The 254,863-nt window shown below is 36.4% G+C and overlaps 29 protein-coding genes, 1 long non-coding RNA gene and 1 pseudogene across 44 annotated transcripts; 11 read left to right on the top strand and 20 right to left on the bottom strand.

Moving 5' to 3' along the window:
• Window positions 1–7,904: 7,904 nt before the first annotated feature.
• On the bottom strand, window positions 7,905–12,485 carry LOC125219384 (5-methyltetrahydropteroyltriglutamate--homocysteine methyltransferase). Of its 2 annotated transcripts, none has more exons than XM_048121360.2 (12): window positions 12,327–12,485; window positions 11,253–11,606; window positions 11,078–11,165; window positions 10,626–10,753; window positions 10,141–10,532; window positions 9,890–10,053; window positions 9,662–9,742; window positions 9,406–9,572; window positions 9,221–9,326; window positions 8,834–9,084; window positions 8,545–8,746; window positions 7,905–8,468 (listed from the first exon to the last, which is right to left on the bottom strand). In XM_048121360.2, exons 2-12 carry the CDS (start codon window positions 11,600–11,602, stop codon window positions 8,100–8,102), a joined length of 2,298 nt encoding a protein of 765 aa, XP_047977317.1. In that variant the 5' UTR covers window positions 11,603–11,606; window positions 12,327–12,485; the 3' UTR covers window positions 7,905–8,099. The 2 variants fall into 2 exon arrangements, with proteins under 2 accessions (XP_047977317.1, XP_088920843.1); XM_089064717.1 differs by lacking the exon at window positions 12,327–12,485 and adding an exon at window positions 11,910–11,931.
• A 20,107-nt stretch (window positions 12,486–32,592) lies between these two features.
• On the bottom strand, window positions 32,593–34,425 carry LOC125210901 (uncharacterized). 2 transcript variants are annotated; one of them, XR_016135030.1, is made up of 3 exons: window positions 34,195–34,425; window positions 33,273–33,494; window positions 32,593–32,761 (listed from the first exon to the last, which is right to left on the bottom strand). It is a non-coding gene; the product is annotated as an uncharacterized LOC125210901 (long non-coding RNA). The 2 variants fall into 2 exon arrangements; XR_007174431.2 differs by lacking the exon at window positions 34,195–34,425 and having other exon boundaries at window positions 33,273–33,614.
• An 11,962-nt stretch (window positions 34,426–46,387) lies between these two features.
• LOC125202633 (protein VAPYRIN-like) lies at window positions 46,388–48,369 on the bottom strand. The gene has a single exon (XM_048101079.2). It carries the CDS (start codon window positions 48,216–48,218, stop codon window positions 46,635–46,637), a length of 1,584 nt encoding a protein of 527 aa, XP_047957036.1. The 5' UTR covers window positions 48,219–48,369; the 3' UTR covers window positions 46,388–46,634.
• Window positions 48,370–50,322: 1,953 nt separating this feature from the next.
• On the bottom strand, window positions 50,323–52,956 carry LOC125206533 (HSP20-like chaperones superfamily protein). 2 transcript variants are annotated; one of them, XM_048105781.2, is made up of 6 exons: window positions 52,800–52,956; window positions 52,527–52,710; window positions 51,521–51,680; window positions 50,926–50,954; window positions 50,786–50,831; window positions 50,323–50,547 (listed from the first exon to the last, which is right to left on the bottom strand). In XM_048105781.2, the coding sequence occupies exons 1-6, from the start codon at window positions 52,802–52,804 to the stop codon at window positions 50,507–50,509; spliced, it is 465 nt and encodes a 154-aa protein (XP_047961738.1). In that variant the 5' UTR covers window positions 52,805–52,956; the 3' UTR covers window positions 50,323–50,506. The 2 variants fall into 2 exon arrangements, with proteins under 2 accessions (XP_047961738.1, XP_047961744.1); XM_048105787.2 differs by having other exon boundaries at window positions 50,929–50,954.
• An 8,370-nt stretch (window positions 52,957–61,326) lies between these two features.
• Window positions 61,327–61,941, top strand: LOC125194086 (uncharacterized). Its single transcript, XM_048092112.1, has one exon. The coding sequence runs from the start codon at window positions 61,327–61,329 to the stop codon at window positions 61,939–61,941; it is 615 nt and encodes a 204-aa protein (XP_047948069.1).
• A 1,203-nt stretch (window positions 61,942–63,144) lies between these two features.
• On the top strand, window positions 63,145–64,740 carry LOC125194081 (putative protein phosphatase 2C 22; annotated as a pseudogene).
• Window positions 64,741–67,820: 3,080 nt separating this feature from the next.
• LOC125206201 (membrin-11-like) lies at window positions 67,821–71,555 on the top strand. The gene is made up of 4 exons (XM_048105490.2): window positions 67,821–68,204; window positions 69,510–69,630; window positions 69,724–69,870; window positions 71,069–71,555. The coding sequence occupies exons 1-4, from the start codon at window positions 67,930–67,932 to the stop codon at window positions 71,228–71,230; spliced, it is 705 nt and encodes a 234-aa protein (XP_047961447.1). The 5' UTR covers window positions 67,821–67,929; the 3' UTR covers window positions 71,231–71,555.
• Window positions 71,556–73,990: 2,435 nt separating this feature from the next.
• On the top strand, window positions 73,991–79,965 carry LOC125200889 (altered inheritance rate of mitochondria protein 25-like). Of its 2 annotated transcripts, none has more exons than XM_048098710.2 (13): window positions 73,991–74,140; window positions 74,836–75,151; window positions 76,143–76,655; window positions 76,854–76,940; window positions 77,525–77,566; window positions 77,681–77,725; window positions 78,251–78,316; window positions 78,422–78,478; window positions 78,637–78,698; window positions 78,790–78,910; window positions 79,101–79,172; window positions 79,247–79,353; window positions 79,530–79,965. In XM_048098710.2, the coding sequence occupies exons 3-13, from the start codon at window positions 76,143–76,145 to the stop codon at window positions 79,558–79,560; spliced, it is 1,203 nt and encodes a 400-aa protein (XP_047954667.1). In that variant the 5' UTR covers window positions 73,991–74,140; window positions 74,836–75,151; the 3' UTR covers window positions 79,561–79,965. The 2 variants fall into 2 exon arrangements, with proteins under 2 accessions (XP_047954667.1, XP_047954668.1); XM_048098711.2 differs by having other exon boundaries at window positions 76,134–76,655.
• A 1,333-nt stretch (window positions 79,966–81,298) lies between these two features.
• On the top strand, window positions 81,299–82,796 carry LOC148932287 (uncharacterized). Its single transcript, XM_089065056.1, has 4 exons — window positions 81,299–81,841; window positions 81,886–81,898; window positions 82,404–82,669; window positions 82,755–82,796. Exons 1-4 carry the CDS (start codon window positions 81,299–81,301, stop codon window positions 82,794–82,796), a joined length of 864 nt encoding a protein of 287 aa, XP_088921182.1.
• A 25-nt stretch (window positions 82,797–82,821) lies between these two features.
• Window positions 82,822–83,277, top strand: LOC125194079 (uncharacterized). The gene has a single exon (XM_048092087.1). It carries the CDS (start codon window positions 82,822–82,824, stop codon window positions 83,275–83,277), a length of 456 nt encoding a protein of 151 aa, XP_047948044.1.
• A 1,965-nt stretch (window positions 83,278–85,242) lies between these two features.
• On the bottom strand, window positions 85,243–101,199 carry LOC125200888 (calcium-transporting ATPase 10, plasma membrane-type-like). The gene is made up of 34 exons (XM_048098707.2): window positions 100,786–101,199; window positions 97,555–97,671; window positions 97,439–97,478; window positions 96,961–97,082; window positions 96,732–96,863; window positions 96,546–96,635; window positions 96,144–96,213; window positions 95,258–95,328; window positions 95,088–95,171; window positions 94,855–94,932; window positions 94,697–94,771; window positions 93,446–93,529; window positions 93,276–93,358; window positions 93,077–93,185; window positions 92,942–92,997; window positions 92,631–92,673; window positions 92,466–92,549; window positions 92,215–92,352; window positions 91,733–91,798; window positions 91,550–91,648; window positions 91,299–91,409; window positions 90,990–91,160; window positions 90,536–90,595; window positions 89,342–89,506; window positions 89,122–89,238; window positions 88,603–88,701; window positions 87,878–88,015; window positions 87,692–87,792; window positions 86,820–86,865; window positions 86,599–86,733; window positions 86,025–86,132; window positions 85,851–85,942; window positions 85,592–85,692; window positions 85,243–85,513 (listed from the first exon to the last, which is right to left on the bottom strand). The coding sequence occupies exons 1-34, from the start codon at window positions 100,936–100,938 to the stop codon at window positions 85,509–85,511; spliced, it is 3,243 nt and encodes a 1,080-aa protein (XP_047954664.1). The 5' UTR covers window positions 100,939–101,199; the 3' UTR covers window positions 85,243–85,508.
• A 6,898-nt stretch (window positions 101,200–108,097) lies between these two features.
• Window positions 108,098–113,166, bottom strand: LOC125200882 (uncharacterized). 3 transcript variants are annotated; one of them, XM_089065796.1, is made up of 8 exons: window positions 111,992–113,166; window positions 111,759–111,823; window positions 111,544–111,584; window positions 110,783–111,432; window positions 110,124–110,213; window positions 109,201–109,262; window positions 108,248–108,392; window positions 108,098–108,207 (listed from the first exon to the last, which is right to left on the bottom strand). In XM_089065796.1, the coding sequence occupies exons 1-7, from the start codon at window positions 112,106–112,108 to the stop codon at window positions 108,287–108,289; spliced, it is 1,131 nt and encodes a 376-aa protein (XP_088921922.1). In that variant the 5' UTR covers window positions 112,109–113,166; the 3' UTR covers window positions 108,098–108,207; window positions 108,248–108,286. The 3 variants fall into 3 exon arrangements, with proteins under 3 accessions (XP_088921922.1, XP_047954651.1, XP_047954653.1); XM_048098694.2 differs by having other exon boundaries at window positions 108,098–108,392; window positions 111,992–112,803; XM_048098696.2 differs by having other exon boundaries at window positions 108,098–108,392; window positions 110,783–111,429; window positions 111,992–112,788.
• Window positions 113,167–115,970: 2,804 nt separating this feature from the next.
• LOC148932286 (uncharacterized) lies at window positions 115,971–116,381 on the bottom strand. Its single transcript, XM_089063395.1, has one exon. It carries the CDS (start codon window positions 116,320–116,322, stop codon window positions 116,137–116,139), a length of 186 nt encoding a protein of 61 aa, XP_088919521.1. The 5' UTR covers window positions 116,323–116,381; the 3' UTR covers window positions 115,971–116,136.
• Window positions 116,382–123,815: 7,434 nt separating this feature from the next.
• Window positions 123,816–128,481, bottom strand: LOC125202316 (putative boron transporter 2). Of its 2 annotated transcripts, XM_048100694.2 has the most exons (12): window positions 127,221–128,465; window positions 127,036–127,118; window positions 126,756–126,948; window positions 126,537–126,675; window positions 126,069–126,234; window positions 125,796–125,962; window positions 125,528–125,701; window positions 125,355–125,450; window positions 125,142–125,279; window positions 124,751–125,070; window positions 124,410–124,680; window positions 123,816–124,320 (listed from the first exon to the last, which is right to left on the bottom strand). In XM_048100694.2, the coding sequence occupies exons 1-12, from the start codon at window positions 127,322–127,324 to the stop codon at window positions 124,030–124,032; spliced, it is 2,142 nt and encodes a 713-aa protein (XP_047956651.1). In that variant the 5' UTR covers window positions 127,325–128,465; the 3' UTR covers window positions 123,816–124,029. The 2 variants fall into 2 exon arrangements, with proteins under 2 accessions (XP_047956651.1, XP_047956650.1); XM_048100693.2 differs by having other exon boundaries at window positions 126,756–127,118; window positions 127,221–128,481.
• A 10,500-nt stretch (window positions 128,482–138,981) lies between these two features.
• LOC125208234 (putative protein phosphatase 2C 25) lies at window positions 138,982–140,755 on the bottom strand. The gene is made up of 4 exons (XM_048107819.2): window positions 140,248–140,755; window positions 139,709–140,044; window positions 139,431–139,610; window positions 138,982–139,341 (listed from the first exon to the last, which is right to left on the bottom strand). The coding sequence occupies exons 1-4, from the start codon at window positions 140,587–140,589 to the stop codon at window positions 139,180–139,182; spliced, it is 1,020 nt and encodes a 339-aa protein (XP_047963776.2). The 5' UTR covers window positions 140,590–140,755; the 3' UTR covers window positions 138,982–139,179.
• Window positions 140,756–141,051: 296 nt separating this feature from the next.
• Window positions 141,052–149,256, top strand: LOC125208211 (pantothenate kinase 2-like). Of its 3 annotated transcripts, none has more exons than XM_048107795.2 (23): window positions 141,052–141,191; window positions 141,538–141,961; window positions 142,645–142,857; window positions 142,963–143,021; window positions 143,485–143,601; window positions 143,753–143,872; window positions 143,960–144,054; window positions 144,144–144,237; window positions 144,399–144,530; window positions 144,959–145,071; window positions 145,227–145,419; window positions 145,987–146,195; window positions 146,296–146,340; window positions 146,431–146,479; window positions 147,029–147,111; window positions 147,307–147,423; window positions 147,609–147,672; window positions 147,883–148,029; window positions 148,122–148,280; window positions 148,350–148,433; window positions 148,507–148,701; window positions 148,773–148,844; window positions 149,002–149,256. In XM_048107795.2, the coding sequence occupies exons 2-23, from the start codon at window positions 141,640–141,642 to the stop codon at window positions 149,104–149,106; spliced, it is 2,787 nt and encodes a 928-aa protein (XP_047963752.2). In that variant the 5' UTR covers window positions 141,052–141,191; window positions 141,538–141,639; the 3' UTR covers window positions 149,107–149,256. The 3 variants fall into 3 exon arrangements, with proteins under 3 accessions (XP_047963752.2, XP_047963765.2, XP_047963758.2); XM_048107808.2 differs by having other exon boundaries at window positions 141,077–141,191; window positions 141,548–141,961; XM_048107801.2 differs by lacking the exon at window positions 141,052–141,191 and having other exon boundaries at window positions 141,200–141,961.
• Window positions 149,257–149,751: 495 nt separating this feature from the next.
• On the top strand, window positions 149,752–153,918 carry LOC125187865 (uncharacterized). The gene is made up of 2 exons (XM_048084546.2): window positions 149,752–149,874; window positions 150,145–153,918. The coding sequence occupies exon 2, from the start codon at window positions 150,205–150,207 to the stop codon at window positions 153,670–153,672; it is 3,468 nt and encodes a 1,155-aa protein (XP_047940503.1). The 5' UTR covers window positions 149,752–149,874; window positions 150,145–150,204; the 3' UTR covers window positions 153,673–153,918.
• Window positions 153,919–154,181: 263 nt separating this feature from the next.
• On the bottom strand, window positions 154,182–155,686 carry LOC125214719 (dof zinc finger protein DOF5.6-like). The gene is made up of 2 exons (XM_048115854.2): window positions 155,585–155,686; window positions 154,182–155,413 (listed from the first exon to the last, which is right to left on the bottom strand). The coding sequence occupies exons 1-2, from the start codon at window positions 155,636–155,638 to the stop codon at window positions 154,493–154,495; spliced, it is 975 nt and encodes a 324-aa protein (XP_047971811.1). The 5' UTR covers window positions 155,639–155,686; the 3' UTR covers window positions 154,182–154,492.
• Window positions 155,687–162,438: 6,752 nt separating this feature from the next.
• On the bottom strand, window positions 162,439–164,798 carry LOC125202242 (putative membrane protein At1g75140). Its single transcript, XM_048100603.2, has one exon. The coding sequence runs from the start codon at window positions 164,672–164,674 to the stop codon at window positions 162,566–162,568; it is 2,109 nt and encodes a 702-aa protein (XP_047956560.1). The 5' UTR covers window positions 164,675–164,798; the 3' UTR covers window positions 162,439–162,565.
• Window positions 164,799–165,355: 557 nt separating this feature from the next.
• LOC125200676 (uncharacterized) lies at window positions 165,356–176,192 on the bottom strand. Of its 2 annotated transcripts, XM_048098401.2 has the most exons (25): window positions 176,013–176,192; window positions 174,733–175,323; window positions 174,521–174,645; window positions 174,302–174,396; window positions 173,814–174,026; window positions 173,368–173,458; window positions 172,804–172,855; window positions 171,309–171,374; window positions 170,926–171,077; window positions 170,736–170,806; window positions 170,435–170,635; window positions 170,270–170,308; window positions 170,023–170,127; window positions 169,547–169,636; window positions 169,341–169,416; window positions 168,168–168,264; window positions 168,017–168,086; window positions 167,770–167,946; window positions 167,568–167,690; window positions 167,290–167,373; window positions 166,880–167,064; window positions 166,616–166,754; window positions 166,478–166,537; window positions 165,955–166,026; window positions 165,356–165,753 (listed from the first exon to the last, which is right to left on the bottom strand). In XM_048098401.2, exons 2-25 carry the CDS (start codon window positions 175,293–175,295, stop codon window positions 165,646–165,648), a joined length of 3,054 nt encoding a protein of 1,017 aa, XP_047954358.1. In that variant the 5' UTR covers window positions 175,296–175,323; window positions 176,013–176,192; the 3' UTR covers window positions 165,356–165,645. The 2 variants fall into 2 exon arrangements, with proteins under 2 accessions (XP_047954358.1, XP_047954359.1); XM_048098402.2 differs by lacking the exon at window positions 171,309–171,374.
• A 3,052-nt stretch (window positions 176,193–179,244) lies between these two features.
• On the top strand, window positions 179,245–180,721 carry LOC125212240 (ASI1-immunoprecipitated protein 1-like). The gene is made up of 3 exons (XM_048112346.2): window positions 179,245–179,399; window positions 179,752–180,236; window positions 180,325–180,721. Exons 2-3 carry the CDS (start codon window positions 179,787–179,789, stop codon window positions 180,475–180,477), a joined length of 603 nt encoding a protein of 200 aa, XP_047968303.1. The 5' UTR covers window positions 179,245–179,399; window positions 179,752–179,786; the 3' UTR covers window positions 180,478–180,721.
• A 3,335-nt stretch (window positions 180,722–184,056) lies between these two features.
• Window positions 184,057–185,138, top strand: LOC125194072 (uncharacterized). The gene has a single exon (XM_048092081.2). It carries the CDS (start codon window positions 184,200–184,202, stop codon window positions 185,070–185,072), a length of 873 nt encoding a protein of 290 aa, XP_047948038.1. The 5' UTR covers window positions 184,057–184,199; the 3' UTR covers window positions 185,073–185,138.
• Window positions 185,139–191,682: 6,544 nt separating this feature from the next.
• Window positions 191,683–195,472, bottom strand: LOC125202019 (1-deoxy-D-xylulose 5-phosphate reductoisomerase, chloroplastic). The gene is made up of 12 exons (XM_048100330.2): window positions 195,177–195,472; window positions 194,519–194,700; window positions 194,176–194,262; window positions 193,916–194,041; window positions 193,763–193,825; window positions 193,416–193,565; window positions 193,182–193,249; window positions 192,836–192,947; window positions 192,597–192,701; window positions 192,354–192,475; window positions 192,129–192,272; window positions 191,683–192,031 (listed from the first exon to the last, which is right to left on the bottom strand). The coding sequence occupies exons 1-12, from the start codon at window positions 195,271–195,273 to the stop codon at window positions 191,863–191,865; spliced, it is 1,425 nt and encodes a 474-aa protein (XP_047956287.1). The 5' UTR covers window positions 195,274–195,472; the 3' UTR covers window positions 191,683–191,862.
• A 3,462-nt stretch (window positions 195,473–198,934) lies between these two features.
• Window positions 198,935–206,419, bottom strand: LOC125194064 (peroxisomal membrane protein PEX14-like). The gene is made up of 11 exons (XM_089065055.1): window positions 206,380–206,419; window positions 205,584–205,786; window positions 205,438–205,486; window positions 205,168–205,355; window positions 204,976–204,994; window positions 199,826–200,011; window positions 199,582–199,674; window positions 199,426–199,496; window positions 199,294–199,336; window positions 199,103–199,212; window positions 198,935–199,030 (listed from the first exon to the last, which is right to left on the bottom strand). Exons 1-11 carry the CDS (start codon window positions 206,417–206,419, stop codon window positions 198,935–198,937), a joined length of 1,098 nt encoding a protein of 365 aa, XP_088921181.1.
• A 1,007-nt stretch (window positions 206,420–207,426) lies between these two features.
• On the bottom strand, window positions 207,427–210,331 carry LOC125201561 (uncharacterized). The gene is made up of 9 exons (XM_048099726.2): window positions 210,131–210,331; window positions 209,929–210,003; window positions 209,123–209,209; window positions 208,771–208,827; window positions 208,488–208,580; window positions 208,230–208,302; window positions 208,077–208,152; window positions 207,877–207,967; window positions 207,427–207,777 (listed from the first exon to the last, which is right to left on the bottom strand). Exons 1-9 carry the CDS (start codon window positions 210,179–210,181, stop codon window positions 207,658–207,660), a joined length of 723 nt encoding a protein of 240 aa, XP_047955683.1. The 5' UTR covers window positions 210,182–210,331; the 3' UTR covers window positions 207,427–207,657.
• Window positions 210,332–211,604: 1,273 nt separating this feature from the next.
• On the bottom strand, window positions 211,605–214,043 carry LOC125201584 (serine/threonine/tyrosine-protein kinase HT1-like). The gene is made up of 3 exons (XM_048099761.2): window positions 213,347–214,043; window positions 212,389–212,844; window positions 211,605–212,060 (listed from the first exon to the last, which is right to left on the bottom strand). Exons 1-3 carry the CDS (start codon window positions 213,707–213,709, stop codon window positions 211,812–211,814), a joined length of 1,068 nt encoding a protein of 355 aa, XP_047955718.1. The 5' UTR covers window positions 213,710–214,043; the 3' UTR covers window positions 211,605–211,811.
• Window positions 214,044–222,183: 8,140 nt separating this feature from the next.
• On the bottom strand, window positions 222,184–224,172 carry LOC125222991 (CASP-like protein 4A3). Its single transcript, XM_048125930.2, has 3 exons — window positions 223,112–224,172; window positions 222,702–222,837; window positions 222,184–222,503 (listed from the first exon to the last, which is right to left on the bottom strand). Exons 1-3 carry the CDS (start codon window positions 223,813–223,815, stop codon window positions 222,309–222,311), a joined length of 1,035 nt encoding a protein of 344 aa, XP_047981887.1. The 5' UTR covers window positions 223,816–224,172; the 3' UTR covers window positions 222,184–222,308.
• Window positions 224,173–226,934: 2,762 nt separating this feature from the next.
• EX2 (UvrB/UvrC domain protein (DUF3506)) lies at window positions 226,935–230,806 on the bottom strand. Its single transcript, XM_048125916.2, has 11 exons — window positions 230,372–230,806; window positions 229,377–229,493; window positions 229,231–229,296; window positions 229,027–229,133; window positions 228,848–228,929; window positions 228,014–228,700; window positions 227,796–227,922; window positions 227,552–227,718; window positions 227,393–227,467; window positions 227,217–227,309; window positions 226,935–227,143 (listed from the first exon to the last, which is right to left on the bottom strand). The coding sequence occupies exons 1-11, from the start codon at window positions 230,720–230,722 to the stop codon at window positions 227,042–227,044; spliced, it is 1,974 nt and encodes a 657-aa protein (XP_047981873.1). The 5' UTR covers window positions 230,723–230,806; the 3' UTR covers window positions 226,935–227,041.
• Window positions 230,807–239,575: 8,769 nt separating this feature from the next.
• On the top strand, window positions 239,576–240,283 carry LOC125194054 (putative B3 domain-containing protein At3g24850). The gene has a single exon (XM_048092059.1). The coding sequence runs from the start codon at window positions 239,576–239,578 to the stop codon at window positions 240,281–240,283; it is 708 nt and encodes a 235-aa protein (XP_047948016.1).
• Window positions 240,284–240,904: 621 nt separating this feature from the next.
• On the bottom strand, window positions 240,905–243,641 carry LOC125194044 (E3 ubiquitin-protein ligase SIS3-like). Of its 5 annotated transcripts, none has more exons than XR_016135251.1 (9): window positions 243,484–243,641; window positions 243,236–243,338; window positions 243,021–243,048; window positions 242,811–242,922; window positions 242,664–242,737; window positions 242,233–242,371; window positions 241,849–242,162; window positions 241,406–241,510; window positions 240,905–241,339 (listed from the first exon to the last, which is right to left on the bottom strand). XR_016135251.1 is itself a non-coding variant. In XM_089064193.1 (9 exons), exons 3-7 carry the CDS (start codon window positions 243,044–243,046, stop codon window positions 242,049–242,051), a joined length of 420 nt encoding a protein of 139 aa, XP_088920319.1. In that variant the 5' UTR covers window positions 243,047–243,048; window positions 243,236–243,338; window positions 243,484–243,641; the 3' UTR covers window positions 240,905–241,339; window positions 241,406–241,510; window positions 241,849–242,048. The 5 variants fall into 5 exon arrangements, 2 of the variants coding, with proteins under 2 accessions (XP_088920319.1, XP_088920320.1); XR_016135250.1 differs by having other exon boundaries at window positions 242,848–242,922; XR_016135252.1 differs by having other exon boundaries at window positions 242,811–242,914.
• A 4,660-nt stretch (window positions 243,642–248,301) lies between these two features.
• Window positions 248,302–249,194, bottom strand: LOC125199548 (uncharacterized). Its single transcript, XM_089063874.1, has 2 exons — window positions 248,626–249,194; window positions 248,302–248,515 (listed from the first exon to the last, which is right to left on the bottom strand). Exons 1-2 carry the CDS (start codon window positions 249,101–249,103, stop codon window positions 248,481–248,483), a joined length of 513 nt encoding a protein of 170 aa, XP_088920000.1. The 5' UTR covers window positions 249,104–249,194; the 3' UTR covers window positions 248,302–248,480.
• Between the last annotated feature and the right edge of the window lie 5,669 nt (window positions 249,195–254,863).

The raw sequence follows: 254,863 nt of genomic DNA, 5'->3' as shown, positions 1-254,863 counted from the left end.
CTTGAACTTAGGGAAAGAGCTGCTGATAAGAATGCCTATAACAAAGTACTTAATGTTAGAGGTAGGTCTAAAACCAGAGGGGGAAATGAATCTAGTGGTGGCTCTAACTTAGGTAATAATGGCAAGAAAAAGTATAGATCTAGGTCCAGAAGTAAGGATCCTAAGACCGATAGGAAGTGTTTTAACTGTGGGGATGTTGGGCACTATAAAAAGGAGTGCACCAAACTTTTCCAGAACAATAATTCTCAGGTTGAACCTCTTGTCAATGTGGCTACTTATGATAATATGAATGACTCTGTGTTCATGGTGCATGATCTGCCATTTGTGAATGCCTCTCCTGCATGCGCTTTTACATCAAATTATGGCTATGTGATTCTGGATGTACTTATCATGTGAGTCCTTTCAAGGAAGTGTTTTTTGAGCTGAAGCTTGTAACTAAAACCTTTGTGTCAATGACTGATGACAAGAAATGTGAAATTCTTGGTATTGACACTGTGTGTTTGAAGTTTGAAAATGGTTATGTGCTAAACTTGAAGGATGTTAGATATGTTCTTGATCTGTGCTATAATTTGATATCCTGTACTGCTCTTGAAAATGAGGGTATGGGGGGAAAGTGGGGGGAAGGCTGTATGAAAATTTGCAAAGGATCAATGTGCCTTTTTAAAGCTAAGAAAAAGTGTGGTTTATATGTCTGTTCTGCTGTGCCTCTTTCATGTGAAAAAGCTTATGCCAATGTTGTTAAATCTGATAAAACTATGTTGTGGCATAATAGGATTGGTCACATGAGTGCTAAAGGCCTGAGTATAGTAGGCTTGGTCACATGGCTGTTCTGCTTTTGTGCATACCAAGTCTGATAAACTTGAGCCTAGGTCTAGGAAATGTGTTTTTCTAGATTACCCTGAGGGTGTTAAAGGTTATAGAGTCTGGCTTAGGGATGAACCTGGGTTTAAGGTCATAATAAGTAGGGATGTAGTCTTCAATGACGATGAATAACCCTGCTTAAAATTGACAAGTATCCCAGATCCCATGGATGTGGACAATGAGCCTCTTAGTGAGGTGGAGTCCACAGATTCACTCACTGTTGTGGAGCCTCTCAATGATGCTCCAAGTAAGGTGGAGCAGCCTTTCTGGAACACTTATCCAGCCTATATACCTAATGAGACTCCTAATGAAGGACACCCAAATGTTGTTCATGATAATGTACCTGCCCATAATACTTGTGACAATGTGCCTAATTTGCATGATAGTCCTGCTAGAGATACTCCTCCTATTCCTGTTCAAAATGTGATTAATAGTCCTGCTGGTATTCAGAATGCTATTGATGCTCCTAACTTACAGGTTTATGTGCTTGCTAGAGATAGAGCTAGAAGAATTAATGTAAAGAAACCTGTTAAGTTTGATGACTTTGTTGGTTTAGTTGCTCTTATAAACTTAGCTGTCAATGTGTATGAGTCTGATGGGGATGAACCCCAAACTTACTGATACGCTCGGATTTTGCACTATTTTAAGACCATTATTTGGTCCGTTTTTTATGTCAAAATCGCTCTACACGTCCATTATTTGCATATTTTGTTTATTTTGGTATTTTGACGTGTTTTGTGAGAAATGTGCATAATTGAGCCGAAAAAGGGAGCCAAAACGCAAAGTCTGGAAATCTGGAGTCAGACGGCGACCGCCGCGGTTGTGTGCGGCGACCGCCGGCGCCCGGCGAGCAGATCAATGCAGCAGTCCGCCTCGGAAAAATGCGCTTGGAAGAGAAGTCTCGTCCGGCGACCGCCGGAAGTCGTGCGGCGGTCCGCCGCTGAGGGAACAGATTCTCTGGACTCCAACGCGGCGACCGCCGGCCAAGGTGTGACGGCCCGCCAGAGAAAGGCACCGAATCCGAGAAGCCCTAGATTTGCGCCCAGATTTACCATATTTTGGAGATTTTTTCCTTCTACAACAAGGATTGGTTTTTCCTATAAATAAGACCTCAAGCTTCACCAAAAAGTGAACTTCTACTTGCAAAATACTTTATAGAGATCAAGACCTAGAGTACTTCAATTGTGTAAGGAGTTGGAGAAGGATTTCAAGAACATCAAGAACAACAAGGATTAAACCTACGGGTTTTATTTGCTTTAGTTTTATGTTCAAATTGTCTTCCCTTCAATCTATGTTTTTAGCTTATTCAATTATGTGTAACTAAACTCATAAGATTCTAGGGATGTGTTAGTAACGACTTTGGTTATACAAATTCATTTTTCTATTTAATATCCGTTTTGTTTTTACTTTGTTTCTTCCCTAAGTATTCTTGATGTTGCATGATTGAGTGACACAGTCTTGTATGATTTAATATAACTTGCTTCATAACTGTGACAGAGTTCAAGCGAGTTTGATTCACTTAGTAGACACTGCAGTTAGCTTCCCTTAAACCGGCACCGTTAATTAAGAGTGAGGACTTTTCAAGGGTATTAGGCACTTTTTGGAGTTACGTGTTAGGATTGACAACCCTAACTTTGTAATCAACGTTTGTATCGCATGAGGATAAGCTAGGTGACTCGTCCTTTCAAAGTAAAAACTGTGCTAGGGTATTGTAGTTGGAATTTTGTATAACCATAACTGTGAACACACATCCCTGTGATTCTCTTATTTCTATCGTCTTTCTCCTTGTTTTATTTGCTTTTAGTTGGTCTATGTTTTTTATTGTTTTTAGTTTTCCAAAAGTAAAACCTACTTGTTTTTCCAGATAGTAATTGAGTCTTAGTAGAGGATAGACACTTTGTGTTTGCCTTCCCCGTGTTCGATATCCGGTACTAACCTTTAGCTATACTATATATACTTTGTATACTTGAAGGTTTATTTAGTGCTAATAAAAAGTGCATCACTTACAAGCAGGCTACTAAATCTAAATTCTGGAGTCAGTGGCATAAAGCCATGTTAGAGGAGATGCATTCTCATAAAATTAACCTTACCTGGATTCTTGTACCCTTGCCTTCTGGTGCATCTGTGGTTGATTGCAGGTGGCTTTACAAATTGAAAAATGAGGTGGAGGGCCTTAGATACAAGTCTAGACTAGTGGCAAAAGGATTTACCCAACAAGAGGGGGTAGATTACATAGAGATTTTTGCCCATGTTGTTAAATTTACCACTGTGAGATTAATGCTTGCCTTATGTGCTCATTTTAATTGGGAATTAAAACAGATGGATGTTAAGACCGCCTTCTTGAATGGTGACTTAGATAAACCTATTTACATGAAACAGCCTGAAGGTTTTGTTGATCCTAAGTTTACTAATCATGTTTGTTTGTTAAAAAAGGCCCTGTATGGTTTGAAACAATCTTCCAGGCAATGGAACATCAAGTTCAATAATTGTATGCATAAGTTAGGTTTTGTAAGAAGTACCTTTGATGCATGTTTGTATATGAAAGACCTTGATTCTGTTCCTGTGTTTCTTTTGTTATATGCGGATGATATGCTGATCATGGGACCTTGTTTGAAAACTATTAAGGCTGTGCAATCTTCTCTGAGTGATAATTTTGACATGAAAGATTTAGGGGATGCTCAGAAAATTCTTGGCATATGCATTGAGAGAGATAGGAAAACTTGTTCTCTTGTTCTGCATCAGGAACCCTATATGTACAAAGTGTTGAAGAAATTTAACATGTTTGATGCTAAACCGGCCTCTGTTCCCCTTGCTGCTCATTTTATGTTGAGTAAAGATTTATGCCCTAAGTCTCAGTTTTATATTGATGCCATGAAGAAAGTCCCCTATGCAAATGCTATTAGATCAGTGATGTACTTGATGGTTAGCATGATGGAACTGGCAGCGGAAGCGGTGTTGCATTGATTAACATAATTTGACAATTATTAATCACACCAATAAATCACATAATAATCAGATCTATTTAGCAGATTATTTAGACAAAATCTATTCGTGTAATTCTTACATGTATCATGCTCATAACTTGAATTGATCATGCTTTAAGAATATTGAAACCTAAAACATGCTTTTCTACGGAGAAGAAAAATACCTTATTAATTCTCCAAAGAATTGAAGATGGCTAGCTGCTTCTCCACGTGACGCTTTGAATACTAGACCACAAATCTTCTCTCTGGTTCCCGAACTGTACTCCGATATCAGTGTGGGCTGATCTCACCAGAATACTAGGACTTAAATAAAGAAGACAGAAGAAATCCTTTTGGGAATAGGAGTAGAATTCGAATTCCTCTATAGCTAGAGGGAGTCGAAATTTCGAAAATTTTAAGTATAAAAATTGTGATGATTCTGTCTCATTTATTCTCCTATTTATATTAAGTTCATTTTGGGCCCAGACAAGGATCTATGGAAGGTTTTGGATATGGGCTCATCCAATTTACTTTTTACTAATTAAATTGAACCCACAATTTAATATAAGTTATAATTGGAATATTACGAGCAGCCACTACAGAAGTAATATTGAACTCTCCCCATCCAAATCCGAAATTACAAGTAATCCGGGTTTCCGTTTAACTTTCATTTCTCGCGCTTAAGATAAAAATGTCCATTAATTAATTAATGTCTACTATGGACTTAATTAATTAACTTCTTATTAATTCCAAGAGTGGACTTAGCATGAAACGCTTATTTATTATTCATAGAGTAATCAAACTCCAACTAGCTAGGTTCCGAATAATAAAACCTTGTTTCGCGCTCCTCTTGAGGACATTATCAAACGAGACTCAGCTCGCGCACGATTCAATATAATAGCAATCCTAGCACCGCTAGATATTGATCACCACTACCCAATATATCAGGATCATTGGGTTACGAAAAACCCGCACCATTTGATAAGTCAAAGTAATGCATAATCAATACCGTATGCTCAATGCTAACCTACATTGATTAAGAAACAAATATTTATCAAGACATCGCCTTTCAGTAAATAGCCTAAGGGCAAGTCTTGCTGTTAGATCCGTTCAGTGCTATACCACACCAATGTCATCTTATTTTAGTAAGGCTTAGAAATATGTGGACTGACATTGCAACCTTTCTTGATGGATAGTCAAATTCCAACTAGGTTGTGAAATTCATCTTTTTCTTTGTTTAGAACTGACCGTGTTACCTTAAAGTGGACGCCGCCCACAACCGGTCTACTAAAACAAAGACTTAGACTTTGTTAAGTTAACTTATACATTTAAACATGCATTAACATCCATTAAATGTAAAACATAAAAACATTATGACAAAAATAATCTGTTTTATTCATTGGAAAATAAAATAAGAATTTTACAGTATTCAATCACTCGAAACGTGATTTCTAGTATACAAACTCTAACATAGCACTAGGCCCGACATTGCCTATGTTGTGTCTTGCCTTAGTAGATATATGGCAAATCCTGGCTCTGTCCATTGGGAGGCTTTGAAGTGGCTTCTGAGATATCTTAAGCACACTGCCAAGTATGGGATGTGTTATTCTAAATGTGATGGTGGTGTTTTACTAACTGGTTTTGTGGATTCCAACTATGCTAATGACAGAGATAAGAGTAAGTCTACTACCTCCTATGTGTTCACTATGTGCAGGTCATGTGTTAGCTGGAAGTCACAGCTGCAGCATATAGTGACCTTGTCTACTACTGAGTCAGAATATATTGCTATCACTGAGGCAATGAAAGAGGTTGTATGGTTAAAGGGAGTTCTCTCTAAACTTAAGTTTGTGAATGATTCTCCTATTGTGTTTTCTGATTCTCAATCTGCCATTTAGTTATGTAAAAAACCTTGTTTTCCATGATAGGACAAAACATATTGATGTGAGATTTCATTACATTAGAGATATTGTTGAAAAATGTGAAATTTTTCTTCAAAAGGTTCACACTGATAAAAACCCAGCTGATATGGGAACTAAATGCTTACATGTTGAAAAGTTGCTCACTTGCATTAGGATTTTGCATTTTGATTGTGGTTAGCATGTGCATGTCCCGGGGGTAAGTCCTAGTTGACTCTGTGAGCCTTGGCTCTTTGAGATCACTAGGCATGAAAGAACTACAAGACCAGTTGGTTTGCCATTGGTGACCTTCTTGTGATCTTATTAGGCAATTCTTTGGTTATTTCCTTAACTAATGAGTTTTATGCTCTCTGGTGTCAGGAACTAAGCTTGTGGGCCATGATGAGAAATGCCTTAGCCTTTAATCCAAGATTGGTTTCCTAGAATAAGAGTCCAAGGTGGAGTATGTTGAATATATGTGGACTATTATTGTTTGGGTCAGATTTAATTTGTGTCTGGGCCTTTTGTCTTTTCTGGACTTGGCCCAGAAGCCCAGCTGACCTCCCTTCTCACCTGGATGGCTGCCACGTGCCTCTTCACTTGGATCCTGCTTGCTGGCCGTTGGATTGAGGGTTTGTTGGATGTTGTGTTTGTTATGTGAGAGATGAGCCGTTTCTTTCTCTTATTCTACACTCTTCTCTTTCTCTCTCTACTCTCTGAGACTCTTGGTTTTTCTCTGCTTCTCCGATGACTTCTCCGGTTGATTACTTGAGATTCTTCACCATTCTTGTGTGAGTAATCTAGTGTGAGTGGTTGAGAAGGCAACTTCTTCAGTTGCTGCTGAGTGTTTGTGAGAACTAGGGTTTTATCCCTGAGTTGCGTGTGGTGAGCTAATCCGGTGTGAAGGGGCGGTGCGGTGAAGGTAGTGACGGTGTGAGGGTAGACTCCAGTCAATTCATCGTTGCTCCCTTAGATTGTTGAATAGATCTGGGCTATGTGGCGGGTTCTGAGCCATCTTCTGTGATCTATTCTGCTCTGCTTTGCTTTGTCTTCTCTAATTGTTTGAGTTCCGCAAGGATCTTGTGTTAGTATACTAACAAGTTACTTGAGTGTGCAGGTGTACCAAGAGGTCAAGATTACTCAAGAACCCTAGCTAGAACTAGTTACTGTAATTGTAATTGTTGTGAGGGATCTGTTTGTAATCTTTGAGACATATCAGTCGCGTGGTTGGAGTTTGACTGAGATCCCTTAATGAAAAACAAAGAGGTCTTGGTAATTAGTGAATCCGTCCCTAGTCTGATCCCTACATGATTCTTGATGCAATCGAGCAAGTTGGTGGGATCTACGTCGTTACCGCTAACCATGGTAATGCCGAGGACATGGTGAAGAGAAACAAGAAATGCAAACCTTAACTTGACAAGAGTGGAAATATTCAAATCCTTACTTCTCACACACTTGAACCTGTAACTATTCTTCATTCTTGTTTGTGATCTACGTACACACAATTGAAGCCATTTTCTGATGCATATATTGCCTAATTCTGTCAGGTTCCTGTCGCAATTGATGGCCCTGGGCTCGCACCAGGTGTCAGATTCCGCGCCAACGTGCCTACCGGCGGACTGGCAAATGTGGCCGCAACTGTCATGAACTTGCACGGCTTCGAGGCCCCTAACAACTACGAGACTACCCTCATTGAGGTTGTCAACTAGCTAGACGACACGGAGACAGAGTGCCTCTTTGGTTTTGATCGGTAGAAGATGTGAGATATTAGTTAGTCATCAAATGTGTTCAAATAAAATCGCTGCTAGGATTTAACTTCCTAGAATTCTTAATTTAAGACTTGAGCATTTTGCTTGATATTTTCAGGTTTTGATAACATATAAATGATTCAAGAATTCAATGGTTTGTGTCATTTATCAGTCAAAACATCACATATGAAAGTTTTCTCATACTTTGTTTATGTTTAAGGTTACAACTCAATCTTGAACTCGAAACCCGAAACAAAATAGTTGATGGGAATCAAAGTCTATCATACAGTTTTCAGAATAGTTGCAGTCTCCAATTTGATAGTCCTTACCTTGTCTTACCCTTGATTTTTTAATATGTACAGTTACAGTGTGTCCACTGAAGTAGATAGCCGATTTTAGAATATAATTGAGCCTGTTGTAAAGAGGGAAAACCAAAATAAGAGTATAAAACTCTTCCACATTAAAAAGAAAACGGACATTAATATTCAAATAACCAAACATATAATAAGCAAACCAAACAAATCGCCCAGCGGGCACACTACACCTAATCAAGTAATTTTCTTCTTTGTCGGAAACAACAATTATTATAGGAAAGACTTTTCTAACAATCGGAGGTGGGAAATAGAGAGAGCTCATTTGGCACTGGCAAGTTCGGCTCGGAGTTTTTTGGCGGCGGCAACCATGTTCTCAAGTGCAGGCTTCACCTCTCCGTATTTGCGGGTCTTGAGACCGCAATCAGGGTTAACCCACAAGATATTGGTCTCAAGGACGGCAAGCATCTTGTTGATCCTGTCCGCAATCTCCTCAGTCGACGGAATTCTTGGGGAGTGGATGTCGTACACACCTGGCCCAATCCCAGCTCCGTACTTAACTCCCTCACGGAACACTGAGAGAAGCTTCTCGTCTGATCGCGAGTTCTCAATTGTGATCACATCGGCATCCATGTTGATGATGGAGTGGATGATGTCATTGAAGTTGGAGTAGCACATGTGGGTGTGGATCTGTTAATCAAGATAACAAACAAATTAGTGACATGTGGAACGAAGTTGTGCATAGAGGACAAGGGACGAGACACACCTGGGTGGTATCTTGGACTCCGACGTTGGTGATTCTGAACGAGTGTACAGCCCAGTCCAAGTAGAAAGCATGCTCTGCCTTGCGGAGTGGCAATCCTTCTCTCAATGCAGCCTCATCGATTTGGATCACGGTAATACCAGCCTTCTCAAGATCCTCAACTTCATCCTTAATGGCCAAAGCAATCTGATAACAGGTTTCAAATCTGCCAAACGAAACAGAATGTAGCTTTAGTATAACAGAAATAACTAAAAGAGAAAACAGAATGCCTTTCTCTCACTAGACACATTACCTGGGCTGGTCGTTTCTCACGAAAGACCAATTGAGAATGGTAACGGGACCAGTAAGCATTCCCTTCATCGGGCGCTTGGTCATGCTCTGGGCAGCGGTGGACCAGAAAACAGTCATGGGGTTGGGGCGACTGACATCACCATAAATGATTGGTGGCTTCACACATCGAGATCCATATGATTGCACCCACCCATTTGCTGTGAAGGCAAAACCAGACAACTGCTCTCCAAAGTACTCAACCATATCGTTTCTCTGGTATTTAGAGAATCAAAAGATAAAAGATACTGTTAAAACCTAATACTTCAGTAGAAATGTCTTAACTAGATACACGTTAACCGAAATGTTAAGAATGACTTATTTTAGAGAAATGACATCTAAATTTCCTCACCTCTGGCTCTCCATGAACAAGAACATCAATGTCGAGCTCTTCCTGAAGCTTGACAACCTTGTTGATCTCCTCCTTGATGGCCTTAACGTACTCCTCCTCAGAGATCCTAGAACCAAAATTTGAACTTTCAGAAATGGGTTTCATCACATTAATAGATTGCAAAGGCAAAGTTAAGCAAACCCCACTTCTTGGCCTTGTATTCACGGCGCACTCTTCTGAGCTCCACTGTTTGTGGGAAGGAACCAATAGTGGTGGTTGGGAGGATTGGAAGGTTAAGCTTCTTCTGTTGAGCATCAAGTCTGGCGCTAACATTTGTAGCACGGCGATGGTCAGAACCCCTTAGAGCAGCAGCCTAGATTAACAAATCAAAGATTATACAGTTAGCTCACAACAGGTTAGCAGCAAGACAAAAAATCAAAATCACAAAAATTCAGTACTTACAGCCTTTTGGACAGCTTCATTGTTCACTCTGGGAGATGATTTCCTAGAGGCTTGAGCAGCAGCATTGGCAGAGAAGAAGGCCTGGAAACATCCAAATAAGTAAATGAGCAACAATACAACATGTATTGAAGGTAATTCTATCAAGATCGATACAATAAGATTTGAACTGTACAAGTGCCTTCTTGATAGTTGATACAAATTCTAAGTATGCTTAGGCATGATACATACCTCATCCTTCTGGCCAGCCAATGCCTTTGCAAGTGCATTCACTTCAACAATTTTCTGAGCTGCAAATGCGAGCCATGATTTGATTTCCTGGTCCAACTTGGTCTCATTGACCAAATCAACGGCAGTGTGGAGAAGTGAGCAGGATGTGGACACGACAAGTTTGTCTGCCAGCAAAACAAATAAAGAAAATGAAATGACACACCATAAAATTATACTTCAGTCTAACAAAAAATAGGTGTTAGCTAGTATACCCTTTCCAACTATGCCTTCAAGAGAAGTGAGCTCAGAGAGAGATGCAGATAGATCATTAGCCCAGATGTTCCTTCCATCAACAACTCCGGCAAAGAGGTATTTTCCAGCAGGGAAACCACCCTTAATCAGATCAAGAGTCTGAGCTCCACGAACCAAATCAAAACCAAAACCAGAAATTCCGCTCAAGGATGTGAGGGTCTTGTATGCCGCAGCTGGTACATCAGCAAAGTAAGTTTCAATGATGGTGCTAACACCAGATAAGGTTGACTCCAGCTCTCCATAAGCCTTGGTGAATGCTTCCAGCTGGTGAGACTCAAGATCCTTTACCAAGGTAGGCTCATCAAACTGGATCCATGAAGCACCTGCTGCCTTCAGCTCAGCAATCACTTCCCTGACAGGATCATTTATGTTAAATAGCTGAGGCAATCAAAATGCAAATGGTGACAGATTTTATACTTGAACTATAGATTCTTATTTTTCTTACTTGTAGATTGGAAGAATTTTGTCAAGAAGAGAAAGAAGTGGGAAATTTTTCTCAACTCCCTTGGCAGGTTTCGAAAGCAAAAGGTATGAAACTGGTCCAACAAGAACTGGGACGGTATCAACACCAAGCTGTATGAGAGCAGGTAACTCATCAGGTCAAAAAAATAAATTATAACAAACTTATAGGAAGCACAGAGACATTTAGGATTGGAACTTTACACAAAATCAAACATATTGACTAAATATTCTATATGTAGATTCATTTCAAAACAGAGCATTACAGATCATTACAAACATGCAAAAGTTAAAACAAAATTTACTAAGAAACTATACCTAGAACTCACAATAATTAGTAGACAACACACATGAGTTTGGTTTCTATCAAATAGATATAATCAATATTATTTTTTATTACATGTTAAATTGGAAATAAAAGAAATAATGGGCTCTTACCGCTTTAGCCTCGTTGTATTCATTAACAGCTTTGTGAGAACCATAAGAAAATTTCACATCAGGTCCCAATTCAGGGACAATGAAGTGGCTGCACAGGCAGAAACGTCATATTAGATAAATAAGCATAATAATTGCAACAGAGGTTTTGTTTAAAAAAATATCGATCATCACTTACTAGTTGGTGTCGAACCACTTGGTCATCTCCATAGCAGGAAGAGTGGCATTCCCTCTGGCCATGGAGAAGTAAGTGGAGAAACCAATCTCACCACCAGTCCAGTTGTATCTCGGGGGAACAGCACCGAGCATGGCAGTGGTATCGAGCACCTGATCGTAGTATGAGAATGTGTTGCTGGGAATGTACTTGATGCCAGCATCAGACATCTGCTTCCAAATGGAAGCTCTGAGATCAGCCGCCACCTTTTCCAAATCCTCAGCGCTGCTCTTGCCATCCCAGAAAGATTCCAGAGCGAACTTCAGCTCTCTCTTAGGGCCCATACGAGGATATCCAACGATGTGGGAAGCCATTTTTCTGGCAATATAAAAAATTCAATCAATCAAACCACATAAAGGAATAAAACAACTAATCAGCATGCACAAAACATCAAGCATCCACTTCATACACTCCCAACAGTATTAACATCGATGAGATCTCACTGATTCAATAAGTTCTCGACTATCACTTGACACGGAACTCATTCGTCTACCATTACAATATTGTGATCAATACATCAAAGTTATCAGATCAAGTTCACATCGAACAAATCTAACCAACATTCAGATCCATAACTACGAAATACAAATAAACTCAGATCTAACGACAGTAACACAATACATGTTAGTGAAACGAAAGCGGGATACAATGCTGACAGATTTGACTACAGTATAAATGCTAAACAGCGCCTTCATCTCAGATCCAATCAGAGAACAAATCCGAAATTCAGATCTAACATTTGTACTCCGCTATATCTACTGCTCAAAGCTTATCACTACATAATCAAGCCAAATTGCTAAGGACCACTCATTAATTCACAAATTCAGGATCACAAGCAGCATAATAACATTTCCAGAAACAGTGTTGGAGACAGATCAAGTTGCACTAGTCACAAACTTGACGAAGTTAAGTTCCAAAACCTTAATTAGCATTTCACTATAGTGTATAACTACATGTGGTGACTTGAACAAGCAAACACACGCATCCTAACACACCGAGAGCTATGGAAATTGAGAGCGGAGTGACGGAAGAACGTACCCTTAGCAACGAAAGGAGAGCGGTTTCCGGTAGAGAGGGAGATATAGAAAGAGAGGGAAGGGCAAGACGCGAGTTGACACAATTGGTGAGTGTGCTTATTTATAGAGGGAATGGGAATTGGTTGAGGCAGGGGAGTGGGTGAGTGATGGTGCTAGGTTAGATCTCGGAAGGTGAAAAACGGTTAACTTATTTGTACAGCCGTGGGCAATTTGGTCATTCTCGATTACCATTTTTTGATATCATACGTTTATTTCAGTGTCAATTTGACGGGGGTGGCGAGTCACGCGGTTTGGGGAGCGTGTGGTCACGCTCTGGGTTGGTGTGCTTACCAACCCCCATTATCCTAATAATCTCATAGGTTAATCACAAGATATTTATTTCCTAAAAGCAATTTTTATTAGTGTTGTACAGTATTTTATGTGGGATATGTATTTGTTTGGGCTGATTTTATGAGGGATTTATGAGCTAAATAGTCACTCTTGCTTTACACGTTTTTTATCTGTCGCATCTTGATGATAATTATTCAAAAATTAGGTGTTTTTGTACATAATTCAACTCGTAAGAGGTTGGAATAATTTCTAAGTCTTGCTCCAAATAGAGGGTGAGAATTTCATTAGTTAATTCTTGTAATTGTGAGATGTAGTAGGAAATTATGCCAAGTCAGTTTTTTTAACTATGATTATGAATGAAATTAAATTAAAAAACGTTGTAAATTTACAGATTGAAATTGAAAAATATTGTGACGTTATATTAATAATACTACTAAGAAAATTTCGAATAAAAAACCAATAATGAAATTATTTATTTTAATCTAGAAAATAAATTGAGTATCTTATAATCAAGGATAGAAAGCTTTTCTTTTTCTTTTTGTGGAATTGAATGTGGAAATATTTCAATTCCTTAATTGCCAATAGGGTAAATATTAAAATACAATAAAAGATGGACTAATATCTAAACTTTCAAAAATTAATACTATAAATTTAAAATCATCTTTATTTATCACTCCCCTCAATTATACCATGAAATCGTCACATTAAAAGAGAGCCAGACTACCAGGAATGGTAATTTATGACATGCTATTTAAAGTAATATTAATAGCTGATACTAACACGGAAGAAACGATTAAAGTTTATTCAACAAGTGGAATGGTAGTACTATAAATTATGGAGTGGCATCCGTCAAAGCTACATCAAAATTTTGGAGGCCCAAAAATGAAAGATATAAGTTTGATAGTTCGAGGTTTAATTAAATAATTCTATAGTTTGAGACGGTTTTTTTTTTAAATAGATATATTTTTGTGATTTAAATATTTAACTTTTGTTGGTTAATTTTTTCTAATAAAATAAGTACTCCCTTCATCCTCAAAGAACGTGAATATTTGGTTCAACATAGTTTTTAATGTATAATTGAAAAAGTAAGAAAGATAAAAAAAAAATTAAAGCATTTTTAGTAGAGAATAAATTCTATCACATTAGATAGAAATAAATTTTTAAAATTAGAAAGTTTACTTTTATAATTTTATTCATAGAGATAGTAGTATTTGATACACTTTCTCCAAAGGGGCATGGCTCTGGTACGGTGTAAATTTCCTAAGTAGGGCCAATTGAATGAAGTACTATGGGGATATAGATTGATTGAAATTAGATATTTCGGCGCCAAACTTTGCGGTCTCAAGTTATGGAATCTCTAAGTCCATAAATGAACTGGAGTGGTTGTCACTTGATGAATGTCCAAGAAAAAGAAGTGGTGTGTTTTTTTACTATGATTCCACCTCATTTTCCATGTTACAACAAAAGCCACGCACTCGTACAATTACAACCATCCAACTTGTCATTTTGTTCATTTTAGGGTAGTTAATTTGTACTGTAAATACTACTCCTACAAAGGATAATGTTGTGAAATTCAATTTATAATCACCAAAAGACTATATGGATGTTCGGTTTGCAAGATAGTATCTCAGTATTAAATATATAATGTGTTTGATTCATGATATTGTATCACACAACTCAATCTTAAATGAACATTTATGAGATAATTAGTCATAGCTAATCTTCTTCAATTAAAATAATTTCACAACTCAATCCTAAATTATATTTTAATACTATTATTTTATCTAGAAAATCGAACACCACCTACTTGTATCATCATAAGTTTTTAATAAAAGGGTTTAAGAGGCATCGGCTTTCATGCTAGCAGCTAGCTTATTCTTACTATGTTTAAAGTTGAAAATAAGACGAACAAATAAAAGAAATAAGACGAACAAATAAAATTTATGCGAAGAAATATGACATGTATTGATCACACAAGAATGATGAATTTTAAATAATGAACGATAAAAAGAGTCTCAGTTCACCTTTCAGGGCATAAGGAGTAAAATAGCCATCAGAGGCACTCTATATGCGATTTTTCTTAGATTAGTTTTCTAAAACTTGATTTTTCCTATTTCATGGATTTAAAAAGGTGTCAACCTCAATTTTTTAGGAATTAATATTGATTTTCACTATATTTGATATCTTTAATATAATATCCAATTTTTTGCATGTTTGCTTTTTAGAGCATCCACAGTAACCGGCGAGCGACCGATTAGCCGATACCTAGCGCTAGCCGGTACGCTCGCCGAACTATTGCAACCGGCGAGCGCGGAATCGGCGAACGCTCGCCGGTTCTCGAGCGCTAGCCAATGCGCTCGCCGCCATTGTAGGCTGGCGATTGGCGAGCGATCGGCAAGCGCAATTTTTTTATTAAATTTTCGAAACACTATATACGCAATTTTCACGTCATTTTCATTCGCACCACTTGTTTTGACGAGTTTTCTCTTTCTCTTAATTTCTGTACACGAACAACAACGCGAAATGAGTAACGCGGGTGGTAGTAGTGATGAGGAGTACGAACGACAAATGGACGAAGCATTGAAGGCCTATACGGAGGGTGAGATAGACCGGCTGCTACAAAGGGCTATGCAGCCGATGGTACCTCGACCTCCACCTGTTGTCCACCGCCGAGCAGTGATTCCTCGGGATCACGTAGCTGCACATCAGCGGTTATATGACGACTACTTCGCAGAGCGACCACGGTTTAACGCCAACTTGTTCAGGCGGCGTTTTAGGATGCGCATGGAGCTGTTTATGCGTATCTTGAAGCTTTGGAGCGTCGATATAAGTGCTTCCGCTTCAGGCGCGATGCGGCTGGCAGACCCGGCCACACCCCTATTCAAAAGTGCACTGCGGCAATCAGACAGTTGGCCTACGGAGGCGCGGCAGACATGTGGGATGAGTACCTCCACATCGGTGAGATATCTGCCCTGAAGTGTCTGAAGCATTTCTGTGAGGGCGTCGTTGAAATATTCCAGGACCAGTATCTTCGAAAACCTACCCCCGAAGACTGTCAGGATCTGATGCAGATGCACGGGGAGAAGCATGGGTTCCCGCGGATGTTAGGCAGCATAAATTGTATGCATTGGGAGTGGAAGAACTGTCTCGCTGCCTGGAAGATGTTCTACACCACCGGCTACAAGGGAAAGAATCCCACGGTGATCCTCGAGGCCGTAGCTGATTATAGGCTGTGGATTTGGCACGCGTATTTTGGGGCAGCCGGGACGAACAACGACCTCAACGTCCTCAACTCGTCGCCCCTTTTCAACGAGCAGTGCCAGGGCGTCGGTCCGACCATCAGTTTTGTCGCCAACGGCAACCGGCATGATATGTGCTATTACTTAGCGGATTGGATATACCCTAGGTGGCCCGTCTTTGTGAAGACGATCAGATGCACAAATGAGGACATGAAGGCCTACTTTGCGGAACGCCAGGAGTCGGCACGCAAGGACGTGGAGCGCGCATTTGGTGTGCTCCAAGCTCGATGGGCGGCAATTAGGGGTCCAACGCGTTTGTGGCTTGTCGACTGAATTGCTTCTATAATGTACACATGTATTATCATGCACAACATGATAGTCGAAGATGAAGGTGTACAACTGACTAATTGGGCCAACGACGATGAAGCCGGTCCAAGCCACGGCGTGGCCACCCCCAACGTACGAAGGGGGGTATACCTCACGATGAAGCCAACCGCCTCCAGACACATGTCGACATGCGCCAAGTGGATGCGCATATACAACTCCAAAAGGATTTAATTGAAGAGTTGTGTGCGCGGAGGATTGCACAGTGATAGTTATTTTTGTTTAATGTATTTTTTTATTATGGTTTTTTTTAATTAATGTAATTTTTTTTTTTAATGAAATTAATGAATTTTTCCGTATATGTGTCTTATGTTTGATTCCGCATTTTGTGTTTAATTCCGTAAATTTATTAGTTGTTTATTTTAATAGTGTTGATGATGTGGCTAGCCTATTGTTTGTCTAGTTGCTTGTTCTGATAATGTGACATGAGGAATTTTAGTGCTAGATAATGTGGCAAGAGGAGAAGCTAGCCCGTTTACCACCGGTGGAAGCTCTTATATTCGTTCTATTCACCATATCAGCCATGATGATGCAGCACATAAATCAACTTTTTGATGAACAAGCAACCCCAAAGTCTTTTCAGTTTTCACAAACAAGATACCCACAATCACAAGGCATAACGGCATAACCTATAAATGTCAGAAACCTCAAAAGAATCGAAATATTGTTGAACGTCTAAATTTCACATTATGAGTTCAACAACGGAGAATCGAATCGAGGGAAACTCATAAGCTCAAGATGAGAGAGAGAAAGAAACAATTTTTTTAATAAATTATTCTTTTTTGTCAAATATATTTATATTTTTTTCACTTGAATTTATAATGCAATATTTTAGTATAAACTCCTTCTATCTTTAAAAAATAGACAAACTTATAAATAACATAGATTTTAATATTCAATTACTAAAGTAAGAGAAAAAAGAATATGGAAGTAATATTAGTAGATTGGAGTCTACATTATTATTGGTGTGTAATTAGTTAAAAAAATTTCATATTTAAAAATTTTAGAGTACTGACCCAAAATGATAGAATTTGTCTATTTTTTGTAGACGAAAGGCACAATGCAGATTAGCATACAATGGTGTATCTAGGATATTTGGTTCGAGGGTGCGAAATAATGATATACTCCCTCCATTCGCAAAATGTTGTACATATTTGACTCAGTGCGGGTATATGTGGAAAAAAGTGAGTGAAAAAAATTAGTGAAATATGAGTTCTATGTTTAAATATTAGCAAATTATAATAGAATGTGAGTGTAAGGAGTTAGTTAAAAGTTTGCTCCACTCACCAAAAATGAGAAAAAAGAAAGTGTACTTATTTTGAGTAAAGATTGAAATGACAAAAATGGACCAAATTTCATTGACGGAGGGAGTAACTTATTAAGAGTACAAATTAAGACAAAAAAAATACAAATTATTCATTAATATAAATTAAAATTATGATAAAGAAAGAAGTGTACAAATTGAGATAAAGAAAAAAATAGAACAAGAAAAATAGAAGAGTAAAAAGAACTCGTTACCATTGAAATGAAAAAAAAAAAAAGAAACTATAAAGAAAGAAGTGTACAACCTAAGATAAAGGAAAGAAAATATTGAGAAATTAAGAAGTGTATAAGATAAAGAAATAAATTAAAATTAAGATAAAGAAAGAAGTGTACACATAAGATAAAGGAAAGAAAATATTGAGAAATTAAGAAGTGTATAAGATAAATAAAGAAAGAACACTGAAACAGATAAAAAAGTAATCCACAAATTGGCAGTGCTAATGTTCGAACACGGGCAAGTAAATTGAATATGCTAGAGCTTTACCACCAGATCACATGCAACAATATGTATTCTTACCTCAATAATATTATTAATTTCGAAATTTTGGGGGTACAGTTGTACCCCCTTGTTCCCACATGGATACACCGCTGTTAGCATATATGCACAGTGCACAACACACACTCATAAACCCAGACGTAGTTAGAGCACTAGCAATGGTGACCTATCTCCGGAGCCCATCTCAATTTTTTCCTGCCACGTTAGCAGACTCATCTTAGAGCCTATCTCCCTGCAATGAGAGCTCATCTCAGAGTCCATCTCATTTCCACGTAATCCTTATTTTTATATATTTCACTTTTAATTGTTGGTGTAAATTAAAGACAACGTAATATATGGCAAAAAATAATTTTGATTAAAAAAAAAAAGATAAAGATAGATAAAATGTGAATTGATGTAAAATTGCTGAAGTTCATATCACCGTGGAGATAAGTAAAATTGAAATTATTGGAAATGGATAAATGTGAGAATTGATGGGGAATGAAGTATATATAGTGGATTAAAAATTAAAAAAGTAAAAAGAAAAAAGAGATATTGGCTGGGCGATCTATCGGCAATGGGGCAGAGCCGAAAGGGAATGGAAATAGGCCCCCTCCCCACAGTGGAGGTCTATGAGAGCCGCTCGCTCGGCCTCATTGTTAGAGTCATTAGACAACACGAAGCGTTGTCGATACGCGCTGGATTAATTGAGAGTTGCTCAAGTTATAGGAGTAGTAGCTTGTGGGGAGTAATTTCGCCAAAGTAAAATATTCTGGTGAAAGTTGGTGGTGTAGTTGGTGGATATTGGTGGTGGTCTACGTGGGCCAATTCTCTTTCTTCCATCCCAATACCTGAAATACCTTCTATACCCCTGATAAGTGCCATTTTACCGTATTCTACATGGGGACCAGGACCAGTGTCCATTCCCTATGCAGCAAATATCATTGGTATTTTAACTACTATTTTCCAATTCATCAGCTTCAAATAGACAGACAGAATTAATGATTTATCAAGCAAGCCCAAACATACGGAGAGAATTAATGATTTATCAAGTAAGCCAAAGAAAACAAAAGGGAACAGTTGCAAATAAACATTTTCTGTATTTGCTATGATTACTAGTACAACTTTTTTTAGTTTCTTATATGATACACATTTCTTTCCTACTCCAGATCTGAATGAGTTTTGAAGGGTATTTTATAGAGTGAATATTTTAATAGGAGTGAGAAAAAGTCGTTGGATGTATTAATTGGAGAGAGAAAGTTTTCAAAATAGGAAATGTATCATCTTAGGTGGGACAACCTAAAAAGAAAAACGTGTCATCTTAAACGAGACGCATAGAGTAATTCATTTGAAGTACCTTTCCACATTTTTCTATGTTTTCTTACTATTTTGTCATTTTCATCCTCAATGACACTATTGATCTTCACTTTTCAGCTGCTACTAGCTCTCACGGTCTCAATGCACGTTTGTCGATTTTTACGGATTTTATATGATTCAATACATCTAATTAATGAACTGCAGAGGTAACAAAAGTATTTGGTGATTGTTATTTAAACTTTTCATCTTCTACTCTCTACATTCTCCTGCTCTCTTCGTTTACATAGGCAGTCAATAGTACCCTTGAGGCGGGAAATGACAAAATGGAGGAAAATGAGAAAAAATACATCGAATGAATTAAAGTTTAATCCAAATACCTCAGATGCAATTTATTTTCATGATGTACTACAAAATATGTGTCCTATATAGTCCACTAACTATTTTTACGGTTCACTCGTTCATTTTAGATATGCAACTTTTTCTTTTTTAATATAAGTGAATATGTTTTTAAATACTTCTCCTTACTAAAAACATCAATAAAACCACAATAACTTTTATTCTTAAATTCCTACAACTGACAACTTGAACAAAATCTCCATTAAAATTTTAATTTCTTATTTTCTAAAATTCTTTGTTACTATTTCATAACAATGACAATTTTTTAATCAAAATACGAAACTCATTCTAGATAAGTATTATATAATTAAAAGTCCTAAATAATAAAAATTACTCAATTAAAGTGAAAAATTACAATAAAACCTAAAATTAAATAAATTTAAGCAAGAAACAATTTTTTTCCCTAGTTGCATGCCCTATGCATTCCGAACACTTGCACTCTCATTGGGGGAGAGGAGCGAGCGCCGAGCGGATGCTGCAACACATGGAAGCGCTCACAACCAAAGAGCTCGAGCCGGCGCCCGGCAGCCCTTCCTTTTGCAACGATAGGCATGGGATAGTTGCGGGCAGCGTTGCACATGTTTTAAATATTGTTGTGAGCCTCGTGATTTAACAATTGGCTCTCAAGTCTTCAGAGTTGACATCTAGAATGTTATCTGAACATGCTATATGTGGGACATAAATAACATATGAAATTGTAGAAATTAATGCTCTTTAACTCCAAAGATGAATATTAATGAGAAAAAAAAACAAAAAAATGCATAAAATTGAATAGAGGATCCCATGTGTTAATGACGACTAGTTAGTATTTGATTAAACAGGAAATGTGGTGATTGTTTGAGAGTGGAGAAGATGTGCACCACTTCAAAGCAACGGCGTTTCTCTTTACTTGTTCTTCGCTGTAGCCTTTTACTTTTCATTAAATATTTGAAGCATGGATTTCAATATGGCATATTCGCTTGCAAAAGAGCATTGTTTATTTGTTTTTACAAACAATGTTAACAAATTATCCGTGTCTAACATATTGGTATTCAGTTTCTATCAACCAGTATTTGGTAATGAAGTCAAAATTGCACATCTCCTACTAGAATGGAGTGAAATCCAATATAAAGATTTAAAAAAGCTAATTTGATTAATGTTGAATAACTAATTGTTGTAGAAACATATATACTAGCAATGTGTCATCATTCCACAAGCTACAAAAATTATACTCCCCCGCCATTAAAAAAATAGTCTCATTTTAAAAGTTAAAATTTTCTCCTACTTTATTCAATGTTTTCTCCTTTTTTTTTTTTACTTTTGTTATTTGCCCCATTTGTGGCGGAGCAAGTAGTATTACAAATGTTTGGTTGTAACTTAATTATTAATTTACACAGGAGTTTTATATATGTGGATAATAATTAATTTATAAAATTCAATATCTAAATTGGGCCTACTAATATTATGATTAAATAAACTCTTTAGAATCCTTCTTCTCTTTTCTTTTCTTTGGGAGGGGATCTCAAATTAGAATCATGATTCAAGCAAGCAACTTTCTTTTCTCTCATTTCTGTTTTTTGGTTGGAAGCTTACCAACCAACCCATCACGTACATTACCACTAACTCAAGGGATAATAAATATTATTCCTAGGCACGAATCAACTTCAACTATCTGTCTATCTCCATCGAGAAAATAAAAAATTCAACTACCTCAACTCAAAATCAGGACAAAATTATATAAACCTTAGAACGTCATTTTATTATTTTATTATGGATTGAGTGTAGTGCTCGCCGACAAGGCTGGCTGCTGTGCCGCTCGCGCGGCAAACATCTGCTCGCAGCTATGCTCTTGCCAGCGGCACGGCCCTACTTGATGCATCGAGCAGGCTGACGTGGCGCGTTCTTATTGGCCAACGGCAAAGGCGTTGCCATTTTCCTTTTTTATAAAAAAATTGAAAAAATTTTAAAAATCGATTTTAAATTAAAAAAAATTATTTTCCCACTTCCGAATAATATTTTCTCCACTTTTAATTTATTTTTATCCAAAAATTCACATTTTCATCTATAAATACCCCCGTTTCCACACAAATTTTTTTTACACCACACTACACAAAATACTTCTCCCATCAATTCTCGAAAATTCTTTCATCAATTCTCATCTAAATTCTCACTCTTTCACTCTTGCATAAAATGTCCGGTTCCGACGATCACCCCTCCGACTCCTGCGGATGGAACCAAGAATGGTTCGGCTCCTCGTCATTCCCTAATCCAGAAATGAATTTCTCGCCCCCTCCTCAAACCAAAGGTTCGCATATTCCGGGTGGCTACCGGCCTTACCCGGTGGACGAGCCAGATGCCGAGGGGTACGGGTGGGCTCCCAAAATTAGCACGGGAGGGAACGCCCTGACGCCACCGGAGGGCGGTTCCGGCGCTCCTCCTCGTCCTCGTAGTGACCGTGTTCGTACTCGTGGCAGTACCGGAGGTGTCACCAACGTCCGCACCCCGTACATTCCGGGGGAGATGCAGAAGTTATTCAAAGCCTACTTGGAAACCTTTGAAGATGCGAAAATTGGTACAAACCAAACCGGGGAGTGGTTTTGGTGGCGCGTCTCTCGCCGGTACAATGCCAACCGACAGGATGGAACCATCGAGCTCAATGAGAGTACTATGGTGCGCAATGCCATCAGAAAAGCCAACGATGAAATCCAAAAGTTCCAGGGGTCTTACCATTCAATTCAGTATGGCGGCACGAGCGAGGTTGACATCATCACGGCCGCCATGTCGACCTACCATTCAATTCAGTACAAACCATTCAAGTATCTAGACGCTTGGTAGGAGGTGCGTACTCATCCGAAGTATAGGGGAGACCTCACATCCTCCTCCAGCTCCTCCAGCAAACGGTTGAGGTCAAATCCCTATCCAAGGCCGGCGAGGATGAGGTGGCTAGCCAGCTTGATGAGAATCTCCAAAATTAGCCCAAGACTTATTCTTGTAAAAGCAACAACACAATTAAAAACTAGTACAAACTAAAAACACTACAACGATAACATAAAAACACATTACATTGAAACTTAAATAAATATTACACTCTAAGGATAGATGTTCCATCCCACAAAAAGATAGAACAAAAATAGAATGGACGAGGGGTATCGAAATGGAAGAAATTGAGGAGTGAACAAATGACCTCTTGAAGACCGAAGGACCTCCACCAAAAAGATGATGGCAACCCTTGGCAACTTTCATCCAAGTAACCATTTATATCGACTCACTCGCTAGCTACACGACACTAGGGTATACTTTCGTTCAAGCTCCGCCACTAGAGGTATACTCTTTCGAGCTCCGCCCCTAGGGTATACTCTCACTCAAGCTCCGCCACTAGCTACATGGTGCTAGTTGTGAATTTACCAAGTGGTTAACCCCGGGCTACCCACAAAATAACCATAGCCCGGCCATGGATTTTTCCAAACATTCATCTCACCCAACATGGGGAGGGACTCTCACAAAGGAGACACTCTTTTTCTAAACTCAATCTAATCTCTAATCTATTACAACATATATAAAAGGCGTATAGATGTGGGAGATTGGGAGATGAAAAGTCACTCAAACTAGGGTTGGAATATGAAAAGGCACTCAAAATAATTCAAAATCCCGCCTTTTGAATTCTTCTCGGACACAAATCGCCCGGTCGGGTGTTTTCATGCAACAAAACACCCGCCAGTGTGAACTTTCTGGAGCCTCCTTTGCTTGACTGCGCGACTTTTGTAAAACGACCATAACTTTTTCATCCAAGCTCCGATTGAGTCGTGCAAGATACCCACGCGAAGCTATTTTGATGGGGAAGACAATGGTGGTCTTTGAAGAGAATTTTGACATCATATAGATATGCGAATCGTTGCTCAAATCTGACCCCAGTTGCGGCTTGGCTCATTATCACCCATTCATCTCACTTTCCATGGTTAGCTCTACCCGGATTCGCATCATCCTCTTCTTCTTTTCGAAAGGATTTGTCCCCAAATCCGGTTCTTCAATTCTTCTTTAGGGCTATTACAAAAAGTACAACAAAACAACAAACTTTACAAAAACAAGAACTTGGCTCTGATACCAAATGATGAGAATCTCCAAAATTAGCCCAAGACTTATTCTTGTAAAAGCAACAACACAATTAAAAACTAGTACAAACTAAAAACACTACAACAATAACATAAAAACACATTACATTGAAACTTAAATAAATATTACACTAAAAAGGATAGGTGTTCCATCCCACAAAAAGATAGAACAAAAATAGAATGGACGAGGGGTATCGAAATGGAAGAAATTGAGGAGTGAACAAATGGCCTCTTGAAGACCGAAGGACCTCCACCAAAAAGATGATGGCAACCCTTGGCAACTTTCATCCAAGTAACCATTTATATCGACTCACTCGCTAGCTACACGACACTAGGGTATACATTCGTTCAAGCTCCGCCACTAGAGGTATACTCTTTCGAGCTCCGCCCCTAGGGTATACTCTCACTCAAGCTCCGCCACTAGCTACATGGTGCTAGTTGTGAATTTACCAAGTGGTTAACCCCGGGCTACCCACAAAATAACCATAGCCCGGCCATGGATTTTTCCAAACATTCATCTCACCCAACATGGGGAGGGACTCTCACAAAGGAGACACTCTTTTTCTAAACTCAATCTAATCTCTAATCTATTACAACATATATAAAAGGCGTATAGATGTGGGAGATTGGGAGATGAAAAGTCACTCAAACTAGGGTTGGAATATGAAAAGGCACTCAAAATAATTCAAAATCCCGCCTTTTGAATTCTTCTCGGACACAAATCGCCCGGTCGGGTGTTTTCATGCAACAAAACACCCGCCAGTGTGAACTTTCTGGAGCCTCCTTTGCTTGACTGCGCGACTTTTGTAAAACGACCATAACTTTTTCATCCAAGCTCCGATTGAGTCGTGCAAGATACCCACGCGAAGCTATTTTGATGGGGAAGACAATGGTGGTCTTTGAAGAGAATTTTGACATCATATAGATATGCGAATCGTTGCTCAAATCTGACCCCAGTTGCGGCTTGGCTCATTATCACCCATTCATCTCACTTTCCATGGTTAGCTCTACCCGGATTCGCATCATCCTCTTCTTCTTTTCGAAAGGATTTGTCCCCAAATCCGGTTCTTCAATTCTTCTTTAGGGCTATTACAAAAAGTACAACAAAACAACAAACTTTACAAAAACAAGAACTTGGCTCTGATACCAAATGATGAGAATCTCCAAAATTAGCCCAAGACTTATTCTTGTAAAAGCAACAACAAAATTAAAAACTAGTACAAACTAAAAACACTACAACAATAACATAAAAACACATTACATTGAAACTTAAATAAATATTACACTAAAAAGGATAGGTGTTCCATCCCACAAAAAGATAGAACAAAAATAGAATGGACGAGGGGTATCGAAATGGAAGAAATTGAGGAGTGAACAAATGGCCTCTTGAAGACCGAAGGACCTCCACCAAAAAGATGATGGCAACCCTTGGCAACTTTCATCCAAGTAACCATTTATATCGACTCACTCGCTAGCTACACGACACTAGGGTATACTTTCGTTCAAGCTCCGCCACTAGAGGTATACTCTTTCGAGCTCCGCCCCTAGGGTATACTCTCACTCAAGCTCCGCCACTAGCTACATGGTGCTAGTTGTGAATTTACCAAGTGAGCATGCTTGATGCACTTTTTATTAGCACTAAATAAACATGCAAGTATACAGAGTATATATAGTATAGCTAAAGGTTAGTACCGGATATCGAACACGGGGAAGATGAACACAAAGTGTCTATCCTCTACTAAGACTCAAATACTATCTAGAAAAACAAGTGGGTTTTGAAAATTTTTGGAAAACTAAAAACAATAGAAAGCATAGACCAACTAAAAGCGAATAAAACACGGAGAAAGACGATAGAGATAAGGGAATCCCAGGGATGTGTGTTCACAGTTATGGTTATACAAAATTCCAACTACAATACCCTAGCATAGTTATTACTTTGATAGAACGAGTCACCTAGTTTATGCTCATGCAATACAAACGTTGATTACAAGATTAGGGAATTTAGGGTTGTCAATCCTAACACGTAACTCCAAAAGGCTCCTAAGACCCTTGAAAAGTCCTCACTCTCAATTAACAGTGCCGTTTTAAGGGAAGCTAACTGTAGCGTCTACTAAGTGGATCTAACTCGCTTTAACTCTGTCACGGTTATGAAGCAAGTTATATTAAATCATACACAATTGTGTCACTCAATCATGCAGCATCAAAATTACTTAGGTAAGAAACAAAGTAAAAATAAAACGGATATTAAATAGAAAAAGGAATTTGTATAACCAAAGTCGTTACTAATACATCCCTAGAATCCTATGAGTTTAGTTACACATAAATGAATAAGCTAAAAACATAGATTGAAGGGAAGACAATTTGAACATAAAACTAAAGCAAATAAAACCTGTAGGTTGAATCCTTGTCGTTCTTGATGTTCTTGAAATCCTTCTCCAACTCCTTGCACCAATGAAGTACTCTAGGTCTTGATCTCTATGAAGTATTTTGCAAGTAGAAGTTCTCTCTTTTTGATGAAGCTTGAGGTCTTATTTATAGGAAAAAGCCAATCCTTGTAGTAGAAGGAAAAGATCTCCAAAATATGGTAAATCTGGGTGCAAATATAGGGCTTCTCGAATTCGCCGCCTTTCTCCGGCGGGCCGCCGCACTTGGCCGGCGGTCGCCGCGTTGGACTCCAGAGAGTCTGTTCCCTCGGCGGCGGACCGCCGCACGACTTTCGGCGGTCGCCGGACGAGACTTCTCTTACAAGCGTATTTTTCCGAGGCGGACCGCTGCATTGATCTGCCCGTCGGGCGCCGGCGGTCGCCGCATACATCCGCGGCGGTCGCCGTCTGACTCCAAATTTCCAGACTTTGCGTTTTGGCTCCCTTTTTCGGCTCAATTATGCACATTTCTCACAAAACATGTCAAAATACCAAAATAGACAAAATATGCTAATAATGGACGTGTAGAGTGACTTTGACATAAAAAACGGACCAAATAATAGCCTTAAAACAGTGCAAAATCCGAGCGTATCAATGCTCTTGCGGAAGAACATGGAATGTGGGTGTTATGCTCTTGCAGAAGAGCAGGGAGTAAAAAATGAATAAATGTGGGTCCGGGCCACAACCATGCTCTTGGGGAAGAGCATGGATGTGGATGCCCTAATGCATCCAATAGCAATAGAAGCATTTCCCAAATATGATATCTTACAATTTTATCAACTCTTACCAGTATGAACTCAATTTAAGAGCATCCACAATGGGGACGTATGTCCCTACGGACACCAAAAAACACCTCGTGCCACGTCATAAAGACATCTCACTTCACTGCCACGTCATAAGGATATCCCTCTGTACACTAGCGGAGATCCCCAAGGACATCCACAATAATAAAAATTCACAAATTCACAAATATTCAATTTACGGAATTAAAAATTTGACACTAATACGGGGGAAATGTAACGATTTTATTTAAATAGTAAAAAACATATATAATTATTTTTTTTAAAAAAATACAACCCAAAGCTTCAACAAACGCGGCCCCCGTCTCACTCCTCGTTGTCCCCGTGGCCAGTCCTGTAGTTCTGTCAGTGTTTCCCTCACCTCCAACGGGAAACGTCTGCGTTTGTGACTCGCTCGTGGCAGGAGAATCATTGGTGTGCTCCATTTTTCTTCAAAAGAAATGAAAGTAGAGAGAGAAAAACTCGTAAATACAAGTGGTGCGAATGTAATGAAGTTTAATGAGCTGTATATATAGACTTTTTTAAAAAAAAAATCGAAAATCGGGACGTCCGTCGTGGCACCGCAATGGCAGACGTCCGCCGACGGCCGCGGATACCTCACGTCCGCCGGGGATGTCCGCGTCTGCCTCTCCCGACCCAATGGCGGACGTCCTGCGTGGACATCCGGCACGCCAGTCCGTCGTCCGGCAGGAAGTCCTCCATTGCGGATGCTCTAAGTCATGACTTTTATCCATTTCAAACCAGTACAATAAAAGATAGTAACACGCTAATTGTCCACCCAAATTTGTTCAAATTTATAAAATATGTACTACTAAAGCCTAAAGGATATTATAATAATTGGATAAACGTTCCAATAAAATCTGTTATCTCCTCCGAGATTGAATGCTACCCTCGTCTCACTTTTACACTCACCTTAAATACTTCTCGCGCTCACATCACCAAAACCATCATCTCTCTTTTTAACCAACATCTCTAATATGAATGTAGGGATCAGATCACTCGGGATTCGCTAATTACCGGGACCTCTTTATTGATTAGGTTCTGAGATAGCTAACCTCAGAATTTACAAGCCAGTTACAAGTACAATACCAAAGATTACACTTCTACCAGTTACAACACGAGTATAGACTAGAAAACCCTAGCTAATCTCAAGTCTTCGACCATACTTGAAACTCCAGCTAAGTGGAATCCTGCAAACTAAGTAACTTGGTCAGTAATCAAGACAAGATCCTTTCAGATCCAGGTAATGCATGAAAAACTTAAGAAACAGAAATGAAGATTTAGGATATGGCTCAGGTCGCACACACACGACTGCACAGGGCCAATGACCTCCTCAATCTTCACCAACAAGTCTCAAGGGAGCACAACGAAGTCACCGAACCCTAACCCTAGGGATACTCCAAATGCTACGACACAGAGACTATCTCTGTTGCAAGGATCTCCCAGCAACCTCCAAACACTGCTTCGCAACACAAGAACTCTCAAAGAACCTCCAATCTCACAAGAATCCAAAAAAGAAGTTGGACAAACCCTAGATCTGAGAAGGAACGCTCAAGCACTCACTTCACACAGAGTCTAACCGAGGGATCTCTCTAGAACCGAGAATCCATGCTGGAAACAGAAGATCGGAGTAGATAACCGGCGAACGGCACCGGAATCTAGAGAGAGAGAAGAGAGAAGCAGGAGCATCTCACAAGAGAGAGAGAGATCCGGAAGGAATGAATGAGAATGAGATGAGTCACAAGACTCATAACAAACACAAACCTGAATCCAATGGCCAACATTCACGATCCTTGTGAGATAGCCACGTGGCAGCCATTGGAGTATCCCTCTTAAGTTATCGGGCCAAAACTAATATGGGTCACCAATAATCACTTGGGCCTATGAATTAAATCAGCCCAGCCGAATTAAATCAAAGCCCAACATAATTAGAGTCCATTATACTTCACATACTCCACCTTGGACTAAATTGGGGAAACAGAGGAGAGCCACGTTCATGTGTTACTTTCATCACAGCCTACAAGGCCCTCTCAAGACATCAAAGAGTTTTTAAGCTCATTAGTCAAGAGATAGGGCCAGGTTGCCTAATAAGACATCAGATGGCAAGCCAATTAGTCTTATAGGACTTTACTGCCTTGTGATCTCAGCTAAGCCAAGGCTTAATGGATCATCAAGGTCTTCCCCCGGGACATGCACATGCACATGCTAACCACAATCAAAATGCAGCCTTTTAATGCAAGAAAACAATTTCTCCACAGGTAAGCACTTAGTGCCCATGTCTGCAGGGTTTTTATCAGTATGCACTTTATGCAACAAAACCTCACATTTTTCAACAACATCTCTAATGAAATGGAACCTAACATCTATATGCCTAGTTCTATCATGAAAAACAGGATTCTTGCACAATTGAATAGCAGACTGACTATCAGAATACACAGCAGGAGTATCATGCAAGAATTTGAGTTCAGAGAGAACCCCCTTTAACCATATAGCCTCCTTCATAGCCTCTGCGATGGCTATATATTCTGACTCAGTGGTGGAGAGAGCAACTATGTGCTGCAATTGAGATTTCCAACTAACACAAGACCTACACAGTAAACACATAAGAAGTAGTGGACTTTCTCTTGTCCTTGTCATTAGCATTGTTAGAATCAACAAAGCCACATAGCTCAACACCATCATCACACTTTGAAAAGCACAGACCATACTTGGAAGTATGTTTCAGATACCTAAGCAACCATTTAAGAGCCTCCCAATGCACAGGCCCAGGGTTAGACATGTATCTACTCAAGCAAGAAACAGCATAGGCAATATCTGGCCTAGTACTAACCATGAGATACATCACAGAGCCAATAGCATTAGAATAAGGGACCTTTTTCATAGCTTTAATATCAGACTCAGTTTTAGGACAGAGGTCCTTACTTAGCATGAAATGAGCAGCTAGAGGAACAGTAGCAGTTTTAGCACCAAGCATATTAAACTTATCAAGAATTTTTCGCACATAAGGCTCTTGGTGAAGAATCAGAGATGAGGACTTCCTATCCCTTAGGATATTGATCTCCAAAATCTTTTTTGCATCACCAAGGTCTTTCATGTCAAAGTTAACACAAAGAGCAGATTGCACATGTTTAATAGACTTAATGCAAGGACCCATAATAAGCATATCATCCACATACAACAGCAAGAAAACATGCACTTTATCAAGATCTTTTACATACAAACAAACATCAAAGGAGCTCCTAACAAAGCCTAATTTCTGCATGCATGTATTGAACTTGATATTCCACTGCCTAGGAGATTGTTTAAGGCCATACAAAGATTTCTTAAGTAAACACACATGTTAGGAAAGTTTGGATCCACAAAACCCTTTGGTTGATTCATGTAAATGGGTTTATCCAAGTCACCATGAAGAAAAGCAGTTTTGACATCCATTTGCTTTAATTCCCAATTAAAATGAGCACATAAGGCAAGCATCACTCTTACAGTAGTAAACTTAACCACATGAGCAAAAATTTCTGTATAGTTTGCCCCCTCTTGCTGGGTAAAACGCTTTGCTACTAATCTAGCCTTGTACCTCAACCCCTCAATCTCATCTTTCAATTTAAACAACCACCTGCAATCAACCATAGAGGCACCAGGGGGCAGAGGCACAAGGATCCAGGTCTTGTTAACAAATAGGGAATGGATTTCCTCTTTCATAGCTTTGAACCACATGTCCCAAAACTTGGACTTTAGAGCCTGCTTAAAAGATTGGGGCTCATTTCCATCAGACTCAAACACATTAGAAGCAAGATTAACCAAGTTTACAAGGCCTAAATAACTAACAGGGGGATTAGGATTCCTTCTGGCTCTATCTCTAGACAAGAGGTAATCTTTCAAATCTGGACCAGGGTTAGGAACATGTTTCAGGCTCAACAACTTGGTCATCATGAAGAGTTACATTTTGGGGTTCAGGCTCAAGCTGAGGCTCAAGTTCCGGTGTGTCAGGGTCAGGGACTATAGGATTTGTATTCCAGAAATGCTCCACCACACTTGGAGCATCATTAGATGGCTCCACCTCAGTGAGAGTGTCAGTGGACTCCACCTCACTAAGAGGCTCATTGTCATCACTTATAGGAGAGGTATCGGGGTCAGGCTTAAGACAGGGGAACTCATCCTCATTAAAGACCACATCCCTACTTATTATAACCCTAAAACCTGGTTCACTTCTATTCCAAATCCTATAACCCTTAACACCTTCTGGATATCCAAGAAATATCCCTTTCTTGGATCTGGGATCCAGCTTATCAGTTTTAGAGTTGATAAAAGCACTACACCCAAAAACTTTTAAATGGGATAAAGTAATTTTTCTCCCAGTGAATATAGACTCAGGACATTTAACCTTTAAAGGGACTGAGGGAGACCTATTCACCAGGTATGCTGAAGTCAATAGGGCTTTACCCCAAAATTTTTTAGAAAGACCACTTTTAGACAAAAGACACCTAACTTTTTCTAAAAGGGTTCTGTTCATCCTTTCAGCAATACCATTTTGCTGAGGGGTATAAGGAGTGGTCTTGTGCCTTTTAATTCCAAACTTGGAGCACAAAGCATCCATTTGGGAATTTCAAAACTCAAGACCATTATCTGTTCTAATCACTTTAATGGTTTTTCCAGTTTGATTTTCAACAAGATTTTTCCATGTTAAAAACTTTTCAAAGACTTCAGACTTATTTTTCATTAAAAAACGCCAAACTTTCCTGGAAAAATCATCAATTATAGACAGAAAATACACAGACCCTGAATGAGAAGAAACAGAGGCTGGTCCCCACACATCCATGTGGAGATACTCAATAACATTCTGACTGACATTGTCAGTCATAGGAGTAGGGAAGGTAACTCTGTGTTGTTTGCTCAAAACACAAGTGTCACAAAAGGGAAGACTGTTTTGAAAATCATTTTCAGACAACAACTCATTTTTCTTCAAAATATTCAGACCCTTTTCACTCATATGACCAAGTCTATTATGCCACAACATGGTTTTATCAACCCTAACCACATTAGCAAGATTACCCACACAGGCCATAGATTGAGCAGAACACATATAGAGGTTACACTTCTTCTCAGCTTTAAACAAACACATAGCACCCTTACAGATTTTCATAACTAGGGGTGGTTCGGTACGGTATACCGTATCGTGAGTGCCATACCGTATACCGTACCGAAAGTTACGGTATGACACAACCCATACCGATACCGTACCGTAAGTTTCGGTATACCGGAGTTCGGTATACCGGAAATTCGGTATGGTAGTTTTTGATACCGTTACCATACCGTGTTGACGGTATACCGTACCGCATTTCGGTATACCGTACTTTTGCGGTATACCGAACTGCGATATGACATTCCGATATACCGTTATACCATGTTTTGCGGTACGGCATACCGTTATACCGTGAAAAAATCTATTATATCCAAACTATTAAAAAAAATCTAATTGTTCAACTACTTCAAAAAACTCCAAAATAATCAAACTCATCACAATCAAATCTTGTTCATACATCCATTCTAACAAATTATAAAATCATGAGCAACATCATCTTCATTTCTTGCAACCTCGTTGGTGAGTTTGACAAAAGACATTACTTGTAGACGGGACTGAAAATGAATGATCCAACCTGCTGCCTAGGAACAAGAAACAGAGATTCATTATGTCACATAAACAAAATATTAGAAAGAACTCATTAACAAGTATGAAATGATGTTTTCATATAGTTAATTATATACTGAAATAAATGGTTTTGGGTTGAGGAGGGACCATAAACATAATTTGATACATATCCGTAATAAATGGAGTATATTATTATACAACACAATTATACTAGTAGATGATTAGTATAATACGTGTATCTATGAATATCAATAAAATAACTACCATAGGATAAATGAATACTTGAGAATCAAGTAGAATACAAGTATTACTATTTCAGATTATTAACTAGTAATGCAACACCTTAAATTCCAATTTCTGCCATGACAGTTATATATTTTAATCAAATACATGCATGACACATATCTTTTGCAATAAGCTTCATATATGCATGAATCATTTTGGCTCCCCAGTCCCATGACTCCCATCTACTGCCAACAGTCCCAAAAAAATTAGAAGATGAAATTTTTTGAATAAAATTATTACCTGATCAATTCAAATTGTTGGATCAATTCAAATTGTTGGATGAAGTAGTTGATAAAACTTGAGAATCATCTTGATTCATGCTGGCATCTTGTCCCCTAATCACATTCTTAATTTCCTTCTTATGCTCTAATAATAAATCATGAACCATACCTGCAACTTTCTTTCGATCAGGAATTCGAAATCTTGGTTCTAGTTCGTGCAGGAGAGCAACAAATCCCTTCCCTTCAACAGCCCGGAAAGGCACTTTATCAATTATAACATATTCAACGACCTTCATTTCACATCTTTTCTGATTAAAATTGTGTGCAACCATTATGAAAAAAACAACAACATTGTTAGTCTTACAACAACAGAATCAACAGCAAACCAGTCAAGCAATTTGAAGATGCATTGCTGCACTGTTCCACTCAGCTCATTGCCCTCTTCACCATTCTATCATTTCATCACACAAATTATTATTTATAGTCTATTTCTGGCCCATGTTTAGTTAATTCAGTTTGCACTAACAGTTAGTTCCAGTCTAAAAAATTCATCTCACTACTGTGTCTTAGGAATTTTCAGATTACTGTCGGATATGATATCACTGCCAGAAAACAAAAACTTCTTGATACAATAGGAGCACTTAGTTGTCACTACCACGTATAAACTATCTTTAAAAATTAAGCTCTCCCATTAATTAATTAATTGATACTTAGCAAAATCTGTGAGATGCTCAAGAGCATATTCAATTAAAGGGCCAGCTGGTGATCGAATAGAGAGGCATTTGCAAGGTAAATTGACTAATATGGTAGTTAATACTTAATACAAGAATTTTAATTTCATAATCTCCAAAATAGCAACACCAAATAAAGCAACAAATCCCTTTTCATTTAAGTATGTAGTATCTAATACGCACTATAAGTAATGAACAAATTAAGATTACCTGATGAAATAGCAGCTTCGAGGTGAACGACGAGCTTGTGGTGGAGCTGAGCGGCGAGCTTGTGGACACCGGTTGAATTGGCGAGCAAGACGGCGACCTCGTGGTGGCGCGGCAGAGCAGAGGTTGGGGCGGCTGAATCGACTAAGCAAGACGGTGACCTCGTGAGGGTTTGAGACTTTGAGCGGCGCGGGCAGCGGGATTGAGGACTGAGAGACTTTTGAGATTTCAGAAAATAGGGTTCCCAATTTTGTTCTTTTATAATCGCATAATTGAAATTTTGATTTTTTAAAATTTTCTTTAAATATAAATATATAAATATATTATATATATATATATATATATATATCAATCGGTATACCGGTATACCACGGTATATCGAAGCATCGGTATATACCGAAGATTCGGTATACCGGTATATACCGGCATACCGAAGTTTCGGTATACCGCGGTATGTGAAATCTAATACCGTTACCGTACCGAAAACTACGGTATACCGAAAAAACGGTATTTTCGGTATTTTTTCGGTACGGTAAGTCCGGTATTCCGGTATTTCGGTATAATTACCCAGCCCTATTCATAACACCCTGCCCCCACTTATCCTCAAAACCTTCTTGTTCTAGACAGGTACAAGAGAGCAGGTTGTAACATAAATCAGGCACATATCTCACATTTTTCAAATTAAGCACATAGCCATCACTGAACTTCAAACACACTGTCCCAATGCCAAGAATCTGACACTTTTTGTCATTTGCCATAGAAACAAAGGTATTTTCCACAGGTTTGAAATAAGAGAACACATTTTTGAAAGGAGAGATATGATAGGTGCATCCAGAATCAATTAGCCAGTCATTAATGGAAAAAGAATAGCCAAGAGTAGAGTTAACAGAAAGAATATCATGAGTCATGAAGCAAACACCTTCAGAATCACTATCCTTAGGCATGTTAGCCATGGAATCCAGTTGATTATTATTTTTCTGCTTTTTAGGATTATGGCACTCCTTTTTATAGTGACCAACCTCACCACAGTTAAAACATTTTCTATTAGCCTTAGGATTCCTGCTTTTAGACCTGGACCTACTCTTTCCCTTCTTTTTACCATTCCCATTAGAGTTACTGTCCTCATTACCCCCTCTATTTCTAGATCTGCCCCTAACATTTAAAGCCTTTGACTGAGCAGTTTTAAAAGCCTGATTTTTCTTAAGCTCAATTTCTTTGGATTTTAAAGAACTAATGATCAAATCAAGGGGGGCAGAATCCCTACCATACTTAATGGCAGCTTTAACATCATTGTAAGAATCAGGGATAGCATTCATTAGGGCAATATTAGTATACTCATCAATGGTTTTGTCACCAGACCTTTTAATGTCTTGAACAAGTTTTTGAAAAATATTAATGTTATCCTCAATGTCCTATAGACACGGCCAGTTGCAACTACCAGAAACAACTGCCCACACCTAAAACTAGAAAGCTGTAAAAGTTTTAGGGATAAAGCCAATTTACCAGAGCGGAAACCCTTCGTTAAGGAGAATCCGTCTTACCTCAGAGCCTGTACCGGAGACTGAGCCTTACTCTGACGAGCCCACCTCCTTTTAATTTGCGACCTGGCGTGCCCAAGTGATCAGATCACTGTAGGGATCAGATCACTCGGGATTCGCTAATTACCGGGATCTCTTTATTGATTAGGTTCTGAGATAGCTAACCTCAGAATTTACAAGCCAGTTACAAGTACAATACCAAAGATTACACTTCTACCAGTTACAACACGAGTATAGACTAGAAAACCCTAGCTAATCTCAAGTCTTCGACCATACTTGAAACTCCAACTAAGTGGAATCCTGCACACTAAGTAACTTGGTCAGTAATCAAGACAAGATCCTTCCGGATCCAGGTAATGCATGAAAAACTTAAGAAACAGAAAAGAAGATTTAGGAATTGGCTCAGGTCGCACACACACGACTGCACAGGGCCAAGGACCTCCTCAATCTTCACCAACAAGTCTCAAGGGAGCACAACGAAGTCACCGAACCCTAACCCTAGGGATACTCCAAATGCTACGACACAGAGACTATCTCTGTTGCAAGGATCTCCCAGCAACCTCCGAACACTGCTTCGCAACACAAGAACTCTCAAAGAACCTCCAATCTCACAAGAATCCAACAAAGAAGTTGGACAAACCCTAGATCTGAGAAGGAACGCTCAAGCACTCACTTCACACAGAGTCTAATCGAGGGATCTCTCTAGAACCGAGAATCCACGGTGGAAACAGAAGATCGGAGTAGATAACCGGCGAACGGCGCCAGAATCTAGAGAGAGAGAAGAGAGAAGCAGGAGCGGCTCACAAGAGAGAGAGAGAGATCTGAAACGAATGAATGAGAATGGGATGAGTTACAAAACTCATAACAAACACAAACCTGAATCCAACGGCCAGCATTCACGATCCTTGTGAGATAGCCACGTGGCAGCCATCGGAGTATCCCTCTTAAGTTATCGGGCCAAAACCAATATGGGTCACCAATAATCACTTGGGCCTATGAATTAAATCAGCCCAACCGAATTAAATCAAAGCCCAACACAATTAGAGTCCATTATACTTCAGAATGAATCCTCAATTTCTGAACTAAATCCTTAAATCTTCGATTCTTCATTCAAATATATCTCATCATTTCCTCTTCTCTCAATAAACATAGATTTGGTTAATAAACAAGAGTCAGTACGTAATAAACTATAGGTCAGTCTCCATTTTTGTCTATCTAGGTTAGTATATTGTACATGAGTCATAACAAATTTAATTAATTATGGGGATATGTGTTGGAAAGAAATCAATTAGTGAAGTAGCAATCAAAAAAAGAATCATGTGATTATGGTATTACCATGTGATTTGGAGAATAATTGGAGGAGAATCCTTACTATGTTTAGCTATAGTTTTACCTATTAAAGGACATGTAAATCAGTGTGTAAAATATACAAGTAAATAAATAGAAATCTCCTCCTTTTATCATGGCATCGGAGCAAGGGCTCAGAAAAGAATTCATCCTAGCCTGAAAATACCAAAATCTCGGCCAAAAAGCTTCAACCAAACCTGCATCGCAGAATGCCAGACGACAAAGAGAAACCAAACCTCCACGATTCGAGGTTAAAGATGAGTAAAACTGTTACTTTAGCAGTTAGACTCAACAAGAAAAATTACCCACTTTGGAAGAAACTAATGAAGATCGTGATTGTCGGCAGACGGCTCAAACCTGACAAATCCAAACTGTGGTGTACCAACTGTCAATGACCGAGACACACCAAGAAAAATTGCTTCCTTATAGTCGGGTTCCCAGAATGGTAGGATGACGGGCAAAAGGTGAAAGCACGACTTGCCGTTGGAATCGGAGAAGGAGGTGGCTTATTCCATGACACGGCTGGCAACCGAGAGGCTGCCAATACCCGAGGGAGAGCGGGTGACGCCACTCAACAGCATGACAGCGGCAGCGACAAGCGAGGCGGCGAGTCGGACCAGCAGATTGGAGAAGCTGCATTCGCCGAACGGAGAGGGTTCGGAGGTAACGGTGGATTAGGGATTGGCTCCCCTAATCCCCAATTTAATAATGTGAAGTTGCTCCATGATCCTTCAAATTTGCAAGTAGTAGAAAAAAGATAATGTGAAGAATTATGAGGCTAGTCCCTGCATTATTAATTCTATGCATAATAGTCCTAGAATTTTGCAAATAGGTCCCCAGCCTCATAAAATCCGAATAACTACCCCTATATTTCCTGCAAAATCTTTTTTAAGCCCAAACCGTTTTGCACCCTTGGAAAAAATCTCTATAGTATGTATGGCCCAGAGTAAAACTGACACAAAGAAAAGTGGATGCATATTTGATTGTGGAGCCACAGATACAATGTCGTATGTAAAAATGATTTTTCTGCATTTACTGAGGCTACAAAGAGTTCGATACAGACTACAGATGGGGAATTGACTGTTGTTTGTGGAAGTGGGACCATTGAGATTTCTCCCACCTTAAAACTCTCCAATTGACTTTATGTGCCAAAACGGTCTCATAAACTCATGTCCATTAACCATGTTACTAAAGAGCTAAATTGTACTTTATTGATGCACCCAAATTTTTGTGTATTACAGGATATCAGGACGAGGAGGATAATTGGGCGTGGCACTGAGCGTCAAGGCCTTTACTATGTGGATGAGATTACTCAACAAGATGGCACCGCGATGCTTGCTCACGACTCTGCGGATAGAGAAGCTTGGTTGTGGCACCATCGAATGGGGCGTCCATCATCGGGTTATTTAAAAATTTTGTTTCCTAAGTTTTCTAAGTTTGAGAATATTACTTGTGAGTCGTGTGTTTTGGCCAAAAACCATAGACAATCCTTTAAATCTAGTGATACTCGAGTTAAGGATATTTTTTCCTTAGTACATGCTGATGTGTGGGGCCCAGCGCCCATTTCTGGTGATCATGGTTTCAAGTATTTCTTGATTTTTGTTGATGATTGCACTAGATTAACATGGGTATATTTTTTAAAAAATAAATCTGAGGTTTTCGAAAAAATTATCGTCTTTTTTACTATGATTCAGACCCAGTTTCAAACCTCTATCAAAATTCTTAGGTCTGATAATGGTAGAGAATTTATTAATAAGGAGATGACAAAAAAATTTCGGAGTAAAGGATTGGTTCATCAAACGACTTGCCCCTATACTCCCGAACAAAATGGAGTAGCAGAATGAAAAAATAGACTGATTTTGGAAATGACTCGGGCTTTGTTTTTTGACTCAAATGTTCCAAAATTTCTTTGGCCAGAAGCTGTAGCCACTGCAGTTTATTTAATAAATCGTCTACCTACAAAAATCTTAGGTATGAAACCTCCTTTGCAAATCCTTTCAGCCTCAACAAATATTCCTGAACCCCTGACTATTCATCTGAAAATCTTTGGCTGCTCTGTTTATGTCCATGTTCCCAAGCATGAAAGAAGTAATTTCTCCGCATGTGCTATTAAATGCGTCTTTATGGGATATGGGTTAAATCAGAAAGGGTATTGGTGTTATCATCCGTCTTCTAGGAAGATTATTACAACCATGAACTGTAACTTCTTAGAAAGTGAGTATTTCTATCACACCCACATTTGGGGTCAGGGGGAGAGTGTTCCAAGTCAGGGGGAGAGTGTCATCGCCAAGCAGATCACGTCCGCTGTGGAGCCTCCTCGGTCACCATTGCCTGAACATCTTTCTTCAGTGATATCTGAGGTAATTCCCGAATCTAGCTCACATGATACAGTTATTAGCTCTAACCAACCTGGTGCAGAAGAAGAGGAAAATGCAGCAATTGATGGTGATACTGGGTTGTATATCCTGCCAAAGGTCAGTTATTAGCTCTGATGCACTATTTATTAGCACTAAAAATACCTGCAAGTATACAAGGTAGATCTAGTATAATTAAAGGTCAGTACCGGGTTGTCGAACACGGGGAATAAGATCACCAATTGGCTATCTTCTACTAAGCCTCTTTTACTATTTGGAGAACCAGAGAATTTTGTGAAAACAATTAAATTGAAAGTAGAAAACAAATAAATGCAGCACAAACTAGAGATTGAATAAATGAGATAAGAGAATTCCAGGGATGTGCGTTCACAACTATGGTTATACAAATTCCTCCTACAATACCCTAGCACAGTTTATACTTCGATAGGACGAGTCACATAAGTTCTGCCCATGCGGTACAAGCGTAGATTACTAACACTAGGGTTGTCAATCCTAGATATGTAACTCCTAGAAGCTCCTAAGACCCTTGCAAATTCTTCACTCTCAATTAACAGTGCCATTTTAAGGGAAGCTAATTGCAGTGTCTATTAAGTGGATCTAACTCGCCAACCTCCTCTCACGATTATGTAGCAAGTTATAGCAAATCAGCATCGAATGTGTCACTCAAACATGCGGTAGTATGGAACAACATAAGGAAGAAACGAAGTATAAACAAAATGGATATTTAATAGAAAACAGAATTGTATAAACCGAAAATATGTTACTAACACATCCCTAGAATCCTATGAATTTAGTTACACATGCTAGAATAATCTAAAAACATAGTTTGAAGGGAAAACAATGTAAACATAAGAACTAAAGGATAAAACCCAAAGGTAGAATCCTGTAGCCTTGATCTTCACTTGACTTCGTCTTCAACCTCTTGCACAGTGATGAACTCTCAAATATTTTCGCTCTAGAATTGCGAAGTAAAAAGTGTGTAGGTCGTCTGAATGAAGAGGTTTAAAGGGGTATATATAGGGAGTAAGTCGAATCCTATGGAGGAAAGGAAAAGATGGGCTAATCTTGGTAAAATCTGGAGAAAATCAAATTAAATTCGTGCACCTCCTTCTCGCAGCGGACTGCTGCACCTTGGCCAGCGGTCGCTGTGGATTGTCCGAAGCCTCTGTGGATTTGGGTAGCGGTCGCTGCAAATTAGTCCAGTGGCTACGGGATCTTTCGAGCGGTCGCTGGGCGTCTTCAGACTTTTCAGCACAACTTTCCGGAGCGGACCGCTTCAAACGCAGCAGTCGTTGTGGTCCTGCGGCCGCTGCGCCACACGCAGCGGCCCGCTGGGCTTCTTTGAACGCGCCAGAATTCCATCTTTGACTTTTTCCTATCTTTTTTGCTCAAATATGCACAATTCTCACAAAACATGTCAAAATACCAAAATAGATAAAATATACGAAATATAGACATGAATCATGGTTTAGACACTAAAAACAGACCAAATAAGGGTCCTAAAATAGTGCAAAATTCGAGCGTATCAGCCTCCTAAAAGATATAGTCCTGAAAGAATCGGTTCAAGGTGTCGGTACCCTATGGAAAATCTGGCGAAAGCAAACTTGACTAAAATGGTCAGGGCATTTGAAGCTTCTCTTTATTAAGAAGAAGAGCTCCCTCGAACGGCAGAAGAAGCTATGAAAATTGCCCACTGGATGGAGGCAATGTTAGTAGAGATGCGGGCCCTGATAAAAAACAAGACATGGGAAGTGTGCTTAAAACCAGATGGAGCCAAGACTGTAGGTTGTAGATGGGTCTTTACTATCAAAAGGAGGCGAGATGGATCAATTGAACGGTATAAGGCGAGATTGGTAGCCAAGGGATACACTCAGACATATGGAGTCGACTATGCTAAGACTTTCTCCCAAGTGGCAAGAATGAGTACTATTCGAGTACTATTTTCCATAGCAGCAACCAGGGAGTGGCCAGTACACCAATTTGATGTGACAAATGCCTTTTTACATTGGAGCTATCCAAACCAATCTACATGGAGCCACCGCCTGGCTTCTCGGGCGAATTTAAAGGAGAGAATGTGTGCAAACTCAAGAAGACATTGTATGGGCTAAAGAAATCTCCTAGGGCATGGTTTGGGAGGTTCACTGAGATAATGAAGAAGTATGAGTACAAGCAAAGCAACTCCGATCACACGTTGTTCCTAAAAAGGAGAGAAGGGAAAATTACATGCTTGATCATTTATGTAGATGATATGATTCTCGCAGGGGATGATGATGATGAGATCAAACAGTTGAAGAAGAATCTCTTTGCAGAATTCCAAATGAAGGACCTTGGCCTACTCAAATACTTTCTGGGAATTGAAGTACTAAGGTCGAAGAAGGGAATCTTTATCAGCCAAAGGAAATATGTACTTGATCTATTGGTAGAAACTGGAATGCTAGACTACAAACCAGCTGGTACTCCTATGGCACAGAATCACAGTTTGAAAATAGTTGAAGGAGCTGAGTCTACTCATCGCACGAGATACCAGCGTCTGTTTGGGAAATTAATCTACTCTTCCCATACCAGACCTGATGTTGCATATGCTGTTGGAGTGGTCAACCAATTCATGCACGCACCTCAAGCAGCTCATTGGGAGGCAGCTCTTAGGATTGTAAGGTACTTAAAGGGGACGCCAGGACATGGAGTGATGTTCGAGAATCATGGACATTTGGAGATCCATGGTTTCACAGATGCTGACTGGGCAGGAAATCCAAATGACAGAAAATCAATTGCTGGGTACTTCACTTTTGTTGGAGGTAATCTTGTTACGTGGCGAAGCGAGAAACAAAAGGTTTTGCCTTATCTAGTGCAGAAGCTGAGTTTCGAGGAATCAAGAGTGGTTTGACTGAGATTTTATGGCTGAAGAAGCTAATGACAGAGTTAAGCCTAAAATCACAAAAATCGTGTAAGTTGTTCTGTGATAACAAAGCGGCGATCAGCATATCTGAAAACCATGTTCACCACGATAGGACAAAACACGTCGAGGTGGATAGACACTTCATCAAAGACAACATAGAAGCTAAAATAGTAGAGCTCCCGTTTGTGAGGTCCGAAGACCAGCTGGCCGATATTCTGACTAAGGCTGTGGATTCAAGAAGCTTCCGCGAAGTACTGAGCAAGTTAAGAATGGGTGACCCCATTACTTAACTTGAGGGGGAGTGTTGGAAAGAAATCAACTAGTGAAGTAGCAATCAAGAAAAGAATCATGTGATTATGGTATTACCGTGTGATTTGGAGAATAATTGGAGGAGAATCCTTACCATGTTTAGCTATAGTTTTACCTATTAAAGGACATGTAAATCAGTGTGTAAAATATACAAGTAAATAAATAGAAATCTCATCCTTTTATCAAGGTGAATATGCGATCAATTGCTAATTGTTAACTATTACCATTTCCTAGCCATCAGATCTGATGGTATCTAGTGGTGCTGCATGGAAATATATTTTATATTAATTAATTCAAAAAGAGTCTTTTAGTCATTTTGTATACTATATGAGTTCAAAGCTTTCAGGGTATTTTTTAAAAGTTAGTTATAACGAACAAAATTTTACTCCTGATACTCCTAATATATATTGTTACAACAGCTAGTTGACATTGCGTGAAAATTGATCTTGGTCGTTTGTTTTCAAATTGGATAGACTAGATTTGATAATAGTTACCATGTATCAATTTAAGATTGTACTCCCTCCAATCTTCATCCTTATAAAATGATAAATTTGTAAATAACAAGTTTTAATGTGTAATTGGTAATATACGATAGATGTGAGAAAAAGTAAGCAAGAGAAAAAAGGTAGTGGAAATAATGTTTATGGATTGTGGATCCACATTATTAATAGTATTATAAATTTTTTATCTTTAGACTTAATTTAATTTTGGGAGACGACTCAAAATGATAAACTAGTCTATTTTTTAAGAGTGGAAGGAGTATTATATATGTGTATAACAAACTCGTATATTAGTGTCGTGATTGGTATGTTGATGTGCTTATTTGTTGAGTTTTTGTGCTCAAAATGGTTATTTCCAGCCAATTACTATATGTTTTGGAGTTTACATGGTTATTTCCAGCCAATTACTATACGTATCATTGGCGATTTTCTTTTTGAAAAACGCGATTTTTAGAAGAAGGGGGATAAGAGAACAGATCTAGGTTATCGAAACATACACTTTACTGCCGCCTACACACACACTCTCTCTCTCTCTGAAGCACTCTTGGAAGAAGATTGAAGATTCAAGCTTCAATTCCTCCGCCAATTGTACTCCATATCATGATTTCTATTGTTTTCCTTAGTTTAGACTTGTTTTCTTCATGAATATGAGTAGCTAAACTTCTCATATAGAATTCTTGGTAAAGATGAATTAATTCATAGTTTTAATCCATTTGACTTCGTTTTTATCTAGCTCTTGTAATTGTTTGATTTATTCATGCGCCTTTTCCTGTCGATTGTTTGATCACCAATTGGTAGTATTAGGGTTTCTTAGAGTAATCGGGAGGTGAAATAATTAATCTTGAAAGAGGAATAATTCACACATTTATTCAATAAAACTCGGGAGAGTTGAGATTCTGAGTGAGATTGCTAGTCTAATCGATCTTTTGGGAGTTAAGTCTAAGAATTAGAAGGGGACTTCAATTGTTACACTTAATCTGCGGATTTCTCACCTTGGGAAATGGTTAAAGTCATATTTGTGATTGATTCAACAATTCTGGAGACTTTAAATGATAATTTAACTTCAATTGGTTTAGGCCATGAGTTGTGCATCAGATCCTTGAATTCTGCATATTTCTTCATCTCTTTCCACAACTTACTTCTTTGTTCTCTTGTTTAAGTGCTTCCTTTTAATCTCTGATTTTATATGCTTTTAGTAGAGTAATGAGCTAAACTAGTTGTTTCGACTTGTCACGTTCGTATATCCAAATAAGGCAAGTGGGCTACCTATTAGTTATGGATTGAATTTTGCCAACCCGATAACGCGACAACACAAAAGCTTAGAACAAATACATGGCGTGGTGGGCAGAATATACAATAATCCACTTGTACACTGATTCAACTTTATTTTATCCAAATAATACCCGCAAGTGTATGGAGTTATCGTAGCAAACAGCAAACAAGAGTATATCGTATCCCACAGAGACAATTAAGTATAAACCTAAGTACCACGAACAAATTTCAACTACTATCCAGACGATCAAGAGTTTTGATTTTAAACCCACGAAATAATATTCCCTCTGCCACGAAATAATGTCCACATGGTATTTGGGTCCATCAACAAAATAATGTCCACGCTTATTTTTTTCATATTTGATAAATGAATCGCACTTTCCACTAGCTCATCACTCTCACATTCTATTATAAAATCTTCATTATATAAAGTGAGACTCACATTTTGCTAATTTTTTCAATCCATTTTCTTTCACTTTTCTTAAAACTCGCACCGAGTCAAAGAGAGATTTTAAATTATGGACGGAGGGAGTAGGAATTAAGAGTAGTACTCCCTCCGTCCCATTAAAGATGACTCACTTTCCTTTTTTGTTTGTACCAAACAAGATAACTCATTACTAAAAATAGATGTACATTTATTTCTACTTTATTCTCTCTCTTACTATACTCTCTCCAATTAACACATAAAATAAAGATGTATAAAAATATGTGCCGCCCAAAGAATGAGTCATCTTTCTTGGGATAGAGGGAGTATATCATAGTAATACTACTATGTTACTATCATATAGTATAATGGTTGTGTGTACTTATTACTAATATATGATTTATTGCAATTCGGCTGTCTGATGCGGCAATGTGAAACAAAGATATGACTACCTTCATTGATTAAAAATATTGAAAGCAAAACTTTGATAAAACTCAAAATTTGTTGATTCAAAAAATACACTTGACAAGAGAAAGGTAAACAATCCTAGATCAAAATCTAAGTAACATTACAGATTCTAAGTACGATCAAATACTAGTGAAAATTTTACAGCAATAACCGCATCACTGAATTATGCAAGTACTCCATTTGTCAATTTCCGTATATGAGAATCACGTACGGCTGAAATTTAAAGAATTTTAGTATATATGATTATTATTAAATGTACAATATTAGTATATACCTATGATCATTATATATATTATTAATTCAAGTCTTCAAGTACGAGGTTATGTTAAGTAATATAGGAACGATGAACAGAACCTGAAAAGGCTAAATAAATTCATACGCCTGTTATAATGTTTAAAGACCAATGGCCCAATATAAAAGAATAGCCCTATCCCGTTGTGACCATACTTTAGTGTTAAAATGCATATTAAATCGAGACATTTTCTTCCAAATATCCATGCAAACTTGTTACATTAATATTAAGGCTCTAACTTATGAACGAGATTCAGTGATTAACTTTTGAAATTGAAACAATTATGAATGCTAGAGTATTGTTAGGAAAAAATTTAGTGGCAATTGGCAATTTATCCAATTAAACGAGAGAGTTTATAAAAGCCAATTACTAAGAAAAGCAGAACAAGAGTGTCACATCCCCTCCCTTTTTAAAACAATATTCTACTACTTGTTTTGTACTCTAGTTAGCATTGGTGTACTCGTCCCTAGAAAAAATCAGCGTCTTTACAATCTTACTAGGAAAACAAAAATTGCGAATATTCCTAACAAAAAGTTTATTGTAACGACAACATGGATAATATTTTAGTGATCGAAGAGTGACAATGATGCATCATTTTGCTTAGTAGAGTAATCCATAATCTATGAATTTGTCCTTTTTTCATAGAATTTGTCTCTTAGCGCAATATTAATAATTTTGTGTGTTCACGTAGAAATTAATTTCATGCATTCCTACAAAAGAATGGGGATCGACCAAAGATCTTGTTTATTTTTCCCACAACTTTGAAGCATCGGTATAGTTCAATTAATTTCATAGGGAAAGAAGCACAAGTACAACGTAAAAATTACATCAATGATCTCCATTTTTTCTATATCATTGCACCAATTGCAAAGAGGTATAGTAATTATACAATATGCCTAGAATCACAAGTCTACTCACATATCCAAACTTTACAACTCGAATCAATACAATGTTACAATCAACCTTGAACTCTCAACATCTCTCTCCGTATAGAATGAGGCAAAAAGAATTCCATCCATGTCCTACACCACCGCCACCGGAGCAGCGCGATCGAAGCTACTCCGCCTCACTCTCCCGCCATAAGCACCCGCGGCCTTCTTCTTCGCGGCTCCTACGTCCATCTCTCTAACCTTGGCAAACGCATCCACACTCCGATCCGACGGCGCCCCACGCGCCAGCAGCCTCACAATCCCGGAGTAATTGAGCGACTGCGCAATCTGCAGCGCCGTGACGCCCTTGCCCGTCTTGGCCTCGACGTCCGCCCCTTTCTTCACCAGCATCTCGATCACCTCCACGTGCCCCGACTCCACCGCGCAGTGGAGCGCGGTGTACCCTTCCCCGTCCTTGGCGTCCACATCAACGCCCTTCTCCACCACCGCCCTCGCCACGTCCACCCGCCCCTTGAACGCCGCCCGGTGCAGCGCCGTCCACCCGTTCTGGTCCCGCCCGTTCACCGCCGCCCCGTTCTCGATCAGACGCGCCACCATCCGCGCGTCGCCCTTCCTCGCCGCCGCGCACAGGCTGTCCCCCAGCCGCAGCGCGTCGTACAGCCTGGCGTGCCCGCCCTCCGCCGCCAGGTCGTACGCCGTCTTCCCCGCCCTGCTCCGGACGTCCTTGTTCGCCCCCTTGTGGAGCAGCAGCTTCACCATCTGCTCGTCCCCCAGCCCTGCTGCCACGTGCAGCGGGGTCTCCCCGTCGCGGGCGCTGCGCGCGTCAGGGCGGACGGACGCGCTCGCCAGCAGCAGGCGGACGCAGTCCCTCCGCCTCTCCTCCACCGCCAAATGGAGCGCCACGCGCCCGTCCTTGGTCACCGAATTCGGATCCGCCCCCTTGAGAAGGAGATGCCGCATCACATCCGCGTGGCCATTCGCTGCCGCGAGATGGATCGGCCCCCAATTCGACAACTCAGATCTCTCCGTATTCGCCCCACGCGCGAGTAGAAGCTCCACAATGAGAGCCTCCCCTGCTGCCGCGGCAGCTTCCAGCGGACTCGACCCTGACCGGCCCCGCGCCTCCACGTCAGGGTCGAACTCCAGCAGAAGCTGCACCAAGTCAGCGCGGCACTGCGCGATGGCGAGGTGCAGCAGGGGCTGCCCCTCGCCATCAACGGCGTCCGCAGACTTCCACGTCGGATCGCTCTTCTCAAGCACCTCTCTGATCTCATCCATACAACCCTTAGCAACGAGGTGAGTCAGCACAGTGGACCCCACAAACATGATGCGAATCCCGCTATCGGAATACACCTGCTTCTTCTTATTAGTAAACCAGTCGTTGGGAACGGCGTCGTATGTGGAGGAGGGGTTCTTAACGCCGGCCCCAGGGGCGACGACACTTTGGAGGACGAAGGTGTCGTCGCAGTGGGGGAAGCGGTGGGGGAGGGAGGGGGGAGGGAGGTAGGTGATGTCGAGGGTGAGGGTGGTGAGGGGGAGGATGATCCCGGACTGAGGGGAGACGGTGTAGCGGGATTTGTTGGTGGGGTGGAGGCGGAAGGCGACGGGCATGGTGTACATGACGTTGCGGAGGGTGATGGAGCCGGAGCACTTGCTACCGGGCTCTATGCGGACCGTCACCACATTCGACGGCTCCAAGCTGATTAGCCTATCCATATTTTTGAGTGTTCAGGTGGTGGATTTTGGAGGAGAGTGATATATATGGGGGGTGGAGGCCGGCCAAAACAAGGTGGTGACACTTGGTGGAGTTTAAATCAAGGAGGACTTGTTCTATCTCGTGTCCGACTTGGCTAAATTCCATCCACCAACCTATTTTCTATTATTATTGAGTTGATGTCGTTTTCGTTTCGCTCATCTCTTTTCTTGGGAGAGTATAGTATTTTATTGGTGATTCTATTTTTTATTATATGTTGTTGCTTTGTTAACACAAGATACAATTCTTATGATTGCAGCAAAGTATGCAAGATATGCGAGATTGTGGACAAAAAAGCTAAAGCTAAAATTAGAACAAAAACCGAAAATAGGATTTGTTTGCTGATGTTATTGATTGTGTTGTTTAAAACAAACGATCCGTATATCCATTAAGCAGCTGGAACTAGTTAATTGGCATCACAACACACAAATGAAGACTTTTTCATTGTGCTTATAGTGTTTACGATCTCAAGGAATAACAACAAAAATTGTACCATCGATAACGAACTATTCATATATCGACACATTTTAAGAAATTCCAATTTTATTGATTGAAAACTCACCTCAATACGTATGGCGTTCTTATTGAGTTAAAAGTGTATTTTAATCCAAGAATAACTTTGGTTGCAGTTCATGGTTAAGCCAATTCGCAACTAAACATACTATTGGTAATGAAATAAAGAGATGAGCTAATAAGAATAGTAGTACGACTTTTTCTATCTTTTACAAGTACTACTAGTAGTAGTTAGTTCTTGGGCAAACGGCTAGAAAAACCAATAAATTTGGTGGTCAGTCTCACAATTTTAAAAAATGATCGATTATAATCCCTCCATCCACAATTAAGAGTCTCATTTCTAAATGGCACGGATTTTAAGAAATGTTAAAAATAGTGGGTGGAAGAAAGTTAGTGGAATAGGGGTCCCACTTGTATATATTAGTTTTAAATGATATGTGAGTGGAATGAGTTAGTGGAATGTGGGGTCTCTTTACCATTTATGGTAATTATGAACCGGGACTCTTATTCGTGGACGGACCAAAATGGAAAAACGGGACTCTTATTCGTGTATAATTTTGATATTTTCAATTATCATATTTGAGAGAAATTATGTATGATATGACAAACAAAAAAATGCTAGTATGTGGATAAAAAGTCCGACTTTGTAAACTATACTACTACGATCATTTCATTTGGTACCTGCACATGTTACGTCAATAAATTCAGACATAATTTTTTCACCATATAACAAAAAAGAAAATTGTTAAAGTTAATTGGTCATTTTTAAAAATTGTGAGATTGACCATTGACCAAAGCTTTATTTTTTTTTACAATTTGCCTGAGTTCTTTTAGCTTAATTGGCTCTTTATTATTTCATGTAGGTTGAAATATTGATAGTATGTCATAGATATTGAGATCCAGAAAAGAAACAAAGGATGCATGACCTGGCATCACATCAGCATAACATAAGTATAGAATTCTTCTTACCTGATCAAATGATGTTGTTAGTTTAAGTGGTGGTCTCCTGGAATCCTACCTAAGCTTGGCCCATTCATCTCCATTTTAATAGTGGAACTGCTCAGAATGTGTCAAACACATATTTTCTTTAATGGCTACTATCTGTATATTCTGTTTTTATCTGTCCCTTTCTCTACGGTTCATGTTAATGCATGTATACATTATAATACTGTATATGTTTGTGACGAAATGTCTGATGTATCCAGTTGCAGACTTTCAGTAAAAAACTTGTAATCATAAAAAACAATATTCAGTAAAAAAAGAAACAATATTCAGAAAGATTGTCATGATATAACAAGGATTTTTTAAGTTAGGAAAACAAAAAGGTATTTAAGGTAGAAAATATAATGTTAAAAATTATACTATTACTACTACTAATCCATTTGATAGCCGAGAGTATAAGTCAAATTCATAAGTTCATCACTGCCAATTTCTTGTTGATCTTTCTGGGACTATGGCTTCAGATTTGGCTGCAGCACTGCCAAATTATATGATAAGATTAGTTCAAGAAAGCACCAAATGAGAATGGCACGAACAAGTACTGCCTCAAAAAAATTCAAGCAGAAATTCAGTGATCATCTTTTCAGTACCAAATGTTCGATGACATAAAATTTCTCACTACATTGTGATTGAGATCAAAGTCTACACAACAATGCCATCTCGATATCGAAATGACTGCATATTTCTAATGGCGATAACTCTAGAAGATTTCTTGGTGCCAAAAGATGATATGTGGATTTCAGGAGATGCTACCCCTAGCTTTCTCCAAGTCAGGAAGATCTGCACCATCAAAAACAAAATAAGCGTACAAAGCCCTGTATATGTCAAAATTGCTTGAGTTTTAATCTTCGTTCAACACTACAAATTTTGGTCTGGACATACATAAATGCAAGAAGCACCATAGAACAACTAAGTAGCACTTCATTTTTCATTTATGGGATGAGAAATAATCACACTAAAAGAGAAGTGCCAAAATAGTGATGTATGTAGATGAGCGAGTAAAGGAGATTTAACTCACAAAGCATTCCTTCATCATCGCTGCTCTCTTCGTTTTCACCAGTATACTGGAAAACAAGAACCCATGTTAGAGACACAAATGATCTATGCCATTATCAGCTTTAAAATAATTGACCATGAAAGGGGGCTTCAGTTTACTACCACAGTGTCATCATCAGAAGCCAGATTTGCTGCAAGTATTAAAAAAGTGAGAGTCAATTGCGAAGAATACCAACCCATAAAACAACTTGAACGGTCTTTGCAATGAATCCATGCATTATAATATTCTATAACATGAGCAAAGCATATTGGAAAATGTAGTGAAGGAAAAGACAACGGAAGCGAAAACAATAATCGAGACCATCATCTAGTTGTATATTATATATACTAGTTGGCGATCATAAATATACCTCATGTATCAGAAATTTTTCGAAGATAGTCAAGAAGAATTTTAGGGGAAAAACTAAACACATACAATCTTCCCCAGTCAAGAGACTTAAACGGAATGTAGGATGTGGATAAGTATCATATTTGGTCTCCCTATCAATACAAATATTAACGCTTTCACTAGTTCATCTACTTCATGTGTGACATAATGCAGCATGCGTAGAAGTGAGAAAATGTTAAAAATATCTATAGAATGTTAACTTGTCAATCCATGACTCAGAAAGAAAAGTGGGATGCATCAAGCTCAAATTTAAATGAAAATTTGAAACCTATTAACCTAAAACATCAATGTTATGTAGCATGAACTCACAGTCAGATTCTTCATCATCCTCATCGCACCATTTATTCCAATCAACCTTAATGTATGGAGCAGGTTTTCCTTCAGATTTCAGTAGCCTTTTCCACCAACCCTTCGGTTCTTTCAGAATAGAGCATAGTATATTCCTCAAACCAGTTTTTGTCTTGCATCCCTGCAATAAAACACACACGCACGCACACGCAAAAATGGAATAATGGATGGAACACAACCGGAGAATATGTACTTTCTCCAAAAATCTTAACACCAAGAGGCTGAGAATACAGTACACACAAGCAAAAGCAAAAATAAATAACAAGCTACACTGAGGAGAAATATAGCTAATATGTAGAAGTGTTGTTCTCCTCCGACTATGGCATCAGATCATTTAACTGTGATGACCACCTCCGAAGTGGTTGGCCTCTGGATAAAATTCGCCTTTTCCAGGTTCATATTTATGAACTTAATATAAGGGTCTTCTCCTTAATTATTAACAAACATTTCTTTTTCTTATGCACCGGCATTTCAGTATAAACTACAAAACCTTGTGAAAAACATACAGGCAATATGTTTTTCATGGCATCAAATACTCTTTTTTTAAGTCCCAAACCAAATGTGGGACCACAACCAGCAGTATAAAATTTAAATGTGCAACCCATCTGACCTAACTCAATATCCATGCGAATCTCATCTCGACTAACCAATAACAACCTTTTTGAGTCCATGGGATTACTGTCTATGAAGCTCTACTGATGCACTTCCAAACAGAACATTCTTTACCAAAGAGGCATCATAAGCAAGGAAAAACACACAATTCGGTAAACAATAGCAATTTTTCTCAATTCATCAATCAATCATGTCTCATTTTCATGTTTCTTGATTTCATGAACATGTAATTTCGAAATAATCAAAATCGAGGGGCTCTTCTTATAATTTCCTAGGGTTCCGGGAATTAATTAGCCCTAGATAAATGGTGTGTACAAATTTAATTGGATAATTGGGAGGGGCAAAGTAGCGATACCTGAGGGGAAATGTTGCCATAGAGTTGAAGAGTGAAGTTGAAGGGGTCGCCATTGACCCCGACGGCGGAGAAAGTGAAGAGGCCGTCGGCTTCGCATTTGACGGAGATGTCTTTGGCGTCGGGAACTGATACGGTCAGGTACACCTTGTCCGACCGCTGTGCCCACAGAACCTCCGGCTGCCGACTGCCCTCCCAATCACAAATAGTAAAACAACCGAATTAGAGATACATAGAGAGAGTGTGTGTATTCATTGGCACAATTGTTAGGATTACCTCATAGTCACAGAAGTAATAGAGGTGGATTTCTTGTTTCAAACAAGGAATTGAATGAGTTTCAAATTCAACTGCAGTCAGAAAGAGGGAGATACTGGACTTGCAGAAGTTTGCTCTACAAAATTAATTGGGTGAGTTTAATGAAGTTATCATACACTAAAAATAAAGCAAACTTTATATAACACGATTTTTACATGCTTTTTCTTCATGTACACAAAATTACAAATATCAGTAAATCGAAGCTAAAATATAATTACGTTCTTATATAATAAGTTTTTATTTAATAAAATTTTTAAAAAAAATATGTTTTGCTTTCCACTATTTAACTTATAACTTCATTAATATTTGAAGTTTCAATGATTAATTAACTTTGGAGCATCATACCATCAAAAATTTTAAAAATCAGAATTAACTTGTGAGAATCTGATACGATCCCATAGCTCTCTTTTATTTCATCTAGGAGAGTTTGTTATCATTTTAATCAATCAATGAATATATTAGTTTGGCCAAGTTCCTTGCGTAAAGCTTGAATCCTTAATTCCTTACGCTACTTGCTGCTCGGCGGAATATCTCTGCGCATAACCGAAATGTATATCTGATCTGTAGCCGTTGCCCGACGGGTTGGAACCCGCACACAGCCACCCAGATCCTTATCTCCGACGACCCTCACAGGCGCTGAATTCTCTTATCTTGTTATTTTCCGTTTTACCGGATCGTTAGCGATTTAGGTCCTTAACAACTGGTGCTTTTATTTAGAGCTCACCCTCCCACCATCTCGAATCAAAGCTACGTCGTTGTCCGATGGAAAACATTCCGCGCACAACAACTGCTTTGGTTGTCGAGTCCTGCCTGTCCGCCGAGCTCTGGCCGCCGGACAACCTTACTTCGCCAATGCCTGACGTGAAGGATTCCCGCGCGCCGGGTCGAAGTGATCACATCCCCCGAGTTCTGTTCTCATGTCCTACAACTATCATCGCCAATTCAACCACAACAATGTGTCACGCAGCTACGCCGGAGTTGGACGCAGTGCACAATACCTTCCGGATCGGCAGCAGCTATCCCGAACACCTCACTGAATGGAGTCGGTCCAGTCCTGCCGCCCCACCTATTGGGATCTTCCCCGTAACCGAAGACTCCCGGATTTCCAACACTATGATCCACCACAACCACCACATCTCCGAGAACCACCTTCTCGACTCAAAATACCACATCAGCACACCTGCCGTGATCTCTCCGCCGTGCAATCCCTATATCAGTGGAGAGGAAGATGCATTTTTAGATGACGACGAAGAGGTTGATTCCATTGAGGAAGTGAAGAAGGTTGTCGCATCTCTCGAAGTTGGTCAAATGACATCTCAAGATATTGTAGAGAATTGTTAAGGTGAAAGGTGGTGTTTTTCTATGTGCATTAGTTGGAAATAAAGTTGTGCGGTCCTTTTCAATACAATTAAAGGAGATTTCCTTTATCTATGGGCACTGACGGAACTACACAGGGCCAAGCCCCCGCTGGCGCGGGGGCTTAGCCGCCACCAGACCCCGATCCCCCCTTATACCGCCGTGCTCCGACCGGATTCCGCCCCAGAGAGATCTAGCCGCCGCTGCTCTGTAACTTCTGTTCTGTAGCGTAAATGCTAATTGGGGAAGAAAGACGATTGGATTTGGGCTTATTTTGGGCCATTTAATTTATTGTTTGTTGGGCTCTTTTTATTTTTTTGCATTAACAACTAACAATGCCCAACCCACCCAGCCCTACACCCTTTCACAATTAGCCTAAAATCCTTGAGCTTTCATAATCACGCCGCTGAAGATTTGCGAGAGACAACCAAGCTTGTCGCCGCCTTTAAGAATTGGTGGATAGATATGTAATTAACTTAGATTTAGTGCAATAAGATTTGAGATTTCTCAATTTCTAGTATTTTATTTGCCTCAAATCTTGTAATGATGCAATTCGTCTCTTATTTTTATTACATAAATTTTGTTTACTGAATGCCTTTAATTTTAATTGCTAATTTGTATACTCCTACAATATACTTGGTTACTAAGTTACTGATTTAGATTTAGAATTTCTCGACATTAATTTTGTTTGGTAGTTTGGTAAAAAAATAGAATTAGTATAAAATCATTTGTATTGTTATTTAAAGATATTAAATGTATAAAATAAAATATTTTAATTCCATGATATAGATTTACTGAACTGTTATTTATTACAATTATCATCTAAGATTTCATAAAAATTATAAAAATATTAAATATAAAATAAAATTATTTTATAATAATAATAATAATTATTATTATTATTTTATAAAAATAAAATCATCTAATGATAGACACCATTACAGGCTATCTACCGCTTTTAACCCTGTTTGCATAGGCTCGTGCACAGATTTACGTTCAATAATTCCAGGGGCTTTCACTTCGACACGTCTTCGCTCGTGAGCGCTTAGAGCCCCTCTTCCATCAATAGCTACTCCCAAGGCATCGACCACACGCCCTAGCATAGCCTTTCCCGCAGGAACATCCACAATAGATCCAGTTTGACAAGATCTCCTTCTTTAATAGCAGTATCACTACCAAAGACAACAATCCCTACATTCTCATTCTCAAGATTTAAGGCTATTCCTTTCACACCGCTGGAAAATTCAACCATTTCCCCAGCTTGAATCTCGTTCAATCCATAAACCCGTGCAATACCATCTCCAACTGAGACCACTCGACCGATCTCATCCACTTGAAAATTCGTGTAAAAGTTGCTAATTCGACTTTCTAATAGAGTCGTTAGTTCTGCAGCTCTGGGAGAGAGTTCCATAATTCCATTCACTAATAGAAGAGAATGTCGCGATAAAAAGACTGATTATTAGAAGACATAGTTGATTAGATCTAGAGTCTCCAAAATACCGTTCTCGCCCCCCATCATTAGATTACTAGTCTTCTTTAAAATATTCTGCCAACTAATAGAATTTTCATCTTTCTATAACTTCCAATGCAAGCCGCAAGATCGGCCATTTCACTGTCGGTTTTAGTATCTGTATCAAATATCAAATTGGGAAATAGCCATATTTTTGGCTAAGTAAAGATAGTCCACTTCGGTGGAATTCAGTTGAGGGTACTTATGACGTACCTTTACTAATTTACAATGGCGCTTTAGGTGTTTCAGCAGGACAGATTCCAGCTTTTGTTGACCAACAGCCGTGACCTGGGGAGCGGACGTCTGGTCCTGCTGTTGATGGACAAGGGGTTGTGATCCCCCTGGCGGGTTCTCTTCCGGATCTTGTGAAAGTGGAATAAAGGGGTCCGAAGGAAGCGGTGGTTGCCCACTTGATCCAAGATTCATTCCTCCCGACGCAGGATAGAACTGATAGAGCGCCTTACTACGTTCGTCCATAAGGAGTAATCCGGTCGACAATAGGATTTTGTAAATAATAATTTCAAATAGGATAAAAAAAACAATACATTATAATCTACTTTTGAAATGAGAGCCCCCTTACTAGGGGGAGAGAACGAAATTGAGTCCAAAGATACTGCTGACCAAAATCATGAGAGATTTGAATCCAGACCTTTATTCCGTTCGTGCAAGCCATTCTTTCCAAACCGTTTCGCCAAATCTTGCAAAATTCCATGTAAGCTTGTCGTTTTCTTATTCTTCTTCTAGACTGGTTTTGAACGCCGCGTAGATTAGAAATCAAAACGAATCTTAGAGAGCATTTGATCTTCCCGGAACACTAAAACAATCGTGCTTCCTTGAAAAAGGGGGGAAACTGTGAGTGGAAGAAAGAGTGGTTCGGTCAGAAGCTGATACCAAAGACTCAATCCAATGAATTCCTGATAAGTAAGCCGAGTTCTTCCCTTGATAGAAGGACTCGGTGAACGTCTTGAAATTTGAATTTCTTCACCGGGCTTTGACCATGTCTCCCGAACAATCTCAGTACATATGGCGCAAGACGATTCCACATATCGAGGTCGGAATGGGATCGGGTGTTTTCACGTCTCACCGTAGTGCCCGGTTTGTCTTGATTTCCGATTGATGAACAGGAACTCTTTTTTTGTTTTTGACTGGCTACGTTTGGACCCTTCGCCCGCTTAGAAGTGGATTCGAACCACTGACACAAGGATTTCAGTCCTTTGCTCTAAGCCCTGCTGGTTGGGGGAAGAGTTCCATCGCGAAGGATTCAATCCAGCCACAGGTTGGGGCAACTCCTTAGCTCTAGTTCTCTTTGTTCAAAGGAACTCAAGACCTCAAACCTCAAGAAAAGCAGCTTTGCTTAAAATCCTCCTTTTTCGGGTCCCTGTAATGGTGTCTATCATTAGCATCCTCGATCTCCGGTTGTAGACTCTGGTTTACCCGATTGAGGAAGTCCTTTCTCTTACCGCTTTGATTCCGTTGCCTGTTCATCACTCGTAGAAGGGAATCCTCCCTTGTAGTGTAATTCCCGCTATCCCGCTAGTGTCACTCCAGGCCCGCCTCTTAGCTCAATTGGTTTAGAACTCGTAAATCCGCTTTAGCTGCACTCGCGCTCGGGTATTAACCGCAGACGTGGCCCTCCTTGGTTTAGCTCCCCTCGTTCTCTTCTCTTGCTTTGGCCCTTTCCTAGTGGTGAATTGGCGTAGTTGTCCTCTTCTTTTTGACGGGTTTGCCTTGTAGCGAATCCCTAATGGATTAGAGGAGTCCAGGTCTTTGAAACCAATTCATCCATTCCCTCTACTTAGCAGTTAGACTCATTTTTTAGAAAGGACTTCCTGGTTGGAGTCTCTCTTCCATGCACTTCTAAGGAACTCATCCTTAGCTCTTTGGTAATGAATGAATCTTGCTGGACAACTTCTCAAATAGATCTTTTGACTAGCAACCTCTTAATGGAAGTAGGACTTTATCTACACAGAGATTCTATCTTACTTAAGAAGTCAGGAAGAACATTGGTTAAGGCGCTGTCACGTGTGATCAGACTTCGGAAAACCTAACCAGCGCTTAAAACGGGGTCTTTCCTTCATCGGAAGGGTTTGCCTCTTTTCGCCTATATAAATAAACGGTAGGGGATCGACTCTCGACCTGGTATGTGTGTGATCCAGCCCACTTGAGATACGGAGGGCAGAGGTACGGTATTCACTCCGCAGTTGGTTCTTCTTAACCTACCACTCCCCTTTCTTATGGATATCCCGCGTCTGGGGTTTCTCGGAAGAGGTACCATAGGTTGTATCGATGAGAGAATGTCCTTGCTATCTCCTATAGAGATTTTGTGCCCAGGATTGAACTACATTGGCTAATCTTCGATTGAAGAAAAGGCAGGAGCAGATACTCATGTATAGGAGCGTAAGGTGGTGTCAGGACGAAGGTTTTTAGCACATGCAATCTTCTCAAAGGGGGATGTCTCTTTAGCTGCATCTGTCCGAGCTTTCTCTAATCGACGAAGAGGGGCAAGATGTACTTAAGTACCATTTTATCTCTGAAGATATTTGTTAGGAAGCTTAGCCAAAGACTATGTAAAAGACTATTCCTTATTTATTAAGAAATATAACTAGAGCTGCTTCCGTAGTGGTTGCCTACGGACCTACGACCAAAAGGGGGGGCTCCTTTCTTAGCAAGGAGGGCTACGGGCGCCGGTTGAGAAAAAAGCCGACTATAAGAGTCTACTCCGATAGCTCATTCTAGGGTAGCAGGGGATGATGCCCCTTTAGTTGTATCCGCGTTTGAGCTTTCCGGATCGAAGGTTGTTGACTATGCTGCCTCTTTGGCTTGACTAATGGTTGGTCAAGACGAGCCTGAATGGACTAGGCATAGTACGAATTATTTTCTATCCAAAGAGCCTACCCTACGCCTCCTATAATAGATTCAGCTAAAGTAAAGCTGCGCTTTCCAGATTTCTTTCTCAATCCAGAATTCGAGCTTACAACTTTCATCACGAAAGGCGTTTTTCTCACTACAGAAAGTGGCAAGAGAATCTCTATTGAGGCTAGCCCACTGTGGAACGGGGAAAGGTCACCAAAGAAACAAGATAGACAGCTTCGGCATCAAAAAGAAAGTTCGTCGGAGGAGAGGTGCAGCATTTATACTAGCACCCGCGTGGGCCATCTTCTTGTTGTTGTTCCTATTTCAAAGTGGAATGAGAAGAGAGCGAGAGGGAGAAGTCCCAGTTGATTGATCCCTTGGGTCAGCCCGACCGTCTTGTGTGAAGAGTCCTTGCAATGGAAGTGCTCCTTCTCATTTGGTACCTTGCCTTGTTCTCAGTCATCTTAGGTGCAGTTGGCCAATAAAACGAATTACTCTAGTGGTTCCGTCATAGTTATAGCAGTTAGCCCCTAAACCTGCTCTTATTCTTTTGTTCCAGTTGTCAGTGATGAAATAGAAAGAAAAACATTCCATTTTGTGGTCTCATATCCAAGTTGCATCAATCAAGTCAGGGAAATATTTTCAACAAATAGAATCTAACTAGGATCATGAATTGGATTCGAACCAATATTTCTGTGCGACTTTCCCTTTAGTCGATCATGATGGGAAGAATTATTATTATTATAAAAATATTAAATATAAAATAAAATTATTTTATAATAATAATAATAATAATAATAATTAATAATAATAATAATATAATATTATTATTATTTATTATTATTATTATTATTATTATTATTATTTTAGCCCCGGCTTATTCGTAATCCTGGTTCCGTCACTGTCTATGGGGATTTGGATATTGGGGATGTTACATGTCTGAATCCTCGATCAATATCGCTCGACACCGATATGAGGTTGATCTCTCCGCGTAATGACACATCATGTTTGAGCATTCTTAGAAGCTTGGACAAGCTTTTCATTTTGGGATGGAATTTTGCCGCCCCCATTGGGTATCCTTTGTTGATTGTGGATGGAGGTGACGAAGGGAAACGTTTAGCTGTTCATTGTTGTTTGATCCAGGAGGAGACGCCTCGCCAAAGATTTTGCTTTCAACTCTCGTCTTTACTTCGTGGTTTCCACCTTGAGGACAAGGTGGATTTCAACTGTGGGGGAGTTGATACCATCCCATATCTTAGGAAATCACAATTATTTAGCTATCTTTTATTTCACCATATCTTTTCCATATCTTTGTTTTCTTATTCAATAAGTTAGGCTAATAGTATTCTAGTATTATAAATACGAGAGCTTGTTATCATTTTAATCAATCAATGAATATATTATTTTGGCCAAGTTCTTTGCGTAAAGCTTGAATCCTTAATTCCTTACGCTACCTGCTGCCCGACGGAATGTCTCAGCGCACAACTGGAACGTATATCTGATCTGTAGTTGTTGCCCGACGGGTTGGAACCCGCGCACAGCTGCCCAGATCCTTATCTCCGATGACCCTCACATGCGCCAAATTCTCTTATCTTGTTATTTCTCGTTTTATCGGATCGTTAGGGATTTAGGTCCTTAACAGAATCCTCCCCTTTGAATCTTGTATACATGATACATGTTAGGTGTAACAATTATAGAAGCTAGACCTTAAATTATCACAAAAGAAAATATTAAAAATTAGTGTTATTATTGTAATAATATAAAATGCTTCAAAAATAAAATAGTACAATCTAATAATATGTCTTTATCTAAATAGTACTTAGAAAACAGTATTCATATTGGCGTGCTTTAGAGTGTCTCCGATAGGGGAGCCGCGGCTCGTGGCTCGGCCGTGGCACCCTATTACGAGAACCACGTAGGGCCGCGGGGGGGGGGGGGGGGGGGGAGGGGGGGCATAGGAGAGCGTGGGTGAGAGCCGCGGCTCAACCCATTTTTGAATTTTTTTTTCTCATTTCTATAAATATACCCATTTTTTCATTTTTTACCCCATTTCAATCTCCACTCCACTCTTTTCAATTTATCTCAATTCTACTTTCGAAAAATGAGTTCCAACGATGAGTTTTAACAATTGATCGATAGAGAGTTCAATGAACTGATTGAAGAGGTGCAACGTGAAGCTCTAACGAGGAAGCGGTGGCGGTCCCTCGGCCGATCCATCATCGGCGGACAATCCGCCGTGACCATGTCGGGGCCGACCAACGGCTGATGGAAGACTACTTTGGCGATAACCCTCGTTATCCGCCAGAGATTTTCCGTCGCAGATTCAAAATATCGCAATGTCTCTTCATCCATATAGCAACGTCATTGGCGTTGCGGTTCAGGTACTTCATACTGCGACGTGATGCTATCGACAGAATCAGATTGTCGACATATCAGAAGTGTACCGCCACAATTAGCAGCTTGCATATGCCAGTCCCGCTGACATGTTCGAGGAATACCTACAGAAGGGTGAATCAACTTCCCTACAGGCGCTGATACAGTTTTGTAATGGCATCCAGGCTATCTTCGGTCTAGAGTATCTACGGAAGCCAAATGTCGATGAATACCAGAGATTGATAGATATGCACGAGACGGTGCACCATTTTCCAGGGATGATGTGCAGCATCGATTGCATGCACTGGGAGTGGAGGAACTGCCCGATGGCTTGGAAGGGGTAGTTCACTTCTAGATCCAAAGTGAAACACCCCACGATGATCCTGGAAGTCGTTGATGACTACCGTTTGCGAATCTGGCATGCGTATTTTGGTGTCGCAATCGAACAACGATATCAACGTTCTACAGTCGTCTCATCTCTTCAATGAACAGTGTTGGGGTGAGGGTCCAACGGTCAGATTCATGGCCAACGACACGCAATACAACAGGACATACTATTTGGCCGATGGGATATGCCCTCGTTGGCCCGTGTTTGTCAAGACGATCCAGCAACCGGTTGGGCCAAAACAATCCTATTTCGCGGCAGAACAAGAGGGTGCTAGGAAGGCTGTTGAGCAAGCTTTTGGTGTCCTCCAATCGCGATGGGTCATTCTACGGTACCCGGTACGAGTTTGGCATGAAAATGATGTCGCCACCATCATGTATGCATTTATCAAATTGCACAATATGATAATAGATTACGAAGGATTTGCTGCAGAGCGCTGGGCACCGAAAGAGGGTGCTAGTACGAGTCACGGTATTGCCACCGCCCCACTGCAGATAGGTGTACCGCGTATTAATGTATACTTGATCCAACGGTTCACTAATATGCGGATGGAAACATCACATACGACACTGCATGCTGATTTGGTTGAAGAGGTCTGGAATCGTAGGGGAGGGGACAGAGCGTGATATGCGTTCGCGATGTAGTTTATGTGATGTCGATAATTTTCATTGTATAATTTTATCCATTTCTATAATACAACGAAGATTTGGTTTTATTTATTTTTTTTATGAAATTTTGCATTTTTTTATATTTATTATAGTCCGATAACTTTTATTCTACTTAAATTAAAATACCTCAAAAAATGAAATGTATAATTAATCGTAGAATCCTCGTTGTATTTCGACCTTGGGTAATCTAATTATTGGTGTTGTTTGAAGAAATAAAGTCCAAGGAAATTTAAGTTTCAAGGATAAAAGTAGAGGATATACTTTTATTAGATAAATACTCGGGGGAATTAAGTACAAGTAGTGAATGCTTACATAAGAAGATTTCCTACAAACATACACTATAGTCTACCCTTAAAAGAGGCCACACTTAGACAAAGAAAATTACAAAGCTACATTCTACAAGTACAAGCTTAGGACTTGGCTTATAGCCACATTGAGGAACAAACAATAAAGATGGTATGCCAAAAAATCCCCCTCTTCCCTTCTCGAAAACTTCAGCCGCCACACTCCAAGTTTTGACGGCCATGATCCCTGCAAAGTAACACAAAGCAACATGACATCATTGGATCTCCCAAAGAGGGAATGGATACAATTAGTATGTGAATGAGAGCCCTTTTGGAAGCACCAAAAGGATTAGTAAGTAGGATCCATGAGATCAGCCATAGAGGGCAGCCCATAAGTTACACCAAAAAGGTATGATGAACATTTCATAAAGCTCAAAAGGGAGCAAGCTGGCAGCCGAAAATAGTAAGGCTTTGTCCCCAAGATTTCAGGCAATATCCCAAAGGGGAAGGCCTATTTAAACAGCCCATCGTCCCCAGGTGAAGACCTATTTAAACAGCTCATCGTCCCCTCCTTCCTCCCCACTTTGGAGCACCCAAAATTTCACATAGTAAGAGTGCAGCAAGAGGAAGGGAGAGGAGCAAGGAGGGAGGTCGAGAACCGTTAGGATTCACCGAGTAAGGTTGAACGTCAAGAGGATGGAGTGATGGTCGGAGTCGATGTTATTAAATAATCAAGTTGATCTTCCAACGATTTGTGTCTTCATACACGAAGTCGTTTAGTAAAGACTTATTCCGCTGTGCTTTTGTGAAGTGAGAATTGTAGAATCTCACCATCAAAGTCACTACCCCCAGTGTTTTTTCATACCCATAAGCAAAAATGGTTGTGATGTTCGCATTTGTTATTGTTGTTTTGTACATTTTAGGTGATCATGTCCTGTACACTTAGCGCTGATGTTCGATGTATGGGTGTATGATGTTGAATTTGAAAAGGCTATTTGGTTGCTGGTGTTGATTGTGAAAATTTGTGAGGATATATTGGCCCATCGATAATCATGTGTGTGTGTTGTAGATTTACTCACATCGTTATTTTTGCTTCAGACTACATACTATGTTATTGTAGGATGGTTAACGACAGGCAGCGAAAAAGAAAGGAGACGAAGGTTGTTGTCCTTACGGTGGACGACATTGTCCGTACGCAGCAACAGAATTTGTTTGTTTACTGCAATTCTTGAGTAATTGGCTCAGCTTTCATTACATTTGCTTTCTCAATTAGATTTTGACTGGAATGGTAGCAGGTGAGAAGCAAGGCATTAGAAATTTCGTTTGAGCCCAGACTTAACCTAGATGATAGTGATGTTGAATATGTGCATCTTCTCCGGTCGGGAGTATGGGTGGATGTTGGCTCTCGCTCGAACATGGAAGATGTATATGTTTGTGCAGACAACATGATGAATGACTATGGTTTTAGCGGCTCTAGTGAGAGTCTCAGTGCCTTATATGGGGTTTGTAACTCTTTTTATCTATATACTAACTTAATATTTTTATATCTTAGTTTCGGCATGTGGAATCGTAGCTATTCTTGGATGTGGTAAAGAATCTTGTTTGGGGAGGTTTGTATGGCTAGTATGTAATGAAATATTTTCTGTATTGGTCAGGTTTTTTATGGACATGGAGGGAAACATGATGTTGACTTTGCGTGCTATAATTTGCCAAGGTTCATTGTTGAGGATGGAGATTTTCCGCAGGACATTGAGAGGGTACTGTCATCGGCATTTTTACAGACGGATGCTGCTTTTGCAGAAGCTTGCTCCACGGATGCAGATCTTGCTTTAGGCACCACTGCTTTGGCAGCTCTGGTAATTGGGAGGTTGGTATCTTAGTTGTGGATGATTCAATGTTGTGAACAAATGAGAAATGCTATTAATGGAATGTCTTCTCCTTGTCTCAATGTAGGTCACTGGTGGTGGCGAATGTTGGAGACTGCATAGAAGTACTCTGTCGAAGGGGTAAAGCGATAGAGATGTCGATAGATCATAAACCTATTTGTTTGAGGGAGAGGCATCGTATAGAAGCTTCGGGAGGTTATGTATACGACGCCTATCTCCACGGGCAGCTAAATGTTGCTCGTGCATTGGGTGATTGGCACATGGAAGGATTGAAAGGTGATGATGGCGGACCACTTACAGCAGAGCCTGAACTCATGACCACGAGGCTCACTGAAGAAGATGAGTTTCTCATCATCGGGTGTGATGGCATGTGGGACGTGTTTCTGAGCCAAAACGATGTGGATTTTGCTCGTAGAAGACTCCCGGAGCACAACGATCCATTGATGTGCAACAAAGATCTCGTGGACGAAGCTTTAAAGTGAAAGAGTGGAAATTTATCGGTGGTCGTGGTTTGCTTCCAGCGGGAGCCATCACCCAATTTGGTGGTCCCTCGCGGAAGAGTGCATCGGAGCATCTTTTGTAGTTGAGAGAGGATGTAGTTTCCAACTGTAACATGTGCGGCTACTGACATTAGCTTTCACTTTTTCCACTTTCCTTTTCCTTGGTTTCTTTCTCATTTTGAACTACTAAATTAAACTAGGACCAACATTTATTAATCATTCCTTTCCTTATTTATTTTCTTAATTTAGTGTAGACAAAAATGAAGCCAAACAATCTTCTTACTAACTTTTATCACCTCTTTTAGAATACAAAAATGAAGCCTAACAAACTTGTTCCTCTGTTTTTCACCTCTTTTGGAAATTAAACGCCCTAATAGAGAAGGCAAAAATGAAGCCAAACAACACGCCTATTCCGACAATGATAACAGCCACATATCCCACAAAATTATGCTTGAATCCAAAGTAAGTCATCACAAAATCTCTGACCGTTTCATCAGTGTTGAGCACAGCTTCGACATCTCTGAACTGCGAAGCAATCAATCCGTAGAGTGACCACGAGATCGGGCAGACATAGTAGTACCATCTCCACCATACCGGCATCCTCTGTAAGAGAAAAAAAATGACGTTAGGCAAAGTTCACATTTCCGGTGCTAGCTATTCTGTGTATTGATTCCCTCATCGTCTTAGGGATGATGAATCCGGAGAATATGTTCCAAATGCCGTAGAAGTCGGAGGAGACGATGGCAGCGATGTTGTGGTTGGGCGTGAGTGCGTGACGGCCATTGCCATCATCTCGTAGAGAGTGAAGTAGAGCAAGGTGAAGTACATGAAGAAAAGGTACCAGAAGTCCACTCAAAATCAATCATCGCGTACACTATCACGCCGTATATCAGCGGCTGCACAGCAGGTGCGGGAGCTCCACCACAGCCTGCAGCAGGTGAGGAAAGGTTGAGAAGATGGCGCGAATCACGCAAATACTTCGCTCCAATCTGCAGCGGAGCAAGGACGAAGGAGGCTAAGGGAAACATTTCTCTTCAAAAAGTAAGGACATAGATGTCTTCACAATGTTTAATATAATTATTTAACATAATGTCTAAGGGCTACCAAACAATGGAATAAGCCATAAAATAATTCTACCAAACACCATTATAACCGAAATTAGTTAATTAAAATACTGGGAAAAGTCATAATCTGATAACTTAATAAAAGCCCCGCATCTCTACCGATAGCAACCTTAAGTTTACAATCATGATATAAGAAATTATTTGTTAAATCCATTAATCCAACACAGAAAAACAAGTTGTAATTTTTGTTTTTGACGCATCGACATACAAACACAAGCGTTCAATTAATTTAATTAATTAATTGATCTAGCGATTATTTAATTCATTATTTGTACATCTAGATATTTTACTAGATATAATAAATTATTTATATTTTTTTCAATAGTAAATGATGGACTTTGTAAATAAAAAATTGTTTGAAACATAAAATATAAATAGAATGAATGATGGAGTACAATTTATAAATTTAGAGAAATAATTTATTATTCAATGTGTTAATTTTTAGGTTTAATAGGAGTTATATTTTATTTAAAATGTTTCATAATAAGAAAATTGTGTATTACTCCCTTCGTTCCAACTAAATTAAGTTGTATTCTTTTTTGAAATGTCCCAACTAAATTGAATAATTTTATTTTTTTACAAATATAAAAAATAAAAAAAATTCAAGCACTCTTACTTTATTCCATCACCTACTTTATTCTATTTTTATCTTTCCTACTTTATTCACTTCTCCTAATTTTTAACACAATCTCTTAATTTTTATTCTCAAAAATTTAACTGGACTTAGAGTTTTTATTTTTATATTTGAAAAAAATGAGTATAATCCACAAAAAAAATTAATCAATAATTACATAAATGAAGTTAATGGTTAATTAATGTGTAATCTATACAATATATAAAAGGGGAGTTTTGGGGTATATATAAAAGGGGAGTTTTGGGAGTATTTAGGAAAATAAGGAGACTTTTGGGGATATTTAGGGAAATGCCTTTTTAAAATAGATATTACTATTATTTAAATATAACTATTTTTTTTTTGACGTAGTAGTAAATATTAAATCGGAGAGTGGTATGGTGGGAGGTTATTCCTGAATATTGGCTGCTTGCCACTTTTCCCACCATTTCCCACTATTTCCCACTTATGCGGATCTGTGATGGATATTTACGTGGATTATGTTTTCTATATATTTAAATCATTCAAATTATTACATTTATGGTTTTAGCTAGAGTAAATAGTGCAATTCAAATAAAACTGAAAATAATCAACACAATACATAAAAAAAAAAAAAAAAAAAGTACCCAAATGTACTTTCATGAGTCTCATCTTATGTTTTGCTGTATGGATGATCGTTTTAATACATACTATTGATTATTGATTTTGTGCATTGCAAATCTATTTTGTTCCTTATTTTATTGTAGTTTTAGGTGAGACGGGTGGCTTTAAAGATGACAAATTATCTTTGTACTCCATGATTTAATGTTCAAACATTATATTATTGTGATTTGTTTCAAATTTATTACACTAATTACTCATGTTTAAATTTACGCTCTCAAAGTGAAAAATGGAGTAACTTAGGACGAAAGAAGTATTAATCTGTGAATAGCACAAACGTGATACTAGTTATTAATTAATGTCTGGCCGTGTTAATTTATGTAAAAGTAACTTGGCCCACCTGATACTAATACTAAAGGAAATGGGATAAAGGAAACAAAAGAGAATAAGAAGTTAGTGGTTTTAATATTATTTCCATCTTAGTAATTGTCTCTCAAATTGGGATGCGTTTCATTTGGTTGAGTCCGCGTTTTAGCTACAACAGGCTATTCTATATTTTTAACACAGCAGAGGATCCTCTTCCCATTTCTTATTGCACATTAGTTTATCAAATATGTGTCCAATTAATGTGGATTGTGGGCTCTATTTATTTTATTTGTCAAAAAGTTATTGATATAATACACCACGTCACTAAGTCAACATCGTATGGAGGGTCATGAAATTTTTAATGGACTTTGAGTAAATAACAAAATGTACATTTACTGTATCTGTTTAACTAAAAAAAAAATGGTGCTATTATATAATGCATCGAAAATAATACCCAATCTATAATTTGTGTTGGGTGGCCTTCAATTTGAAACCCAATTGTCTCACACACAAACACGATATCGGTTTTGAGTTCTGACACTGATCAACGAAAGGCAGAAGAAGACGCCGACGGCAATGGAAGGTGGTGGCGGAAATCTGTCGGAGCTCTACTCAAGCTCCAAGCGCCTCTCATTGAAGATCAGAGATGCTTTGGAGCGGCTCGAGCGTCTCGAGTTCACCTCAACATCCTCCTCTTCGCTTTCATCGTCCAGCGCCGTTGTCGCGGCCTCTTCTGATGATCAACCTACTTTGATTCGAAGAGATATCAGCCAGATCCAGTCGCTCTGCGCTGATATGGATCGCCTCTGGCGCTCCATACCTTCCAAGCCTCAGCGCGATCTATGGAAAAGGTCTTTCTCTATTTCCGAAAATCTAATTCTTCTTATTCAATCTACGTAGGATTCGGATATGCATTCTGTTCTGGTACACCAATTCAGCCCTGAATTTGACGAATTCTCGGAACTATGTTGTTTCAATGGTTTCCTAATCCCGATTATAATTAGAGTGCTCTAGGAAGGAGATTAGAAGAAGCTGAATCTGTAAAAGTGCTGGTTCAATTGATATTTTCGTGTTTAGTCCTTCTATAAGTTTATGAATTGTAGAGATTGAGATTTAGTGTTGATGTGATTCCGGTGTGTCGATTCGATTACTGCTGGAGTGGCTTTAATTGCCTTGCTAATGGGAAAATCTTTTGTGGTAACATAAACGGACGTCTCTAGGTGTATGCTATTGGAATGATGTTCATGCTGTTGTAATCTTATCGAATTACGTCAACAAAGTAGGCATTTCGAAGAGGCTTATTAAATTGTACATGCAGTGCGAAAGGGATGGGCATCTCTATACCTTTTCCTGTGCTGCTAGGCATCTGCTGTACTTTATTAAACTAAGTGTCAATGCCGTTTTAGGCTAGATTATCAGTTAAATTAAGGTGTAAGCAAGATAGTAACCAAATGAACAAATAAAAATAAAGTGTAGCACCATTGGTTTTTGGGCGATGATTATATTCATCTGTGAATATCGATACTAAGATCTGGATTATAATTGTTGAACGTCTTTCTTTCTTTATTTTTTATGTTTGGTTATAGTAGCATCTTGTCCCTGGTTTTCGTAGTGAATAATTTGTTTATGGCCCAGTTTTCCTAATTGAAATTCTGGATTTATAATAGATATTCTTGTTATGTTAGTGAATTTCATTCATGATGATGAAAACCTGTATATAATGTTATTTATTGTCTATGATAGCATTTCGTGAAAATGATCATCTAAGCACTACCCACTGGCAAAAATGGAACTAAGATAGGATCTATCCTGGCCGGAGAAACTTTTTAGTTACAACTAGGGTAGAACCAATCTGTTAGAATCTTAGAATACCGTATTGGAACTTTTCTTGCTGGTCATGTAAGGTACTTTTCAAATGGATTATGGGAGCTAGATGTTGAATATATAGAAGATGCTGATGGTATTCTTACATCTTCCTGATATCATGACCTGCTTCTTTCTTTTTGTGTTGGGAATTAGGTTATTGAATCATTCCATAAAATGATAAACTTGGTTTTTCTTATGCCTTTGCAGATGTAATGTAAGATTTGATTTATAGTTTCTGTTAGACCTTGTCTTTGGTATGAAGAAATTGTTTACTTTGGTCTGTTGTGCAGAAAGGTAGAACAAGTCAGTGAGGAGGCTGAGTCATTTAGAGCTAGTTTGGATAAGTACACATCAAGGCATCAGAAGCGAGTACAAGAAGCCCAAGAGAGAGCTGAATTACTTGGAAGAGCTGTATTGCCTCCGTCTCAGATTAATAACCACTTATCTTTTATATGCTTGTTTGAGTTATGGCAACTTATCATTTTGAATGTTCCATTTGTTCAGAGTGGAGATGCTCATGTTTTGAGAATCTTTGATGAGGAGGCTCAAGCAGTGGAGTCAGTCCGTAGATCATCAAGATTACTAGAGGAAAGCTTTGCAACAGGAGTTGCTATTCTTTCCAAGTATAGTGAGCAAAGGGACCATTTAAAGGTAACCATTTCGAAGCCCCTGCTTGATGCAAAATTATGCATCTGTCTTTTAAAAATTCTGTGGTGCTTTGCTGAATGTAGTTAGTACTATAAAACACTCTATATGGCTAAATAACTTGCATTAAGTTACTTGGAGTTATGGGAGGTAAGTAAAATTTAATGATACAATTTTTGTGTGCAAGACGAGACTCGTTAAAATAAACATGTCTGTCAATATGCGACTACCTGCACATATTCCAACATAAATTTCGATGTTTATGTGACTTACTGGTACTGGAATGAAAGGAAGTTGTAGGAATACTATTGAAGTCAAAAATTGTTATTTTGAATTCATTTTAAGAGAGCTGCCCTCCTGCTTCAATTTAAGTCAAACAATGTTATTTTGCATGAAGGGTTTTAGGTTTCTTTATTTTATACTCCAGTTGTTTGCTGTATATTTCGACTTCATGTGGTCAAGCTATTGCTGTTATAGCAGTTACATATCATATTTCAACCTGTTGCAATTTGGCATTCTAGTAGTATAGTTTTCTTAAGATTGACTTGTTTACAATTAACCTGAGCTTGAGCCAAAAAGCTCAAATTGACTCACGATTCCAAACAAACTTAATAAAGACAAAATAATTTACTCCCTCCGCCCCAGATACATTTTTCTTTTTGGGATATCCCACTCTAAATGACACATTTCTTAAAAATGAAGTATCACTTTCTCTATTTTTTTCTCTCTTCCTTTATTTTCTCTTCACTTAATTCAGAAAACAATACTACATAAAATCATGCGAATAAGAAGTGCTCCACTTAGAGTAGGATGAATGAAGTTATTAATATCCCATAGTAGTTTGACATTTAGATTTGATTAGTACTATTCAGTAATTTTACTCGATGTGCAATAGTTATGTAGTAGTACTAGTAGAATATATGGCATGGTTGAAAAATTACAACTTTGATAGCATAAATAGGATGTATTATTTGATTTTTCTTAAGTGTTAAGTAAATAAGAATATTAAACTATAAATTTTGAACAAAAAACTATACAGTAGTACTATATTTTCTTCTCGATATATATCCGCGCTCACAACAAGTTGGCTCACAAGCTCTGACTTGGGCACTATCTTGAGTAACCAAGTCATAGAAGGCAGTGATTTATTGATCTTCTTCTACTGAATCCAAGCAAACGTTTTATGGTTTTTCCATTGATACAGAGAGCTCAAAGGAAAGCTTTGGATGTTCTCAACACTTTGGGGCTATCAAACTCCCTATTGAGGCTCATTGAGAGGCGGAACCGTTTCGACAGATGGATTAAGTATGCTGGCATGACTGTAACTATCATCGTGGTCGTCATGTTCTGGAGGTGGACAAGATGACTGGAATGTTGTCTCTCTCGCAACAAGTTAGTACGACTGCCTGACATATATCCAAATGATCTTCTGGTGTGGTTGATTTTATCTGAGGTTGGTAAAAAGGTTAAATCTCGTAGATATGTTTGGCTCACAATGATGAATAGAAAAGAATGTTGAAGGAATTTATAAATGAAAGCATTGTACAGACGAGAATTTAGATTTGTAATCTCTATCAGATTTCTTTCCCCTCTACTATAAGTGTTTTAGCTCTCATTCGCATGTAGAATACAGAAAATCTCAAGAAAGTTATTCAGTTTTATGGGACTCGGGAAACAGCTTTTTCAAGAAACCAATATCTTTTGTTCTTTCGAATATTAGCTCCAATAGATGTTTAAATCACATTTACGACTTCAAAAATGCATAGTTAGATTCAGAAAAGAAGCCAATGAAAAGCTTAGTACGATGAAAGTAAGATGTGAAATAGTATGTGATATGTGAAAGAATGTATTCCCTCCGTTCTAAGATAAGCGAATCACTTCTTTTGAGTACATGGAGAGAGAATAAAGTAGGTGAAGAATAAAGTACTCCCTCCGTTTCTTCATAGTTGAGTCATTTTACCATTTCGGGAAGTTTCTTCATAGTTGAGTCGTTTCCTTATATGGTAATTTTTTCCTCTCTCTTACTTTACTCTCTCTTACTTTATTCTCTTACTTTATTTACTTTATACTTTATTCTCTCTACCTTTTCTTCTCTCTTACTTTTTTATCTATTTATTTAACACACCTAATATTCATTTCTAAAATTCCGTGCCGAAAAGTTCTGCCTCAACTATGAAGAAACGGAGGGAGTATGAGAAAAGATTTTCACAAAAAATGGAAATGACTCAATTATAGTGGAATATTCCAAAAAAAATATGATTTGCTTATCTTAGGATGGAGGGAGTACTAGTTTTTATACAAATATTGTTTTTAAAACCACATAGTTTACTAGTTCTAAAATAGGATGTAATCATGTAAATGAAACATATCGAAGTGTTTGTTCCTAAAAATAGAAATTATTTCCTCTTTAGTTCGTTTTCTAAAAGTAGGACTCTTCATTTTAGGAAATAGATTCCACAACCACTAACACATTAATTCTCTAACAAGGAAAGTTAAATAAAAAAAGTATATCATCTATTTACCTTCTTAAAAAGTCAAATATACCCTTCTAAAAAGTAGTATTCCTCTATCCCAACTAAGTTGAGTCAAAACTTTTGGGTATGGAGATTAAGAAATTGCAAAGAAAAGTAGGAGAGATGAATAAAGTAGAAAAAATAAAGAGAGAGAGAGTAAAATAGATGATGGAATAAAGTAAGAGTGATTGAATGTTTTGTTTTTTTTATCAAAATGAAAATGACTCAACTTGGTTGGGATATCCCAAAAAGGAATATGCCTCAACTTAGTTGGGACGGAGGGAGTAACACATTCCAAAGGAAAAATGCATATTGAAATGTAAATCATTTTTTTTTTAAAAATAATAGTACAATATACATTGAAAAATATTAAGTATAATACCTTCTCAAATACCTTTTCTTTTGGAGAATGTTTTTCCATGAAAAGAAAACAAATATGGTAGTTATAAGATTTTACCTCTCCATCATCTTCAAAATGAAAAAAAGTACTCATATAAATGTACTCCCTCCGTCCCATAAAAGTTGAGATAAAACTTTTGGACACGGAGGTTAAGAATTTATATTAAATAATAAGAGAGATGAAAAAAGTAGGAAAGATAAGAGAGAGTAAAGTAAATGATGGAATAAAAAAAAGAGTGATTAGATGTTTTGTCTTTTGTTAAAAAAAGAAATGACTCAACTTTGTTGGGATGGACTAAAAAGGAATACTACTCAACTTTTTTGGGACGGAGGGAGTATAATACATTCTCAAATACCTTTGCAAGAATGATTTTTCTTAGATAAAAGGTAAATGTGATAGTTATATGAATTTACCTCTCCATTTATCTCTCCTCTTGGAGATGCTCTAGTATAGGGTAATAATTACTTAAATGCATAACTAGAGTACAAAAACAAAGTTCACTATAAGAGCGATTTAGTTCACAACATGAAAACACCATTGTAGAGAAAACATGGAGTGAACCAAAATGCCGATATAGTAAACTAAATCCTTCACTATAATGACATTTTGGTTCTTTTTAAATTGATATGAAACATCCTTAGTGAACTAAATCGTTTTTACGGTGAAATTCTCCAGCTTATGCATTTAAAATTAGTTATATATGTCATACACGTATGCTCTTTGTGAATAAATATTTTGATTACTTTTTAAACTAACTTCTTCTGCTCTATTTAATCGGTTTCTTTTTTGTTAGATTTCTCAACTACTTCATCCATCCCACAATAATATGCACTATTTCCTTTTTAATACACTGTGTCCCACAATTATACATTTTTTTAATTTTGGAAAGTCTTTTTTATTTAATGAGGTTAGACCTATTCTGCATTAACAATATTTTAACTATCTTTTTTCTCTACATTTTTTTTATTTTACTAATTTTATATTAAAATCCGTGCTGAACTCAAAGTACATATTCTTTGGGGATGGATGGAGTATTTTGTTTAGTTACTTTTTATACTCCATAATTAGTCGTCATAGCTTCCATTTTGGATCCAACCAAACCAAAGCCCAATTGAATAAAAATTGTAAACCCTACTAAAATAAAAAGAAAAAAATATGTCAGCCCAAGCCCTTAAGGGCTCCTAAATAAAACTAAGCCCGAACTTTTAATAAAAGAAAAGCACGGTAAATCGACTCCCTAAACTCCACTTGAGCCTCCTCCAAACTCGAATCCGTCGGCGCCGCGCTGCTGACAGAGCAAACCTCCGCCCTACACCTCGGACTCTCCGTCGCCAGAAGTCCAGCTATATTCCGGTTTAATAAGGTTTGTTCTCAAATTCAAACTCATCTCTTTGGCTCTTCTCTGTGTGCTGGCCTACAATTTATAGATTAGGAGAAGTATTTAAACTTTTTTGTTGGATTTTTGTTGAATGTGTGAGTTTCAGTTAGCTTAGCTGCACCGAGAATTGTAAAAATAGAATAGGAAAAGTGTGTTCTAATTAAGAAAAAAGGAATCATCTCACAGTCCACACACTCGACTGTCCAACTCAACGACTTTGATCTGTGTAAGCTTTCATCTTTATTATGCGCTATCTAGGAGTACAATTATTTTTGTTTGTTTTACCAATTTTATTTTTTTTAAAATTTTTTATTGTAATTTGATCTATAATGTTGTGTAATGTTGATGGCTACACGATAAATCAATTGTTTGTTTTCGAGGTGGAATGTAAGTACTTATGAGTGTCAGGTGCGGGAGCCCGCAGACATGCTTGGGTCGGGATTAGAATGATGAAACTCGGGTGCGGGCAGCTGTAGACACCACCCATGACCGATCTATGCCCCAATATTTGAATCTACTTATTTCGTGGGAAGGAAGACACTCTTCTACACTTTATAAAATAAAATATAAAGGACTAAATCGACAAATTAATTATTACGTGGGTCAAAGTGTAATAAAGACAGTTACGTGGGTAATTTGATTTTTGAAGGACTGAAGCGAAAACTGAATATATTTTTCAGGTCAAATCTGTAATAAAGCAAGTTATGTGGGTCAATAACCCCTGAAGTTGAACACGTGAAGACGCAGAGTAGCAGCTGCTTCTAGACTCCACCACCGCTCGCCGCCGCCGGTCGAAATCACAACCATTTGTTCATTCCATTTGCCACATCGCTGTTAGACCTCTATCTCCACAAGAAATTTTGCCCCAATTTCACCCCTATCATTAAATTAACCAGCGTATGAACGACCTGCTGCTGTTCGCTCACCCTAACTCACCATTGTTTCCGGCGCGATCATCCTTTCTCCGACCTCCGGCGTACTTTTTTTCCACGTGAGGTTAGATTTTGAGGCGAATTTCTTATCATTAAGAAATACAGAATGCTGATCATTACTGATTTCCCTTTATCACCTAAAGTATGTTTTAATATGATTAATGTTATTTTAATGTCAATAAAATGCATTCAGAAACTTTTTTACCACGAAAAAATGGCTAAATTCGTGTTTGTCTCGTTGCATTGAGTTTTTGCTTAGTTGTTTCTACGTCACAATTTGCTCTCAAAGAGTTGCGCGCTCAGTATTAGCATGTTTTTAGGCCAAAACAGTTTCTTGTCATTCCTAGATGTACTCATGGGGAAACGATTATCTGTTGTGTTGGACAGTCATGGCATTTCGACAATATTTTGAAACTGACTATATAATGACGAAGCAGAACTAACCTATGGGTAATCAGAAACTTGGCTTCTTCTGGTCACATAGATATGAAGCCTCAACATATGTTTGCATTTGGATATCAGTTACTTCAATCTACTGTATCATAGTGTTATCATCTTCACTCACTCACTCACTTATGATTCTGCTGCCATCCAATATCCTTAACATGCATTCTTTTATCGTCAATTCGTCATCCATAGGCTCGTTTATGATTGAGGATGATGTTGTCATAAACTTTTACATGTAATTCATAATTTTCTTACTGACAATCGTTCAACCTAAAATAAAGCCTGAATCAAGCTGAAATTACCCAAGAGTCTGCTTCCACTGTCAGGCTACTATGTGTATGGAAGTGAATGTCGATTGTGTCCAACATATATAGTCTCTGTGTCTGTGAGAAGTGCTTATGCATATAATTTATACTCTAATACTTTAAATCATGGCAGTAAAATTTATCCTTACATGTGTAACCATTGGAACTGGATGCTGGAGAACAATGATATGCATTACAATAAAGATAAGATATTGAAACTGGAATATTGTTTGATCTAATGCAAATGTGTATGGTGTAAATGGAATCATATTATGGTACAATTAATATTTCCAGTTTGTTTAGATGAACCGGACAAAGGTGTGGGGGTGTGTTAAGGACCACTCTAGGTGCACCAGACCACTGTTTCGTACAGTGAGGGATCAAAATGGAATTCTGTCTGTTGGAAAGAGGTTCTATTCTCCACAGGAAGAAGGATACCACATGCAAAGAAAGACATCATGGATGTTCAATCTGCCGTGTGTTCAAGTGGACACAGTGTTTGGGAGTAAAATTACATCACATCGATATGTGCATAGCATGCAAAATGATCCGGACTTGAGTAGGGACTTTTTTGTACGACTCTGGCTTGCTGATAAAAAGAAGACAGGGCCTACTGGGAAACGAAGGCATAAAGTTCTTAAATCCAATAGCAGTGGCGAAATGATAGCTGATGGCCAAACTTTTCCTAGACTTATTGAAAGAATGCTTTCTGGCGCTTTAGATAAGAAGTCTTATGACAAGGTGAAGTCAGGTCTTAAGCAACCACCTACCAGCCAATCAATCACGGGTACATTAGAACCAATGTCTTTGGAAGAGGTAATGTTATCATGTGCCCTTTGGAGAACACACACTTATTTTCTTTGGAGTTTTACATGATATATGTCTGTTTGACATTAGTTGCATTTTTTGAGTTATTATATCACTGCAATTCCGGTACTAGTACTTTATTTAGGTAAAACATTATGATGCTTAATGCTTCTGTGTAAATTGACTTGACCAAATACTTCATTTCAGTCTAAGGTAGCACCTCTTCTTGCAAGATCCAATCTACTGATTACCAGGGATATAGAATGGGCCAACTTGGTTCTTGGTTTTGAGCAGGTAAGCTGTAAGATTTTAGAACTCTTCACACATCAGCAAAATTCTTGACATCTTGTCCTTTTTGCTTTAATGCTATATTAATAATATGATATCAAGGGAAAGCTAAGTTTGTGTTTCCACCATTTTCATGGTGACACTATCATAATTTGGATGCTAGTGGACAAAGTTGCTTATCAACCAGCATATGCTGTTAGCATTGGTGGCTCAACATGACATCTCAGTTGGAAGAACTAAGCGATTCTATTCATCTCACTATGATAATTACCGAGAAAGTTGATATTTTGATATTTTTTTAGTTTTGATAGCTGAATGACTTGCTGTTCTATTATACTTTTTGTTTTGATAGGATGCCATTTCTAATGATTAGCTTACATTTGCTTTATTTTTTTTTCCCAAAACTTAATTAGAGGAAGCTGGTTTTTACCAGATAGTTACATAAATAGATTGGACAATAAAATGCTATCCGAAGTATCTAGAGCTTCTTCAGTTCCATAGCCTTCGATGCCTTTCTGATGTAGTATATTTTTTCGTGTACAAATGCATTGCTCTAGTTTTCTTTTCCAATGAGGTGTGTCTTTGTGCAGGAAAACCGATATGCAATGGTTGATGTCTGCTACCCTCAAGCAGTACGTCTGTTCTTGGTTTTACTCCCTTGTGGTTTACCATTCATTGGTGCTGGTTTAAAGAAACTTACTGATATTGGATTCAGTAATAGTAATTACTTAACATTTTAATTGTAGCCTGTAGGTTTCATACGCGAGCAGAGCAATGTGATTGCAAGACAGGTATTACTTTGTGTTCTGACATCCATAGTTTCTTTGTTTCATACAATATTTCTGAACGTTGTTTTTTCTTGTGCTGCTGTTAATTCCTTACCTCTGAACAGCATATTCATTTGTAGTGGTTGAAATTGTTGAATACCATCATGAGCTCAATTTAAACACTTAGAACAACAGTTTGTTCCAAATATTTTCTTGCCCCAACCAATATCTGCCATGGCATGATCAAATGGGATATGGAACTAGATAAATATTTGTTAGAGGTTAGTGCGAAACTGAATTTCTTTGTTTCTTACTTTGTTTCTGTTATGATGAAGATTGCAAACCTCTATTAAGAAACTTAGTAAAATATGGATTTATTTGATATTAGATACCTGAATAAAATTGGCGCAGCATATTATTACTGGAGATGTTTTCCCCCTTCTTTTGATCATTTCTTCAGTTTTACACTTTTACTCGATAAATGCCGTTTAAATTGTGATTATTGCTTTTACACTTTCTGTTTGATGATTGCAACACTTTTTCCTGCAGTTGCTTCGCTTAAGACGCCCTTTCATTGCATACATTACCGATGGATCGGGCAACGAGCTCTTTAGGGTAATAACTTTTTAATGTTCTCATTACTTTCATCTGCACTTGGATGTCTCTTTTGGGTGTACAATGGCACTAATTGTTTTCCTTTGTATAACTGTTTCCAAGTAGGTTCGAAGGCCCTTTTGGTGGATCACCAGTTCAATATACGCAGAGATAAATGGAAAAGTACGCTTCTCATCATGTTTTGCTTTGATTCTGCTTTGTTTTGTTTTGTTTTGTTTTGGGTCTCTAATCTGACGATTGATCATAATACCAAGCTTTTAGAACTAGCAGAGATTTTTTTGGACTTAATGTCATTTGTTATTTTACTTCTTTCTTGTCAGGAAATTGGTGTTGTTCACAGAAGATGGCATCTGTGGAGGAGAATTTATGACTTGTACTTGGGGTATGTAATTTTAGTTCCAAACCCAATATAATGACGGAATCTCCCAAACATGTGATGTTGATCTGCTGCCTCTCTCTCTTCTCTCTCTCAGGGATAAGCAATTTGCAGTTGTTGAGAACCCTGGGTTGTGGAATTGGACTTTCACTTTGAAGGACATTGATGGAAATGTGTTGGCAGAGATAGACCGTGACTGGAGGGGTTTTGGATTTGAGGTTATTGAATTCTGATTTGATTCATGTAGTCAGGGGATTGATTGGATTTTTTTCACCTATCGCAAAATGGAAAGCTAGATTTACCCTTTATGTTAATATGGTGTGACTGGATAATAAGGGATATGGTCTCACATTGTCTATGTTGATGATAGATCTGCTGATTAGAAGAACAATCACATCTGTTGTGCAGATTTTTACAGATGCTGGTCAGTATGTGATCCGGTTTGGGAGCTCCGATTCAGGTGTTGCGCCTGCAGCAGAGGTAAACTCACTGCATAAGTAGCATATTATGTTATTTAAATAGTGAATTTCTTAATCATGTTTCTGCATTTGTAGGTGCAAGAGCTAAACGTTGCTCGTTCCTTGACTCTGTCAGAGAGAGCAGTAGCTGTTGCCCTGGCTGTTTCACTTGATAATGACTACTTCTCCAGACACGGAGGCTGGTAAGATACTGGTTTTCCGTATACCTTTAGACATTCATATCATTCTTTAGTAAAGAAGGTTCAGTTTTAGTCTAGTAGGGTGTGCATATCCACTTTCTTGTAGTACTAGCAGAACTCCCCACTTGATTTCAGCTGATACATGCTGATTAGTTGTATAACTTGCTTGTTCTTATCAGGGGATTTCCCTTTATGGTGGTCGATGATTGAGAGTTGGCTGGCAAGATGATTGAGCACCGAATTGGGTCAGTTTTGCAACTTGGCCTTTCATCACACTGGTTAAACATATTCTTTTGATGCTTTTCACTGCCAATGAATGGCTGTGAAAAAAAAATGTACTACAGGCTGTTCACAAAATCTTAAGTTTTCGAGCATGAACCTCAGCTGAATGCTTTATTTATGCCCTTTCCAATTTCATCCGTAGCAGCAAAAAGTTATCATGGCTGCCATCATGTGTCGTTGTCGAAGTCTAGGATAATCACAGGATTAGTTAGCTGTGCACCTCTGTTGTGCGAGCTGTGTTTGCATCTTGCTATTTGCTTGTTGTTTAGTCGATTCTGAACTACTTGGGATTTTATTTACATATTTTATACACGTGTCCAAGACTTATTACAAGTTTTTCTTCACTTTTGAAGGTAGTTGGGCAACGGTCACCTAAATATTGAAATTGATATACTCCTACCTAATAATAACTCAATTTAAGTAAATTCCGACCCACAAATAGTCCATAGGTTTATATGGTTACCAAAACTCTTTCTCGATTTGGGTAAGTGGATGGTGTTTTATCCAAAATTTGGGTAGACAATTTTCACTTACCCAATGTTAAGACCATATTACTAATACATTTACAATAAAATCCCAGTTTAGTTGATAAACAAAATTTGGGTAGACAATTTTCACTTACCCAATTTTCACTTGCCCAATGTTAAGACCATATCACTGACGGAACTACACAGGCACGGGGGCTTAGCTGCCACCAGACCCCGATCCCCCCTTATACCGCCGTGCTCCGACCGGGTTCCGCCCCAGAGAGATCTAGCCGCCGCTGCTCTGTAACTTCTGTTCTGTAGCGTAAACGCTAATTGGGGAAGAAAGACGATTGGATTTGGGCCATTTAATTTATTGTTTGTTGGGCTCTTTTTATTTTTTACATTAACAACTAACAATGCCCAACCCGCCCAGCCCTACACCCTTTCACAATTAGCCTAAAATCCTTGAGCTTTCATAATCACGCCGCTGAAGATTTGCGAGAGACAACCAAGCTTGTCGCCGCCTTTAAGAATTGGTGGATATATATGTAATTAGCTTGGATTTAGTGCAATAAGATTTGAGATTTCTCAATTTCTAGTATTTTATTTGCCTCAAATCTTGTAATGATGCAATTCGTCTCTTATTTTTATTACATAAATTTTGTTTACTGAATGCCTTTAATTTTAATTGCTAATTTGTTTACTCCTACAATATACTTGGTTACTAACTTACTGATTTAGATTTAGAATTTCTCGACATTAATTTTGTTTGGTAGTTTGGTAAAAAAATAGAATTAGTATAAAATCATTTGTATTGTTATTTAAAGATATTAAATGTATAAAATAAAATATTTTAAATCCATTATATAGATTTACTGAACTGTTATTTATTACAATTATCATCTAAGATTTCATAAAAATTATAAAAATATTAAATATAAAATAAAATTATTTTATAATAATAATAATAATAATAATATTATTATTATCATTATTATTATTTTAGCCCCGGCTTATTCGGAATCCTGGCTTATTCGGAATCCTGGTTCCGTCACTGCTCACTTAATTTGTGAGTTTCAATGAACTTTGTGTTTTCGCATGATTTTAATAAATTTATGGAATGAACATTGGACAGTTATTTTTTAGGTTAATTTCTTCTTTATTATTTAATTGTTATATTATTTTGTTTGATTAGGTGAATGGATAAGTTTGTTGTGAAAAGAAAAAGAGTTTCAATTGGTTCTTCTAGTGCTAGTACTAGACGAGAATCACACAATGCAGAAGAGAATGTGATAGCCGATATTAGTTCAGAACAAAGGCAGACTGTGACTGCAACTCTTGATGTGGTTCGTTTTCTTTTGAATCAAGGTTTGCCTTTTAGGAAAGATGACGAGTCATCAACTTCTTTAAACAAAGGTAGTTTTCTTGAGTGGTTAGAATGGTATGGTTTAAGGAATGATGAAGTTGGTAAAGTGATTTTGAAAAATTCTCTTGGTAATAATCAGATGATATATCCATCAATCTTGAAAGATGTGGTTAATGCTTGTGCAACTGAAACCACACATGTAATATTGAGAGAACTTGGAGATCGATTCTTTTCTGTCATGGTTGATGCGGCACGTGATTGCTCAATGGAGCAAATGATTGTTGTTATAAGATTTGTGAACAAGAATGGACAGATAACAGAAAGATTTTTAGCTTTGGTTCTTGTTAAAGAAACTACATCAATTTGTTTGAGAGAGGTAATTGACTCTGTATTTGCTAAGTTTGAATTATCGTTGTCAAGATTGAGAGGTCAGGTATATAATGGAGCATCAAACATGAGAGATCAATTCAATGGATTGAAAACACTAATTTTAAAGGAAAATCCATCAGCGTGGTATGTCCATTGTTTTGGCCACCAACTTCAATTGGTATATGTGGCTGTGTGCAAGACAAATCAATATGTTTGTGACTTTTTCAGTTATCTTGACTCGATTGTTACAATATGTGGATCTTCTTGCAAAAGAGCAAATAAACTTCAACAAACTGAGCATGATAAACTAGTTGAAATAATGTAGAATTGTACAAGTAGAGTCCCAAATCAGGATATTATTATGAACACACCAAGTGACACTCGATGGGGATCTCATTATTCCACTATAATTCGGCTTATATGTATGTGGCATTCGGTAACAGAAGTACTTGAAAATATACTTATCGATGGAGTTGATCTAGAAACAAGGGGAAGAGCTGTAGGTTTACTACAAAAGATGGATACTTATGACTTTGTATTTATTATGATCTTGATGAAAAATTTGTTAGGGCCAATCGTACCATTGTCTGTGGCCTTGCAACAAAGGGATCAAGGTATTTTAAATGCATTTTACTTGATAGAGATTATGAAAGAAAATTTGAGATCATATCGAGAATCTGGATGGGATACTTTCTTGCAAGAAGTGAATAATTTTTGTGGGGCAAATGATATTTCGATCACCAACATGGATGATGTTGCTCCAAGGCGGATTCGCATGAGGAACGGTGCAAACATGAATAACTACCATCATTATCATGTTGAAATATTTTGTCAGGTAATTTGAAAATTCAATTTCTTATTCATTTACTAAATTAGTACTCCATTATCTTGGTACTTAATCTTTCTTGTGTAATAATTAGGTTGTTGACTTTCTTACACGAGATGGAAAATCGTTTTTCTGAGTCATTTACAGACTTGCTTAGTTGTATGGCATGTCTTGATCCAAAAAATGGTTTCTCTGCTTTTAATGTTGGTAAACTTCTTCATCTCGCTAGTCTTTATCCCGAGGACTTCTCATCGGCTGAACGTATGTTCTTGTCTAAAGAACTAGAAACTTTTGTCGGTAATGTGAGAAGTGATGCACGGCTGATTGGTATAGAAGATTTGGGTAGCCTATCTCACAAGATTGTTGAAACCAAGAAAGATAAAAAATTTCCATTAGTTTATCGTTTGATTGAGTTGGTATTGCTCTTGCCTGTAGCGTCTGCATATGATGAAAGAGTATTTTCAGCGGTGGAATTTGTCAAGACCGACTCGCAGAAGAGGACCGGAGATGATTGGCTGAATGACTGTTTGGTGATATACAATGAAAGATCCATCTTTGACACTGTTTCTAATGAAAGAATCTTGAAACGTTTTCAAGATATGGATACTCGTAGATGATAGTTGTTGCAATCAATGGATGCTAGTGCATCAGCTGTCTTTTGGCTGTCAAATTTAAAACTAAAATTTTCTGGTTTTTTCTGCCCTCACCTCCTCACTCTCAGGTTATATATATATATGTATATATATGCATTTCAGAAATTGGTAGTTGATTTGAGGCAGATTGTGGCTGCTCTTCTTACATTTTCCATGTTTATGATGCTCGGATACATGATAAATGAGACCATTCTGATCCCTTCTTTCTGGTAAACTTGTTACTTATACTATTGCTTAATATTGCTTCTTATATAGGAGTATTCACTTTTATGTTTTCTATAATCTGATATTTGTTTATCTTTTCATCTGAATATTTCCGAACTTGTAAAATCAATTCATAAGGGTATGTCGATTTCTGTCACATAGTACTAGTAGACACTAGACAGTGTGTATCTACGCACAGTTCAATATACAGAGTATCTCTAATATTATTGAATAAGCTTAACAAGCCATAGTATTCTGCATATTATAAATATTAACAAGCCTCAAACTGCAGCCTGATCTGCAGCAACTAGTTAACGACATGGTCATGGTCACAACACTCTGATGCTTGAACCAGAGAATATACAGCCACTATATTGCAGTAAACATTGCTAACACGCGAGCAAACATTGCTACAACACATGAGATTTCGGAGAATTTCTTAGTGACATGGGTGTTGAGAGACAGACGAGTATATATTTGAGCCAGAAAAGATGGAACAATAGACTTGTAGAGTTGAGGGATGACCCCACAAATGAAAAACACAGATTATGATTTCAACCAAAAAGACTTCATCTACAGCCTACACAAACTCCATTACGTAGTAATCCCCATCCCGACCCGATACCCCCATGGAATCGGGTACCCGCTACCCGACAACAACGGGGAATGGGTCGGGGTACGGTATTATAATTTTGGGTGTTACGGGTAATGCTGCGCAAGTATACTCAGATTATCCAATACACCCGATTGTTATAGGATTAGAATTTTTTAATTTATATTTTAATTAATTAATGTTAACATTTTAATTTAGGTAGGGTTTATTTTCTAAATCTCCTCTTCTCTCTTCTATTCTACCCGTAGTTTTTTTTGTTTTTTCATTCTATTTCTTTTGTTTTCTGTTTTTCCAACACATACATCGTGTATTTCATTTTTTTATTTATCCATTCTACTATTTCTTTCACGGATTTAAAGCAAGTCATGAGTATATCATACTATTACTATATACATACAGAAGAAGTACACAGTATATATTAGTATAGCGTAGCACACATATCAATATATTATATACTCTGTATGTAGTATACACATATTAACTATTAAATATATTAAATAGTATTAAAATATATACAAATTACAAAAAAATGCATGTTCAAGTCAGATACGCGCAACATCAGGCACGGGATACCCGACTCGGGTATCAGGACTAGGTTTATGGGCTAAATCGGGTGCGGACAGTGACAGATCTAGGATCCAGAAAAAGTTATTGAAAACTAACGGAGGGGGAAAGGTGACTTCAGAACCTATAGAACCTATTGAAGGGGGCGACTCTGGAAAATTTATGTCCGGTTCCATGGTAGCGAGTCGCCGGATAGGGGCAGTCTCCGGGGATCCACCACTGGGTGCGGGTACCCAACGAGCCAGGTGTGAATACCTATGGGTACCCGTTTCAACACCCCTACCTTCCTCTGCTGATCACTTACGTATGCTTATCTCACTCTCACACTAATGTATATTGTTTTCTAGGTTTTAAAATATAAGTCCAAATAAACAAGTAAAAAATGATCAAAATCAAACTGTGATATACAGTACATTTTGATGAAAATCTCAAATCTTAAATACAAACAGTATCATTAATTAGTGAAAAAGCTCATTTTGAAAAGATAGATATTCCGACAATTTGTGCAAAATTAGATCGCTGGCAGGTTCATAAATGGCGAAAATAACTGAAATGTAATACACGCCCACATATATATAATACTAGTATATATGATTTTGAAATAATAAACACAATGTGACCTAGAAATGAAATGGCTAACTTTACAATGAAGTCCGGAAAAGAGACTTTAGAAAAGGTCGAGGCATTAAAAGAATATTCCAGTTAAGAGTATGGAAACAAAAACCAAAACTGGAAATGTTAGTACTTTTCTTTTCTATGGAAATGTTAGCCTATGCTGCAGAAACCCAAAACCAAACCTTATCTTATCAGTCTCTTAACCTGAAAAACAATAAATGACGACAATTAACCCACAACATCATATCCCCACATGAAAGCAAGTTCTGCAAGTAAAATTACCATCATCAGCGTCCCTCTTCCTTCGGATTTTCTTTGAAAAGGATTCACCAATGGGCGTCTCGGGGACAGGAATCAGCTTCCCAATAGCAGCAAGAGGCCAGCTGTTGATAACCACAAACCAATAGTATTATAGCTGTCTAATAAAATGACCAATTTCTAACCAGGCACCATTGACCGATACAAAAGAGAGAATCTATTTCCAGGTAGGAATTCAAAGTGCATATTACAATTACAATAAGGATAGAACCTGACTACGAACCTGATACTACCGATAGCAATGGAAACGAGCCACAATTTCCAGCTCAGACGAACAGTAGTGGCAAACTTCCCCAGGAAAAAGATTATGACAACCTAGACAGGGAATGAGAGCATATAAGAGATTGAGATGATGAAACGAGACAAAAACAGTAGTCATCACGTGGAATAGAAATACCTGAAGCACCACTTCAAGGCCAACTATTCCCATGAACAGACGGTTCTTTGTGACCCCTGAAAACACGTTCACCTCATCTGGTTTCCGAGCGTTAAATTCATTGAATACCTATAATTGCAGACATTGACAAAGATGTAAACACCATATAGCTGTACATCCTTCACATCTCCCACGAAGCATAATTTATAGAACGGGATATTATTCTCTCAAACCATGAACTTTAGTTAAGTTCTGAAATGTCACGTGAACTTTAAAGTTTGAAATACAATACATGAACTTTCATTTTTCTTGATTTTTCCCATGAAATCAAATTTGACTAAAAATGGAAGCTGATTTCACAAAATAAAAAATGATGTGGCAATCAACGATGCAGTTTCTAACAAAATTAGCTTCAAGTCAATCAAATGATTTGTTAAAAGTGGCGTCATTTTCTACTTTACAAACCAGTTTCACTTTGAAGGCAATTTGAATTCATGGGGATAATTAGAAAAAAAAATCATGGGCAGAATTCACCAAAGTTCATGTTTAAGCTAATATCCCTTCAGAGAACTATAATCTTTAGTACTGCTCTTACCTGACAGAAGACAAATGCATTGAATATCAATGTATTATTCACTCGAAAAGCATGATCTTTGTTATCATTCTGCAGATTCAGGATATCCCTTCCCCGAAAGTTGAGGATTAACAGCACAGTGACTTGATATAAAGCCTACAAGTAATCGAAAAAAAGATGAGACCATTTCTATCTCAGCTATTAAATGCAATTTCACAAAGGTATCATAGAGCGCGCCATACCTGTATTATCAAATTCCTCCACATGATATTCGTTATAAGAGGTTCCCTAGAATACCAATAATTTCTTTGTCAAAATATATCATTAAGTTAACAATTGGAAAATCATTGCACTAGGACAGAAGATAAGGTTTAGAAAGCAAATAAGTAAAATGGAAGCATCACCAGCGCTACACCGTTCGTGATATAAGAATATGAAACAAATTAATACTAATACTTAGTATCATGAACATGGGCACGTTTAAGTAAGTCACAAGCTCTTGTTCTAGATAACAAAACAACCAGAATCATTTTTCATATGCAAAAGACATAAGAGCATAACAAACATAGAATGCAAAACCAGGACAAGCTAACCCTAAATTTTTCAGGAATATATGTCAATGCAGCATTATAAAGCATGGTACAGGTAGCTAGCATACAACTATGTCCTTGCAAAACAGATTGCCAACGCGATAAGTCAGAAAACGTATCTCCTAATCTGAATAAAATTCATTATGAGCACTTATATAAGGAGTGCATAGGAACACGAAAAACCAGTGCCTAACACAAAACTTAGAACTGATAAACTCTTGATGATACAAAATGAAATTTTTGACGAGTTTTACTTACTTAGCATTGAAGAACTATTACAGGAAAGAAAAGGAAGCCAATCGACATTATTTTAATTTGGTTCCTTAGCATCTTATACACAGATTAACAATACATATAATCATCAGACTCCAACAATGTGGTACAAAATTATTACTAGAAAGAGCAGAAATTAATATCAGATGAGATAAAGAGCCAAATTATTTAAGTTTAAAACAAGGAGAAGAATAGTAGAAATTGTGGAAAATGCGAGTATCAAAACTGTGAATGGCTTGCAAAACTCTGACCTTCTACCAACAGGTGCTCTACGCATAAGATGATCAGTGGGAGGCTCTGTGGCTAGTGCAAGTGCTCCTAATGTGTCCATGATAAGGTTCACCCAGAGAAGCTGGATATCCAAAAAAAAAGGAACCAATATTTATATAACTGTAGAAACTGAAGCATACCCCTAACAAGAAAGAGAGAAAACACACCTGCACAGCATTGAGTGGAACATTGCCAGCAGAAACCGCAGCAACAACATTGATAATCAAAGCAGCAACATTGACCGTAAGTTGAAACTGTATGAATTTCTGAATATTGGCATAAACAGATCTTCCCCATCGGACAACCTACAGTTTTCATAGCATTTAACACCTTAGCTACAGGCTCAAAAGAAAAGAGTTGAATAGTTTCCCTTTGAACCAGAAGCTACGTAACCTGGTGATAATTAAATATGAAGGCCCAGGTTTCAAGATAACATCAAAGATAACAGCCATATTCATTAACATGTAAGCTCTTCAATATAAGAACAAAAATTCATGAGTCCTAGCTATTTAGACTTCGGAAGAAAACCAACTACAGGCTCATTCAGTTTTTTTACGATTTATATTTATATTAAGTAAAGGAAGTTTCTGGACAATGCTGATTTGAAATAAATATTAGCAAACTGATTCAGTATAAAATATACAGTTGAATTTGAACTTTGAAGACCACCAAATATAAGAAACTTGCATCACTAAAAGAATACGAGATTCAAAATTACACAAAAGTATCACGATAAACTGAAAATCAGGTGGGCAAAGACCACAAGTCCACAACCACGTACATTAAAGTGCATGGCTCCAATATAGGTACAAAATTCACATACCTCTCCATAGAGTTACTAGTGCATGAGACAAGCAAGGGGAAACTACATAAATAAATAAAATTAACTAACCTTCACAACAGAAGAAAAATTGTCATCCAATATAATGATATCTGAACTCTCTTTTGCAACTTCTGTGCCTTGGATGCCCATTGCAAGACCAATATCAGCCTACGACATTATCAAGTTGCAAATTTCATCACTTAGCTCCAGAAGATGAATGCAAGAGGGTAACACACAGACAAATGCTTCTATAAACAACTCCCTTAAATCTATGAAACAACCCTTTTAAGCAGAAAATATTATGACAACTAACCATGAACCCACTACATCCCCAACTGTTTATTCTTGAAAAACATTAAAGCTAGTCCAGCTGAGATATTATTCGTACTTTATTCCACAATCTTTATAACAAATTGTGCCAACTAATTCACAAGTGACTACATTCTAGAGATAGGCTAGCAAAATTGTTTAACCATAACAGATTTTGGTATCTGAGCGAAAATGAATAAAAATGTGCATGCATAAGTTGCCCTCAGCATCAACTATACATGACAAAGCCATATACCCCAAACAAGTGAAATATCAGACCTCATGTAGTGCAGGAGCATCATTCGTACCATCTCCAGTAACAGCAACCACATGTCCCCTCTTTCTTAATGCTTGAACAAGCAGGAGTTTGTCATTTGGCGATGACCTTCCCATCACCTATGCCAAAAAGGTAACTCAAAATGATTACCACTCGTCAACAACCAGCAGAGCTGTACACTAACTAATAGATTAAGAGTCAATGTCAATCCTCATATCATACCGAAATCTTATCAGCAATTTCTAATCTCTGTGTTTCCGTAAGGGTACGGAATGCCTTTCCTTCAATAATATTAGGCTCAGTTGCATCTGCATTAGATCCTAATATACCACACTCTAAGGCAATTGCTTTAGCTGTTTGAAGATTGTCACCAGTGACCATGCGCACCTAGAAAATCGATAGACCAAGAAAAATAAAAATGGCTGCATAGCTAAGAAGTTCCACAGTCAAACAAAAGAACGAAAAAACAAATAAACAGGAAGTAACGCTAAAAAAACAGCATGTATGAATCTAATTATCTTCCAGCTGGCCCACAGCAAAGCCATTAAGTTTTGTTTGCATTGTACAACTATGTACACTATACATGAATAACACACCAGGGTTCCCAGGTGAATTTGGCTGGAAGTTACTCCTTATGCTATCATCCTATTAGAGAATGATAAAGACTCGTTATCTAAACTTCCTTTAAAAAAGATGCAATTGTACTTGCTTGTAGCCAAGTGCTCAATTACAAAATCAACCAAGTGAACCACTACTTTGGAGATTGCCTAAAGCCCCAAAATTACTTATCAGTATATAAGGGCTTCACAAGACCTTCATGAATTGAAAAAGCAGAGAATGAAATATAAAATAAGAAAAAAAAATATGAGATGACTGATTATATGGTCTTCATCTTAGTATTATCAAAAGTGGTTACAGACATATAGAATTTGGGCGGGCTTGGGATTGAGAATTGTGACCAAAGAATACATGTTTATAGATGAAATGGTGGCAGCATTTCAAGAAAAAAAGTGTCGGTTATTAAAATCATGACAAAACCAAACAACCGTTAAAAGAAAAAAGAGTATGATCTGCCTGTTGCCTTAGAGCCTACTTTTAAAAATCTAAAGTGCACATCCAATTTTCATTAATCAGTCAAGGACCTCATCAGAGGTGTTAACATACAGACAGTGTAGAGAATGAAGACTTGATTCTTTCAGATAACTGTAAAATCACATTATATCTTGAATTCATACTTGTTTGGAAGCAAATTATGAAAACAAGGGAGAGAAAATTATTCCAATTTAGACATTTAATTTTTTGCTAAAATCTTTCTACATCTTTTCATATCATTGTTTATGTAGATTAACATAGCATATATCAGAAAACCCATATCTCCTATGTGCCAGATGTTAGTGGGGTAATAAATGCACATACCTTTACACCAGCATCAGTGCACAATTGGACAGCATCTTTTACACCTGGTCGGCAAGGATCCTACATCAAATATGGTTTTACGCTCATTACCAATCACGCTCATTTGGGTCCAGAATGCATACAAATGAGAAATTTGGCATATGCAATGCCAGTAAAAAGTCCAAGAAATCATTAATTGTCAGGACACTCAACATTGATGGCTACCAGAAAAACTGAAAATGCAACGGCTGATGTCAAGAAGCATACAACCATGAAGAGGGATAGCACATCTTTATAGATTGCTAATTGCAAAAAACTGATTCAATATTCTGACTGGTTGAAAGCTTTTCATTCGTGATGCAAATAAAAGTGTAGGGTGAATAAACTTAATAAAAAGATATACAGGTATAAGTTACAGAGAAACTCGTGAAAAAGTAATAGGCAGCAGTTAAGGCAAAACACTAGTAACAAGCACCTTGATACCAACAATGGCCAGCAAAATCAGGTCTGACTCAGGTAATTGCCAATTTTCGAGTTCTTCAGCAGTGGATGGAACACTCTTTGCGTCATATGGCCTGTAAGCAATGGCCACACAACGCAAGCTCCCTGCAGCCATATCTTCAATGGCTTTCTTATAAGATGATAGCTACAAAAGAAAACAAAAAGCCACTTTACAGAAAACCAAACTAATAAAATTCACAAATTCTTCCTGAATACCAAAAAAATTACTAATAATTAGTGGTACCAGAAAGAGAAAGCTAGATAAATAATTTTACTAACACACCTTATCCTCATCTAGCGTCACCACATGGCCATCCGTATCTATGTAATTTGTGCAGCACGCAAGTACTATTTCTGCAGCCCCTTTCCAGTGTACACGAACTTCAGAATCCGACTGCCAGAACACCAAACATTAATTTACCAAAAAGAAAACTGAAGAACCAAACGACTGAAGAAAGTTTATCCAGAACTCTTTGCATGATGGCAAGGGTAACATGACCAAAAATATATCACCAAAGCCAATTTTGAAATTACCGCTCTAATTGCGACACCACCTCGCTTCTTCTCTGAGTTAAATGGAAAGGCATGAATAATAACTGAATCTGATCGAACTGAAAGAAAATCCATTCCAAGCTGCAGGAAGACAACAAGGGAGATTAAGTTGGCGTACAGAACACAACACTGTTATAAAGCCAAAAAAGGTTTTTGTTGCAATACATTTACTCCCCACTGCAAAATTGCCTTTTCAGTTGGTGATCCTGAAAGCTCCGGAGCTCCACCAGCCTAATAAAAATCAGCTATGTAAGTGTCCCCTAATATAGCAATGAGAAAAGACAGATAAAACACACTAAAACTATCACAACTTATAACTTATAAGAGGAGTGCAACACGGAAAAAAATTTAATTGGATGTAACAAAAACTAAAATTAGCATAAAACATAGTAATTTCATGTGTTGAGGTTTTATATGCATCATGACAAACACAAATTTAATACTTACATAACATTGGAAATCACTGGTACCAAAGCAAAACTTGACAAGTAGTACAATAAATTGTCAGAAAGTGAAAAAAAGATTTTTTATGCCATCAGATCATACATGCAATCTGCGAGCAACATTCCACCAAGCAATTGATTTATCCCTATTCAGAGATGAAATGTAAATAAATATAAGCAAACAGAACACCCCCTAAAACATACTTCAGGGACAAATACGCTTCCAGTTGTGTTTTGTGCAATGCCTTCAATCAGTAGAGAGATAACTTTAGAAGGGAGAAGTGATTTATTGTCCGGTGGATCAATTTTCTTTCCACACGCAGATACCTCCACCACAGTCATCTGTACAAGAAAATATTATTGCTTGCAAACAGAAATCAAATACTCTAGATTTCTATATTATCCAACTGCCTTAGAAGCCACCAAATGCAGGACCAGAAGAAACTGATAAGCACCTCATTCAGAGTTAGGGTCCCAGTTTTATCGCTGCAAATGGTAGTTGCAGAGCCCATTGTTTCACAGGCTGAAAGCCTCCTCACCTGCAGTTTAGTTGTTAATAAACTCACAGAAGATATAGAGAAAATATCTTAGAGAAGAGTCCTTCTAGCACGAATGCATACCAATGCTTTATCAGCCATCATTTTCCTCATTGAATATGCAAGCCTGAACATTTTAAAGAAGACAATTACAGAGAAAAAATGTGTGGTTTTACACTATTTGCAGTATAAACTGTAGCACTAAATGCATAAGAAGCATAACCAGACCATTAATTTAGAGTGTAGAATCAAGCAGGTCAAAATATGAAAATATCATCATTTCTAATACAATTTACTCCAACAAGCAAGCACATAATGGCCAGATACCAAAACTACTATTTCCAAAATGACAAACACATGTGATAATGAAGCATAATATTTAACAATAAACTTACGTGAGAGTGACAGCCAATGGAAGACCTTCTGGTACTGCAACAACTACGATTGTCACCTGTAAATTTTAATTCGACAATTCATCAATACAAGATGAATAGACATTGAAATATCAAATTTAGTCAATCAATACATACTGCAACAGTGAATATCTTTACGAATCCATCTATTGCATCACCAATTTTAGTCTTCCCAGCTTTGAATTGGACTGTGCCATCAGGATCTTTTGTATGCCCAGTAAAAAATCTGCTCGTTATCAAAGTAATATATGATGATTCAACTTCCCAAAATAAACGATGAGTAAAGAATCAGATACTGTATCCATAAGCAAGTTACCTGGCCACAAGGACAATGAGTACAAGAAGTGCTACTCCCAGACCAACCATGCCAATAAAAGTAGCAACTCCATTCAATCGTACCTAAACTCATCGCCGTGTTAAAATGTCACAATAAGGCAGACACTTAAGAATCAGGAAAATGTTACAGACGATCCATTTAGAAGTAACCTGTAATGGTGTTTCCTCGCCATTATCTTCTGATATGCTTGCCATAAGTAATCCCCATTCAGTATTTATTCCGACACTAGTTACCTGTGAAATCCCAATGAAAACTCAGGTAGCAGTTCATATTACACACTCAGGATGGAAGTGATAGAAGAACACGTGCCACTTTCATGACAAGCGGTTCTCACATATTAATTTACTTCAGATAAATGGCTTCCTACATGTCTATCTAAATTTCTAAACAAAGCTTAATTTTAAAGCCAAAAATCATGGTTGATAAATGTTGTCAAATATGCAGTCCAAATAAGATAAATGACTACACCTTCTCCTGAACTGCAAGCAAAAATGTTGCATTAGCCAAAATAGTTTCCCATGACCCTTTCTAATTTCATTTCCATGACATATCCATGTAAGAAACACTTGCATGTCAACTAGTCATAATATAACTACAGTATAAAACCTAGTGAAAACTGCCAACTAACCTACGGTTATAAATGAATATAGCTACTAGTGAGCTATTCGAGGCTCGGGTTGAAAAAAGCTCATTAAGAGCTTTGGTCGATAGTAAAAGAGATGATCTCGAGTCTGATTCAGAGCACAGTAACTTTATCAAGCCAAGCTCAAGCTAGATGGTAATCTGTCCGTTGAGCTCACAAACATGGTCAAATTCCTTAGTTCATAAACATGTTCGCAAGCTGGTTAATCAAGGTTGTTCGCGAACATTCAATCGAGCCACTACATGAGCTTTCAGTTGAATCTTCAATCGAGCTGGAGTAACATGTTGATCAGGAGCATAGTTTGAATATTTTTTCAAGCCTTTCGTAAGCAACTCAAACACCATTTATACAGATATCTAGCTCGAGCTCAACCTCGAATACGTTATTATCAAGTAGCACATTAGCTGAGCTTGAATCAAGCTCAACTTCGGTAATTAGGTGGCGAGTCGAGCTAGAACACCCGAATATTTATACGAACCAAGCTCGAGTCAACTAGTATTCTGCTCTACTATGCTTACTACAGTCTACAGGTGAAGTAACACAGAATTTCAGTTGATGCAAATATAATTAAAAGTAATCCTATCATTTTTGTGTTTTTATGATTTATCCATATTTCCTATCAAAACATCATAGCACATTCACTAATTAGATTAATTTGTACATTCTTAAGCAAGCAAAGCCATTGTTCTCTCTATTTCTTGAAGATATGTCAATTCCAAAAACTATTTAAGAGATCTAAGAATAGTTAGAAAATTACCAGCATTGTCCCATACCCATCAGCAATCTTGCATCCAGACATAAGAAAAGGTGATCGTACAGGATCTTTGTGAACCTAAAACAGGCATACTGAAGAGTAAATAAGAGTATCACATTGTGACCAACACAACTTAGAGCGACAGGTTTCGTGAAGCATACAATTTTACTTTCTCCAGTCATGCTTGATTCGTCAACTGAGAGGGAGTGGCCGGATATTACAAGTCCATCTGCTGGCACCTATGCATATGAAGGGCATAACTCAACCAAATGCAAACATCAACTCTCCACACCACCGCCCAAAGAAAATAGAACTCTTGCTCTAAAACACTTGCAACACATGAAGAATATTCTAAAATTAAATCCACAACAGAGAGTAAGGTCTTCTCAGTAACCTGATCACCAATTTTAAGAGGCAGGACATCACCAACAACTATTTCAAATATTGAAATCTTAGTCCTGCGTCCACCCCTTATCACCTGGAGAATATTTCAAGGAAACAAACGAGTAAGAAATCAAATTCAGGAGGCAGTATATGCAGAAAACTTTATTCACATTACCCTACCTCCATTTGTATATTTTCCTTCTCTTCATTCAAGTTCTGAAATTGAAGGGATTGTTTGTAATCACTTACAGCTGCAAAATTTTAAATAATATGAATTTCTTATTAACAGCAGACATGAGCACAAGAAACTTCTTATGGTAGACATCTACTGCCACTGCCACTCCAAGCAAAATAAAAATGAAAAACAAAAAGACAAACTTGTTTCCCACTCTTTCAAGAAACCATATTAGTATTTTCAATAATTTGTCCCTGAAACACCATAATCAAGACAAATGAAAAAACTAGATACAGAACATATTATGGAGTAGAAAGCATATTCAAATCGTGACCTTTCGTTCCACAAGAATCAACAAACACTACACTCTGGCTAAGGGAAAAATTGTTTTTTCATCATTTTATTTAATTATAGTTTATAAACCCAACTTTCAGTAAAGTTTATCCTCTAAACTCAACTGTCGTAAAAAATTTAAATAGCCCAAACTTTGCTCTTTAGTTGGATTTATGGTCAGAAGTTATTTTCTAGCACCTAGGACTTCAACTTATTGAAGTCGATTTTTTCCCACATCACAACCCAAAATGACATTGTTTGTACACAAACTAATAGTAGTAGTATGATATTGTCAACATCACGACCAAAAACGACACCCGAAAAGTTGAGGCTGATTAAAAAATTCAATAGTCAAGGCTATAAACTGAACTTTGCATCAAAGTTTAGGCTATTTAAAATGTTTTTGATAGCTAATGCTAAAATAAGTTTCGCTCAGAATTTAGGATATAAAATTATCTTTTGATTCTCACTGAAGGCTATTCAAGCAAGCTGCATAGAGGTCTACAACTTCAACTAAAACTAGTATAACAAACAATGTAAATCACATACTAATATTACCTGTAAAAACAATGACTATAAAAACCGCCAAGGCAATGCTTCCTCCATCATACCAGCCTTCTTTTATACCCTAAATGAAAAAAAAAATATTACAGGGACTAATAAAACTGAAGAAACACCATTATGCAAGCACTGACTCATTATTCCCTATATTTCCCATGAGAGTGGGCAACTCTTTGATGAAGAACCATAGGTATGAGAACACGTGGCCATAAATAATTTTTTTGATTTTCAAACCCAGTTGCTTAAACAACATAATCGATTCAATGAGCAAACCAAAGAACTCACTAAAATAACTCTTACTGGAGATATCTTAGGAATTTACCAAATATTCCAAGAACTAAGATAGCTATCCCATAATCATGCCTTGGAACCTACATATAAGAGTGCACTGAATCTTACCTCAGTCTTTATGCCCAGTACCAAGGAAGCAGTTGCAGCAACCATCAAAATTATTAGAGTAGTATCTCGACAAGCATCCCAGACAAACCTCTACAGGAAAAAATAAATATACAAATAAAACAATTTACCAACACTTCTTTAACATAAAAGGTATGAGGATTCTCAAAAACAAAACTAATCACTCACCCAAAAACTCCTCCCCTTCTTTCGAGGATATGTGTTCGACCCAAATGCGTTCTTCCTCTTTATGAGGTCAGACTCATCCCCAGATACACCATTGTCCTGATTAGATTTTAACTTTTCGGCCAATCCTTTAACCTGACCAGACAAAGTAATGAAATAAGGATGACATTAAATACAAATAAAAACAATATTGTTATAACAACACGTGAATACAAAGATGCAACGAACTTACCCCCCCATTTCGCTGCAAAAGAGAAACATCGTGCTCCTTAGATATTGCCACTAGTTCTTCTGAGCTGATGCCAAAATCAACACTTCGAGTAGGACTTGATGGTAAAGTTGAAGTTACTGCACCTGAAATGTTACACAAAACAGCAAATGAGCATAGAACTATGCATGGCCAAATATAAGATTGTCACTATGATAATTGTCAACAACGTAATTTTTCCAAAACAGATGATCAACTATAAACAGTTTATATGTCCGTGATAAGAAAATGTCAAGAAAATGATGACAATAGTGTGATGGTAAGAGCTTGTATTTTTCCAGATTAACACAACAACTAGTACAAGGTTCATAAGTAAAAGATGATATTGCAAAAGATAGTACAATAAAAACTTGAGCCGGCACTAAAATGGTATACTTCAGTTCCCGCGTAAGTCTAATCAGTACGGAATTTATTCTGTACAACAAAGCAGAAAAAGAATTACCAGGCAGTACTTTTCCAGCCTCTTGGAACAAGACAGCAGCCTGTTCAAGAAATCACAGTTTAGTAATTAAATGAATGAACATTAGTTATCTGATTAAAATAAGCATGTTAATTTACCCTAATGACTTGAGCATGTGTTCTAATCTTAGCAACTAACTGCCTTCTCTCTTCTTCTTTCTTCAAGTCCAATGTATAACGAAATCTTCGTGAAGCATTTAGGACAAGCGCTGCTTGCTGAAATAATAAGAAAAATATTTGAATTGACTGGTAATAGAACACTTTAGTGTTGGACAAACCAATGACAAAATAGACAATCAAGGTCCACCCAAATCCATGTAAGCAAGCGTTTATAGATAGTAGCTATAGAAGTTCAAAAACAGTTTGTCCGTTGCACAAGAACTAGAGACACCAGAATAAACCGATCGTAGAAGCTCCACAAATGGCAATCCATTGCCACTACCACCAAAGTGCTGCTCAGTCTATGTCAATGGCAATCATACCATGAAAATACTGAGTCCAGCCAATACAGCCTTGCCAAACAAATTCAACAAACTACAGTTCACGTGCACATAAAACTAGTAGGGGAACTCACCCTGCCAAAGAGAGCAACAATTTGACATTACAGAAGAAAAAAGGGAAGAACCTGCTAATCCATATCCACTCTTATGGGGAATGTGTAATCAGAGCTAGCAACTGGACGAAATGTGCAAGATATAACATCTAGCTACAACTTAATACTCACTGCATTAATAATCAATAAATAAATGCAAATGTTTTATATACTGAAACTCTAAAAGTCTATAACCGCTCGGTTTGTGCAGTAGTGAACATAAAGGGATGACAGCAAGGCTGATCTGCACACATGCATTTGAGTTTTGGGAAGTGGACCAACCAATGATAAAACTTCTTTTGATATTTAGGAACACAATTTGCACATGCTAAGCCAAATAGAATTAAGAATCTCTATTACTATTAGGGCGTGTTTAGTTTTGTAATAGTGGCAAGTTAGAGATCAATAAATGCACATTGCTAATGTTTGGTTGGCATAACCCTTTTCTGCATGGACCGTGTACTGGGCTTCGGCCCGAGCATTTGACGCAGTAATTGATGGTTAGCATGTCGGGTAAAATGATCATGATACTTATCGTGTTTCGGCATTGAAACCATGTAATGGGATTGCATTTTCCTAAATACCATTGTGTCTCCCACCCGTCAATTTCCACTTTGTTTCAGATTTGTTGCAATGTTATATCTACAAGGATAAAGTTTCTTCCCTTGCAACCGTCGATGGTGCTACACACCCAGCACAAAAATCTGGCCAAGATCCACTACTAAGTTTCCAAGGTGTAGTCAGTTTACTCTGTAATCTACCTTAAATTAGAGCTTCCTAGTTTGTCGAATTATGTTCTCCCAATTCGTGCGATGTTAGGGTTTCCTCAATAGCATCAGCTATGAGCAAAAGTCTCTAAATGCACGTATTTGCTTGCAAGGTCTTCTTCACCGGTCTGGTAATTAGCTATGTCTGACATTGAATTCTCAATTGTTTAATCATAGTCTGCGGCATATGGAACACTTTGAAATTGTTGGCTTGTGTGGGTTTAATTTTTGGTTATGACTTATGATATCAGAAGATGTAAATCAGTGGATATTGGAGTAAACCAGCGGATGTGTATTAAGTTAGAAAAAGAGGGGAATCTACGTAAAAAATGGAGGGCACGGGTGGAAATTCTTCGTATTACCATAAATAAACCCTAAACCAAACAGATGAAAATGCAACCTGATATAACAATCTACCAAGCCAAACAGGTAAGTAAGAATCAATTACTTAAGAAAAGACATGCCAAAACAGGATAAATATCATTACTTGAGAAATCATAACTACAAAACCAAACACACCCTTAGGTTATTGAGTATGAAATGCCAACGGGAGGTAATGAGCTCACGTTTGAACAACTAGGAAAGCAAAACTACCCACGTGGAACAACAAAACTTGGTATCTACAACGAGGAAATTCTTCGTATTACCATAAATAAACCCTAAACCAAACAGATGAAAATGCAACCTGATATAACAATCTACCAAGCCAAACAGGTAAGTAAGAATCAATTACTTAAGAAAAGACATGCCAAAACAGGATGACTATCATTACTTGAGAAATCATAACTACAAAACCAAACACGCCCTTAGGTTATTGAGTATGAAATGCCAACGGGAGGTAATGAGCTCACATTTGAACAACTAGGAAAGCAAAACTACCCACGTGGAACAACAAAACTTGGTATCTACAACGAGGATTACATCCTCATTAATAATATTCCTCCTGTTCTTTGGCGTTTTATATACTGGAATTTTGATCAAATAGTTAGCATTGATAAATTATATCCACTCATATGTGGACTTGTAAAAGCCTGATAAATCAAATTCAAATAGCACAAGAGACATAATTAGGCAAGAATATCAATGCATTTATTAAAATCACCAAAAACCAAATACACAAAAATAAGTAACAGAAGAGAGGGAGAGGGAGAGAGAGAGAGAGAGAGAGAGAGAGAACAATATGCATTGTTAATTTGTTACATACCCTGCTAGTCCTTATTTGACCAGAATGGCCATAAGTGAAGCAAATGCGTGTGAGATGTTCTCGTTGCTCGTTAAGACAGCAGAAATAATGAAAACAATTGTTTACTACATGAGTAATAACTGCTCCAGCTTAATGTCAGCCTACATATAACGCGGATGCACTACAAACGGCAGTGCCTATATGGAAGGAAAATAAATTAAACTTGAAAATTTGTCTAGTTGAATTCCACAAGTATCACTCTAATCAATTTGTCTAGTTGAATTCCACAAGTATCACTCTAATCTTACACTGGTTCAGGAAATATGATGTGTTTACAATGATATCATGGTATGCACAATGCTCAGTGGCAAAGCATTACGTGGCAAACGCAATCTCATAATTTCGGAGGTGAACAAGAGCGGTAAAAGGTACAAGAAGAATTGAGAATGCTATATCCACTTATGAAGGCATCGTTGCAAAAAACAGCTGCCATTATCGGATTTCTTTCTAACCTATTATCACGAGTTCAGTTATCAACACGCATTTCAAATACCTTATAAGGCGTGAAAAGAACGCCTGAATCTCACCAAATCACTCCATCAACGAAAACTAGAATGACTACTGAAGGTACAAAACCACATCCTCCATTATGAGCTATGAACTGGTAATACAAATAAATCAACTGAAGCAAACATTACACGAAATGAAAATGGCCGAAAAAACTTAATAATAAAGCGATCGCCAACAAACGAAATAAGATGAGAAATGAACCAATGCGGCCGACTTACCCTCCACCTACGCAGCCGGTGCACTGGTGCTCTCTTCGTCCGAACAATGTCGAACGGTCCAGCGCCATCGTCTTCATCCTCCGGATAATCACGATGGCTACTCCCCGCCTCGAGGTCTAATCCTTTCTTTTTGTAGTTGATTTCTTCAGTCATACCTAATTCCGTTCCTCAGTCGCAGGAGAGATGACACCTTCGAATCTTCCCGAGCACACCGCCGGAGAGCTGAGATTCAGCCAATGTCGACAGTTACACCAACACTTGAAACAACTGAGATTTTAGTCGCGCAGATGATATAAAAAAATCGTGTATACAGCACGAAAGACGGAACAACCGCGCCGGGAAATTCGAAACCACCGCCGTTAACGAGAGTGGGGCATCCACACAGATATCCCGTGTTGAAAGGTGTGTGAAATTACCTGGAAATTTCTCATTAATAGCAGCACTACTATTATTCAAAATTCAAATCATGTGTGGGCAGGTGCACGGGGCTTCTCGTGAGGGGACGAATCAAATATTCGATTGCGTGAAGAAAAATTAAAAGCTTGGAATAAGTATTTGTTCCTATTTTTGAATCGGGAATAACTTTAATTTACTTTCTCGGTGGAAAGTGAATTAGTATTTCTTTTTACTATTGTGCAAATATAATTTGATTCCGAATTTGGAACTTATGAATATTTATTTCATGCTTAAATGGTAACAATAAGCGTGCGTAGGCATTCAATTTTGGAATATATTTTGAGACATTTCAAATCCAATTAGGTTTGAGACATTGAATCTTGGAATATATTTTGAGACATTTGAAATCGAGTCTACAAGGTTTTGAAAAAAATATTGCCGTTTGAAATGATTTGTTTATCGTATTACGTTCTTATGTGTCTAAATTTCTTAAAATGTTCACCTAATCCAACTTCACCAAATCTCCTTCAAATATTTTTAATAAACGAATGCTACTAAACAATTTTGTTCAAATTGAAATTTGAATTACAAATGCACATTTAATAGGGAAATGAATAGGCGTCATAAGCACGTTGCCCAGCACATTATTTTGTGAGGATTCAGAAAAATAAGATCAGTTAGTATATATTTTCCCTTTTTTCTTTTATAATATGTAGTACAATTGTACAAAGTAGTATTTTAATTTTTTTAGAAAATGAAAACGTAAAGTTTGAAAATTGAGTAAACCTAACATTTTGTGTAGAGATTATTATACTCAACTAAATTTATTAAACTTTCAAACCAAGTTAGAAATACGTTTAGTATGTCATGAATTTGTTGTATATGTGGCTACTTTTTGTCGGTAAACATTTTAATTAAATTATAAGAAATGTATAAGTGTATAATTAATTAAACTATATCAATCCAATAAGAGTATAAGACTGTATAAGTGTTACGTGGTTAATGATTCCCACCAGAAAGAAAATAAAGATTTATCGCACCTTTTTTTTTATCAGTGATTAAACAGAGTAGTATTTTCTGTAAAATTATTCTGGTAATTTTCTTTAAATATTCCAGAGCATAATTTTTTTTCGGAAAAATGAAGTTTATACGATACCCTATAGTGGTTATTCAATGTATATATGTTGAGACGGGACGGGGGTGTAGTTTAGAAATAATTAATATTAAATGTATAATCTTTCCCAATTTTATCCATTTATTCTGGTAATTTGATATTTCCATTTATTTTCTCATACTTTTTATTTATTTATTTAAGAAAGGCTCAAACCATAGAAGGTGAGCAAAGGTCCAACAAAAAAAGGGGGAAATAAAAGCTAGCAAAAATAGCAGAAAAACAACTAATAAAGCCTACAAATCACAGACCAACACCGAGCAACCAAGCATCCACATTCCCTAGACGCAGCCAACCACATGAGAAGAAAAAGAAAAGTCCAACCCCGAGCTTTACCAAGCAACATACCTGCGACCTTTCATCTCCAAACCAACCTCTGATATTTCTCAAATCTTCTGTTGATGAATCGAGTGATAGTGCAAACCTTGGGCACCAACTTCTAATCCACGAGTGAAGGCGTATAATTAACATTTTCTTCTCGAAATCCCAATTTGGTTCAAAATCTTGGAAAATCATTTTATTCCAAATAAACCAAATCGACCATGATATCACGTAGAATAAGGAGATCCACAACTTTCTGTCAAACTTGCAGAAAGGAGCGTCCAACCAAGAAAGGAAGCATGCTATTGGTTCTCTGGGTAAGCAAAAGGATAAATTCCATCTGTTGCAGCAACAGTATACTTTACTTTTTTTCACTCTATTCTCTCTTTATTCTGGTAATTCGATGCGCCATGATTTGTCACGTGCAAACGGAATATAGATAATACTCCCTCCGTTTCACAATAGTGGAGTCATTTTGTCATTTTTGTACGTTCCAAGGTGGGACCCAATTCCAAATTCCGACATTTTTACTTTTGTGTTAAAATTCTGGCCTTTTACTTTGGCTTAATTTTTCAATAACATTAGATGTTGTGCAATTTTTGCATCATTATAGTAGTAGTCCTCCTAGACAGCTCGTATTTCATCAAGCGATTACATTTTGAGACTAACAAATTAACACACGACGTTTAGAACCTATCAATATTAGTAACTACAAGACTCAATGATAAAAAAAATTAGGTCTCATGCCTTTTACTTTTGGCTATAACGTAGGAGTAGTTGATAATCAACGTGTTATTGACGATGTTTCCAAAATTGTTATACTATTAATATGGTGTAGTATTTATGAAATTACTATATTTTATAGTAGTACTATCTATTTTTTTTTCTGAAAGGGTTAGGTTTATGGCATGAAGTTTGCCAATAAGCATTACCCAACAAGCAATCGTCGTGGACGGTGGTTCCTTTTCCCTTTTCTAAGGTAGACGCAAATAATTTATGGTAAATAAACATTGTACCACCATTTTAATATCTAATCTGCCAATGTAGAAATAATTAAGTTCGCATTTCTTGGGATATTAAGAACGTCAGATTAAATAATTAGACAAATTCATTTTACACGAAATCACAAATTGCGTTGAATTGAGGAATCTAGACAGCGATTTTTTAATGTATAAATCTCAGGTGTAATTTGTCGCATGAGTTGGACTAATTGACTAATTAACACGAGAGATTTAAGTCGTGAGCATATGGCGAAATTGCATTAAGTGTATGTGTGTGTGTGTCTGTGTCTGTGAGAGAGGGAATAAAATGGAATAAATGTACTAACCTATTTAGGCAAAACATTTTTTTAGGTGCCTTGTACAGTTGTATATTGATAGGAGAATGTTTTTATAGTACAATATTTTATTTTAGTAATTTTTTGTATTTTCTCTAATAGTAGTATACTACTAATATCATTAAATTATTATTTCAATAAAGTAATAGTGTTATCGATATTTATTTATTCATGGTAAATTATAAAGTATTTTATTTTCTAATAACTTAATTCTTCCTAGTTTTTGTTAAACTTGTATGAATATTTCGAAATTTCTTCACAACGTTATGCTTTCACTCCTCTTTATGAAAGATGTTGTTTAGTCTATTCAAAAGAATATATTTCCACATTAGATTAGATAGAACATCGTTTTATATTAAAAAGGTAAAGATGAGGTATACTTAATGTGAATTTTATTTATTTTATTTGAAGCTTTTTATACAAGCTCTTATAAATTGTTTGGAAAAATAAGCTCTTAAACAACTTATAATAAATTGAAAAAATTAACTCTTACAACTTGTAAGCTCCCCAAATATAAGTTCCACGATTCTTATTAATTTTCATAATCTTATAACCAATAATCTCTTCTTACAAAAATTACATTAGTGCGATTTGTATTTTCAATACATACGATTTCATCTCTATTCCATTTTCTCTCACGAATTTATAATTGTCTCCATAGCTTTACATTAAAAGTTCAAACACATTAATTAGCAACTTAATAATTCTCATGAAAAATACAACAAAAAAAAAAAAGGAAAAAAAAAAACGGAAAAGCATAATGATTTAAGAGATGAAAAAGGAAAATATTCTTGGTCGCTTTCACCAACTTTAAACAAAGCAACTCTACCATTTTTGTAAAGTAATTATTGATTGGTCAATGGCTTTTACCCTCTTTTAACTTTTCACTCATCAAATATTTGGTTTACAAGAAAGGTATAGATAGCCAGGCGAGGTGATGCAAAATGATACGGTGAAAGATTTACTCATATCCCATTCATATGAAATATGCACAATTTGTCAATGATACAAAAAATTTCAAGTTTCTTTAGTAGTGAAACGAAAAAATTCTTTAGTAAGAGCATCTCCAAGGGAGAAAGGTAAATTGAGAAGGTATATTTCTCATTTACCTTCTCAAAATGATAATTATACCTTCTTAAAAAGTAATGTATTCCAAGGAAACAAGGTAAATTAAAAAGACAACTAAAAATTATTAACATTTTACCCCTTCTACCAAGAAGAGGTAAAGATACATTCCCAAAATGAAAGAAGGTATAATATCTCCCCATATACTCTTTCCATTGGAGCATGAATTTTTTTAAAGAAAAGATAAATATGATAGTTATTTTCCTTTATCTTTCCATTTACCCCCTCCCTTGGAGATGCTCTAAAGAGTCATCAACTTAAATGGCGAAAAAATGATTAATCCAATCACATTCCCCAATTTTCGACTCACAACCCATCTTATTTTCGAAAGAAGCAAAAGTGTCGATAATATTTTTCCCAACAAATTATTGTGTTTTACCACCTTTATTTTTTTTACCCCTCTATTAAACGAAAAGGGTATGACACAAATATTTAGGTACTTATTTTACAGAAAATGGTTGATACAATGAAATTTCATCTTTATTTCCTTTAGCCTTTTTCAGAGCTTTTGTCGACAGCATAGGTGAGTAAACCTCTTAAAATAGTTACATATAAGTATGTTTGGGTAACAATAAATTTTCTTTATGTAAATTCAGACTTATATTCAATAATTTTGCAGTTACAAATATATATTTAGATTTTGCTTTATGTCCGATGTTAAATTTATGGGGCTTAGAAAATTTAATTTCAAATTGCAGTACTTTGGTTTGGCCACAAATATCTCTTTTGAAAATTGCACATAATAATACAGAACCGAAAATGGAAATAAAGTGCGATTGGCCTTCTTTAGTCATGATTCTATTTCATGCTTTGTGGTCGCCAGTTACTTATTTGTTTTTTTGCCTTTGTGACATTATCTTTCTTATTCGTATTTAGTCTATATATTTACCTCGTTGTGAAAATGTGCATAGAGGAGCTCGACAAAAGATCAAGGTCACTTGACGACAAGGCGATACCACAATAATGATATCAAAACCTTGTGTTGCCTCGCAAAAATGCATCCTCAGGTATGATAATAACCCGCTTTATTAAATTAGCTATACCATCTTCTAATAGTTGTCATCTAGCGCAACATATGACGCATTTAATTTATTAAAAATTGTCGATTCACGCACTTTACAACTCTCGTTTAGTTATCCACGACACCATATATACTAGCATGTTCCCTGGTTCATTCGATTTCTAACCATTTGAGCTTATGCAAGTTAATTAGGTATTTGTTTTTGACTTTATGTGACTTAGTTCTGTTGTGCTACTGCCTTGTGGAATGTACTCATATTGCTACTTGTTTTTTTTTCTCCTGTCATTGCATATATTTTTTTTTATACGTGTATTTTTAATATTTTATGTTATTGTATCTTGTCTATTTCTTTTTTCTTTTTTTTTTCATATTTGTATTGACCTAATACTAGTATACATGTTAATTTAATAAAAGATTTAGAATTTAGGGTTTAGGGTAGATTCACTTTGGTACATAAAATTGAAGGCAATGAATTGGAATGAATTAAGACTTGGTTACTTCATTTTATAAAACAAAAATTTTTAAATTATTTTCTAATTCAATCCAATTACGGTTGTGTAATTGGTGAATATTGCATTTACTGAAAACAATTTTTCTTAATTAACTGGATCCATTGCCGCATAATTTTCGTGTGGACTATATTGTGCTGTGGCATTAGTGATTGTAGTACCGAAATATAATACGGAATATTCGGATGATTATTGTCACATGCTCACTGAGTCACTGGGAAATTTGGACAAATCAAATGAAAAAACACTATAACCAAATTATAAGGATTTTATATCTCACAAATATTTTCACATGTCAGATTTATTCTTATATAAATATTTGATAGTACGATTTTCTCTCTAAGTGTTTGAGATACTTTACATATGAGATTGACCTGCAAAGTAATGCACATTGACTAGTAAAATCAAAACAAATTTCAAAATAATAATTGCAGGCCTAAACGCCGGTTGCCAACTCAACTAAAGCTCATTATATGAAATTTGGAAACTACTATTAAGACTCCGTAGTGGCTAGCATGAACATTAATTAACACCCAATGTTCACACTCAATGTTCTTATCCGTCTTTATAAAAATATATCGGTATGTTAATTTCATTTTTTTTTTTTGGTATTTTTTTAAAAATATTAAATTTGTCACATGTGTTTGAACTTTGTAAAGAATGAATTTTATATAAATAGGGACAATATTATTAAAAAGTTAATAATCCGGGCATCAAATTTAGAATTATACTTGATGACGCTTTCATTAAAAGGCAAAATATTAACATTAGTACATGTTAACCTAACCCTTTTTCTAAAAATAATTTACATCATTTTTAAAAATCTTATGTACTAGTACTACTACTTTTTATTGTTATTAACATAATCAATTTTTACAAATATGAACCAATTCAAGCTTAGTTTGTTTTTTTTCTTAACTTTAACAAATAAATTTTTTCATGCAAATTATAACAATTATGTATATTATGTCCAGCCCATAGAAACAGACATGATTTCCCTTTTTCTCTTATACTTTACCAACTACATATTTCGTGTCATCTCCAATTCGTACCAATTTGGGCATCCAAGTAAAATGTTATAGCGTTCTTACAAACTTTTTTCTGGCGAAAGTTGAAACAGACCCCTCCAATCGAGTACGATTTACTTTAAAGCTATGCACCACCCACGCCATTTTTTTCATGATCAAAAGCCAAAATCAACATCATTTTAGTTTCCTCTAAAAATAAAATAAAATAAAATAAAATAGAAAAGGTGAACAAGGATGGAAGACACCACGCTACAATTAACATTTGAGCATTTGAGTGGAGAAACCTACCTAGAGTTGGTCACATTCCATAATCAAATGAGGAAGAATAAACTTTAAACACTGTTTATAGTGTACTAGAATATATACCTTCCATAGTTTTAGTTGACCACAGAAGATAAGAAAAAATAAATAAAGGGGAGAATAAAATCATAACCAAATATCTGCTAAGAATGGTGCCATTACACATTGAATCGTAATATAGGACAACACCAAAACTGACTTCCCAATTATGGGATAAAAAAGGAGCCCTCAAAACTGACTTCCCAATTATGGGATCAAAAATGGACAATGAGTTCAAAGCCTCACATGCATGTTTCATTCTTCATCAGAATAATTGAACTTCACGGAGTGTGATTGCAGGTCGATTTGTCCTCCTCTGTAGCTACCACGCTTCTTCTTAGTTTTCTCGTGACGAAAGCCCCTACACACGACAGAGCAAGAGGGACATGATATCATTTACTCCAATACTCCATTATACAGTACGTGAACCTTATGTAGGATCAGAATCAAATCAAAAGCAAGATTTCCAGAACTCAAATTAAGCAGGGAAAAGTATGCACTCCTACAAAGAACCAAAGAGAATACTATTCAATGATAACAACAACCATGGTGAGATTTTGGGCAGCCAAAGACATGAAAATTGATGCGTGGGGAGCAGCTTTGTTTCCGGATACTTCCAATAAATCCCATTAACTTTTCTAATCAAACACATCCCCAAATCTATACTTTTCTCATCAAACACATCCTCAAATCTACACATCCAAATTCCAATTATCTCATTAAACACATCCCCAAATCTGTACTTCTCTCATTGAAAAATCCTCAAATCTATACTTTTCTCATAGAACACATCCTCAAATCTATACTTTTCTCATAGAAAACATCCTCAAATCCACACCAAAACATATCCAAATTCTGCTTTTATCTTTAACCTTGACTGCTATCTAGACACAGGAACATAGGACTACCTGAGATGAAGCGTGAGCACTACATTGATTTCATTTACCAAATTATATTTTTTGAGTGCTCTGTATGATGTTCATTCACCAAATGTGTTTCCATTTGCTTTGCAATTTAGTTAATTTCTAAAGATTAAAAAAATTATTCATTATTCACCTCTCCCAAACCCAGCTAAAGAAAAGAAAAAATAAAACCCCAAGAAAACACTACATCATCTGTTATCTCAGGAAACTCTAGTTGATAAATGTTCAATAGAAACAAAACCACACCTTCCCTTGACTTGTCCCAGGACTTCTTGTGCTTTAGCACCATAACCAGTTTCTGCACCATCCTGCAATGAATAACATATGAAATACATATCAACGACAAAAGATAATCACATTTGATTCTTACCACAGAAGTCAACAAAAATAGAATTTTGTGCCGCTTTCTTTTGCAATCATCTAGCTTGGTTGAAATTTATAAACAAAGGTAAATGAACCTAGAGCTTCAACTACAGATTTGTACAATTATGTGCCACTTTCTTCTGCAATCACCTAACTTTTTCAAAATTACAAACAAAAGCTAAATGAAAACAGAGCTTCAGCAAAAAGTTTGTATGTTTTGAAAAAGGAAAAAATACCATGTAGTGCACCATTAACTCACAGAGAAATGGATTAAGCAAGAATCCAGACAAACCATAAAATTTTAATACATATATATGTTGGTTTCTATTTATATAGTATAAAATTCCAATAATGATAAGGTAGCTGATTGTATAATTATGACTGAAATGCTTCCACGACTTCATGTCAATATTTCAACTTTGAGATCCAAAGAGCTAATTAATGGACAAATGAAGGAGGTGCCTGGTAAAAATTCCTAATGGCAATGACAATGTACTTGATTGAGGACAATTGAAATGTGTCAATCTGATTAAAGAAGGGGAAGATAGTTAATACTAATTGGGCAGTCAATTGAGGATTTCTAGACCCAACATACCAAAACCATAAGTAGGAATGAAACCCTCATGCTATTCCGTAATTTTATCACCACAATCAATCAAACCTTTTGAAGACATTTTTGTTGGATAAACATGACAATATGAACACATGGCATTTATATCACAAGAAGATATAGTTACTCTAGCAAAAACAAGCACACAAAGACATGCACAACATATAATCAGCCAATGAAGCAAGGAAGCACAAACCTTTGCCCAATAAGAATTGTCTTGAAGTCTGTCATCAACAAATTCTACCTCATCAATCTTCACTCTTTGGAATGCTTTCGCTGTTGTTGGCTGCAATGAAAATCAAACTTATTTTGAGAATATAACCCATTTGTTCTTTAAGAACAGCATCAAACTTTCTCAACATGGACAACAAGCAAAACTTGAATCATACACACACATTTTGAGCTGCTCAAACAGTACATGAGCATCCAAGAAAATACAAAAGAAAATGCATAAGATACCACCAGATCTAGAAGACAAGAGAACAACGTGAAAGTTTGTAACTCACATTTTGAATGTGCATGAGCCATCAAGCACAAACATCTGAACAAGTAAATTGACACAAACCTTGTATGAATGAAATTCTAGGATAAATAACAACCACATCTTCCTAATTACTTTAATTTGAATTTTGAAAGGTATTAAAAGTGTGGCATAGGGAGATACAATATCTTTACAGTTATACTACTATTAGTACAAGAGATGCACCTTCATGGTTCAAAATATAATCTTTGCTTACATATATACTACTAGCTTAAATGATTTTGTGACATCCATATTTACATTCACTGCACAATGACACATAAATGTCCTAATTATTACTACTACATTACGTAGAAACACAGACATGGACATACCTCAGAACTTTTGGGTTGTTTGCTTGCAGATTTTTTCTGACTTGATTTACCCATTTCATTACTGTTAGCAGAAACAGTCATCAAATCCCCTTCAAAAGCATCAGTGTTTGCTTGTTCAAAAGCATGGCCATTGGCTTCAGGGACATCTTTGCTTTCTTCAAGACATTTTGATTTTTTAGATTTTGATTCTTCAATTGCTACTTCCTCACCAGACTTCTTTTCGGTTTCATCAGGAAGCATTCTTTTTCTTTTCTTGGAAGCCTTTTTAGATTCATCAGTCCCATCTTCTGTAGCCTCAGCATTTTCAGATGATACAGCTTCTTGTTTCACTTCAGGCACATCAGCATCCAGCGACTGTGATGCCAACTTGCTTTTCTTCTTCTTTTCTTTTGGTTTCTTAGTTGATTGATCCTCTGCTAATTCAGGCATTTTAACATCATTGGATTTGTTTGATGCCTTACCACTTTCATCCTCGTTGCCATTCTCATGTGATTTATTTAACTTTTCGGCCACGGCTGTATCTTCAAGTGTTTCTTCACTTTCATTGACTTTAGTGTCACTCTTGCTCTTTTTGTTCTTCTTCTTGCCTTTAATTTCCCCAGCAGTTGAACCATTTGCTGTTTTTTCTGCCACATCAGCCACCGGTTCTTCTGGACATAAAGAGAGAACAGCTTTTATTAGCTATGCCATTCAAAATTCAATCATCCAATAATCAGAATGACAATATGTGGAACAAACATGAAGTCATCCATAAAGAATACCTTGCTTCACCTGAAATTTCAAGTCATTGCAGGCACTAGTGCTGCACAGAAAGACAATGATAGCAGCATGAATACAAATTCTTTAGAGAAGGAACAAACATAACATTACAAGCAGAGAGGAAAAGAAACCACGTGGGAGGCCAATCAAGATGAAGTTTTGGTTTGTATTGAAGTATATAAAAGACCCTGAATGTTAACATAATGAATTCTCTTACCTAATCTCCTGATATTTAGTGAAAATCTCATTCAAATTAAGTGCCTTGGCCTTCCAATCCTCACCCTTCCACCAAAAAAATGAACAAGGGTCAACTATAGGCACACTTTCGAGTATCACAGTGAAGCAAACAATTCCAAAATCAACAAACAAATTATCCACCAAGAATGAATTTAACTTAAAGACACCAAATTAATCTTTCTTTCTTTAATCGACAACGCAGCATATGCATACCTCAATTTGAGCTGCGGTGCAGAATCGTTTGAGGACTTTGGAAAAGCCCTTGTTTTGGAGCCAGAGCGCGACAGAGAAGATCAATATAGAGTCGTCTTCGGGGTTCAACTGGGCCATTGGTGTGGAAGTGGAAAGGTTCCGGTGCTGGTTTGAATGCAATGAGGAAACTTCCCAGTCGACGGAGAAGGGTTTTTCTTCCTCTTTCTATTTATATTATATAAATAATGATTTAAATGCACGTTAGGGTTTAGCAATGCATTGACTATTGTACGGCGCGCTTCACCTCTGGTACATCCTATTAAAATAAGGTTAGCAGCCCACACTTGCAGAAAAAATTGAAGCATAAAAATTGAGAAAGGAAATACTCCTCTTCTCCTTCTCTTCCATTTTAGTTTTTGTCTGCAAATGCAAAAATGGCGGAATCGAATTTGAGGAGAGGAGCAGGGTGAGCAATATTTACTCAAAGTTTCGTGAGTGCTCACAAAGTGTTCGACAAAATGCGCAAGAGGAACGTCGTCTGCTGTGGAAGCATGAATAGTGCCGCATACGCGCCAACGCAGTGACACGAATTATTCATCATTTCTCCCCAAGAAAACAATGCCCATCATTTAAAATTAGTTATCTACATTAATCTATTGGAATTATGCAAATAGAGATAGTGTACATTAGAAATAGAGACTGAATAATAATTTTATTATTTCCTGTTGTATCAATTTAACGCAACGTGTAAGTTAGAGCAGAGTTGATATGCATGTTTTGTGGTGGTGAAGACACGTTTCACTGAATCATCCTATAACTTGACCCACCAAATAAGATTATATATAATGCATATATTGATCTATATAAATGATAATCAATCTCATAATGGATTGGAAGAGTTGCAAAAATGATGGAGGCTAGAAAAGAGGAGTCGGAGAAGAAGCAGCAAAATGATGAGATGGGTAAAGCTAGAGAGGTGATTCGAGATGCTGTAATCAGCAAAGACAAAAACTGCGATGATAAGAAGAAGAAGAATACACAGAAAGCCGAAGATGTTTTAGCATATTCAAGAGCTGTTCATCAAACTGATTCTTCGCTCCAATAAATCTTTACTTTTTCCCCTTGTAATATCGCTTTTTCATATACAGTAATCATTAACTACTGCTCATTAATTATGAAGGAGTATATGTTTGTGTTGCACTAGTATTTCTAAATTCTGCAGAGCAGATTTATGACATACACTGTTTCATTGAAACATAATACGCCGGCATTGAATTACTGCCACGTCTCATTAAAGCACAAGAGCAACCATATACGTACTACATATGTTATGTGGCTAAAATAAGCTTTACCATTTGATATTGTGGATCATCACATCGGAACAATTCTAATTCATAAAATAAAATAGAAGCATAAGCATCTCCATTGCTGAGTATAGTAAGTTAATACTTTCTCCAATAGGAGTCTCATTATTTTTAAGAAACTTTAAGAATAAGTGAATGGAAGAAAATGAGTGGAATATGAGTCTTATTTGTATATATTAGTTTTAAATGATACGGGACTGAATTATATATTAGTTTTAAATGATACATGACTAAAATGAAAATATGAGACTTTTTTATCATTTATTACTGAATTATATATTAGTTTTAAATGATACATGACTAAAATATGAGATTTTTTTATCATTTATTACTATCATTTATCGTAGTAATACCGAGACTCTGAATCATTTACTACTACCATTTATTTTAGTAATAATAAGACTCTTATTCGTAAACGAACTAAAATGATAAAAAGAGAATTCCTATTTCCTACCGGAGGGAGTAACTATGAGTATAACTTTTTAACTCTTATTTTAACTATTGAGTTTGTTTGTGCATTTTGAATGAATTGAAGACTTTGATCCATTGTGTATTGACTGAGGTAACAATAGAAATGTGGTCCATGCCTCGTACTCTACTACAGCTGGCATGTATAATTCTGCATGTGGTCCGAATATGAACAATATTTTCTTACTTTTCCATCTTCATTCACATTACCTACCAAATGTAGTTTGTTATTTTTGTTACTTAAGAGCTTTCGATATACTCCCTCCGTCCCGCTTAAAATGAAACATTTGGGAATCGGCACGTGATTTTATGTAGTGTTGTTTTGTGAGTTGATGAGAAGAGAGTAAAGTAAGAGAGATGAAAAAGTAGAGATAGAGTTGTTTCCATTTTAGGAAACGTTTCATTTTTAATGGAACAAATAAAAAAGGAAAACGTTTCATTTTTAATGGGACAGAGGGGAGTAATATATATAACCACATAGCACCAAAGTGATCTATGGTAGATTTAATTAATGGAGTAAGTAATATTTGAAAATATTAGAGATAAAGTTGCATATTTTATACTACTACAAGTTATGACAAGTCTAAAAAAACTGACTTGGACATTATAATTAACTCAAGTAAGTACCTAGACAACCTCACTTTCTGTGCAATTTTTAGAGCAAAAAAATTCATTTTTCTGTGTAAATATATATGAGTACATTAAATGATACTCCAATATGAGAGTAATTCATTTGAATTTTATCTCGCAATAAATGGAATATTGCAACTGTAATAGATAAACTATCTTTTGATTCATTATATTTTCAATTCTTTTTTTTATCTACTTAACACATACGGAGTAATTAATATGGTCCAAAGAGATATCAAGGAATCCACTTTGAGCTTCTGATCATGCATGGGACCCCTTCAAGAGTTTAGATTACCAAGTCTGATAATAGGGTGCAGAAGCACAACTTCAATTAGAGAAACGTTAATAACTTCTCACCTAACCTTTCAAAGATAATTAGTGGCCCATTTCAAATATTGCATCAAATTCTATGTTTCTTTGACGTCAAATCTGTATATATTATACTAGTATCTTAATCGTATTTATTGAACTCACTAAAACATGTCCATTTTTCTGCATTTTGTGTTTTTTTCCATGACCACGTGTACCTACTAAAGTCCTACAAAATGGTGTGCATGCACTTGTAAGTTGGGTTGTGTTTGATTTTGTTGTTATAGATAAAATTGACATAATTTACAAAATTGAAGGATGATAAAATCTTTACTAATTTTGAAGTGATAAATTAGATTATTAGAATGCAAACCAAATATTTTATTAAATTGGATTATTTTGTGATCTCACTCAAATCAAACGCGATGGAGTAATATTTACTTACTTGCATACACTTTGCTATATACAGTTATTGTTTATAAAGTTTAGTTTGCTAATCTAATTACACTTTTATTCAAGTAAATATACTAATATGGTACACGAGAAGGGAGATTAGCTAGTACACTCATGACCTTATTATAGAATATCTATGTAGTACTCAATATTATTAACTTTTCCTATTTAAAGAGGATCAATTTCACCATGCAAGCAATTATATATAGTATATATGTTCATATTTTTATGGTTAATAAGTGATCCGATTTGGTTCTAAATTATTAGCTCCAAGATGGTGTTCTACACGATATGCAATGTAGCAATCACCAACATATATTTGATCAACCGAACATTTCATGCTTCCAATCTAAATTGAATTCTAGCTAGATCAAATAGAGTGACACACATATACCTTTTTTTAGTGTTCAACTTTAGATGGCCGAAAAAGTAACAACATACTAGTATTAAATAAAGTGGCGAGCATACACAACTACCACTTTCTCATAAGTAAATGCAGTGGTTATGAAATACCTAAATGAGATTGATGTCGATGAGACGATGACAATTGTACCTTGATCTATTAATGAATTAATATAATAAAATAAACCAAAATTCAGTTCACGTGATATGTATTCATCTACATAATAAATACTGTATAATCAAATTTCAGACTGATCATGCAACCCAAATATTAAAACAAGAAACTGTACCAAAATCTACAGAAAAGTTAACTCATCCTTTTTGTCATAATCAATCTCCAAAAACCACAAAAACCAAGGAAATCCAGAAAGAAATACAGAAATATTGAGTAATCAGTTGATTAATTAAACTTATAAGTTATGCCTGATTTTGGTTCAAGTGATGTAATTATTAAATATAAATATATATAAAGCTGCAATCTCCGGAAAATAAAAGTGCAAAACCAAAAATAAAATAAAAAGAGAGATGAATTTGTCTAGACTATGAATACAAGACCAATCGCCTTGAGCACTTTGTGCAGACATATTTCCTCTTCACTACAAAACCTATAGGCAGAAAGCAGAGCTTCCACCGCCGCTCCACGTCCACCGCCGCCACCTTTCCGCCGCAATGGGGGCACGCCCCCGTCGCTTCTTGCCGCCCCAGCTCTTTCTCGTTCGAAATCATCCCCTCTCTCTCTCTCTCTCTCACTCACTCTTCTTCTTTCCTTATATTTATGCTGCTTCTTTATTTGAGGTCAATTAGGTCAATATATATATATTGGTGGAAATTAATTTTTCAATAAAATAAATAAAATTACTGCTCACAAGAATGTAAAAAACCACCTACTCCAAATCGAATCTTCACCTTTTAATTTCGTATTTTTATTAGTGTTATTTCAGTATAAATATGTATGCGTGACAGATATAAGCACAAATGAAATTGAATGCACTTGGTAATTCTTGTTTGGATTATTTCACTTGAATGCAAACCACTAGTGTGAAAATGGTGTCTGGTTTGTACAACAGAAACCATGTTCTTCAATGTTGGAATCGCTTTCAAATTACCCAAAATCTTCTCCTTTCATTTAGGGTATTCGAAAGCTGGATTGCACCTAAACCATTTTAAAAATACACCAAATTCGACAAATTTCATTAGGGAATGCTAATAACATGTGACGAAATAAATGCGAAAATTAGAATATGTTAAAGTGAAAATGCAATGTTGGTTAGCCTGCCGATGAAGCATGAACAAAATTGGTGAATGGAGGAAGACCTTTCGGAAAGCTTGATGGTTTACGTATTTGCTAGAATTGTGTTCTTTTTGGCTAAGCTGCCTTAGTTTCAAGTGATGGGAAATTGACCTTTTTCTATTTTCGGATTTAAGAACAAAATTAAGCATTTATGAGTTTAAAGCAAAGTAGTGTGGTATATGAATTCATTGTGTTTGGGCTTTAAGAGTCTTTTCATAGTTGTAGTACATGATATCAATCATACTGTATTGATTAATTATTGAATTTTATGGTGGTTGTTTTGAACAAGAATTCCAAATCCATTTTATTAACGTAATAATTTTGCACTAAGAAAACGGAGTCTTGTAGACATATTTATCGACAGATATTTACTCATTATAATACATAGTGTATTTATTATTTAAAATACGTATATTTAAATTTGAAATGGTTAAGATTAAGAATACGACGACAGTCGGTATTAATTGTTGGTACTTAATTTTTATTTAAAAATTAAAGATATTAAGAATACAAATTAATGAGTTGATGATGTGATTAAATTAAAAGGTTTCCATGGTGATAATGGTTTAAAGATTGTTATTCTTCCTTATTTGGCAAATGATGAAATCAAATACAGTACCTCAAGTTTTTTACATTCTTGTGACTCTGGCTAAAAATGGGGTTTGATGGAATTGGGAATTGTCTTCAAGAAAAAGAAGATGAACTTTATTTATTTAGTTTTAAAATATGCGCTACCTTCGAATCAGATGTACAAGTGTTCCCGGATCTTTATATTTAGTGAGTCTGAAAATGTATGTAGCAATTCAACATGTTTAGCCTACATTTAAAAGTTAATTGAAATTGATTTTGGTACAATTTACAATATTAGTACTCCGCTCGGTCCCTTAAATTTTGTAACATTTTCTTTTTATTTTTATCCGTTTCATAACATTTGTAACATTTCACTTTTTACCATTTTTTAGTGGACCTCATATTCTACTAACTCATTAAAACTCCTATTTTATTATAAAATTAACATATAAAAGTAGAACCTACTCTTCACTAACTTTTTCAACTTACTTTCTATTATACTCCCTCCGTTCCACAGTAACAGATCAGAGACATTTAATTTTTTGCACTCGTTTTGAAAAAATAATACTATTAAATAGTTAAAGTATGAGAGGAAATAATGTAGAGAAGAGTTTTATCTACAATATTCTCTCTCTTACTTTACTTTTTCTCCACTTTAACTATTTATAATTATTTTTTCAAAATGAGTGCGCAAAATGAAATACTTCTATTACTGTGGAACGAAGGGAGTATTTCTTAAAATCCATGACGGTTAAACTGTGACAAAATTTAAGGAGAGTATTAATTAGTGTTGGCCGCAGCCATTTTATTTATTTATGTGTGTTAATTGGTGTTTAATAAAAATTTATTGAAATTACTAGCAATCAAACTTGCCGGTTATCTAGCGATGAACACAAACACATCGTCATTTCAAGTTCAACCACTAAATTTGTCATTTGGTAATATGTTTGTAACAGTCACGGATGGAGGTAGGGTCCGATGACCTTGGACTTATGTCATCATAAAATTTCATTAATCTGCCCGACAATTCATATTAGTTCCATTTTTGAGAGCATGACAGTTCTGGTCGAAATAGGAGTCTCGGTTTATAAATAGAAGTCCCGGTTCATCTATACTAATAAATACAAGTGAAACTCATATACCCCTAACTTTTTTCCATCAACTTTTTTTAATAGTTCTTAAAATCCTTGCTGGAAAAAAATGGAACTCTTATTCGCGAACGGATGGAGTGTTTATTTTTTGTCTGAGGAACACCATTTTAACAATAAATACGAACCTATTAATATGTTGATTTATAGATTTCCAAAATCATAAATTTATAATTCGATCGACGTGCAGTTTTTGCATTAAATCAGGACTCAATTTTTTTAATTTTTTTTTATGTCCATTTTTTGTTTTCATTGCAATCTTTGCTATTTTGTTCATATCATTATGAAATGTTTCTTATGTAGCCGTTTTCTGTTTTTCAAAGTGTGTAATTTTTTTTCTCTCGTTTTGTTTTGTGTAAAGACAAGATGCACTTTTGAGAGGATTTTTTTATTGAATTGATTAGAAAAGTATCGAGGATGGTGGTGGTTGGACTTTGAATGAAGTGGAATACCCGGTTTATAGGTCAGTTTTTGCTTAGGTGTGTCATGTGTGACGAGAGTAAGAGTAAGAGTAAGAGTAGGAGTTGGAGTAGGAGTTGGAGTATTTCTAATGGGAGAGGTAAATAATGAATTAAAAAAATTTATATCTATTATATTTTTTCTTATGAAAATCATTCTTCAAGGGTGAAAGTACATTTTTTTCATTTTAAAAAGGTATCTTTACTTTTCCATTAATGGAGAGGTAAAACAGTAAAATCCTATAACTATCATATCTACATTCTTTTCATGAAAAATCATTTTCCGAAAGGAAATGTATTTGAGAAGGTATTATACCTTTATGTTTTTTAATGCATTTTGTATTTTTTTTATTTAAAAAAAATAATTTACCTTTTTATTTTCCTTTTGCCTTGGATTATGTTACTTTTTAGAAGGAAATATTTTCTTTTTTACGAAGATAAACAAATGATATACTTTTTCCATATACCTCACCGGCTCACCCCTTTGGAGATACTCTTGGTCATTACCCTAATGCAATGGGAAAATTTTGGCTTGTGAAATCCCGTTTCTTAGATCCGTCAATAACTATAATATTTTTATACGATAATTTATCCACAAATAAAAGTTTTATCGGCATTGTTTACACTGGCCCACGACATCCGTGACTTTACCAATGAACTTTTGAGATTTACCAATGTAAAAGTGTATCAGTAAGCCCACTTCATTTATAGTGTTGTGGTCCCACAAGACGAGAGCTAATCCAACATATTTACAAACTACGATTGATATTGGTTTCTTTTAGTGTTACGTTACTCGCACTTTTTTTTAAGATCTTAAATTAATGATCGAATAATTAGTATAATTAATATTTTAAGAATAATAAGAAAATATTTAATAAAAATTTTAATATTTTAATTAAATATCTTAATTTTTATTTAAAATAAAATTAATATTTTAATTAAATAGCTTAATTTTTATTTAAAATAAAAACAATGCAAGTAGTTTGAAAATGAGTAACGGGCATGGACCTCATTTTGATGTCCTGTTCGTGGGCCTAAAATGTAAGAAGAGTACTAGTCAGGTTAGCCCAATTCAGGTCCATAACTTATCTACTCTTTGTCTCAAACCATTTAATAATATGGTATATTAGATTTTCGTACTTGCCCTTATGCTAGCAAAGTAAGAACATATAATAAGCCTTTCCATTTCTTAATTTTTTCTATAAGAATAGAACAATGGACCAGTTTGCGAAAAATGATCATAATCCGAATTTCCTATCAAATTCTTTAGCTTTTGTAAAAACCCTCTGAGTACAGTCATCTATTGTTTAATTGCGGCAAAAGTGTAAGCTTGTGTACATATAGAACGAGCCCAGTGAGCACGTTTGCACACTATGCGAGCGTTCCAAATCATCCCGATTTTTTTAGTAGTAGTAATAACTTTTTTTTCAATAAATTCACTCACTTTTGTAACTACTAAATCATTTTTAACAACAAGAAAGCGTATTTTTTATTTGAAACACATTGTCACTTTTATTCACAACTAACAATCACTTTTAAAGTCCTACCATTATTTTTCTAAGTTCAAAGCTTTCCTTCTCTATTTTATTTTTCGTTTAAAAATTGTAAACCTAACTATTGTACTGTATATACAAAAAGCAAATTGTGTGGAGGCTGATACAAAATTAAAGCCAATTACGAACAACCACACTGAACAAGAGAGATTAAAAATATGATATCTTACATTATCCCTATTTGTCGATTCTTGTTACTGAGTGTGACAACACATGACTAAATTATCAAGAGTAGTTCTCCTAAGTCCTAATTCCTGATTTAAAATATATTCATCTAACCGCTTAACTCATTTGTACTAGTACTATTAGTTTTTGGTTCTCAATTAATTTCATAACTATTAAATCTAAAGTCGGAGAAAATATTTAAATGTTTGACGATTAATTTATTTTATGTCTAACCACGGATTCTTTTTAAATCGGTTAGCAGAAATTTGGTATGTTAACCCATTGATTAGAAGAAAATTAAGTAAAACTAATGATATTTGCATGACAATAAAGTGAAAGCGATTTTACCCTTTTCACCTAGCTTAGAAACTATAAATATATGGAAACATCCTAAAATATCCGAGTAAGATCTCTTTCTAAACAAATAAAATAAAATAAAATAAAAAAGATAAAAAGTAAAGGCGTAAAAATAATTTATGAATTTCGCCTTACCAATAATTTAATTAGGTCATATGGAGGCCAACCTTTGCCTGGCATATTTTCGTGAAGCTCAATTTTCTTCTACAATTTTGTAATACTATTTATGAATACTTTCTAAATGGTGGTAAAAATATCATATACTAGTACATCATACATGCATGTGGCTCACTTGCATGATTCAATAAAATACGAGATATTCATAAAACGACAAAAGGTAAGATATTCTTTGAGCGTGATAACTAATCAAATATCGAATCATGTCCACCTTTTTCATTAAATTGTTTAAGATATGGAAGGATATCACTTGATAAATCAAGCATGAATTCTTTTCTTAATCCTTTTTAGGTACCTAACTTTATGATGTCACGTACACATAGCCACATATTTTTTCACCTAAGTAGACGCGGTTAAATGTTATTGTCAGTGGCGAATCCAGGATTTTTAATTTGGGAGTACGGCAAATAATATGGAGTTTGAAAATCTGGACAATCCTTTTTATTCTCTTGAATATGAATATCTTGTATAAACGCGAATATAATGACTAAACAAGAAAGCATATATAAAAGCTAGTAATACATTTATTTTTTCAATTGTTTGGGTAAAACTAAAGTAAATCCATAGTTTTAATAAAACAAGATAAAAAAAAAGTATTAAAAGGCTATAGAACTTTTAATTGTTTTAACCAAACAAAAGAGAAAAAGAATTGAAATAAGTAAAATAATAACACTTTCAATTAATTAGAGTAGAATAAAATGGGAAAAGAGGGTAAAGAAATCAAACTCAAAGTAAAAAAGTCGAAACTTGAAACCAGGCAGCAAGGAGAGATCGAACTCAGAACCTCTATGTTAAAAGGTGGGAGCAGAACCACTAGACCATCAACGCTTTCTTAAAAAATTAGCTTAATACATGGTATTAGTATTCTGATTTGGGGGTACAGTTGCACCCCCTTGTTCTAGCCTGAATACGCCACTGGTTAGCGTACTCAATTTATGTTAGCCCGATAACAATATCAAATACACCCTACTATAATTAATTTCATGAAAATATCATTCTTTACCATGCGTCACACTTTGTGATGCATGGCCATTCCGGACCGGCATCCCGGTTTTGATTTCGGACTTGTATGGTCAATGCGGAACTAGCTAACTGGTTATACTGGGCCGGTTCCGGCTCTAGACATAGCGAAATCAACATCGATGGTTTCAAACAGTTGGTTTGCCGGTTAATCGGGAATATAATAGAAAAGTGTAGGGGTGCTATTTCCACCGAAACCATCTATTTTATGTAGAAAATCAGCAATTTACGTATTTTATCTTATTCTAAATATTTGTTACTTATTCAATTTTGTACTCCTATTTCCTCTTTGATTTTATGTCAACTCATTATTAATTAATTATCAATCTATAAAAATCATAATTCAACACAATTAAACTGCGAAATCACTGCAACCATAACAAAAAATGCCATTGGGCTGATCACGATTCCACTTCACGTGGAACCATAACAGCTGGTTCTAGAACCAGTGGCACCACTTGTCACACTTCCGTTGAATCTTGATCGGTTTTGCTTGATTATCTTGAAATTCTATATGTAAATTGCTTAGGATAATATTGCATTTCACAAACTCATTGTTTAAAACAAAATTTATATATTGAATATTTTTTTATGAAATTATGGGAATATTAGTTATGAATCTTTATGAGTTTTAAGAAGGACAATAATGGTTGGGACATCAATCCTTGTTATGGACACCAATTGCTCTTGCATACACATTCCACCAATTTGTGTTCCCTATCCTACTCTATAACTCCTTCACACATTTTCTCTTTGTATGTTTCTTATCTCACTATGATTCTCTTCTTTCTCATTCTTTGATTTGAATGTTTTACACAAAGATTGTAATTTGTAAATATTCTTGATGCTATTTTGTTTGATTGAAAATAATTGTCATGACTATTATTGGTGCTATATATCAATCTCATACTGTGCAAAAACCAACTTTGATTTAATATTCAATGTAGTGAGACAAGCAAAAGTTAGGTACTGCATGTTGTTAAGCAATATGAGAAAAAAGGATTACCCAATCTTTGGTGATTACAAGAGAAAAGGCAATCAACCTAATGATCTTACCTCCATTATGAAGGCTAAAACTGAAATTGACATTTGTACACACCAAATTCTTAGCTAAGCAAGTTGTTCTAAAATACATGATCTTGACAACTTATTACTTATAATGCATTTAATCAATAAACATTTTTAAATGCGAATCATTTGTCAGTTTAATAATTGCTCCTCTTGATGCCTTTTTTCCTGGACAAAATATCACCTCAAAATATTGATAGACAAGCTGACTTGGTAGCTCTCTGGGACATCCATTAATTTAAAAGAACATATACACTAAAAAATTGTCATTTTTTTAAAAAAAGAGTCTATTTACTTTTTCAAGCATCTTATAATTTGAAACCAGACACTATTTATATATGTTAAAAGTGGATGCATTTTTATTTTTCATCCATCAATATGTATATGCTTGTTTTTTCTCTAAGAAGAAATGTAAAAAAAAAAGTGTGTTTCAAATAAATAACTCCCATTTTTATGATTAACGGTCTTCTGCCCATGAGAGTGAAGGTTGTGTACAATGTAGTAAGACAATAAACACAAAAACTTAGATGTTAGAACAGCCAAATATCTAAATTATTACTCAAGTCTCTTCTACATAATAAGGACCTCTCAAGCACCAAAATGAGAACTAATGGAGATTGTCTGGATCAAGAAGATGATGATCCATGACTATTTTGTCCGAGAAGGCTCGGGGTTTGCCTTAATTCTACGTGTCTACCGTTCGACCTCGGGCTTAACTCAGATCGTATTTCAGTAAGATGTGGGCTCTGCACCCTCTCAGGCAGCCGAGGACTGTACATGGACTTCATTTCCTCCAGAGGTGGCTGAGTTGAACTATTGACCTTTGGGCTACGACCATGGCGGATCTCACCACGACTTCTTGTAATCATCTCGTCCAACAACTCACCACTGTCGAGATTGATGGTATTACCTTGTTCCTGAATGCATAAAACCCGTGTTATTCATTCGTATTACCTTCTTATTTACATCACAAAACTATTGTTAAACCCGTGACATGAAGGCTTACGTCATAGGATATGTTGTAGTTAATAGCAGGGGCTTCTTCATACTCTGCAGCATCCAAGTCTTGCAGATGAGCTCCTTTGAAGAACTTGGGAAGCAGATACTGGCGCACGGGGACAAGAAGCATGATCAGCAAAGGGAAGAGGACGCCAGCTATGGGGATCCACGTTATTCCAAAGCATAAAAGCAAGTAAAACGTCTGAAACAATGTGAAGAGCGCGATTGTTTTGAATGGCACAGTCTCCACAAAGGTCGCGTGATACTCCTCTAGCACCCTACATCAGTTGCAGAGAATCAGAAAATGTGAAACGCAGCATTATGGTGCGCTCTTAAGCACGAACTCACATGTATCTTCGACTTGGAGCTGTGAAAAGCAGCAAGATTCTTTCCCAGAACTGGTTTCCTGGCAAGCTCTCGATTGCCATGAAGGCAAAATAGCCCCAGAGGACTGCAGTGGGAATCTTTTTCAACAGAGGCATGGCAGCAAGACAACATCCAACCATTAAGGCCTGAAGTAGATTGCTGACGCGTTGCTCCTTAACTTCCACAGGTAGGAGATCATCGACATCCTTGTCCACATCAAAGATGGTACCATCAACTGGTGCGTCCATGTAGCCACTAGTGGATGCGAGCTGAATGGTTGATTCTTTCAGCTCATTTAGCCCCTATTCAGAACAGTGGTTAAGAATATGCAATCAGTGTTTAAAGGAATAAGCCATTCTTAAACGAAGCATACCAAAGCAGCTGGAGTTTGGTATACGAGTGGAGTCTGCATCTCCGTGTATGCTTCTTGCATGCTTCTATACAGCTGAGATAGATTGGCATTTTTACTGATGCTATCTCGTGCAGTTGATACGAGCTTGTTCCTCAAAAGCTGAAAGGGAGGCCCACAGCAATGAGATGACAACACCTATGTGGCTATTCAATTCTTCGAATTTTCTGGATTTACCTGATGTTTCAGAGTGGCCAAACTTTTCGTGTGCATTGGGGACTGCGGAATAACTCCATTGGCAGGAGGAATGCCGATGAGACCGCATACTATCACCTAGTTACCACGATATATTAGATTTCTATCATGAAATGATGAGAAATACAAATAAAAAATTTTGTTCGACAACTTACCAAAACTCCCAAGAGCAGGAGATCATAGTGATAAGAAGACGGCTTCTTTAGATTGAACTCTTTCTGCTGTGCAAGCTGAGATGCAACACTATGATCAAAGTAATAAAGCACAGCTATCATTGTGGCAGGAATAAATGCTCCAATAATATAAAGTAGTGGCAAATCCCCCATGTCCTGAGACATCCAAAAGATAGAGAGAGATCAGTGACTCAGATATGGGGTATCTCATCACTTTTATAGCTACTTTGAAAGGATAAAGGAGAAGCACCTTGATGACTGTCCAGTTCGTGTATGCACCAGCTGACCACGGATTTGGGCTAACGAGTCTTCTTGGTATCCCTTTTGGAACGTCGCTAGCTGGTATGTAAGACACACCAGTCCAAACGAGCACCATTAGTGGGACACCATAGTCCGTGATAAACCCTCTAAACCACCCTTCAAATTAGAGTTACGAGTTAGCAAACTCTGTCTATACGCAGTCTGGAGTTGAACTTATTCGTAGAATTTCCTTTATTAAATACATTCTTGATAGTTAGCGCACCTGCACCATAGCGCCAGGTTCTAGCCTCACGACTCCTCAATGCAGTAAGAAGAAGGCCAAATGAAAGCACCAAAGCAAACATTCCGTTTCCAAAGCGCCAGGAAGGTAAAAGAGCAGTTGCACTTTCGTTTCCTCTCTTAGGAACGCCAAACTCCTCCACAACTCCCTAAACATAACTCAGAGATTTAATCATCTTGATCAAAGAGATTAGACAGGCAATACATATCCTCACAAAAGCAGGTGCAAATTGCAAAGAAGAGTTAAAAATAATTGACTAGAAAGCAACATTTTCAGACTAGTTGAGCCACAAATGACAGTCTAGTGATTGACTATATAAGCCACTGATTTAGCACAAATAATTTTCTAGGAATTCGCAATTCATTCACGTAAGAAGGCCACGATGGTTGCTAAAAATTATACTTGCTCATCTATGAAAAGAAAGTCGAGGAAGGGTACAGTGATGCTCACACGTATTGCCTGCTGCATAAAGAGCATTGCGATTAAAAGACCAAACAATTCACCAGCAACACGCGTAAACCGATTGATAATAGAGCAAGCACCTAAGATAGCCAGCAAGAAAAGCAAAATGGATGTCCACACACAGACCCTACACAAGACAGTTCAGCATTCAATAGCAAATTTCTAGAGTTTTTGGACTTTCAAGTGTAAAGAACTAAAAACTCATACCATGCTGTCCAGGCTAAGAACAACTTCTCCCCCAAATCTTTTCGATCTTTGGCAAAATCGAACATGAAAGTGTACATTAACACTGTGGGCTCGGCTACACCAAGTATAAGTAGTGGCTGTCCACCTATGACAGAGTGGATCACACCACAGAGTGCAGTTGATGCAAGTGTTTGCACTGCTGTTAAAGTTCCATCTGCAACAACACCAAGTTTTCCTATAAGATCTTTGCAACATAACAAAAAGATGCCAAAATTTGAATATTCGGACGAATCTGCCTTACTGGTGTTTCTCTCCAGTTGCACACCGAAAGATATAACAGGAATTGCAGATGCAAAGAATATATACGTTGTTGGAGCCAAGATCCTACAAAACAGCAATTACAATTTCAAATATCTTGAAATGACAGTCACAAACATGAGAATCATTTCTATACATTACATTTGAAGCATGATCAATGACACGAACCTGATACCTGCGCCTATCCCGCTACTCCAATCTTGTTTGTAGCACAGAAGCCTCCCTTTGAGATCATTCTTAATCCCACGAAAGGGAACAAAGGTTTCCTCCATCCCAAAATTCTCACACAAATATAGTTTAACAAAGAAACGCGAAAATGAAACAACACTAAACTCGAACAAAAGTGGTACTCGAGAGGCTTATATCTCAAACTATATTTGCATATAAAAGGCTGTGGGCAGAAGAAACATAAAACTACTTGATTATTGTAAAAAGTTGGGATATCTTTGAGGCTATGTATAATACTCTGAGACCTTTCAAGAGGTCCATATCAACTAAAATCTGTCAAGAATTTGAAAACAGGTTACATCCTGATAAAATTTGATAAGAATAGTTTGTATTTGTTCAACTGAAACGAACAAAAGAATTGATCAGCGATGAATGAAGTGTGATCAAACACAGAAACTGGTTATAGCTCTGCAAGAACTTTCCTAGGCCTACTTGAACTCCATGTTAGTATCAGAAACAGAAAGGATTTAACGAAATGAATGCATTACTGATCAACAACACAGAAGTGAACTAACGGTTGGCAACAATAATGCTCAGATCCATCATATCAATACTCAACTTACATCTAAACAGAAACTTTTCGAAATCATCAACTACTTCAAACCAAAATGCAAAGAGCCAAAAACCAAGAAGCAAAATGAGATAAATTTACATGGTAAAGCCACTTTATCCCAGGATCCTAACACTCAAAAAGCTTCAAACTTTGCAAACAGAAAGGGGAAAACAGCAAGAATCAAGACAATTTAGCGAGACTCCATTTATGGAAAAGTGAAGGTTTAGTTAAAGCAGAATTGCATGAATAAGATTGAAGGGAATTAGGGGGAGCCCATGGCTTTATATAGTGGGGAGGAGCGATCTAACTCGGTCTAAAGCTAATAGGCATTAAATGGTGTTTAACAGATTGAGCAAAATTTCTATGCCTATTTGAGTGCGGTTACAATATTTGAATACACACAGTTTCTCAAGAGGAGAGAGAGATTTGGGAAGAGAAATTCCAGAATTAGCAGTGGAAGTGCAGGGCAGTAGTATAGAGTGAAGACAATGTACCAAGAAAACAACGGAAATGAAGCTATAAATGAGCGAAGCGAGAAAGGAGAGGGAGAGAGAAAGGGTGTCCTTTCACGGTTTTTTTAATCGTGTGAGAGAAACAAACTCTTGAGCAGAGATAGTGTGAGGTGAGTAAGCATAAATACTGTTAGCATGCAAGTAAACAAAAAACTAAATTCAAGATTAAAAAAATTATAATCTTGAAAAGTTGCCTGCAAAGAGAAAACATAATTATTGTGATTTGTGTCTAAGACACGGAATAAATATGTTTGCTTCAGAGAATCAACCATGGAAATGCTGCTATCCAAGATAACCGCCAAAAGAGTTGCTAAGAAATTAGGTACAACTATCCTTTTCTCCCATTTCTCTTTTTCTTTTCCTGGTATTCTGTTTAATTTACTCTATCCATCCCGATTAAGAGTCACACTTTTTTATTTCGGTTCATCCCCGATTAAGAGTCACACTTCCTACTTACTATATTTGGACATCAAAAATACCTTTATTGTTGGCAAAATTTACACAAAATACCATTATTTACACAAATTTATTACACACAAAAAATCAAAGAGGTCCAATATTCCACCACCTAACTCCATTTATTACACATTCAAACACTTCCTTAAAATTCGTGCCCAGTTAAAGTGTGACTCTAATCGGGGACGGAGGGAGTAATATTTTTCTTCTAAAAATTCCATTTGAAGAATCAAAATTAAATCCTTGTCTCACTGTTTTTATACAATAATATCTCAATTTTAAAGTACTTGCTAGCATAGATGTAAGAGCATCCGCAATGGTCGGCTAGCGACCGGCTAGCCAATTCGTCGCGCTAGCCGATCGGCTAGCCGAACCATTGCAATCGGCGAGGACGAAATCGGCGAGCGGATCGGCGTGGGCTGGCCGATCGCTCGTCGCTGGCCGAAGCGCTGGCCGATCGGCTAGCCGCCATTGTGGCGGCCCGATCGGCCAGCGATCGGCCAGCGCTATTTTTTAATTTTTTTTAAATTTTTTTTTAATTCTTTTTTTAATTTTTTTTAATTCTTTTTTTTTAATTTTTTTTAATTCTTTTTTTTTATTTTGAAAAATTATATAAACGCGATTTTCTCTATCTCTAAATTTCTGTACAAGAGCAACATCTAGCGATGGACAACAACAACTAGCCCAATACAAAATTAAGACCTAAAACAGAAACATGTCATACCGTCGGGTAGCGGCAAACTATAACGGATTCAAGGCATACTAACATTTTTTTATGTATTTTTTTAATAAATTAGTGAGGAGTAGAGTGGGGCGGTGGCTCGTGTGTGGAAGCCCGGATTTTTTTTTATTATGCAATTTTTTTTTATTTTTAGTTAATGTACTTTTTTTAAAAATAAAATTAATGAATTTTCCCGTATATGTCTCGTAAATTTAATTCGGTAATTTAATCGTGATTTTAATTCCGTAAATGTAGTATATTTTGAATTATTTTTATTATGGCTGGCCTATGGCTAGCCTATGGCTGGCCTAAATCTGATGTGGCAGGTGAATTTTTTAGTGTTGCTGACGTGGCAGGGGAGAGAATGGCTAGCCTATTGCTGGCCTAAGCACCATTGCGGATGCTCTAAGATGATTCTTAATCCCAAGATCTAACACGATAATAGAGCAAGTTCCATGCTTGAGCCAAATTCTACTATGTTAAAACATTCATATTTAAGTTGTCTCACATCAACATTGTTAACATAAAAAGAAATCATTTTTAACACCTAGTTAATCACTCCTTGTAACACCACTTGATTTAAGGATGAAAATTCAATAGAATTTGGTTGGTCTCCCTTTTCATGTATCATGTATGCTTAAGTGAGTGAAACTATACCTACCTCTTAATATTTAATATTCCCTCCGTTCCAAGGTAATTGAAGCATTTTCTATGGGCACGTGATTTAAATTGATGTGTTAAAAGTTAAAGTAAAGAGAGTAAAATAAGAGAGGGTATTATAAAGTAAGTGAGATGAAGAGAGAGTAAAATAAGAGAGATGATAAAGTTTTTGCTAAAAATAAAATGACTCGACTATTTTAGAATAACCCAAAAAGAATAGTACTAACAACTTAACTATAGAGTATGGTATTAGAGCATTGCTTATGTCTGAGTTAAATGTGTCATTTGGAGGTGACGAATCACGAGTGACTTGTTCAGATATTAACAAATACTACAAATAATTTACATGTGCGGATGTGTTGAGATATTCACGTGTGAATGTTTCGCAATGCAAATATATATGAAATAAAAAGAGATAAAATTAATTACATGGTGAGACATTTCTCATATGATAATTGGTTTTGGATGAAACCTTATATTTGGTTTGATGTTTTATAAATAGGATCGGTCGAGCCACTAGTCTAGCCATAATAATAAAATATATGGAGTATTAAATAAAAAAATTAATATTACTTAATTTTAACAATATCTTGATTTACAATTTTATTAGAAATAATGAATTATTGTATTTATTTAAAGTTTGTGCTTTATTATTAGTTTATTCTGTTGTTTGCAGTTAAACTTACCGCGTGTCATATGTACAGTATTTCTGAAGTTAAAATAGTACTTATATTTGCATATAATTTGAATAGATATTACTCCTTAATCTCAACCACAAATTAATCACTTATGTTGATAATTTTTTATAAATAATTAAAGTTCAAAATAGGTTACAAAAATATTTATAGTGCAATGGACAAGATACTATCCTATTTTAGTCGAAGTAAGTTTTATTACTCTAACGCAGTGCTCTTGCTTCTCATAGAATTTGGTTGACCTTTTTAAAGAAATGTAGTATGTCTCATTTTGACATGATACAATTTCACTCCTACTATTTTAGAGGAAAATAGGATTTGAAAACACCTAAAACTATTAATTTGATGACTAAATTTATATACCCAAAGTCAGCAGGACTGTCAATTTATGTAATGTGTATTTTTAAATTAATTAAATGTAATACGGACAAAAAATAAAATTGCCCAAATCAATAAGATATTTTTGGATTAATGAAAGAATCAAATATTTTCCCGTCAAATATTCAAATCTTGCTTGCACAAAATTGGACTTACAAACTTGACGGTTTTAGACTTGAGAGTTGGGACTCGAATAATTGGTATAGAAATCTTAGACTTTCAATGCAATCACTGATATTTCTCTTAATTTAGTAAATAATTGAATGCCTTAACTTGGCAACAATAATAACTAGCGCCTTAGTAATTATATGGCATTAAAATTGCTATATCAGCATCAGAAATTAGAGACTACTATAGGCTAGTAACTACTACTACTATGAAGAGGTTTTAACTTAAAATCGCACAAATCATTAGGTTTTTTTTAATTATAAACTTGCTAAGTTGCGCACAACTTTAGTTTGCTTTCTATATCAGTAATAGTTAGTTATCTCCCTTTCGTGTTAAAGTTTATTTAGCATTAAGCTTTTATGTCATTTGCAATTTGACATAAAATTTTTCAATACATAAACAAATATGGGCGGTTATAGATAGCAAGCTTATTGCTCATCAAATTTGTCCATATTATTTCCTTTTCCCTATTTTATGAGTTTCATCGTATTCTAATAAAGACTCGTGTCGAGATGTCCATAAAATGTGTAAAATTATTATTTAAAAAAGTGATAATATTTTTTTATGTGTTCACCACATAGACATCCTCACATGATTCCACATCTTATTCCTAAATAGAGTACTACAAAGAAATCAAATTTTGTCACGAGAGGTTTTATATACGCAAGTAGCAATCGAAACATACACTTAGTTTAAATCTAAATTTCATACTGTCACCGGTCATTTAATTTAATTATTAAAAAATGTGTTACCGTGTTGCCGATATAGGCATATGTTCGGGTCACTGCGTACCCTAATTTAACACCCCTCACAATACTGTCGGACCGGAATGTGGGGGACCCTAAGGGTTGGGGTAATTTCAACCTTTTTTTGTATGGGAGAAGAAAGATCATCATGATCCCAGATTCTAGCAACTAGTTTTAGCTTTAGATTAGGAAGATTATTACTGAATTTATCATCATAATCCCAGATTTAAGTATCAGAAGTGACAAAAAAATAACATTAGATCACTATAAGAGTAGTTTTACTTTGAGACGGTGTAGATTTTAAGAAATTAATGTGAAAAAAATATATTGCATCTTCCATTTACTATCTAAAATCTCACTTTGAGTCACTGCCGATTTTAAAAAATATAAAAATGTTAGTTAAAAAATTAGTAAAATGTGTATAATGTTTTTATAATTTTATTTTATAATAAGACGTGAGTATAATCATTTATTTGAACGTGGGATCTATTCATCAAAATAACAAAGAAAATGTTGGCACAATAACTGGAGTGATGCGCAAATTCAACTGAAATGACATGCTAGAAGGTTAGCCTAATTAATCAACCGCCCAATATAAGCATATTAGGTTAACTCATGTCGTTATCATTTCGTTCTCATAATTTCAAAATCTGTTTTATCATTAATGCAACAGGAGTATATACAATCATGTTAGGGCTGGGCAAAAATACCGAAAAAATGATATATCGCTCGTATCGTATTGAAAAATATCGAAAAATTATCGAATTTTCGATATATCGTAATTTTCGATACGATACGATATCGTATCGTAAGTTTTCGATACGATAACGATATGGATTTCCTTATATCGCGATATATCGTTTTATATCGAAAATACGATATATATCGAAAATTTTCGATATATCGATATTTAAAATTTTCGATATATATCGATATTTTATTTTCGATATATATCGATATTTAACGATATATCGAATTTCGGTACGATATATCGAAATATCGATACGATAACGATATGATATTTTTTTATATCGAAAGTTCGATATATCGAAATTCGATATATCGAAACTTTCGATACGATAACGATATGAAATTCTTTCATATCGATATTTTCGATACGATACACGATACAACGTTTTTGATACGATATATCGTATCGACCCACCCCTTATCATGTCGCTTAGTTTAGAAATCGATTGGATTGATTTTAGAATCGGTTCTATATTTAGTGATATAATTTCATGATTAACTTACCCTTAATACATAAATTTAATTATTTTTTACAGTATTATTTTAATTAAAATTTATTGATTTAGGAATTAAATATGGTGATACTAATTACCACTCTACATAATTAATTTACTATATTTAATTATAAAATAATTTCATAAGTACCATATTTTTTTCAATTAAATTTTCACTTATCCATTTTATGTTTAATTTCTAGTTTTCTTCTTTGTCCTTTTGTTATTCTTTCATAGTTTATTTCATTTTACTATAAAATTTCTAAAATAAATCACCATTAGATATAAATAATCAATATCTTAACAAATGAAATACTTATCTTAATATACTAAAAAATATAAAAATATATTAAGCATCTTTCTTATTAAAATTAGAATAGAACAAAATCATGTAGAAACAATGCTTATTATAAGTAAATTATAAAAACAATTGTATACCAGGGTACGTTCAATCATATAAATAATTGGTAGTAACGAGACGACAATTTACTTTTATTAAATCAATTGTGGCAAAAATGTATATATTAAATCATGCCTGTCCATATTTAAATATCACCTAGTTATATATATACGTGTAAATTGTTTGGTTCTTGCTTCATATCAAGAAAAAGCTTTTCAGGTTTGGAGCTTGAAGGATTGACAAATGACGATGATAAATGTGTCTTCTGCAAAATCAAAAATGAGACCCTTAACCTTTTTCTTTTTGTGTGTAAGTTTTGGTATTGTGGTCGTTCTCAATGGAATGTGGGATGTGTCTTATTGCTCCCTAAACTAAGCTAAGGCAAATCTCCTCTCATGTAGTGAGACACCATTCATGAAAAAGTTCGATATGATGTTGTGGATGACAATGTTCTACACCATCACATGGTTAATTTGGAATATTCAAAATATGAAATCTTCAAGGATTGAAGCAAAATTGGAAGTTCGAGAAATGACAACTCTTTTGGCATCTTGGCACATGAACATTAGGTTGCGTCATGACTTTTTTTTTACCAGGCTAAAGCTACATGAAGTGAGGTAGTGACTACGAAAATATTCCTAGGCTTTCTTCTATATGTCGAAAGGATTAGGCGTGTTTTTTTGCTTTCTTATCGCTTTTGATCTGTTTTATATGTCTTGTTTGGTATTGGTTAGGTGTGTTTCTTTTGTTGTATTTTGCTTTTAGCTATGAAAGCTCTCTTTTCTTTCCGCAATAACTGTTGCATGGTGATGGAGTATTACTTTTTTCTTTTCTTTTGTGTTGATTGGTTTGTAAGAACCCCTCTTCACCCGCTACCAATTTAAGTATTTTTCTCATAAAAAGTACTTGTATATATGTAAAATTAAATAAAAGTTCCATGTATATTAGTGAATATAATTGTCATTATATCTTGTTAACAATCCTATTGTTTTGCCATTCGGATTAGACATATCACATATGTCAATAATATCGTTATAAAGTTTCTCCATTTCTTATAAGAAATCTATAAGATAAAGCCCCAAATTATTAGTACATCACATTCCCAATATGTAAAAAGATAAAGTTCTCTTTTGTACGGACACCATGCTGCCTTTTTTGATAATCTTATCTTTAATTCCCTAAAGTAGAAGGAAAAAAATATTATCTTATGTACACGATATTGCATAATGCATACGTGTATATATTTGCAACTTATTCATATTCAAATGGTTTGGAGTTGTGTGTAGTGTACCTACTTTTACTTTCATCCTCGTGTTTTTTAACAAACCTCTTGTTTAAATTCGGTATTTGGATGATGTAAAGTGCAATTTGCATTAGCATTAAGTCCTTTTTATTTATTTTGGTTAATAGTTACTATTACTTAATTATAAACTAGTATACCCTAAAAAGTTAAAAAATATATTAATTGTTGGCTGGTGTGTACGTCAATTAGGTATGTGATCAGAAATAATGTGCCACCTGACTAACTTTTCTAAAGCTTACTACACATATTATTTATTTATTTAAATTTGTGTATTTATGATTGGCTAGGGCGTTAGACCAACTTGTTTCGTGGAATCCACATTTGCCCATTTCGATATTTGAAGATAATAAAGGGAAATATATAACTAAAATTGCTGACCGGTAATTAAGCTTCATTTGTTTTTAAGTTTAATTAAATTACTTATATTTGGAAAACTTAAAATCTCAAAGAATCGAGATCCCTAATTCTTTGTGAACTTAGATGATACACAATAAGAAAATCACTAAAAAAGAACTAATAGTAGTAATAAACTTGATTTTTACTATCATATTTTTTTATTGGGTCTATAAACAAAAGTTATCTACTACTACTATTTTTGAGATTCAAAGCACACTCATGAAAACCAATTGCAAGGTTTTCCTCATCCCAAAATAATATGGTGAATTAAAGAAGACTATTAATAAAGAAACAAATATGAGCCCAAGTTGTCAACTTTTATATTTCATCATATTGAAAATTTACACGATTTAATTAATGGCATTAAATAACTATCTGTATTAAGCATAAACCACATATTAATTATTGTTTAATACTATTAGCCCGTTTTAGAAAGAGAAGGGCCCCTACTCACTTCTAAAATTCGGTCAAATGAATAAATTAGGAAACAGTAATAATATAGTTACTTTTTTAGTCAACTAACAATTATCTAGACCAATGGTGACTAATTCGAAGCGTGGACCATATATTAATGATTTTAGAGCTCTAGCTTTGGTTTGGCCCCTACATATTTTATCATAAAATGATACATCTCCATGCTTGCATTATCACTAGACAAACCTTTTTTTCGTAATACATGTAATCTTGATCGAAAAAGACAAACCTTTGATTTGATTTTGAAATAATTTTTATGTTTTGTCGTCTATATCGCGTCTTGTTAGCGATACCATGTGTTGAAGCTTTATACCAATAGTGAAATATTTGGTTTGATATTGTTTATAGACGTAGATACACATTGTAGCGAATTGAGTAACCAATTTATGCGTTTATTTTGTTTATGTTCGGGATTACTTGCATCGATTTCCTAACATAGACAATATACTATATACAACAGTCATTCATGCACTAGTTATGTCTCTTCACTGGACATGAACTATCGATACAACTTTATGTATCTATAAACTATTTTGAAAGTATCAAATTTGCTTTTGAATTTATGTAAGCAATAAAATACAAAATTAATGATTGAAGCATCTTGAAAAATAATTCAAACGCATAGAACCAGCTGAAATAAACCATGATAAGATATTAACAATAGCATGAGGAAAAAAGCCAAGAGTAACGGCGCATAGCCTATGAACGTAGTCTTGTCATAAAAAGCCTTAAAGAATATTCGTAGTTTCTAAATAGTACTAGTATTATTAATATTGCTATTACGAAATAGTGTCATAATTACACATAAAGTTACTAAAATGAATCAATTTTAATCTAGTTTAAAATTAAAATAATGATAATGTTGTTGGACGATTGGGCTACTTAATTTAGTACTACTATTATTAATTTTTTTCAAACATCAAACACGGCAAACTACTTGATTAATTATTAACCAATTCTCAACTCGAGAGGCCAATTTTTACGATAGTACGACAATAATACAAAGTACTCCACATTTATTCTTCAAATGATGCAAGGATACAGCTTCTGAAAATGAATACTACTCCCTCTGTCCCGGCTAAGATGACACATTATTTAGCCGACACGGGATTTTAGGAGTTATTGGTTAAAGTGTTTAATTAGAGAGAGAGAAGGTGGGTGTAAGTATTAAAGTAGAGAGATAAAGAAAGATGGATGTTTTAATAGGAGTGAGAAATAGTGGTTGAGTGTATGAATTGAAGAGAGAAAGTTACCAAAAAAGGAAATGTGGCATCTTAGTTGGGACAAACTAAAAAGAAAAACGTGTCATCTTAAGCGAGACAGAATGAGTACTATTTTCAAGTCCTGCATAATATAGGAAAAGATAGAAATAGTATAGATGCCCATTGAATTCTTAGTCATAACCCAAAGCCCATTTTGTACAATTTAAGACCCAATCTTCGCCAAAATGGGCCAGTAGTTGAACTACTTAGGTAAACAAAAAATTCTAGAAAAGCCCATCTGCATTAGAATTTATCCCACAATTTCCAAAATTCAAGTCTTAATTTTCTTCTCTTTCTTTTTGGCCTAATGATGTCTAAAGACTAAAATCACGAATTTGAAATAAATAGTGTTTAATTTTGATTTTCCTATAGTATTAGTGTGACTATTATTGTTATTATTATTATTATTATTATTATTATTATTATTATTATTATTATTATTAAAATTAGTGACAACATAAGCCTACTTGTTTCCTGTTCTATTTAGGTCAGTGTTTGCCACAATTAAGATTCTCTTTGTCTCCATTAGACTATGTTTCCTGGAAACCTAGGCCCCTCTCCTCAATTTTAATTATAAAAAATGCTTAATATAGTGTCTCTCTTATAACATGGTTGTTCAGTTGGCCAATTCAGACCAAGTCAATTCACTTTCTTCATTGACAATGAGGTGGTGCTATTTGTCTGTTATTGGTTTTAAAATATTTTATATATTAAAACTATAAAAATTATAATATTCCATTAAAATTCATAATTTTTCGACCACTATAAATAAAGATCAAATTTGCTATAGTTTTATTTCTATATACACAACAAAATTTATTTTTAATTACATATAATCATTTTTCTATTCTCCAATTCCCAAAATTTCAATTTTTTCAACATATTCTCTTTTGTATTTCATTGGTTGTAATTAATTGTTCGTTCGTTTGTTTGTTTGATTTATTTTATTTAATTCGTCATATTGTGTTTTTTTTTAAAATTTTCAATAATTCAATATTCTAATATAAATAATAGTAGTATATTTTTGCGTCTTATCAGACTTCTTAGTTTCTCTCCTCCCTAGAGTGGCAATTCCCTTTCTTTTTCCAGTCAACATTAAATGCTAAAAAAGGATTCCACAGCTTCTTGACGCATTGTGGAAAGAAAAAACAACTGGTTATATGGAAAAAAACGTGTTGATTTTCTTTGTGACTAAAGAGTGGAAGGGAGGTAATTATGGGATTGGGGAAAAAGTGTTAATGTAGAAAAATTTTCTACACCACCGCTGTTTATAGAAAGAATGAACCTAGTGTGTGGATGATTAAACTTGTATAACAATTTAGGACATCCACAGTGCTGCCAGAATCACATTCTCATGACGCGAGATGCATAGAGGGACCATCTATGTATTGTGGATCCGGCAAGTATTTTTCTGGTGTCGCTGGATACAACAATTACATCAACTTCCTCCTCACCAACACTGATCTCTTCAATGATGAGTGATAGGGCGTCGATGATAAGATTCACAGTCAATGGACGTCATTACAATATGAGCCACTATCTCGTAGATGACATCTATCCAAAAGAGCCGACGTTCGTCAAGACAGTTCCCCGTCCATTTAAGACCAAAATGACTCGTTTTGCGCTGAAACATGAGTTGGCAGGAAAAGTCCCCGAGCAATGTGTGGCCAAATTGCTCACATCTAACTCAATAAGATTTAATTAAAGAAATTTGAGCGCTTTGATCCACTCAATGAATAATAAACATATTTTCTTTTATTTATGCAATTAACTAGTATGCCATCTATATTAATACATGATATATCTGTACAGTAATAAAGTCATTGTATGAAATCTGAGAAGTTAAGAGAACAGTAAGCATCCAAAACAATGTCATAACTCATAAGACAACTAACTCTACATGTTAATCTATAATCACTACTTCCTCAAAGTTAACAAATTCCTCCAAGGTTAACAACCATCACACTAATATCATCAACAGCTCCTCTTGAAACTGCAAGATCAACAAGCTTCCTACAAGCTGCCAAAACCTGAGGCTTCTCCATACCTATGCAAAGAGGGCGTGCAATATCTACAGCTTCTTGATTATTCACCTGAATTAAATAAAAAAATTTCATCATTACCAGAAACTATATTAAAAAAAGAAATATTCATCATGTAAGAGAAATTTCAGAAAAACTACCTTGTCCCACAATCCATCAGAAGCTAGGACAAGAAATTCATGATCTGGTTCAAGTCTGATCACTTTAGTCTCAGGCTCTGCTGTGATCCATTGCTTAAGATATCGATCTCCGATGCTTCTAGAAACTGCTAATGATCCCAGGACTCTCCAAACACCGTTACGCTCTTCAACAAAACCACCCTACATAAACCATCACACAACAACATCAAGATTAGATTTTTTTCACAAGAAACTGGAAGATTAGTGGAACTGAATATATACATGTGTCTTATTATTACCAGCTTTTCAATTCTTTCCCTCTCGTCTTCACGGAGGCCAGGGCGGTGATCGGAGGTGAGGGCCACCGCGGAGCCACCTCTGCTGAGAAGTGCACGGCAGTCGCCTGCGTTGGACGCTACGAGATTGCCGTTCTTGATCAGCGCCGTTACACTGCAGGCTCCACCTCTAACATCTTTGTTTAGGAATTCGGAATCTGTGGTGAGGTATCCATTCTTCACAGCCACCTCAATTTCGTTGCTTTTTTCGAGTTCATTTAATATGTTCTTTTCCAAATTCTTAGCTGCAAACTCTGCTGCACTAGCGCCTCCATGCCCATCAAACACACCAAAAAAGGCCTGCAAAAATGGCAAAAACATGAATTCCTTCTCACCCTTTTCAAAAGATTGTATTTTTCGAATTCTCCAACCTTTTTCATCGATCAAGAATGAGAAAAACATGTTTTCCTTCCCACCCTTTTCAAAATATTGTATTTTTCGAATTCTCCAATCTTTTTCACCGATCAAGAATCGTTACAAAATAGTCAACACGTGAAAGTTACCTGCTTTTGATCGGATTGAAGGGAAAGAGTTGCAGAGAAACGATCCTCCATCACATCCTTCCTCCCTCTCTTGCAACAAACTGAATAGCCATCTCCCTCCACCTCATCCACTTCCGGAGCCATCACCGGCGCCGGCGACTCCCTCTCCGGCACCGCAACCACCGGAATATCAAGCCTCGCCGGCCTCTTCCTCTTCAAGAGAGGCGATGATTCGGCGCCGGCAAACCCCCTAAGCCGGCAACGCGGCTTGTTGAACCAAGCAAGACGAGGAGATGAAGACGATGATGTTGATGATGGAGAGAAGACCGGCGAATTCGACAGTGCAACTGTGCAAGATGACATCTTTTTTTTTCTGCTCTTGGTTTTTGAGTTGGGAATAGAATCAAATAATTTGTGGGTTTTGATTTCGAAAGATTGGAATTAGCAATATAAGGTTAGTGGAGTCAATAATCAGTGTATAATCCGCGTTGAATGAGTAGTGCTCTTATTCTATTTCTACATTATTTGTTTTTATTTTGCTGTAGTCCAACTTCTTTCTTCTTAAGCTATATGACTAATAGTGGAATTCATACGCGAAACTGACCATCTTTTTCCACTATTAAATTATCTTCCCTTTTCCCCCAATTAAAGCGTGTTAATTTTTTATAACTAGAGTCTTTCAGAAACCTACAAAATTCCACATGCGCAATTTCCCATTATTCTTTTTTTCTTTTTATGCTTCATTAATATTTAAATTGTCATTGTTAATCATCTAAAAAAAAAGTTTGAATGAGTCACTGTACTATTTAGCACTCGCCAGAGCAGTGTACATCCACTGGCCCAGCTTCTAACGTAATGCGCCAACCAAACCAAGAAAAAATCCAATGCAAATGCTGACAGCAACTCCTCTCAGCCCACTTTCTTGAATCCTTCCCTTCTTTCACCGTCTGCAAATTTATCATTCTGTAAATTTCCAACTTTCGCTTTCTGAATTTCAATTTTCGCAACTTGTGTGCTAGACTTTAACAAAGTTAGGATTTTTATGCCTCAACGATCAACTAAAGCATTCATCCTCATAGGATTTCGTAAATAACCACTAGTTTGTAGGTTTTCAATTATGAATTCCTTTATTGCTACTAGTAACCTACACTAATTTCGTAAATTTTCGTTTTTTCTTATAAAAGATTGAATTTTTTTTGTTTCTTTTTGGCGAATTCAGTAATTCTGTTTCTGGGGGCATATAGGTTTTGCGTTTTCTTGAATTTTCATTATAACCATTATATATTTGAATTTTAATTGCAAATCTGTCAGTTGAATGTAGGACAACTGACCTAATAAAAAAAGTTGGACCTTTTGACGAGTAAGAAGGAAACAGCTCAGGGTTAGGAAGGAAGACCGCTTGGCGTAATTAAGATGGCTAATTTAAGAGATAGAGAGGGCCACCAAGAACTTAGGTTTGACGGCAATTCGAATATTGATAATCTTGCTGATGACATTTCCAAACTCAATTTTGATACTGGAAGGGATAGAGGCAGCACAGTTCTAGGGAAAGAAGAACAGTTGGGAGACAAGGATATGGCACCGATGGCTGGAAGTTCGATTAACCGGTCGTTGTCACGGCCGCAGCTAGACCTCAGTGGAGCTGCCATACAGGGGAATTTCGAGGAGAAGGATCCCACCATTCTGCTACCTAATCAGTCTGATGATATCTCGCATTTGGCTTTGGATATTGGAGGTAGCTCTTTATGAGCATATTGGTTTTAGCTTGTGGGACAAGATTTATGTATATGTGGATAGTTTGTATGTGCTCATTGGTTTTAGCTGGTGGGACAAGATAGCTGTGCGTGTAGTTTGTATGGTGGATGCGGATATTGACTGTTTTACTTTACCGTGGCGTTTGCGTAGATTTGTTTGTGAGCCTTCCTAGTGTGTGTTCTGTGTGCTAATTTCTGTAAATTGGGAAGTGGTGCGGTTTTCTAGTTGCAGCTTTCTATGTTTCCATCTTTATTACTTTCCAACATATGTGATTGTGGAATATATGCTCAATGTTTATGTTGAAAGTTGTTTTGAAAAGATTCCATATATTACTAGAAAGTTAGCTAAATATCAGCTTTTGAGTTTGACTTCCTGGAAGATTCTTGGGGTTCACTTTTAGAATGTAGTTGATTTCAGTGGATGCCATTCTATGCATATCTTGTAGCTAACACCAAACTACTTAAACTGTGTTCCTATTGTTTTGAGGAGATCCATGAATTTATGTTACATGATGGTGTTCCAATAGCCAATTTGAGAAAGTATTGTATGTCACTCGATTTTGAGGATATCATATTAAGTTAAATTTGGCTGGCACGTCATTAAGTTACATGCATTAAACTTATAAATGCTGTTCTTAAGTCGGAATCTAAATGACATCGGCAGGATCTCTCATTAAGTTGGTATATTTCTCAAGACACGAGAACCAACCAGTAAATGACAGGCGGAGAAAGATAATCAAGGCAAGACTGGGTATCACCAATTTCAATAGAAGGAGCTTCCCAATTCTTGGTGGTAGGCTGCACTTTGTAAAATTTGAGACAGCTAAGATCAACGAATGCTTGGATTTCATCTACTCTAAGCAGCTCCATCGTGGTGGTACCTTTCTAACTTATCTCATGAAGATTTAACAGATCCTGCTTTAGAAAGTGTTGCTCATTGCAAAGCTCCATGTGGATATTAAGTTCTGATGTTTGATTGCAGGAATGGATTCACGTAGTTGGCAAACTGAGGGTCCAAATACTGAGAACACTGTAATTAAGGTATTTCTTTACGTACTAGCTGGAGCTTCTCTAATGTGTTGCAAGCTAGTTCACTGAAGGTGTTGTCTTAGTAGAAAACATATGGTAAAATATATGGAGAAAATCTCTTAGATATCTTTTCTTTTGTGATTGAGTTGTCTATGTGCTTGGTTGACCATGCATTTCCTTATATGTGCAAAATTAGATAAAACAATTCATTCTTTTCATTACACTTCAATACTGCACTTACCTTGTTGTTGTGTAATTAATTCTACTTTTCCTGAACTTCTGTAAACTCAAAAAATGCTGATAGGTTTAGGGGTGAAGAGACTGTTTATGTCTGTTAATTTTTCCAATCATTTTCTGTTCTGTGAAGTATGTTCACATGTTAGAATTGTGGCTTACTTTTACGAGAACTTATAGAAGTTGATGATATGTGTGACAAGGACATTTATGCCCATTAATTTGAAAATATTGGATGAAGGCAACAGGTGGTGGTGCATACAAATTTGCTGATCTGTTCAAGGATAAGCTTGGTATAAGCATAGAAAAAGAGGATGAAATGAATTGCCTTGTTTCAGGTGCAAATTATCTGCTCAAGGTACGATTTCATTTCCTTCCATCATGAATAGATAATATGCAAATCAGTTCCTTCTTACATATGCAATTTATGTTCTGAGTCTGTCAGCCTTTGATTCAGCACCTCTGGCATTTCTATCTTTCTATTCCCAATTCTATTGTGCTTTATGCAGGCGATTCGACATGAAGCTTTTACACATATGGAGGGACGGAAAGAGTTTGTGCAGCTTGACTCCAATGATTTGTATCCATATCTTCTCGTAAATATAGGATCTGGTGTCAGTATAATCAAGGTATTATCTTATTTTATCACTCTATTTGTTTCACTGCGCAGAATCTCTACTACTGATTTAGTGTAAATTCAAGCTACTGGGTTACAGGTTGACGGGGAAGGTGTTTTTGAGCGTGTTAGTGGAACAAATGTTGGCGGTGGCACATACTGGGGTCTTGGAAAGCTTTTGACGAAGTGTAAAAGGTTGTCATCTGGTGGTTTGCATTTTACTTTTCTGAACTCCCTTCTTTGCATTCTAATGCTTATTCTTTATTTTACTGTCCTCTAATTAGTTTTGATGAACTCTTGGAGCTGAGCCAACGGGGAGATAACAGAACTATTGATATGCTTGTTGGGGATATATATGGAGGAATGGATTACTCCAAGGTAAGGGTATTTATTATACTTAAACTATAGCAGAATGTCCCGTCTTTATGACCATTTTATTAAATTACATATATGCATATATCACCTTGAAGGCAAATTTTCCTTACGGTTTGTTGCCTCAATAGTTGAGTTTTATATAATTGGTACATTATTTTCAACAGATCGGTCTTTCTGCATCGACTATTGCTTCTAGTTTTGGCAAGGCTATTTCTGAAAATAAGGAGATTGATGACTACAGACCTGAAGACATATCTCTGTCTCTCTTAAGAATGATTTCTTATAACATAGGCCAGGCAAGTATGGTTGCAAAGCTTATCGGTATAGTGGTTTGCAAATCTTATTGGTATAGACCACATATTTTATCCAATCTTGTTTCCCTCATTTAAATAAGCAATTCTACAGTTACTGGTTGCCTATCAAATAGGAGCAGCTTAAAGAATTACTCCCTCTGTCCCAAGATATTTGATTGACTTCTTTTTTGCACTAGTTTTAAAAAAATTGCAATAAATAGTTAGAGTGGATAAATAGTAACGTAAAAGCGAGAATAATGTTGATAAGATGTTTCTCTACATTATTCTCGCTTTTACGTTATTATTTATCCACTCTAACTATTTATTGCAATTTTTTCAAAACGAGTGCAAAAAAGAAGTCAATCAAATATCTTGGGACGGAGGGAGTACATATTTTGGGGTTTCATCTGATTTGATTCTGTTATTTGCAGATATCTTACTTAAATGCATTGCGTTTTGGGCTTAAGCGTATATTTTTTGGAGGATTTTTCATTAGGGGCCATGCCTACACCATGGACACAATCTCATTTGCTGTTCACTTCTGGTAATATTTTTAATATTTACTTCTTTTTTAATCTTTCGTTGAATTATTGTTTTTGCATTAGATATTAGTCTTCTCTTCCTGATTAGTTATCTAATAATTAATGACTGTATTGCTTTATTAGTGTAGTAAGCTTCTGTTGTGTTACCAATGTTTAGGTCTAAGGGACAAGCACAAGCAATGTTTTTGAGGCATGAAGGCTTTCTGGGTGCTTTAGGTGCATTTCTAAGCTATGAAAAGCATGGATTAGACGACCTCTTGGTCCATCAGTTTGTAGAAAGGTTCCCGATGGGTGCGCCGTACATTGGAGGAAATGTCCATGGTCCACCTTTAGGAGATCTGAATGAGAAGGTGGGTTTCGATATTTAGAGCATATTTGTCTTATTACTTTTCCTACATTTTGGTTTCTGAATCTGCTGAGTTCTGTTTTGATCTCTCTCTCCCTCCCTCTCTCTCTCTCTCACACACACACACACACACAACAATTATTTAGCCATAATTTCTACTCCATTATATTTCTACATTGATGACTGATTCCCTTGACATTTAGATGTGCTTACAAATTTGTAAAATAGGATAGTGATAGCATGAAACAATAAATATGATTAGTGCCCTCCACTTCTCCTGTACTTGTATTGGCAATATCCTATGCAATGTGCATATATTTTGATGGCTATAAGCAAAGAAAGCAGAATAAGTGTCAGTTAATTATCTTCAGCACATGTAAATAAATAATATATTAATAATTAATAGTATCTGTTAGAATATATTCTTAACTGCCTTTTCTTATTCTTCAAATATTTTGGTCCTTAAGTGAAAAGGATTTCTAAAGAAAGATGCATATATTCTCAGGATTTATATTCTGCATTTAACATTTCTAGGAACTCCATTAGCATGTGAAAAACTGTATGATTGCAGATATCATGGATGGAGAAGTTTGTGCTGAAGGGAACTGAAATCACTGCTCCTGTTCCAATGTTATCTCCAGGAACTACTGGCCTTGGAGGCTTCGAAGTTCCGTCATCCAGGGGTGATAGCTTACGCCCCGACGCTAGCAAATTGAATGTTGGCGTTCTCCATCTTATACCAAGTTTGGAGGTGTTTCCTTTATTGGCTGACCCAAAAACGTGAGCTAACTAATGAGCCTCCTTATCTTACATGTATATTGTGATTGCTGCATTCTTATTTGATTATTCGAACCCTTTGACGAATAATCTTCATTTACAGATATGAGCCCAACACTATAGACCTTTCAGATCATGGAGAGTTAGAGTAAGTGTTATATAAGTATATGTATATTTTCTTCTGTTTTGATACCGTAAGTATATTAAGTTTATATAATTTTTGTCCACTGCTGTTTAGGTATTGGTTTAAAGTGCTGTCCGAACATATGCCCGACCTTGTTGATAAGGTACTTCGGATTTTAGGATATTAGTATTAAATTTCTTGCCATCCTCAATCCTAGAAAGAAGTATTGCCTGCTTACATGCACCAACTATTTATTGATGTATAAAATCCCACAACTTAGCTTACTTATCATGTCCACTTATTTGGAGGGTTCTTTTAGCATAATAATTTTCAAGTCTGTGGAGGAATTTTCTCTAATTGCAAGGTTGAATCCAAATCTACAAATATTAATGTCTTGACCATCTGGATTTTAACGTTAATTTTCTAAGTTCCTTATCAGTACTTTCACATCAATGAGAAGTTTCCACGACCTTCATTACTCAGCATCCACACATTCGTCCATCAATATCATGTTGATTTATCACTATACAGAGACCTTCTACTCAGTTGTATACTAAGGTTGAATACAGTCGGAACTTTCTTACTGATTCTGCTATTTCTGTAAACTTCTGTGGGCATTATGATTTAAAATTATTCTGTTGATCCTGAATAAATGGTTTTGTGATATGCTGGTTACGAAATCATGGTCCTCGTGATCCTTGTATGAGTGCAGGCTGTAGCTAGTGAAGGTGGTACCGATGACGCCAAGCGAAGGGGTGATGCATTTGCTCGTGCATTCTCTGCTCACCTTGCAAGGTGCAGATATGTTGATTACTTTAGCTCTATATATCTTGGGCCTTTCTTATTAAAAGATTTAAGTTTGATAGAAGTGTTTTTGAGTGCAAGTTCCTTAAATGGTGATAGCTGAGAACTTACAGAATGTTACAATTGATTGCATGTTTCATTTTTACTTTTGTTTCCTCGTCTTACGATCTCTTAAATACCTTATAGGTTGATGGAGGAGCCAGCAGCATATGGGAAGTTGGGACTGGCCAACCTCTTGGAACTAAGAGAAGAGTGCTTGAGGGAGTTTCATTTCCATGATGCCTACAGAAGCATTAAACAGAGGTATAATTTTGATCCATCGAATATTCGGTAAACAAACGTATGTTTGTATTGATGATTCAGTTTTTTTGGTACTGATTTTGTCATATCTCGAAATCACTTATAGTCCATCATTAAATAGGGTTTCTTGGAAATCATATCGATGTAAATATTATTCTTATTACCTTCTGCTTCCATCTTTTTAACAGGGAAAACGAGGCATCACTTGCAGTTCTGCAAGATCTGTTAATGGAACTCGACAGTATGGATGAGGTATGCATAATAGCTTCCCACTGCTTGAAGGTCGAGAGATTAGCATACTCTCTCTTTGCCTAAACTCCGTTTCACTTGGAAATTAGTCATGGCACGAGCGTAAATTACATGTTTAGCTATGGAGACTGCCCACTATCTTCTTGTTAAGGAATTTATGTTTTCTTTTATCTTTCTTTCTTGCTGTATTTGGAATCATTTTCTTGTCTGCAGGAGTCAAGATTGCTTACATTAATTGAAGGAGTACTTGCTGCAAACATCTTCGACTGGGGATCCCGTGCCTGTGTTGATCTCTACCATAAGGGCACAATTATTGAGATATATAGAATGAGTCGCGACAAGATGCAAAGACCTTGGCGGGTTGGTTTAACTGTATTTATTTTATATTTTTTTGGTTTTAATTCATGTCAGCAAATTTCTGATGTTAATATTTGGTTTATGCATATATTAAGGTGGACGATTTTGATGTTTTCAAAGAGAGAATGTTCGGTTCTGCAGAAAAGAAACCTCACAAATATAAAAGAGCATTGCTTTTTGTAGACAACTCCGGTGCTGATATCGTCTTGGGAATGCTTCCACTTGCAAGGGAACTTCTCCGACGAGGGACTGAGGTATGTTTTATCTTCTTAATATCTCCATTTTAAGATAAAATGTTTTTAGACATTTGTCTTCTTTCGCAGGTAGTGCTGGTCGGCAACTCCCTTCCCGCCCTCAACGATGTTACTGCAATGGAGCTACCTGAAATCGTCGCTGAGGCTGCTAAGGTTCGCCTCCTTTTATGCACAACTACCTTGTTTTTCTTGGGGAACGAAGTATACTGACTCGGATTCTGAACAGCATTGTGACATTCTCCGAGCAGCAGCTGAAGCCGGGGGGCTACTGGTGGATGCAATGATCAACATCCAAGATAGCCCCAGAGAAAGCTCGCTGTCAGTACCATTGATGGTGGTCGAGAACGGGTGTGGAAGTCCTTGCATAGACCTGCGACAAGTGAGCTCGGAGCTGGCTGCTGCTGCCAAGGATGCTGACCTGGTAACTGCTACACTCTTCTTTATCCACAACAAAAGTTGCAACAGTTTATGATATACTGTGCTTGGTTCCAGGTTGTTCTCGAAGGGATGGGACGAGCTCTGCATACGAACTTCAACGCAAAGTTCAAATGCGACGCTCTCAAGGTCACATAAAAATCGAATCTTTCTTCAATAAAAATCAATTCTTTTAATGATAAAAATCGAATCTTTCTTCAATAAAAATCGATTCTTTTAATGATAAAAATCGAATCTTTCTTCAATAAAAATCGATTCTTGGTGAAGCTTATGAATATATATGCAGGTGGCGATGGTGAAGAACCAGCGTTTGGCTGCGAAGCTCATCAACGGAAACATATACGACAGCGTGTGTCGATTTGAAGCTGCAACCTCACCTTCATTTTCTTAACTTGAAGCAAAAAGAAGATTTTCTGATACAGTGGATTAGTTTTTAGCTCATGTATGTAAATGGATTATAGACTTTGCTTAAAACCAGAGTTAATTTATAAATTTTACATTTTTATTTCTTTTAATAATATATTACTATCATTTAAGTCTAGAGTGAATATTTTCGACGTAAAATATGAATCTTGGAGTTCAATTAGCAAGAAATAGATTCCTCTAGTGTGTGGTGAAAGTTAAAACCATGAAATTTCATACCATCCTATTTATAAATGTGTATGACTGTATGGGATGGATATGACGACTTGAGTTGAGTTTGAAGATATTGTCGCAAATATTTGTGGATTTATTAAAAAATTGTGCTTTAATAATGCTACTACTAATAATAATCTTTTGTTTTAGGATGCAATTAATACGTTGGAATCAAAATTAATATTTATCCTTATTCCCTATTTTAAGAAATATACTCCATACTAAGCAATTAATTTTGTTGGCCGAGTACATAAAATATGAATTAATTGAATAATTCCCGTGTAATTTTCTAATTAAAACTAATAATTAGAAAATGGAGTAATAGAAATACACATTAATTAACTCACACTTTATGAATGCATTTATTTCCCGTAAGTATATAGTCGTCATCTTCAGTGAATTCTGTTTACTCAGTCCCAGAAAACATCACAACTTTTTTACTCTCTCATTCTCTCCTAGACCTCTTCTCTCTCAACCCATGACTGATTTCGGCAAAATATAGATGCTCCGCTTTTTGCTACAGGTTTCATTTTTCGCCATGATATCATTTTTTTTGTGCTTTTTTCTTCTTCTTTATAAATGCTGTTAATTTGCTTGCAGTTGCTCTTTTTGTAGTGTGATTTACGGTATTTAATTTGGTGGGTTATTCTACATTCCTATTATGTCTAATTTTGTTTAAAACTGCATGTGCTTCTTTGTTTTATATTCATGTAAATTGTTAGGATCTTTGACTTTTTTGTGTGGTAAAAAATGATGGGAAACTATTTGACTTGAGTTTTCTTTCTCTTAACAGCTTTGAATTGGATGCGTGTTTTATGGGAAAAAGGTGTGATCTTTGTGGCACATTCTTGAAATGGAAAGTGGGAAGAAGCCAGAAACCCTAGAAGAGGGTTTCTTGGAGTCGAATTTGAGTCAGGATGAATTATTTTGTAGTGAAGTCCTAGAAGATGGGAGCCTCGTTGGTTATTTAAGTGATTTAATTAATGATAAGTGCGTGGCTGATGCTTGTGGTAGTCCAAATGAATTAAGAAATCTTGAACTACCAAGGCTATTCGGTAATGATGGGGTTGATGGTGTTGTTGGATATGATAGGATGAGTGAAGTGTCCGTGTATGGTTATTCTAATGAACAGATGTTGGTTCCATTGCACGGGAATGATGTGCGCGATAATGATTTTCCGGTGTTCAAAGAGGAGTTGACATTTAGTGGGACTGATGGGGATCAGAGTGCTAAGGTTGAGGAATATGTGGGAAAATTAGGTGACACTTTACATTGTGATGAACGTTTTCGCAATGGGGAGGTTGAGGCTCCCATGGAGACGTGTGATGATGTGTTGCACCCTCATGAGCCCGGATCGCCAACAAAGATAGAAGTTTCTGGAAACAGCATTAATTTGTTTGTGGAAGTTTTTGGTCCCTTGGGTGGAATTTCTGATGATGGTTTGGACCACCCTGTGCAATACACATCCGGGGAGAGTGACTTCAAGCACGATTCCTTGCCCTATGAAAATGGCACCCTCTCCAATGGTAATAGATATTGGAGGTCCATGTATGAAAAGGAAGAAGACATTATTGGTGAACGTGAACACACGTATGATAATGGTGATATTGTATGGATTAGAACCAAAACCCAGTCATGGTGGCCAGGTATGGTATGCTATCCTTCGCCAGCTCCGAGAGATATGGCAAAGCTTAGATGCCTTGTTAAATACTATGGCACTTCAAGTATTGTTTGGTGTGACAATGCTGATTTAAGGCCTTTTGTTGAGTACTTTGAACAGATTTCGGGGCAAAATAACTCCAGAGTCTTTTTTAATTCAGTTGAGACGGCTGTATGTGAGATTGGGTTCCGTGTGCGGTTGAAGATGACTTGCCCGTGCTTTGCAAAGGACAGTCAACCACTTGATTCCCAGTGGTCCGTGAAAACTAAAGAAGAAAATTTTATGCCAAAGCAGAAAGCAAGCATGTTTGATGATGTGTCGTTATCTCAGTTCCAGCCTGCAACATTTGTTGCAGAAATCAAGGATCTTGCCCGATCCATAAATGTACCTGGTAAAATTGAGTTGATGGTCATGAAGAGTCGTTTGTCACCATTCTATCGTTCCATTGGCCATTTTGAGTTGCCTCTGCAGCTGCTCAGGTCAGATGTGAATGATGAAAACCATATGAATACATTTGGAGATGGTGGAAACTCTGTGGAAGCCAATGGTGGCAATGTTACTAAAACCAGGACGTATAGCAAGAAGAAGAATCCTGATGATAAATTAACGTCCTCAGATAAAGGCATGGAATCGCGGGAAAGGAAGAAGAGCAGATATTTATCTTATCCATATGTGGATGCGATCAAGGGAGGGGAAAAAGAGGATCTGGCGCAAAGTTCTGTCCTAGAGGGTAGTTGCAGTGGCATGGATTCACGGAAGAGAGGTACAAACAAACCTTCCAAGGAACGGCATATAGTCAGCAAAGCAGATGACATTAGTGCTTGTTCTGCCGAATTGCTAGCTGAACTTTCCTCTTCAGCTCGTGATTGTTCTTATATAAGCAGAAGTAAATATTCCGATTCACTCAAAAGGTTCTACTGTAGTTTCAGAATGTTTGCCTTTGTAGATGTTGATATTGCCTCCGAGGTTGGTGGGGACCAGCCAGCACTAGTTCTTGAAGCTGACAAGCAGGTGGAAGGAAGTAAAGTGTTTAAAAAATCGAAGAAACAGAAAGCCAGCACTGCATCTGCCAAAGAGAGTGTAGAGGATGCCATAGATGGAAATCAGAAAGCGAAAGATATTGTTGTTCGAAAGAGGGGTAGGAAAAAGAAGGAGCAAGTGACAAATTCTGTAGAACAGATGACAGGTACTCGAGTTGGGAAAGAATCTGAGAACCAAGAAGCAAATCTTGCACCAGGTAGTTTAGAAAATGCCAACACTGTATCTGCAAAAGAGAGTGCAGAGAATGCCGGAAATCAGAAAGCGAAAGATATTGTTGTTCGAAAGAGGGGTAGGAAAAAGAAGGAACAAGTTGTAGAACAGATGACAGGTATTCAAGTTGGGAGAGAATCTGGGAACCAAGAAGTGAAAGAAAAAAGCACACCAGCAGGTTTGCAGTCTGTACAAAATCCTTTGCCAAACATTTACCCGAAAAGCCCATGGATGATTAGCTTCCATCAGGCTTGCTCAAATCTATTCAAAAGCAGCAAAACTCCCCAAAAGTGGGTCGGGTCAAATCCTGGGCTAGCTGATACAAACTCAATTCATATATTACCAGATATGAATGGAATCCATCCAGGCTTTCCCGTTGTTCATATACCGGTTGGAGTGCCTACTTCGAATGTAGTTACTCCCATGGATCATATACCGGTTGGAATACCTACTTCAAATCTAGCTACTCCTTTACCAGAACAGAAGATTAAGATGGAAGGGTTAATCTCTCCTACCATAAATGGTCTTAACCACATAAACTCTGCCTCAGATTCATCATCCAAGGATGTGCCACTGACCTTCCAAAACACCTCGGCCAATAATGGGGTGAATGACATTCATCAAGGTCTAAAGGGGGACTTTACAGCCCAAGCACCGAATTCTGTTACAATGAGCTCATTTATTCAGCACTCACTTCAGATGGGAAGCTTTCTTCTCTCTTCTGGTAATCCCAAACTTAGGAAACGAAGGAGAAAAGAGAAGACCGCTTGTCAAGTAGCTCCAAGTATTCCGGATTTGAATGGTAATGTTTTGGATACAGCCCTCTTAGGAACAGCCACATCCGAGGGGAGTCATGTTCCACCTGATGGTCAAACTCAGAGGAAGAGGCGAAATAAAAACGAGAGTGGTGAATTGGATGGAGGCAGTGTTCTTCTAAACTTTGCCCCAGGAAGCGTGCCTCTCAAAGAAACGCTGGTAGCAACATTTTCCAGGTTCGGATTGTTGAAGGAATCTGAGATCGAGTTTGCAAGTGATGATAGCGTCAAGATTGTATATGAAAGAAGCTCTTATGCTAGATTTGCATTTCGGAGTTTGGAGAAGAGCCACCCATTTGGAGAATCACTCCTCAATTTCAGTCTTGACAGCAGCACGCCAGATCCCCCAAAGATGAAGATTAAAACTAGTCCGCAGCTGCAAACCTTTGTGCCTGTGCATGTGGGTGCGTGCAAGAACCGAACCACCAAGGTTGGAGAAGCGCCTGACATCGCTCTCATAAAGCAGAACGTAGAAATGATGAAATCGACTCTGGAGAAAGCGGGCAGTAATCTTTCTCCGGAGATGAGAGATAAGTTGGAGAAGGAGATCAGAGGTTTTCTTGAGAAAATCAGCTCTGTGGCAGGCTCCTCTTAGTAAGTATGCTAGTTTTGAATAATCCTAGTTGTTGTGGCTATAGCCATTTCCCATAGTTTTGGGGGAGGTTGAAAGCAGGGAAGAGGATTTTTCTGCTGCTAGTATTTTTTGAACTTGTAGTTTGCTGCTTTTCCCTCTCCACTATCAAAAATCAAACTCTGTGAGTTTTGCAGTAATTAATTCCATTGAAATATTAGTTGGATAAATTCTTGTTCTTGATGAATGATTATAAGTATAATTTGATCATATGTGCATATATATACACAAAGTGACAACTGATTTTTCATGAATATTTTTGATAAAACCGAAATGGTTTGGAATTTAGAATAGTACTATTGTCAATGTGTTTGAATTGAAATCTTTAATAATCCAATCAGAAGTAAGAACTGTACTTTCATGTTATACTTTCCCATTTCCCTAAGCACTCAAAACGACTCTCTTTTTCACAAACTATGCCAAAAACATTCTTTACATATTCATATAAAAGTACTACATCATCTTCCTCGAACTTTTACCAAATCTCAAGTCCGTCTTTGAATTTTCTTATAATATTAACACACCAAATAAATTAATCATACTGATCAAAGACTCCCACATTTCCCATTCACACTCAGCTACAAAAATTAAATTAAAACAGTGGGAACAAAAGATACATGAACCCAGGCATATTCAAATTTAAAACCACCAAAAAAAAAACTGAGTAAAGTTACTATTCTAGCCTAGTTAATCAAGCTCTCATTTGATTTGATAGACATATGATAACGAGGAAACCCTAATTCAAGAGCAACACTTAGATTAAGATAACTGATCATATGATTACTTAAACTAAAGGATTCGTTGCGGATGAGCCGTATGCATTCATCAACCCGGTCCACGACCCAAAACCATAACCGAAAGAATCCTTCCCCGCATCCGAGTTACAAGCCTGCTGCTGCTGTTGTTGTTGTTGCTGCTGCTGCTGATGATGGTGCTGATGCTGATGATCGTGCCATTCCAACGACAAAATCTTGGAGTTAGGCTTGGACTCAACGATGTCGAGCTGATTATCATAGGGAAGCATGAGCCTCTCTAGCACATTATGGTTGCCGTGATCGAATCCGAACTGGGAGAAGAGAGGCGGCATTCCGGCTGCATAGCCCTCGCCGGGGTTGATATTGTAGGCATCATGGCCACCGCCGCTGCCGCCTAAAAGGGCTTCGTATTTGTTGTCCATGAAGTCAATTGGGGTGGGATTGTCAAGCATGTAGGAAGGGTTTGCGCCGTACAATGCGGCGGCGGCGGCGGAGGCGTGGAAGTGGAGCTGTTCGGGGAAGGCGAGGTGGAGGTCGGTGGAGCCGTAGGGGAGGTGGGGAGACATGGCGGCGCTGGGCTGGAGAGGGGAGGGGGAGGGGGAGTCGGCGGAGGAGGAGGAGGGCTTCTTGGAGGATGGTTTTTTGTTTTTGCGGCAGCCGCCGCCGACGGGGATGTTGCGGAGGGTGCCGCCTTTGGTCCAGTAGCGGCGGCAGGTCTTGCAAAAGTAGCGCGGCTGGGAGAGGCTGTAGTTGTTGTAGTAGCAGAATTTGGTGTGTGTGGAGTCGCAGCGCGGGCACTTCAACGACTGCTCGTGCTGCGGACGGAGGCGCCGCTCGATCAGCGGCCGGCTGCACGCCAGCATGTCGTCGCCGCCTCCACTGCCACCTGTCGGTGTAGTGATTGGTGAGGAAGATTCCAATCCTGTGCCGCCGTCCTCGGAAATTGTTCCCTGCAAAATGCAATGCTGTGTGTCAGCATTTTCCAAAACGGAACAACTATTGTTTCCACACTTGTAATAACATTGTAAAACTTAGTGGCATTGTGGTTTTTAGAAATGGAACAACTATTGTTTCCACACTTGTAATGACGATGTAAAGAGGTAGAAATGCAATGGCAATACCTGCAACCAGTCATCGGGAGAATCCATGCAAACTTGAAGAGAGGTAATGCCCATGGAATACAAGAGAGAGTGAGTGAAGGAGAGAGAGGAGGAATGGGGTTGGGGAAGAATGGGGAAGGGAGGAGATAGTGAATAAGAAGGAAGAAAAAGGGGAGGGAGGGGGTGGGGCACACTCACTAGAAACACTGAGTGGCAGGGGGGCCCACGCATAAGCAAGAGGGGTGCAGTTGGGACCCACGCGGGAACAATCAACGGCTGAGATGGAGGAGATGAATCTGAGAAGGGTGGGCGTCAGAAATCGCGGCTACTTACAAGTCTATGTCGTGTGACGTGACATGGGAATTTTTGGGTCCAAGATAAAGAGTTGGAGAGAGAGAACTACCGAAAGCAGACTCGGAAGTGGGGTCCGCGAGCTCACTCTCCTCGCAAGCAAAGGATATATTCTCCTCTACTGACGTGTCACATTCTCCTAAATCTTTGGCCTTATTATCAAATTATAACATTATGTACACACCATTTTCATTTCAATATTTCAAACTCATATGAGATCAATTCGGTGCTGTGTGTCACAACCAAACTCCAAATTAGCTAATTACGCCGCCCAGATTTGGTCCTTTTTCTACTGCTACTAACCATATAAGTTTTTTTTCTCTTTTTTTATGTATTTGCAAATATAAGACAGATTAATTATACTCCTACAAGATTGCACTCTGTTATAAATGATTGCTTAAAATTTACAATTGTGATTGTGATTGGTTGGACACATCATATCATGCGACAGTATGCTCAGATTTTACTCAGAATTCAGAGGATAAAATGCTAATATGGATTAATATACTTATTTTTATCTGACATGTTTAATTGTCCACATTGCTTTTGTGGTATAGTTCGTTAATCTCGTTGGCTGTCTAGTGGTGAAATGTGTTGCACATTTCGACACATTGATATGATGCCACTAGTGGATTACTATTTAATTAGTTTTCTATGTTAATTACGTAACAAAATCATAATAAGACAAGTCTAACAAACAATATCCGTGATCAGCATCGAAAAATTGTGTTGTTAGAATTCAATTAAAAAAAGGCAAATAAATTTGAGCAACGTGTTTAAATTAACTTGTTAATTTACTCTAAACGAAACGACAAAAGTATAATGCATTAAGGAATCTAAGTCAACTAACCAAATTATTCGCATTAACTCAGAGAATTGTGTATATTGTTTTCTTACAAGTTTCAGCACCTTAGTTTGGAATTTACTTTAATAATTCATCCATATCCATATATAGTGCACACTGTACACACAGAGAGAATAATAGTCAGAAATTTTTGCTATTTTGGTGTAACTTTACCTCTTCTGCTACTCGAGAATCAGTTTCAATTATGTGTGCCATTTTAATTTATAGATTCTACGTGTATTTGAAAATGTCAAAAAATATATTTTTCTCATTATATAAGTAGTGGTTTCTAGTATAAACTTTATTAAGTTACTAAATCATTGCTTCTTTATGCAATAATTCCAATAAAAATAACTAGATCGAGGCATTTGTACACTGAATCCAAAATTAAACCTAGCTAAAATATTATGTAGGGAACCATAGCCATCACATAGGATTGCATTGGATACTCAAATGCTAATAGTATTATTTTATTTTATTTATTAATGTTTCTTACTAGTAGCTACTATTGCTATAATGAAGTGGCTAAAAAAGCGACACGGCGCTTGTTTGAAATTTTATCGTACACTGACATAAATCAGTTCATACTTCATATCAATCATTTCTCTATTTCCAATTTAATCATACGGCAATTATTTTTTCCACTTTCGTTTTTCTATGTCTGATCCAATCATAGGGTACCCAACTTTTTCCTTCTTTTTCTTTTAACGAAAATATAAACTTGCTCATTTTAATTCGTAATTTTGACGTACATATGTGTTTGTGTAAATTTGTTCACAACTTTATCCTATATTTTCTCATGGAATACATGATGGTTTGAATATAAAAAATTATTCCATACATTTAATGATAATGAATTACGTTACATAAGTATTCTTTTAACAACAATAAACGTCACATCCCCAAAAAATAGAAAGTTTCAAAAATTTGAAATAAAAGAGATGCCTTATTCCAAATGTCGAAGGAATGTGAAACACACTATGTAAATAGATCTTGAGGTGAAGCTAGGTAGATGATTCCTTTAAATTGAAAACCTCTTTTTTTGCTTCTTTTTCATTGATTTAAATAACAAGACAATAAAAAGTTTAATTTCCCTTAAAACTTTAATAAGGAAATAAATTGTGCTACCTTTCTTCTCGTGCAAGGTTGTTCTTGCATCTCAGGCAACCAAAGAGATTTGACAACTGCACTATCTCCAAGAAGATATATATATATAATTATAGTATATGAGTATATCTATAATGAGAGAGAGAGATTACAATGTATGTCTTGTGCGCCAAAATCGTTAAGGACCATTGAATTTTTAAGGAGGTCCCTCCATAGATGCTAAAGGTGATCATAGAAAAAAATATTTTTCTTTCTTTTTTAGATCTAATTTAAAGTAGTTTTGTTTATACAGAGTTTTGATTGGATCTTCCGAAATGTAATAAAGAAGATTTTGAAAAATGTAGAGTTTCGCATTCTAATAGTTTTGTTGTAACATATACATAAAAAATAAAAGGTTGGGCTTAATTCTCATTAACGGAGACTAGTAGTATCTTTTAAATTACAGAAATTTAGTTTTATTTGCTTCTTTTTTGACTAACTTGTAACTAAATGTGTAAGTATATGCATAATTTGAATTTCACGAGTGTTAATATTGCGCCGTAATTATAAAATTTTGATCACTTTTTAATGAAAAAGAATTTTCCCAAAAGCTCCATTAGGAAAGATTACTCCAGAAATTACAAATTTTAATAGTAGTACATTCGCGAATGAAGAAGAAATTTGTTTTTCTAAATATAGACTATTTCCTAAAGGATAATTAAGATTTAAGATTATCATTAGTCCACATGAATCCCACTTGGAAAGATGTGCAGTCAAACTGATGACATGCTGACGCAAGCACATCATCTCCTGATGTGGGTCCCAGGAAGACCAAATGCTTAGGAAAAAATAAAGCAAAATGTTTTCGTAATTTGAAAATACTAATGATGCAATCATATGACTAATGAAACCTTTAATCTGCAAATTTGTTTTATAATGTAAACCGAATTAATTAATTATTATTATTAGTAGAGAAGATTTGATTTTGGATTTGTGGACTGTGGTATGAATCCCTATTTTGTTTTACTCTGCATGTGAACGCCAACGTGCTAATGACACAATTAAGATTATTAATTTCTTTGGGCACGATTTCCCACGTGCTTATAAGACTAGTAGCAGTGGCTGTAGGAGAGAGAACAAATGTCGACGCTGCATTGCAATATAAGGAGTACTAAATTAAATACAAAGATCCTATAATAAAATTGTTAAATGAATCCATAAAAATTAAAATCTATAACTTGTTAGCCGTCTTGAAACAACATTATTAACATAATAAGTTCACAACTTTTAATAAATCCGAATTATAAATGGATAGTTTTTTATTATAAATCTAGCCTCTAGGTAACCATGATCCACAAATTTAATCTAAATTAACAATATGTTTACTTTCAACACCGTTCTCTCTTATTTTCTTCAAATATTCTTTTTTGGTGGAGTGCATTTGGCTTATTATTTCAAAGGATACATAGACTTTCAGGTTGTTTGCATAAGTTATTTGCTTGGTCAATTGATTAAACCTTGATAATATTGTACTGATAGTGCAAGATTTACTTTGTTACTAGCAAATGGAATAAATAAACATTTCACATATCGATTTAAAGAGTTTACTGAAACGACTATAACTGACTATCATGGGTTATTGCTTATCACCAATAAGCTGAATTTTATGAACTTTTATCATGGTATTATAGCAGATCATCGATCATGTGAGTTAAAGCTTTAACTCATCTAGAACTATTTATCACCTGAAAAATTGATCTAACAATATATCTCAACTTTAAATTGGATTCAATTTGATAGAGAGTTAGTTCAACCATTGAACCAAATTAGAAAACAAAAATGTTCAGCTCCTTCAAAGTTCACTTTAAAGGGTTTGAGAACAGATTAAAACTACTGTGTAACTGGCAGATATTTTTATCGATTAACCCTAAAAACCTATCGATAATTAGGTTTTAAGATGAACTACTGACGGCGCAACAGAATGTGATTAGTTTACTTTCAATCTAGCCTCTAGCTAGGTAGCCATGATCCACAAATTTAATCTAAACAATATGTTTACTTTCAACACCGTCCTCTCTTATTTTCTTCAAATTTTCTTTTTTGGTGGAGTGCAATTGGCTTATTATTTCAAAGGATACATTCATTATCATGTTGTTTACATAAATTATTTGTTTGGTTAATTGATTAAACTTTGATAATATTGTACTACATTCATCCCACAATAATATGCACTTTTTAATTTTAGAAACTTATTGCTCTGCAATACGGTGAGACTCATTCTTCACTAACAAAATTTTAATTACTTTTTCTCTCTACCTTTCTCTTACTTTACTAATTTTGCATTAAAACATGTGTCAAACCCAAAGTGCATACAGTACTATTTTTTTTAGACGAAGGGAATATTGATTGTGCAAGATTTACTTTGTTATTGGCAAATGAATCAAATAAACATTTCACATATTGATTTAAAGAGTTTACTGAAAAGACTATAACTAACTATCATGGGTTATTGCTTATCACCAATTGATTTTAACCGGAATCCTATGAACTTTTATCATGGTATTATAGCAGATCATCGATCATGTGAGTTAAAGCTTTAACTAATCTAGAGTTATTTATCACCTAAAAAAATTGATCAACAATATATCTCAACTTTAAATTGGATTCAATTTGATAGAGAGTTAGTCCAAACATTGAATCAAATCAGAAAACAAAAAGTTCAACCCCTTCAAGGTACAATTGAAGGGTTTGTGCCCCTCCAAGATACCCTTTGAAGGGCTTGAGAAAAGGTTGGAACCACTATAGTAACCGAGTTACCAAATATTTTCATCGATTAATCCCAAAAACTTATCCGTACAGGTTTTAAGACGAGTTACCGACTGTGCAATAGTGTGTGATTAATATTTGACAAGCTCGGAAGTGCCTACATACTACACAAACTATGAAAGAGTGGTAGTGGAGTCAAGTAGTTAGTTGTTAATAGGCATGCGTGAGTGCAGGCCATGCGACAAACCAACATACTAAATTCCAACATCCTTGACGTATCCAAATCTAAGACACAATCCTTTTTATTCGTTCAACTTCTCTAAACAATATTGCATGCGATTTTTATGTCGGTGTAAATCGTCGGTTTATTGATGGAATTATTTAGATTCATTTCAATTGATGACATAGGCAGCTTTTTAATAAGATGTTTCATTCACAATTAATTGATTGGAGTAATCGAGTCACTTAGGTATTCATTTGTATGTGTGTCTTTCTTTCTTTGGTAATAACGATTAATTAAACAATATATAGATGTTACATTGCATGCATAAACAATAGGAAAATAGTATATAGGACTACTTCGTATTAATGAAGATTATTTCGTGTTTTTTTTCGAATTGTTTGTGATCATTTTTGTGATGAAAAAATTACTCCCTCCGTTCCTTCATAATTGAGCCATTTTTTCATTTCGGGAAGTTTCCTTATAGTTGAGTCATTTCCATTTATAGTAACTTTTTTTTCTTTCTTACTTTACTCTCTCTTACTTTATTCTCTCTACTTTATTCACTTTTTACTTTATTCTCTCTACCTTTTTCTCTTTCTTACTTTTTTATCTATTTATTTAACACACTCAACATTCATTTCTTAAACTCCGTGTCGAAAAGTTTCGCCTCAACTATGATGGAACGGAGGGAGTATGAATTAATGATGTGAATTTATGTTAGAAAGGAACGACGTATTGATGGGTCCATGCCACGATGCACGTGGTACAACCCGACCAGTTGTCCAATTCATTGTCGCTCGTGAGCAAGCTATTCTACGGACTATTACTAATGGCGGCTGATCAAGATTTGATGATTTCAAAATTTGTTTTCTTCTGCCTACATCTTCTGAGATGAGTGTATTTAATAAATACTGTGACGTTTGATTGATGAGATGTGGAGTATAGAAATGTGAATCCAATATAAAGTATTTGATGAAACGGTTGATTGAATTTATGTACACGTTGAATATTACATTGATACACTTCTGATACATCGGATCTTTGAATTGAAAGGGACAGTTTTAGACTGAAGTATAAAAAATCTTTCTAATATATACGAAATAAAATTATGAACTGGGCTTTAATTTGTTCAGATTCTGAAAGTATTATTGGGCTAGAAATTGAATTTTAAGTGATTTACACTAATAACATTGGGCTTCTGAACCAAAGCAAAATGTTGCTTCTTCAGTTCTTATTGCTCTAGTATTAATAGAGTTATATGCTTCAACAACCATTAACTTTTTCCATAGTTAGTTTTTTAATAAACTTATATACGTAGCACTAATAACAATTATAACATGAGGTTTATAATTCATAACACAATAATGACAATGTTGATGCACTTTGCCACAAAAATGGAAATTCAACCAAATTTGAATTCTAATGTTGTAGCAATAATGCTAATAACCTTCTGCTGATAGATTACATATGTCATGGTATGCTCTAGTTTAATTTGGCCAAACTTTCATGTTGGTGGATAATTGCAAGAAACTGTAAAAATTAAAATTCAAGAGAAAAAGTACTACTAGTAAGTATTCAAGAGAAATGCTTAGATGAGCTAGTATAAGACATAAAAGCCTCAAATTTTGCATTTATTTGTTCTTTGATATAGTGTTAACAAATTGACAAGTAGAGCCAAGTGCAGAGGTGAACATAGTTTATGAGTGTAGAATATGGGTAATATAGCAAAACCTCAGTTGCTATCATCCACAACTTGGCTACTTACATAGGGGTTGTTTTCCCTTCTCTTTGGAACAGCCGAAGCATCCACGTTCGACCCCCGGTACTTCAGTTCTGCTGTTCTGAAACGGGGGTCAACGGGCGAAGACCTAGCATCAGTATCCGGACTAGGCCTGTAATGATTCGTTGTAGGCCTGGAATCCGTATCAGTGTTGCTAGGCCTGTAATGATTCGGAGCAGGTCTAGAGTCCGTATCAACGCCACCTGGCCTGTATGGATTGGCCCCTCCACCTGAATACCGCGGTGGGGAGACATACCTCGAGGAGCCTCTTAGACCACTGCCTCCTCTTAGCTCCATGATCTCGGATTTTCTTGAAGAATCCGGGAAGGATCTGTCGCCAGTGGCTGAACCTAACGGAGAAGCTCCACTCACGACAGATGCTGAAGTGAAGGGGTCATCGGGGCCCCAAGAGGTGAGCGCCTCCTTCTTGTTGGCGAAGCACTGCCAGGCTCCGAAGAGGAAGAGGATGAAAAACAGGACAGGGCTCGTCCACAAGATGCTGTTGAACTCATTCTTGAACACGGGGAGATTGGAACGATACATGGCAACGTATCCATTCCCAAGGCTGATGATCACGAGCTTCTCGTGATCACTGGTGATCAAGGGCACACCAAGTTTCTTCTCCATGTTCACATCATCGCCCTGTTGCTGGTTTAGGAAAGGCGCTATGATCTCGTCAAGGCCAGCAGAGAACAAGAGCCTCAGCCCGCCAGCACGGACATAGTGCTGAGACGAGACATTGTACACATAAACCTTGTCCTTGTTAGCAACCAGCAAGTAGCCTTTGATAGCCTGCAACGCCAAAGGCTTGTCCATGTCCAGCTTCCTCTTTGATCTCACCCGACACTTGAAGTTCATCACATCACCTAGCAGCGACGTCTGAACCAAGTCCCCTTCCCCTGTCAGCCCATACGCCTTGGACCGGTCCATGGCATCAAAAACATAACTCTTTGCAACAGAGCTGTTGAGACCCTCACATTCTGTCTCCTTCAGTTTCATGGTTCTCAAATCCAACGAGCCTGCCCCCGTGTCTGTGAGAAACAACAGACGTTGCTTCAAGAATGCAATCGGTCGTTTATTAGGTGTAGCAGTACCATATAGTGTCCCATCCTCCTTAAACACCATAATCTTTCCACCATCATCTATTGCCAAAATGTACCTCCTCCTACCAATATGGTGCACTTCCATCATGCTAATCCGCAAACCCCAAGACTCCGGCATCTCAAACCTCCCAACTCGCTCCACATGAAGCGAGCTCCATTCATCGCCACTAAACGTCTCCCAAACCCGATGCATTACAATAACGCCATTGCCATGGCCCGTCACAATCAAGGTCTCATTCTTGTGAAGTGACAAGTAAGAGGCAATGGCAGAGATTGGTGAGGGCTTCTCCACCTCGGGGAAGGCCTTGAACTCCAAAGCAACCTCCCCACTCCTCAGAAACAAATACAACTTCCCTATATCATCCCCAACAGCAAAGTACTTGCTCAAACCCTCAAAATCCTTATTAGGCAACACATTAACACAAGTAGGGGTAGAAATCAACTTAACTGCCGATACAAACTGAAACCTCTCCGCCCAAAATGTGTTAAACTTAGTCACTAACATTGGCCCCGACTTCATCCCACCTCCTCCCTTCATCTCTCCTTTACCAGGCAAACTATCCCCTTCCTTAATTTGCTCAACACCAATGATTTCATCATCGTGTGAAGATAAAGAATGCATCTTTTTGCTTCCCAGATCATCAGAAAGCCGGGATTCTAGCCTATCAACAAGCTGCGTGAGGTTTTGAACTAATTCTTGAAGCTTCACCAATTGGAGCTCCTGCTTGCTTACCAAATCGTGATCAACACATGTTCCCGATGAAGGGTTGTCGTTTTGCTTAAAAGGGATGTCATTTTTTATGTCAGTTTCGATTGCTGAGTTGGAATTTACAGAGGGGTCGGATTCGGGTGATGCAAGAACAACGCAACAAAGACGTGGGAAATAAGATAAATCTGCGAGGAGCAAAGAAACAGTTAACGCGAAGATCAACTTGCCTTTTCTGCGAGACAGAGCCATCCAAATTGAAATCTGGGAGCGGCGGAGCAAAGCTTCTGTGATAGGCTGTGGCTGTTGCTGTTACTGTTAACTTGGGGGTTTGAGCATTGAAGTTGAGATCTGAAGACTGAGAGAGGGCTATTTTTGTAAATTCAATGTGAAATTGTTTGTTTGGACAAGGGGTAGAATTGAGATTTATGATTTTGTCTGAAAGCAACGGCGGCTACGAAGTTGGGTACTTGTATTTTGTTAATCCGTAAGTGATCCATCTATAAGTAACAAGTTTTTGTCTTTACTCAAATCTGATTGTATCATAAGTGAAGAGGAAGAATAAGCTCAATTCAAACTCTTTATTGCTTATCAATAGCCTCTAATTGAAAAAAATTATGTAGTTGGATAATATTTTGGAATTGAAATTAAGTAAAAGAAGATGAATATGTAACTGGCTTGGACTATAAAATGAACTTGATTGGCCATGAAGAAAAATTACTTCGTTCCATTTCACTTATTTTTCAGGTTAGAAATGATTTTTAAATTGTAAACTAATGTAGTTTACATTATAATTGTTGGATATAGATTGACAGGGATTTTAGTCAAAGATCCAATGCCAAGATCAAGATCGCTCGAGTAGAATAATCACCCTTTTAATAAACTATGCATAGAATAAAATAAAATAAAGGGCTGTATATGGAAGACTGCCCATAATCAACTGAAGGATGAAGAATTCATTAACTCTAATCCTTTATAATGTGAAAAAGAGAAGATTACTAAGTTAAAATTTGGTAAAGATACAACGACAAAATTAGCCTGTGTTCCCCTTACCGCCTCCATGTCTACTATGAGATCTACCACCTAATGTTATGTAATCAACTTCTGTAACCTCTCTCTCTGAGGGGGAAAAGGCTATTTTTAACTTAAAGATGACACTTTTTGCATCTTCTAACTTCTACAGGGGAAAAAATGGGTTGTCCAGGTACCAGTTGATGGTAGTATCAAAAACCAAATGGTGACTTTTTCCTGCTTCCGCCTTCGCCATATTGTTCGTTCCATTTTCTCAACTCGTTCATACTGGCTGCATCGAAGGAAACAGATGGTCCCACCTAAAAACAGATATCAAATTCGATGTAATATTAGTCAAGAATTCCTTCCACCGAGAAGAAACCATAAAAGCTTTGGAAGGTACATTCATTTTATAAGCACGTCTGTCTCCTAGAACGATATGAAAAGCGTTCGTTTAAATACAATCCTAATAACATTATGCCATGTGAAGCCTTATAGCATAACTTGGGGGTGGATTTTACCTTAGTTTTAGCTTGAGTAAAATCATCCAACTTCAGTGGTCTTAAAAGTGGCACTCCATCAAATTTGGCACCCTGCAAGGAGATCATACAAGTGCTAAGGCCAAAGGTATGGTCAAGTTGAAAAAAAGAAATGTATATTCTGATAGCTGATATGAGAGCGAGGAAAAGACACTTGTAAACCCTACTTATTTCCTGGGAGGAACTTGTGAGTTCATTATGCATTTTGTCTCATCAGGATACTTGGATCTGGTGTTGCATTAAAATTTTCTTAACTTACTATCATTGTCTCCTTTCATGACATAAGTAACATTGTAAAGAAGTCACAGCTTGGAAGACCTAAGGCTAGATGAATGGGTTCATAATATTTTCCAAGTGCATGATTGAACAACTGATGTAAATCAAGGATCTTATAATGGGATAAGGTAGTTTATAGTATAATGCATTCATGTCACTTTAAAAAGTTGATTGTAAAGTTAGGCTTTGTGACTACAACCAACAGGCTGAAGGTTCTCATATTGTTCACCTTGCTTTCTTCTTCTAGCAACTCTTGGACAGGTCTGTATGCTGCAGCAATACAGAGGTTCTGCAATAAAAAATGTGAAAACTAGTTAAGAAATAAGTAGCAATCGACTCTGTTTGCTAAGTATGAAACTGCCATCACCTTCAGGTCGCTCCCAGAATAACCTTCGGTAGAATTTGCAAGTTGTTCCAAGGGAAACCCAGTTTCGAGATTTTCTCGAGCTAGAATTATCTTGAGTATTTTATGACGATTATCAGCATCTGGCAGGTCGATGTAGATCCTAATGTCAAGCAAACAAATCACATCAGAGTGCCAGTTCGTGCATCTTAGACTTCTTAGTCTGCCATTTGTGCAAAAGACGTGAAATAAAAATGGAGGCATTTTTTACTCTGGTGCAAAAATTACCTTCTTGGTAAACGACGAATGACAGCATCATCAAGGTCGAATGGCCTATTTGTAGCACCAAGCACAAGGATTCGCTGGCTGTCTTTTGACCTCAAGCCATCCCACGCTGCCATAAATTCATTTCTCATTCTTCTAGTTGCCTCATGCTCATTAGCACCACCACGAGCACCAAGTAAGCTGTCAACCTGCACCCAGCACACGGTGAAAGATAGTAATGAAGCCAAAGCAGGACTCATCATAACAAAACCAGTGAGCTTCATCAATTGTAAAGATGCACTAAGCTGCTGTCAGATTCAATCATTTCAAATATTATTCTGAGAAATTGCACTTAAAGATACTGAATAAAGTAGCAAGAGCAAGGTTTCAGTTATTTGAACAAAGACGCACAAAAAAGATGAAAGTGGTCTCACCTCATCGACAAAAATTATAACAGGAGCCAGCTTGCTGGCAAAGGAAAAAAGTGAACGAGTAAGTTTTTCAGCATCACCAAACCACTGCATCAAAAGGCAAGCAAAAACTGTTAAACCAATATATGAATTCACTGGTGGAAGCTTTAAGAATAAACAGATTAATACACAAAGTGAGTACATCTCTGTTCTGTTTTTCTTTGTCCTAACGAACTATCTATAAGCGGCAGGAATGACAACAGAGGAAAAGTTCAAAGAAGATAGTATATTATTTCGCTTACCTTGGATGTAAGTGTTGAGCCAGTAATACTAATGAAATTTGCACCCGCTTCTGTTGCAAGTGCCTTCGCCAACAGGGTTTTTCCAGTTCCAGGAGGGCCAAAAAGTAATATCCCTTTGCAAGGCTGACAAGAAAATTACATTCACAGCTGTGAAGGGGCAGCAGAAATGAAATTGCGAGTAGGAGGTGCAACAGTAATTTACCCGCAGCAAATTTCCACGGGTGAAAAGCTCAGGTCTCCGCATTGGCAGGATCACAAGTTCATTTAGTGCCTTCTTCACGTCTTCAAGTGCACCCACATCATCAAATTTCACACCAATCTCCCCTGGAGGAACCACTGCTGAAACGAAGTTGTTCTCATACTCATCCTTCGCAAGATTCTGCAATTTGTATGGCATAAATATAATAGAAAAGATGCAAAGTAAATTCGTGGTAGAAGTAAGCAAAAACCTTCAAATTTTGGGACGGTTTCTTTGAAGCTGTTTCCTGCTCCATTAACCTCAAAATTGCAAGTTCAAGACTACACAAGACAACCTACAACAGTCAACATGATGCAGATAAAAGCTGGTTCTCAGAAAACCACAAGCAGAGAGATAATTACCTCTCTCGAGGAACCTGCAACCGATCCCCCTTGACTGAAGGAAGGACACATGAGGATAGGTAATGACTTCTGGCCCAGCCAACCACCTTCTCTGCTTCTGAAAACCATCGAAAACATAAGAAGGATGACATGTATTCATAAGAAAAGTGAGTAAGAGGATAGTATAATTTTAATAAAGTTTGATCTTCTGCATCCATTTTAATATGAATAATGCATCATCTACAGGCTACAGCACCATGATCTGCAAAGCTTCACTATAAAAAGCAAAAGAAACAAGAATAAACAGAACTTTGCCGTATTTTACACTCAGTCGCATGACTCATACTACATTACAGTGCTTCCTGTTGGTATCTAAGCCAATTCATCATTCTTGGCAGTTAATGTTGTAGTATGGCAAAAATCAACCTTTTCATGATGATTGGGTCCCCCCTTCACAATTAGGAGTATGAAAGTATCTACACAAGAAGAGAATGAAAATCTTGCACAACTACAATTAAAAGATGAAACACTAAGCTCTTAGAAGATGTCACCATACTGCTCAATAATCATTGATCCTACTCTTTTTGCATAAGAAGTCGTTGATTCCTTTGGAAACATATGTCATCACGTATCAAAAGACTGCTTTGGAACCCCCAAATAATAAGATGAAAGACAACCAACTGACTCCACATCTCTTTCATCAAGACAAACACTAAGCTCTTAGAAGATGTCACCATACTGTTCGATAATCATTGATCCTACTCTTTTTGCATAAGAAGTCGTTGATCCTCCATGTTGATGAACTTAGTTGTGTTAGCTCTGTTAGGGCACTTAATTAACTGCCTAGCACAAAAACTGAAATGAAATTACTTATAATTGCTTACAATGTTTAGGTGGGTCCTTTGGAAACATATGTCATCACGTATCATTATCTGAATGGAACACACCTCTTATAAACAAAGCAAAACAATCCTATCTACAGTCAAATAATTCCATAATACACCAGGATGAATGATGGGGCTGAAAAATAATCACTCTAGTCTGCATAAGAAACTTGTCCTCCTAAGTCCTAAGACAGAGATTCAGAAAGACCTGAACAAGATATTTAGATCAAGATGCATTATAGCATGCAGGAATTCTAAATTTAGCATACTCATTTGCATCTAAACATAGATCTGCAAATGAGTTTCTTACTCTGTCTTGACAGTACAACACCATCAGTGTTTAGATGTAACAAGTCCATGCATGATAATTCATGTTCCTCGAGAACCTGAAATAAATAAGCACAGCCTCTTAATTGAAGTGATTAAGACTGAGCAGCTTTGTTGTGGGATGAAAGACAAACAACATAAAGTATGTCAAAATGTGATTGCAAGTCTGCAATGAAATTGCAAATGAACCTTGTGCAATTCGCTTAAGTTGTTTCGTGATATTATAATTCTCTTGTCTTCCTCAATCTGTTTGTTGAATATCTTCAAGAGATCTTCCTCCTGTGATCATCAAGAACATCTGTAGTCACTTCCTACTACAATCTTATTTTATATTATCAAGTAATACCAAATTGGAACTAGCTTATTTATCAGATTTTCAGACTGTGCACGTCTAATTGATTCGTATTACTCTGTAGTCTCTGCTACAATGGGATACCAAAGATATTCAGAATGTATAGCAATGAATAAATAATCAAGACATAATAAAAGCTTTTGAATAAAACTTTTCGGACACATGGAAAAAATTGATGAAAGGAAATTCAGAGATGCTTTTTAGATAGATGGCCAAGTGGAGAAAAATCAAGTAATCACAAAAATAAGAGATTTTTCATCTGGATCTGAATTGAAACAAATTTTTAAACGATGACAATATCATAAAGAAGTACCTTCGGCAGATCTAAGCACATCACATTAGTGAATAGCTTATATAATTCATCGTCTCCAGACCGTTTAGAAGGTTTTAAGCCCTCTGCAAGTCTCTTCAAAAGAGGCTGAGAAAAAAACATCAAATATCTGAGACAACATCAAAAGTAACAAATAACAACAGTCCTTTTCAGTCTAATTAGTACTGCTAAGCAGAGCTTTGGAGATGGTAGATGCAAATAAAAAATATTTAGAGCTACTGAGAGTTACCAACTTAGCAAGACGGCCCAAGTTTGGAAGTACCATTGTCTGTCAAAAACCAAAAAGAAAGGTCAGGAGGAGGTTGCTTTGTTGAGCTCATAGGAGCTACAAATGATCATGATATGCTGAGCACAAAAAGGCACAAGTGGAATCGGTTTACATATTGGAACTTACAAATTTGTCCTTCTCTTTTGAGTTTGATTCTGCTTCTATTTTGTTTTGTCCACAAATCAAGACCAGAGGACCTGATAATTTGTCAAACATCTCTTGCATCTTACTAACAAACTCTTTGCGATCCGACTTTGAGACTGCCCTTGATAGCCACAAAGAAGAATCTGGAAAGTAGACCACGAGTGGCTGTTGTGTCTCCAAAATCTGCATTAATATTAATGTCATTCCGGCAAATATAAGATCCCCAAATAATATATATGGATTTTTCAAAACATAGTTTCTCATTGTCATCTAAATCTTGCACCTCATAAAGCACCTCCATCGCAGTATAGCTGTCATGTGTTTGAGCATTAAGATCATGTTCGATATCCTTCACTGCAATTTGAAGATGATGGAAGGGGTGGAGGGGTCAGGATATTATAAACTGCAGAAAGCAGCACCTGGCAGATTATTGTTCTAGGTTCTAACAGTGGTATTCAGTAAGTAAAATATACCATTGAGCCAACAAACTGAAGGTTTTGCAGTAGCTTCAGCACTTTTTACTTCGTTTACTTCCTCTGTACTCTTGCAACTAATATCAAATACAACGGCTACTTGGTCTTCATTCACTTCATAAACCTCTCCACGTTGACCGCTAGACAAAGTCCTGAAAGATATAGTGTTGAAAAATCAACCAATTCAAGTAAATGAAACTGCAAGTACAGAACAAACTAGAAACTATCACAAAAGCACTGATGGGGTAGCAAAGGATGCATGCCAAACAGCTGGATGAATACATGTTTATGAATTAGCTATTCCGGAAACTCGACAAACATTCTGTTTTAGGACAATAGATTAGTAGCTACTCCACATGCATTTCAATAACTTACCAACCTACCTGCCACGAATAATAGTATAAGCATTTGTTGGACCATCCGGTGTTGGTATCTTCCCCAATAAAACCCTGTGACGAATTGGATATGTCAATGATAAGGTGCACATAAGTTGAAAGATTATGGCCAATGTGCTTTTCTGAGTCGAGAATGTAAATGAGGCACGTCTCAACCCCCAACAAGTACCCCCACTCCGACAGCCAGAATGAGTGAGATCTATGAGAAGAACTATAAAGGTGGACAAAGATGCTCACTTCTCAGATTCCAATTCCCTACAGCCAGATTCCCTCTCTGCAGTGATGAATATTGTATTCTAAAGTATTTGGCTTGAATCTGACTCTTCAGCAGTACAACAATTCAGGCTTTTGACAGAGACAAACTTCCCACATGAGAGACATAATCCGTTATGAAGCCAGAAAATGCACATCATTTGGAACATCTTTCCACCCGAATGTATGTGCTTAGATATATATGCAGTTTATATCCTATTTAAAAGTATGCCTTAATAACTCGTGCTACAAAACATTAAAATTATTCAAATGGATTCAAATCACAAATTCTCCACCTAGCATGTTTGCACAATTAGAGGTTTTTCCTATTTTCAGTTGCATATATTGATGCTTGTAATATGCTCTTCATTGTTACTTTTGAAGGATCAACATTTTTTCTTGCCTCTCCTGAACTTGGAAGAAAGACATACTCCTAGAAGATGGTAATGGAGTCACAAAGTCTTTGTATAGAGGATTGATTTGTAGTAGATGGTAATTTTAATTTTCTGTTAAATGCAGCATGGAAGAATTTCTACTCGTTCCTTCAATTTCTTAGGCAGTTAGAAACTAAAATGAATTATCTACATGCAACTACGAGCACTAAAAAGAGTAGAAGGAACTGCAGAAAACAACAGGGAGCTATTATACATGAGAAATACAACCAGTAGCTCATACAAGTGATGTAATGACAAGGGAAAGTGGAAACAACAAAAACAATCAATTTTTCATGTTAAATTTGCACTAATTGATTCTACATGACACATGATGTTTAGGGTACCAATTTAATAAAGAAACTGTGCATTCGATACAAACTGAAAGAAAACCCCAGTAATGAATATCGGAAAATAAAAATATACTCCCTCCGTCCACAAAAAATAGGGCACATTTAGCATTTTTGGCCGTCCACAAAAAATAGAGCGCATTCATTTATGGAAAGTTTTCAACAAATAACAACCCTACAGGCTACACATCATTCCACTAACACTACTTCTCACTTACTTTTTCTCCTTCTCTCTTACTTTTTTCCCTTCTCTCTTACTTTACCAATTCTACATTAAAACCCGTGCCATACACCAATTGCTCTATTTTTTGTGGACGGAGGGAGTATATCTTTGTAGTAAATAACATAACACCATTAAGCACATCTAGCAACAAGTTAACAATTTTGAAACTCTTAAATGAAAAGGTGAAAAGCTAAGTATATTGACAAATATCATGTGAAGACAATTACCTATTATTTGCTTCAATGCAAATGGATGGTCCAATGTACTTCACTCGATCCCCTAATGAAAGAACAATATGATATATCACAAAAGAAATGACAGATTATAATAAAGAAAATAACGCCATATGATGATTGTAATGGAAAAATATACTACTACAAAATAATTTGCAGGCTAAAGTAAAACACAATTGTATACAGAATTTCATTATGTGGCAAAACTCAAAAGGAAGAAAACTATAATCCCCTTCATCTATAATTCAAGTGATCAAGTTGGTTAGGTATACCCAAAATTCTACATGTGGAAATAGCAAATGGCCTTGTATGTAAAGGAGGAAGGGGGGCAGAACGTGTGAAGAGTAAGAAGAAGAATTCACCAAGCTCTTAACAAGAATGAGGCTATCACCTGAACACGCAAGCTCATATGCCATGGTATAGAAAGAAAGAATGCAGACTTAAATTTTTCGATATATGTGCCAAGAGACTGTGTGCTCCCGTAGGATCTTTTAAGACACCTCCAACAGTAACATAACTTTTTACCACAATATAATTTGGCATGAAAAAGTATATTACCTTTCTTTAGTTTCTGACTGGCCACATTAGATGTTTCTGTAGTTTCTGGGTTTGAAGATGCTGAGGAGCTTTCAGATTCTCCAGAAACACTCTGCAATACGAAGATCACAAACTATTAAATATATATCTAAGTTACATAGATTCACATACCCCCATGGAGATCCAAACTACAGCTGCTTACTTGTGAAACCTAATATCCAATAACTTCAGGTGAATGGAAGGATTATCTCACTTATTCAATAGTAGAATATAAAAAATATCGAAAAAGTTTCTTGATCAGGGACACCATCAGTAATGAGCGATAAATACCAAATCTGCTAATTAAGTTCTAAAGATTCTAAAGATTATCATATGAAGAAAACAATATGTCACAGATTTTCTCTTATTCCCCTTCATTTTCATTTGAGCCCTAATACAGAACAAAACCTCATAAATAAAAGTATTACCTTCTCAAATTCTTCAATATTGCACGGAATAAGCTTTCTTATATCTTCAGCTGAGACATTAATATCAACTTCATCACCACTTCCATCAGTTCTGCCCTCATCGCTGCTGGTATAATCCTCATCATTGCTTGCATCATTTTCATCTTCAATCTCAGACTCTGACATACCTTCAGAGTTCTCCTCTTCCGACTCACATTCATCTTCATTTAAATCCTGAAAAATTAACCACAAAACAGCATTTACTTCCTTCATAAGTAGGAAAATGTTGCTTCAGCTGGGCAGCTTTATCTAAAACAGGAGCACACACAATAAAGATCAAGAACAAGAACGTATGCAAAGAGGAGGGGGGTATATCCTCAGGATCAAATTTCAGAAAGTATGGAGGGAAATGTTGCTTAAGTTTCACTCATTGAATAAGATAATGTAAGATTTTGTAAAACATGATTGGTCGCCCTAAAAGATGGAGGGAAATGAAATTACAAACTCACATATGGAGCTAAAATGCTGCTATCAAGGACCAATACTGGTACTTGTAAATCCCGAGCAAGTGCTCTGACCAATCTTTCCCGGTACAGCTCCGTACCTTCAAACCCAAGTGTTATTCTTAGCCATAAAGGATAGAAACAAAAGTTGCAAATTAGTTGACAACTTTCCAAGAAGCATACGCTGAAAATGAGGAAACTGACTAGAGCAGATCAAATACTCACCCGGAATGCTCCGAATCAGAATTCTCCCACTAGCAGAAGCCAAACGGCCTCCATAGTCTGTAGTCAATTTCTTATGTTTCAGATGGGAGGCTGTGCATTCCAATAGAAGGTTTTTAGTGTTTTCACTGCAAGAACAATAACTTTAAGTACTAGCAAGTAACTATACGTAACTAAAGAAATATAGAATCAGGCAATCAAGAGATAGCACTTACTGGATATAGTAAGGGAAATTATCCCACGAGACTGTTATCTTTTCCCATGGAGTAATCCTTCGCAGGAACTCGTTTCTAAATCTTTCTCGTCGAGTTAGAAATGGGGAATCCTTCTTTTTATTATCCATGGAAATTTTTTCATTTTTAAGCCACTCCCTTTGATCATGCTCCCCAAGGCAAGCATGTGCATCACAATGTCTGGAACTGTCTGTAGTATTTTCCTTGGTAATCTTTTCCTTTTCACAATCCACCACATCTTTGTTAGGAACACGCTTATCCTCACTGGCATTCCTTCCATCGCCTTCGGAACTATAAAATCTTAGTGACGAACTTATACAGCAAACATCTGGCCTTGAACTTGATCTTCTATAGCATCTCTTGGATGTGGGCCCTGATAATAAAGAATAATTTGACACATATTCCTGGACCAAGCTACTGGCTCTTGTCGCAGTGCTCAGATATTGTCCAGTGGAATAATCTCGAGAGCTAGAGCTAGAAAAATATTTGCCACGCTGAACCACACGATTCCATTGGCTTTTGTACTTAAGTTTCCTTGCATACATCGGAACTTGTTCGCAGAAAAGCACAGACCTGAAAGATGAGAAGCCCACTGAGTCAGAAATACTTATTTTATCAAGCTTCAATCTACAGTCCAAGGAGCTTCGTTACTTTTGATGAAACTAATCAAACGAATACTGTAAATCCATTATTCAATATATCTCCTTAAATCACTTACGCCAACTTTCAATGCCAAAAAGTATTTCTAGAATATGCAGCTAGTTCGTTTAATGCCTTATAAGCAACGTTTATTACTCATTTTTCCTGGCTGCAGAACCATCCCAAAGGCCACCTCAGGCTAAGTCAGTGACTGCAGAACTGTGATTATATTGTATGTGTGTGTGTGTCTGCATTAAGATGTGTATGAAAAATCCCATAAATAATGTAGAATTCCAGAATTCATCATGAGTACGTTTCTTGACAAGGCGAATGCAACTAATGCAGCAATGTCATTTACAATCCAACAAAAAAAGAAACATTGCCTATGAACACGATTGATAAAGACGGAACCAAAAAAGGCATAATTTAGTAGTAACAAGTATCATTATCGTCCATTTCTGAACATTAAAATGAACCATCCCAATAAAATATTATAACAGAAATATTAATTTTTCCCCAATTGTTCTCACTTCCAGAGCATAACGAGCCACCAATCCCCAATCCAGAAGAAAAGATAAATACATACATATATTGAATATCGGAAATAGGAACCTTAATTTTACCTTTTATGTATACTTGAGATGGGGAGAAATACAGACACGGATCAATATATGAAAATGAATGAATGGGATGAGAAACAGAAGTGCGGGGCACCCAGTAATTGGGGGAGGCGATGGAGATGGTGTGCAATTCCTTCCGCTTTGTGTTTTTTATGTATTTTCAGTGCAAAAGGGCGATAAGATCTGGTGGATTCTAAAGCAGGTAAAATATAAGGGTTTCGGTAAATTTTATTTTCTCATACTAATTCCATTCATTCATGTGATAAGCATCTTACTAAGTAGGAGTATTAATTAAAGGGACATTAGCCCTAATATCACAAAAATAATTTAAATTTATTTGTTTCTATAAATTTTGAACTTGCATATAATATCACAAACTTAAATAGTTATTAAATTTTTTTACCAGTGATAAAATCTAATTATATTAAAATGAGATAGGAAAAAACGAGGAATAATATGCTACATACCTTATGTGGGCTCCTTATGAATCACTCTTGTTTGATGCAGGTTTAGCGTTGTTCATTTCGATTTATATATTTAGTTTGATTCTAATACATTAGAAAATGTCATTGTATTTTTTAATTGCACAAAATTCATAAAATTCAAAAGTCGATTTGCTCATTTTCTCTATAATTTCAAATATATTAATAAAATAACAAATCAAGTTTTGATTTATATGAATTTTATGAAATTAAAGATTCCAATGACATGTTTTAATGTAGTAGAATCAAACTAAATATATAAATCGAAATTAACAATGTTAAACGTGCGTCAAACGAGAATGATGCTCACATAAAATATATAGCATATTATTTCTCATAGATAATTATATCTGGTTTTTAGGACTTTGTAATCACATTATTATCAACAACTACTTAAATTCATGATATTATATGTCAAGTTTGTTTGTGAAAAAAAACAAATTTCTGAAAAGTTTTGTGATACTAGGCGCTAATATTCCTTAATTAAATTGCACTTTATCGGCACTTATACTTGATAGTATTTGAGATCAAATTTAATTGTGCTAGTGAAATTTAGTTAATAATTTATTCTCGAGCAAAAATACTTTTATATGAAATTCTCAGTAACCCTAATAGCAACAATTGTTCTCATCTTTCTCCACTCGCTAATTTTCTCCATTTATTTGTCTCAATAATAGTAGGGTAGTGCATCCTCTACTACGTCTCAATTGTGCTTATGATTTATTCCCCTTCTTCACTGTCACATCGTTCTAATCTTGGGTTCGTAGTTGATTTCTCACGAAATTACTTTTCCTTCATATTTCTCTACTATCGTAGGTATTAATCCATGTCCCTCTAAGAGTAATAATAACATCAATTGCCCTCGTCTACAATGCACACCAATTAATATTCAAACAATGCACACCAAGAATGTGTGTATAATGTTTGTTACGCATGATACAAAATTGATCAAATTTATAACAAGTCGACCAAACATTACGCACTAGTTTGGTAAGCCTAGTGTGAACTCGGTAATTAATACTAAGGGTACCACATTTGTTGTTGGCTGAGCTCGGCACTTAACGGCTAACGCACAAGTTCATGCAGAGATTACGAAAGTTGTGTGCAACAATGTCGAGGACGATCGCACACAGGTTTATGCACATGGTATGATTTGGTTGTACCATGTTCCAAACTTGGCATGCATAGGTTGTATTTGTCAGCTTTACTATCTAGATCTAAAATTATATGGAAAAACTTATATGAAGATGTGATGAGAAATCTCGTTATTGGAGTTAAATAAAAAACAAAGTATGTTTAAGTGACAATTGCATCTTTATAGTATACAGCATCATCACAATCCCACCGGAAATTCTTTCATTAACTTTCGTCGCCAACGAGCAAAAAGCTTTAAATCGTAATTCCTATTGGCGTTGGCAAACGAGAAAGAATAAATAAGAGAAGAAGACATATATATAGATAAACCTACCGAAAATGTATCATCCTCCATTATCGTCGCCATTAAGAGTCGTGGATAAAAAAAAGGTGTGAAGAGATAGGGTGAAGATACATTTGAAATAGAGAGATACTTTATACTAGAGTACAGGGCTACGTGAAAATGAGTAAGTTAAATACAAACATTTTGGTCTATGATAAGTCAACATTGATACTCCATGCGTCCCCCAAATATTGTCCCACTTTGACTTGACATGTGTTTTAAGAAATGTAAAGAAAAATGAGTTGAAAAAGTTAGTGGAATATGAGTCCTAATTTTATAGGTTTATAATAAAATGTGAGTAAGAATGAGTTAGTGGAATATGAGGTCCACTACCAAAAATGGTAAAAATTGAAATGAGACAAATTTTGTAGAGCGAAAAAAAATAGAAAAATTGGACAAACTTTCAAGGACGGGAGAGTAATATCTGATTGAAATTAAGGCATTCTATGACAAGTCAATATTGATAGTACTATCTTCTTGAGATTATGTTTGTTACTAACTAGTACTCCCTCCGTCCACGAATAGGAATCTCATTCATTTTCGGCACGGGTTTTAAGAAATGTTAAAAAAAAGTGGGTGAAAGAAAGTTAGTGGAATATGGACCCCACTTATATATATTAGTTTTAAATGATATGTGAGTAGAATGAGTTGGTGAAATGTGAGACCTTTTATCATTTATAGAAATAATGAACCGGGACTCCTATTCGCGGACGGACTAAAATGGCAAAACGGGACTCTTATTCGCGGACAGAGGGAGTAACTATTAATGATTTAATGCTAACTATTTTAATCGATCTCATTTTGCCTCTATTTTTATTGATTATACAACCCTTTTCCAATCCACCGAATAAATACTAATCAGAAAATTTAACATACAATAACAATATTTTCCATAGATTTTTTAAAAGAAGTTTTTCTGTTGAAATGTAATAATTAGTAGAATATTCTAGATGATAGAAAAATTAATATTATAAAAATCAGACTGAATCGATCTATTCGATCAGTTTGCAAGCAAACTTATAAAGTTACGAACAAATTTTGTTTTTCTTTTTTTGTTTCCAATGTACTATTAAATGAACTTAGTAATGCCACTTGAATTTTACAAAAAAAAATAGAGATTATTGCGCACAATGCTTTAATTAGTTGTTATGTTTAAAATATATTAATAAAATTTGTTCATTTTTTGGTAGTTATTTTTAGATTTGCAGACTTTTCCATATTTATCATAAGATTCAGATTTGTGTTGAATAATTAATTTAATATAGTAATCTTATGTAAGAGTAGTTAGATTTGTTCGACTGGGTAAAGGTAAACCATCAACAATGGCAACTTCATCGCGGTTAATTTCCGGCTCAGTAACCTATGAGAAACCCTAGACTTCAAAATTGATTTCAGATCACTCTATCAGAAGCTCAGTGCTTGATCAACCAGGTACCATTCTCGATTCATCTAGGTTTTCTTTTTTTGTCACAAATTGGAATAGATGCAAAACAAAATTATGCGCAATCAATTTTCCGTAGAGTTTGAGCTCAACAATTCTAGCTCATGACTATCGTTCTCGAAGTTTTACCGCTGGTATCTGGAATCAACGTGATACTTGAGCTGTTTGCTTCCTGAAATCAAAATTCAGTCTTCAGTTATCGTTTTCGTAATTGATTATTGTGTTATTTAGATGATTGGAGAGTGGTTATGATTTCAAATTTGAATCTATGGAAAGGCGTAATTCTGTAGCTGCTATCATGTTTTTTTATTTAAATTGTTTTTAATAATTGTGCTTTTTTAGGCAAAAAGAAAAAAAAAAAAAAAAACTTGGGACTGATGGGCAATTCAAGTGAGGAAGAAGAGTATAATGCATTCTTGGAGAAGGTTAAAAGGACAATTTATGTGGATAACTTGGCACCCCAAGTTACTGAATCTGTGATGAGAACTGCTTTTAATCAGTTTGGGTATGTGAAGAGTGTTCAGTTCATCCCCGTCTATCTCGAACCCAAGAACGCGCCCCAATCTGCTCTTGTGGAGATGGAAAACCCAAAACAGGCAGTGGGTATCATTGAGGAGATGGGGAAATTACCTTTCATGATATTAGGGATGCCGCGGCCTGTCAGGGCATCTGCTGCTCGGCTGGAGATGTTCGATGATCGTCCCAGGAAGCCAGGGCGCAAAATCATTTGTCGTTGGTTGGACCCGAAGGAGCCTGAGTTTGAGGTAGCGAAGAAACTCAAGGCTGCAGTGGGGAGACATGCTGCAGAAGCATTAACAGTGCTCGAGGTAATTAACTTTGATATCTTCACGAGCTCAGCTTTCTTTAAAATATATCATAGGTCATAGCAAGTTGTGTTGTGTTGTGTTGATGTAGGCGCAACGAGCAGAGGAAGAGAAACTTGCAAACCAGCAAAAGGAGATATTGAAATCACATTACAACAAGTATGAACTGTTGAAGACGGTCATTGAAGACGGAAGTGCTAAACGTTTGGGACTACAATATGAGATACCCCTTTCAGATGTATGATCGCCGGGTCTGTGTCATGTTCTATGTAGACAATTTAGGGCGTAAGGAAACCTTGTAGTGATATGTTTATTCCAAAATCCCCTACAAATTATTTGGATTGTCTCTTCTGACAATTGACATTCAGTGCATGTTGCTTATGTATACATTAGCTTCATTTAACCAAAGTTCTTTCCATGTTTGTGGGATGAATCTCCGGCAGAGGCTATGAAAATTCTTATTATACGAGAGAAGTGAAATTCAAGTCTCTAATGGTCTCCTTGCAAATGCTTTTGTACTATGTTTCACTAATTTATTGTTTGTGTAGCATCAATTTTCCAGTTAGCACAGAACAAGGAGACAATACACCTTTACTTTTGACTTGCAAGCTTGTTGCAAAAGAAAGGTAACAAACTCAATTATTGGCTTTTGCCATTATAAATAAAGTAACAAGAAGGAATAAAATATGATCTTTGTTAAATGATTACTCTTATAACTTGTTAGCTATTGTCTTGATACAGCAGAGTTAAAAACATTGAGGATAAGTGCAGGTTGGTAGCGGCCTATATGGCTCGACCTTTCTAGAGTGAACTGCTCCCGGCACGTCCCCATACGCTTGCTAGGTATGTCGATTGATAGTTCTCTAAAATTAGGCAAACCCCCTACTTGAATGGCTAATTTACTGTGACTAGCCATGGCCACTGAATCCTTTAAGCCAGCACTTATACTAAAATCTGTGATCTTTAGATTTACAAACAAATTTGAAGGTTTAATATCTCTATGAACTAAGTGCCTAACTCCATGCAAGTGACTCAGTCCCTTCAAACAGAAAGAAAAGTTGTGAAAATCAGGATAACGAGTACTCTGATCGTAAGGTGAAACTGAAACCGAAGAAACCACATATAAGCAAGAGTTTCTGCACCATGATGGAAAGAACCGGTTCTGGTATAGTCTTGCTTTTATGAAGGATATCAGCCAAAGGTCTGCCATCCATGTACTCCAAAGCTATACTTATCTGCCCAGAGTGTGGAGTATAGAAAGAACCATAAAATCGGACCGGACATCCATAGCATGGCGCCTCATACAATGTCCTTATCTCAGTAAGCTTCTGTCTTTTCTCCTGATATGCCGATGTCTTAGGGCACACAAATCCCTTGTTTATTTAATTAGCGTCACTCCAAAATACGTCAACATGTGCTTAGCCCTTAAGCACGACGTTGCAGCTGTCCAAAGCATAAGAAAAAATGCGCGGAATGGAGTTGGCCAATGAGTGATTGCCACATGGCCAGCCATAAATTTTATTTTGAAATAAAAAATCATTTTTGTTAAAAACGGTCATATATTCAATTTATATATTTTTATTATAAATAGTCCTACACCTATACTCTCTATCTAAACCATAAGTAACTAGAGTTTAAACATGAAAACTATCAATTCAGGGCTAAAATTATGCATTTTGATTTTTTTTATATGAATTTTTTCTCATAGATGAAGAAGAAATATTGTTTTTTTTTTACCACGAATTAATTGTTGATAATTAGTATTCAAGTTACTCGGATGATTGTCAATTAAATGAGCAGTATAGAATTTAGGAGTCGAGCATAAAAAGAAGAGAAAATCGCATGGTAATTGTTTCCTAATTTGGGAAAAGATTATGTATTTGGTGTTTAAAGTTACCCACCTCACAAATTTATTTGTGCATCCATATTTATTTATTTTTTCATTTGATCCTACAAAGCTCAGATTATGATTTATTATTTTATGCACTTAATATTTTTTTTTCTAGAATGTTGACTAAAATTGGGAAACTTGTTAATTCCAAATCCTGAAAACCAAGTTTTGAAAAAAGATTAACTACGCATGCAGGCAAAACGTATGCTTCCGACTTTCAAGCTCATTTGAAAACACACAAATTATTAAATATTGTTGAAAAAACAAAATAGTTCGAGAAGGAGAAACGACGACTCATGCGATTTGTTATGTTAGTTGGCACTTGATTAAACTGTAGAATTTCGGACAACCCATATACGTGACTCTTGATATTGGGACAAAATATAAATATCTATAATCAAAATGGGAAAAATCAAAAAATTTGGTATCCCCTTTACACAACCACCATACACAATAATCCAAATTAGTTGTCAATCCTATATATGTTCCTCGTGTATATAACGTGTTATCACCAATTACTTAGTCTATTTATTTTCTAAGTTTGTAGCAATTTTCTTTTATTGATGTATAAATTATACTACTAATATAATAGAAATAAAACTTGCGTACAGAGAAACGTCAGTATATAAATGAAGCGGACATTTAATTTAACCCTATAAATCGAGAAAATAAGGATGAAATTGACAAAAACTATTTCCACTTCTAGATAATATGACATATAAAAGGATTACTTATTTTTCGTGTGAACATCAATGAGGTTTACGTCCGGAACAAGAATATATGTGGATTAGGAAAAATCAATGGTTTCATACATTAATTAGATATGCACTATAAAATATGGTTCAATATTGATCACACATTTTATCAATACATACAATTTATACATTAATACATATAATTGCAAAATTATTGCCAAAAGTGCAGCTTCTGCTCCAAGTCTTCGTAAAATCTTTATTTTAATTCGAAAAAGAAGAGAAACTGCCAAATTGACTATCCTTTTCATGAATTTGAGGAGTCTGAAGTCAACTTGCCCTGAATTTTCTATGCCCAATCTAAATTTGTAGAGGCATTATAAATTTATAAGCAGCATTTAATTATTTTGAGAAATGACGAGTCTAACGAAACACACATTGTCAAATTAGTATCAAAACTTAGTTTATTAATTTAGTTTATGTACTCCCTTCATCCCCAAATAATACAACTCCGTATTCTTTTTCTATTTTGAAATATCCTACAAAATTTGTCATATTTTGTTTTGGTAAGTTTTTATTTTTTATAAAAAATGTCTCATTTTTATTAATAATATTTTAATCCTTTTTCCTTCCATATCTCTCTTATTTACCAAGTTTGTATTCAAAACTTGACATCTTTGCTAATAAGAAATGTGAGAATCTAATATTTTGTGTATTTACAATTGCAAATCCCTGATAAATAATCTTTTTTAGACCTTCTATTTGCAAGATTATAGTATCTCATAATTAAATACGTACTTATTATATTTATTTCATAAAATTAAATTAAATAATTTAATCTTAGATGGATAATTATATGATAATTAATCATAATATTTATTTTTAATTAAATTAATCTTATAATTTAATCCTGAATGGATAATCATATGATAATAAGTCATATAATATTCTTTTTCAATTAAAATAATTTTATAATTTAATCTTAAATGGATAATATAATATAACACTGATCATAATACAATTTTCTAATTAAAATAATTATATAATTTAATTCTAAATAGATAATATTATAACGAGTCACTGGAGAGCAGTATTATGGACTGTTCTTTTAACACGTGGCACAGGTAAATGCTACACCGTGTTCCACACGATCACAGCCTTCCCGTGGCGCATAGGCCTTTATACGTTGTATCTTTATTTTCTCTCTTTACTTTTTTGTGTACAAGTAAAAAGTGGTGTCGCTATTTATACAGCTATTCAGAAATATAAACTCATTCCACATTGCTAATCCACACACTTTCCGCCATTTCAACCAACCATCCGCTCCCTCAAACTTCAAATTCGCAGCAAAAATTTGAATGCAAGTGTTTGTTTCCGTAGAAGATGCAGCCAATATCGCTCTCTCCCAGCTTCAACAGCCATTCCAACAGTAAAGTCGCCGAAATCGCCGCCCGTGTGGTCGAAGAGTTCGCCTCTCTGGAACTCTACGACGACGAGATTTACATCGACGAAGACGAAAATCCGCCGACTCTTCGATCGGAGGGAGGAGCGAATTCTGATTACGTCGAGTACGTAAATCGCGATGAAGATGCCTCCGACGACGACGAGGAATTCGAATTCGCTTTCGTGACGAGAGATTCGGAGTTGCCTTCTCCAATTTCCGCCGACGAGATCTTCCACAACGGCCAAATCCGACCGGTCTACCCTGTTTTCAACAGAGATCTGTATTTGCAGAGTTTGCGTGAGAACGGATTAGAAAAAGGGGAAAAGGTTCGGCTGCCGTTGAAAAAGCTGTTTAGTGAGGAAAGGGAAACGGCGATGACGATGAAAACGACGTCGTCGTGCTCTTCGTCAGACGCGGACGAGCTCGACGGAGTTTCAGAGGACTTATATTGCGTGTGGCGGCCGGCGGCAGAGGGGAGGTGCAAAAAGAGCAGCTCCGCGGGATCGAATTCGAAGAGGTGGAAGTTTAAGGTGAAGGATTTGCTGCTGAATAGGAGCCACAGCGAGGGGAGCAACGAAGATTTTGTGATTTTGAGTAGGAGGAAGAAACAGAATGAAGAAGACGGAGGCAAATTGGCCCCGGTGAGTGGTGGAAAGACTAAGTCCGCGGCGGCCAGACCGCTTCCGCCTCCTCCTCCTCCTCCGCCGGTGTACGGTGGTGTGAAGCGGCGGTCGTACTTGCCGTATAGACAGGATTTAGTAGGGCTTTTCGCCGGTGTAAATGGACTAGGTAGGACTGTGCAGCCGTTTTGATGGCCGTTGATAATTTGGGTTTAGGGTTATATCTCGAAATTAAATACTCCGTACTTATTTGTTTTATTTATGAGATTGAATTATACTATTATATAATTTAATTTAAATGGATAGTTATGTGATAATAATTAATAAGTAGTAATAACTGTGTTGATAATTTGTAAAATTATATCCAAAAATTAAATAGTTATTTATTTGATTCCTGATATTGAATTATATTTTTATATAAGTTAATTTAATATGTGATAATAAATAAGAGTGTTTCTAAGGAGAGATGTAAATGGAGAGGTAGACTAATATAGCTATCATATTTTTTTTTATGAAAGGTCATTCTCTAAGGGGAGAGGTATTTGAGAAAGTATCATACGTTTTCCCATTTTGAAGAGCTAAAATATTACACTTCATGTTTTTTAATCATTTTGAACTATTATTTTATTTAAAAAAAATAATTTACTTTTCCATATACCTTTTTCTTTTGGAATATGTTAAATTTTACAAGGGTATATTTCACTTTTTAAGATAGTAAAAATACATGATAGTATACCTTTTCTATATACCTTCTTTCCTTGAAGATGCTCACAAGGAAGAAAGGTAAGTTGAGAAGGTATATTTCTTATTTACCTTCTCAAAAAAGTAATTAACCTTCTTAAAATGTAATAGACTCCAAGAGAAGAAGGTAAATTAAAAAGGTAAACAAAAATAACTAACATTTTACCTTTTCTTTGAATAAGAGGTAAAGATACCTTCTCAAAATAAAAGAAGGTATAATATCTCCCTAAATACCTTTTTCATTGGAACATGAAATTTTACCAAGAAGAGATAAATATGATAGTTATTTCTCTTAACTTTTCCATTTATCATTTTTCTTGGAGATACTCTAATAAACACCTTCAATTAAAATAATCTAGTACTGAATAAATTATCATAGTATATTGTAAAGTAATTAGTTATGATAATTGAATGAGGTTTAAAACATTTTTTGTATTTTATTTCTTTTTTATTTAAGTTTTAAAATATATATACTCCGTACAAAGTATTTTACTTTATTTTTTGCGAAATTTGATTAGTTGGATTGCTATAATTACTAACTGAAAAATTCATTTCCCATGCATAGTAAATGTAAGTTTTGGTAATATTGAAAATTCAATTAATTCTTTCACAAGTTTGGCCACCATAGTCAAATACTCAACGGTTTACATTGGACGAAGTTTCGAAGGAGAAAATATTCAATAGTCATGGCATACCAAGATGAAAATGTGATTTGGTATGTCCTACCAATACATTATTGACAAGTGGAAATAAATAGAATTTCACTTCCAACTAGATATATTAATTATAGAAACATAGTTAATTTTCTCAAAAGAAGCATTATAGTTATATATGGAAACTACACCAAAATATTGGAAATTACATATATACATAATACATATATGCATACACGTGAATAATAATATAATCTACATTAACAAAAAATATGATTGCAACTTAAATTTGTTATATTTAAATTAAATTTACTATATGGATAATTACATAGTGTAATTCTTATTTTATTTTATAACTGCACATTCATCATATATATGATTATATATTATGTTAAGGGTATATATACACGTGAATAAAAAAATGATTATACTGTGTTGCACATTTCAAATTTGATGGGGTTGCTTTTTTTTTCTTATAATATAATCTACATGTAAAAAATTGTGATCATAACTTAGATTTTGTTAAATTTAAATTAAATTTTCTATTTGAATGATTATATAGCGTAATACTTATTTTATATTATAGTCACATTAATCATATATATATTATTTTAAAATATAGCTATAGATATTAAATTATTAATAATAAATTTATATAACTAAAGTGAATTATGTGGAGTAGTAAAATAAGAATTACACTATATAATCATTCATATAGTAAATTTAGTTTAAATTTAACGAAATTAAAGTTATGATTTTTTTGTTCATGTCGATTATATTATGTTTATTATGTAATTTCTAATATTTTGGTATAATTTCCGTATTTAACTATAATGCTTCTTTTAAGAAAAATTAACTATATTTCTATAATTAGTATATCTAGTTGGAAGTGGAACTCTATTTATTTTCACATGTCAATAATGGATTGGTAGGACATACAAATCACATTTCCACCTTGGTATGCCATGATCATTGAATATTTTCTCGTTTGGAAGACCAAAATAGTACTACTATCTCAATAAATATACTTCGTGTTACACTCAAAACTCCATTTGAATCTGAATCCGCAGTTGGAATGTTCTATCTTAATACAAAAGTCGCACTCCTACTGTTTAAATATTACTACTCCACTTGTAATTAATCATAAAGTTCGCTACCACGTTTATCATTTAATGTTCACATTATAGTTCTCTGAAATTTCAGCTTGTACAACATTCGAAGATCATTTATATTTACTTTTTGAGAAGATAATTGAAAATTCAAACTTCACATTACTCGTGAATCGCAAAATGTTGCATAACTTGAAAAAAAGTTACACTGTACTAGCTTATTAGTTAATGCAACCATTATAATAGAATATAGCTCATTTTGAAAAAAAAAATTACTCTTCCCGCCCCACAATAATTGTCATTCTTGGTGTTTGGCTTGAGTTTTAAGGAATTTAAAGAAAAGTTAGTTGGAAAGGTTAATGGAATGTGACACCCACTTTTATTGGTTTAATAATAAAATGTGAGTGAAGTGAGTTAGTGGAATGTGTGACCTACTTACCATTTATAGTAAAAATGAAGTGTGATAATTATTGTGGAACGGACCAAAATAGAAAAGAGTGACAATTATTGTGAGACGGATGGAGTAAATAAATCGTACACATTACTTAGTTAATGCAACCAATAGAATTACTTATTAGTAGTCTAATAGTGGTCATTCCGTTCTCATTTCTCATTCCTAGTACTACAAAATTAATTCTTGAAATCCCCCAAGTACTCATTTCTCATCTGGTCACATGATTTAAGAAAAATTGTGTTATGCGGTTAAGTAAATAAATAATAAAGTAGGATATGAAAAATGTAGAGAGATGAATAGAGAATACAGTAAGAGATGGTAAAGTAAGCGAGAAGAAAACATATTTTGACTTTTACTAAAAAGAAAATGGCTTCACTACAATGTATCATACCAAAAAAGTAAATGACTCCACTCTTATAGAACGGAGAGAGTAGTATACGTAGGCCATGACACAATTAGATAGTTTCCATATTGTCACAAAACTTTAATCACCTAGGGAATTGTCCGTAGGTATCTAATTAATCAAGATTATAACATAATCTCGCTTTCATACCCTAACCATATTTTTTTTTCAAAATTCATAAAGCCGAATTCAATGACTAATCTTTAGATTATATCTAATGATTAAATATATATTAATGTTTGGTTATATTAAATTGAATCTCACGATTTAATCCTATATAAATGATCATATGATAATTATTCATGACTTAGAATCTCACAACTTAAAAAAAATACAAAATTTCAATGTCATGCATAAAAGAATGGGCATTTTTAACATATGTGAAATCACCACTAGCTACAAAGTCAAAAAGATCACAAATCACCACTAGCTACAAAATCAAAAAGATCTGGACTAGAAATATGAATACTGATTGAAATACATCAACTCCCAATTGGGATCATATTTCATAATTCAAGACATTGGTTTTTCTTGTTTCATATTAAATGGTAGTCCTTTTCAAGATTTGGATGTGTCAGCGGCCCATTTCTGACCACTGCCATACTTCGGTTGGAGTGGAAAAGATTTGCACTTTCGGAGGATTGGTACTTCAAAATATTTTCTCTAGTTTTTTCAAGATCACCAGCTTCCTTCCATCGGGCATAACCCACTTCTTCTTCCCACGTAAGCGAGCCCCACACTAGTATGTTCTTAACTCTATTCTTATTTTATATAGCCAACTCTATTATTATAGTTATTTTAGAACATATCTAATTAAGTTATATTTTAGGATTGCGGCAGTTAGCGTGACACTGCTCGTGTCTTTAGCCGGACTCAGCTCGTGGGAGAAGGGGAGTAAGTTCATACGGGTGATGCCGGGACATCCGTTCGATATCCTTGTGTGTATGTTTCGGTGATTTTAACTATGCTGCTAGCTAGCTATAACGATTGAGTTGTATAATAAGCACTTCATAGGGTTTTGGGTCATTGGTTATAGTTTTTTCGCACTAACGATGCTCGTGCAGCCCGTCATCGACTATGGAATCTTACAACTCTCTGTTTCCATTCCACTGCCACTGGCCTTTGTTTATTACAAATTACAGTATATATGGTATATGCCATGTTTTGCATTGCCAATTATTTCTCTTTTCATGCAGTATCACTTGGTGAATCACTTCAATGATGTTTAATGTTGTGAGGGTAGGAGGGGGCAGTTAGGGTGTGTTTACTCTTTATCTCTATAAATAGAGGGATAATATAATGTCGTATAAATTTCGCTTAAAACTGAGATATTAATTTTTATATATAAAGTTGTTTTTAATGATAAATTATGGTATAAAATTATACCACCCTCTCTTAGGTATAGTTTACTGCTAATTAAGAAAACAAATAAGATATGAAGGTGGTAACTGAAATTTATGGCTTCCTAATTATACCTCATAACAAACACATTCAAAGTGCACAAATAAATATCGGCAAGCTTAATGGTGTGGTTTCAAATAATGAAAAAGAAAATCTCGAACTTTGCAATACAGCTACAAATGCGATGACGATAGTCTATGTATGCATTGTACAATACACTATTGTATTTGGCGTTTACAATCTTTCCTATAAAATGAGAGAAACACGATACACTCTCCATATCTACTAAAACTTTCAAAATAAATACTGATCCTTCTTCCTCCTGTGGTCCATCTCCTTCACATGTTCTACTATACGGCTTCAGAAATTTTTTATAATGAGCATCACTCTTCCCTCTCATCTCTTACTTTTCATTCATCTAGCATTTCCACTCCTCCAGAGATAGAAATGCAACGACGATCCATTTCTGATACGGAGCGACTCATTCCCGGGGCGGTGGCCAATCCACCGGTGGCAACCAGAGTCGTGCCACTGCCATACTTCGGTTGGAGTGGAAATGATTCGCACTTTCGGAGGATTAATACTTCAAAATATTTTTCTCTGGTTTTTCAGGGGCGAACTCATGTGGTAGAGAGGAAAGGCTTAGCCCTCAATAAATTCTTTTCTAACACTATTTTCTTTTGTAATTTTTTGAAATATATCTAATTTTAGAGTATATTATTATGTAAAAGCCCTTACCAATGATTCAAAACACCAAAAAGTGTACTTTGAAACAAAATTTATAAATTTCAGTCCTATCGATATTTTTTTTGCATCCACCCTGGATGTGTGATTGTGTATGTGCAACCTTTTCTCTATATTTTTTAAAATCATTTTCTATTATATGTTCAAATTAATGGTTGTGCTAATCAATATTACCATGATTTATCTGATAGGTTATGTAGGTATTATAAGGCATATAGCATCTTAATCACAATACAGATGTGTTAATTTCACAATTTTAATTTTAATTATATCAAATTTGATAATCCCTAACATGCCGGAAAGAACATCAGGCTTTCATGCGCTCTAAATATCATATTTGAAATGAATCATTCACCATTTAAAAGGTCTTATTAGAGGAAAATTATCATTCAGCTATGTCTCTTTAACATATGTTTTGACAAGTCTTACGAAAATGGAAAAGGATAAGTAGAATCTAATCATCTTTTGCTCTTTTTCCACAGCCCCGTTTCCTATCAATTAGTTACATACATATGAAGATTGTAATTTATTTTAATAACAATCAAAATAATTATGCTCTCGCATCACATTTTGTGAGTTCTAATTGAATTCGGCAGTGTATTTAAGAAATGTAAAAGAAAATTGATAAAAAAAGAATGTAATTTTATTTTTGTATATTAATTTTATGGAGTATTAAAATGTGAGTGGAATGTGAGATCTATTACTATCTATGAAATATTCTAAGATACTAAAATTGGATAGACTAAAATGGGAAAACTGATACTTCTAAAATGGGACCAAGGGAGTATATAATTTACATAATCTATTTATGGTTTTTTTTCCTTCAAATAAGTACATAGGTAAATGTTGCTTAAAGCCTAAAACCGATAATACGTTGAGTTAAATACTACTCCTTCATCCCAACTAATCAAAATTAAGTACTCCCTCCGTCCCATTGAAGATGACCCACTTTCCTTTTTGGTTTGTCCCAATCAAGATGACCCATTACTTAAAATGGAAATCCCTTTATCTCTACTTTATTCCCTCTCTCTTACTTTACTCTCTCACTTAACATACAAAATAAAGTTGCATAAAATCCCGTGCCGCCCAAGGAATGGGTCATCTTCCTTGGGACGGAGGGAGTAGTATATTCATCTAAATCTAAACCAATAAGATGTCCTAATATAACTTGACACTTTTATACCCAATAAAAATCGAAACCTAATACAAATTATATTCATATATCTTTAAAATTTTATTTCTTACTGTCACACAATGACATTTTCAGAAAGGAAACTGTGAAACATTGCTCATCAAATTTACAATTGATGAATATCAAAATCATGCCATTTTCTTTTGATCTATTTCATGGTCATTTTGTCACATGATTCCTTTCCTTTTCATGATAAATGATTACCCCCCAAACCAAGAAGGGATAAACAGAACAAAAGGAAATAAAATTGAACAAGTTTGGTTGATGATCATACTCATCAACCTCTCAGACAAGAGCAGGACTCAATCCGGCCGAGCGTTGCACCTCAGCTGCGTACTCACGTGCCCACAGGTCGTAGTGGACGATCTCCTCCAACGAAGGCGATGACACCATCTCTGCTCGATGCTTGTCGCATGTCAGCTCCACAACCTTGAATATGTCAAGGTAACCAATTCTGAAACAGACAAAAACGTATAATCATTAGATGAAGTTTTGAATCGAGGACAAGAAAATCTAAGCTAGCCGTTTTGAATGTGGATTGAAGTACTCACTTCTCGTCGATGAACATTTCAACTGCTTTCTCGTTGGCTGCACTAAGAACTCCGGTCATGGTGCCTCCTGCTCGTCCAGCAGCATAAGCTAGATCCATCGACGGGTATTTGACATTGTCGGGCTTCTTGAATGTTAGGTCAACACTACAATAGGAAGGTAGTTAGTACTTGAGTAAGAAAATATGAATTTTCAACAGCTGTTACTTAAAAACGTGCTGTAGTTACTTGCACAGGTTGAGGCGAGGCCATGTGATCTCGGAGCAGTAGATTCTTTCTGGCCACGATAAGGTGTAGAGAATAGGTAGACGCATGTCGGGCCATCCCAATTGCGCTAGCACAGATGAATCCTGAAAAGATAGACGAAGATGTGAAGAGTGCTCGACTGTACTTAGAATATGCAGCAGATAAAAAGTAGTTGAAGCATCTGTACCAAGAACTTGGGCAGTGAGAGCAAGAAGACGAATTTACCTGTGTTTCAATCATCGAATGTATGATAGATTGAGGATGAATAACAATCTCAATGTCATCATATTCGGCCCCAAACAAATAGTGAGCTTCTATAACTTCTAGACCCTGACAACATGAAAATCATCCGATTAGTCTTGTTGCTAGCAGATCTAGACTCGATCAAAGCTTAAAAGATAGCTTATCGATATTTACGCACTTAGTCAAGCAAGGGATACCTACACACGGAAAGAAAAATCTACCTTGTTAAACAGGGTTGCAGAGTCTACTGTGATTTTCTTTCCCATATTCCAGTTAGGATGCTTTAGAGCATCAGCTACTTTAACTTCTTTCAATTTCTCAACCGGCAAATCCCTATCATCAACAGCAATCTCAGTATTATAGCACAATAGAACTTGCAAAACAATCAAGCATGAAAAGTACTAAACCATAAACAGGTAATAAGACGGATGAGTTTACATGAGGAAGAACTTTAAGTTTATGCTTTGGATGCATAACATTAGATTTGTCTAGTTATATTAGCTAAATCCATGGATGGAAGAATTTCTAAACAATAGTACTGTATTTCGGTGTAACAAATTACAATACCTAAAAGCACCACCGGATGCAGTCAAAATTATACGCCTCAAAGCACCTTCTGGCAGGCCTTGGATGCACTGCAAGATAAAACAATCATTTCTCATCAGCCCTTATAATTGGTTAAGAGGGCGACATATTTATAAGGGTAGTTTAGTGAGGGATATGAAGATTTCCACTTCCAAATTCTGCTGGCTACTAAATTATTCTGGTAACATCGTGTAGTTCAGCCACCTTTAAACGTACCTGAAATATAGCAGAGTGTTCAGAATCTGCAGGAAGAATCTTGACGTTATGCTTTTTTGCAAGAGGAAGGACGAAAGGTCCTCCAGCAATCAGTGTCTCTTTATTGGCCAAAGCTATGTCTTTTCCAGCTTCTATGGCAGCCACCGTCGGCTGAAAAATCAGAGCAGATCAGATTTCTGATTATTATTCCAATAAACAGAAGATATTGAATTTTAAGATAAAGATATACAACATTTATTAAGATAATTAGAAACAGTACTGCTAAAGGTAAAACCATGCTTCACATAATCTAGAAAAGAATAATAAAAGAGGATGATATAATTCTAGACAGTGGCATCGAAGATTACCTTCAAGCCTGCACATCCAACAATTCCTGTGACGACAGTAACAGCATCTGGATGTCGTGCAACCTGGAATAGACTGCCGGTGTCAAAGAGGTGGGAACAAATTACATCTACCATTATCACCAGCAGCTATAGAGCATATATATATGCACTAACCTCGACCATTCCCTGCTCTCCCGGAATGATTTCTGGCTTGTCTTCAACATCAGCCAAAGCCTCTTTGAGCTCACTAACCAATGACTCATCTCTAACAGATACTAATTTGGGTTTGAAAGCCCTCACCTGCAAGATGAGGTGATGAGTCATTGGACAACCAAATGACATCTATTTTTTTTAACATCCTAATTTCACAAATTTAGCAGGTTAAGTCATTAAGCTTAGAATTTTTTTCACGAGTAAACTATCGTTTAAATCACCTGATCAGCAAGAAGGGTGACGTTTGAACCAGCAGCAAGTGCTACGACTCTAAATTTATCAGGATTTTCAGCAACTATGTCGAGCGTCTGCAAAGAGTAAAGTCAGCTAATAAGAAACCAATCACAGGCCTTATCAAAAGCAAGAAGAAGTCCACAATTCACAGCTGATGCTAACAAGTAAATAAACAAATGAGTTGGATTTAAGTGGTCAATTTAAAAGTCACACTTCAATAACCAAATAGAGCCATCATCTGATATAAGAAGCATAGCAACTCAAACAACGTCGGTTAATGTATTGAATTTCCAGACAGTCTCAAACACAACATAGCAAATATATCTTCACCTGAGTTCCAATGGAGCCAGTGGATCCAATAACCGAAATGGGCTTCGGGCCCTCCCAAGTCATACGACCAGGCTCGGGAACAGCTCGCCCGGGCCAAGCCGGAGGGGGAGCGGGCTGTGCCGAGCAGTGGACTCTCTTTGAGGCAGTGCATCTACTATCCTTCCTTCTGAAAGCAAATCCACCTGAAGAAAAAAAAATCAAACAGAATCTTCTATAATTCGGAATAACAAACAACATATACCTGTAAAGTATATCTCAACATGTGAAGATGACACACACAGCAATTAACAAAAGGGAATCTTCGGCGGATGTAACAAGTCAAAAATAGCACAAGAATACATCATCATCAAAAATCATTCTCCACAAATGGGAATCGACTAAAATGAATCAAATAATTACCTTGGAATTGGATGCTTAACTATGAATATTTAACCAAGAATTGCAAATAATTAACTGATACAAATCATACAACACCTCCACAAATGAAAAAAAGGAAAGGAAAGAAATAGTAACCAGCTTTATACTACACAATTCTTTTCTTATCCCAAACAAATACCAACCTCATAATCAACATGACAAAGAGATAAAAAAAAAACACTAGTTCAAAATCCCACCAGACCAAAACCAAAAAAGATTAAAACTTGGGTTAGAACCATACCTTGAAACTTGAGAGGATTGAGGTTGTAACTCAATTTGGAGGAATCCAAGAAAGACAGTGTCTTGATATCAGTTGGAGACATCAAGTTTAGAGCCATGGTTTACCAAAGGCTCAATCGCAAAGGAAGCAGGAAATGGAAAAAAGGTGCTTTCTTTTTTTTTAAAACTCGTTTATGAGAAGAAACCTGAACATATATAGCAATCAACACTGTAATTTCCGAGTTGGCAAGAATCTGTACAATCAAATTTAATTGTTAGAGAGAGAGGGAGAGAGGAAGGTGAGAGAGATTGTGTGTTCAATTCATTAACTGTGCGGCGCTAATTTAAATAAGTGAAGATTAAAATGAAAATGACATGATTTAACTTATTCTGCACATACAGATTGTATAAATACAACATTCACCATAGATATTAATGGAAAATTTGTCTTGTACAATTCTATTACCAATGTTTTAAATCACAATATTATGTTATTTACACTTGGATTGAAGTTTATGGAAATATAATTATTTTTGGGCAGATTAATATATCGAGTTTAGTGTAAGAGCACTAGTAGTATGAGTTTTGCAATTATGAACTACAGTCTAAAATTCATTTAATAATCTGCGAAGATCAAAGCTGTAAATTGGTGATGAGTAATGAACAATGTGGCAATGAGACAAAATGAGGTATCTTACTACAACCGTGGCCTATATGGGGGCATTTTCTTATTATAATTTTTATAAATTTAAATATATTTATTATAGACAAGATACAATTTTGTAGATTATTATATCTTCGGTTAGTTCTTTTATTCCCCCGAGTACACATTTACATTATACAATACTCCACTTCTTTTCTATTGTTGTTTTAAATTAATTGAGATAATCCCTCCAAAAAAATGAGATGAAATTTTCAAGAAATGCAAAAATTCATGGAATGGTTTCCTTTGATACCCTTTCATTTGAAATACTAGTTTTGTCGTGAAGGCAAGTCAAAGTCTGAAATTACTTGTTTATTTTTTTCTCACTAAAAACGATGGTGATATTATAGCTACTTTAAATTATGTCACAGTGCATCACGGGTTTATATTCTCGTTTTTCAATATTAATTATATTTCATAATATTATTAATTTAGTAGTATAATTCGGTGACTAGTGAGTCAGTGACTATGTGGCTGTTTTAAATATTCATGAGCTAAGACACTTTTTATTTCGTGCCAAATTAAATGAGAAAATGAAATAAAAATATTGATAAGAGTAAAATAAATAAATAATTGAGGAGAAACACCATTTTTCGGTGGCACAAATTAGAAGCCAATTTGCTTCACTGCGCAAGTCAGAATAATTTATTGATTACTTGATATTTTAATGTAACTTCCATGTTCCAACTCGTTGTAATTATATATACTCGGTGTTATAATTTAATAGACCTAATTATCGGAAGAGATTAGATTATTTAATTTGTAACGTGAATGGTTCTTTTTATTAAATCTCATTGAACAAATTTTGGAGAATATCGAGGCATGTGGCTATTATTATATGTACACGGAATCCTTGTTTACCAAATAATAATAAAATATAATACTGCAAAATACACATTTCCTAAGTAGGTTGGGTTTACCAAATTCCATAAATGACTCCAATTAATTCAAGAATCCAAATTCTGAATTTCTGGTTCTCTGTGTCATTTCAAATGTAAAGAGAGTGTGTTTGTGTGGGTCATAGCGATTAAAATCAGTTAAACAATGTTTCTTCAATTTTTATTACCTATTTAAGTTTGTACTACTCGTAAACAACCAGTTAGCATCACTAATTACATAAATAGATAGCCAATTGAGAAGATTAGTAGATAGGTAAGGTATGTGTGCTAATTAAATGATTACAAATATTAATTAGCAGCCCTAAGTAGGAGTAATAAAAACAGTCCAATTAATTACTAATATAATAATAGGAGCTGGACTATACTAATGAAGAAAACGTTAATATTCAAAGAAAATCATTTTCGGACTTTAATCATCTTTGGAAATAATTTAATCTTGGCGGAACAAAAGTTGACTTGATTGTTAAAAATTAGAGCACAATGGGAAAAACATTTCCTCTTCTAAACGCCGTTGATAACTTGAGACTTTATTGAACGTGAAAATAGTTATAATTAATCAAATTTATCTCAAGTGTATAGTATTAAAAACTTAGATTACGCGAGTTAATAAGCTATTTAATTAGGAGTTGGAACATCCACATACAAAAAAACTTTACATTTTACATTCGATTTTATAAGATCTTGTTCGTATAGTAAAATTTAAATTCAGAAAAGTAAACGACTTGCAATATATATACATGTAAAATCGTTTTTCAAAAACCAATACACTTGTAAATTATGTACTACTAATATCTTACAACCTTGAATAGTACTAGCAATATGAAATACACAGTAGTAATTATTTTGCATTCTTGATTTGTCTTATTTGAGTAAACTAGATATCAATTATACTCTAAGTCAAGGGTTGCAGTGGATTTTTAATAGATTTGATTCAATCTTTTTTTCAGTAAACGAACACCTTATTAGTTATAAGGAACGGTCAAATATTGATGCTCAAAGTGTTGAATTCAATGTTACTCAAATATTAACAAAGTGTTCAATTCAAACTTGGTGTGTATCATTAAATCATTTATTGAATGGACCATGGACGCCTATATTATTTGAAATTTGGACATAAGGATTAAATGATTCGGATACGTGAGTATGTTTTTGTCACTTATATATGAGTAAAACGTTTTTTTTAACTAATTTACAAAGTAAAATAAATTATTAATTTCCCATCTCACTAAAGATGCTAAACAAAAACAGCGGATTCTATGATACAAAAATGTTTATTAACCATTCTAATAAATTCATACTAGTAAATAGTAGTGTATGAATTGACTTATTCCCCTAAAAAATGTTTAGAGGGAAAAATGATTTCTTGTTGATGTTCCCGGCCTTTTCTTAAAGAGGCTAAAATTAAAAGTGTTGTATGTGGATTTCATAATCCACCATTTTTTGTTTAATTATTCAAATAAATCAAGAATCAGTGTAAGGTAACACGTGATGAAATTTTGTTGCACTTGGAAATCTCATTATCGTGTTGAGAAGAACAAATGATTCTTTAATATCTTATAGCATGATTCTTGGTTTGGGAGTGTAACACATGATACACATTGGCATGTCATGTTTGATGTGAATAGATATATCACACATTTATTGAAGTTTTGCTAAACTTAACAAGTCATACTCGTTATACATACATCCGTTGTTTATTAGTACTACTACAAGATAATAGGCCACATTAAGAAACACGTCTTACATTTTTATATAATTAAATACATGTTAGTACTAAAATAAGTATGTCAATTATAATCAAGGGTTGAATCTCAGCAGAAGTTTTTCCAATATATAAAATAGAGATTGCAGAAACATTAGACATATTAAACGGAATTCACTAATGTTTGTGTTTGAACTTCATTTTCCAAAATCCAATTGGAAAATGCGCAAAGTAAATTACTCCATTTGTTATCTTTTAGTTATAAACATGCTCACATCAATCCACCTTTAATTTCTATCACCGGAAGCATTTCTAGTTACTGACGAACATCAATTAATGGATTCATTCATTTTACAACAAAGGAAGAAAGCACGAACGGAGGTTGGTGATTCTATCTCCTCTTTATAGAGTATTTTGTTACGGTAGAATTTATATCAAATCAAGAACTTGACTTCATTATCGAAATCATTGAAGTACTACATACGGCTATCATTATAGAACTTGACCTTTGACCCCGGTTTTCTTGGATTCATTAGCGGCTGATTGGGGACCGGTGGTGCATCATTGATCCCCTGAAAACAGAAACTTATTTTAGGACAAAGCTCTGAACATATACAAGAGACCAACACAAACATTGTTTGTACCAGAGAGCTAGTCCTTATATTCAACAGCATTGGCATTTTCCCTCTTTGTAGCATAGGCATCATCTGCATATGGTGAGGAGGTTCCGCAGACACAGGTAGATACGAATAACCTGCACAGTTCCAAATAAATCAACATATTAAAAATGGTGATTCGGTTGACAAAACGACAATCACTTGATCGATGAAATTACCTGACATTGTATCAGTACGTGTGGTGCCACTGGTATGAGGTTGCTGAAACACCAAGAAGCATGTAAATAATAATTACGACATACCAAAGCTGATCGGACGAACTTTAGATACTGTTATAGTATTAAGCTTACGCTTGAACTGGTTCCTGAGAGCCTTCTGTTATCCTGCTCATCAAGACAAATTCTTCCATTTGCACCCAGTCCTAGTATTGACAGTTAAAAAGAATGTTATGCAAATTGGAGATGTTATGTATGACAACACATGTTATGAGTTGTGACTACTCCTACCACTTTCCAACTTCTGCATTGAATTGATCATTGATTTCATCACTTGTGTTTGAGCATATAACGTACTCATAATCTCCTCAAAGCATATCTTCTCTGGAAAACAACAAAACAGATTCAATGCTAAGAATAAAAAAAAATCTATCAGAGTAGAAGTAATATTAACTAAAATTAAGAAACAAGTAACATCAATCACCACTTAGTTACCAAAGTGCAAAATAAAGGGCCGTAACCAATTAGAGTCTACCTTCTCTATTTGTTGTTGACATCTCCCGGATTGCTTGAGCTGCATCCGCTGCCACAACAGCAGCATCTTTTGCAGCAGCAGCAGCTTCTTCTGCTACACTTGATTTAGTGTCGTTTTTCTTTATTAGGTCCTCGTCAACAGCCTTTCGAATCCAAGATTTCAACATAGTGTTGGAAATAGTGTAGCCTTTACACGGGCAACTCTTGCTATTACAAAGAAAACCAAAAAACTAGAAGGTAAATAAAACAAAAGAAATACAATAAAAGAACAAGATGCAAACTATTGTCTTCTTCAAGTCGAGTTGAGGTATCCCTCTCTCCGCAAGACGAGATACGCCCCGGCTAGTGCTCACGGATTGGCGCACGTCCCCAAAGATGAAACGACTTTCCTCCTACCGAGTTGAAGCACCTCAAACTCGTAGGCTCCGGCGAACTTGAATTGGAGGCGAGAACTGAGCTATGCAATGCTCCTAAGATGCGAGCTAGAATGCTTGAGAGCTTGAGAGAATGATTGTTGGTGTGTTCTCCTCTCCCAAACTCCACCTATTTATAGGATAGGGGAGACCACCTCAAAGGTCTTAATTTAAGGCATACCATAATGCATTTGGAGGTTACCAAAAGATGAAAGGCCAAAGGCCTAGCCTTTTCAAATTTCCCACATGTTTTTTTCTTACAATCCCCCACATTGGTTAGAGCGCTGCAAGCTCAAACCAACACCAGACTCAAATGCATGTATGCAGACTCTTTGCTCAGTTCTCGAGAAACGATACTGTCTTTGGAAAGGTAACTTGTGGTTTTGAACCTTCCATAGTCAATATTATCGGACATACCGGCGGGCTAGTGGGCGCGATGCCTTGAACTATTCCTCCTTGGTGTATGCCTAGTCAATAGCATCAACACAATATTGTTTCAACTCCAACAGTTCTCACGTTTGTGTCCGTTTCGGCCGTGGAACACCTCTTTGGAATTCATAAGTGACTCACACACGAAGCGGCCCCACTTCTCACTTACATATGTGATTCTTTCGTGAGTATCCTACCATACTTCATCTCCCTGAGATTTCAAGAATCATTAAAAGTCAAAAGACTTACCCTCTTACCACGTGCAGGTTACAACACTCAATGCTTTCTAAAGAATGGGCGAAGATTAAAATCTTCTGAGTGTTACAATTAGATTTGTATAGCTTTGTTTCCCATTGAACCAATCCCATGAGATCTCCAATAATATGGTTGGGTTACCAATATACTCATCTTTTAAGATGTGGTTTTCAGTCCCATTCCTTTTAGCAATTTATGCATTTGATCACGGTTTAAACCTTTTGTTAATGGATCCGCTATGTTATCCACCGACTTAACATAGTCAACTGCGATAACACCACTTGTGATCAACTGCCTTACGGTATTATGTCGTCGACGAATGTGTCGAGACTTACCATTATAGAAGCCACTGTGTGCTCTACCTATAGCTGCTTTACTATCACAGTGTATCACTACTGTGGGCACTGGCTTCTTCCAACATGGAATACATTCTAGGAAATTTTTGAGCCACTCGGCTTCTTCCCCTGCTTTATCCAATGCGATAAACTCGGATTCCATGGTGGAGCGAGCAATACACGTCAGTTTCGTTGACTTCCACGAAACAGCACCACCCCCTACAGTGAACACATACCCACTCGTCGAAAATGAGTCTTTTGAATCAGAGATCCAATTTGCGTCACAGTACCCTTCAAGTACTTGGGGATATCTTGTGTAGTGCAATCCAAAGTCAATAGTATACTTCAAGTATCTCAAAACTCTGCACAAAGCTTTCCAATGTTCCTTGCTTGGATTGCTCGTAAATCTGCTCAACTTGTTCACCGTACAAGCAAGATCTGGTCTAGTACAGTTCGTGATAAACATCAAACTTCCTATAACCTTTGCATACTCTTCTTGAGCAACAGGCTCACAAATATTCTACAGGCTCACAAATATTCTTACTTAGTTGGACATTGAGCTCCAAGAGAGTCTTTGCTGGCTTACAATCAAACGAGTTGAATTTCTTAAGCATTTTCTCAACATAATGAGATTGCGTTAAAGCAATTCCCTCATTAGTTCTCACTATTTTGATTCCGAGAATCACATCAGCTAGACCCATGTCTTTCATATCGAAATTTCTTTTCAACATGTTTTTTGTCTCGTTAATAATGGCACTATTGCTGCCCATTATCAACATATCATCAACATAAAGACACACAATAACAAACCCGTTATCTGTGTTCTTAATGTAAACACACTTATCACACTCGTTGATAGTGAATCCATTTGTCAACATTACATTGTCAAACTTCAAGTGCCATTGCAACGGCGCTTGCTTCAATCCATAAAAAGACTTTACCAATTTGCATACCTTGCGTTCTTGCCCGGGCACAACAAACCCTTCAGGTTGCTCCATGTATATCTCTTCTTCCAAATCACCATTCAGAAACGCAGTTTTCACATCTATTTGGTGAATCTCAAGATTGTGCAACGCAGCAATCGCAAGAAGCACCCGGATGGAAGCTATTCTCATAACATGTGAGTAAGTATCAAAGAAGTCATGCCCTTCTTTCTGCTTGAAGCCTTTCACCACTAGGCGAACTCTGTACTTATCTACAGTACCATCGGGTTTATATTTCTTTTTCAGAATCCACTTGCATCCTAAGGCCTTGCAGCCTTCCGGCAAGTCTACTAACACCCATGTGTTATTTAGCATAATGGATTCCATTTCACTGTTGATAGCTTCTAGCCACCACACTGCGTCTGGGCCAGACAATGCTTCTGATAGTGACTTTGGTTCACCATCCAACATAAAAGTTATGAAGTCTGGACCAAAAGTCTTAGCCACTCTAACTCTTTTACCACGTCTTGGTTCTACATCCTCAGGACTCGTCCTCGTCACTTTTGGAGAATTATAACTAGTGGTTTCATCCATCATTCTTTCACTAGAACGATCATCTTGCTTCTTGCAAGGAAACACATTCTCAAAGAATACAACATTCCTTGACTCAATTACTGTTCCTTCAGCTACATCAGGTATAGCTGACTTATGAACTAAGAAGCGACATGCGCTACTGTTCAATGCATATCCAATAAAGATACAATCGACTGTTTTAGGGCCAATTGCAACTTGTTTTGGAGGCGGCACTTGTACCTTTGCTAAACACCCCCACACTTTAAGGTACGCATATGAAGGTTTCTTTCCCTTCCACAATTCATAAGGAGTCACATCCCTATTTTTGAGTGGAATCTTATTTAAGATGTAATTTGCGGTTAGCAAAGCTTCCCCCCACATGTTCTGGGGTAAACCTGAATTAATCAACAGAGCATTCATCATCTCTTTCAGTGTTCGATTTTTGCGTTCAGCAACATCATTCGACTGAGGAGAATATGGAGCCGTGGTTTGGTGAATTATACCACTTGCATGACATAATTCTGCAAACGGCGCCACATATTCACCACCTCTATCACTTCGAACACACTTAATTTGACAATTAAGTTGATTTTCGGCTTCATTTTTGAAGTCTTTAAACGCTTCAATTGCCTCATCTTTACTTCTTAATAAGTAAATATAACAATACCTTGTGCAATCATCAATGAATGTGATGAAATACTTTTTACCACCTCTGGTTTGCACAAATTTTAAATCACATATATCTGTATGGATCAATTCTAGAGGTTTTGTGCTCCGTTCTACCGAGTGGAACGACAGCTTGGTCATTTTTGCTTCAACACAGACTTCACATTTCTTTTGTGAATTAAACTCATCAACTTTTAGTAAATTAAGATTTACTAATTTTTTATAGCATTTAGATTTACATGTCCCAATCTTTTATGCCATAAATCATAGCACTCAAGCAAATAAGAAGATGTGTCATCTTCCTTATTGCTTATTGCTTTTCCACGGTGAATTACCATAACATTCAGCTCAAAAAGCCCATTCACTAGGTGACCTTCACCTATGAACTTTCCATACTTGGTCAATATAACCTTTTCACACTCAAATTCTAGTGAAAATCCATGATTTACTAGAAGTGAGCCTGACCCCAAATTATTTCGGATGTCTGGGACATGCAGCACATCCTTAAGGGTAAGAACCTTTCCAGATCCTAATTTTAGGAACACGTTTCCAACACCAACCACCTCAGAAGAGGCTTGGTTTCCCATGCGTACTTTTCTATCTCCAACAGATTTGTAAGTACAAAAAACGCTTCTCTCGGAGCACACATGACATGTGGCACCCATATCAACAAACCATTCATTTGGATTATTACCATGGTTCACGTCGGAGACCATTGCGACCACCTCGTGATCTTTGTTGTTTATAACAACACGTTCAAATAATTTGCACAATATTATCTCCATCAATAAGTACACAATTATATTGAACCATATGTGCATTGGTATATTCAACACCACATGCATTATTACTACCAAGTCAAAACTGGTCTTACTTGTCAAATGACAAACGATAAACATAATTCTCAAGAGAATGGATCTCAAGAAATTAACCACTTCATTGCGCATCGACATTGCGTCTGTTTGTTGCTTTATTCCAGCTTTGAATTTTATGTTTCCTCCAGCTTCGGTCGACATGATGATGGCAAGAGTACACTATCTCGTCTTGCGATTGTTGGAAATAGTGTAGCCTTTACACGGACAACTCTTGCTATTACAAAAGAACCAAAAAACTAGAAGGTAAATAAAACAAAAGAAATACAATAAAAGAACAAGATGCAAACTATTGTCTTCTTCAAGTCGAGTTGAGGTATCCCTCTCTCCGCAAGACGAGATACGCCCCGGCTAGTGCTCACGGATTGGCGCAACGTCCCCAAAGATGAAACGACTTTCCTCCTACCGAGTTGAAGCACCTCAAACTCGTAGGCTCCGGCGAACTTGAATTGGAGGCGAGAACTGAGCTATGCAATGCTCCTAAGATGCGAGCTAGAATGCTTGAGAGCTTGAGAGAATGATTGTTGGTGTGTTCTCCTCTCCCAAACTCCACCTATTTATAGGATAGGGGAGACCACCTCAAAGGTCTTGACATTAAGACATACCATAATGCATTTGGAGGTTACCAAAAGATGAAAGGCCAAAGGCTTAACCTTTTCAAATTTCCCACATGTTTTTTTCTTACACATAGGGACAAAAGATTTCTAACACAAAGTATACCACAAAAAGTAATGCCAAATTAGAGATATCAAACAAACAGATGCAGTCACTCCAAATATAACTGCAAGATATCAAGAGACTAATAATAACATGCTTCTTGAAAATATAATTTCACAGACTAACACTAACTAATGCCAAGGAAATTTAGAAAGAACACCTTGAAAAGTACTGCTGTTCCAGCATCTGCTGCAGCTAGTAATCCCACTGCAAGTATAGGATGATACCCGTTGAATTGGGAGAGCATCTCAATTTTCGAAGTGCTACCCGCAGGTGCAACAGCTGCTGGCTGCAGTACTTGTGTTGGAGGTTGCTGTTGAACACTTAAGGAAGGTTTTATCTGCCCATCTTCAATTCTCTCATGAAAATAATAGGTTAAGTTCTCGAATTGATTTGACTCAAGGGAAGAACTTATTAATAACAGAATTACCTTGACTAGAGATGGCTGGATGTGTTCTTGAAACAGCTGTCAATGTATCCTATAAGATTTAAAATTGTTGGGATTTTACTGTACTTGGAGTACTACGAACACAGTAACGAAGTATTCTACGTGAGTTGGAGATAGTTTATAATTACAGGAACACGTCGATAGGCTTCATCAATCTCCTCTTTTGTGAGACCCTTCCCTTCAAGAAATGACCTTTTATACATGACAGGGGACCCCCTAACTTTTGGATGTAACAGAAACTTCATTGCATTTTGGACTTGCTCTTCCCGAATTCGTTCTGAGTTCACAGATGATGAGGTGGGAGAACTCTCCGGCACAGCCTCCTTAGTATCTGTAGTTGAAGTTCTATAAAATCAGACTAGTGCAATCGAAGAGGCAACGGATATATCTTGAATGTGTTTCAACATAATCATAGTGAATATAAAGGATAATGTGCAGAAGCTCTAACATCAAGTTTCATTACGCAAGCCTTACATTCTCCCAATGACTTGAAAAATTGGTTTGACATGAATTAATTGGATGGTTCAGCTATATGAGCAAGATATCTAAACAAGAAGGCATAGGGTCTGAGGATATAATCTTTTTCACATGTCAGTTCATTACAATTCCTATTCAGCATCATCTTCATAACCCAAGCAAGCATCTTCTTGAGTCAAATACGCACAAAATCTACACGCCAATGCAGAATTCGTTTCGAGCTTTATATACACTGATTCACTAATTCATGATGATTACCACTACTTTCCAGCTAGAATTTCATCTAATCTTATGAGTTATGAATTAAAGAATTCACATAAATAAGCAAGAAACCACTGCGGTTACAAAACAAAACAAAACATGAAGTTGGTAAATTGAAGTAACAAACTAGAAGTTCAACGTTCAAGTCTCCATTAAAAATAGTAACGAGTATATGAATTAGATTACCTGGATTTTGGGGTGTGGAAGTTGGCGGAGAAGTCGCCATAAGGAAATAATAGATTTAACGAGAGAAAACGATCTCAATCAGAAAAGGAGACTCATGAATTTGAAGTGGAAAGAAGGAGAAAAGTGGTTATGTTGGTTGCATGGGGTTGAACAGAGTATTCGGTTATTTGAGGAAGTTACAATAGAGCTACAGCTGCCAGTGCCACTGTGTATTTTGATAATTTATAATTAAACCGTTACCGACTACGGTCTTTTTTTAAAAAAAAAAATAATAAAATATTCAATTCGGTTATATTTAAGAAAATTTTCCATCATCATTATAATCCATAATTAGGGATTTTAATTTGTGCCATAGAATTCTTAGCTATGTTTCAATAGAAAAATGAAAAAAGTTCTAACTTGATTATTGACAGAAATTATGTAATGTAAATGGAAAAATATAACGACCTTGTAATCTTAGCCTAGTTAAGAGTATTTAATTTGTTCTGATTATCGATTTGGGGTGAGTTTTTATTCGATTAATTAACCAAATCGATTGATTAACAACCCCTATTGTGCATATGTTTTTTCTTTTCTTCTTTCTTCTTTCTTCTTTACTTACTAGTAATTACAGACTTTTTATTTTATGTTGATCCAGGGTTAAGTGGTACTAGTATCTTATTACTTTCATTTGTTGGTAAATGGAGCAATGAGCTGATTTGAGCCTTGTAATTGTGTAACGAGTGTTAAGTTAACAATATGATTACCTATAACTATTCACTAATATCGTCAAACTATGATTTTCTTATACTCCTAAATTATTTATATACTACTACATGCTTCGAGCTTAGGGTCACTGATCTTTGATTTTCTTGTCGCTTGACTGCAGTCAACAAAACAAAGAGATTTTTCTTCCTCATTTTTAGTGTTTTGCGTTTGCCAATACTACTGTAAAAGTTGCAAAACAAATTTCCACATAGCAAAAATATAGAAATTTCAGAACGTGCATCCTGTTTCATGTAAATTAAGTATGATTACTATAAATCAACTCTATAACAAAACATCCCAGAGCCGCTATAATTGGAGATACCATTGATGCCGGTACAAAAGTTTATACAAAAATGGAAAATAACCAAATGCGGTTTGAACTATTGATTTCCGTGATTGGAAGTAACCAATTAGGTTTACAACGAAACCTAGAAATCGACCACTGATCCAAATCGAGTACCTCTACAGAAAACTAAAGAGTAACTACAGCAAGTTCAACAAAAAATAGACAAAATCATAAGGTGTATTTGTTCATTGCATTTTCTGGAGCAAGCTTTCCACCCTGATTTTTTGCTGCGTAGGGCTCATAGACGCCGTTTGGATGATTGTATTTGAAACTAGTACAACAATTGATGGAGTAGAAGAATTCACCTAAACAAATTAGGAAATGAAATAAGTGGATGAAGGTATCAGACACTATACTTAAAGAGCGACATAAATAGACATGAGGCTTAAAAGTTGAATCCATACCCACACCCTGCCATTCAAACCAACAGCGATCTCAAAAGCAATCTTTTTCCCGAGAGTCTCAAGAACAGGGCATGTTGGAGAGCTCAGCAGCCTATCAAGCAAGCAAACACGAAGTTCAGTGAGATCTATTCGTGTGGTAGTTAAGCAATCAATAGAAAATAGATATATATCTTTAAATGAAGAGTAATGTCATGTCATACGTTCTTGATAAGCCGGTTGACGTTTCAAACATGAACCCTTCTTTAAGGGGACCATACTCTGCCGCTTTTCCAGAGGCTACAAAGCAGAAGGAACTTCTTAACAAAAAAGAAATAGGGAACAAGGAAATAATTAAGACAAGTTAATCGACTAACCATCCATGCAGGATAACTCGGGGTTCATGCCGGTATCTGCCTTGACAACTCGGACATACAACAATGTGCCCATCTGCAAATGAAGCCAAAAGTCTAACAAGTCAACAATGGACAAGGTCATCCACAAAAGTATAATTATAAATACAATCAATACAGAACATATATAGCTCACAATGACACATTAGAAACAAAATAGTGAACCATTTAATAACATATGCATGTAGTGTGTGCAAGCTTATGTAAAGTCAAGATATTCACCTCAAACTTGGGAATATTTCTCCTAGTTCCGCCTTCAAAAGCAAGTACTGGCAGGAAGGCTAAGGTTGGACCTTTTATATCCACGAAAAAATTCTGTTACATCACATAAAATTATGAGAGAGCAAACACAATTTATAGTATGAACAACTAAATCAACAAAGAAAAAAATGGCACAGACATGCAAGCTTTACTCGAAATAACAACAATCAAGACCCAACTCAATACAAAGCATCTAAACACCACCTATCATTAAATCTGATAATAGGAAAATAAGAGCACTTACATCGGATCTTGCATCAACTACTATTCCAAGTACATTATCCCCAGCACTAGGCACATACTGTAGAAAAGAATGAATTGAATAAGAAACATGAAATTATTCTATATACACAATACACATTAGCCAAAATGATAAACAATGACAGATCCAACAAACTTTATGGAAAAAAGTGAGAAATAAGGGACACACAAATATTAGGTGCCATTGCACTATTATCATCAATTATTCTATAACTGAAGTGAAGATGAAATATGCCCACAATGGAAGACAGTTTGAAATTTACTAGTATTAATATTGATCATAAACCAGTTCCTAATAAGTCAAAATTTATAGCAACTAGTACTATCTAACTCACCCGTTTTTGGGAGGTTTCAACCCAATATTTGTTAGGTTTTGAGAATCTCAAAACTCCACCCTTCATGACAGATATTAAGTCACCATCCTGCCAACAAACAGTATCAACATCTCGTCCAAAGGGAAAACATAACTTGATTTTTCATAAAAAAAAAAGAGATATGCATGATCAAATTTCCACAACAAAAGTAGTAGTAATCATTTATAATGTTTAGCATGTATCTTGAAAGAAAAATCAACTAAAAGAGGTTCATAGAGACAAACAAATTATATGCTGATGCAATCATAGTTTGAACATCTGTGTTCTCCAAAATTTAAACATGTGGAAGAGGATTGAAGTAACTTCGGTGAACTAACAACAGACATTCACTTTGTAAACAGAAGCTCCGTGCATCGTGATCACTAGCGAAGATCTAGTGATTCTAGTCACAAGATGTATACATAGCACAAACTATTTTGGCCATGTTTGGAGAGAGTATCATACGAATACACATTAAAAGACCCAAATGCACATATATTTCTCACATTTACTACCACAAAAGAAGGCAAATAGTGCATACATTAGGACCGAAGATACACATTCTTTCAAATTTATAACTAAACTTATAAGATAAACTCAATAGTAACTCATTACTCCAGAAAATGTCACAACTATCAGCAGCCAACGGATTAACTTTCTTTAAATAATTTACACTTTATTTTCTCACAAAGCAAGTCAGTATTCTTAAAATGCCAAAACAGAACAACATTCCAAATACAATAAAACAAATACTCATACAGCAAAAAAAGAACAAGAAAGTAGGAAACCTGACGGAGGCCGCCACCAAGCTTGATGGTTTGACTAGTTATTTTGGAGAGGTCCAGTACCACATCTCCTGGAAACTGAAAATAAATTGGTGGAGGGGAGGGAGGAATCAACCAAAAATTAATCAGAAACACAATTTCGTCGTAGGTAAATACACACTCCATAAATTGAATTATAAACAAAAACTGAGTTTGTCACACTTACCACTTGTTGATCAATAAGGCTCGAAGAAGGTATTGAGGGCTTCAATTCCATTTCTCTGTAAACAAAGATGGCTACAGGTGCTTGTGAGTATAGCTCCAAATGGAAGGGAAAGACCGGCTACGAGGCGGCGCAGGCAAGGCGGTCTGCGCGGTTTCCGGTGAGGAGTCGAGAGATAGGGAATTAGGGCGCTCTGATTTTAAATTTGGGGATTTTTTTAGTCGGGAAATTCTTACTTGTTTGGGGCCTAATAATTTTAAGTGGGCTGTTAGTTCTTTCAATGATTGGGCCTGCTGTTTTAGGAGAGTTATGAATTTAATTAAATACTTGGGCTAACAAGTTTTAAATAAGCATTGGGCTAATAGGCTTTTAATTAATTGTTTCAGCTAAGATAATTAATTGATGGCACCGATTGATTAATTTATTGATTTTTTAAATTTCCTGTACAATTAGTTCAGTAATTAATTAATTGGGTTGATGAACAGAATCAATCAAATCCCGTTATTTATTTAGTGAACGAGAACTTCATAAATTTCTCTAATAAAAGGGCGAAGAATAAAATGAACCCACATGTAGGATGCATGCATTCTTGTTAAATTCAATGATTTCTTAATGTCTGATTAGTAAGTAATCTTCTTTGAAAATGGGGTTTTCCACACGTTAAGGACTAAAAACGGAAAGTCTAAGTTAATAATTAAGTGAACGAGATGAGCTTCTTTTTAGATAAACGAAATATCATCCTGTAAATAAATTCAATATATAAAACTATGGATCACATTTTCTACTACTTTTCATTTATAATAAAAGTCTATCAAAACACGCGCTAATCAAAAATGGAATTTCTAATACTATGAACTAAAGGAAGTACAGTAATATATTTTATTCATATGACATCAAAATACCAATTTCTTTTCTTATAATTATGCTTTATCAAACAATACACCCTGCTGCCTTTTAATATACAAATCCCAAATATTAACTCTTAAGCTTGTAATCATCAACTAAACACACAAGATATTATTGTTTGTTGGGAAAGAGGATTTGATTGATTTGCTGTCCAATCTGGATTTAATTGATCTGGAATCAAATAATTGAAAGGAATTATTTGCCATATCTTAAAGGTATAATTGATTTTTTTGGGATTGATTTAGCACATATTTTTATACGGAGTACTTTTTAGTTTTATTTTCTATATCCAAAAAGAGAAGAATGAAGGAAAAGGGAGATAAAAAATAATATTTTTAAAAATGGCAGATGAAAGACAAAATGGTTTTAAATCGATAGTTTAAAGAGAAAAAAGAATTGAAAGAAAGAAGTATTTTTTCAATTACCACTTATATCCGTACTTATAAATTTGTTTACATAGTTGTAGTACTTTTTTGGTTTTACATAATTGTTACAGGGTTAAAATATTGAGGTATAATGATAGTTATCACAAGGATACTACTACACCTTTTTTTCCTAATAGAACTCTCTCTTGAATTATCACCCCCATTTTGGGGATTTATCAAAGAGAATTATCTTATAGTAATTCCATAACATTCCATAGAAGAAAGAAAAATTAGGGAAAAGCTAAATGGATGTTGAGGCCATCAATTGCACCTCAAATTACAAATCAAACTCATCCCTAACATGAGAAAAACCACTACAGTGCATTTAGCATCAGACCTGATCGTCCAGGACCTCATGTCCCTAGTGACGGGTATCGACGAGTGGCAATGCACTTCGGAATGCATCTTGCAAGGGTGTATCCCTCCGATGGCTCGTGCGAGGTAAAGAATTCTGGGTCTCGCGCTAGAGCCTCCGTGTAGCTCTCGAGCGTGCTCACAATCTCATCAAAATGAGGCCGCTTGTCTGGATTGCCCGACCAGCAACGCCGGATGAGACGGCTGAATGCTGTAGGGCACGTAGAAGGCAGTGGCGGCCTTGCATTCTGCCAAGGACACACAATGTTATAGCTAAATCAAGATGATCAAATGCTGAAATAAAGAAATGTACTAACAAACTACTGATTCCATCATACTTCAAACTGTATATTGGATCTTACATGGTCATTAGCAAAAGGCCGAAATTCGTCATATTTTAAGGCGTAAACGACAATTAGGAGGCTTCTTATCTTCTGTTATCACACGAGTAAAGGTCCAAAATATCGATACACAAGCCCTTATAGTATGAGCACGTATAATGCGATAACATATGTACGTATCAAAACCATTTTAAGATGCAACCCACTGTCGAGTAACTAAGCTTTAAATCCGTACCTTTTGGCACACTGCAAATGCGGCTTGTTCTGGGGTCATGTCGTCGAATGGTACCAAGGCGGTTAGCAGCTCCCACATTACAATGCCAAAGCTGTAAACGTCGACCTTCTTCGTGTGGTGTTTCTCCTTGATCATTTCCGGAGCCATCCAACGATAAGTGCCTGTGAATCCCTTGGCACTGCCACATTGTGTTTCCAGACACGATATACCAAAATCCGCTACCTTGACACACATATCCTCATCAAGCAGAAGATTCTCAGATTTAAGATCTCGATGGAGAATCCCCTTTGCATGAAGATACTGCATACCGTGTGCAATGTCGAGCGACAACTTCAGCACAAGGTCGTGAGGAAGCGAATACGGTCCTTTCTGGTGCAGGTATTTTCTGAGGGAACCACCCGGATAATACTCTGTGATGATACAAAACACTGGTGGTTTCTTACATGCTGCAATAAACTGCATTTATAAAGCCAATCAATCTTATAGATATATCAACAACAACAACATGATTTTATGCTGAATGTATAAACTCGGGCTTCTTTTTGTTGCAGAGTTAGTGAAAGTGATTCCATACAAACAAGAGCATCTCTCAAGAGCAGCTAAGATCCTTAAACAAGGTAAAAAATGGGACATTTTTATATTATGACATTGGTTCTATGATTCCAGAACAAGACAATAGTACATAGGAAGAGTTCTCAATGAAATTCGATATCTTAGAATGTCCTAATTAGGCAACTGGGAAATTACAGATGAAGAACATTATATATCCATTTAAGCATAGAATAATCATAGAAGAAAAAAGTGAAGAACATAGATTAACAAACACAAAGCCTAGTGACAATGGCAATGAAGATATACTTTCATATGCAACGTACAACATCTAAGGCATAGTGTACAACATTAACAAAACCATCCCCAATTCAACCCTAGAAAAAGAGATGAAGAAGAAGCAACTTACAGAGATGATGTTGGGGTGTCTGAGCCTGAACAAGAGAGCAACTTCAGAAGTGAACTGCTTCTCGAGAAATGCAGCCAAATCCCCATCTTCCTGAGGCTGGCTGATGAGCTTAATCGCCACATCTCTGCGCTTGTAGACGCCTCTGTAAATCCTGCTGTGCCTCCCAGAGGCAAATTTGTTGCCTATGAAGAGCTGCGACATGTCGGCGCTCCATTCCTCCTCACCTCCGCCCTTGATCTCTGCTCCGGAGGAAATCAGGTATTTCGACCATGAAATCGCTCTCCTGTACTCCCCCAGCGACAGCCTCCTCTCCAGCTTGGTCTGCGTGCTCGCTATCTGCTTCAGCCATTGGAAATTCGTCATGGGTTTCGCGCAGAATCATCAATGGAAAATCAAGATTGCCCTCGATTTGTAGACAAAGATGGAAACTTTTTCACTCATTCGCTTCTGCGAAAGATCTTTTGCTTTATTGACTCTACATGAACATAGAAAAAGCTGCTGCACTTAAAGCTTTAATCTTGCTCCCAGAAATAAGACCCAAAATATGGTATGAACGATTTCACTGGAGAAAACACAGAGCTTGATATGGAAGCTAAAATGAGTGATGAGAGATAGAGATGGGTATGGCAGTTGGCTCTCTGTCTCCTGTAGATGTGTGTGTGAGAGAGAGAGAGTGCAGTAGAAAGTGAGTAAATATTCATAACATGGGAAGATCCACTTCGGAGGAGACATGCGGCTGTCTAATCATTATGACTCTCTGTCCTATTTTACTTTTATACCCTTCTCATTCTTTATAAATTACCAATTATGCCACATTTTTTAAGTGCAAATATAATCAAATACTCCCTCCGTCCCACATAATTTTATCCAATATTCTATTTTGGGTCGTCTCACATAATTTTACACACTTTATTTTTATCATTTTTGGTAGTGGACCTCATATTCCATTAACTCATTCCTACTCACATTTTATTATAAAACTAATACTTTAAAAGTAGGACTCACATTTCACCAACTTTTTCAACTCACTTTTCATTAAATTTCTTAAAACCCGTGCTGGATCAAAGTGAGTAAAATTATGTGGGATGGAGGGAGTACTACTTACTACTACTATTTAATATTCTCTCAGTCTCAATTAAATTGAGTTAAAACTTTTGGACACAGAGATTAAGAAATTGCATTAAAAAGTAAGAGAGATGAATAAAATAGAGAAAATAAAGAGAGAGTAAAGTAGGTGATCGAATAAAGTAAGAGTAATAAGATGTTTTCTATTTTTTGTCAAAAAAAATGAATACGACTCAGCTTAATTAGGATATTTTAAAAATGAATATAACTCGACTTAGTTGGACAGATGGAGTAATTTTCTAATTAATATCATTCCACATTTAAACAATGAATGAGCACATTGTCCACATACACTTAATTTCTTGTCAAAACAAGAATGCAATTAAAATAGTTACTACATATAGCCACATATAACTCGTATTCGTTTAGAAACTAGTCATAATCATATGATCCGTTTGAGCATACTCTCTATTTAGAAAGTAAAGATGGTATCGAATAATAACATTTGAACTTCAAATTATTAAATACTCCCTCCGTCCCAAGATAAGTGACCTACTTCTTTTGGGCACGAGATTTAAGGAATGATATTTAAATAAGTTAAAATGGAGAGAGTAAAGTATGAGAGAGGGAAAAGTAGAGGAGAGAAGAGAGAATAAAGTAAGTGAAGAATAAAGTAAGAGAGATGACTTTTTGCTGAAAATGGAAATAGGTAACTTATAGTGGGACACCCCGAAAAAGAATATAAATCAATTATCTTGGGACGGAGGGAGTATATAATGACAGCGGATACCATGGATAAACTATTGTGTATGCCGTATGGTCTAATAAAGGTAAGACAAACCCCTAGAAGGGTAGTATGGTCATTCGGCGACACGTGTATGGGGTATGGATTCCACTAAATTTCATAACAAAAGAAACAGAGACACAAATTGAAGGCCTACTGGGACCCACATGAACAAAAACCCGCTCAGTATGTGCCACTGTGTGTACTGTGCCGTATGCACCTTTCCGTGTACGGTTTCTCATATAAACGGGATTCTTTCACTAATTAACTCTAAATTATAGATTTTGTAATTAGTAGTAGTAATTCATTTGTTAGCATTGTTGAAGATAAGGGGCTATGGAATTAGCAGATTTACAATTTACAATTTCCTGAATTGGAATGAAAAATAATTCGTTTTATTACAATTTATTTACTGCGGCCCAAATAAAAATTACATTAGGACTTTATCACTTTTATTAATATTAACTAGTATCACGTTGGGGCTATGTATAAATTAATATATTTTTAAAATAATAATTTATAATTTTAAATTAATTAAATAAAATTAGAATCAATATATACATAATGTGAGTAACAATTTTAGTTATATGAAAATCAAAAAATATATACAAATCAACATTGAAGCATAATAAATTTAAAATAAATAGCATAATATAATGTTTAAACATTAAATCATGGAATATGAAGATAAAAATCTATCACAATAAAGAATAAATACAAATGGATAATTACTCATCATTTTAAAAACTTCTTTATACACTACATTAACTTTAAATTAAAATAAATCTCATCATTATAAACTAAAACCTTCAATTCTTCACGTAAAATAACTCGTTTGTATCTTTAACCGCTCACCTCACCTAAAACTACAATAAAATAAAGAACAAAATCAATTTGCAATACACAAAATCAATAATTAATATGTATTAAAACGACCATCCGTAGAGCAAAGCATAAGATGAGACCCATGAAAGTACATCATCGAACAATTCACACCACATGCATTCGATAAAAGGACAAAAAATATTTTTATTTGAAATTCTAATCAAATGGTTAAACCAAATTTAATTTAAATGACATAGTAAAACTTTCACTCACTCCAATTATTCACACATAACATATTAGTTTAATAATTTTTTTAAAATTAAATGGCAATTAAATTTCCCCTGCATATCACATGATAAAGATGATACCAAGAGTGAATGAATGATGATTTTAGAAACTAAATTGCATACCTCAGCCATATGCGAAACTGCAAGATGTAAGTCTCCAAAATGATCTTGCCGAGCCATCTGTTCATCAAGGCAAATAAAATATACGTTTGAATCATCTCAATGAACAAAAAATGATAAAAATCTTAATGTCCTTTACTCAAACAAAGATATGGATTCTTACCCAAAAAGTGTTAATGAGTAGGGAGCGGAAACTCAATGAGTAGGTTTCCAAAGTATTTGCTAAATTGTTACAAAATTGCTATGAACATTGATTTTAAATTCTCCACTATCTAAATACTCCTCCACTATCTAAATAATCACTTCCCACTTTTCTAGCTTGTAATTACCATCCTAAATATATTTTAAATGTGGGTTGCAGTTACAAAACGTACCCACAATTACTCAACAAAATTTAATATGATTTATTTCTCTAATTACCCCCAAAACTCCCCTTATATATATATTGTATAGAGAGTTGTGATCAATGTTGAACCAATTTTAAAGACCGAACTAGAGATCAAATCTGGGCCATTAAATCTAGTTTTTTTGATGAGATGTGCTGCTGTGAAAATTTTTTCGGCTTCATTACAAGCTCATTTTACTTCATTATATAGGTTTATTACTTCATTCTGTACGTAATACCTTGAAACTACAACATGTTTTTACTTGCTTCCAATAGGTTTTGAAATGATTCAACATATGCTTCATTCAAATTCATTGACGTGGGTTTTTGCTTGATTAATATTTAAAAATGCAATTTATTCAAGTGGGTTTATTACTTCATTCAGAAACGTTATTACTTCATTGGATAAGATTTTTACTTCATTCCAGTAGGACTTCAAATGCTTCTACACATACTTCATTCCAATAATTTATTACATTATTCCATGTGTTTATTAAACCATATTAGCGCCATGGCGTTGGTGATAGATATTGTAGAGAGAAAGAACGGCACGCGACGGCGAAACCACATTTACGTACTGGAATGAAGTAAAAACCTACTGGAATTAAGTAAAAACCAGTAGAATGAAGTAAAAACCTACTAGAATGAAGTAATATATTCTGGAACGAAGTTAAATCTTCGTAACATGTTAGTATGACTTATTTACCTTCAGATGAATTAAAATAGGCTCGTGATGAAGGCGAAAATAATTTATAAATTTCTGTATCTTATTAATAAAAAATAGATCTAAAAGCCCTAATTTGGTAGGGTTCGGTGGTTCGATCTTTAAGAGTGAATTTGTGGATAATGAGACTCTATAGTATAGATGTCAGAAGACGATATCCGTATATACAGATCGGACTACAAAGGAGTACTAATTTTGGCACATGTAACAATTGGACGTGTCACAAAATCAATAAATCGATAATTTAGGAGCATGAAATAATTTTCTTGTATTGTGAGACCAATTCGCCTGCAAATTAGAGGGGAATTTATCTTTATGCAACTTGGAATTATTACTGCAAAAGAAATAATTTTTCCTTCGTACATAAAATTCTTCGCGAAGTAGTATTATAAGAAATGAATTTATTTCTCTGCCACAGAGTGATATAGAACTATCGCATTAATTTTGAACTTATCCAAGTGTTTTGTGCCCAGGCTCTTGTTTTGTGTAGTATTTAGGTTGGGCAAAATATTTATTGCTACTATCTTCACATCAAACTCTAATGCTATTATGACAGCATTAAATAATTTATTGAATTTAATGAGTTCCAGGTCAATTGAGAGAATGTAATTATCAGTATTTCAATTTAGGGATATTAATATCTAATATCATAAAATTTTTAAAAATTTAAGTTTTACTACGCACTTTAAAATTAATAAATAACATGAACAATTTTATATTTTTAATTTTCAGTGTGAATATATACTCCTTTTGTCTAATAAAAATAGAGTCAATTTTCTTTTTTCACATGTTCCATGAGAATGGTTCATATTCCCTTCATCCACAAATAAGAGCCTCATTTTACTATTTTATTTCATCGACGAATTGAAGTTTCAGTTCATTATTATGATAAATGGTAAGTATTTTTATGTTAAATGCAGCTAAATAGACGATATGTTCTTTATAAATTTGAGCTTACATTTACCTTAGAGCATCCGCAATGGTCGGCTAGCGACCGGCTAGCCGATTCGTCGCGCTAGCCGATCGGCTAGCCGAACCATTGCAATCGGCCAGCGCGAAATCGGCGAGCGCATCGGCGTGGGCTGGCCGATCGCTCGTCGCTAGCCGATCCGCTGGCCGATCGGCTAGCCGCCATTGCAGAGGCCCGATCGGCCAGCGCCGATTTTCGTTTTTTTTTTTTTTTTTTTTTTTTAAATCATATATAAACGCGATTTTCGTTTCATTTTCATTTGCACCACTTGTTTTAACGAGTTTTCTCTCTCTCTAACTTTCTGTTCAAGAGCATCATCGAGTGATGGATCACAACAACGAGTCCAGTCCGGCGACGAGCGGCTCTCAGACTCCCACAGTACCCGTGGGATCTGGATGGGGGCAGATGGGCCCGGGATTTAACATCCCTTGGAATCAGATGATGGGGATGATGGCTGGTGCGCCGGGGGGGGGGGGGGCGATGGGGGGGAACCAGGGGGGTATGCCGTGGGGGATGCCGGGCGGCGGGCAGTCAGCGCCCGGGTGGGGGGGTATGCCCCAGATGCAGCAGCAGATGATGTTGCAGCAGATGATGGGGATGATGTGGCAGGGGGGGATGCTGCACGGCATGTATCCCGGGATGCCGGGGGGGGGGTGCAGGGGTCACCGGGAGGGGACGCGGTATATCGGCCCTCGCTTGATTTTTTGACGGCTTCGTCTCACTCGTCGACCCCAGTGGAGACGCAGTTCTCTGGCGATGACCTTCTGTCATTGCACGATATGGGGATCGATCTCGGGGAAGATGATACTCCCGTTCCAGCGACGCGGGCCGCGCCGAAGAAGAAGACGAGGGGGAAGGGGAAGGGCAAGGCGGTCGGCGAGTCATCGCAGCCCGCTGCCCCTGGCCGGAGGAAGTGGACGGAGGATGAGTACGCCGGGGTGGCCAAGGGGTGGTTGGAGGTGTGCGACGATCCACTGGTTGCGAACAACCAGCGGGTCGTCAACATGTGGGCGAAGATCAGTGCTGCCTATAAGAGGCACTGCCCGCACGGGAAGGACTTCAGCAACGAGGAGGTCCGGAAGGGGTGGGAACGCACCAGGGCCGCAGTGGGCCGTTTTGCGAATTTGTACGCCAACGCCCTCCGTCAGCTCAAAAGTGGGCAGACTGAGGACGACGCCCGGAGGATAGCCGCGAGTCAGTTCCCCTTGGAGGGGAAGTATAAGGAGTTCACCTTCTTGGAGTGCTTCTTGTTGCTGAAGGACTCGGAGAAGTTCCGGGCGGGGTGCGACGCTGGGTGGCCGAAGAAGCAGCGACTTAACTATAGCGGCGACTACAGCGGCAGCAGCGGCGGATCCCACGACCTCCCCCCGGATGCTGAGGAGTTTCCATCCCCTCCTTCATTTACTGGTCGCCCCCGCCCGGTTGGACAGAAGCGGGCGCAGCGGGCTGCGAGGGGCGGATCCCCCCTATCGCCCCGCGAGGTCCAGTCCTCCGCCCTCCCAGCCGCCCCACTCGCGTACACTCTCCATTCGCGTAACCAAATGCGGGCTCAGATGTTACAGGTCTTCCGAGAGTGGAAGAACGCCACTGACCCCACGGAGAAGAGGATTCTTTTCGAGATGCTCGAGAGCATGCGTGCTGATTTAGAGATCGCGACGAGGAGGCTGGGGGGTTCCGACGTGGGCTCAGATACCACGGGTGGCGGCAGCGGCGGCGGCGACGGCCACGAGGAGGGCGACAGCGACGGCGATGAGGAGTAGAGAGTGGCGGGGCTCGGGTGTTGAAGCCCTTTTTTTTAAAAAAAAAATCATGTACTTTTTTTTAAAAATCTTTGTACTTTTTTTTTAATGGAATGGATTATTTTTCCCGTATATGTGTCGTAAATTTAATTCCGTATATCGCAATTTTAATTCCGTAAATGTAGTATATTTTGAATTGTTTTTATTGCGGCTGGCCTAAATCTGACGTGGCAGGTGGTTTTTTTAGTGTTGCTGACGTGGCAGAGGAGAGAATGGCTGGCCTATGGCTGGCCTATTAACCATTGCTACGCTCTTATAATTCTAAATGCATGAACACTTGATTAACCTTATTTTTTCTTGATTGTATCAATTTAAGATGAATTTTGTGTCAGTTTACTAACCCCACACCATATGCAATGCGATAATGTACGGAGCAACTGTCGGTCAGTTGTTAGTACCAAAGGAGAAATATCACACGTATCTGATTTTAATTTGGATCTACTTATCTTGTTCCTTGTGCTAATTTAGTTAATTAGATGTTTAGGGCGTTGATTAATTTATTAGACATTTTCACGCGTTTAATTAAATGAGCATGTCTGAGTTGGGTAAGGCATCATCACTACTTGATCTGTGTAGGAGACCAAATTCACAGCTTTTTCTCCAAACTTTGAAATCAACCATTTTGTCATGTGAGTGTTTAATCCACTACATTGCAACATAGTTTATGTTAATAAATTTTATTAATTACATTAATGATTGTTTCCCAGAGGAGAATTCCATTTTAAAATGAAAAATTAGTTAACACAAGGAGAATTCTTATTTTCATATACATGTCATGTCCTCTTTCTCCCTCTCTCCTTATAGGAAAGATATTGAATTTATTGAGCCTATTGTTCTCATAAACTTAGCCTAGAGTTTTGGCCTAAAAATTAGGAATTGTCAAATCACTATCATAGAAAATGAAATTTGAGAATCAAATTGATTATTTGTTCTCCTATAAGTTTGGTGGGCAACCTTTTTTTTTGGGGTGCGCTAGGGTTATAGGCACATTATTATGCAAACAAATGCCAACAAATATAACTGAAAATGTGAGGCTAGAGAGAGAAACAGAGGTGTAGTTGGGCCTACAACAAAACTGATTTTATGTCAATAGGATTTTTTGTCACCTACTTCATTTATGTACTCTGCAATAACATGGCTGATGATGGACAATCACATGCCTTGTTTTTATGTTTCTTTCAACTCTTTCTTTGTAGTGTTATTTTATTCTATTCATAGATATGAAATTCTTAATGGTCTAAAACTTATGGAAAAGATCAAATAATAATTCGAGAAACATACAGGATAAGGTGGTAGTGCATTTGGGCCAAACACATTCTTTAAGAAGGTATAGAAGATGAAGTCTCACGAAGAGCCCAATTCTACTATTTCCTATGAATATTATGCAGCAAAGGTAGATAGGTCCAAATATCTGATTTTTTCTGAAAAATTAATAACTTAAGTACTTAACCAAATTGTTCAAAAAATCGAACTCAAAATTGTAGCTATGCATCTGATCCAAAATTGAAACGAAAAAAAATCCAAAATTACATGAAGTATCCAAAAAACTCGTTGTTGCCGAACATAGGCGTTGGGTGTGGAATGGTCTTTGCTGATAAACGACAAGTCTCGGAACAATGTTTCGAAGATGTGCAATCTCAACATAAATTACTTCATCGATAGAGGAGAGACCAACCGATTTTCATCCTCATGTAATCACCATTACCACGGATCTAGGGAGGGCTTAAGCTCACCTCTAATTTTTATTTTTAGAATTTTGATGGTACGTAAACATTATCTCTCTCAGCCAAAACATAGTGAGAAGAAGATATTGAGAGCAGTTTTTCAATAAGTTTATATTCATTTGCTTATAAAAAAAGTTCATGAGGCTCATCATCATTACCGGAATAATCTATTATTTTATTAGATAAATAGAATATCGGAACATACTTAGAAAAAATAATGCCTACACAACTACTACCTATCACTGCCTTTGTACAGCATTCTCATCACTAATGGAGTGATCAAGTTGAATCCCTGTTGCAGAGGTTATAACCAGATATGAGTGAACTGGTGGCGAAGGCGATGAAAGCCAAGAACGACACCGCAATTGAGGCGCTGGCCATCAACGTGAACTCGTCTTTCCCCCAGTTTGTTATCCAGTCTGTAACCCTTGTAGCAGCCGCTGAGGATGCTGACATTATAAGATAGGCCAAAATCTGAAGAGGCACAAACATCTTATGTAAGAATACTCATCTTGTCTTGGTAATGCTTGAAATTGTAAAACAGAGAGCAATATCGACAATGTCACTTTAGATAAGTGACTTGGAATCTGATTTATCAGCTCAATGCCATATAATTGAAGCTAAATAAATTTTCATCTAACTAGAGTATTGAAGCTGAAATATATAAGTAACCTGATCCATGAAGAAATCAAAGTGGTAACGTAGATGGTGAGAGATGACGTGCTTCTCCGTGCCCAAAAGGTATGCCAGATCGCACACTTGAAAAGCAGAATATACAAACCCGATGATATTTACAACGAGACAATATCTGCACACGGAAGTACAGTGCATTAGTACTCCTTATCGAATAATAGCAACACAAAATGCAATAAAATTGAGCATTACAAGCCAAATCATCAAATACTACTATGGCATTAATGAATCAAAACAATGTTTACCCAAACAAGAAAGGCATTAAATCTCCCCAAAACCCAAAGAAACTTGTGTCTAATCAAGGACAACATAATTGTAACATTCGATTGGTTAGACAAGATTTGATATGACTGTTAATCACAAGTAATCATGACAACCGAACAACTTACCTATACTCTCGGTATCGATCAAACGAATCGCCACTCCAGCCTTTGGTTTTGTCAGCAGCCATAACGCTGAAGGAAATCACACAAGCAAGAGCCTCAAACACTCTCACCACCAACGCCGCCTTCGTCAGCTCCTTTCCCCTCTCCGACCGCCGCAGTATATTCTCCACCGCAGCCCTCGACCGCCTATCTCCGCCCACCTCATCGACAAACCCTTCCTCCACCGTACCACCGCCGATCGCTCCCACCTTCTTCACCCCGCGCGGCGCCTCCTCCTTCACCAGCCGATTCAGCCCCAAAATCACCGGCGAACTCGCCCTCCCCCCAAATTCCCGATTCTCCGCCGCCGAATTCTCCCTCCGCCCGCCGTTTCCCGAGGTGGGTTTCTCCGAATGCGGCCATGGCCGCCGCCCGCCTTTCCCGGCGGCGAGCGGAGACGTCGCCGTGAAGTTGGATTTTCCCGGCGACGGCACGGGGGAGTAGTATCTCTCGGCTGGGACGAGGGATTTGGTGGTTTTGTTGGCGGGATTGTCGTTTTCCGGGAGGAAAACGGGGTCGTCGGAGCGGAGGGGCGAGTCGGAGCGGAGGGGCGAGTGGAATGACTCGGTGTGACTCGCTGTTGACTCGGTGTCCGACATTGATATGTGGCTGTTGCTGTTTCTGCGAAGAGTCCGCCGGTTGCTGTTGCTCGAATCGTGATTCTCCATTTAAAATAGGAATCTTGAGCTTGGGTTTTGAATTTTATTTATGGAATTTTGTGTGATCGGAAGGAAAGGAAATTTGAAGGAAACTTTTATTTTTCAAACCAAATCGGTTTTGAATTAAAAGATTGTGTTTATTGTCTGCGTGAAGGAGCAAGGGTGAGGATTTCTGTCCTACTATTTTATTGGATGTTTGAAATGGCTTGCTGACGTGGCGTCTGGAGATTTGCGGTCTATTGTTGTGTTGGTGTTGGGGTTCTATAGAGGAGTGAGGATTCAGTAGGGATTCTCAACAAATATTTCGCGGCAGTAGCGATTGATTGGACGGCTGCATGAATTCGTCGAAAATTTGCTTCTAAATATAAATATTTATTTCCATATACCTAATTTGGATTCAATAGAGCTATCGAAGAATTTATACATGGAAAATGAGTCTTTGTAAAACAATACGTAACACATATCTACAAAAAATTTATAATTGTGCCAATTGCCAAATAAGACAACCTAACTAGTGACAATAATCTTCTTATACTCCCTACTTAGACAACTGCTCTCTTTATTAATGATAGACTAAAACAACTTCGGTTATTTATTATTGACCATATTTAGTATTTTTAATTTTTTCTTAGTCAGCTCTAGTCTAATGGAATATAAAAATTTAGGAGCTTAGAAAATTTGTATTCCTTTTCTATTGAAAACGATTGAATAAGCATACACACATCCCATTTCACTTTTAAAGAATTCAATATCACTAAGTTTGTATTATGCGAATCGTAAATTCGATGCATGCCAGACATAGGACAAAATAACTTCTCAATTAGGGACGAAAATTAGATTTTCCGAAACTCCCCTTATTTTATTTTGATTTATACTTATTTTCTTAGTTTAAAAGAATAAACAGATGGAAATTTGTTGACTAATAGTATGAATTGATTACTTTGATATTTTTTCTTTCTATCAACTAAGGTTTCCTTTAAATATTTCCACATTTATTTGTGATATCATTCAATCTATCCACGACTTATCACCGTTCACATTTGTGGCGTAGTTCTTTAAACAAGCGACAATAATCATATCAAAATTGATTTGAGACTGTGTATGATTATTGACAAGTTGTTGAGTCCATTTATTTCCAAATTTTATTTCAAATCAATTGTTGATGATATTGTTCTAATTTGATTATTGAAAATTTTAATTAGACTAAGATACAGAGTGGACGATGGAGCTCAAATGTCAAACGTCTTTAATTAGATCCAAACTTTGGATTATAGTCATGTCAAATGTAACTTTTTATAAATTATTGCATAACTCCAAATATCCTACTACTAGTTTAGTAGTAAAATAAAACAGAAGAGGAATCTAACCACCATATAATCGTGACAGGTGTGTAATAGTAATGAATAATGTATGTCTTCTTGATTAAGTAATAATTGAGCATTTATAATTTTCTAAAATTACAATTGGAAAAGAAATGAAAAGTAATTAAACCTAACTTTAACTTTATATTGTGGTGCTGAAATCCTGTCTTTTGAGATATCACAGAAAGCAGTCTTCATGTTCAACTCTGCTTTTACAAACTTTAAGCCACACTAAGAACGTTTTTTATATGACACTGATTGCCACTATATTTTACTTTCACACATTTTGTTTTATTTTAATATCATCTATATGACTATATATATATCGATTATACGACGTGAATTTCCATAGAGAAAAATGATGCAATATTACTTAAATTGACAGCACTATTTTAATGTGTTAGCATGGGATCTTATGTTATTTTGATCAGACAAATATACCCCTTTTCTAAGCCAGCTATATATATATATAGGGCTTTTTTTTGCTATTATATCCTCATTTAATTTTTTTTATTGAGTAAGTCCTTAACATTAAATATGGACATATATATTAGGAATATTATGAAGTATATTGCTTAGTTTTATTTCCTAATAATATTCTTATTTATTGCGAAAAATCATGCTTATATAATTGAGACGAGAGAGTACATTAGCATGGGAGTACTATTTTAAAAAAATATTCACGTTATATTCTACTACAATATTTGGTTTCTGGTTACAGCAAAAAGGAAAAACAATAATTGTTTCCTTGGTAATAAATTTACTAATAATGGACAAATGTGTATAACGAAAACCCTTTTCCAAAAAGCAAAAAAGTGGAAAACTTACTAAAAAACACGTGGAAAGGAGCAGTAGTTTATGTAATACTACTAGAGTAAGCAAAATACGTATAGTTATATGTATTTTTCTCGCTTTCAAATAATCTCTTTTTGGATGTCATGCAAATCCTTGGCCTTTCCTAAAAATTCCCATCTTTATTCCTGGTCATTGAATCTCAACCCCTCCCCCTTAAACACCTCAGTCCACTTTAAATTTTACTAGAATCTCAGCTGCAGAAGACGTGATGGACTCGAGCATGTACAACTTGGAGAATGGATCCCTTTCTGTGCAAAATGCCACAGGAGATGCTGTGCCAATCTTCACCCTACAAATCCAAAATAATCTAAGTATTTGAAAATTAATGGTGGTGAAGATTGGCACAGCATCCCCTGCTGTGGTATTTTGCATAGCAGGGGATCCATTCCTGTACAACTTGACGTCGAACGTTGAATTTTGGGGCAAAAGGGGGCAGTCGCCCGCACATCGTTAGGAGGGCCTAGTTTTTCCGCCACCCTCTTGTGTATATATAATTTTTGTATATGAAAACATCAAACAACATTATACTTTAAACTTTTAAAAAATTTATATCGTCAACATAATTTTACATGTAAAAAATAGGAACATCTCTCCTATGTTCGATTAACTTTATATTGCCACCCAATAATTCCTCAAAATATATTCTGAATCTGTTAGTTCACTGACGTCAACCTTCAACAAGTCTTGCCATTTTCAGCCTTGCAATCGATGCAAAAGCAGTGTGTATTTTATTACTACTACTTTATGTGCATGGAAAAGTTGCCAAACATGTCATCCTTTCACTTTAATCTTTATGATGTTTTTAGTGGCATGCATGCAACATAGCCCACGTTTGTGTTAGGCTTGTGCTGATTATGCATATCTTTATATATAGATGGTGCAACATCACATTTTCTCAACATATCCTCCAAATATAAAAAAGTACAAGATGTATGTACTTTTATTTCAAACATGTATACTCATATGGTGTCAAAATTGTTGTAATAATAACACAAATACTATAAAAAACACTCACTCCCTCACTCCGGCAGCTTCAGGCGATTGAACAGCACGAGGAAACTTTGCTCCGGGACAACGTACAGGAAGCCGAGATCTGCACCTTTCACATACGGCACCAAACCCTGCGTTGAAAAAACCAAAATTGAACAAGATCAGATTTTTGTTTGGTGAGAGCTTAGTGGGGGTGGATCTAACCTTGCCGTTCAGCTGAAGAAGCTCGCCTTCGACCCACTTGGGATTCCGGAATCCAAATTCCGCAATCCTTCCTTGGCCTCTGTAACTTGCAAGCTGGAAGAAAGCCACAAGATCAGTCTAGTTAAATTAGGATTGGGTTTCAAAGAGAGAGAGAGAGAGGGGAAGAGAGTCTTTACCACTCCTAGCTCATGTGGGTACATTCCTCGGTTGGCATTGCGATTAACCTTCCCTATTTTAGCACGAAACGTTACCTGCATGAGTGGAATGACACGATCACTCAACTAGGAGTTCAATGTGTAAAGGATGGAAAATTTGAACGAGCCTGGACCACATACCTGGCCAGCGGGAACGTTCAGATCCCCTGTCAGCTTGACTGCCTCGACATACTCAAAGAACTCGACATCAGAAGATTGCTTATCGTCACTCGTGTTCCAGTTACCATATTTGCGCCTCAACTGCACCACCTCGGTGCCATAAGGTCCGAAAGCACCAACGTATAACCCTGTACGAACAACAATCAATGGATGTGACCCAAAATCGACACACAAAAGATTGGGGGCAGAACCTAGGTAGACTCACCCTCAAATGGATCTAAATCACCACTGGGAACAGTAATCCGACTAAAATCTGTGTACTCAGACAGTTTATTCCGTTTCTGGGCCTGGCCGACGGCAAGCTTTACTATTTCACGTACATCTTTGGAAATCTGTAGGTAGTCATGAGTAAATATTTCTAAAAAGTTACTCCATGTTACTGTGTAATTTAGGAAAGATTGCTAAGTTTCCTAATGCTAATACCTTAGGGGAGACCTTTTCTGAACTCCAGAAAGCCTTGGCAATTTCAGAAGGCATAAGATCGGAAACACTTTGGGCAGCTATTGCACCCACCTTAACTTTAGATGCAGTGTTTTCTTCCGGTTCATTATCGTGATATATCTTCGAAATATGCAGCATAAAGGAATCCCTCTCCATATCTTTAATATCAGCAGGGACACGAATGAACTCATCCTTGCTAGGACTTTGTTCATTGTTGTGTAAAACCCCACCGATGTAAAGCTTTGTGTCTAAGTTTTCATCATCCGTTGTGTCACTATCTCCTTGGGCAGCAACCCGATCCAGCTGATTACTATCTATTTCGGTAGCATCCTCTTCTACATCCTTGCCGGTTCTGCTCTCACTGTCTTCTTCAATAAACTGCTTCAGAGTATCCTCAGTTATGTTCTCAGTAACATCGACCCTCATTACTTTAACCTTCAGTTCGGGTATTTTTTCCTTGAGAAAATTGATGACACCCTTTATTCCCTCTTCAGCAGCCCCTTCCAAATCAATGCTCTTCCCTTCACCTTTTTCTGCTTCGCTCTCTTCCAGCTTGACATCGACCACGGCTGTATTCTCGGCTTCACCTGCTGACGGCCCCTTGGCGGATTTGTCGGACGAAGAATTGGAATTTGCCGAATTTCCTTTAGTTTGTTTTAGAAATGCAACCTGCATATGAGAAGGACATTCATGTCTTCAATCTCTAGATTTTAAAATTCTACAGGATTAATTACGATGAAATTTTAAACAAGAAAAAGAAAATGAGTGGTTTTATGAATAAGCCAACAATGCAGAACTGTATAATATTCACACTACCTGCATGCTATATCCTCCATCGTCATCTTTAACCACAAACATTTCAAACAGTGGAGTTCCAGGAGACGATGTGACCAACTGTCTGCAATAATAACCAGATGTAGAGACTTTGAGCATGAGTCATAATGAAGTTTATGAACCAATAAACAATTTTCTCATTTTAATTCAGTGATTACTACCTCGGACTATAAGTTTTGCCAACAAATCTTCCCATCCCTGGAGTTATCCGAATTATTCTTCCAAAAGGATCATCCAAATCTTTTGAATATCCAACCCACCAACCAACCTGCCAAAAACCACAAGAACTATGTCATAAATTGAACAAGAAAACAACTTCTAATGATCAAAACTGATGAACATGATTGCTACAAGTAACAAGTTACCAGCCCACTTCCTGTGTTTCGGCATAATCTTGAAGCATCATGGTAGCGTTCTTCATCGATTGCACTCTGAAGGAAAACAGACAAAATTATTATTTGAAATATTACAAGTATGAGAAATGAGAAATCACATCAACCATTATCTTTACCTTCAGCTGTGACATTATTTCGGCAATGTTATCCTTTGATGTTGCTTCTGCAATAGCTATTTTCAACTTAGCAGCTTCCTGGAAGTCTTCCTTCTCTATTGCATCTTCTAATTGAAACTGTAAAGTAAAACATGCCAAAAATACATAAATACTAATAATAAACATATACGATAGTATTTCATCCACTATGGGGCTGCTCGGTTGCCATGAATTGTTGTGATTAAAGGGCATGACTAATCTTACACTTGTTTGGTTGTGCTTTTCTCAAAAGCTCGGCCCATGAAAATGTATCTTGGCCCGCCTCCGTAATGCTAAGATTAGAGTGAATCTCATGATTAACCATCTCACCTTCACCCCTATGACTAATTTAATCCTAGACAGATCCTATTGTGGCTTATCTCATATTGCATCTCACAATTATCTTGTCTAACAAACTGAACACCACCTATGTAGTATCTATCCCTTGATCTTTCTCTCTCTCTTGAGATATACTCCTACAAAATCGGACAAAACCAATCTACTAAAGGGGTCTACTTTAAGTGATATGATTGATAATAATCAAGGTCAATCCACCATCTACTATGATAGTTTGATTAATTTTCTACTTGTTTGAACATGTCACCCTCCAAATACCCAATCTCATGTTTTACAAATCTATCCTACAATCAAAGTAAATGACCCCTAAAATTCAACAGAGTTCCTCTTTGAAGCACACACAGTTTGAGATGCTCCAAACAGGATAAGTACTCTTACAAGATTTTTGTGACCTTGCTAATGAATGATTTCTAGATAAATTGCTACATAAATTGATAAAAATTTGAATCTGGTCCATATGAATCACCAAAACTGATCATTACCAACAATTCGAAACCAATTATCATCCAAACCAAAAAATTAGAATCAATCCTAATTTCCCAATTCAAAAGCACATGTAAACATCCTTCAATTGCATTTAATAAACATTTACAGCATCAAATTAATGTTAAAGATCGAACCTTTAGAACAGAGGCGTAGTTCTCGGCCTGCTCAATTTCAGAAAAATGGCGAGTCCACCTATTCCAATCCCAACCCGCGGATGATGGCGCCGACAACGACGAGGAACAGCTCGAAGAAGAAGAGCTACTTAAATCGGAGGTGCTGTATTTCTTGATGTTTTCGGAATCGCTGCTGCAGCGGCAGAATAGCTTGGATTTCCTGCTTCTTCTGATGATAGATTTATTGGGCAAATTGGGGGAAAACTTATTCTTCAAAACATGGGTCAGGTTTTCGGAGGAGGAGGAGGGGGGGCGGAGCTGAGGCGGAGGCGAGGCGGAGTGCCCCGTAGCCCAGGCGTTGGCAACCGCCATGTGTAGCGGCGGCGGTGAGTGTGCGTGGGAAGCGTTGAGAGAAATGTGTTGTGGATAGAATGATGGAATCGGAGTGAGGATAATACTACTTGTGCTGGTTTTTGTTCATTGGAGATGGGAATTTCAATTTTTTATTTTATTTTTATTTTTATTTTATTTTTGTCTGCGAAAACATATGAAATAACAAAAAGTGATTGTTAATATTAAAAATTGGTTGTTCCTTTAGTGAAACAACAAAATTGATTGTTAATATTTTCTTTTTATCATAGTAGTATTATGAATTTTAAATAAAATATTTTATCTTTTCGACGTGTCCAATTTGTATTAAGAATGTTAAATAAAATCTACTCTCTTTTCGACGTGTCATTTATGTGTATTTGAATGGAATTTATTCACTTCTTTAGTTTGATTGAAAAGTTTAAACTCTTTTGTGAGTGGCAACTGGGAAGTGTAAAGGATGTTTGGGGATCGACTTTTCTTCTAACTTAAAATCAAAAAATTAGTAATACAAGTATCACTAATTTTTTAGGAGATTTCACTTTTCATTACTGTTTAATTATTTAATTACGCTCACTTTTCATTATAAAACTAATAATTATTATGTTCCATAATAAAAGTCATTCTTATTGTGATTTATGGACACAAGTTTTAAGAAATATATAAAAATTAGTGGATTGGAATATGATATCCATTTTTTTTATATTAGTATAATGTGAGATTTACTTACCATTTATGGTAAAAATGAAGTGTGACTTTTATTGTGGGACGAAAAAATAACAAAGTGTGATTCTTTTTGTGGACGGAGGAAGTATATAAATGTTGAACCAATATTCCATTAACCTTTTTTCATGCACTTTACTTCATGTTTCTTAAAATCTACGCCGAATCAAATATGAACAATATTTCACGGACAAGATAGTAGTAATTAATAATCAAATATTATTGGCGAAATTCAATTTAGTGGGTAAGTGTTTTTCTTTTAGCTAATAAGTTGGATGTTAAGTATCATAAATGTGTGTCTTTGAGAGTGTCGCTTAGATTTGAAGTTCTCGTCATCAACGAGTCAGTCATAAGAGCATCCGCAATGGTCGGCTAGCGACCGGCTAGCCGATTGGTCGCGCTGGCCGATCGGCTAGCCGAACCATTGCAATCGGCGAGGGCGATTTCGGCGAGCGGATCGGCGTGGGCTGGCCGATCGCTCGTCGCTGGCTGAAGCGCTAGCCGATCGGCTAGCCGCCATTGTGGAGGCCCGATCGGCCAGCGATCGGCCAGCGCGGAATTTTGTTTTTTTTTTTTTAATTCTTTTTTTTAATTCTTTAAATTTTTTTTTTTTAATTCTTTTTTTAAATTTTTGAAAAACTATATAAACGCGATTTTCTCTATCTCTAAATTTCTGTACAAGAGCAACATCTAGCGATGGACAACAACAACTAGCCCAATACAAAATTAAGACCTAAAACAGAAACATGTCATACCGTCGGGCCGGGGGCCTCTCCGCGCCCCCGGACCCCCATGGCAAGGGGGCGTTGCCCCCCTTGACCCCCTAAACATGGACAAACTAGCGAGACCCCCGTTCGGCTAGCGGCAAACTATAACAGATTCAAGGTGGCTCGTGTGTGGAAGCCCGAATTTTTTTTTATTATGTTATTTTTATGATTTTTAGTTAATGTACTTTTTTTTATTTAAATATAAAATTAATGAATTTTCCCGTATATGTCTCGTAAATCTAATTCCGTATTTTTATCGTAATTTTAATTCCGTAAATGTAGTATATTTTGAATTATTTTTATTGCGGCTGGCCTATGGCTAGCCTATGGCTGGCCTAAATCTGATGTGGCAGGTGGATTTTTTATTGTTGCTGACGTGGCAGGGGAGAGAATGGCTGGCCTAAGCACCATTGCGGATGCTCTAACAGCTATAATGATATCTCACTCTTAGACATTACTCAAGCAAATTGTTAGAGACCGCATTTATATTTGAGTAGACGAGCTCCAATTCAAATATTAGGATGGGTAGGTGGTCCACAATTTAGGACTTTAGTTTAGTTTTTATTTCTTTGGAAATTCTCTTTTTCTTGCTATTTTTGATCTTCAGATACTGGTTTAAAGAGTTTGTATCGGTTGTTTTGTGGATCCCGTTTAAAATATACAATGTGTTGCAAGATTTATATTTTCGTGCATAATATTATTGTGTAAAGGTGTTTGTTTATTATTGTTAATCTTATTATATTTTTGTTGTTGTATTAGTTCTGTCATATACTCCGCTAACCGGTTTTTGGCTTGGTCAACATTTTTCATTCATAAAAAGTTAGCAATGAAGCAATTAAACTTGAAAGTAAAGGGGAAGCGAGGATAAACGCGTCTATTATAATTTTACGAATAAGAAAAAGTAAGTACTCCACAAAATACAATCTCAATATAATAACAATGATATAATAACAATAAAAATAAAATTATCCAATCAATGGCTTCTTCTCATAAGGGTGGCCCAAACTATGAACTATGTCCCATTTTAACCATATCCAAAAGCATGTCACATCAAAATATCAAAAAGAAAAAAACTTAGAAATTGTTACTCCCTTCGTTCCTCAGTAATTGTCCACTTTGATTTTGGCACGTGTTTTAAGAAATATGAAGAAAAATAAATAAAAAAAGTTAATGGAATATATGTCCCACTTTTATATATTGATTTTATAATACAAAATAGAATTAAGTAAAATGAGTTAATAGAATATGAAACATATTATCATTTATAGTAAAAAATAAAAGTAAACAATTAATCAGGGATGAAGGAGTACTAACAGCTAATCCATTAGAGCATCCGCAACGCTGCCTCGTTGCGGACTCGATCTCGTCTCGACGAGCCGAGACGGCATCGAGATAGCGTTGCGGCTCCCGTCTCGTCTCGACGAGACGAGATGTCTCGACGCCCGACGCGTCCCGGCAAGGCAAGTCTCGAGCTCGTGAGACACGTGCCCGGCGCCACGTGGCGCGCGCGGGCTGCTGGCGTGACGCCCACTCGCCGACCCGCGAGTGGGCGTCGGATTTATGACGTCATAATTCAATTTTTTTTTTAAAAATCAGATTTTTCAAAAAAAAAAAAATAATAAAATAAAAAACGGTAATATTACCGTTGAACGGTAATATTTTTAATTTTTTTTTATTTTTATATATTCTATATATACTCTTCTCATTCTCCATTTTACACACAAACACACATTTATTCACTCATCTCTCTTTCCTCTCCAATCACTTCTATAAAATCATTCCTTTATTTTTTTCTTCTCTCAAATTTAATCAATTATGGATCCATTTGAGCAAATGCGTCGAATAATGGAAGAATCGCTAGAAGCAGATCGACGTAGGGAGGAGGAAGCCGCCGCGCCTCCTAGGCAACGCCGGACATACATCCACCGTAACCGGGAGGAAGCCGCCGCAAGGTTGGAACGTGATTACTTCAGTCCGAACCCGGTGTGGGGAGATGTCTACTTCCGTCGCCGTTTCCGTATGTCACGCCCGCTATTTTTGCATATCGCGAATACATTGGCGGCACGGGAAGAGTTCTTCAGATAAGGGTTCGACGCTGTTGGCCGTCCTAGCCACACGACGCACCAGAAATGTACTGCGGCGATCCGTCAGCTTGCTACTGGACAAACGGCGGATGCGTTCGACGAATACCTGCACGTCGGAGAATCCACTGGGCAACTTTGTTTGTTGAACTTCTGCAAAGGCGTCCGGGCAGCCTTCACCGCCGAATTTCTGAAGAAGCCAACCACCGCAGATTGTCAGTTTCTGCTCCGTCTTCACGAACAAGTGCACGGATTCCCCGGGATGCTCGGGAGTGTCGATTGCATGCATTGGCAATGGAAGAATTGCCCTATGGCGTTGAAGGGGTCATACACGAGCGGCCACAAAGGCACCCACCCCACCGTTATACTCGAGGCCGTCGCCGACTACCGGCTATGGAATTGGCATGCGTATTTCGGGGTCCCCGGCTCGAACAACGACATCAACGTGCTCAACAACTCCGACCTCTTCGCTGAAGTTCTGAATGGTAAAGCGCCGACCATCAACTTCGTCGCTAACAATCGCCAGTATAAAATGGGGTACTATCTTGCCGACGGCATCTATCCGAAGTGGCCAACCTTCGTGAAGACGTTCAACAGGCCTACGGACGAAAATCAGTCTCTTTTTGCGCAGAAGCAAGAGTCTGCTCGCAAGGATGTGGAGAGAGCGTTCGGGGTTCTCCAAGCTCGATGGAACATTATCAAAGCCCCGACTCGACAGTGGTTTATAGAGAATATGGTCGACATCATGTATACGTGCATAATCTTGCACAACATGATTGTCGCTGACGAAGGACCTGAGGCGGGAAATTGGTTCGACCCTGAAACCCCGGGAAGCTCAATCGCAAGTAGTCCGCCTCGAACGGGAGTGCATCCGTCTTTGCAAGAGCGGTTGTCTATTCGGGCAAGGACACGTGATTCTACCGCCCACGCCCAACTCCAGGAGGATCTAATGGAGCACATTTGGGCAAAATTTGGCAACCATTAGATGATCGTCACTAGAGAACTCCTTCTTCTGCTTCTTTGCCTTCATTTTTTTTTATTTGAGTTTAAGTGTGCAATTTGTAATTTCTAGTTTTTTAATTATGTCTTTTTTATTTGTTTATGTATTTTAAATTGTAATTTTATTTTATTTATAATGAAGTGTGTTTTTTATTAATTGAATTTGTTGGAATTAAAAATAAAAAATGAAATTGAATGAATAGTTAAGAGATGGTTAAGAGATGGAGGGTTGCAGGTGTTGTCTCTTAGTTAAGAGATAAGCTGAAAAGTACAGTGGGGCCTATGAATAGTGAAGAGATGAGACGGTTAAGAGACGGATAAGAGATAGCATTGCGGATGACCTTATGAATTCAAAGCAAGCTCTCATGTCCCACTAATTAATTGACCAGTATTTGTATACTAAAAAGAACAAGAAAATTACGATGGAAAAGGATGGATACTAAAATGTTAGTCCCTCCGTCCCTAATTAAAAGTCACACTTTTTTATTTCGGTCCGTCCCCAATTAAGAGCCACACTTCATTTTTACCATAAATAGTAAGTAGGTCCCACATTCCACTAACTCAATTCACTCGCATTTTATTATAAAATTAATATAAAAAAATGGGTCTCACATTTCACTAACTTTTTCAACCAACTTTTCTTTACATTTCTTAAAACTCGTGCCTAGTAAAAGTATGACTCTTAATCGGGGATGGGGGGTGTAGTACAATAGATGAATAGAGGGCCATAACTTTCAATGTTTTCATGGTCTTTCGTTAAAAAATTTCTATATTTATCTTAGTTTACTAAATTTTTAATATTGTGTATTTTGTGTATAGTGTGTGTATTTTGTGTAGCGCGTGGAATATGTTTATTTTGTGTGTAGTGTGTGTACATTGTGTGTATTTTGTGCATAGTGTGTATGGAATAGTAGTGTGTGTATTTTATATATAGCGTGTGTAAAGTGCAGTGTGTGAAGCGTGTGTATTTTGTGTGTATGTGTATTGTGTGTAAAGTGTGCGTGAATGTGTATTTTGTGTACAGTGTGTGCGCAAAAATTCTTCAAATTTAATATCATACCAATTACTTCATTTAACCAAACTTATAGAATATTAATTCCAATTCCAATTTCGTGTATCGAACAGAACCTTATAATGTTACTCCATCTGTCCCATAAAAATATGGACAATTGATATGACACGAGATTTAAGATAAAATTGATAAAGTAAGAGAGAGGAGGAGAATAATAGTTAAAATAGTGTTAGTGGATAGTGAGACCCACATTATTAGTAGCATTTAATGGTGGTATAAGTTGTAAATAAATTGATATATAAGGGTAATAAATTGTGATAACTTTTCAAAAATAGAATACACATATTTTTGTGGAATGTACGGAAATGGAAAGTGCATATATTTTTATGGGACGGAGTGTGTATTAAATAAATCGAATAAATACTCCATGAAATGTTGAACGTTCCATTAATCATGTTACCCTCTTTACGATAGTAACTAAATCAAATTACATTAGCAGCTAATCAAATTTAGATTAATTCATGCTATTATCATAACCTAATCATAAAAGTGTAATAATAGTTTCATCATCTTTCCACTTTATGATAATAATTAAAGAAATTCGAAATAAATTGATATTATACAATTACAAATTTTGATTACATAATGATAATCAATGGAGAGTTTGATGAATTCCTTCTCAATATTTTGAAGATTACAAATTAGAAAGGTACATCTTCCAACCAACAATGTATATAAATTAAGAAGTTATGTAGGTAACACAACTCACCTACATAGGAGTACAAAAGAAAGCCAATTAATAGTATAATTTTCTAGATGGGTCATTTGACTACATTCTTGGCCATACTAGTTATTTTAATAGTATTTGTTGATTTTGGGCATGCAAGTTTTATTCTTCTGCCTAAAATCGAAGTTGGAATTTACAATGACATTCACATCAACAAGACTACACCATTGATAGTTCATTGTGCCTCTAAAGACGACGATCTTGGGAATTTTACACTACATCCAAAGCACGAAAATCATTGGGTATTTCGACCAAGTATTTGGGGAACAACTCGTTTCTCCTGTGAGTTTTTGTGGGGACGAAAACACAGAGCTTTTCGTGTGTTTAATGACCATTGGAGAGATAGATGTAATGCTCCAGACGTCCACGATAGAAACTTATGTTTTTGGGTAGTAAGATCTGATGGCTTCTATTTCAGCAATACAAGAATCGATCCTGATCTTGAGAAAAAATTTACATGGTTAGTTTCATAGTTTGATAAATATATGGAGTATATGTTACTTCCTAAACCCGGCGCCTAATTCTTTTAGTCCACGATATTATGTTTGGGTTGGCGGCGTGCAATATCGGACTTTACTTTAGTTTCTGTTTTCCTTTGAAGTTTCTCTTTTCTTTTGCTATTTGTGATTTTTAGATTTCAATTTCATGTTTGCTTAAATTTGTTGTGTGCTGCAGGCCCATACATCTTCGTACATGATTTGTGTGAAACTGTTGTTTGTTTTTGTTAATATTTTCATGTATTGTTGCTGGTGTATTTATTTTGCTATCGTCCTCGATGTACTTTGCTTGTCAATTTTTGACTTAGAGCATTTTCATCCAAAAAATGTTACTTTATTTTGCTATCGTCCTCGATGAATTTATTGGTGGATGATTGTCGTTTTACATGGTTGTTTAGTTCCCAAGTGAATCTTATTTTTGACTAAGGTTAGGGTTCGCTAATTTTATATTCGTTTGCTCTTTTATCATATCATGTATCCAAAAATTATAAGTAAGTGAACATTTTTGGCTTGATATCACCCTTATATAACGATACACTGTCATATTGAAATGGGTATTAATTCTTTGTGTTTTGTCTTTCATATTACTTGTGGTTATTTGTACATAACTCGAACACAATACCTATTTTTCTTTACTTGTCTGAGGAGTCAGTCGATGAACATATTGTTGTAAGCACAATAGGTGCAAGGAGATGGAAGACGTCTCGTTTGTTTTGAAGGAAAATGAAGTTGGTAGGGAAAATAATTTTCTCAAATTAAAATCCATTGAATTGTGATTTTTTTTTTCATATTAAGATTTATTAAATTATGATTTCTCATTGTTGTATCTTGAAATGTATTAGGATTTTGAAACTATAACTTTTATTTATTTAAAATATTTTAATAAATTGAAAAAACATAATTTATCTACCATTATTTGTTTTTGATAATGGTAGATATTATAATTATTGATGGTAAGTTGGCTGATCATGATTTATTAAGTAATTATAAATAAGCTATTTGAACTCATTAATTTAGTTACTTGGTCATGGAGTAGTAATCTATGAATAACTAAATCATATTGTAGAATTAAATACTCCCTCTGTTTTTTCATAGTTGAGGCGAAACTTTTCGACACGAAGTTTTAGAAATGAATGCTGGGTGTGTTAAATAAATAGATAAAAAAGTAAGAGAGAGGAAAAAGTAGAAAGAATAAAGTATAAAGTGAATAAAGTAGAGAGAATAAAGTAAGAGAGAAAAGTAAGAAAGAGAAAAAAGTTATCATATATGGAAATGATTCAACTATGAAGAAACTTCACACAATGATAAAATGACTCAACTATCAAGAAACAGAGGGGTAATTAAATAAGAAAGTTATTTTTTGATCGTTTTAGTTAATATGAGGTCATACCCCTTAAAATAACTTATGTTTTCTTAATCACATTTTTCTATTTCGGTCTATCTCTAATCATTAAAATTTAGTTATTTTCTTATCACTATCCTTGAGTCATAATTAAGTTCTTAAAGCATTAGTTTTTATGATTAAATTTTATTTTATTTTCCTAAACATATTGTTTATTTCATTTTTTATCTCTTATTATTGAAACGAACTACTGAACTTGGAACCCTCATTTGTCCGTATGATCCATACGTACACAGTATTCCTAAGTTAAATTATTATAGAAATCACGCAATTTTGGTCAAGGTAAATTCTAACAATCATACATTTTCTCTTGACTCTAAATCAATTGGACAATTTATAAGAAAAATGTAAAAAAGTTATCTTGTAATTGGTTGTTTTGAAAGATACAAAATACCCCGGCCAGTTGAATTAAATTAAAATACCCCACCCCAGTTGAATTAAATTAAAATCTCTTCTCCCATCTCCACTAGGAAAATTACCATATACGAAATTACAAATTCTTTCCATATATATGTAACGGAAAAAAACCTTCATTACGTCTATAAAATCCCACCACCCTCACCATTTCTCCACACCAAAAAAATTAAGATGTTGCTCCGAGACATAGCAATCGACGATCTGAAACACAAACTCGACACGAAAGGCAGCCTCTTCGACGTTCTACTCGCGACGGTGGAACGAGCAACGGAGATATACAACCACGAGCGCAAAACCGCCCAAACACGCCCCAAGCGGAAAATAGAGAAACCCTCCTCTTCCGAGCCAAAGAGGAGAAAGATCCCAAACCCCGCCAACAACATCAACAACGGAGACGAACGCCCCACGCTGCCTGAAAGATTCAAGAACGCGATCGAAGAGATGGCGCGTGGGGCGAACGCGCCGGCGCCGGAGGCGAGATTGGTGATACAGAAGCAGCTGTACGGGACGGACTTGAGCAGCGGCCACAACCGGCTGTCGATCCCGATGAACCAGATCGCGGACGACTTCTTGACGGAGGGAGAGAAGGAGCACCTCCGCGGCTATGGCGAGGGCAAGAAGAAGAACTACTTGGATGTGAGGGTTGTGGGGCCGTCTCCGGCGGCGGAGAGGGCGAAGCTGTGCCGGTGGGACATGGCGAAGAAGGACGGAGGGAAGACGTCGTCGAGCTACGTGATCAATGGGACGTGGAATGCGATTGTGGCGAAGAATAGGTTGAGGGTTGGGGTGGTGGTGCAGTTGTGGTGTTTCCGGGTTCATCGGGAGCTGTGCTTCGCCCTTGTGAGGCTGCCGCCGGGGAATCACGCGGCCGGCGCCTGAGTTTTGGTCGTCGGATTTTGGATTAAATTAGGGTTTTATGTATATGTTGTGTTGTTTCTTGATTTCAAACGGTAACATTTTATTTGGGGGAAGAAGGTTAATTAACTGACTCTTGAGGAGTATATTGTTTGTGTTAAGTGGAGTAATTGATTAATAGTACTCCATATTTTATATTGATTCAATATTTTCATCATAAATATGGAGTAATTTTGTTCTTTAAAATGAGTTGCTACTATGCATGGCTTGTGTTGTGGGATAGTTGGTGATGGAAATGCTAAGTACATAGCATGTACGCGATATAATTATTAATGCAGGTAATCTTTTTTGGGGATCAATTAATACAACTATCTTATTACCGATAATCCCCAACTAGGAGAATAATATCTGATGGAAAACACTCCATATCTATGTTAATTAATAGAGGGAAACCATTGCGAATGTGATGAGTATTTGCTTGTGACATATGATAACATGTTAAAAATATAGTATAACTTTCATAATTATTCATACTATCCATTGTAATTCAAAAATATTTCCACATATATAAATACAAAAAATTAACATATTTTCTTTTACAAGTTCATGCAGTCTAATTTACGCCTTAAAGAAGCAGTCTCAATATAAAAAATGTAGATCAAATTAAATCATAAGAAATGTCAGTGCAATGTGCAATCGAATAATACACAAAATTCAGCCCTTTTTCATCTATTAGTAGGTTCTTCATGAACCACCCGCACATGCTCCGAGCTATGCGACAGCCCTCGACTCGACGGTGTTTCTGCAGCATCCCCCTTGCTGCTGTTCTCCAACCATACGGGGCGGAGCAATCCCTGCAGTCTCAACAGATAGCTCTGGCTAGGAGTCTGGTTTCTCATGTATTGAACTGCAGTGGCAACATTGCTAGAGGGCCTCTCTGTATCTGTGTGGATGTTCGACAATGCACTCGAGTCGAGGTTCGGGAATTCAGAGCAACAGCATCTTGGGCACTTCACGTTGAGCCAGAGCTACTCGTCGATGCACTCCACGTGAAAATTGTGAGCACAAGGCAAACCTCGCCTATAACAGATAGTGAATCTTTTACTCTGATTAATAAACACACGGATTCGACCAAAATAGATTTACCTCGTTTCCAACACGAAACTCCTCCAAGCGTATTGGACACTCATCTCTTTCCCAGCAGTTTCAATTCCCCGATCTGGGACTCTAAGAGTACCATGTCGACTAAACCTATATGAGAAATAACACATAGTTAACAATCAGTTACGTTCGAGGAGAACGGATCAGTAACTGAAATCGTATTGTTATCACTGAGAGCCACTATCATTTGATCAGCAACTTAACGTGTCCTAGGACTCTACGAAATCTTTCCCAACAAAGACATCCACATGTGAAGGATATATGAAGGAAATCAACTTCAAATAAAGATAAATCTTGTAAACTAGTGAACTCATTGTCATGGTTTGTCGAGCAAAACGTTGCCCAAGGACCACTTCGCTTAAGCACAGTATATTTGTGCATATAAGTGTGTAAAACTATTGAATGAACAATAAGTTAAATGGACTTGCTTCATATTCTGAAACAGGGATCCCTTGTTGTGCACGCAATAGATGCGCTTGTCTCCTTGTTAATCACTGCAAGATATGGAGAAAGATCAACTTAGAATACATGTTTTGTTAAAAGAACAATCTGTTAAAACGCATATGACACAATCTCCATCTTAATTCGGCCTACAAAAGCTCGAATAAAGTAACGCAGGTTCTAACTTCTAAGTAAAGGCGTCACTTATCTTTCCCACACAGATGCAAGCAATGCAAACGAGTGCAGAATAGCTGAAAAGCAGCCAAATAAGGATTCCCCATTTTTGACCATCTTCTGGCAACTGAAAAAATTATTCTAAATAAGGTCTACTTCTACTAGCTGATGCAAAGACGAGAGAAAGAGAAACTTACGCAGTTTCTTGAACGAGTGAACCAGAGAGTACCAATGACCGTCCAAGCCAAAAGGAAGGGATAAAGGAGCAGAACAAGGATGGAAAGTACAACAATCCTTCCATAAAATAGTTGATACCTCTGCTGCCAACCGAGGTCCCTGAGTAATTGTCGACAAGGCTAAGGTTATTAATTTATTATAAAAGCATCTCCTGAATCTGAACATTTGTAAATGAATGAAACTGTTATCATTCTTTATCCAAATGCACCAGTTACTTAGATGCACATCGTAAGTACTTTGTTTCCTTTTTACTAAAGAAAAAACTCCTATTGCCTAACCTCTTTCCAAATATTGTGACCAAGATTTACATCAATATAGTGCATTACATCCTAAATAAAGATTGTATGCAAATACTACTATTAATCAAGGCTTGGAGGAGAAAGGTCCTTACAATCCCATTCCAGCAGCTAAACCATTATCCACAAACATCAAGAGCCGGAAAATAAACGTAGTCGTATAGTCAACCTAACAACAAGGAGAGATAAAACAAAATTGTGATTACTAACAATCTCAATATCCCTACAAAAGATAAATATACCATTTTTTCCCTTCTTGAAAGCTTATAGCAAGCTCACCACAGTCCATATATGCAAGGGGTATGCACACGAATGGTATCTCTTCCAGTTGATTGCCACAATAATTCTAAAATACTATACAAGATAGATTATACTCAACCAAACAGGCGCAAGTATTGATAAATTTACCAGGAATCATGAAATGAATTGTAGAACATGAAAAGGATACATACTTGTAGCAACAAGAAGAACCCATCATATCTGCAAGAATTTAAAACCCAAATTCAAAAATCAGAACTTTAAGCCATAAATTTTGAAACCATCGAGACATATGCGCCTAAAATCAAGAAATTGCACGTGAACTACATCACCTATGAAGAGAAAAACAAAATATCTGCTTCATTAAATCAACGAAATGGAACTGGAAAGTTGCAGTGAAAGACCCTACCACTTGAAATCAACCCCTTTAACCGCCATTTACAATCTCAGCTGTGAATTCGAGATTTGATGTTCATTTCACCAATCCAATTGCCAAATTGAACCGTGTCCAGCTGAAATCAAACAAAACTTGCTCAAGCGGGACTGTGAACTGTGTGTGTGTAGAGAGAGCGAATAAGCAAGAAACTATATTTTGAGCCCAAAATGGTGTAGATATGAAAACGACTAGTTAATTGTTTTGCAGAGACAAAGGTATACAGAAAAACTGAAAAACAGTCGTTGCATTTGGATCCTTTGTCGCTCTTTCTGAAGTCGGATCATTTCTATTTTTCCGCTATCATTTTAAAATTTAAGCTGAAGCAGTAACTATGCAGATGAATTTGGTCTGGGCTGAAATTGTTCAGATTCTTTTGAACTTCCGAATGTGACGTAAATTAAAAATTCCTATCTTTTCTCCTTCAATTTTATGCATTTTATTATTCTCTCAATTCCATGTTAATTGAGTCAGTATTTTTCTATTTTGAGAAATTCTAAAATAATTGAGTCATGTTTATTTTTGATAAAAAGTATCGATCTCTTTTATTTAATTTTCTCTTTATCACTCTTATGTTATTCGCTATCCACTTAACACATTATTATTAAGGTTATTTGCCTGGAAATACATGAACTTTCAACTTTTTTTGGTTTTTCCCCTAAACTTTAATTTTTGAATACAAATGCATGAACTTTAGTTTTTTTCTGATTTTTCCCCAAAATAAAAAATCAAAGTTGAGGTGGCACTGTGGCAATCAAAACTACGGCGTTTTGATTTAATAAATTTTACAAAATAAAAATAAATTCCATGTCATCATCTTCCTCATTTATTTATCATGGGCAACAGCTCATCCATGCTCACCCAGTACGACATTGAAGAGGTTCAAGAGCACTGCAGCAACACCTTCAATTCTCCTTGGTCTGCTCAATTCCATTTTTTCACCTTTCTTTTTCAAAATTCCTCAAAATTTTACTTCACTTTGATGTTAGACATTATTTATCATCATATATATTCAAGACTATATAATTGAATATAAGTAAAGCAAGATCTTTGAACAACATGTATTTCACGTAAACCATAAACTTAATAGGATCGAGATATACCTTGGCGATCCATAGCGGAAGCGATTGAGGAAGGAGGAGACGATTTCCTCGGACTTTCTATGGCGTAGTGGCGCAACTCCAACTCCAAGGATTTGTTTCTCTCTCTTTCCCTCGTTTATGTGTTCTCTTGATGTGTGTGATTTGATGGGATCACCACACTTGTATTTATAGGCAGAGAGAGGACAAACCCTAATTATCAAACCCTAAAAGCCCTTTCCATCAAAGAGGCCCAAAATAATTAATATATAGTTTTATTAAATCAATTGATACACACGTTATTCCTCAATCAATTGTTACCACTAATTGATTACAATCCATTATTTTAATATTAACTATTAAACTAATTGCAATCATACCATATATGTATATTCTCTAATTGAGCAGTAATAGGAACGAAGATATTCCTTTTATTTGAGGCAATGACTTTTCGTTTCTGCCTGCAATATACGTTATGGCTAATTAATTGATTGAAGACCAATAATTAATTGATAGCTAAATAATTAGGGAAAAATTGTGTCTAATACCAAGTTAATGTATTATATTAAAATCCAATTCTATTTAGGATTCTACACATGTCACATATGTGAGACATAAAACTTACATTCTCCCACTTGGCGAACATGTGGGGCACAAAGTTTTCGATTCTCCCACTTGTCACACTTGACAGAGCCACAGTAAAATAGACATAGTAAACATAAGGCGCGCATAATATTGGACTTTATAAATACTTTCATCATTGGTAAACATAAGTATTATATTAGAGAGACTACTAATGCGGGTCATGGCGGGCGTATATCATTCAATCGATATAATTCCTTCCATGTACCACATCACCAATATCCACTCTAATATAATCTATAAGTGACACCGCGTCCGTAATTGTCTTATTTCAAGACCTCCTGCATTAATACTAAAAACGTACATATGCATATCAAATAATAAGTATATGCAGGAAAAGTAGAAACAACTTTATTGAATTCAAAATATCTATAACTTAAGTGTCTGAACCAACATGGAAACATAAAGATTAGACATTTCCATACCCAAGACCCATTCTGTTAACTTGTTCCATAAATGTCTTAGGCGGTAATGCCTTAGTCAATGGATCAGCAACCATAAGCTGTGTGCTTATATGTTCTATAGATATTCTTTGTTCCCGAACTTCATCTTTGACGACAAGAAACTTTAATTCCATGTGTTTAGCTCCTTTTGAATACTTGTCATTCTTAGAGAAAAACACGGCTGCACTATTATCACAATACAATTTCAAGGGCTTGGATATTGAGGAGACAACACCAAGTCCTGAAATAAAATTTCGCAACCACGTAGTTTGAATAGATGCTTCAAAGCAAGCTATAAATTCAGCTTCCATGGTAGATGTCGAAATAGAACTCTGCTTGGCACTCTTCCATGATATGGCTCCTCCAGCCATAAGAAAAATATAACCAAAGGTTGATTTTCTAGAGTCGACACATCCAGCATAATCTGAATCGGAATATCCAATCACTTCTAATTGATCAGATTTCCTAAATGTGAGCATAAAATCTTTTGTCCCCTTTAAGTATCTCATTGTCTTCTTTGCAGCTCTCCAATGTTCAACACCAGGGTTACTTTGGTAACGGCCTAGCATTCCAACTGCAAAGCTGATGTCTGGTCTAGTACAGACTTGAGCATACATCAAACTTCCCACAATAGATGCATAAGGAATATTTTCCATCTCTTTACGTTCCAATTCAGTTTTTGGACATTGATCCAAACTGAATTTGTCACCTTTATGAATTGGAACAACACTTGGGGAACATGCACTCATCCCATATCTCTCTAAAATTCGATCTATGTAGTTTTTCTGAGACAATCCTAACACTCCACGTGATCGATCTCGTGATATTTCTATTCCAATCACGTAGGATGCCTCACCCATATCTTTCATGTCGAAATTTTTAGAGAGATAATTCTTAGTGTCATGTAGTAATCCAAGATCACTACTAGCAAGCAATATATCATCAACATACAGAACCAAAAATATGAACTTGCTCCCACTAACCTTGAGGTATATACACCGATCAACAGTGTTTTCTTTAAAACCAAAAGCAGTAATAGTGTCATGGAATTTAAAATACCATTGTCGAGAAGCCTGTTTCAGTCCATAAATTGATTTCTTAAGTTTGCAGACTAAATGTTCATTCCCTTTCTTAATGAAGCCTTCAGGTTGTTCCATGTAGACTTCTTCTTCCAAATCACCATTCAGAAAAGCAGTTTTCACATCCATTTGATGTAGTTCTAAGTCGAAATGGGCTACAAGTGCCAAAATAATTCTAAGTGAGTCCTTCTTTGATACAGGAGAGAAGGTCTCTTTATAATCAACACCATCTTTCTGAGTGTAACCTTTGGCAACAAGTCTGGCTTTAAATCGTTCGATTAAACCGTTCATGTCGAATTTGGTCTTGAAGACCCATTTACACCCGATGCACTTGTGTCCATCAGGCAATGCGACAAGGTCCCAGACTTCATTAAAATCCATAGATTTCAACTCTTCTATCATGGCATCAACCCATTTATTAGAATTATTACTCTTAATGGCTAGTGAATATGAAACTGGATCGTTGCGTATCCCTATATCACATTCAGATTCTTGGAGATATACCAAATAGTCATCAGAAATTGCCGATTTTCGTTCTCGTTAAGAACGCCTTAGTGGCACTTCTGGAGGTGGTTCTTCCACATCTATTTCAATGACTTCGGCATCATCATTAAGTGGTTGGTCATTCAAGTGTTCAATATTGTTAGGTTGTTCAACAATATTTGGTACACTTGATTCTTGAGGAATTAAGGGAATAGGGAATTCTACCCTTATTTCACTAATGACCGCATTACGAGGGTCAGAACTCCCACTGATCTCACCATTCTCAAAGAATCTTGCATTTCCAGTTTCAACAATTCTCATGCTATGATTAGGACAATAAAACCTATACCCTTTGGATTTTTCCGGGTAACCAATAAAGTAACCGCTGACTGTTCTGAAATCCAATTTCTTTTCTTGCGGGGAGTATACTCTAGCCTCCGCTGGACAGCCCCAAACATGAAGGTGCTGCAAACTAGGTTTCCTACCTGTCCAAAGTTCAAAGGGAGTCTTTGGCACAGCCTTACTAGGAACCCGGTTTAATACATACATAGCGGTTCTTAGAGCATACATCCACAACGATATGGGCAAGGTAGAATTGCTCAACATACTTCTAACCATTTCCATGAGAGTTCGGTTACGTCTTTCAGCAACACCATTCTGCTGAGGCGTACCAGGCATTGTGTATTGCGCACAAATGCCATGCTTTTCTAAGTATTTGGCAAATGGTCCAGGTAATTGACCCATTTCAGTGGTACGACCATAAAATTCACCACCCCTATCAGATCGAACAATTTTCACCTTTCTATTTAATTGCCTTTCAACCTCAGTCACAAAATGTTCAAGTGTTTCTGCTGCCTGAGATTTTTCATGCAATAAATAAATATATCCATAACGCGAATAATCGTCAATAAAGGTGATAAAATACTTTTCTCCACCAAATGTTGGGACATCAAAAGGTCCACAAATATCTGTATGTATAATTTCAAGGAGCTCAGTGCTTCTTGTGGCACTTTTCTTATTGTGTTTGGTTTGTTTACCTTTAATACAATCCACACAAACAGTAAAGTCTGTAAAGTCTAAATTCGAAAGAATATTATCCTTTACAAGCCTCTTAATTCTTTCACTGGAAATGTGTCCCAGTCTTTTATGCCATAAGAATGATGAATTTTTATTCATCGCACTATGTTTGGTTTCGTCATTATTTTGCAGGGCCATACACGCTTCTGAATTATTAAGAAATAATTGGTATAAACCATCAACAATAAAACCAGAAGCAATAATATTGGAATTCTTAAATAAAGTAAAACAATTATTCCCAAACTCAAAATTAAACCCATCATAATCAAGTTTCGAAACAGAAATTAAATTTCTAGAAAGAGTCGGAACATAAAGGGTGTGATACAAGTCCAAATGAAAACCATTATCTAAAATTAATCGGTATGTCCCAATAGCTTCGACTGGAGCCTTATTCCGATTTCCCATAAGCAAGAAGTTCTCATTTGGTCTTGTGGTTTGGGTCATAAGGAATCCCTGCAAGGAATTCGAAACATGAACATTAGCACCAGAATCAATCCACCAAGTATTAGATGGAACAACGATCATATTTGATTCAAAAAAGCTTGTGAATCCTAAGAATTCACCTTTCTTTTCAAACCACTGACGACGTCTGTCGCAGTCCTTCTGAAAATGTCCATCCTTTCCACAGAAACGGCACTTGTCATTATTGCCCTTCTTCTTAAGCTTGGTTTGAGAGTTCACATTCCTTTTGGGAGGTGCACGTTTCTTGCCTTTGTCCGGCATATTCCCAACTTTCTTAGATGCTCCTTCAGTTGCAATGTGAGCATGAGATGCACTCATTCCATGCTCCTTCAGCCTTTCCTCCTCTTGGACCAACATATTTCCCAATTCATTTAGAGTCCACTTATCCTTTATAGTGTTATAGTGAATTTGGAATGGCCCATACTGAGGAGGCAAGGAAGTTAGAATGAATTGGACAAGGAAACCCTTATCCACCGGTAATCCTAACTTTCCCAGCTTGGAAGCAATGTTGTTCATGTCCATCACATGCTCGTACATGGTCCGAGAACCATCATATCGCATGCTAATAAGATCCTTCATAAGTTTTCCTGCAAGAGACTTGTCTGCAGTTTTGAAGCGATCTTCAACATTTTGCAAATATTCCTTTGCAACATCAGTCGCTGGGAGGCTTGCCTTAATATTATCGGCAACAGACATTCTGATGAACTGCAAACTTAGCCTGTTAGATTTTTCCCAAGCATTATGGGCAGTGATCTCAGCCGAACTACTTTCATAAGAAAGATCAGTTGGCTTATCATTCAACAATGCTAGGTCTAAGTCCATCACTCCCAGGGTGAACTCAAGTTTCTCTTTCCATTCAGAGAAGTTGGTTCCATTAAGTTGGGGAACGTTTGAAGTAAACAAACTAGTAGAAAATGATGCTGCAATTATAGGGAAAATTAAGAACATGAGTGCTCACATAAAGCTTTGAATAATAACACAAACATTAATTTGAAAATCCATATAATAAGACATAATTATGAAAAACTCCTTTGGGCAGTTTTGCATACAATAATAAACATCATGCTTTCAATATTCACTAATTCAGTAATTGAGTAATAAATAAATTAACGTTACCTTTGGGTAATCACCAATTTAAAATTACCACCATTAGTGTTCGTTACATCACAAAAACACTATTTCCTTTGGGAATCTAGAATCGTTATGACAAACAAACATGAATATGCATTACAGCCACAACAAGCATGATGAATAATTGATTAAATAGATTTTCATATAAATATTTGATTATAAACTCTTCTTATTTTACCTCACTTTGGTGATTGCAAAATAAACATAATATAATCAAATTTTATATGGCAATAATAACAATCATTCTTATACACAACATATGCGAATATATATCAAATATAATCACATAGAATGAACAACCATTAATTAATAAAGTAATTATCCAATACAATTCACAAATATATTATGTGAACAAAACTAATCAGATTAAATCACAAAATCAATCAACGCAGGGTCGTACAGAAACAATAAACCAGTACGATAGAATAATCAATACATAATCAAATCATGTGAATAAAAAAAAATATATTTTGGGCAGAATCAGTTTTGATATGAAAACCACGAATCAACGCGTAAGATGAGTTTGATAAGTTTGCATATACATATTCACTAAACACGTAATACATTAATTGGGATTAGAATTCATATTATCCCAACAATATTAAATAACCGATTTATTCACAATAATTTGTGCAAAATAAATTTAAAAAAATATGGTTTTCAATCATACGAAAATACATGAGTTCTCAACCATGCTCTGATACCACATGTTAGACATTATTTATCATCATATATATTCAAGACTATATAATTGAATATAAGTAAAGTAAGATCTTTGAACAACATGTATTTCACGTAAACCATAAACTTAATAGGATCGAGATATACCTTGGCGATCCATAGCGGAAGCGATTGAGGAAGGAGGAGACGATTTCCTCGGACTTTCTATGGCGTAGTGGCGCAACTCCAACTCCAAGGATTTGTTTCTCTCTCTTTCCCTCGTTTATGTGTTCTCTTGATGTGTGTGATTTGATGAGATCACCACACTTGTATTTATAGGCAGAGAGAGGACAAACCCTAATTATCAAACCCTAAAAGCCCTTTCCATCAAAGAGGCCCAAAATAATTAATATATAGTTTTATTAAATCAATTGATACACACGTTATTCCTCAATCAATTGTTACCACTAATTGATTACAATCCATTATTTTAATATTAACTATTAAACTAATTGCAATCATACCATATATGTATATTCTCTAATTGAGCAGTAATAGGAACGAAGATATTCCTTTTATTTGAGGCAATGACTTTTCGTTTCTGCCTGCAATATACGTTATGGCTAATTAATTGATTGAAGACCAATAATTAATTGATAGCTAAATAATTAGGGAAAAATTGTGTCTAATACCAAGTTAATGTATTATATTAAAATCCAATTCTATTTAGGATTCTACACATGTCACATATGTGAGACATAAAACTTACATTTGATTCCCTAAAGTTGCTGGCTGGCTGCCTTTCTCAATTCCCTATTTAGCTTGTTCGATTTTCTGTTGGTTTTTATATTAGTTCAGGAAAGGTTGACCGTGGTTACGATCAGGGTTAGTAAAAAAAGAAAAAGAAAAAGAATTGAAATAGAATTGACCAGAATTGTGAATGTGCATTGTTCTTGTGTTATTTTAGTTGCTAACTATTAATAATTATGTGTATGTGTAGTTTCCCAGCAGGAGATAGTTTCACTATACCAGAGGTTCTGCCAGCAGGACAGGAACGGAGGCGGCTTCATCTCCGCCGTTGAGTTTATGACTACTGGGTTAGAAAGGAAGAAAGAATGAACAGTCAAAGAGAAAAAGAAAGGAATAGAAATAAGTGAGGAAGATGATGATATGGAATTTATTTTTATTTTGTAAAACTTATTAGATCAAAACGACGTAGTTTGATTCCCACATTGCCACATCAGCTTTGATTTTTTATTTTGGAGAAAAATCAGAAAAAACTAAAGTTCATGTATTTGTATTCAAAAATTAAAGTTTAGGGGAAAAACAAAAAAAGGTTGAAAGTTCATGTATTTACAGGCAAATAACCCTTATTATTAATCTCCATACCGATAAGAAGTTTCTCTATTATCAAGGAATGGAAAGACTAGTATTTAGATTCACTATTATGCAATTTTCCTACATAGACGAGATGGAAATGGATATGGGATAAAGTTCGGAGCAAGAAAGTTGTCCTGAATATTTTTTTATGTTATTGTTGAGAAGTCTTTAATAAGAGCATCCACGTCCATGCTCTTTGGCAAGAGCATGGTTTTATTCATTTTTTACTCTCTGCTCTTTAGCAAGATCACAACACCCACATCCACACTCTTTCGTAAGGACATGCTCAAGGATCCCACCATTCTATTATTCAATTTAAATAAAAAAAATTCCACAATATTAAAATGCATTAAAAATATCCAAAATACTATTACTAATTACTAAAAAATTAAAAATTACATAATTAAAATCCTAAAAATTAAAAATTACATAATTAAAATCCTAAAAATTAAAAATTACATAATTAAATTCATGAAATTAAAAAAACCCACTACTCGTGGCCGATATGATATCGTTGATATCCACTTTTGAATTTAGAGAGGGTTTGAGTGAGAGAGGAAGATGCAGATGAGTTGCATGAAAAAATGGATGATGAATGTGTGTACTTATAGATGATTTTTGGATTAATTTTTTAAAAAAAAAAATTAAAAAAGGGGAATAAAACGACTATATTTTTAATTTTTGGTATTATTTTCGATTTAAAAAATGAAACAAAATGCCAACGGCCAATAGAAACGGGCCACGTCGCCCTGCTCAGCGGCACAGATGTGCTCGATGCATCGAGCAGAGTCGTGCCGTTGGCAAGAGCACAACGACGGACAGGGGCATGCCGTGCCGATGGCAAGGACGCCGTCCTTCCCCACAAGCACCGATGGGGATGCTCTAACGTACTTCCTCCATACACCAATACAAGGATATATTTAATCGGACATGACTTTTAAGAAATGTAATACTAGAAACTAGTTGAAGAGATTAATGGAAGATGGGTCATATTTTTATATATTAGTTTTATAATGAAATGTGAGTGAGATAAAGTTAGTGGAATATAAGATTCATTATCAAAAATAGTTAGTAAAACCGTCTACAAAAAATAGTCTCATTTGTGGACGGCACGGGTTTCAATGATAAATTGGTAAAGTAAGAAAGAGATGGAGAAAAAATAGGTAAAATATGAGAGAAAGGGGAAAAAGTACGAGAGAGGATGAAAAAAAGTAGATAAAGTGGAAGAAAAAGTTTCCATTTTTGAACTGAGACTAATTTTTATGGACACCCAAAAATGGCAAAATGAGACAGAAGAGTAGTAGATAGAAGAAAATGGTAAAATAAAAAGTTTATTGATGGACGGTGGGAGTAATTTTATCTATTTTTCTTTCTTTAACTTAGATGGTGGATGGAAAACATACCCGGAGAGTTAAAAAAAGTTTTACTACTTGTGGATGCAAGTGTATGTAATTATATGGAAATAAGCTCCGCCTGAGGTCGTTTAGATCGTTTCGATTTTCGAAAGCCCACATAAAATTATAACTTGCAAAATAATTATTTAGATCCTAGAACGGATACTGTTTTTTTATTTCACGGCAGACTTGAATTGAATTTGTTATGTTTATTTACAATCGAGATATTGTATTCTAAATTGCACGTTAGAGAGTGAAAACATGCACGAATATGTGTGTTTTGGTTACTATGATTCTGTGGGGAAACACATCTTTGGCCGAGGCACGTGATGGCACGTGTGTGAATGGAGAGTTGACTCGACCATTTATCATAAGCTCTCATATTTTGCTCTGCAATTTCCTTTCCTATCCTTTCCTTATCTTTTTCCTTTCCCATCTAAAAACAGAGGACATCATATTTAGATGAAATTCATATCAATGCATCCCCATAAAGCAACTCCTTTAAATATTTATCACCAATCTTTGAAAATTCCTCATTTTAATCCTCAGCCCTTTTTTTTTATCTCTAGCTGTCCAACATCAAGATTTTTCTCAATGTAGTCCACCTAGTTTGCCATTTTTTGCATCGAGTCTCAATTATTGCCACAAACATAGATAAAATACAGCACATCACAGACAAAGAGATATTCTATCTATATTTCTTGATTTATGGTGAATACAAAATACAACCAACTTGTACTAAAAGAAAGCAAAAAAAGAAGTGAAGGGCAGTGCTAGACTTTCGCAGCATTGGTTTCTGCAAACATACATAGTGGTCTGAAATTGAATTTGATATGTCTCACTTCACTAAAAGCTTATTCAAATTTTATGACAGGAGACCTAGGCTGGAGAATGTCTGAGATTGTTCTCTGATTCATAGCTGTAAATTATAAACTGGATGTACAAGACAAAAATCACCCACAATTTCTTTTTCTGCTTCAATATATATTCTGCTACCCTAGAATCTAGTCTTCAATATTTAGGCCACATTGGGAGAAGGAGGCCTTGTTTTCCACGCATGACTCAGACTGGCTGCTAGAGGAATCTAAGCATAAATATGCACTAAGATTATTTGGTTAATCATATATACTCCTACTCTTTATTAGTACTCCCTCAATTCCATCCTAATAAAGTCATTTTGTCATTTTGATATGTTTTACAGTAATAGAGTCATTTTCGTTTTTAGTAAAAGTCAACATATTTTTTCCACCTACTTTATTATCTCTTACTTTTTTCTCTCTTCATCTCTCTACCTTTTTCATTTTTCACTTTATTCTTTCTTTACTTAACTCACTTAACACAATTTTTCTTAATCTCCGTGTCGAAAAGTTTTGCCTCCATTACTATGGAATGGAGGGAGTAGTACATTTATAACAGGAATAATTATTTGGAAAATTATTGTTGTTTGATTGAGCATATGATGTTACTAAAATTAGTAATTCTTGCACACAGCTTTTGTGTTAGGTGAAATATCCATTACGGTTCCACAATCATGGACTGTTGGTTGAATCAAGTAGGTTTCGTTATGTACAATTTACTTCTAGCAGCTTGAATGTCACTACTAGTCTCCCATGGTTTTAAAGTGGAGGAAGAGTTATGATAGAGTTCCATTAGATTCTATATGGTCTGATTGAAGGTCCAGATTCAGTGTAATCAGTAATATAACTGATTCACTTTTATATTATCTTGCATCTACTTATTCTTGATGTTGTGAATCTAAGTTTTATTGTGTAAT

The sequence above is a fragment of the Salvia hispanica genome, chromosome 2 (assembly GCF_029641045.1).
Source record: "Salvia hispanica isolate PSC_SH4W2 chromosome 2, Shi_PSC_v1, whole genome shotgun sequence".
Lineage (NCBI taxonomy): Eukaryota > Viridiplantae > Streptophyta > Magnoliopsida > Lamiales > Lamiaceae > Salvia > Salvia hispanica.
The sequence above is the reverse complement of the archived record's forward strand: the minus strand, read 5'-3'. Positions and strand labels throughout refer to the sequence as shown.

What these genes read in the sequence shown, in the direction of transcription:
- LOC125194086 (XM_048092112.1), top strand. Translation starts at nt 61,327, where the DNA reads ATGACTACCGTTTGCGAATCTGGCATGCGTATTTTGGTGTCGCAATCG.
- LOC125201561 (XM_048099726.2), bottom strand. Translation starts at nt 210,181, where the DNA reads ATGGAATTGAAGCCCTCAATACCTTCTTCGAGCCTTATTGATCAACAA. An exon ending in GCCTTATTGATCAACAAGTG is followed by an intron (nt 210,004 to 210,130) that starts GTAAGTGTGACA and finishes ATTTATTTTCAG; the next exon opens with TTTCCAGGAGATGTGGTACT. An exon ending in GAAATATTCCCAAGTTTGAG is followed by an intron (nt 208,303 to 208,487) that starts GTGAATATCTTG and finishes CTTCATTTGCAG; the next exon opens with ATGGGCACATTGTTGTATGT.
- LOC125194072 (XM_048092081.2), top strand. Translation starts at nt 184,200, where the DNA reads ATGCAGCCAATATCGCTCTCTCCCAGCTTCAACAGCCATTCCAACAGT.
- LOC125208234 (XM_048107819.2), bottom strand. Translation starts at nt 140,589, where the DNA reads ATGTCATCTTGCACAGTTGCACTGTCGAATTCGCCGGTCTTCTCTCCA. An exon ending in GGGAAAGAATTGAAAAGCTG is followed by an intron (nt 139,611 to 139,708) that starts GTAATAATAAGA and finishes TGGTTTATGTAG; the next exon opens with GGTGGTTTTGTTGAAGAGCG. An exon ending in CTGATGGATTGTGGGACAAG is followed by an intron (nt 139,342 to 139,430) that starts GTAGTTTTTCTG and finishes TATTTAATTCAG; the next exon opens with GTGAATAATCAAGAAGCTGT.
- EX2 (XM_048125916.2), bottom strand. Translation starts at nt 230,722, where the DNA reads ATGGCGGTTGCCAACGCCTGGGCTACGGGGCACTCCGCCTCGCCTCCG. An exon ending in ACTACGCCTCTGTTCTAAAG is followed by an intron (nt 229,494 to 230,371) that starts GTTCGATCTTTA and finishes TTTACTTTACAG; the next exon opens with TTTCAATTAGAAGATGCAAT. An exon ending in GAAACACAGGAAGTGGGCTG is followed by an intron (nt 229,134 to 229,230) that starts GTAACTTGTTAC and finishes GGTTTTTGGCAG; the next exon opens with GTTGGTTGGTGGGTTGGATA.
- LOC125187865 (XM_048084546.2), top strand. Translation starts at nt 150,205, where the DNA reads ATGGAAAGTGGGAAGAAGCCAGAAACCCTAGAAGAGGGTTTCTTGGAG.
- LOC125194079 (XM_048092087.1), top strand. Translation starts at nt 82,822, where the DNA reads ATGGCATGTCTTGATCCAAAAAATGGTTTCTCTGCTTTTAATGTTGGT.
- LOC125202019 (XM_048100330.2), bottom strand. Translation starts at nt 195,273, where the DNA reads ATGGCTCTAAACTTGATGTCTCCAACTGATATCAAGACACTGTCTTTC. An exon ending in AACACTCTGCTATATTTCAG is followed by an intron (nt 193,250 to 193,415) that starts GTACGTTTAAAG and finishes TTTATCTTGCAG; the next exon opens with TGCATCCAAGGCCTGCCAGA. An exon ending in CCTCGCCTCAACCTGTGCAA is followed by an intron (nt 192,273 to 192,353) that starts GTAACTACAGCA and finishes TTCCTATTGTAG; the next exon opens with TGTTGACCTAACATTCAAGA.
- LOC125202316 (XM_048100693.2), bottom strand. Translation starts at nt 127,324, where the DNA reads ATGGAGGAAACCTTTGTTCCCTTTCGTGGGATTAAGAATGATCTCAAA. An exon ending in TTCTTAGCCTGGACAGCATG is followed by an intron (nt 126,676 to 126,755) that starts GTATGAGTTTTT and finishes TGTCTTGTGTAG; the next exon opens with GGTCTGTGTGTGGACATCCA. An exon ending in CGAACTGGACAGTCATCAAG is followed by an intron (nt 125,702 to 125,795) that starts GTGCTTCTCCTT and finishes TGGATGTCTCAG; the next exon opens with GACATGGGGGATTTGCCACT.
- LOC125194064 (XM_089065055.1), bottom strand. Translation starts at nt 206,419, where the DNA reads ATGGCGACTTCTCCGCCAACTTCCACACCCCAAAATCCAG. An exon ending in AATGCAGAAGTTGGAAAGTG is followed by an intron (nt 199,497 to 199,581) that starts GTAGGAGTAGTC and finishes TGTCAATACTAG; the next exon opens with GACTGGGTGCAAATGGAAGA. An exon ending in ACGTACTGATACAATGTCAG is followed by an intron (nt 199,213 to 199,293) that starts GTAATTTCATCG and finishes GGAACTGTGCAG; the next exon opens with GTTATTCGTATCTACCTGTG.
- LOC125206201 (XM_048105490.2), top strand. Translation starts at nt 67,930, where the DNA reads ATGGAAGGTGGTGGCGGAAATCTGTCGGAGCTCTACTCAAGCTCCAAG. An exon ending in CAGCGCGATCTATGGAAAAG is followed by an intron (nt 68,205 to 69,509) that starts GTCTTTCTCTAT and finishes TCTGTTGTGCAG; the next exon opens with AAAGGTAGAACAAGTCAGTG. An exon ending in CTGAATTACTTGGAAGAGCT is followed by an intron (nt 69,631 to 69,723) that starts GTATTGCCTCCG and finishes CCATTTGTTCAG; the next exon opens with AGTGGAGATGCTCATGTTTT.
- LOC125202242 (XM_048100603.2), bottom strand. Translation starts at nt 164,674, where the DNA reads ATGGCTCTGTCTCGCAGAAAAGGCAAGTTGATCTTCGCGTTAACTGTT.
- LOC125200882 (XM_089065796.1), bottom strand. Translation starts at nt 112,108, where the DNA reads ATGGCCCAGTTGAACCCCGAAGACGACTCTATATTGATCTTCTCTGTC. An exon ending in ACTAAATATCAGGAGATTAG is followed by an intron (nt 111,585 to 111,758) that starts GTAAGAGAATTC and finishes CTTTCTGTGCAG; the next exon opens with CACTAGTGCCTGCAATGACT. An exon ending in CTGGGACAAGTCAAGGGAAG is followed by an intron (nt 108,393 to 109,200) that starts GTGTGGTTTTGT and finishes TGTCGTGTGTAG; the next exon opens with GGGCTTTCGTCACGAGAAAA.
- LOC125200676 (XM_048098401.2), bottom strand. Translation starts at nt 175,295, where the DNA reads ATGTATGCAAGGAAACTTAAGTACAAAAGCCAATGGAATCGTGTGGTT. An exon ending in TGTTGTACTGTCAAGACAGA is followed by an intron (nt 168,265 to 169,340) that starts GTAAGAAACTCA and finishes GATGGTTTTCAG; the next exon opens with AAGCAGAGAAGGTGGTTGGC. An exon ending in CCCGTGGAAATTTGCTGCGG is followed by an intron (nt 167,691 to 167,769) that starts GTAAATTACTGT and finishes TTTTCTTGTCAG; the next exon opens with CCTTGCAAAGGGATATTACT.
- LOC125194044 (XM_089064193.1), bottom strand. Translation starts at nt 243,046, where the DNA reads ATGATGGGTTCTTCTTGTTGCTACAA. An exon ending in CCTTGCATATATGGACTGTG is followed by an intron (nt 242,738 to 242,847) that starts GTGAGCTTGCTA and finishes CCTTGTTGTTAG; the next exon opens with GTTGACTATACGACTACGTT. An exon ending in TTAGCTGCTGGAATGGGATT is followed by an intron (nt 242,372 to 242,663) that starts GTAAGGACCTTT and finishes ACAATTACTCAG; the next exon opens with GGACCTCGGTTGGCAGCAGA.
- LOC125200889 (XM_048098710.2), top strand. Translation starts at nt 76,143, where the DNA reads ATGAACCGGACAAAGGTGTGGGGGTGTGTTAAGGACCACTCTAGGTGC. An exon ending in ATTTATGACTTGTACTTGGG is followed by an intron (nt 78,699 to 78,789) that starts GTATGTAATTTT and finishes TCTCTCTCTCAG; the next exon opens with GGATAAGCAATTTGCAGTTG. An exon ending in TTCTCCAGACACGGAGGCTG is followed by an intron (nt 79,354 to 79,529) that starts GTAAGATACTGG and finishes TGTTCTTATCAG; the next exon opens with GGGATTTCCCTTTATGGTGG.
- LOC125214719 (XM_048115854.2), bottom strand. Translation starts at nt 155,638, where the DNA reads ATGGGCATTACCTCTCTTCAAGTTTGCATGGATTCTCCCGATGACTGG. An exon ending in CTCCCGATGACTGGTTGCAG is followed by an intron (nt 155,414 to 155,584) that starts GTATTGCCATTG and finishes TGCATTTTGCAG; the next exon opens with GGAACAATTTCCGAGGACGG.
- LOC148932286 (XM_089063395.1), bottom strand. Translation starts at nt 116,322, where the DNA reads ATGATTTCGAACGAGAAAGAGCTGGGGCGGCAAGAAGCGACGGGGGCG.
- LOC125206533 (XM_048105781.2), bottom strand. An exon ending in GGATGATGAAGAATCTGACT is followed by an intron (nt 50,955 to 51,520) that starts GTGAGTTCATGC and finishes TAATACTTGCAG; the next exon opens with CAAATCTGGCTTCTGATGAT. An exon ending in CGATGATGAAGGAATGCTTT is followed by an intron (nt 50,548 to 50,785) that starts GTGAGTTAAATC and finishes TTGATGGTGCAG; the next exon opens with ATCTTCCTGACTTGGAGAAA.
- LOC125194054 (XM_048092059.1), top strand. Translation starts at nt 239,576, where the DNA reads ATGTTGCTCCGAGACATAGCAATCGACGATCTGAAACACAAACTCGAC.
- LOC125208211 (XM_048107795.2), top strand. Translation starts at nt 141,640, where the DNA reads ATGGCTAATTTAAGAGATAGAGAGGGCCACCAAGAACTTAGGTTTGAC. An exon ending in CTGAGAACACTGTAATTAAG is followed by an intron (nt 143,022 to 143,484) that starts GTATTTCTTTAC and finishes TATTGGATGAAG; the next exon opens with GCAACAGGTGGTGGTGCATA. An exon ending in CTTTTGACGAAGTGTAAAAG is followed by an intron (nt 144,055 to 144,143) that starts GTTGTCATCTGG and finishes TCCTCTAATTAG; the next exon opens with TTTTGATGAACTCTTGGAGC.
- LOC125200888 (XM_048098707.2), bottom strand. Translation starts at nt 100,938, where the DNA reads ATGACTGAAGAAATCAACTACAAAAAGAAAGGATTAGACCTCGAGGCG. An exon ending in TACTGGGCATAAAGACTGAG is followed by an intron (nt 96,214 to 96,545) that starts GTAAGATTCAGT and finishes TTTTTCATTTAG; the next exon opens with GGTATAAAAGAAGGCTGGTA. An exon ending in GCCTTGAAGTGGTGCTTCAG is followed by an intron (nt 85,943 to 86,024) that starts GTATTTCTATTC and finishes TTCCCTGTCTAG; the next exon opens with GTTGTCATAATCTTTTTCCT.
- LOC125212240 (XM_048112346.2), top strand. Translation starts at nt 179,787, where the DNA reads ATGGGCAATTCAAGTGAGGAAGAAGAGTATAATGCATTCTTGGAGAAG. An exon ending in AAGCATTAACAGTGCTCGAG is followed by an intron (nt 180,237 to 180,324) that starts GTAATTAACTTT and finishes GTGTTGATGTAG; the next exon opens with GCGCAACGAGCAGAGGAAGA.
- LOC125202633 (XM_048101079.2), bottom strand. Translation starts at nt 48,218, where the DNA reads ATGGATAGGCTAATCAGCTTGGAGCCGTCGAATGTGGTGACGGTCCGC.
- LOC125201584 (XM_048099761.2), bottom strand. Translation starts at nt 213,709, where the DNA reads ATGACGAATTTCCAATGGCTGAAGCAGATAGCGAGCACGCAGACCAAG. An exon ending in GACACCCCAACATCATCTCT is followed by an intron (nt 212,845 to 213,346) that starts GTAAGTTGCTTC and finishes TTATAAATGCAG; the next exon opens with TTTATTGCAGCATGTAAGAA. An exon ending in CATTTGCAGTGTGCCAAAAG is followed by an intron (nt 212,061 to 212,388) that starts GTACGGATTTAA and finishes TGTCCTTGGCAG; the next exon opens with AATGCAAGGCCGCCACTGCC.
- LOC125222991 (XM_048125930.2), bottom strand. Translation starts at nt 223,815, where the DNA reads ATGGAGAATCACGATTCGAGCAACAGCAACCGGCGGACTCTTCGCAGA. An exon ending in GATCGATACCGAGAGTATAG is followed by an intron (nt 222,838 to 223,111) that starts GTAAGTTGTTCG and finishes TTCCGTGTGCAG; the next exon opens with ATATTGTCTCGTTGTAAATA. An exon ending in TTGATTTCTTCATGGATCAG is followed by an intron (nt 222,504 to 222,701) that starts GTTACTTATATA and finishes GTGCCTCTTCAG; the next exon opens with ATTTTGGCCTATCTTATAAT.
- LOC125199548 (XM_089063874.1), bottom strand. Translation starts at nt 249,103, where the DNA reads ATGAAGGATCTTATTAGCATGCGATATGATGGTTCTCGGACCATGTAC. An exon ending in TCAGTGGTTTGAAAAGAAAG is followed by an intron (nt 248,516 to 248,625) that starts GTGAATTCTTAG and finishes AATTCCTTGCAG; the next exon opens with GGATTCCTTATGACCCAAAC.
- LOC125219384 (XM_048121360.2), bottom strand. Translation starts at nt 11,602, where the DNA reads ATGGCTTCCCACATCGTTGGATATCCTCGTATGGGCCCTAAGAGAGAG. An exon ending in CGTGAATACAAGGCCAAGAA is followed by an intron (nt 9,327 to 9,405) that starts GTGGGGTTTGCT and finishes TTTTGGTTCTAG; the next exon opens with GATCTCTGAGGAGGAGTACG. An exon ending in GTGAGAAACGACCAGCCCAG is followed by an intron (nt 8,747 to 8,833) that starts GTAATGTGTCTA and finishes TTCGTTTGGCAG; the next exon opens with ATTTGAAACCTGTTATCAGA.
- LOC148932287 (XM_089065056.1), top strand. Translation starts at nt 81,299, where the DNA reads ATGGATAAGTTTGTTGTGAAAAGAAAAAGAGTTTCAATTGGTTCTTCT. An exon ending in ATGTTGAAATATTTTGTCAG is followed by an intron (nt 82,670 to 82,754) that starts GTAATTTGAAAA and finishes TGTAATAATTAG; the next exon opens with GTTGTTGACTTTCTTACACG.